The sequence below is a fragment of the Pleurodeles waltl genome, chromosome 8 (genome assembly GCF_031143425.1).
Source record: "Pleurodeles waltl isolate 20211129_DDA chromosome 8, aPleWal1.hap1.20221129, whole genome shotgun sequence".
NCBI classification, from domain to species: Eukaryota; Metazoa; Chordata; class Amphibia; order Caudata; family Salamandridae; genus Pleurodeles; species Pleurodeles waltl.
The window spans coordinates 133,377,618-133,665,975 of record NC_090447.1 but is presented as its reverse complement, the minus strand read 5'-3'; positions in this window follow the sequence as shown (position 1 = coordinate 133,665,975).

Sequence of the window (288,358 nt, the reverse complement as noted above, 5' to 3'; positions counted from 1 at the left end):
AACACTGTACAAAGATTACATTTGAAATAAATGGATGTATAATACTGTTAGAAATGGGGTCTCTAGTTGGCAGAGGTATTCACCCTTGTCCAAATAGGGACAACAATCCTAGTCATGGTAAGTCACACACAATCCAAATTATGCTGTGCCCATCCTCTGGTAGCTTGACACTGAGCAGTCAGGCTTAACTTAGAATTGTGCAATAAATTATACAGTAACACAGAGAAAACACCACAAAAATACACCACACAGGTTTAGAAAAATATATGATATTTATCTGGTTAAAATATAGTCATAAAGATTCAATAAGCACAAGTTGAAATATCACTTTTGCAAGTTTAAAAAGAGTCTTAAATCTTAGAAGTCAACAGTTGTCTCTTGATTCCACATAGTACCTGGTTTGTGTCACAAATAACATGCAAGGGGACCAAAGAGGAGGAGAGGCGTGGAACAATATGGTGTGTGTTGGATTTTCCGACGCTGCACAGACGATGCATCGTTTCTTTTCAAGCTGCAAGGGGCTTCTGTCATTTTTTGCCACCCAGTCTTGGCTCCTCACCACAAAGCGAGGATCTTTTTTCATGCCCAGGAACGATGCAGGGAAACCTTGGGCGCACTGCAAGAAGTCAAAGGCATTGCATCGATCCGGTAGGGTGATGCATCAAATATTTTGTTTCACGGCAGGTGCAGCGTTGATTTTCCCCTCGGGGAATCTGCTGCGTCATTCCGGTTCAGCTGTGCATCTATGCGGTAGAGCGGTGCATTGAATTTCCAGTCGCAAGGCAGGCGCTGTGCCAATTTTCCACTCAGGAAGCCGGGCTGTGTTGTTCCGGTTCGGCTGTGCAGCGATTTCTCAGTCTCAAAGCAGGCTGTGTGTAGTTTCAGGCAGAATGTGCATAGATTTTCAGCACACAAGGAGTTTCCTCAAGAGATGAAGGCCCTCATTCTGACTTTGGCGGGCGGCGGAGGCCGCCCGCCAAAGTCCCGCCGGCAGAATACCGCTGCGCGGTCAAAAGACCGCAGCGGTTATTCCGAGTTTCCCGCTGGGCTGGCGGGCGACCGCCAGAAGGCCACCCGCCAGCCCAGCGGGAAACCCCCTTCCATGAGGATGCCGGCTCCGAATGGAGCCGGCGGAGTGGAAGGGGTGCGACGGGTGCAGTTGCACCCGTCGCGATTTTCAGTGTCTGCATGGCAGACACTGAAAATCTTTGTGGGGCCCTGTTACGGGGGCCCCTGCAGTGCCCATGCCATTGGCATGGGCACTGCAGGGGCCCCCAGGGGCCCCACGACACCCCATACCGCCATACTGTTCCTGGCGGCCAAAACCGCCAGGAACAGGATGGCGGTATGGGGCTCGGAATCCCCATGGTGGCGCAGCAAGCTGCGCCGCCATGGAGGATTCCCCAGGGCAGCGGGAAACCGGCGTTACACCGCCGGTTTTCCGTTTCTGACCGCGGCTGTACCGCCGCGGTCAGAATGCCCATGGGAGCACCGCCAGCCTGTTGGCGGTGCTCCCGCGGTCGTTGGCCCTGGCGGTTTTTACCGCCAGGGTCAGAATGACCCCCGAAGTCTCTTTGGCCCTGAGACTTCAGAAAACAGGAGGCAAGCTCAATCCAAGCACTTGGAGAGCACTTCTCAGCAAAGTCAGGGGTCAGCAGGGCAGCAGTCACAGCAGGGCAGCAGTCCTTCTCAGCAAAGCAGCCCAAATGAGTCCTTTGGGCGGCCAGGCAGTTCCTCTTGACAGGTTGCAACTTCAGGTCCAGAAGTGTCTTATTTGGTGGGGTCATAGACCCAGTTTATATACCCACAAATGTCTTTGAAGTGGGGGGAGACTTCAAAGAGTGGTTTTGAAATGCACAGGTTCCCCTTTCAGTACAGGTCTGTCTGGCAGGGTCCCAGAGGGAGTTTGGCAATCCATTGTGTGAAGGCAGCTCACTAGCCTTTGAAATGGCAGTGGCAGCCTGTCCTTTAGGGCGGAGGGGCCACACCCTCCCACCCCATGAAGAGTGTCTGTCAGGCTGAACAAAGGTCAGCCTGACAGACAATCTCCATGTTCAGCTCAGGCAGCCAGGAGCAGACATGCGCGATTTGCGCAGGCTCCTGGCTGCCTGAGCTGAACTTTTCTGGACTGAGGAGATCACAGCTCTTATGGGTGTGATCTCCTCGGCCCAGCAAAGGTGCCTCCAGGCCCTCCCCTGAGTGACGAGGAAAGCGTCACCAATTGACACTCTCCCTGGGCGCTTCAGTTTAAGCCCTGAAGTGCCCAGGGCGGGTGTCAATCAGTGACACTTCGTCACAGAGTGGGGTGGGGTCAGCAGTCTCACTGACCCCATCCCACTCTGTGACGAGGCTGGGACTGCTGCCTTCCCTCATTGGCTGACCTCAGGTCAGCCAATGAGGGAAGGCAGCAGTCCCAACCCTCCTGGGACCTGGAGGCTAAAGGTAAGTGTGTGTGTATGTATGTGTGTTATGTTTTACATTGAATGTTTGGTGCACGCGTGCATGTTTGAATGGAATGAGTGTTAATGGATGTACGTGCGTGCGCGTGTGAAAGAATGAATGTGTGTGATCTTGTAAAATGAATGTTTGGTGCGTGCGTGCATGTTTGAATGGAATGAGTGTTGCTAATGGATGAGAATGCGTGCGTGTGTGCGTGTCTGTGTGTGAAAGAATGAGTCTGTGTGTGTGTGTGTTTGTGTGTGTGTGTGTGTGTGTGTGCCCCGCCCGCCCCCCTCTCAAAACTACCGGCCGCCACTGGTGTCAGGCCCTCCACTCTTCCAGCCCAGGAAGACCCATTCAGTAGGCAGATGACTGCAGGTGTGACTGAGTGTCCTGTGTTTGTGGTTGTCTGGGTGAAATGCACAAGAAAGCTGTCAACCAACCCAGTCCAGAGGTTGATTAGAGACAGGCTGTAAGCCACAGATGGTTTTTAAGTGCAGAGAAATGCTCACTTTCTAAAAGTGGCATTTATAAAATAGTAATATAAAATCCAACCTCACCAATAAGTAGGGTTTTCTATTACCATTCTGGCCATACTAAATATGACCTGGCTACCCCTTTCTGATCAGAATCTACCACTCAAAAAGTATATGAGGGCAGCCTATGAAAGCAGCGGGCGTCACAGTAGTGGAAAATGAATTTAGGAGTTTTCCACTACCAGGACATATAAAACACACATGTACATGTCCTGCTTTTTACCTACATAGCACCCTCATTTATGGGTTACCTAGGGCCTACCTTAAGGGTGATTTATATGTAGAAAAAGGGGTGTTTACGACTTGGTAGGTACTTTCAAATGCCAAGTCGAAGTGGCAGTGAACATGCACAAACAGGCCTTGCAATGGCAGGCCTGAGACATGGTTAAGGGGCTACTTATGTAGGTGGCACAATCAGTGCTGCAGGCCCACCAGTAGCATTTAATTTACAGGCCCTAGGCACATGTAGTGCGCTTTACTAGGGACTTACAAGTAAATTAAATATGCCAATTGGGTATGAGCCAATGTTACCATATTTGTAGGGAGAAAATACAAGCACGTTAGCACTGGTGAGCAGTGGTAAAGTGTCCAGAGTACTAAAGCCAGCAAAAATGTGGTCAGAAAAAGAAGAGGGGGAAGGCAGAAAGTTTGGGGTGACCCTGCAAAGAGGCCATTTCCAACAAATACCTTTTATTATCAACGGCGATACATCAATGAAAATAATGCCTGTAGAGAAGTATAATGAATTGTCTCCGCTGCAGTGGATTACGTCATTAAAGACCAAGTTCGATATGTGCAGTGCATCAACACCCATGAAGAGTAAAGGTGCATTTGTAGTGACAGTGAAACATAAGAAAACAAAGGTACAAGCACTAATCCATGTACTTCAAGGTACAGCTGCAAGTGCCTGCTTGTTCAACTTCAACACAGCTGCTGACATGGGACTTATTTTTGTGAATTGCAGCAGGAATGCTAATTTTGAAATAATACGTCAATTCCATTCATTGTTTCATGGTTTAGAGATAATAAAGATCATGAAAGTAAAACTGCAAAATAATAAGGATGTCTGTCCTAGTGCTCAGTGACATAGGTGAGAAGCTTCTGAAAAAGAGCTTAAATCATTACTTAAGCGTGATATTATTGAATGCTCCACGGGTTCCACACTATGGGGCTCATTCTGGCGGGAACCGCCATATGGCCGCTCCGCGGTCGAAAGACCGCGGAGGCCATTCTGGCTTTCACGCTGGGCTGGCGGGCGACCGTCAGAAGGCCGCCCGCCAGCCCAGTGGGAAACCCCTTCCCACGAGGAAGCCGGCTCCGAATGGAGCCGGCGGAGTGGGAAGGTGCGACGGGTGCAGTTGAAATTCTTTGTGGGGCCCTCTTACGGGGGCCCCACGACACCCCATACCCCCATCCTGTTCCTGGCGGGCGACCCGCCAGGAACAGGATGGCGGTATGGGGTGTCGGAATCCCCATGGCGGCGCAGCAAGCTGCGCCGCCATGGAGGATTCCTCAGGGCATCGGAAAACCGGCTGGGGACCGCCGGTTTTCCTGTTCTGACCGCGGCCAAACCGCCGCGGTCAGAATGCCCTGCGGGGCACCGCCAGCCTGTTGGCGGTGCTCCCGCATCCCCGGCCCCGGCGGTCCTTGACCGCCGGGGTCGGAATGACCCCCTATGTGTTTCTCCCATAGCAGTAGTGCCCATAATGGAGTCCGAAGGAGCTGTGTGCATATGCATTGACATGTACCAGGCAAACAAAGCAATTGAATGAGAATGACAGGTTTGCACATTGCTGACATGATAATGCAATTGAAAGTTGCCAAGGTCTTCTCTCGACTTGATTTGAATAAAGGTTATCATCAGTTGGAACTTGAAGAAAGTTGCAGGCATATCACAACCTTTTCACATGTTGGATTTTTTTCAATAAAAGAGACTTAGGTCTTGATTTAGATGTTGGCAATAGTGGCCCCACATTTGACTTTTCAACAGGAAACCCTCCTGGTGCCGTGAGGATCCGCCCTCCGTATTAAGTTGTCAGAGGGAACATAGGCGAAAGACCGGCAGTCTTCTACCATCATCATCAATAATCTTCACCCACATCAATGGCTCCGTAGGCAAAAGTGTCTGACAGCGGGACCACAGCTCCTTTTACCACTGAGCCAATAGCAATGTGCAGACCCGCTGACGCAACCATGGTGGCTAAACCTCCACAACTGAGTTGGCATATTGGGAGCTACATAAAAACTAAATTCACCTTGCTAACGCTTTACATGTATCCTGCTGCCATGATCCCAATGCTACCATTAATTTTATTGCTCCTGGGCCAGGTCCAAGATGGAAATCAACCCCACCATCGCCAGAATAGAAGTTAAGTCACAGGCATTCCTATTACCTGCTGAGCCAAGTCCAAGATGGAAATCAACCCCACCATTGCCAGAATAGAAGTTAAGTCACAGGCATTCCTGTTACCTGCTGAGTTGTATCTTTACAGTACAACTGGACTCATACATGGCTCATTATTCTGTGTAAACACTACCATAAGGTTGCACATTGCTGAAGTGATTAATGTTTAAGTCTGAAACTTTATCAGAACAGAAACTGAGATATAAGTAGCACCCACCAATCTGCAACAGACCGCCTTCATTGCAATGGACATCTACACAAAAAGTCTCAACAATCTCAAATAGAAATGTGCCCATTAAGGTCTGTGCAATAATGCCCCCAACATATCTTAATGATCAACTTAAACAGTATCCCCAATTTGAACCAAACAATCCCATGATAATGTGGCAATTACACTACAACATTCTTCAGGTGGGTGTACACAGAATGCAATACAATTTGTAATAGTGAACTTCAAACATAGCAGAGATGTATTATTGTCACATGCCCTCTTCGTGTGTACAATATATCACAAACATAAGAACCCATTCAACTATAAAATGCCAGGTCATCTATGTAATGGATATGTGCATATTATTGACATATGTCAAAATAAACACACATGCATTCTCCACTCACAAAAACAGAAACACATATTATTTTGGTGTAAGTGTCCAGTAACATGAATGCTTGCACAAAAAAGAATATGTCCATCACTACAATAATGTACAACACTAATGTATGCATGTAAAAACAACTAAAATATACAACCTGTGTTTGTCACTGTCACAAATGAGAGTATGTGCATGGCAAACACATTAGCAGAAAGAACATCACCAGCAAGCAATTAGTAACAATCCCAAAAGAAGGCCAGGTCAAAGGCATTCTCAAATCCAATTTTATTATAAGTATGTGATAACTCTCATATTTTCTGTAAGATGCACTCCAAAATAATAGCATCAATGGCACTAGGCCAGAAAGTTTAAATTCAGGGCTGAATGCCCATAAATTGCCTCCTATTTACACTGCCAAAATAAACAAAATCTCTGGAAGGGCCATCTATGGAGCAGAGAGCAGGCACCTCAATTATCTTAATTGAGGGGTGGGTCCTTCAGTTTGGGAGTTGAGGATTTTCTTTTGGGAGTGGTAGGTTTGGGAGGGGTGGGTTTTGTAGGGGTTGTTTGGGATTTGGAAGGGGGCCATTTACATTTGGTAGGGGTGGAATGGGAAGTGGAAGGTGTGAGGGCCAGGGAAAAAAGTGGACTCTCCTTAGGAAAATGGGTAGCGTTTTATTGAGGGAGTTGGGTTTGGGAGGTCGAGGGAGGGCTGTTGTCTGTGTGTTTATTGAAGGTGTGGCTGCTTGAGGGTCTGGGGTGTATGCTATAATTTTAGATTTGTGTCTTTTACTGATTGTCTGGGCGAGTGTGTTGCTCTAGTGGTTGGAGTTGTGTCTGTATGTGTGGTGGTGTGTGTTTGTGTTATGGTGGGTGCACTGACTGGGTGTGTGCTTGTGGTATGTGTGAGTGTTGCTGTAGTGGTGGGAGTTGTATCTGTGGGTGTGATGGTGGTGGGAGTGTGTGGTTGTACCTTACAATATGTCTCTAATCCATGTCTGGTCTGTACTGGGCGACAGCACTCCTTGTGCATTCTATCCAGACAGCCGTAAACACAGGACACTCATCTGTATCTGCATTCATCTGCGTACTGATGGGTCTTCCAGGGCAGGAAGGATGGAGGGAGCCTCACTTACACTTTAAAGGCTAATGGCCAGACCCCATGCAAAGGACTGATAACCCCCCATAGATCACCTGGCAGACGGCACCTGGTTAAAAGGGGAACTTGTGCATTTCAAAACTACTCTCTGAAGTTTCCTCCAGTTCAAAGGCACATTTGGGTATATACTGGGTCTGTGACCCATAAAATCAAACACTTCTGGACCTACTACTGCAATCTGTCAGATAGACTGTGGTGCTGCTCAAGGGAATCGACTGACCTGCTTTTCTGTAAGGACTGCTTTTCTTCTTGTTGCCCTGCTTCCTGGTGCTCTCTGACTCTGCTGGAATAACTCTGCGCTCCTACCACAAATGAGCTCCAGGGGCTTGTTATCTTTCCTCCTGTTCCCAGGTCTCTGGGACATCAAAGACTTGAACCATCTGCATCTGGACTCTGCAAGTTGTGAGTCTGCCCTGTATTCTACCTTCTGTGGTGCTCATCAGAACTGTGGCAAAGCAATGTGAAGCCTTGTTGCAAAGCTGCCACCCTTGCCGGGTGGCTCAAAGACCCTCAAAGCCTCATCACGCAGCTGCCAGTCCATTGGAACCAAAGTACAGTGACACCAAGCCCTGCAAAATCTTGCTGCAGAGCTCACCAGAACTGATGCAAAGCAATGCCAAGCCCTGCATAGCCTCACTGCACAACTCCCTGATATCAATGCAAAGTGACTCCAAGCCCCGCAAAACCATGCTGCAGTTTCTTGGAATCAACACCGGACAACGCAAAGCCTAGCAAAACGACGCCCGCAGACCGCGCACCAGGATTTAAGGTATTGTGTTCAGCAGGCCCAAGTGGGCCGCTCTAGCTGGCCTGCTCTTTCTTATGGTCGGACTGAACTTTCGACTTTGTCCCGCTCCAGTACAACCAGATAACCACAGTTGGTGCTTTGAGCATTGTATGAGGTATTTTCACCTAAATCTTTAACAGTGCATATCCCAGGATCTATGCATAGGATTGTAGTCACCTTGGTCTTGTTTTACTTATAAAATCATAATCTATTCTTCTACCATATTGTGGAGTCTTTCTGTGGTGTTTTCACTGTTTTACTGTATGAGTTATTGTATTAGTTGTTGCACAAATAATTTACACATTGCTTTCTAAATTAAGCCCGCCTCCTCCATGCCAAGCTACCGGAGGGTGAGCACAGGATGATTTAGGTTGTGTGTACACTTACCCTGACTAGGATTGTGGTCCTTGCTGGACAGGGTGCATGCCTTTGCCAACTAGTGACCCAATTTCCAACATCCACTGTTAGGGCTCCATTATGAGAGTTGACAAAGAAAATTTCTTGATTTCAATGGTCAAAAGAGTGTGATGAAAGATTTAAGAGAAACAAACATGCCATTGAAAATGCTACAGAAATGGGGTTCTTTGATCCTATGCTTCATACAGAGATTGTAGTTGATGCAAGCATAGTCAGGTTAGGTGCTGTACTTGCACAGCATAGTGGTTGCCCAAATGCTAGATAGCAGATTGTGGCCTATGCTCGTAGAAGTTTGTCTCAAACATAACTTGCTTACAAACAGCCTGAGAAAGAGTTTCGCTGTGGAATTGACTTGTGAACATTTCCATGTGTTCCTGTATGGAAAGCTACTTACACTGGTGAGTGGTCATCAAGCATTGCTGACTATTTTTGGCAATCCAAAAGTCAGGAGGCCTCCTCGAATTGAACAATGGGTACCGAGATTGTAAGAATATGATTGTGCATAGTCCAGGAAAATATCAGAATCCTTCTGACTTCTTTTCGAGAGTGCCCATACAAGGTCACAGTACTCCATCCAAGATGGCTAAGGCCTACATCAATTTCATTGTCAAGTCAAGTATTGCCAGCTGCTGTACAGTTAGCCCAGATTGTCACTGCTGCGAGTCATGGAAGTGACCTGCTGAAGTTAAAAGACATAATTACACATCAGTCATGGATAAACACATTCCACCTCTCAGTAATGATGGTAAATATACAAAATTAAAAACGCTAAACATGAATTGTCAGAATTCCGGAAGGAATTATATTTTGAGGGATCGGGGATCCTGATTCTGGAAAGACAGCGACAAAAGGTAGTCAAATTGGCTCACAAAGAACATCTGGGTATTATTGTCACAAACAGAGCTCTCCAACACTGAGGACCTCATTATGACCCAGGAGGTCTTCTGAAAGCCAGGGCCATGGTGGTGGCTTCACCACCAATAGGCTGGCGGTGAAGATCGCCACATCCCCATTCATCCCGCTGCGGCGGTCGGACCCGCCGGCCCTGAGAGGGGCATCTCTGACCTGGTGGTCCAATGAAGACTGCTGCGGTATTTTGAGCTGGTTTTCCACCAGGGTTTCCTTGGCGGTAGCACTGCCACAAAAAAACCCTGGCGGAAAGGCTATAAGTGACAGGGAAGTTCTCCCTGTCACCTGCAGATGACTCCCCCAGCAACCACAATACCCCCCTCTCCCCTTCCCCCACCCACCCACCAGGTACAGTTCCCCTCCCACCCCCCCCCACCAGGGACACCGCCCACCTCCCCCTCCCAGTTACAGCACCCTCATCCCCCCACACCTCACACCCCCACTAGGTAGAGAGCACCGGTCCCCCCAACAGGTACAGCACCCTCTACAAGGTACAGCACCACCCTTCCCACATTCCCCCACCCCATACCCGCATACAAGCACACACACACCCACATGCACACTGCATACACTCGTTTACCAACACTGACATACACGCATTAACTCACATGTATCTATACATGCATTCACTTCAGCACTCACATTCACATACTCTTCAGCACTCATACTTGCATTCACTTGAGCACTCATACTCACATACACACACGCAAACAAACACACAGAAACACTCACATACAAACACTCATTCACACATTCATACACACACACATACAAACACTCATCTACAAACACAAACACACACTCATACACACACGCTAACACCCACTCATACACACATGCATACAAACACTCATACACACGCATACAAACACTCATACAAACATGCATACACACACGCGTACAAACACTCATACACACACGCACACACAACACCCTCACCCCCCCACCCTCTCCCCTGTTGGACGCCTGACTTACCTTGTCCAGCGAGGAGGTCATCTGTCAGGGAAGGGGCTCTTCCACCGTCGGCCAGGCCCTGCCATCAGGACACTGCCTGGTCGTATTACAACTCATAATACGGCTGGTGGAGTCCTTCTGGCGGGGCGGGGCTGGTGATGGAACTGCCCATGCACCTCTGCCCACCAACACGACTACTGCTGGATTTCTTCCTTAAAAAGTGGCATAAATCCAGCAGTACTCGTAATATGGTGGGCGGAAAACCACCAGCACTGGCAGTCTTCTGACGCCCGTGGCTTTGACAGTCTTTAGAAAGTCCACCAAAGTAAAAATTAGGGCCTGAGCTTGGTTTTCATACTTGGATGAAAGAATTGAAAAGGGGCTCAAGGCCCGTCAACTACGTCTGTCAACCAAAGCTACTCAACATACTCTGAACAGGTCAGAACTCCCTGAGTATGCTTGGGAGAGAATAGTCATTGATTTCCTTGGTCCACTTGATTATGTACATCATATAATGGTAAAAAAAACACGAAAAGGGTATGGGTTCACTTATAATGAGGAGCTGTACCCAAAGGAGATTTTCCTGGAGCTCCTTGACCTGAATGGGTGTGTGAATGAAGTGTAAGTGCTGTGAAGTGGTAATGGGGGGGTTCCTTTACGAACTAGGTGGTCTCACACACTATATAGTGTAATGCTTCATCATTTGACCACCTAGCCCCACCCAGGTAGGACAATGCCACCTGGGCGGACTCAACCTCACTGTTAAAAGAACGGGAGGGAGTGCGTAATTTTTTTAAATCTGGAATTAGTGGGATCCATCTAAGCTAGGGAAAGATATAAAAACACCTAGGCAGTTACCAGTGTGCAATCTATACTTTTAATAATGGTATCTGCTAGCGTGTTTAAAACAAGGATGGGACACCTGGGTGAGAACAAGGACTCACTGGATCACCTATCTAAAAATGGCCGACATGTTTCTGTGGAAAGAAAAGCCAAAGTGGACTGTCAGGGTCCATACACAGAGGTAAAAAGGCAGACTTATACAATGCCCTACAGTAGTCTGACATGAGAGGAGCAGTGTCAGTCTCTTACCTGTGTCTCACTGGAAGTACTGCATGATGATGTTGTTTCGGTTGTCAATATCTTCTTCTTCTGCCTCCTCTTCTTCACTGTCCACAGGTTCCACAGCTGCCACAAGACCAACATCAGGCCCATCCTCCTGCAGAAAAGGCACCTGGCGTCGCAAAGCCAGGTTGTGCAACATACAGCGTGCCACGATGATCTGGCACACCTTCTTCAGTGAGTAGTATTGGGAGCCACCTGTTAAATGTAGGCACCGGAATCTGGCCTTCAGGAGGCCGAAAGCCCGCTCTATAATCCTCCTAGTTCGCTCATGTGCCTCATTGTAGCATTCCTCTGCCCTTGTCCTGGGATTCCTCACTGGGGTCAGTAGCCATAACAAGCTGGGGTAACCAAAGTCACCTACAAATGTCGAGGGATACCTGTTAGACAAACACCAACCCTTAGGGACTATACCATACCCAGACACCTATTCGTACTGTGTGGGGACCTTGGGCTTACCTATAAGCCACACACCGTGCCTCTGGAGTTGCCCCATCACATGAGGGATGCCGCTATTCCTCAAAATGTAAGCGTCATGCACAGAGCCAGGATACTTGGCATTCAAATGAGATGTGTATTGGTCTGCCAAACACACCATCTGCACATTCATGGAATGGTAGCTTTTACGATTTCTGTACACCTGTTCATTCCTGCAAGGGGGGGACAAATGCCACATGTGTACCATCAATGGCACCAATGATGTTGGGGATATATCCCAGGGCGTAGAAGTCTCCTTTCACTGTGGACAAATCATCCACCTGGGGGAAAACGTTGTAGCTGCGCATGTGTTTCACCAAGGCAGACAAAACTCTGGTCAACACTTTAGAGAACATTGGCTGTGACATCTCTGATTAAAGGAACCACTGGCCAGGAAATGGAGCACTGACAGGACCTGCACTAGAGGGGGGATACCTGTGGGCTGGCGGATATCTGACATCAGGTCAGGCTCCAATTGGGCACATAGTTCTTGGATTGTGGCACGATCAAGTCTGGAGGTGATAATGATGTGTCTGTCTTCCATTGTCGATAGGTCCACCAGGGTTCTGTACACCGGAGGATGACGCCATCTCATCATCTGCCCAAGCGGATGTGCCCTATGGAGGAGAATGGTGAGCAGAGGGTCATGTACCACATAGGTTGCACAAGGGTGTTTAGCACTATTGTGATTTAATTGGTGTGTGGCGCGGTCTGTCTGTATTCCTGCCCAAATGTGCTGTGACACAGTTAGGTGCCCTGCCATGTGCCCCCTTGAAATGGCAGCTGTCTGACCTCTAAGGAGGGACAAGGGGAAATGAGGTAACTGAACTGGCGTTGTGCAGCGTCGCGGTAGGCGGTCAAAGTCCGCCGCACAATTTACCATTGGTTATCATTGGGCCCTATGGATTCCAGGAGCCAATGACGATGTACGCCAGTGGGGACGGAACGCACCGCCGTGGACGTGACCGCCATTTTCTATCTGTTCACTCACTTGATACCTGACCTTCAACAGGAGAGGACCTACACTGCAAGTGCTGCTGTGACCTTAGTCTGGAAACGACAATGGCTCATGTGTCTGGGGAAAGGGCCCCTGCCTTCACCGCAGAGGAGTAAGACAAACGGGTGGATGGGGTCCTCCCCCAGTACACGCTACTCTACGGTCCTCCAGACAAACAGGTGAGTACACTGTGAGCATGATGGATGGGACATGATTGTATGGAGTGGTCTGGATGGAAGATACATGTTGGTGGGGGGGCTGTGGCCTGCATGTGAAGATGGTCAGTGTATGTGTTTCAGGGCATGGGTGGGAACTGGTGGTCAATGAGTAAGAAGAACCTGACGATGGAGTAAGTTCCATTCTTACTTTACCTTTCCTCTAGGTCAGCGCCCACCAGAAGAAGGGTAGTTGGTGTGCGCCAAGGAAGTGCAGACCCTGGGGGTCTATCATAGATGGAGCACCCACTGCCTCAAGAGATGGGAGGACCTGCACTGCTGAAGCAAGAAGACGGCGGAGGCCCAGCTGGTGATGGCCTCCCAACGTGGAAGGGGTGCCCGTCGCACCATGACCCCCTGATGTTCCGGATCTGGGCGGTGAGATATCCGGATTGGAGGGGCGCTTGAGGGCTTCACAGCAGCCACAAGGGGGTGAGTAAAGTCTCATTCAGCTGACTCTGCACATTTTACGGGGTGTCTGGGTTGGGTATGTGGGCTGTGGGTTCCCCTAAGCCAGGTCAAACTTGCTAGGGTAGGTCCCTTGTTAGGCAGGCTCTGTGCCACTCCAACACCAATTGTGGTAGTGGGCATCTACAATTAGTCAGGCTCCTGTGGGTTCCAGGTGTGCAGCAAATGAGGTTAGGCATCGTCCCCCATGGGTAGGTGATTTTCCTAAGAACTGTTAGTGCGTGGGCTAGTGCATATGGCTGCTCCCTGTGTATTGTGTCCGCCAACGGTAGTGGTGTTGCTGGCATTGACCATATGCCTCCTCTGTCTCCCCCCCTTTTTGTTTCGTCACACTGTCCTTGTGTGCATTAGCATCATCTGGCGGAGGAGCAGTGGTACCGGAGCAGGAGGGAGCTGCAACCCACATGGCCCAGGAGGGTGAATGTACGGAGTCTGAAGGCACCAGTGGGATGGAGGGCGAGGAGAGCTCCAAGACGGGGACAGGAGGGGACACCAGCGACAGCGACTCCTCCTCTGATGGGAGCTCCGTTGCGGTGGCAGGCACATTGGTGCCCGCCGCAACAACAGGTACAGCCGCCACCCCCCCTACCAGCACCGCCCTCCCAGCAGCCCCTCAGCATGTTTTCCATGCCCGCTCACCCAGGAGGGTGGGCATCTGCTTCGCCCCAGGCACCTCAGGCCCTGCCCCAGTCAGCCCTGCTGCCCTCAGTGAGGAGGCTATTGACCTCCTGAGATCCTTCACTGTTGGACAGTCAACCATTTTGAATGCCATCCAGGGTGTCGAGAGGCATTTGCAAAAACAAGCCCTCCAGGTATTCATTCTGGCGTGGCGGCCCAACAGAGAGCATTTCAGACTCTGGCCTCAGCACTGATTGCAGCCATTGTCCCTGTGTCCAGCCTCCACCCTCCAACTTCCACTACCCAGACCTAATCCCCGCTACCTCTGCCTATCCCAAGCACACCATCAGACCAGCATGCACACACATCAAAACACAAAAGTGGCTCAGGCAAACATAAGCACCACACATCTCACAGGCACTCACACAAGCACCATACCCATGCAGACACCAACATCCACTGCCTTCACTGTGTCCCCCTCCTCCACATCCTCCTGCTCCCTCCCAGTCTTGTCTCCACTCACACCTACATGCCCTACATCCTCAGCCACTAACTCCATCACCAGCACGCCCATCACCACACACGTGCAATCACCACCCCCACTACCATTCACACGTCCCTGTGTCCTCTCCCAGTGTGTCTGTGAGCCCTCCTCCCAAAGTACACAAACGCCAGCACACACCCACTCAACAGCCATCCACCTCACAACAGCCTCCAACCCATTCACCTTCACCCAAACTCAGCAGACATACACCTCCTACAACCACTACCTCTTCCTCCACTCCTAAGCCCCCTCATCTTCCCATCCCAGTGTGCCTAAGAAACTTTTCCTGGCTATTATTGACCTCTTCTCTACACCTCCCCCCCATGTCCTTCCCCTAGGGCCAGGTTGTCTAGAGCCCTGACCAGCACCTCAGCCACCAAATCCACGCCAAGTCTGGTCCCTGCAAGTCCTGGAACATTGAAGGGGGCACCCATCAGGGCTGCCAGTGTGCCACCTAGTGAATCCAAGGACCACTCTATTCCACCACCTGCCAAGGTAAAGAAGGGGCCAGCATGCAGAAGAAAAAAGCCACACCCAATCACCCAGCAAGGCCTCTTCCAGAACCAAAGAGGACAGTGCCAAGGTCCCAGCAGCGACTTCCAAGGTGGGTAAGGGACACAAGAGCAAAGGGAAGTCAGCTCAGGGCACGGAGCCTCCGGGTGAGGGACTGGTGTTACCCCTTCCGCAAGACAGCCCAGCAACTTGAACCGTGGTGGGCACCGCCGCACCAACCGCCACCTACACCGCCACCTGCACAGCAGCTGCCTAAAGTACAGTCACCAGCATCATCCCCAGTGGGCAGCCTTCCAATGCTGCAGGAGACGGCCTTGTGTCTCCCTCCACAAGTGCAGACACCTGCACCACCGGCAGCATCTCCGCCGCAGACACCACCACAGCCACCACCACCTGCCCCGCCACCTGCACGGCAGCTGCCTCAAGTCACCAGCATCATCCCCAATGGGCATCCTTCCGAGGCTGCAGGAGGCGGCCTGGTGTCTCCCTCCACAAGTGCAGACACCTGCACCACCCGCAGCATCTCCGCCGCAGACACCGCCACAACCAGCACCACCTGCCCCGCGACGTGCCCAGCCAGTGCCACTACAGCAGACATCAGCAGCATCCCCAGTAGTCAGGCTTCCGAGCCTGCAGGAGACGTCCTGGACCCTGCACACACTCCATGAGGTACCACCACCAGCACTGGCACTTCCATCAGTTTGCAGCCTTATTCATCGCAAGGAGGAGTGTGGCTCTGCCTCCATGGAGTATCATGCTACCTGTTACGGGTAAATCTTGTGGCTCAGACACCCATGTGAGGGAATGGGAACTGCCACACCGCTGGTGCAGCATCACTGGGCACCAGGCCCCCTCCAGAACCAGTGGAGAACAGCATCCACTACCCCAGTCCTTGGCAGGATGAAGCACTCTGGGCACCAGGCCCCCTCCAGAACAAGTGGTGCAAGGCATATACTCAAGAGACTGTGGCTTTTCACTTCCCAGGACTAGCCAGTGGGCAACCCACCCACTTGAGAGACTTGAGAGACTGTGGCTTTGCACTCCACAGGACCAAGCAGTGGGCATGGAGCACCCTTGAGGAGCAGTGGCATTGTCCCATCATCTGGCTGAGGTGCCCTTCCTCCACTTCCCCCTGAGGTGCCTGTGTTTTTTTCGAGGTGATGCCCCTGCAGTGTTCTCTCCATTTTGAGACAGGTGTCATGTGTGGGCTTTGCCCATGCTTTTTGGGACCACTGGTCCACGGACCTTTAATGGGACACTCTACGGACTTGTGTACTTGCTGTAAATATTTGTATATACTGATGATTTGAAGTTATCTTGGCCTACCTGATTGTTTGAATATTACACTCATTAAACTCGTTTCATTTGTTCCTTGTGTTCCTCCAGGGGGTGACGGGGTGTATCTGTGATGTAATTGGATGTGTGTGTGTATGTTGTTTGTGGGTGGGGGTGTTGCGTGTTGTGTGTGTGTGTCACTCTCTTTTTCCTCTCCCATCCTCTGTGTACCAGGTGCAGTACTCACCGTCGTAGTCGCCGCCGTCTTTGATGTTCCTGGTAGATGAGGAGGTACACCAACATTGGTAACACCTGTAACTCGGGCTCCATGGCGTCCTGGTTCCTCGTTGGGTGTCGAGAGGTGAGTGGTTTCTCTTCTGTGTACTGTTTCCACCGTGCTTTTGGTGGCGTTGGTACCACCCCAGAAAAGCTGGCGGATTGGTGCTTTGTAATAGTGTGGGCGGTACAGTGTCATCTGCCTGTCTGTTGGCGGTTACCACTGTGGTGTTTGTTTCTACCGCCGTGCCGGTTGGAGTGTTAAAGTGGCTGTCTGTGTTGGCGGTTTCCGCCATGGTCATGATTCCATTTTTTTTACCGCCAGCCTGTTGGTGGTATTACCGCCGCTTTATCACCGACAGCCAGGGTTGTAATGAGGGCCATAGTGTCCTACGTGATTAGAACAGAACATTTCTAGCTTGCAGAAGACTCCGTATCAATGTGATGTAATTGCTAGAATGGACTGTAATGTTTAGAATGCTGGAGTTCACAGGTACATGCAAAGCAATAAAGACGTGTGATTTCCAGCTTCGTGTGTGTGATTTCCAGCTCCTTGTGTGGCTAAGTCAATGGTAGGTACACAGGCTGGGGGTAGACTCTAAGGGGGTCGTTACAACATTGGCGGTAAAAGCCGCTTACCGCCGTGCAGAAGACCACCAACATACCGCCGCGGCCGTGGAATTCCGCCACAGCTATTATGACCCACATCTCGAAATCCGACAAAATTCAGACACCCACACAAGTCCGCCACACCAAAGGTCAGTGATAAACTGGCGAAAACAAAACCTCCACCGTCACACCAACAGAAATACGCCCATGCTATCACGACACACGAATCCACGCGGTCTTTCAACCATGGTATTCCATTGGCGGTGCACACCGCTGCGCTCAAAATACATACACCCTTACAAAACACAGCCACATTGGACAATTCGAAATACACACACCTGATACACATACACACACCACTCCCACATACCCAATACTATATAAAACACACACCCACTTCACCCACAAACCCCTACGACCAAAAAATCTGAAAGAAGGCCCGAGAGAGACACCACCATCCACAAACTAGCAGCCACAGGCACTCAACACCATCACCCACACTACTTCCACGCACAAAACACTACACACCACGACATATCACCACACTTATCACCACATACACCACCCCACACATCACCTACACCACCCCATCGCACGGCAAAGACACCCCAGGTTCTCGGAGGAGGAGCTCAGGGTCATGGTGGAGGAAATTGTCCGGGTAGAGCCACAGCTATTTGGATTACAGGTGCAGAACACCTCCATAGCTAGGAAGATGGAGCTATGGCGAAGAATAGTCGACAGGGTCAACGCAGTGGGCCAGCACCCAAGAAATCGGGACAACATCAGGAAGAGGTGGCACGACCTACGGGGAAAGGTGCGTTCCGTGGTCTCCAGACACAACATCGCGGTACAGCAGACTGGCGGCAGACCCCCACCTCCTCCCCTACAACTAACAACATGGGAGGAGCAGGTCTTGACTATTCTGCATCCTGAGGGCCTCGCAGGACTCAGTGGAGGAATGGACTCTGGTAAGTCAAATCTTAACTATCATATCCCCCACCCTACCGGCATGCTATCACAGACCCCCACCCTCGCCTCCTCCCCTATCACTCCAACTCCTCACAAATGTACTAATAACACAAACCACCCATCCCAACCCCAAGCCCTGCATGACACAACAAAGCATGGACAGCCATCACTAAAGCATGCCCACTGCACATACCCATAACACCCCCCTCAACCATCATCACACAAGCCCCCACACAGGAGTGCTAGCACTGGGGTACACAGTCACCCACCCATTGCCCACCTTTAACTGTAGGCAAATCCTCCACCTGAGGGAAAACGATGTAGCTCTGCATGTGTTTCAGCAGGGCAGACAACACTTTGGACAACACATTGGAAAACATAGGCTGGGACATCCCTGATGCCATGGCCACTGTTGTTTGAAAGGACCCACTTGCAAGGAAATGTAGCACTGATAGCACCTGCACTTGAGGGGGGATCCCTGTGGGATGGCGGATTGTTGACATCAGGTCTGGCTCCAACTGGGCACACAGTTCTTGGATTGTGGCACGGTCAAACCTGTAGGTGATGATCAAATGTCGCTCCTCCATTGTCGACAGGTCCACCAGCGGTCGGTACACCGGAGGATTCCGCCATCTCCTCACATGTCCCAGCAGACGGTGCCTAGGAAGGACAACAGCGACCATAGAGTCCAACAACTCAGAAGTATGTACCCACAGTCTACACAGAACACCATTCATACACCGAATCTGGTCTGTATTTGGGTTGTGCGACAAGGCCTAGGTCTGTGTGACACAGTTGTCAATTAGGCCATGTGGGCCCCTGAATTGGCGGCTGCCTGACCTCTAAAGTGGGACAATGGTATGTGAGGTAACTGCGCTGGCGTTGTACACCGTCGTGGTAGGCGGTCGAAGACCACGGCGCAATGCTGCATTGGTTAACATTGGACCCTATAGGTCCCAGGAGCCAATGACGATGTACGCCGGCGGTGATGGTACGCACCACCGCAGACGTGACCGCCGCGGACGTGACCGCCATTTTCTATCTGTTCAATCACTCAATACCTGATCTTCGACAGGAGAGGACCTACACTGCAAGTGCTGCTGTGACCTCGGTCTGGAAGAGACAATGGCTTGTGTGTCTGGGGAAAGGGCCCCTGCCTTCACTGCAGAGGAGTTGGAGAAGCTCGTGGACGGGGTCCTCCCCCAGTACACTCTACTCTACGGTCCTCCAGACCAACAGGTAAGTACACAGGGAGCACGTTGTATGTGCTATGCCTGTGTGGAGAGGGCTGGTTGTAAGAAGGAAGGGGGCAGAGTTCTGCGTGCATGAAGGAATGTGAATGCATGTGCCACATTAAAGGGTAGGGATGTGGGCCACTCACTTAGACGGTGCAGTTGCTAATGACTTCTCTTCTTCCCCTGTACATGTCATGTAGGTCAGCGCCCACCAGAAGAAGGATATTTGGCGTGCCATCGCCAAGGACGTCCAGACCCTGGGGGTCCACCACAGACGGAGCACCCACTGCGTAAAAGATGGGAGGACATTTGCCGCTGGAGCAAGAAGATGGCGGAGGCTCAGCTGGGGATGGCCTCCCAACGTGTGAGGGGTGCCCGTCGAACCATGACCCCCCTGATGTTCCGGATCCTGGCGGTGGCCTACCCTGAGTTGGATGGGTGCTTGAGGGCATGACAGCAGACACAAGGGGGTGAGTACACTCTCATTCAGCAGACTTTGCGCGCAGTGAAGGTGTCTGGGTGGGGGAGGAGGGCTGTGGGTTTCCCTAGGCCAGGGCGAGTTCCGTAGGCTAGGCCCCTCTGTAATGCAGGCCATGTGGCACCCCACCCCACCTCTGTAGAGTGCCAAGTACAGGTATACATGCCCCTGTGTCATCTATGTGTGCAGATGTCGACCATAGCCATGTAGGCCATATCCCAGGAATTACATCTGTAGAGCCCAACAGTGCGACGTAGTGCAGGGGGCTGCTGTGTCTGTATTGTCCGCCAACGGTAGCGGTAAGCCATGCACTCAACCTGTCTTTCTTCTGTTGTCCCCCCCTTTTTGTGGTCTCCCTGTTTTTGTGTGCATCAGCATCATCAGGCGGAGGTACAGTGGCACCGGAGCACGAGGGAGCTGCATCCCACATGGCCATGGAGGGCCACACCATGGACTCGGAATACACCAGTGGGATGGAGGGCGAGGGGAGCATCACGGCGGTCACAGGATCTGCAACCAGCGACACGGACTCGTCCTCCGATGGGAGCTCCCTTGTGGTGGCGGCTACATCTGTGCCCCCCACTTCTACAGGTACAGCCGCCACCCCCCCCCACCAGCACCGCCCTCCCAGCAGCCCCTCAGCCTTCGCCCCGTGCCTGCTCACCCAGGAGGGTGGGCATTACCTTCGCCCCAGGCACCTCAGCCCCTGCCCCTGTCACCTCTGCTGCCCTCAGTGAGGAGGCCATTGACCTCCTCAGGTCCCTCACTGTTGGGCAGTCTACCATTTTGAATGCCATCCAGGGTGTAGAAAGGGAATTGCAACACACAAATGCATTCCTGGAGGGCATTCATTCTGGTCAGGCTGCCCTTCATCGAACCCTGCAAACTCTGGCCTCAGCACTGATGGCAGCCATTGTCCCTGTGTCTAGCCTCCTCCCTCCAACTTCCTCCACCCAGACCCAATCCCCTGTACCTCAGCCTATCCCAAGCACACCATCAGACCAGCCTGCACACACCTCACCACACAAGGGAAGCTCAGGCAAACATAAGCACCACACATCCCACAGGCACTCACGCAAGCATCACACACATACAGACACACCAACATCCACTGCCTCCTCTGTGTCCCCCTCCTCGTCGTCTCCCTCCTCCCTCCCAGTCTCGTCTACACTCTCACCTGCATGCACTACCACTACAGCCACTACGTCCTGCACCAGCACACCCACTACACACCCCACTCACGTGCAGTCACCACCCCCACTCCCATTTACACATCCCCTGTGTCCTCTCCCAGTGTGTCTGTGACGCCACGTCCGAAAATACACAAACGCAGACACACACCCACCCAACAGCCATCCACTTCACGACAGCCTCCAGCGCATGCACCTTCACCCAAAGTCACCAAACGTACACCTCCTACAACCACTACCTCTTCCTCCACTCCCAAACCCCCTCCCACTACCCGTCCCAGTATTCCTAAGAAACTGTTCCTGGCCAAACTTGACCTCTTTCCCGCCCCCTCCCCCCTCCAAATCATAGGTCCCATAGCATCTCAGCCAAAAAAATCTCCGGGACCAGTGGTGCCTGTTGTTACAGGTATGTGGAGTGCACCGGCCACCAGGCCAGCCAGTGTGGCACGGAGCCACAGCACAGCAAGTCCCTCCCCTGTGAAGCACCAGAAGTTGGACAGGGCCTGGCGGGAGAGGGGGAAGACTCCAGGCAGCAAAGCTGCTCAGAAGGGTCCCAGGGGGAGTGTCGACTCAGCTATGACTCCTCCCAAGGTGGGGAAGGGGCCGAAGAAATCTCCAAAGTCTGGGAGGAGCAGCACGGCGGAGAAGACCGCCATCATCCCTGCTGGCCAGGAGGCCACCGACAGAGTCACTGCTCAGGAGGCCAGCCCAATCGTCACTGGCCAGGAGGCCACAGCCAGAGTCACTGCACAGGAGGGCAGCCCAATCGTCACTGGCCAGGAGGCCACCGCCAGAGTCACTGCACAGGAGGGCAGCCCAATCGTCACTGGCCAGGAGGCCACTGCCAGAGTCACTGCCCAGGAGGCCAGCCCAATCGTCACTGGCCAGGAGGCCACTGCCAGCCACAGCCCAGCTGGCCAGGAGGGCCCCGCAAGCCACAGCCCAGCTGACCCATGAAGGACCGCCAGCCGCAGGCCTGCTGGGCAATGAAGGACCGCCTTGGCAAGCACCGCTGAACAGGGCAAGCACCGCTGAACAGGGCAAGCACCGCTGAACAGGTCAGAAACTGCAAACTCAAGCACCGCTGAACAGGGCAAAGACCGCCATGGCAAGCACCGCTGAACAGGGCAAGCACCGCTGAACAGGGCAAAGACCGCCAAGTGAAGCACCGCTGAACAGGGCAAAGACCGCCATGGCAAGCACAGCTGAACAGGGCAAGCACTGCTGAACAGAACAAAGACCGCCTTGGCAAGCACCGCTGAACAGGGCAAAGACTGCCATGGCAAGCACCGCTGAACAGGGTAAGCACCGCTGAACAGGACAAAGACCAGCAAGTGAATCACCGCTGAACAGGGCAAAGACCGCCATGGCAAGCACCGCTGAACAGGGCAAGCACCGCTGAACAGTTCAGAAACTGCAAATTCAAGCACCGCTGAACAGGGCAAGCACCGCTGAACAGGTCAAAAACTGCAAACTCAAGCACCGCTGAACAGGGCAAAGACCGCCATGGCAAGCACCGCGGAACAGGGCAAGCACCGCTGAACAGGGCAAGCACCGCTGAACAGGTCAGAAACTGCAAACTCAAGCACCGCTGAACAGGGCAAAGACCGCCATGGCAAGCACCGCTGAACAGGGCAAGCACCGCTGAACAGGGCAAAGACCTCCAATTGAAGCACCGCTGAACAGGGCAAGCACCACTGAACAGGGCAAGCACCACTGAACAGGTCAGAAACTGCAAACTCAAGCACCGCTGAACAGGGCAAAGACCGCCATAGCAGCCACCGCTGAACAGGGCAAGCACCGCTGAACAGGTCAGAAACTGCAAACTCAAGCACCGCTGAACAGGGCAAAGACCGCCAAGGCGAGCACCGCTAGCCCATTTGCGGCAGGGGCAGTGACGCTACTGGACCGTCACGGGGTGAGTGCTGCACTCTGGGCACCAGTCCCCCTCCTGAACCAGTAGAGACATGTATTCACTCCGTCTGTCCTGCACAGGATGAAGCACTCTGGGCACCAGTCCCCCTCCAGAACCAGTGGAGACATGCATCCACTTGAGAGACTGTGGCTTTGCACTCCTCAGGATGGTACAGTGGGCAAACTACCCACTGTAGAGACTTGAGAGACTGTGGCTTTGCACTCCCCAGGATGGTACAGTGGGCAAACCACCCACTGTAGAGACTTGAGAGACTGTGGGTTTGCACTCCCCAGGATGGTACAGTGGGCAAACCACCCACTGTAGAGACTTGAGAAACTGTGGCTTTGCACTCCCCAGGATGGAACAGTGGGCAAACCACCCACTGTAGAGACTTGAGAGACTGTGGCTTTGCACTCCCCAGGATAAAGCAGTGGGCAAACCACCCACTGTAGAGACTTGAGAGACTGTGGCTTTGCACTCCCCAGGATGGTACAGTGGGCAACCCACCCACTGTAGAGACTTGAGAGACTGTGGCTTTGCACTTTCCAGGATGGTACAGTGGGCAACCCACCCACTGTAGAGACTTGAGAGACTGTGGCTTTGCACTCCCCAGGATACATCAATGGGCATGGAGCCCCCTCGTGGATCTGGCGTGGTGCACTCATCCGGCTGAGGTGCCCCCCCTTCACTTCACCCTGAGGTACCTGTTGTATTTCTATCTGATGCCCCTGCAGTGTTCTCTCCGTTTTGATCAGGTATCTACTGTGGGCCCCGCCCATGCATTTTGGGCCCAGTGGTCCACGGACAATGAATGGTGCATTACCTGCACTACTAATCGTCGTGTATATTTTGTTTAATGTGTATATATATATATATATATATATATATATATATGTATATATTTGGTTACTGTATTTTGATATATTACAATGGTTCAACTCATTTCCTTTGGTTTTTGCATTCTTCCTGGCAGGGTTGTTACTGTAATGTTTGGATATGCATTGGTGTGTGTGTTGTAGTGGGTGAGGGTCGGGGTGGGGGTTGGGATGTTGGTTGTGTGTCCCTGTGTTTTTCCCTCCCCCTCCCCTATGTCGTAGGTGCAGTACTCACTGTTGTCTTCGCAGCCGGCGTTGATGCTCCTCATAGATGAGCAGGAAGACTATCGCAGGGAGAATATGGAGTTCCGGCTCCATGGTGCCCTCCTTCCTCGTGGAGTGTGTAGAGGTGAGCGTTTTCCCTTTGAAATGCCTGTTTCCGCCGTGTTTTTATCCGCGGTGAATCCGCCCCGGAAAAGGTGGCGGATTGGTAGGTTGTGATACTGTGGGCGGTACATTGTCCTCCGCCTGTCTGTTGGTGGTGACCGCCAAGCTGTTTGTCTGTACCGCCGTGGCGGTCGGAGTGTTGAAGTGGCTGTCTTTGTTGGCGGTTTCCGCCACGGTCATAATTCCAATTTTTTTACCGCCGGCCTGTTGCCGGTTTCACCGCCGCTTTAACACTGACCGGCAGGATTGTAATGACTACCTAAAACTGCTTCCACATTGCCTTTTCCCCCATTTTGTGTGCACCTTCTACTTGCTTTTTAACCACTTTCACTGCTTTTTCCTTGATTTTTTTCTTTTTTGTTGTTCCTTCTCCTTGCTTTTCCCTCATATTCACTGCTTTCTCCTCCGCTTTTCCCCCACTTTTTTTGTGTTTTCTCCTTCCTTTACCTTCATGGCGTGGGATTGGATGCACAAAGGGGGGTAGGTTCCACCACTTCCTACCCTCTGTTGTCTGAGTCCATGCACTAGCCCCCTCCTCCTGCCCTGCATGGTCTGATGTGCTGCCACTGCCCTCCATTTAGCTTTACATCACTGCTCACTCCTCCTGCCCTCTGTTGCCAATCCTCTGCTCTCTTATTGCCTTCCTGCTTAGCCACTGTGCTTAGCTTGATTCCCTTACCATCCTTCCTCTCCCCTGCCCACCAATATATATGTACAGTCCCCTGCTCCCCCCTCTTTGGCCACCCTGATCCATGGGCCTGCCACTGCCACTCCTATCTACTCTGAGTTCTTTGTTGAGCAGCGACTACCCCTCCCATCTGCCGAGCATGAACAGATGGCTGCTGCCTGTCCCTGTCACCTCCACCCTGTTTGTCTGAGTTCTATACCCTATCCCTTCCCTACTGTCCTTCATAGTCCATTTTGCTGCCACTCCCTTCTGCCCTCCATGCTCTGTTGTACTGCAACTGCTCCTCCTGACTGCCTTGCATGGTCGGTTGTGAAGAACCTTCTCCTGTCTGTGTTCAACCCCATCCCTCACTTTTGTCCTCCACAGGCCTCTGTGCACGCCCCTGCATACCCACTTTTGCCATCCATGGCGGTTGTGCTGCCACTAACCCCCGCTTGCTATGCATCATCTTCTGTACTGCCATAGCCCCTCCTACCTGCCCTGTGTAGTCAGATTGAAGCCCCTGAGCCCCCCTACCTTCCCTACATTGTCTGCTTGAATGTCATTATAGTCCCACTGTTGCCCTCCATGGTGTGTTGTGCTTCCAGTACCCACCCCACCTGCCCTCCAGGGTCATCTTGTTACCCCTGCCATGCCCCCTTGCCCACTGACCTCCATTTTCCATGTGCAGGCCCCTATCCCCTCCCTCGCCTCTGCTCTCTGTTGTGCATGTGCAAAGCCCTTTTCCCTCCCTATTGCTTTCCATGGTCTGTTGTGCTGCACTGCTGTCCCGATTGTCCTGTGTGGTGTATTGTGCTGCTGCAACCCCTGACATTTTGAAAAAGAAAACAGGGTAATTAATTTTCCCCATAGACTCATATTGAAAAAAGAAGAAATTTTAGGCTGGAGACAGATAAAATAAAGCCCTTGTGGCTTATAACATGGGGAGTCTCCTGCCTGAATTGGGTCTGTTGACATGTATCGTTGTACTGCCACAGTCTCTTCCTTCAGCTCTCAGTGGTCTGTTATATTGCCACAGCATCTCTTGCTTGTCCTGGATTGTTGGTGTCTTGCCCCTGCCCTCATTTACACTGCCCTCTATGGTGTGTTGTGCTGCCACTTTTATTCCCACCCGCCCAGCATAGTCAACTTGTTGCCTCTTCAACCTCCACCCTGACCTCAATTATCCGAGTCTGTGGTCCTGACCACTGTCTCCCCATAGTTTTCTAATGAGCACCTATATTGTTAACATTCTATATTTATTACAAAAGTGTTACACGCTTGATGCCATCTTGATGTATTACCTAAAGCATTTCCTTTCGAAATAATAAAAATGAGAGGATCTTATTCCCATAGAAATTATAGCTGGTGCTCTAAAAAGCTAAAATTAGGACATATTGTCTGAGTTCTCCAATAATGACAAAGCACTTTTAAACTATTTGTTATCTTTGTGTTTTTTTTATCCAATTAATCACTTGCTTATCTGTTTCACTTAGGGGAGAGGAAGTGGCATTACGGCCAGAGCTGCAGACTCTCCACCATGAGGGTGATGGCCGTTTTCAGCATCCAGCCAGTGTGCGTTTGCTATAGGCTTCCATGTGTTCTTTGTTCCTCATTCCTCCTTGCTCGCTGCTTTTGTTTGATCATCTGGCTGGCGGCCATTTTGTTCATCCAGCCAGTGTGCCTTTGCCATTGGTTTGCATGGATGGATGTGATCCCAGAATAATAATATGCTTGGGGATCATTTTAGTATATGTGTACTAAGAATATGATTTTGATGAACAGTGCTCATATTATTAGATACGCTTTTTTGCATTTTCTATTTTGCACGTCCTTGCCTAACAATAGCTTTCTTTCATCTCGTCAAACATCAGCAATTAGTAATATATATTTTTTAATTTAGTTTTAATTTAATTTTGATTATTTTACATTTTAATTTTATTCTTCTTTTGTTTTTAATTTTGAGTTTTTATTTTAGATTTGTAAAAATGTTTTAACATTTTTAATTTTGCTTTAATTTTTTTTTATTTATTTACTTTTTTATGCATTTTGCATTGATCCATTCATTCATCCATCCATCCATCCATCCATCCCTCCATCATAGCTGCACAGCAGTGCTACAGCATTAAACTTCTTTAGGTATAATTTCATGTCCTCCTAGACACTTTACCTGCGGTGCAGTACAGACATGTCGGCCGCATCATTCATTTTTGAATGATTATTCCATTTCTCCTGAACCACCTTGCCTGCCATAATTTTTTTAAAGGATTATTCTATTTACCCATGCACCTGTCTAACTATGACTGGTGTCTCCTTTAGCATAGATGAAGATAAAGGAAAGCTATATCTATATGGTGTGTTGCCTGATTTGAAATGACATTTTATGGTATGGTGGTGTAGTTTGACTGTTTGGATAAATTGTAATTTATTACGTAATTAACCAACCACACTAGCATTGCAATTGTCTAAAATATTGCAACCTGAAACAATCACATGTTTCACTAACTATGGTGGTCATTACAACCCTGGCGGTCGGTGTTAAAGCGGCAGTAAGACCGCCAACAGGCCGGCGATAAAAAAAAAGTGCAATTACGACCGTGGCAGAAACCGCCAACAAAGACAGCCACTTTAACACTCCGACCGCCACGGCGGTACAAACAAACAGCTTGGCAGTCACCGCCAACAGAAAGGTGCAGGACAATGTACCGCCCACATTATCACAACCTACCAATCCACCACCTTTTCCGTGGTGGATTCACCGCAAACAAAAACACGGCAGAAACAGGACTTCGAAGGGAAAACGCTCACCTCTACACACCCCACGAGGAATCCGGATGCCATGAAACCCGAGCTCCAGATCCTGCCAGCCCTCATCTTCTTGCTCCTCTACCAGGACCACGAACGCCGGCGGCGAAGACAACGGTGAGTACTGCACCTACGACACAAGGGAGGGGGGAGGGAAAAACAGGGACACACACACACGCAACACCCCCACCCTCACCCACTACAACACACACACTAATACAGCATGATACATTACAGTTACACCCACCAAACCCCCCGGAAGAATGCAAAGACAAAAGCAAATGAGTGTAACCATTGTAATATATTAAAATCCATGAGACAAAAATATGTATACACTATAAACAAATATATACACCAAGAATAGTAGTCCAGGTAGTGCTCCATTGAAGTCCGTGGAACACTGGGCCCACACGGCATGGGTGAGCCCCACACTCAATCCCCGAACATGACGGAGAGAACACTGCAGGGGCATCAGAATAGCAATAAAACAGGCACCTCAGGGGGAAGGGAAAGGGGGGGCACCTCAGCCAGTTGAGTGCACAATGCCAAATCCACAAGGGGGACACACGCCCACTGTTCAATCCTGGGGAGTGCAAAGCCACAGTCTCTCAAGTCTCCACAGTGGGTGAGTTGCCCACTGTTCAATCCTGGGGAGTGCAAAGACACAGTCTCTCAAGTCTCTCCAGTGGGTGGGTTGCCCACTGCTACATCCTGGGGAGTACAAAGCCACGGTCTCTCAGGTGGATGCCTTTCTCCACTGGTTCTGGAGGGGACTTGTGCCCAGAGTGCTTCTTCCTGCCAAGGACAGAGGTAGTGGATGTATCTCTCCACTAGTTCTGGAGGGGGCCTTGTGCCCAGAGTGCTTCATCCTGCCAAGGACAGAGGTAGTGGATGTATCTCTCCACTGGTACTGGAGGGGGCCTTGTGCCCAGAGTTCTTCACCCTGCCAAGGACAGAGGTAGTGGATGTATCTCTTCACTGGTTCTGGAGGGGCCCTTGTGCCCAGAGTGCTTCATCTTGCTCATGACAGACTCAGTAGTGTCAGTGCCCTTGGCGCTCATGGGCCAGCGGTGCTTGTTGCGGTGGTGTCCTTGGCAGCGGTGCTTGTGGCGGCAGTATCCTGTTCAGCAGTGCTTGTGGCAGCAGTGTCCTGTTCAGCAGTGCTTTTTGCAGTGGTGTCCTTGCCAGCGTTGCAGGTGGCAGCGGTGTCCTGTTCAGCGGCGCTTGTTGCGGCAGTGTCCTGTTCAGCGGTGCTCGTGGCGGCGGTGTCCTGTTCAGCAGTGCTTGTGGCGGCAGTGTCCTGTTCAGCGGCACTTGTGGCGGCGGTGTCCTGTTCAGCGGTGCTTGTGGCGGCAGTGTCCTGTTCAGCAGTGCTTGTGGCGGCGGGGTCCTGTTCAGCGGTGCTTGTGGCGGGCGGGGGCCTTGGCAGTGACTCAGCTGCTGGCAGTCCAGTCTGGCCCAGCGGGGCTGGTGCTGGCGGTCCTGTCTGGCCCAGCGGGGCTGGTGCTGCAGGTCCTGTCTGGCCCAGCGGGGCTGGTGCTGGCAGTCCTGTCCTGGCAGCTTGGCTGGTGCTGGCAGTGGCCTCCTGGGCAGCAGGGCTGGTGCTGGCGGTGGCGTCCTGGGCAGCGGGGATGATGGCGGTCTTCTCCGCTGTGCTGCTCTTCCCAGACTTGCTGACTTTCTTGTGGCCCTTCCCCACCTTGGAAGGTGTTGCAGCTAACTCCACACTCCCACCTGTACCCCTGGGAGCTGCTTTGGTTGCTGGAGTCTTCCCCCTCTCCCGCCGGGCACTGGCAAACTTTTGATGCTTCACAGGTTCCGGTGACTACAGGCACCACTGGTCCCGGAGATGTTGTGGCTGAGGTGCTAGGTTGGGACCTGGAGAGTCAGGCCCTAGGAGACTGACGGGGTGGGGGAGTTGAGGGAAAGAGGTCAAGGTTGGACAGGAAAAGTTTCTTGGGAACACTGGGACGGGTAGCTGGAGGGGGTTTGGGAGTGGAGGAAGAGGTTGTGGTTGTAGGAGGTGTTCGTTTGGTGACTTTGGGTGAAAGTGCATGCACTGGAGGCTGTCATGAGGTGGATGGCTGTTGGGTGGGTGTGTGCCTGTGTTTGTGTATCTTGGGAGGTGGCATCACAGACACACTGGGAGAGGACACAGGGGACTTGTGAATGGTAGTGGGGGTGGTGACTGCACGTGAGCGGGGTGTGGTGGTGTGTGTGCTGGTGATGGAAGTAGTGGCTGTAGATGTAGTGCATGCAGGTGTGAGTGTAGACAAGACTGGGAGGGAGGCGGGAGACTAGGAGGAGGCGGACACAGTGGAGGCAGTGGATGTTGGTGTGCCTGCATGTGTTTGATGCTTGCGTGAGTGCCTGTGGGATGTGAGGTTCTTATGTTTGCCAGAGCTTCTCTTGTGTGTTGACGTGTGTGTATGCTGGTCTGAAGGTGTGCTTGGGATAGGCTGAGGTAGAGGTGATAGGGTCTGGGTGGAGGAAGTTGGAGGGGGGAGGCTAGAGACAGGGACAATAGCTGCCATCAGTGCTGAGGCCAGAGTCTGAAAAGATTGCTGAAGGGCCGCCTGACCAGAATGAATACCCTCCAGGAATGTATTTGTTTGTTGCAACTGCCTCTCTACACCCTGGATGGCATTCAAAATGGTAGACTGCCCAACAGTGAGGGACCTGAGGAGGTCAATGGCCTCCTCACTGAGGGCAGCAGGGGTGACTGAGGCAGGGGCTGAGGTGCCTGGGGAGAAGGTGATGCCCACCCTCCTCGGTGAGCGGGCATGGGGCAAAGGCTGAGGAGCTGCTGGGAGGGTGGTGCTGGTGGGGGGGTGGCGGCTGTACCTGTAGATGCGGGGGGCACAGATGTGGCTGCCACCACAAGGGATCTCCCATCAGAGGACGAGTCCGTATCACTGGTCTCAGCTCCTGTCCCCACCGTGGAGCTCCCCTCGCCCTCCGTCCCACTGGGGAACTCTGTGTCCGTTGTCTCGCCCTCCAGGGCCATGTGGGATGTAGTTCCCTCCTGCTCCGGTGCAACTGCTCCTCTGCCTGATGATGCTAATGCACACAAGAACAGGGAGACCACAAAAAGGGGGGGATGACTGAAGAAAGACATGTTGAGTGCATGCTTTACCGCTACCGTTGGCGGACACGACAGACACAGAAGCCCCCTGTATTACGCCGCGTACTTGGGCTCCACTGTTCAATCCCTGGGACATGGCCTACAAGGCTATGGCCGACATCTGCACACATGGATGACAACAGAGCCTGACTAGGTGTACTTGGCACTGTACACAGTTGGGTTGGGTGCCACAGGGTCTGCCAGAACAAGGGGACCTAACTAGCACACTCGCCCTGTACTAGGGAAACCCACAGCCCACCTCCCCCACCCAGACAGCACCACTGCATGCAAAATCAGCAGAATGAGAGTGTACTCACCCCCTTGTGGCTGCTGTGATGCACTCAAGCGCCCATCCAACTCCGGGTATGCCACTGCCAGGATCCTGAACATCAGGGGGGTCATGGTGCGACGGGCTGTCCTCCCACGTTGGGATGTTCCAGCGGCGAATGTCCTCCCATCTCTTACGGCAGTGGGTGCTCCGTCTGTGGTAGACCACCAGGGTCCGGATGTCCTTGGCGATGGCACGCCAAATATCCTTTTTCTGGTGGGCGCTGACATACATGAATTGTACAGGGGGAAAAGAAAAGTTATTACCAACTGCACCATCACAGTCATTGGCCCCCATCCCTACCCTTGCCATGTGGCACATGCACTCACCGTCATTTCATGCACGCCTCAATCTCCCCCCCATCTTTCATCCACCCCACTCCACACAGACATAGCCCATACAGCATGCTCCCAGGGTACTTACCTGTTTGTCTGGAGGACCGTAGAGTAGCGTGTACTAGGGGAGGACCCCATCCATGAGTTTCTCCAACTCCTCCGATGTGAAGGCAGGGGCCCTTTCCCCAGACGCACGAGCCATTGTCTCTTCCAGACCGAGGTCACAGCAGCACTTGTAGTGTAGGTCCTCTCCTGTCGAAGATCAGGTGTCAAGTGATTGAACAGATAGAAAATGGCGGTCACGTCCGCGGCGGTGCGTACCATCACCGCCGACGTACATAGTCATTGGCTCCTGGGACCCATAGGGTCCAATGTTAACCAATACAGAATTGCGCTGCGGTCTTCGTCCACCTACCGCGACGGTGTACAACACCAGCGCAGTTACCTCACATCCCATTGTCCCACTTTACAGGTCAGGCAGCTGCCATTTCAGGGGCCCACATAGCTTAATTTTTAACTGCGTCACACATACCTAGGCCTTGCCTCAACACTCATACAGGCCAAATTTCTGATTATGATTCATATTCTGTGTAAGCTGTGGGTACGTACCTCTGAGTTGGCTGACTCTGTGCTCGCTGTTGTCCTTCATAGGCACCGTCCGCTGGGAAATGTGAGGAGATGATGGCATCCTCCAGTGTACAGACCGCTGGTGGACCTGTCAACAATGGAGGAAAGACATGTGATCATCACCTACAGGCTTGATCATGCCACAATCCTGGAACTGTGTGCCCAGCTGGAGCCAGACCTGATGTCAGCTATCCCCCATCCCACAGGAATCCCTCCTCAAGGGCTGGTGCTGTCAGTACTCCATTTCCTTACATGTGGGTCATTTCAAACAACAGTGGCCATAGCATCAGGGATGTCCCAGCCTATGTTTTCCAATGTGTTGTCCAGAGTGTTGTCTGCCCTGCTGAAACACATGCGGAGCTACATCATTTTCCCTCAGGTGGAGGATTTGCCTACAGTGAAAGGTGACTTATATGCCCTAGGACATATCCCCAACATCATAGGTGTCATTGATGGGACACATGTGGCTTTGGTCCCCCCGCAGGAGTGAACAGGTGTACAGAAACCGGAAGAGTTATCATTCCATGAATGTGCAGATGGTGTGTTTGGCCGACCAGTACATCTCCCATGTTAATGCCAAATTCCCTGGCTCAGTGCATGACGCTTACATCCTGTGGAATAGCAGCATCCTTTATGCGATGGGTTAACTCCAGAGGCATCGGGTGTGGCTATTAGGTGAGCACCTGGAAGCAAGTCAGTGGGAATGGTTGTCTGGGTCTGGGGATATCCCTACAGGTTAGTTTGTGTCTAACAGTTGTCCCTCGCCATTTGCAGGTGACTCTGGTTACCCCAACCTGTCATGGCTACTGACCCCAGTGAGGAATCCCAGGACAAGGGCAGAGGAACGCTACAATGAGGCCCATGGGCGAACTCAGTGGATTATAGAGCATACCTTCGGCCTCCTGAAGGCCAGGTTCAGGTGCCTCCATATGACAGGTGGATCCCTATTCTACTCACCAAAGAAAGTGTGCCACATCATTGTGGCCTGCTGTATGCTTCACAACTTAGCTTTGCGACGACAGGTGCCTTTTCTGCAGGAGGATGGTTCAGATGGCGGTGTTGTTGCAGCTGTGGAGCCTGTGGACAGTGAAGACGAGGAAGCAGAAGAAGAGGACATCGATAACAGGAACTCGGTGATCCTGCAATATTTCCAGTGAGACACAGGTAAGAATACAAACCTGCCTACTACATGTACTTTAACACTACTACCTCTATACTGTCTGTCCTTTTCACCCAGTGTATGGTCACTGAGTTGTCACTTTCCCTTACGATTTCACAGATGTGGGTCCCACTGTGTGACATCTGCTTTGTTTCCTCATGGACTAGAGCTGTGTGACATAGGTATGTTGACATTACATTTGAAAGAGCATTTTGACACTGTAATTGCTAATACACTATTTCGAAATCACAGACTGACTCCAGATTGTTTTGTGCTTCAAGGGTGTTTATTTAAGTACTCAATAGTGGAGGGGGTTGTAAAATGGTGAGGGGTGATGGTGGAGGAATGTCCATGGCAAAGTCCAGTCTATTAGTCTCACAGGTGCATTGCCCAAATGGGTATAGGAACTGGAGCTGGGGCAGTTTGAGGATGGACAGGGTGACAAAGTGGGACAGAAGGATGACATTCAGGGTGGTCTCATTTCTTGGAGGGGGTCTTGGCATCGTTCTCTGTCTTTGTCCTGGATCTCAGGGACCGTTTGCAGGGTGGTTCACCCCCTGCAGGGGGTGGGGTCCTGGTGTTGTGGTTCTGTGGCGGTGCCTCCTGTCCACTAGTACAGGTGGAGGTGGTGGGCAGTTCATCGACCAGGCTAGTGTCAGGGGCCCCTTGTTGTGCCACAGTGTCCCTCCTGGTGTTGAAGACTTCCTTCAGCACCCCTACGATGGTGCCCAGTGTGGAATTGATGGATCTGAGTTCCTCCCTGAAGATCAAAATACTGTTCCTCCTGCAGGCGCTGGGTCTCCTGAAACTTGGCCAGTACCGTTGCCATCATCTCCTGGGAATGGTGGTAGGCTCCCATGATGTTGGAGAGGGCCTCGTGGAGAGTGGATTCCCTTGGCCTGTCCGCCCGTGTCACACAGCAGCCCTCCCAGTTCCCCTGTGTTCCTGGGCCTCCGTCCCCTGGACCATGTGCCCCCTGCCCCCAGGTCCCTGTTGTTGTTGGGGTGGTGGGTTAGGCTGGGTTCCCTGTAGTGGTGGACACACTGCTGATTGACGTGTCCTGGGGACAGAGGTATGGGCCCGCTGGGTGGGTGATGTGCTGGTGTTTCCTGAGGGGGGACGCTCTGTGGTGGCCTGTGACTGTGTCAAGGGAACCAACTGTCCAGAGGTCCCCGATGGGCCGGGCTGGTCATCTAGATCCAGTTGGACAGAGTTGCTGTCATCACTGTGGGCCTCTTCTGTTGGTGGTGTGGACATGTGTGGACCCTCCTGTCCAGTGACGTTGGGTAGGGGTCCTGCAGGGGTATAAAAGGATGTTTATTACATCTGTGTGTGGCATGGTATGCAATGGAGGTTTTGTTTTCGCCAGTTTATCACTGACCTTTGGTGTGGCGGACTTGTGTGGGTGTCTGAATTTTGGCGGATTCTGAGCAGTGGGTCATAATGACCGTGGCGGAATTCAGCTGCCACGGCGGTGTTTTGGCGGTCTTCTGCATGGCGGTAAGCAGCTTTTACCACCAATGTTGTAATGAGGGCCTATGTGTTTTACTCACTTAGTTGCTTTTAGGAGTACAAGAGAAGAAGAGACATCACCCGAAGTACTGCCAAACAGAAGGCCTATACAATTACTTCAGTCCTCCAGCCTCTTCTGCTTGTGCAGCTTAGTGCCACTGCCAACTGAGGCCCATATTTATACTTTTTCAGCACTGCATTTGCGTCATTAAGTGGCGCAAACTTACAAAATACAATTGTAAGTTTACGCCGCTTTTGGGGCAAAAATGAACCAAATGCGGCGCAAAAAAGTATAAATATGGGCCTCAGAGCTTAATGAGGCCCCAAAGAAAGTCACTCCCAGGAATGTGGTCATTGAGAAGAAGTAGGTTTTTACCAGTGGCGTGCCGACCACAACCTTTTTCGGGAGATATGTGCCTGCCACACCGGCCTCCAGGGAGTAACCTGGGAGCAGCACTCAGCACCCCAACCTTATCCCAAGACCATGTTTGTCAGTGAGGCAGCCACTGCAATCATGGCAATGCCAACTAGCAGTGATGTTGAATTAGATTTGACCTTTTCACAAAGCAGTACCCAATCATGTCAAGAAACAGAGCAAAGTGGACAGCAGCCTCAGCCAGCAATAGTAGATCTTCCTAAAGTTGAAGCAGAACAGGAGGTTGAGCTTCCTGCTGAGCACGAACATTCTCTTTAGGGTCAATGGCTCCCAGATTTTCAATAAGGAAAAGGAAGGGTACTACTCCACCATCTTCTCCAAGCAGCACTTCTGATGATGATAAGGACATAAAGTGGACCCCGGCAGAGTCTAGGAGATGCCGGTGGGGGCAAGGGAAAAGGAAAGTTCTTGAGAGCCTTTGAATCGTAGATGTGAATAATGAGGAGGATGACAATGGTGAGCCAGTCATTGTGGAATCTGGCACAGAGTAGTTCGACTATTCAACCTGCCCTGAAGAATGTGAGAGAGGTAGCTCCACCGGCTCCCATATTTGTAAAGCAGCAGTTAAGACTTGCACCAACCCCTACCTCAGTAGAAGTATGCACTGCAGAGAGGCAATTGACAACACACCAACCTACCTCCAGTTCTTCTAATAGGCATTGGCCGACTAAGATAGTACTTCTCCCCAGTTTGGAACTTTTTTACAACTAGCAGACAGGAGGAGAACATTGCAATATGCTCCATTTGCCAAATGAGTGTCTGTCGAGTTAAGCCTGGCTCACATTAAGGTACTAGAGGCCAAACAACCCTTATGAAAAAACAGCACACAATCCAGTGGGAGGAGCACCTTAAAAGATTTCTGAACGTGGTTGTGGTGGTGAAGGTGTGGAAAGCTAGGAAACATCATCTACAAGTCCAATCATGGTGTAAGATGATGAAGAAGCGAGTCACTGACATCCTTACACAAGGCAGTCCTGTCCCTAGCAGTTTGCCAGAATCACCTGCCTCAGTGACCTCACAATGGCACAAGAAGACTCAGAATCAGGTGGATACTCCACAGCCTGCAGTGATTCCTTCAATGCACATTGAGTCTAGCACCACCTTCTTTTCGAAAAGCGCCTGCGTCAGTGGCCCCCACAAAAGAAGGAAATCCAGGCTAATATATTGGGATGTTAAGACAGGAGGGGCCCTACGACTGCAACCATCCAATGGCATGTCTGTACAGTGGAAGCTGACAAAAATGTTAGTGCTGGACCACCTTCCTTTTTCTTTTGTGGAAGGTGATGGATTATTTGAATTTGTGGCAGCCAAGTTCCCAAAATGGAAGTTTCCAAGTTGGACCTATTTTGCTAGACTTGCTGTTCCAGTGTTGCATCACATTGTGCTACAATTGGCTGGACAAGCTTTGTATCAAAGTGTTGTTCACACTTTCCACCTGAAGACAGACATGTTGACCAGTTGTCAGACAACTGATTACATGTACATCACTGCACACTGGATCTCTTTTGTAGGGGGTTAAGCAACAGCTTTCTACAGGTCGTGCCCCTGAAGAAAGTTTTAAGAGCGCTTGGCAGCATGCATCAGCAACATGCAAACAAGGTATCTGAATGGCTGCAACCCAGAAGTCTCCAAATTGGCTTTGTTGACACGGGCAATGGTAGTAACATAGTGAAGGCAATGGTAGAGAGTGGCTATTTCAGGGTCCTGTGTTTGGCACATTGTTATAGGTTGGTTGTGCAGGAGTTTCTCAAAAAAGAAGACATAGTGGGAAACATACTGACCACCTGCAAAACAATCTGCACTCATTAAGGCATTCTTTTAAAGCCCAGAAGCAGAGAAGGATTATTCAGTGTGCTAATAGAGTACTAGTTAATGCCCTCATACAGGAGATACCAACACATTGGAACTTGACCTATTAAAGGCTGCAACATCTGATTGAGCACTACATACATATCAATGACTATGACCCTCATTACAACTCAGACGGTCGGTGTTAAAGCGGCGATAACACTGCCAACAGGCCAGCGGTAGAAAAAATTTAATCATGACCACGGCGGAAACTGCTAACACAGACAGCCACTTTAACACTCCGACCGCCACGGCGGAAGCAACAAACACCGCGGCGGTAACTGCCAAAAGTCAGGCACAGTCTGCCCACTGTATTATGAGAGGCCTATCCAATGCCATCAAAAGCACGGCGGAAATAGTGTTCTGAAGGGAAACGACTCACCTCTCGACACTCAAGGAATAACCAGGACGTCATGGAGCCCAAGCTGCACGTCTTTCCCATGCTGGTGTATCTGCTCATATACCAGGAATACCAACGCTGGCGACGACGACCACGGTGAGTACTGCACCTAGCACACAGGAGAGGGGGGAGGAAAAACAGAGTGACAAACACCTGCAACATGCAACACCCCCACCTCTTCCCTCACCCCCAACACCATACACACAAGCACATGCAACATTACATATACAACCCGTAACCCTCTGGAATAACGCAAGGACAAAAGGAATGGAGTCAAATGAGTGTAATATTAGAAATACTTAGAAATACGTATATAAATAAATGAACAGTATGCACAATATATACCATAAATACAAAATGAGGGACAATGTCCACACAAAAATAGTCTGTGGCCCACTGGGCCATAACACATAGGCCAAGCCCACACTTGACTCCTGCCTCAAAACGGAGAGAACACTGCAGGGGCATCAGGTCAAAAACACACAGGCACCTCAGCTGGAAGATGGTACTACGCCAATGCTCCTGGAGGGGGCCCACTGCTTGGTCCTGGGGAGTGCAAAGCCACAGTCTCCCAAGTGGGTGGTGTGCCCACTGGTTCTAGAGGGGGCTTGGTGCCCCATGTGCTTCATCCTGTCAAGAATAGGGTGAGTGGATGCCTTCTTCCACAGGTTCTGTAGGGGGTCTTGTGCCCAGTGTGCTTCTTCCTGAGAAGGAGGGGCTGCGTGGATGCCTTCTTCCACAGGTTCTGGAGGGGGCCTTGTACCCAGTTTGCTTCTTCCTGGCAAGGAAGGGCTGAGTGGATGCCTTTTTCCTCAGGTTCTGGAGGAGACCTTGCGCCCAGTGTGCTTCTTCCTGGCAAGGAGGGGCCGGGTGGATGCCTTCATCCACTGGTTCTGGAGGGGGCTTTGTGCTCAGTGATCCAGCACTTGGGGGGTGCCAGGTCACAGTCCCTCACCTGGGTGTCAGAGCCACGAGATTTACAGTGGCCAGGATGCATGATAGGCAGGGCTACAGTCCATCTGCCGGTGTCTACGGCTGCACAGTGGTGGTAGTGCCGGTTCTGGTGGTGGTCCTGACAGTGGTGGGGGGAGGCTCTAGCTTTCTCCTACTGCCTTGGACGGCTGCCAACTGGGGCTGCTGCTGTTGGCAGTGGTGCTACTTTCAGCAGTGCAGGTGGCGGGGCTTGCAGCGGGGCTTGCGGCGGTGCAGGTGCTGCCAGTGGTGGGGGGACGCTCCAGCCATTCTCCTGCAGCCTCGGACGGCTGCCCACTGGGGCTGCTGACAGTAGTGGTGCTTGCCGTGGTGCAGGTGGCGGTGTGTGCAGCTGTGGGTGCGGCGGGGTAGGTGGCAGTGCTGGCGGTTATGCTGGTAGCCACAGGCCTTCACCTGCAGGCTCGGACAGCTGAAGTGCCTTGGCTGGTGTTTTGTGCCCCTTCCAACCCTTGGCAGATGGTGGTGTCAACCTTGGGTCTGAAGCTGGAGTCTTTGACGTAGCCTTGCTGGGTGGTTGTGGCTCCTTCTATCACGGTTTCAGGCGGGTCTGATCAGGGCTCTGATTGGGACACCCCTTGAGGTCACCGAATATCCTAAAGAGGTAGTATACTGGGGCACAAGAGCAGCTAAAGGCATACACGGAAAGGACAGCTATGGACAGGCACAGGAAACAGGAAAGTAAAAGCAGAGCAACCATTGTGTGAACAAACAGGAAACGGATTACTAATGGACAAACACGCTGGGTTGCACACAGAGTAGGGCACAGAACCTCCCATAGTGACAGGGAATGTCAATGCCTCTGTGCAGTTTGCTCTTACAGATAGTCACCCTGCCAGCCCCATAGAAAGGAGGCAGCAGAAGTGATTCTGTCTCTGGACCCCAGAGCACAAACAAGGATAGTACTTACATACACAAGACACGCTCTTGTTGGTCCAGCTGAAAACACAGTGGCGATTCCTGTAAAAAACAGCAATAGCACACTGCCACTGTTAGGCACGAAAGACAACGTATAACACTAGACAAGGACGGGGGCAGGAATTGCCTCCTGGAACCCAATACAAAGGAGGACACTTATGCACTGGTGAAGACTAATAGAACACTTACCAGACACAAATACCGAGAGGAAACGGAAATAGAAAGAACAAACTAAGAGACAGAGACAGGAACTGGGAACAGGCTCAGGCTGAAGCAAAGGAAGGACTAGGACTGGAACAGAGGGCGCAAACTTCTGGCTTGAACAAACAAAGACAGGACTGTGAAACAGAGAGCAGGCTCTGGCTGGAACAAGCAAGGACAGGGCTGGAATACAAGGAGTAGGAATAAGCAGTAAACAGGATTGGGAAACAGAGAGCAGGCTCAGGCTGAAACAAGGCAGGAGCAGGACAGAGAAACAGGGAGCAGGCTCTGGAAGAAACAAACAGGTACAAGGCTAAAAGATAGGGAGCAGACTCTGGCCCTCATTACAACATTGGCGGTAAATGCTGCTTACCGCCGTGCAGAAGACCGCCAACACTCCGCTGCAGCTGTGGAAATCTGCTACAGCTATTAACACCCACAAGCCGAAATCCGCCAAAATCTAGACACCCACACAAGTCCGCCACACCAAAGGTCAGTGATAAACTGGTGATAACAAAACTTCCACCATCACGCCAACAAGAATACGCCCACACTATCACGACCCACGAATCCACGCAACGGTCTTTCAACCGCAGTATTCCATTGGCGGTACACACCGACGCTCTCAAAATACACACACATTTACAAAACACAACCACATTGGACAATACACACACCACTCCCAAACACCCAATACAATATAAAACACACACCCACATCACCCACAAACCCCATGACAAAAATTTAGAACGAAGCACAGAGACACCACCATCAACAAACTATCACCCACAGGCACACAACACCATCACTCACACAACATCCACGCACCTCACACAACATCCCCTCACACATCACAACACACACCACCTCACACATCACCCACACCACACCATGGCACCGCAAAGACACCCAAGGTTCTCTGAGGAGGAGCTCAGGGTCATGGTGGAGGAAATCGTCCGGGTAGAGCCACAGCTATTCGGATCAAAGGTGCAGCACAACTCCATTGCTAGGAAGATGGAGCTATGGCGCAGAATCGTAGACAGGGTCAACGCAGTGGGACAGCACCCAAGGCCTAGAGATGACGTCAGGAAGAGGTGGAACGACCTACGGGGAAAGGTGCGTTCCGTGGTCTCAAGACACCAGATTGCAGTTCAGAGGACTGGCGGCGGACCCCCGCCTCCTCCCCCACAACTAACAACATGGGAGGAGCAATTCTTGGCTATACTGCATCCTGAGGGCCTCGCAGGAGTAGCTGGAGGAATGGACTCTGGTAAGTCAGATCTTAACTATTACATCCCACCCTACCTGCATGCTATCACATACCCCACCCTCACCCTCACCCCCATCACTCCAACACCTCACAAATGTCCCACTATCACAACCCACCCATCCGAACACCAAGCCCTGCATGCAACACCAAAGCATGGACACCCATCATCAAAACATTTCCACTACACATACCCACACAGATCCCCAAACCAAATATCACACAAGGTCCTAGATAAGAATGTAAGCACTGGAGTACAGGGTCACCCACCCATTGCACACGATGGCACACACAGATGTAATAATCATGCCTTTACACCCCTGCAGGACCCGTACCCAACGTCACTGGACAGGAGGTTCCAGACATGTCCACCGCCCCACAGAAGAGGCCCACAGTGATGACAGCAGCTCTGTCCAACTGGATCTAGATGATCAGCCCGGTCATCCTCTGGACACAGAGCCTCCCCCTCAGGAAACACCAGCATAGCAGCTATCCAGCGGGCCCATACCTCTGTCCCCAGGACACGTCAAGCAGCAGTGTGTCCACCACTACAAGGAACCCAGGCAAACCCGCAATCCCAAGAACATCAGGGACCTGGGGGCAGTGGCAGTGGGCACATGGTTCAGGGGACAGAGGAACAGGAAAACAGGGGAACTGGAAGGACTGCTGTGCGACAGGGGGAGGACAGGCCCAGGGAACCCACTATCCACGAGGCCCTTTCCAACATCATGGGAGTGTACCATCATTCCCAGGAGACGATGGCAACAGTACTGGCCAAGTTTCAGGAGACCCAGCGGCTGCAGGGAACAGTATTTGGGGATCAGGGAGGAACTCAAGTCCATCAACACCACCCTGGTCACCATTGTAGGGGTGCTGAAGGACCTTGTGAACACCAGGAGGAACACTGTGGCACAACAAGGGGCCCCTGACACTAGCCTCGATGATGAACTACCCACCACCTCCGCCAGCGCTAGTGGACAGCAGGCACCGCCACAGGACCACGACACCAGCACCCCACCCCCTGCAGATGGAGAACCACCCTGCAAACGGTCCCTGAGATCCAGGACAAAGACAGAGAACAATGCCAAGACCCCCACCAAGAAATTAGACCACCCTAAATGTCATCCTTCTGTCCCACTTTGTCACCCTGTCCATCCTTAAACTGCCCTAGCTCCACTTCCTATGCCCCTTTGGACAATGATTCTGCAGGCAGGTCGCTCCCCGCTCCGCCATCCACGCCACCTCTACTCCGCATTTTGTTTTCCTCCTTGTTTTCCCCGCCGCTGCATCCCCTGCGGACCCTCCCGCCTCCCCCTCCTTCTCACCGTTTCTTTTGCCTGCCTTTTCCCTCCGCTGCATCCCCTGCGGCCACCCCCTCCGTCTCACCATTTCTTTTTCCTGCCTTTTCCCGCTGTTGCGTCCCCTGCTGCCCCTCCAGCCTCCCCCCTCCTTCTCACCATTTCTTTTGCCTGCTTTTTCCCACCGCTGCGTCCCCTGCAGCCCCTCCCACCTCCCCCGTCTTCTCACCATTTCTTTTGCCTGCTTTTTCCCGCTGCTGCGTTCCCTGTGGCCCCACCCCCCAGCCCTCTCATTCGTCAGGCCCTCCCGCCTCCCAGCTGCCACTCCCACCCTCCCCTCCTCTTATGGCAGCCGCGGCCCGGTAGCAGGGAGCAACTTTTGACCCTGCTTCTGCATGCAGGTCGCTCCTCGCTCCACCATCCGCGCCACCTCCACTCCGCATTTTGCTTTCCTCCTTGTTTTCCCCTCCGCTGCATCCCCTGCGGCCCCTCCCGCCTCCCCCCTCCTTCTCACCATTTCTTGTGCCTGCCTTTTCCCGCCGCTGCGTCCCCTGCAGCCCCTCCCGCCTCCCCCCTCCTTCTCACCGTTTCTTTTGCCTGCCTTATCCCGCCGCTGCGTCCCCTGCGTCCCCTCCCGCCTCCCCCCTCCTTCTCACCATTTCTTTTGCCTGCCTTTTCCCACCGCTGCGTCCCCTGCAGCCCCTTTGCCTTCCCCCTCCTTCTCACCGTTTCTTTTGCCTGATTTTTCCCTCCGCTGCGTCCCCTACAGCCTTTTCCCACCTCCCCCCTCCTTCTCACCGTTTCTTTTGCCTGCTTTTTCCTGCCGCTGCATCCCCTGCGGCCCCACCCTCCAGCCCTCTCATTCGTCAGGCCCTCCTGCCTCCCAGCTGCCACTCACACCCTCCCCTCCTCTTATGGCATCTGCGGCGCGGTAGCAGGGAGCAACATTTGACCCTGCTTCTGCAGGCAGGTCGCTCCCCACTCCTCCATCCGCGCCACCTACACTCCGCATTTTGTTTTCCTCCTTGTTTTCCCCGCCACTGCGTCCCCTGCGTCCCCTCCCACCTCGCCCCTCCTTCTCACCGTTTCTTCTGCCTGCCTTTCCCGCCGCTGCATCCCCTGCGGCCCCTCCCACCTCCCCCCTCCTTCTCACCATTTCTTTTGCCTGTCTTTTCCCGCCACTGCGTCCCCTGTGGCCCCTCCCACCTCCCCCCCTTCTCACCATTTCTTTTGCCTGCCTTTTCCCGCCGCTGCATCCCCTGTGGCCCTTCCCGCCTCCCCCTCCTTCTCACTGTTTCTTTTGCCTGCTTTTTCCCGCACTGCGTCCCCTGCGGCCCCTCCCGCCTCCCCCTCCTTCTCACCATTTCTTTTGCCTGCTTTTTCCCGGCGCTGTATCCCCTGCGGCCCCACCCCCCCAGCCCTCTCATTCATCAGGCCCTCCCCCCTCCCAGCTGCCACTCCCACCCTCCACTCCTCTTATGGCAGCCGCGCCGCGGCTGCGACGGTGGTGCGCCAAAGGCAAGCATGTCTGCGCCCGTCTGCTGCTGGACCGCGCCCAGCGCCTAGCGCCAGAACCCCTGGCCCTGGCAACAGCCACCCCGTCAGCATTCGCTAAAACGCCGACACCCTCCGCACACTCAACACCAGCCGAGACATCACCTGCTTCCAGGCCTCTCCAAAGAGCACACACAGACCCTTCTCCTGCCACAACTGCTGCTTCACCTGCAACAGAGCCCACAAACCTCCTAGGATCAAGACCAACCACCTCCGTTGCATACTCCTCAACACCCGCTCAGCACGCAAGCACGCCATCGAAGTCTGGGACCTGCTCGACTCCACCAACACAGACGTGGCCTTTCTAACCGAAACTTGGTGGAACGACTCCTCAGCACCTGACATCGCCATAGCCATCCCGAACGGATACAAATTTGCTCGCTGAGACCGAACCAACAGAACCGGAGGAGGCATAGCCATCGTCCACAAAGCCACCATCGAAGTCAAAACCACCCTGGACGACTCCTTCAGCGCCGCCAAACTCCTTCACTTCCAAGTCCGCACCGACCCCAACACCACGCTCAGAGGAACACTCATCTATAGACCCCCCCGGACCCAGGGCACCTTTCAGCAACGCCATCGCCGACCTCGCCAGCACCCACGCACTCGCCTCCACGGACTACATCCTCCTCAGGGACCTGAACTTCCACCTCGAAAACAACAATGACACCAACTCCACCACCCTCGCGGAAAACCTCGCCAACCTCTGCTTCACACAGCTTGTCAACACACCCACCAACACAGTCTGTCACACCCTTGACCCCATCTTCTCCAAAAGCAACCACGTCACCTTCAACCATACCACCGAACTCTACTGGACTGACCACCACTGCATCCACTTTACCTTCAAGAAGCAGACAGAACACCACCTCACCGAACAACCATCCTGCCGACGATGGGGCAAAGTCACCGAACTTCAACTAACCAACGTCCTAGCCCAGAAACCACCCGTCAACCCCACCTACCCTGACATCGCGGCACACAACCTCAAGCTATGGATCAACGACTGCGCTGACCGCCTTGCTCCACTCAGAAAACCCTCCAACAACCACATCAACAAAAAAGCCACCTGGTTCACTGACGACCTCCAAGCCTCCAAATGCCACTGCCGAAAACTCAAGCAAATATGGCTACTCAAACGCACTCCAGACAACCAGACAGCACTCAAGGATGGCACACACAAACACCACTAACTCATCAGTCTAGCAAAAAGATCCTCCTTCAAAACCCGCCTAGAAAACAACGCCCACGACTGCAAAGAACTTTTCAGCATCATAAAGGAACTCTCCAACCCAAAAGCCACCATTAACGACATCACCCCCTCCCAAGAACTATGCGACGCCCTAGCAACCGCCTTAAACCGAAAAATCACGAACATCCACTACAGCTTCAACTCCCCTCACACTCTGGACGCTCGTACCCCACCCACCACTAACTCCACCCGCTCCAGCCAACTGACCTCCTGGACCAGCATCAGCGACGACAAAACCCGTAAGACCATGAACTCCATCCACTCCGGATCACCATCAGACCCATGCCCACACCACATCTTTAACAAAGCAGACACAGCCATCGCACCACATCTACGGAAAGCCATCAACATCTCCTTTGAAACTGCAAGATTCCCGGAAAGCTGGAAACATGCCGAAATCTACGCCCTTCTCAAGAAACCAAAGGCGGACCCCAAGGACCTGAAAAACTTCCGGCCCATCTCTCTGCTCCCTTTCCCGGCAAAGGTCATCGAGAAAATCGTCAACACTCAGCTCACTCGGTACCTCGAAGACAACAACATCCTCGACCCCTCCCAGTCCGGCTTCAGACGCAACCACAGCACCGAAACCGCCCTCCTCGCCGCCACAGACGACATCAGAAGCCATCTTGACAATGGAGAAACATCAGCCCTCATCCTCCTAGACCTATCAGCCGCCTTTGACACCGTCTGTCACCACACCCTAAAATCCCGCCTCCACGCAGCAGGAATCCAGGACCAGGCCCTCGAATGGACCGCATCCTTCCTCGCCAGCAGAATCCAAAGAGTCCGCCTCCCCCGTACCAATCCAAAGCCTTCAACATCATCTGCGGTGTACCCCAGGGCTCATCCCTCAGCCCAACGCTGTTCAACATCTACATGGCCCCTCTCGCACAAGTGGCCCGTCAGCACAACCTCAACATCATCTCCTACGCCGACGACACCCAACTCATCCTCTCCCTCACCAAGGACCCGCACACCGCCAAAACCAACCTCCATGAGGGACTAAAAGCCATCGCCGACTGGATGAGAGACAGACGGCTAAAACTGAACTTGGACAAAACATAGGTCCTCATCCTTGGGCGCACCCCCTCCGCCTGGGACAACTCATGGTGGCCGACCACGCTGGGCCCCCCACCGACACCCACCGACAGCACACAATACCTTGGCTTCACCCTCGACCCCTCACTCTCCATGTCAAAGCAGGTCAGCGCCATCTCCTCCTCCTGCTACAACACCCTTTGCATGCTCCGCAGAGTTTACAGATGGATCCCAACAGAAACAAGAAAAACAGTAACCCTGGCCCTCATCAGCAGCAGACTCGACTACGGCAACGCCCGCTATACCGGTATCGCATACAAACTCCTAAACACCTCCGCCCGACTCATCCTCTACATCCCTCGCCACTGCCACATCACCCCCCATTGCTCATGTGTCTGGGGAAAGGGCTCCTGCCTTCACTTCGGAGGAGTTGGAGAAGTTAGTGGATGGGGTCCTCCCCCAGTACACGCTACTCTACGGTCCTCCTGACAAACAGGTGAGTACACTGTGAGCATGCTGTATGGGCAATGCCTGTTTGGAGTGGTGTGGATGGAAGATATAGGGGGTGGGGCTGAGGCCCTGCATGAGCGGACGGTGAGTGTATGTGCATCAGGGCAAGGGTGGGAACGCGGGCCAATGACTGTGGCGGTCCGGACAATTAAAGTTTTTCCTTTTCCCCTGTACTATTCCTCTAGGTCAGCGCCCACCAGAAGCAGGATATTTGGCGTGCCATCGCCAAGGACGTCTGGACCCTGGGGGTCCACCACAGACGGAGCACCCACTGCCGGAAAAGATGGGAGGACATTCGCTGCTGGAGCAAGAAGACGGCGGAGGCCCAGCTGGGGATGGCCTCCCAACGTGGGAGGGGTGCCCGTCGCACTATGAAACCCCTGATGTTCCGGATCCTGGCGATGGCGTATACGGAGTTGGATGGGTGCTTGAGGGCATCACAGCAGCCACAAGGGGGTGAGTACCATCACATCCATCTGACTCTGCGTGCATTACGAGGTGTCTGGGTGGGGGAGGTGGGCAGTGGGTTACCCTAGGCCAGGGCAAGCTTTGTAGGCAAGGACCCTTTGTGAGGCAGGCTATGTGGCACCCCAACCCCACCAGTGGAAGAGCCATCTACACCTAGTAAGGCTGCTGTGACTTCCATCTGTGCAGCAATCGGGCATAGGCCTTGTACCCCATGTCCCTGTGATTAATTAGGGAACTCTAAGTGCATGGCGAAGTGCAGAGGGCTGCTGTGTCTGTAGTGTCCGCCAACAGTAGCGGTATTGCATGCACTGAACATGTCTTTCTTCTTTCTTCCCCCTCCCCTTTTTGTGGTCTCCCTGTTCTTGTGTGCATTAGCATCATCAGGAAGAGGAGGAGTGCCACCGGAGCAGGAGGGAGCTGCATCCCACATGGGCCTGGAGGGTGAGACAGTGGAGTCTGTAGTCACCAGTGGGACGGAGGGCGAGGGGAGCTCCACGGTGGGGACAGGAGCAGAGACCAGTGACACCGACTCATCCTCTGATGGGAGCTCCCTTGCGGTGGCAGGCCCCTTTGTGTCCTCCGCATCTACAGGTACAGCCGCCACCCCCCACCAGCACCGCCCTCCCAGCAGCCCCTCAGCATGTGTCCCGTGGCCGCTCACTCAGGAGGGTGGGCATCTCCTTCGCCCCAGGCACCTCAGCCCCTGCCCCAGTCAGCCCTGCTGCCCTCGGTGAGGAGGCTGTTGACCTCCTGAGATCCCTCACTGTTGGTCAGTCTACCATTCTGAATGCCATCCAGGGTGTATAGAGGCATTTGCAACAAACAAATGCATACCTGGAGGGCATTCATTCTGGCCAGGCAGCCCAACAGCGAGCATTTCAGGCTCTGGCCTCAGCACTGATGGCAGCCATTGTCCCTGTGTCCAGCCTCCCCCCTCCAACCTCCTCCACCCAGACCTAATCCCCTGTACCTCAGCCTATCCCAGGCACACCATCAGACCAGCATGCACACACCTCAACACACAAGCGTGGCTCAGGCAAACATAAGCACCACACATCCCACCAGCACTCACACAAGCACCATACCCATGCAGACATACCAACATCCACTGCCTCCACTGTGTCCACCTCCTCCACGTCTACCTCCTCCCTCCCTGTCTCGTCTCCACTCACAACTGCATGCACTACATCTTCAGCCACTACCCCCATCACCAGCATGCCCATCACCACACACCACTCACGTGCACTCACCACCCCCACTACCATTCACACATCCCTTGGTCCTCTCCCAGTGTGTCTGTGAGCCCTCCTCCTAATCTACACAAACACAGTCACACACCCACTCAACAGCCATCCTCCTCACAACCGCCTCCAGCCCATGCACCTTCACCCAAAGTCAGCAAACGTACACCTCCTACATCCACTACCTCTTCCTCCACTCCCAAACCCCCTCCATCTACCTGTCCCAGTGTGTCTAAAATCTTTTCCTATCAAATGTTGACCTCTTCCTTACACCTACCCCCCCGTCCGTCCCCTAGGGCCCACCTTTCCAGGTCCCAACCCAGCACCTCAGCCACCACATCACCGGGCACAGTGGTGCCAGCAATAGCGGGATTCTGGAGTGTGCCAAGCAACAGGGCTGCCAGTGTCCCAAGGAGCGAGGGCAAGGACATTCCCCCACCTCCATAACAGAAAAAATTGCCCACATCACGGAGGGAGAAGGCAAAAACACCTGCCACCATGGGCTCAGGCAAAACAAAAGTGGAAAGTGGGAAGACAGCTGCGCCACCATCCAAGGTGGGGAAGGGCCAAAAAATCAAAGGCAGGTCCACGTTGACGCCAACCTGCATGGCGGACAAGACCGGCACCGCCACCTGCACCGCCGCTACCAGCACCGTCGCCAGCACCTCAGTCAGTGAGCCCGCCACCAGCACTGCAGTCAGTGAGCCCGCCACCAGCACTGCTGCCAGCACCGCAGACACTGAGCCCTTCACCAGCACCACAGTCTGTGAGCCCACCACCAGCACCGCCGCTACTGACACCGCCGCCAGCACCGCAGTCAGTGAGCCCACCGCCAGCACCGTTTCCACAGAGCCTGCCGCCAGCACCGTTTCCACAGAGCCCGCCGCCAACACCGATGCCACAGAGCCCGCCGCCAGCACCGATGCCACAGAGTCCGCCGCAAGCACCGCCGCTACTGACACCGCCGCCAGAACGCCCCGGTATTGACACCGCTGCCAGCACCGCCAGCAGCCCCGCAACATCCTGAGCCAGTGGCACCACTGCAGACATGGCTGCCATCCCCAGTGGTCAGTTGTACGAGGCTGGTGGTCAGTTCCAGGAGCCTGGCCAGCTTGCATGTTGCACAACCGTCAGTGGAGTGTCACATCCACTACCTCAGTCCTTGGCAGGATGAAGCACTCTGGGCACCGAGCCCCCTCCTGAACCAGTGGAGAAAGGCATACACTACCTCAGTCCTTGGCAGGATGAAGCACTCTGGGCTCAAAGCCCCCTCCAGAACCAGTGGAGTATCATATCCACTACCTCAGTCCTTGGCAGGATGAAGCACTCTGGGCCCCAAGCCCCCTCCAGAACCAGTGGAGTATCACATCCACTACCTCAGTCCTTGGCAGAATGAAGCACTCTGGGCACAAAGCCCCCTCCAGAACCAGTGGAGAAAGGCATCCACTACCTCAGTCCTTGGCAGGATGAAGCACTCTGGGCACAAAACCCCCTCCTGAACCAGTGGAGAAAGGCATCCACTACCTCAGTCCTTGGCAGGATGAAGCACTCTAGGCACCAAGCCCCCTCCAGAACCAGTGGAGTATCACATCCACTACCTCAGTCCTTGGCAGGATGAAGCACTCTGGGCACAAAGCCCCCTCCTGAACCAGTGGAGAAAGGCATCCACTACCTCAGTCCTTGGCAGGATGAAGCACTCTGGGCACAAAGCCCCCTCCAGAATCAGTGGAGAAAGGCATACACTACCCCAGTCCTTGGCAGGATGAAGCACTCTGGGCACAAAGCCCCCACCAGAACCAGTGGAGAAAGGCATCCACTATCTCAGTCCTTGGCAGGATGAAGCACTCTAGGCACCAAGCCCCCTCCAGAACCAGTGGAGTATCACATCCACTACCTTAGTCCTTAGTGTGATGAAGCACTCTGGGCACCATGCCCCCTCCAGAACCAGTGGAGTATCACATCCACTACCTCAGTCCTTGGCAGGATGAGGCACTCTGGGCACAAAGCCCCCTCCAGAACCAGTGGAGAAAGGCATCCACTAACTTAGTCCTTGGCAGGATGAAGCACTCTGGGCACAAAGCCCCCTCCTGAACCAGTGGAGAAAGGCATCCACTACCTCAGTCCTTGGCAGGATGAAGCACTCTGGGCACAAAGCCCCCTCCAGAATCAGTGGAGAAAGGCATACACTACCCCAGTCCTTGGCAGGATGAAGCACTCTGGGCACAAAGCCCCCACCAGAACCAGTGGAGAAAGGCATCCACTATCTCAGTCCTTGGCAGGATGAAGCACTCTAGGCACCAAGCCCCCTCCAGAACCAGTGGAGTATCACATCCACTACCTTAGTCCTTAGTGTGATGAAGCACTCTGGGCACCATGCCCCCTCCAGAACCAGTGGAGTATCACATCCACTACCTCAGTCCTTGGCAGAATGAAGCACTCTGGGCACAAAGCCCCCTCCAGAACCAGTGGAGAAAGGCATCCACTACCTCAGTCCTTGGCAGGATGAAGCACTCTGGGCACAAAACCCCCTCCTGAACCAGTGGAGAAAGGCATCCACTACCTCAGTCCTTGGCAGGATGAAGCACTCTAGGCACCAAGCCCCCTCCAGAACCAGTGGAGTATCACATCCACTACCTCAGTCCTTGGCAGGATGAAGCACTCTGGGCACAAAGCCCCCTCCTGAACCAGTGGAGAAAGGCATCCACTACCTCAGTCCTTGGCAGGATGAAGCACTCTGGGCACAAAGCCCCCTCCAGAATCAGTGGAGAAAGGCATACACTACCCCAGTCCTTGGCAGGATGAAGCACTCTGGGCACAAAGCCCCCACCAGAACCAGTGGAGAAAGGCATCCACTATCTCAGTCCTTGGCAGGATGAAGCACTCTAGGCACCAAGCCCCCTCCAGAACCAGTGGAGTATCACATCCACTACCTTAGTCCTTAGTGTGATGAAGCACTCTGGGCACCATGCCCCCTCCAGAACCAGTGGAGTATCACATCCACTACCTCAGTCCTTGGCAGGATGAGGCACTCTGGGCACAAAGCCCCCTCCAGAACCAGTGGAGAAAGGCATCCACTAACTTAGTCCTTGGCAGGATGAAGCACTCTGGGCACAAAGCCCCCTCCAGAACCAGTGGAGAAAGGCACCCACTACCTCAGTCCTTGGCAAAATGAAGCACTCTGGGCACCAAGCCCCTTCCACAACCAGTGGAGACAGGCATCCACTACCTCAGTCCTTGGCAGAATGAAGCACTCTGGGCACAAAGTCCCCCCCAGAACCAGTGGAGAAAGGCATCCACTACCTCAGTCCTTGGCAGGATGAAGCAATCTGGGCACCAAGCCCCCTCCAAAACCAGTGGAGAAAGGCATCCACTAACTTAGTCCTTGGCAGGATGAAGCACTCTGGGCACAAAGCCCCCTCCAGAACCAGTGGAGAAAGGCATCCACTACCTCAGTCCTTGGCAGGACGAAGCACTCTGGGCACAAAGCCCCCTCTAGAACCAGTGGAGTGTCACATCCACTACCTCAGTCCTTGGAAGGATGAAGCAGTCTGGGCACAAAGCCCCCTCCAGAACCAGTGGAGAAAGGCATCCACTACCTCAGTCCTTGGCAGGATGAAGCACTCTAGGCACCAAGCCCCCTCCAGAACCAGTGGAGTATCACATCCACTACCTCAGTCCTTGGCAGGATGAAGCACTCTGGGCACAAAGCCCCCTCCTGAACCAGTGGAGAAAGGCATCCACTACCTCAGTCCTTGGCAGGATGAAGCACTCTAGGCACCAAGCCCCCTCCAGAACCAGTGGAGTATCACATCCACTACCTCAGTCCTTGGCAGGATGAAGCACTCTGGGCACAAAGCCCCCTCCTGAACCAGTGGAGAAAGGCATCCACTACCTCAGTCCTTGGCAGGATGAAGCACTCTGGGCACAAAGCCCCCTCCAGAATCAGTGGAGAAAGGCATACACTACCCCAGTCCTTGGAAGGATGAAGCACTCTGGGCACAAAGCCCCCACCAGAACCAGTGGAGAAAGGCATCCACTACCTCAGTCCTTGGCAGGATGAAGCACTCTAGGCACCAAGCCCCCTCCAGAACCAGTGGAGTATCACATCCACTACTTAAGTCCTTAGTGTGATGAAGCACTCTGGGCACCATGCCCCCTCCAGAACCAGTGGAGTATCACATCCACTACCTCAGTCCTTGGCAGGATGAAGCACTCTGGGCACAAAGCCCCCTCCAGAACCAGTGGAGAAAGGCACCCACTACCTCAGTCCTTGGCAGAATGAAGCACTCTGGGCACCAAGCCCCTTCCACAACCAGTGGAGACAGGCATCCACTACCTTAGTCCTTGGCAGAATGAAGCACTCTGGGCACAAAGTCCCCCCCAGAACCAGTGGAGAAAGGCATCCACTACCTCAGTCCTTGGCAGGATGAAGCAATCTGGGCACCAAGCCCCCTCCAAAACCAGTGGAGAAAGGCATCCACTAACTTAGTCCTTGGCAGGATAAAGCACTCTGGGCACAAAGCCCCCTCCAGAACCAGTGGAGAAAGGCATCCACTACCTCAGTCCTTGGCAGGACGAAGCACTCTGGTAACAAAGCCCCCTCCAGAACCAGTGGAGAAAGGCATCCACTACCTCAGTTCTTGGCAGGATGAAGCACTCTGGGCACCAAGCCCCCTCCAGAACCAGTGGAGAAAGGCATCCACTTGAGAGACTGTGACTTTGCACTCCCCAGGATAAAGCAGTGGGCAACCCACCCACTGAAAAGACTTGAGAGACTGTGGCTTTGCACTCTCCAGGATAAAGCAGTGGGCAACCCACCCACTGAAAAGACTTGAGAGACTGTGGCTTTGCACTCTCCAGGATAAAGCAGTGGGCAACCCACCCACTGAAAAGACTTGAGAGACTGTGGCTTTGCACTCCCCAGGATAAAGCAGTGGGCTACCCACCCAATGGAGAGACTTGAGAGACTGTGGCTTTGCACTTCCCAGGATAAACCAGTAGGCAACCAACCCACTGAAAAGACTTGAGAGACTGTGGCTTTGCACTCCCCAGGATAAAGCAGTGGGCAACCCACCCACTGAAAAGGCTTGAGAGACTGACTTTGCACTCCCCAGGATAAAGTAGTGGGCAAACCACCCACTGAAAAGACTTGAGAGACTGTGGCTTTGCACTCCCCAGGATAAAGCAGTGGGCAACCTACCCAATGAAAAGGCTTGAGAGACTGTGGCTTTGCACTCCCCAGGATAAAGCAGTGGGCAAAGCACCCACTGGAGAGACTTGAGAGACTGTGGCTTTGCACTCCCCAGAATACATCAATGGGCATGGAGCCCCCTCGTGGAGCTGGCGTTGTGAACTCATCTGGCTGAGGTGCCCCCCCTTCCCTTCCCCCTGAGGTGCCTGTTTCATTTCGATCTGATGCCCCAGCAGTGTTCTCTACTGTTTGCAGTCTGGTATTGAGTGTGGGCCTCGCCCATGCGTTTTGGGCCCAGTTGTCCACAGACTTTGAATGGTGCACTCTCCAGATTGTATAGTTGGTGTACATAATTGTTTATACTGTATTTCAAGTTTTGACTAATGGATTTTTTCAATGACAATTGTTACAATCATTTCCTTTTGTCATTGCGTTCTTCCAGGAGGGGTTGAGGGGTGTAAACCTATTGTTGCAGCATGTATTGGTGTGTGTGTTGTAGTGGGTGAGAGTGGGGGTGGGGGTCTTGCGTGTTGCCTGTGTGTGTCACTCTCTTTTCCCTCCCCCTTCCCCTGTGTTGCAGGTGCAGTACTCACCGTGGTTGTCGCCGCCGTCTTTCATGCTTCTGGTAGAGGAGCAGGAATACTATCGCAGGGAGGATTTGGAGTTCTGGCTCCATGACATCCTGGTTCCTTGTTGGGTGTCGAGAGGTGAGTGTTTTCCCTTCCAAATCCTGTTTCCGCCATGTTTTTGTTTGCGTTGAATCCGCCCGGAAAAGGTGGCGGATTGACCTGTCATAATAGTGTGGATGGTACATTGTCTTCTGCCTGTCTGTTGGCGGTGACTGCAATTCTGTTTGTTTGTACCGCCGTGGAGGTCGGAGTGTTAAAGTGGCACTCTATGTTGGCGGTTTCCGCCATGGTCGTGATTCAATTTTTTTTACTGCCGGCCTGTTGGCGGTCCTACCGCCGCTTTAACACCGACCGCAAGGGTTGTAATGAAGGCCTCTGTCTGGAACAATCAGGAGCAGGGCAGAGAAACAGGAAACAGGTTCAAACTGGAACAGAACAGGAACAAGGCTGGAACACCATCTGATAAAGGGTCTGTAACACAAAGGAATCAAACTCCAATGCAGAACAAAGGATCTTGAGGACATGGCTGCTTATAAGCAGTTCCAAGCTGCTGAAAACCCCAGGAGGATCCACATGACTGGGCTGCATGGGAGAGGGCTCATGTGTGTGTAGTTTCAGTCACTCACAAGTCCTGGAGCAGAGGATCCGGTGAAAAGGAGCAACTGGACTTCTTCCATAGAAAGCAATGAGAAACAGAATCCAGACTTTTCTGACTACCAGGCTGTGCATTATGGGATTTGCCGTCCCAGGAAGCAGATGTAATGCTACAAAAGTATACCATGGCGAAAAGAGAAACAAACGGGAGTCAGCAAGGGACTCTAGATAAGTGTTCAAGGTGATTCCCATGCTTCCGACAGTCCCCTTACAGCGCCCCCTACAAATGGGATGACAGAGTCGTAACAACTTCTCCTTGCTGGATGGTGTTACCTTCTTGAACTTGCCAGGTGGCGAAATCTTCTTGGCCTTGGCAGGGGTTGGTGGCATGTTGGCTGGGCTGACGGGTGCCCCTTAGAGCCTCTGACAGCTGCAGAGACCACAGCGGACGTGGACTTGGTGGCTGAGGTGCTAGGCTGGGTTCTGGCCACCCTGGCCCGAGGTGAAGGATGGTGGGAGGGAGGGAGGGATAGGGAAGATGTCAATTTTGGCCAGGAAAAGCTTCCTAAGGACATTGGGGTGGGAAGAGGGTGAAGGTTTGGGAGTGGAGGAAGAGGGAGTGGTTGTAGGAGGTGTCAGTCTGCTGTGTTTGGGTGCAGGTGCATGAGCTGGATGCTGTTGTGAGGTGGATGGCTGTTGGGTGGGTGTGTGTATGCATTTGTGTACTTTGGGAGGAGGGGTCACAGACACAGTTGGAGAAGACACAAGGGACGTGTGCATGGATGTGGGGGTGGTGACTGCCAGTGAGGCGTGTGTAGTGATGGGCGTGCTGGTGATGGAGGTAGTAGATGAGGATCTAGTGCATGCAGGTGTGAGTGGAGATGCTACTGGGAGGGAGGTGGATGACATGGAGGAGGGGGACACAGTGGAAGCAGTGGATGTTGGTGTGTCTGCATGGGATGGAGCCTGTGAGATGTGGTGCTTGTGTTTGCCTGAGCCACTTCTTTGTGTTGATTTGGGTGAATGCTGGTCTGAAGGTGTGCTTGGGATAAGCTGGGGTTGAGGGGAATGTGACTGGGTAGAGGAAGATGGAGGGGGGAAGCTGCAGACAGAGACAATTGCTGCCATCAGTGAGGAGGCCAGAGCCTGAAATGCTCTCTGTTGGGCCGCCGCACCAGAGTGAATGCCCTGCAGGCATGCATTTGTTTGTTGCAAATGCCTCTCAACACCCTGGATGGCATTCAGAATGGTTGACTGCCTAACAGTGAGGGATCTCAGGAGGTCAATAGCCTCCTCACTGAGGGCAGTGGGGCTGACCGAGGCAGGACCTGAGGTGCCTGGGGCAAAGGAGATGCCCACCCTTCTGGGTGAGCGGGCACAGGAAACACACTGAGGGGCTACTGGGAGGGTGGTGCTTGTATGGGGGGTGGCGGCGTGACGTGTTGTTCCAGTGGGCACAGAGGTGTCTGCCACCGCCAGGGAGCTTCCATCGGAGGAGGAGTCGCTGTCTGTTGTGTCCCTTCCTGTCTCCATCGTGGTGCTCCCCTCGCCCTCTGTCCCAATGGTGTCCTCAGTGGATTCAGCATCCAGGCCCATGTGGGATGCAGCTCCCTCCATTGCCGGTGCCTCTGCTCCTCCACCAGATGATGCAAATGCACACAAGGACAGGGTGACAAAACAAAAAGGGGGGGGGGAGAGACAGAGGATACACTTGTTCAATGCCAGCAACAACACTACTGTTGGCGTACACAACACACAGGGAGCAGCCCCGTGCCCTAGGCCATGCACTACCAGTTACAAAGATAGTCACCAGCCCATGGGGTACATAGCATAACGCCATCAGCTGCACACCTGAAACAACCAGGGCCCTGCCCAGCAGTATATGCCCATTAACACCATTCAGGTTTGAATGCTTGAGAGCCTGACCAACAAGGGACCTACCCTGCCATGTTCGCCCTGGCCCAGGGGCACCCACAGTCCACATGCCCACCCAGGTAAAACCTTAACGCAAGCAAAGTCATGATTCTGAATCTGTACTCACCCCCTTGTGGCTGCTATGATGCCCTCAAACACCCATCCAACTCCGGATAGGCCACCGCGCCACTGCCAGGATGCGAAACATCAGGGAGGTCAGGGTATGACGGGCACCCCTTCCTCGTTGGGTGGCCAGCCCCAGTTGGGCCTTCACCATCTTCCTTGCCTAGCGGCCCAGGTCCTCCCACGGTTTGCGGCAGTGGGTGCTCCGCCTGTTTAAGACCCCCAGGGTCCGCACCTCCTTGGCGATGGCATGCCAATTACCCTTTTTCTGATGGGCGCTGACCTGCAGGAAAAATACAGCAGAAAAGGGATTAGTCATATCGTTTGGACTGTCATACTCATGGCCCACTATATCCCGCCCATCCCCTTACGCACATACATTGACCACCATACATGCAGCACTCTGCCCAGGACCCCTCAGCCCCGCCACATGAGGCTGACACACACAGCATGCCATACATTCATGGCCCACGCATCATGCTCACAGTGTACTCACCTGTTTGTCTGGAGGACCATAGAGTAAAGTGTACTGGTCCACCAGTCTCTCCAACTCCTCCAAAATGAGAGCAGGGGCCCTTTCCCCAGACACATAAGCCATTGTTGCTTCCAGACACAGGTCACCTCAGCACTTGCAGTGTATGTCCTCTCCTGTTGAAGGTCAGGTAGCAAGTGAGTGAACATATAGAAAATGGCAGTCACATCCACGGCGGTGCGTACTGTCACCGCCGGCACACATCACCATTGGCTCCTGGAACCCATAAAGCATTATGTTAACCAATGCGAAGTTGATTGGCGGTCATCAACCGCGGTCCACTACGACGCACAACGCCAGCAGAATTATCTCATTTCCATTTGTCTCTCCTGAGAGGTCAGGCAGCCGCCATTTCAGTTGGGCACAGTCCATGGCACCTAACTGCGTCACAGCAGACATTGGCACATCAACTGACTCTCGACTTCAAATACTGGTTCTGTAAAGGAAGAGATGGATCATTAATTCAATAGATGTGTGAATATGACCCTCTGCTCACCATGTTTCTCTCTACACTGCAACTGTTGAGGATGAATATGAGATGGAGTCATCATCCAGTGTACAGACCCCTGGTGGACCTGGCGACAATGGAGGACAGACACATTATCCTAACCTACTGACTTGATAGGGCCACAATCCACGAACTGTGTGCCCAATTGGAGCCAGACCTGATTTCAGCTATCCGCCACCCCACAGGTATCCTCCCTCTAGTGCAGGTCCTGTCAATGCTCCATTTCCTGGCAAGTGGTTCCTTCCAAGCGACAGTGGCCATGGCATCAGGGATGCCACAGCCTATGTGTTGAGTAGAGTGTTGTCTGCCCTGCTGAAACACATGTGCAGCTACATCGTATTCCCACAGGTGGAGGATTTGGCAACAGTGAAAGCTGACTTCTATGCCCTGGGACATATCCCCAACATCATTGGTGTCATTGATGGTACACATGTAGCATTTGTCCCCCCTCCGGAGGACTGAACAGGTGTTCAGGAATAGAAAAAGCTATCACTCTCTGAATATGCAGATGGTATGTTTGGCGGACCAGTACATCTCCCATGTGAATGCCAAGTATCCTGGCTCTATGCATGATGCCTTCATTTTGAGGAATAGCAGCATTCCATATGTGATGTCTCAACTACAGAGGCACAGGGTGTGTCTAATAGGTGAGCCCATGGTCCTCACACAGTTGATGTCGGTATAGGGGTGTGGGTTTGTCCCTAAGGGTGAGTGTATGTCTAACAGGTATCCCTCGAATATTTGCAGGTGACTCTGGTTACCCCAACCTCTCATGGCTCCTGACCCCAGTGAGGAATGCCAGGACAAGGGCAGAGGAACGTTACAATGAGGCACATGGGCGGACAAGGAGGATCATTGAAAGAACCTTTGGCCTCGTGAAGGCCAGGTTCCGGTGCCTCCATCTGACAGGCGGATCCCTGTACTACTCACCCAAGAAGGTGTGCCAGATCATCGTTGCATGTTGCACAACCTGGCCTTGAGACGCCAAGTGCCTTTTCTCTAGGAAGATGAGCCTTGAGATGGTCTTGTGGCAGCGGTGGAGCCTGTGGACAGTGAGGAAGAGGAGGCAGAGGAAGAAGCTGTGGCCAACAGAAGATCACTCATACAACAGTACTTCCAGTGACACACAGGTAAGGCACTATAACTTCACTTTCCATTGCTGTTTTGCATTGGACATTGTACATGTCAGCCTGTCTTTCCATATTGTATGCCCACTTACTGTCCCCTTTGGCATCTCTATTTTCAGATCTCTGTGCCCCACTCTGGCTCCTGGTATGTTCCCTGATGCCCACTACAGGTCATACCTATGTATACATGACTGTACAGGTGAATTGCAATGTTGACAGCTTGTTAAACAAATACATATTTGAATCAATTGACAGACTCCATACTTGTATTAGTTCCAAGGGTGTTTATTTATGTGCAAATAAGTGGAGGGGTATTGCAATGGGCTGGGTTGATGATGGAGGAAAGTCCAGGGTAGAGTTCAGTCTATTGGTATCACAGGTGCATTGTCCAATGGGGAATAGGAAGGGGAGCAATAGCAGTTCAAGGTGGATAGGGTAACAGAGTGGGATAGAAAGGTCACAATCAGGAGAGTCTTATTTCCTGGTGGGGGTCTTGGCAATGTTCTCTGGCTCTGCCTGGATCGCAGGGACATTTTGTGGCATGGTTCTCCTGCAGGGGGTGGGGTGCTGGTAGCCTGTTGATCCTGTGGCGGGGCCTCCTGTCCACTAGCGCCAGCGGAGGTGGAGGGCTGTTCATCTGTGTGGCTAGTGTCAGGGGCCCGTTGGTGTGCCACTGCCTCCCTCATGGTGTTGGCCATGTCAACCAGCACCCCTGCAATGGTGACCAGGATGGTGTGAATGTGTTTGAGGTCCTCCCTGATCCCTAGGTACTGTCCCTCCTGCATCCGCTGAGTCTCCTGCAACTTGTACAGTATCTGGCCCAAGGTCTCCTGGGAATGTTGGTATGCTCCCAGGATCCCTGTAAGTGCCTCATGGAGAGTGGGTTCCCCAGGCCTGCCCTCCCCTGATCGCATAGCAGTCCTCCCAGTGTCCCTGTTGTCCTGTGCCCCTGTCCCCTGAACCGTGTGCCCACTGCCACTGACCCCAGGTCCCTGATCGTCCTGTGTTTGCGGGGTTGCCTGGGGTCCCTGTAGTGGTGGACACACTGCTGATTGACTTATCCTGGGACAGAGGTATGGGCCCGCTGGGTGGGTGCTGTGCTGGGGTTTCCAGAGGGGGGAGGCTCTTTGGTAGCATGGGACTGTGGCAGGGTAACCGACTGTCCAGAGGTCCCTGATGGGCCAGGTTGGTCATCGTGATCCAGGCGTGCAGAGCTGCTGTCATCACTGTGGGCCTCTTTTGGGGGGGACTGGATATTGGTGGCACCTCCTCTCCGGTGACGTTGAGTGGGGGCCCTGTGGGGATGTAAATGCAGTGTTATTGTATCTGTGTGTGCCATCTTGTGCATGGGTGTGTTTTCCTGTATGTTTGTGATTGCCCTGTCTGCTTTGCCTTGTGTGAGTAGTGATTTTGTGTGCTAGGTAATTCTCTCTAATGTGCATGCTTTAGTGATGGGTGTCTATGCAGTCTGTGATGGGTGTCCACGCATTGGTGTGGCATGCAGGGCTTGGTTTTGGGATGGGTGGGTTGTGATAGTGGGGTATATGTGAGGTGGTGGAGTGATGGGGTGAGGGAAGGGGTAGGAGTTTGTGACGGCATGCAGGTAGGGTGGGGGATATAATAGTAAAGATTCGACTTACCAGAGTCCAGTCCTCCTGCTACTCCTTAGGATGCATTATTGCCAAGACTTGCTCCTCCCATGTTGTTATTTGTGGGGGAGGAGGTGGGGGTCCACCGCCAGTCCTTCGTACAGCTAGCTGGTGTCTGGCAACCACGGAACGCTCCTTCACCATTAGGTCATTTCACCTCTTCCTGATGTCATCCCTTGTTCTGGTGTGCTGTCCCAGGCGTTGGCCCTGTCCATGACTCTCTTCCATAGCTCCATCTTCCTAGCAATGGACCTCTGTTGTACCTGTGATCCGAATAGCTGTAGCTCTACCCGGATGATCTCCTCCACCATCACCCTTAGCTCCTCCTCTCAAAACCTGGGGTGTCTTTAGGCTGCCATGGATATGGTGTGAGTGGTATGTGTGAGGGTGTGTGGGGTGATGTGTTGGGGTGTGTGGTCTGAGGTGCCTGGATGGTGTATGGCTGATGGTGTTCTGTGGCTCAGATTGAGTGGCTGTTCCTGGCTTGTCTCTCTCGCAGATAGCAATCTTTTTTTTGTTGAAAGGGTAGTGCGAAATGTGGGTGTGTGTTTTATATTGGATTGGGTGTGTGGGTGTGGTGTGTGTATGTGTGTCAGGTATGTGTATTTTGAATTGTCCAATGTGGTGTAGTTTTGTTAGTGTGTGTGTATTTTGAGAGCGGCAGTGTGTACCACCAATGGTTTACCGCTGTGAAAGACTGCCGCAGTGATTCGTGGGTCCTGATACTGTGGGCATATTTCTGTTGGTGTAAAGGTGTGGGTTTTAGTACAGCCAGTTTATCACTGACCTTTGGGCTGGCGGACTTGTGTGGGTGTCTGTATAGTGGCGGTGTAACACCGTGCTTAGACATGGCGTCTCATTCTGTCCTCGCGGATGGAATGCGCTACTGACACTCGGAGCGCCGTTCCCCGCGTTTTTTGATTACACATCCTGGGAAGCATATATTTCGCTCCTGGTTGCGCTACACTTACCTGTAGCCCTTTTTTCTTCTTTTTTGTTGTTGATGGTGGGTTTGTCTGGTCTTCTTTCCGGTCTCTGTTCATGTTGTGTCCATCTTGTCTTCTCGTGTTTTTTGTCCCAGCATGCTCTGGTTGACTTTTCTACTACTTTCTTTTCCCTATTCTTGTCTATGGGCTCTTCCCAATTCAAGATGGTGTTCTTTCCCTTTCCTGTGATGTCACTTCCCTTTTCTCAGTATATAAGTCAGTCAGTCTTGTTCTACCTTGCGTTGCAAACACTTCCTTCTGGTTGTGCTGTTCGCTCCTGTTCTTTGTTCCTGCTTTTGCTTTGGGAGATTTTTGCCTGTTCTTTGTTCCTGCTTTTGCCTTGGAAGATTTTTGCCTGTTCTTTGTTCCTGCTTTTTGCCTTGGAAGATTTTGCCTATTTTGTTCCTGTTGTCAAGTCCTGTTTTTTCTTGCTTTTTCTTCAAGAGTTCCTGTTAGAGGTTTTTCCCCAGTGTTGGTTTTTTTTCCCTCTGGGACTCCTTCTGGAGGATATGGTCTGCTTTGGTATAGCCTGTCAAGCGGCACCATGGCTACTAGAAGGGGTTGCCCCTATCTGGGGGTATCCAGAACCTGTAGAAGACCTGGTGTATTCGCCAACTCGGTATCCAGAGGTGAGAAGTCCAGCACAGTACGTAACAGATTGCAACGCCAAAAGAGTCTGTGTTGCGAGATCGCTATGGAAGACCCAAAGGGAGAGGCGTCAGAAAATGCTCAAGAGTTACAACAGTTACAACAGTTAAGGGCAGAGAACTCTGCGCTACGACAGGTCTTGTCTTCCCGATCAATGGACACACCACCTGTATCTGCCCTACCCTTCGATATTCTGGAACTTCTCTAAAGATAAAGGAATTTTTGGATGCCCTGATGGTTTTCTTTGCTTTTCGACCACTTAAGTTTTCCTCGGATAAGGCTAAGGTGGGCTATCTGATCAGCACCTTGTCTGGTCCGGCGCTTGCTTGGACGACTCCTCTGGTTTCTGCAGAAGACCCAGTACTGGCTAACTATCCCGCTTTCCTGACTCTATTCAAACAAAGGTTTGAGAGACCTGGGGTAGAAGCAGCAGCTGAAGAAGCCTTATGTGACATTCAGCAGGGAAATCAGGATGTTCTGCAGTACATAACCCATTTCAAACAGCTGGCAGCTGAAACCTACTGGGTGGAATGCCCTTTTATAACCCTTTTCCGCCGAGGTCTACGTGAAGAAATTAAAGATGAGCTTGTACATTCTTCTCCAGCTTGTTCTTTGAAGGAATTAATGGATCAATATATGAACATATGAATATCGAATATAGACTTCGAGAGCGCAAGATGGAGAGACGTAGAACGCAAGCTCCATACCAGTCTAGTACCTTTTGTACTAGCAGTCAGCGGACGGAAGATGTTTCATCTGAAGCTTCTCCACCTCCCCCTGAAGAACCCATGCAGATAGATCTGGTTCGTGGTCCATTGACGGAGTCAGAAAGGGAGGAACAAAGACGAAAGGGACTTTGTTTGTACTGTGGTAAGGCTGGCCATCTGATCCGTAGTTGTCCGGTACGTCCCTCAAGACCTGCGGGAAACACCAGCCCCCGTCCCCTGTAAGGAGGAAGGAGACGGGAGGAGCTGAAGTATCATCAATATGTTCCTCCAGAGAAAGCATGTCCACCCTGTTTATCCTCTCGGTCAAGTTACAAAGTTCACAAGATCAAGAAGAACACCTTCTGGCTCTCCTTGATTGTGGAGCCAGTGGAATCTATCTGGATGAGACCTGGGCTACGAATAAAGGAATTCCCTGTATTCCTAAAGAAACTCCTGAGCAGGTACACATGGTGGATGGCTCTCCGTTAACCTCAGGCCCTGTGGTGGCCTCAACTGCTACTCTTTGTTTGACATTTGGGGGGCATCAAGAACATGTTGCCTTTGATCTCATAGCCTCACCAAATCACATCATGATTTTGGGAATACCCTGGTTAACCCGACACAACCCCTATATCAATTGGGAAACAAGAATTATATCCCTAACGTCTTTATTTTGTCAACATAATTGTTATTCCACTACCTCTTATTGGACTCCCAAAAGGGCCTGTCAGTCAACCAATGATAACACTAACTCTATCAATATGATCCAGGGAGTTCCAGATTGTTATCAGGAATATATCGGGATTTTTCAGAAACCTAGTAATCCTATTTTGCCGCATCATCGCAGTTCTGGCTGTGCTATTCCTTTAGTTCCTGATGAAGTCGTACCCTTTGGTCGAATGTATTCTCTGACAGACCAAGAAAGGAAGGTGCTAAAGGAATATTTAGATGACAACTTACACAACGGTTTAATTGCTCCTTCTACATATTCTTTGTCCCCAAGAAGACTGAGGATCTGCGTCCATGTGTTGACTTTCATGAACTCAACAGAATAACAATTAAGGATCGATATCCATTGCCTTTAATCAGGGATATATTGGATGCCATTCAATGAGCCAAGATGTTTACCAAATTAGACTAACGGGGTGCCTATCATCTTCTTCAGATCAGTGAAGGTGATGAATGGAAGACACCTTTCCGCACCCCTTTTGGGCACTATGAGTACTGTGTTATGCCCTTTGGACTGACCATCGCCCTTTCTGTTTTACAATGATTCATGGATTCAGTGTTCTCTGATGTACTCAACCAATATGTAGTAATTTATTTGGATGATATCTTGATATATTCCCGTTATCCTGAGCAACAAATAGATCATGTCCTGCAAGTCCTGAAAAGACTCAAGAAAAAACAATTGTTTTGTAAACGAGAGAAGTGTGAGTTCCATAAGTCCGAAGTAAAGTATTTGGGGTTCTGTATCAATCAACACGGAATATCCATGGACCCTGACAAGGTCAGTGCCATATTAGATTGGCCTTCTCCAACGTCCATTAAGGAAATGCAATGTTTCCTTGGGTTATCAAACTTCTATCGTCAGTTTATCAGAACTTTGCCCACCTACAAAGTTTCATAACACAAACAATTAAGAAAGAGAACCTGAAGAAGGGTTTAGTCTGGACCAAGGATGCTGAACGCGCATTTCAGGAATTGAAGACAGCCTTTACCCAAGCACCCATTTTGCGTCATCCTGACAATACCAAGAAATGTATTGTTGTGACTGATGCCTCAGGCAGAGCTATCAGGGCAGTTCTACTGCAGAAACAAGACAACAATGGATTGGAACATCCTATTTTTTATCTGTTGCATATCTTATCAGAGGCTTAATGCAATTATTCTGTACTGGAACGAGAACTACTCACTCTCAAAGTAGCTTGTAAGGAATGGAGGCATTTCTTGATGGGTTTCAGAGAACCATTTGAAGCAAGGACTGATCATCGCAATCTCCAATGTCTTCGGAGTTTTCAATGTTGCAATAGTCGTCAGACACAATGGGCTTTCTTCTTTAGCCAGTACGATTTCGTGATCACGTACATACCTGGTTCCCAGAATTCAGTGGCAGATGCTTTGTCCCGCAGATATCCTGACATAGCCAAGAACTCCCCTCCACATCTTATTGAGTCTAGTAGAATCATCGGAGCTACTCAATCTTTTCAAGAACGCATTCAATCTGAGTACCAGTTTCTGTCTGCTTCAGAATGGGATAGAGTGACTCCTTTTTTTGCATAAGAAGGACAACTACTTCTATCATCAACATGCTCTTTTCCTACTTACCAAGAAAGTGCAGACAGAAGCTCTACAAATGTGTCATGATTCTCCTATAGCCGGTCATCGAGGTATTAGGAAGACGCAGGAGCTGCTTCAGCAATCTTTTTGGTGGCCTTCGCTTAAGACAGATACTGAAACCTATGTGTCAGCATGCCCAGTATGTGCTCAGACTAAGACACCCCGAACTAAGGTGGCAGGTTTATCATGACCTTTGCCGGTTCCTTCCGCTCCGTGGTGTACTCTATCCACGGATTTCATATGTTCTTTACCTACCTCCTCTTGTAACCAAGTAAGCATGGTGACCGTAGATTCATTCACCAAGATGGCCCATTTCTCAGCCTTGAAGAAAGTTCCGACAACCCCAGAAATGAGTCGTATTTTTCTGGGGGATATTTTTCGCCTCCATGGTCTTCCGCAAGAGGTCATTTCGGACAGAGAACCTCAATATATATCATGTTTCTGGAGAGCCTTTTGTGCCTTATTTAACATTGAGATTTTCTTATCCTCTGGTCTCCATCCACAAACTAATGGGCAAACTGAAAGAGTGATTCAAGAACTTCAGCAGTATCTGAGATGTTACTGTAATGCCACACAAAGCAATTGGTCGGGGTATCTTGCTCTTGCCGAGTTCTCCTATAATAACACAGTACATAGTGCGACCAAGATCACACCCTTTTATTGTACCTATGGATTTCATCTGAGGACTTTCACTACTGTTTCCCGCACATTCTCTTTTGTTACTGATGTCACTTCTTTTTCACGTCAGATCCGTCAAATCCAGGGCCTACTTCACACAACTCTCCTAGCTTCAAAACAAGCAATGAATCGAAAGGCGGATTGTTATCGACAAGCAGCACCTTTGTATCAAGTGGGCCACAAGGTGTGGCTTTCTTCCAGATTTCTACCTTCCCGGTTTTCCATCAATAAGTTCAAGCCACATTTTTATGGACCCTTTTGGATTTCGCAAATCCTCAATCCTGTAGTTGTGTGTCTCCGCTTACCACATACCTGGAGGGTTCATCCTGTTTTCCATGTGTCCCAATGAAAACCCTTTGTTCCTGAGCCAAACCACTGCCATTTCCAGCGTCCTCCTCCTCCTCTTTCTATTAACGGGCAGCTAGAGTACGAAGTACAGGAAATCTGTGATTCCCAAATTTTTTGGCACAAACTACAATTTTTGGTTCATTGGAAAGGATACCCTCTCAGTGAAGTTCTTGGGAGGATGCTTCCTCCGTTCATGCTCCCCGTTTGGTCTGCCTGTTTTTTGACCGTCATCATGACAAACCTAGGGCCTCGGGGAGGGGACGTACTGTAATGCCGCGCTTAGACGCGGCGTCTCTTTCAGTCCTCGTGGATGGAGCGCTCTGGGACTCTTTCTGGAGGGTACGGTCTGCTTTGCCGTAGCCTGTCAAGCAGCACAGTGGCTACCAGAATGGGTCGCCCTTATCTGGGAGTATCCAGAACCTGTAGAAGACCTGGTGTATTCGCCAACTCGGTATCCAGAGGTGAGAAGTCCAGCGTAGTACGTAACAGGCGGGTTTCTCTCTGTAGGTCATAATACCCGTAGCGGTATACTGCCACGGTCACAGTATGTTGGCAACGTCAGCACGGCAGTAGGCAGCATTTACCACCAAGGTTGTAATGAGGGCCAATGTCATGCATGGAGGAGGGGCTAAAGTTGGGAAAGCTATGACCATGGATGTGGACAAATGTGGCCTAGTCAAATGCCTAACACAGATGCTCCTCCCCTCTTAAGTTTTCACATGGGAAGTTATCAAAGAGGACAGTTCGATGGGTCAAGCAATCCCGTTGTTGCATCAGCTACAGGACTAGCTAAAAAAGGTGTCTGAAAGGTTCGCACTCGGAGGTGTGAACGAAAACACAGAAGCGCATGCCTTAAAGTTAATCTTTCACCTTGCTTGAATGCAAGGCTATAAAGTTACATAATTTCATCCAAAAGTACATCTGTGCCACTTACGTGATCCACACTACAAAGAAATTCTGCCCACTTTAATCCCTTTTTCAGGGGGGAATGTTTCAAAATACAAGAGGTGGATTGTTGAGAAAGAGTACCTCTCCACAGTTCTGAGGTGCCGCCTTCAACTTTCAGAGAGGAGAGTCTTGTCTCATTGCAGCAACCAACACCAGCAACACGGATACCAACAACAACAGAAACAGAAAAATTGGACCCAAACTCTGCATTGGCTTGGTTTCAAGAGGCAGGTCTTAAGTTGAGATCAGAGGCAAAGGCAAAAGAGGTCAGAGAAGTGGCAGCACCAATGACACTTCAGAGGATGTTCAATTAGTATCTGGATGACCCAAAAGAGGTGTATGTGGATTAAAACCTATTAGTATACTGGTAAAGAAAGATCCCCATCTGTACTGTCCTGTCCTGTAGCCAGTGTACCTGCTGAGCATGTGTTCAGTGCAGATGTTCAGGTGTTACAGTGAGAAGGACCAGTCTCTTGCCTCTAAATGTGGAGACATCGACCATGATCAAAATGAACCACAATGTCATACCTCCTGATTACACTGTTCCCAAAATACCACAGGAAGCAGATGATTGGTCAGTCAGTCAGTCACAAAACTTTATTCGGCAAATGCCATAAAAGTACAGACAAAAACACAAATACCACACAATAATTACGTTGCAGTAAATAGATAGAAGAATAAAATAGTACCATATCTAAAACATTACGTAAACATCCGGTCTAAAATCTCATAAAAGAAACAAATAAAACTCATAACATAAGAAAAATCACAATAACAGAATACAAAGATTAACTTACAATATTAAACTATACATACATATACATTTAAAATGAAATGAGCCTTTTCCTAATGCTTAAAGAAGCTGTAACAAAATCTAATACAAAATGACAAATTTGTCTATCTGGCAATCTCTGAAAATATATTAAAGCTTCCTTGTAATGGATGGGTCTAACAGAACGTAAAGTGGGTAAAATGCAAACCCCTCTAGGAGCAGATGATTGGTCAGAATCTATGGTGTTAGCTGACCAACTTCAGGGAGAACCATCTGAGTTTGAGGAAAAACTCTACTTCCCAGACTGAGTGTGTCAGTGCCACCATAGAATGTTTTAATTATTTCTGGTTGAACTTCTTTCTTAGAAAAAAAAGTACTGTATTTTCCGGCATATAAGACGACTTTTTAACCCCTGAAAATCTCCTCAAAAGTCGGGGGTCGTCTTATACGCCGGTATACGGTGTGCTGAAACTTCAGGGACAGGCGCCCTGTAGCTGAGCCACCGTGCGCTGCATTTGGAAATCGATTCCAAGCGTATGATGGGTTCCACATCTCACAAGATTCAGTTACTTGTGGACACGGAGCTGATCGGTCAAGCGTGAGTTGAGCTGTTCTTACCGTGTGCCGCAATCCTCGCTGGCAGTTGTCTGGACAGGCACATGTTCCTGCTCATGCCCCAGGCTATTCCACTTGCACCGTTTTATGTTTACATGTTTGACGGCAAACAGCCTCATGTTTATAAGTGACAGTTTTCCTACTAAGTACCTGCATGTCATAAGCGTTTGAATTAAAATTACCATGCTAAAATCAAATCTAATGTTTTTTAATTTTTATTTGGTGTGCGTTGGAAGAGGGGTAGTCTTATACGGCGAGTATAGCCCAAACCCTATATTTTAACAGGAAAAGTAGGGGGTCGTCTTATACAACGGAAAATACGGTAGCTAGTGGGACATTATGTTTGTGTCAGATTTATGCTGTCCTACCATTTTCAGTCACATATATGAGTGGATTAGAATAGGACCTATGTGCAGTATAGAAGCCTCCCCATTCCATTCAGGACATTGGATGCCACCCTTACAAGCCATTGCCTAGCCTGTTTTTTGCATCACCTAGCAGGGCTGCCCTAGAAGATCACTGATTAAAAGCCTGCCAGTGCCAATGCCAATTTCCAATGTGGTGCTAGCATCAAAGAGATCAAATTTTGCATCTACCACGATGCTTGTATTGGAAGAGGTAACTATTAACTATTGCACCAATGGATGATGCTATATAGAGTGTTTGTGAGTGATGACTGATTATGTATGTGGTGGCACACAGTGATGGAGGATGTTCAACAAATTTGTAGACTTGATTTACAATGTTTGGGGCTGGTGGGTCATCATTTTTCCTAAAGGTGATTGGCCCTTCAAACTTAGTGAAATTTGCCTGCAGGGTCCTGCAGGGTCCACTCCTTTTTTCTGGTTCTTCAGCGACCAGACCAGTCACTTGAGTTAACAAACAAAAATCTACACAAAATACTCCAATTCTGGTTCCATATTTGTTCTTTAACAGCAGTGCACTACACAGGTCTATTTCGCTCAGGTTGGGAGTGGGACAGTCTTACCCGGAATCAGGAGGAGGAGGATAGAAGCATTGAGCCGTGACTACCTCAAAAGCTAGAAAAATAAATGTATCAACTTCAAAGAGAAACCATGATGATGATGAAGACTCCAAGGCCTAGTACTCAGTACTCACTCATCTTGGTCAGCTGCAGAAAGGATGCGTTGATTTGAGAAATGCTCCTGAGTGTGTGTTTGCTGCATTTCTGGCTTACACATGAAACTCCTCTTTATGTTCTTGCTCTGCCTCTGACTCTTCTTGGTACACCCCTGACTTCTCATGTATCTTACCGTGGTTCCTTCTGTCCTTCACCTTGACTCTATAATAATATTTCTGTTATTCAATACACAGTCCTTCTCCTCTCCTGCGTGAATGAAAGTGGGTGAAAGTTTAACTCTCCAGCTTACCTATTGGGCAGGTTTAGCAAGGTACCCAAGATTGACAGACATTCTTAGAAGAATGTAGATGCACCACCCTCTTTGGCAATACAGTATCATTTTTCTTTTAACAATCACAATTTTTAGAACTGGGTGGGTTAACTTAACTCCTCCATAATTTGTATTTTTCAAACCTAGAAGACAAACATTTAGAGATATTCTGTCTTGCATCTCTCTGGAGCTGAAGGACTGTTTGTAATGCATTTAACTGAACTGCGTCACACTCATTCCTTCATTTCCCTCCACAACAAATGAATGATAGTGTGCTGCTCAGCACCCTGTTGAATATAATTATTGTTTCTTTTGTGTAGTGTTTGTCTTTGTCACACCTGTCACCAAATCCCCTTTCCCATCCATTCATCAAATTCCTAACCGTCTTCCCCAGGCGGTGTGATTTTTATTGAGGTGCAACTTAGTTTTACACCATAAATGGATCACCCACTTGCTGGGGTAGCTGTAGTGAAAGGGACACCAACTCACTTTTTGATCACTGCTGAGCAATAGCCCACACCGCCACCATTTACCCACTCACTCATTATTCATCAACATCATCATTGATGCCTATTGTTGTGTTTTGAGTAAGCGCTTAAACTTGTCCACACCACTCGTGACTCTGAGCCCAATTCTCCTGACTCGAGGATTTCCTTTCCTAAGTTTAGTTTTTATTAAATACTAGCTCCCTATTGCTCAGAAGAGGTTGATATTGCTAGTTTTTATTATCATATCTGGCCTTATTTGTTGTGTGTCATCAATCATACTGCCATCATGGTAGTCAGGTCTCAGTTTTTCTCAAGTTATGATATAATATAACCAACCAACTCTCTGTTTTATTTCAATCTAGTGGACAGTGATGAATAACCTTTTGATTAATCCTACAGTTGGAGTTCACATACATAGCAGTGGCACCTTGTTTGTGATGTCTACCCTGTTAGCCTGATAGCCTGCTACTACTACCACCACCATAAGATGCCACCTAGGGAAAACCCTACAGTAAGAAGACAGAGGTAGCAGTAAATGGCAATCATCCCCTAGTGGTCAACATTGTTACAGAGGGCAGTAGAGCAATGGTATATTATAACTACCTGGCATACACTCTGTAAAACAGATTTAAAAAACAGGCTACACTAAAAGACAGCAGTGCAAACTGAAACACCAAAATAAAGATTTTGGTATAAATAAAGTAAAATAAATTATTCCTGTTTTATTATTTACAATTATAAAACCCACCCTTTCTACCCACAACAGGCCCACCCCTCTTCCCAAAAAATGCCCTATCCCCAACCATTCAACCAAAGTCTAATAAAAGTGTGTACAAACTAGTCCAAACGAAAGGTACAAAGAGAAAACACATAGTCTCGATTAAAACAGGGTTTAAAAGAGGGTGTTATCCACCCAGCAGCCTGGTGGGGATAGTAAATGTCACCCTTTTAGTGCCCAACACTTCCTTAAAAATGGTTTATGTTGGATTGAGATTATTTAATTTTATAATTTTAGCATGAAATCTCTTGTTTAAATAAGTTTTGTATGTAGTAGTAATAGTTTGGGTTATTTAATTAGTGTTCTTGGTGTTTAGATATATATTAAAAAGTAGTTATTTGTAATAAATAATATTAATTGCACCTTTTTATATAATAAAGACATGTAACAATGTTCAAAATTTATTTGTTTTCAAAATGTATTTTGTATATATTGTGACATTTCTAAACCTATATATTTTGAATTGAACAATAAACATTTACATATTGTGGGAAACTAGCCCCCTCCTGCAGTACCCTCCCCCTTTTTTCTGGTTTCTGGATGCAACTTGGACTGGAGTGTATTGAGATCTTGCTAACTAGGTCCCCAGTGCCAGTGTTCTTTCCCTAAAATTGCAAACGTATTGATACCAATGGAGGCACCTTTAGCTACCACTATATGTCCCTAGTAAATGGCACTTCGGTATCACCAAGGGCATGAGGTACTAAGGATAGGCCCCGGAGGGAAGTAGCACAGATTGTGCCACCCTCAAGTGCACTCAGACCTGACATTACAGGCTGAGTGTCGGTGCGCAATCCTAAAATGCAAAACTGACATAGCACACAGCCTGTGTGCCCTCCCCACTATTCACTGCATGCAATATAGGTGAGTCACCCCTCTGACAAGCCTTCCAGCCCTAAGACAGGTATACTGCACTATACTGCATGTGTGGGCAAAGATGCATGAGCATTATGCCCTTACTGTGTCCCTGCTAAACCTAGGGCATAGTAGGTGAACAGATCAGCCATTTTACATGCACGTGCTGGACACTGTTCAGTGGAGTTTCACAGCTGCATGATGGACACTCTGATCCTTGGGTTGTTTGGTCTCAAGAAGTCAGGAAAATAATTGCAAACTGGTACCACTATTGAATTTATTGCAAAGGGTCCCCAGAGGCCACCTTAGAGATGACCCCTGCAGAAAAAAAATTACCCTGACATGGTTGCTGGCTGGTCACAATTCTGGAATTCTGGGTTGAGAACATGTGCCCTCTGGGTCCAGAGAACAAAGCCCATCCTGGGCAGAGATGTTATGCCTCCTCCACGAGGAATGTGCACAGCCTTGTCTATGAGCTTCAAAGGGCTTACCACTCTTGAAACTCTGCCCCAGCCCTGCTGCTAGCAGCAGATTGCAGACCTAAATGCAAACCCCCACTTTTAGTGGGAGCAAAAGAGGGAAAATGCACAAAGGACAGGAGGAGTGGCCACCTCCAACTTGCATTACCCCTAAGGTGTTGCATGCAAGGTGGCCTCTCCTTTTCATTTTCCTCCATCTTGTATGGAAGGAAAATAGCCTATCAGGGTTAGGGAAGTGACCTCTGCCCACAGGAAGTGGTCACGTAGTGGGTGTTGCCACTCTAAAGTAGATAACCCATTGGTCACTACTAGGTACTTGCTTGCAGGAGCAATGGGCCTTGAGGCTCCCCACCATGGTCCCAGATAACCCCAACAGGGCAAGAAAAACTATCTTAAAAAAAAAAAAAAATTAATAGCTCAAGGGTGAAGGTCACAAATCTTCACACTAAGAGCTGAGGGTTTGAGTCCTGGTGTATCCCAGGTCATTTACCTCCTTTTTTTCTAGTGAAAATGTTTAAGGCTCATGCTGAAAGGTGATCATACTCTTTTTAATTGACAAATACATTTTTCTTTTCAATTTGCGCAGAACAATCTCATTCTAAATACATCATTCATCAAAGCATAAAAACATTCTATCTCTTTCCCCTCTCTCTCTTTTTCTCTCTCTCTGGCAATCTCTTTCTCCCACTCACACACCCACTTAGACCCTTGTGAAGTCACTCACAGACCCACTCATACACCCATGCACCCACTCACAGACCCACTCAAACTCTTGTGCACTCACTCACAGCCCCACTCAGACCCTCATGTAACCACTCACACACCCACTCAGACTCTCACACACCCACCCACTGACATCATATGCATCTACTCACAGACCTGCACCGGTACTGACACACCCATTTAGAGACTGATGCATGCACTCTCACGCCCAGACAGAGACCATCACAGCTACTCTTATCCCAAGATACACCCTCTTACACCTTCCGCGTCTCCATCCCACCCCCCTCCCGCCCCTTTATGACGTCAGCGCGCCGCGAGGCGCGCTGACGTCACATTTTTTCCCCACCGGAGAAGGAGAGACGGAGGTAAGCGTTCTTTCCTTCTCCGGTGGGGAAAAAAAGGCCAAAACGGCCTCCCCAGATGCCAGGGAGGCATCGATGGAAAGGGGAGGCTTTCCCCTTTCCATCGATGCCTCCCTGGCACCGTTTCCTGGCCGTGGATCGCAGCGCGGCTGCGATCCACGGCCAGGAAACGCCACTAGGCACCAGGGATCTTCTTTGGGGGGGTCGGCCCCCTCGTAAAAGGGCCACCCCCCCCCCCGGCAATATTTTAATTATTTATACTGTTTTGGGGGGCGATCGCGCCCCCCACAAAAAAAAAGAAAGAAAAAAAAGAAAAAAAAATGGCGGGGTCGGCCCTTGGAACACGGGCCGACCCCAGGGGAAAAAAAAAAAACGTAGTTTTGCCTGGGGAGGCCGATCGCCCCCCCAGGGTAAAAAAAAACAAAAAAAAACAAATTGTTGGTGGTCAGCCCTTAGGGTGACCATCAATGGGGCCATTTTTTTTTTTATACATGTGTGCTTTGCCGAGGGCAAGCACACATGTATAAAAAGAAAAAGATTTGTGACATGAGTCTCATATATATGTGTATATATGTATACACATATATATATCTATATAGATATATATATCTATATAGATATATATATATATATATATATCTATATAGATATATATATATATATAGATATATATATATAGATAGATATATATATTTTTTTCAGGACAAGCATTGCAGCGTCCATGTGCTGCTTTTCTGACTTGTTGGTGTGTATCTGGGCTTCTAACAACGCCCACCTCACGCCCATCACTACCACTCCTTTGATGGCATTGGAAAATGATTTACCTTTGTCCTTCCTTGGGGAGGTTTTGCTACCGCCTTGGCCCCTGGTACATGGCTAATTGCACTTTTGCTGTTACGTTTAACTGCGAGCGAACTTCTTTTCCTTTTGTGTAACTCTTCACATGATGCTCATGGTGGCCATGGCGCTGTGAATCGGCTCTCTTATGTGAAAGAGTTTAACTTTAAATTATCAATTTATGTGGCAAGAAAAGTTGGGTTAGGAGTTTATAACGCTAATAGCTCTAACTCGAGCAGATGCGAGACCCATTGCATTGTAAATGCTTGTTATTCTTGTGTGTGTTGTTTTTTAATGGTGAACAATTTCACCGCACTCCACGAGGACCGTGATCAAGACTCCTTGGTGAGTTGAAACACGTTGGTGGTTATTGACTGCAATAAAATACACGTTTATTTGTACTTCATGGAGTGCGGTGAAATTTTTCGGCATTAGATAATTTCTAGATTGGTCTTCCCTGTCACTGGGCACCGGCAGTGAAGTGTGCCGCCCAGCAACCCTTCAACCACTTTGTTTCTAAACATATAAATATATATATATTATTATATATATATATATATATATATATATATATATATATATATACACACAATATGCATGCATGCATGTCTTTTCTGTAGTGGCAGTTTTGCTGGATAGTACTGAGGGAATTAGAAGAGGAGGTAATGGGAGGCAGAGCACCAAAAATGACTGTTGCACAGGGTGTGTGGTAAGGTGAAGTAATACATTCTTTTTTTGTTTTTTTCAGTGTTTTCAGAGAATCTGCAGAATTGGAGAAGAAGTGAAGGTAAGGTGACGACATTTCCTGTTGTACACAACAAACATACCAACAAGCAATTTTGTGACTATCTGCCTTCTACGTAGGATAGTAATTTAGAGGGACAGTTTAGCCAGTTGCAGAGATGGCGTCTCGTTGGATGACTGCTGATCAAGCCCTAGCTCGGGTTATGGAGGACAGTTCTGATGTAGGCTCAGAGACTGAGACAGCAGACACTGAGACAGCATCTGAGGGAGAGGACAATGGGGCAGATTCTGGGAGTGATTTTTCAGTCGGCGGAGTCCCATCTGACGACACCTCTTCCAGTGAGTCTGAAGGAGACAATGATGACATCCGTGCTGTCCCTTCGCAAGCACATTCTGGGCAGCGGGACCACATTGGGTTAGCCGAACCCAGAGAGCACGTGCTTGCTGCCGCAAGCACAGAACGAGTGCTCTCTTGGCAGCCCCCCTGTTTGGTTCAGCCCCAAATTCCACCTTTTACTGGTGACGCTGGATGTAAAGTCGATACAGCTAACTTTTTGCCAGTCGACTACATCTATCTGTTTTTGGATGTTGACTTTCTTCAGAAAGTTGTGCAGCAAACAAATTTGCGTGCAGACCAATTTCTGAGGGAGCGCGGAGGCACTCTAGGGCCCCGTTCTAGGGCACGCCAGTGGGCTCCCACTTCGCTGGCGGAGTTGAAGATATTTTTGGGCCTTACCCTTAAAATGGGGTTAGTACAGAAACCCACCTTGCAGTCCTACTGGACGACTCGCACGGTTTGGGTAACTCCCATCTTCGCACCATACATGAGCAGAGATCGTTTTTTGCTACTGCAGCGCATGCTGCATTTCAATGACAATTCTGCTGCATTGCCCCGGGACCATCCAGATCATGACAGGTTGTTCAAAATTCGGCCTGTCGTGGAACATTTGTCTGCCAGGTTTCCAGAGATCTATACTCCTGGAAAGAATATAGCAGTCGATGAGTCCTTGATCCTGTACAAAGGATGGCTGCTTTTCAGACAGTACATTGCGAGCAAAAGAGCTCGCTATGGCATAAAGCTGTACATGCTGTGTGAGAGCTCTACTGGCTATGTGTACAGCCTGAGAGTGTATACAGGGAAGGATTCTACCCTAAACCCTGTAGGTTGCCCTCCCACATTAGGGGTCACAGGTAAGATTGTATGGGAACTTGTCCATCCACTTCTTCACAAAGGTTATAACCTTTATGTGGACAATTTCTATACAGGAGTAGAGCTGTTCAGTGAGCTCTACAAAGCTGGCACTGTGGCCTGCGGTACAGTTCGTTGTAACCGCAAAGGATTCCCGCGGGAGCTTGTTTGCAAGAAGCTCCAGAAATCACAGAGTACTGCATTGCGTTCTAACGAACTGCTCGCAGTCAAGTTCCTAGATAGACGTGATGTATACGTGCTCACTACAATTCATGATGAGAGCACTTCTCCCATCACGGTTTGGGGTCAGATGGCCGAAGTCCACAAGCCCATCTGTATACTTGATTACAATAAGTACATGGGTGGAGTGGACAAGAACGACCAGGTTCTTCAACCATACAATGCGTGTCGTAAAACTCGCACTTGGTACAAGAAACTGTTTACCCACCTGATTCAGATGGCAACATATAATGCGTATGTTGTTTACCGTCAGACAACAACAGGAAGACTCATGACTTTCCTTGACTTCCAGTTGTCTGTAATTGAAAGCCTCACTGCTGTTACTGAAGAAGCAGCAGCCTCCACCTCATATGTTCTGGAGGATGTGGCAAGGCTGCAGGAGCGACACTTTGCTGATCGCATACCTAAAACACCCAAAAAGGATCGCCCATGTCGTCGCTGTAAAGTGTGCTCAAAGCATGGAAAGCGGCAGGAGAGTCGGTATTACTGTCCCCAGTGTCCATCACAACCAGGCCTCTGTATCCCTACTTGCTTTACGTTGTATCATACTAAAGCAAAGTTCTGGGAAATCGACTGAGGTTGAGCTGCTGTTGGGTAATCCTTTCAGTGGCAGTGCATGGATACCGAACGTCCATGGGCCACTGCTTCGTTAGGCAAGGAGCCACAGAATTTTACTTCATCATGGACTTCCTTTTGGCGTGGTCGGTGTTCTGTTCAATTAACATGCATTTTCTTCCCCCTACTGCATATACTAGTAGACAGAACATATGCCACATTGCCACGGAGTACCCTTTCTTCACCTGCATGTCTTCCTTACTTTCAACGGTAGATATGCTCTCTCAGTTCGAGAAATCACTTTGTAGGGCATACTTGGAAGCCCCCAACTTGCTTCCACAAACTAGTATAGGTTCACTTGGCTATTATACAGGATTAGCCAGGACTCTGATGAGAACAGAGACATGGATGGGTAAGGAAAGCTTATGGTAGGAGTGCCTTCACAGGGTTATTGCACAGGTAGAAGGCAGATAGTAAACGTAGTACAGATGTACATCATCTACACCTATGGATTCAAACCCATTGGTGCCATCCCAGCACTAAAGGAGAATGACTTGTATAGGTCAGTGTTTGACCTGCTTTTCATGTTCATCCTCCATCAGAACTTAGTAGATGTTCAGTTTGCTGTATAAGTGCATTATAGTCACATCACTGCACATAATGTTGGCTGGGACATATGCTACGTTCTCATGGACTCCCCTATGTACCAAACACTACCCTTTTCCATAGCCTATGACCTTCTCTTTAGGGAACATCATGAGAAATCCCCAGCATGTCTCCCTTAGTTTCAAAGGTAGATATGCTCACTCAGTTCGAGGAATCGCTTTGTACGGCATACTCGGACACCCCCAACTTGCATCCACAAACTGGAAGGAGTTGGATTTAGCACAGAGATTGCGCTAAAGGCGCATGAAAAACATGTCTTCCTGAGCCTCAGGTGGCTGTCACAGGAGTCATTAGTAAAGGTTTGTTACGCATGCATTTGGTAATGTTAAGGAAGAAGGAGGCAGGTAGCCTATGACCTTCTCTTTAGGTAACAGCATGAGAAATCCCCAGCATGTCTCCCTTAGTTTCAAAGGTAGATATGCTCACTCAGTTCGAGGAATCGCTTTGTACGGCATACTCGGACACCCCCAACTTGCATCCACAAACTGGAAGGAGTTGGATTTAGCACAGAGAGTGCGCTAAAGGCGCATGAAAAACATGTCTTCCTGAGCCTCAGGTGGCTGTCACAGGAGTCATTAGTAAAGGTTTGTTACGCATGCATTTGGTAATGTTAAGGAAGAAGGAGGCAGTTACTTGACAGGTGGTAAAATGTAGTCAAACTTAATCCGTTCTGTGGCGTGTGAATGTGATGGGCCCTTGTCTGGCAGCGGTAAGTTAATGTGAGTGGAGTGATTGATTGGATTGGGCCCGTGGCTGGCGATATGAAAGGGTTGTTTGTTGTGCGTGAATGGCGTGTGAATGGACCATAAAGAGGTTGGTGCCTGGACGCGGCTTTATGGCCCACCTTCAGAAGGCTTGGTTTCAACATTCAGATACTTTGATAAGTAATCATGCTTTAAAACCATAATTTCTGGAGGTGCTAAAACCAACCAGTGTGAGTGGTGGGTTAACTTTAACAAACTAGTACCAGGGGAGACCAAGGGTGCAGGACTTGCATGGCTTTCACCAGTTTTCCTTCACCCAGAATCCCCTTGAAATTACATTATGTGCTTAAAAAACACATTTTCCTTGCATTCCAATGAGCAGAAGTCCAGGGATCTGCAGGTATCCTCAAAATTCCTACCACCCAGTGTTTCCCCACTTGTCCTGATAAAAACACAACCCCGCTTGTGTGCCTGCGCCTAGTGCCTGCTTCAGGAATGAATCACTCCAGGGTTAACAGTAGACCTCAAGCAAGGACTACCATTGACCCTTGTGTGATCCATTCTTGTCGCGGGCGCTAGGCCTACCCACACAAGTGAGGTATCGTTTTTATCGGGAGACTTGGGGGGACGCTGGGTGGAAGGAAATTTGAGGCTCCTCTCAGATTCCAGAACTTTCTGTCATCGAAATGTGAGGAAAACTTGTTTTTTTAGCCACTTTTTGAGGTTTGCAAAGGATTCTGGGTAACAGAACCTGGTCAGAGCCCCGCGAGTCACCCCATCTTGGATTCCCCTAGGTCTCTAGTTTTCAAAAATGTACAGGTTTGGTAGGTTTCCCTAGGTGCCGGCTGAGCTAGAGGCCAAAATCTACAGGTAGGCACTTTGCAAAAAACAGCTCTGTTTTCTGTGATGTGTCCACGTTGTGTTTTGGGGCATTTCCTGTCGCGGGCGCTAGGCCTACCCACACAAGTGAGGTATCATTTTTATCGGGAGACTTGGGGGGACGCTGGGTGGAAGGAAATTTGAGGCTCCTCTCAGATTCCAGAACTTTCTGTCATCGAAATGTGAGGAAAACTTGTTTTTTTAGCCACTTTTTGAGGTTTGCAAAGGATTCTGGGTAACAGAACCTGGTCAGAGCCCCGCGAGTCACCCCATCTTGGATTCCCCTAGGTCTCTAGTTTTCAAAAATGTACAGGTTTGGTAGGTTTCCCTAGGTGCCGGCTGAGCTAGAGGCCAAAATCTACAGGTAGGCACTTTGCAAAAAACAGCTCTGTTTTCTGTGATGTGTCCACGTTGTGTTTTGGGGCATTTCCTGTCGCGGGCGCTAGGCCTACCCACACAAGTGAGGTATCATTTTTATCGGGAGACTTGGGGGGACGCTGGGTGGAAGGAAATTTGAGGCTCCTCTCAGATTCCAGAACTTTCTGTCATCGAAATGTGAGGAAAACTTGTTTTTTTAGCCACTTTTTGAGGTTTGCAAAGGATTCTGGGTAACAGAACCTGGTCAGAGCCCCGCGAGTCACCCCATCTTGGATTCCCCTAGGTCTCTAGTTTTCAAAAATGTACAGGTTTGGTAGGTTTCCCTAGGTGCCGGCTGAGCTAGAGGCCAAAATCTACAGGTAGGCACTTTGCAAAAAACAGCTCTGTTTTCTGTGATGTGTCCACGTTGTGTTTTGGGGCATTTCCTGTCGCGGGCGCTAGGCCTACCCACACAAGTGAGGTATCATTTTTATCGGGAGACTTGGGGGGACGCTGGGTGGAAGGAAATTTGAGGCTCCTCTCAGATTCCAGAACTTTCTGTCATCGAAATGTGAGGAAAACTTGTTTTTTTAGCCACTTTTTGAGGTTTGCAAAGGATTCTGGGTAACAGAACCTGGTCAGAGCCCCGCGAGTCACCCCATCTTGGATTCCCCTAGGTCTCTAGTTTTCAAAAATGTACAGGTTTGGTAGGTTTCCCTAGGTGCCGGCTGAGCTAGAGGCCAAAATCTACAGGTAGGCACTTTGCAAAAAACAGCTCTGTTTTCTGTGATGTGTCCACGTTGTGTTTTGGGGCATTTCCTGTCGCGGGCGCTAGGCCTACCCACACAAGTGAGGTATCATTTTTATCGGGAGACTTGGGGGGACGCTGGGTGGAAGGAAATTTGAGGCTCCTCTCAGATTCCAGAACTTTCTGTCATCGAAATGTGAGGAAAACTTGTTTTTTTAGCCACTTTTTGAGGTTTGCAAAGGATTCTGGGTAACAGAACCTGGTCAGAGCCCCGCGAGTCACCCCATCTTGGATTCCCCTAGGTCTCTAGTTTTCAAAAATGTACAGGTTTGGTAGGTTTCCCTAGGTGCCGGCTGAGCTAGAGGCCAAAATCTACAGGTAGGCACTTTGCAAAAAACAGCTCTGTTTTCTGTGATGTGTCCACGTTGTGTTTTGGGGCATTTCCTGTCGCGGGCGCTAGGCCTACCCACACAAGTGAGGTATCATTTTTATCGGGAGACTTGGGGGGACGCTGGGTGGAAGGAAATTTGAGGCTCCTCTCAGATTCCAGAACTTTCTGTCATCGAAATGTGAGGAAAACTTGTTTTTTTAGCCACTTTTTGAGGTTTGCAAAGGATTCTGGGTAACAGAACCTGGTCAGAGCCCCGCGAGTCACCCCATCTTGGATTCCCCTAGGTCTCTAGTTTTCAAAAATGTACAGGTTTGGTAGGTTTCCCTAGGTGCCGGCTGAGCTAGAGGCCAAAATCTACAGGTAGGCACTTTGCAAAAAACAGCTCTGTTTTCTGTGATGTGTCCACGTTGTGTTTTGGGGCATTTCCTGTCGCGGGCGCTAGGCCTACCCACACAAGTGAGGTATCATTTTTATCGGGAGACTTGGGGGGACGCTGTGTGGAAGGAAATTTGAGGCTCCTCTCAGATTCCAGAACTTTCTGTCATCGAAATGTGAGGAAAACTTGTCTTTTTAGCCACTTTTTGAGGTTTGCAAAGGATTCTGGGTAACAGAACCTGGTCAGAGCCCCGCGAGTCACCCCATCTTGGATTCCCCTAGGTCTCTAGTTTTCAAAAATGTACAGGTTTGGTAGGTTTCCCTAGGTGCCGGCTGAGCTAGAGGCCAAAATCTACAGGTAGGCACTTTGCAAAAAACAGCTCTGTTTTCTGTGATGTGTCCACGTTGTGTTTTGGGGCATTTCCTGTCGCGGGCTCTAGGCCTACCCACACAAGTGAGGTATCATTTTTATCGGGAGACTTGGGGGGACGCTGGGTGGAAGGAAATTTGAGGCTCCTCTCAGATTCCAGAACTTTCTGTCATCGAAATGTGAGGAAAACTTGTTTTTTTAGCCACTTTTTGAGGTTTGCAAAGGATTCTGGGTAACAGAACCTGGTCAGAGCCCCGCGAGTCACCCCATCTTGGATTCCCCTAGGTCTCTAGTTTTCAAAAATGTACAGGTTTGGTAGGTTTCCCTAGGTGCCGGCTGAGCTAGAGGCCAAAATCTACAGGTAGGCACTTTGCAAAAAACAGCTCTGTTTTCTGTGATGTGTCCACGTTGTGTTTTGGGGCATTTCCTGTCGCGGGCGCTAGGCCTACCCACACAAGTGAGGTATCATTTTTATCGGGAGACTTGGGGGGACGCTGGGTGGAAGGACATTTGAGGCTCCTCTCAGATTCCAGAACTTTCTGTCATCGAAATGTGAGGAAAACTTGTTTTTTTAGCCACTTTTTGAGGTTTGCAAAGGATTCTGGGTAACAGAACCTGGTCAGAGCCCCGCGAGTCACCCCATCTTGGATTCCCCTAGGTCTCTAGTTTTCAAAAATGTACAGGTTTGGTAGGTTTCCCTAGGTGCCGGCTGAGCTAGAGGCCAAAATCTACAGGTAGGCACTTTGCAAAAAACAGCTCTGTTTTCTGTGATGTGTCCACGTTGTGTTTTGGGGCATTTCCTGTCGCGGGCGCTAGGCCTACCCACACAAGTGAGGTATCATTTTTATCGGGAGACTTGGGGGGACGCTGGGTGGAAGGAAATTTGAGGCTCCTCTCAGATTCCAGAACTTTCTGTCATCGAAATGTGAGGAAAACTTGTTTTTTTAGCCACTTTTTGAGGTTTGCAAAGGATTCTGGGTAACAGAACCTGGTCAGAGCCCCGCGAGTCACCCCATCTTGGATTCCCCTAGGTCTCTAGTTTTCAAAAATGTACAGGTTTGGTAGGTTTCCCTAGGTGCCGGCTGAGCTAGAGGCCATAATCTACAGGTAGGCACTTTGCAAAAAACAGCTCTGTTTTCTGTGATGTGTCCACGTTGTGTTTTGGGGCATTTCCTGTCGCGGGCGCTAGGCCTACCCACACAAGTGAGGTATCATTTTTATCGGGAGACTTGGGGGGACGCTGGGTGGAAGGAAATATGAGGCTCCTCTCAGATTCCAGAACTTTCTGTCACCGAAATGTGAGGAAAACTTGTTTTTTTAGCCACTTTTTGAGGTTTGCAAAGGATTCTGGGTAACTGAACCTGGTCAGAGCCCCGCGAGTCACCCCATCTTGGATTCCCCTAGGTCTCTAGTTTTCAGAAATGTACAGGTTTGGTAGGTTTCCCTAGGTGCCGGCTGAGCTAGAGGCCAAAATCTACAGGTAGGCACTTTGCAAAAAACAGCTCTGTTTTCTGTGATGTGTCCACGTTGTGTTTTGGGGCAATTCCTGTTGCGGGCGCTAGGCCTACCCACACAAGTGAGGTATCATTTTTATCGGGAGACTTGGGGGGACGCTGGGTGGAAGGAAATTTGAGGCTCCTCTCAGATTCCAGAACTTTCTGTCATCGAAATGTGAGGAAAACTTGTTTTTTTAGCCACTTTTTGAGGTTTGCAAAGGATTCTGGGTAACAGAACCTGGTCAGAGCCCCGCGAGTCACCCCATCTTGGATTCCCCTAGGTCTCTAGTTTTCAAAAATGTACAGGTTTGGTAGGTTTCCCTAGGTGCCGGCTGAGCTAGAGGCCAAAATCTACATGTAGGCACTTTGCAAAAAACAGCTCTGTTTTCTGTGATGTGTCCACGTTGTGTTTTGGGGCATTTCCTGTCACGGGCGCTAGGCCTACCCACACAAGTGAGGTATCATTTTTATCGGGAGACTTGGGGGGACGCTGGGTGGAAGGAAATTTGAGGCTCCTCTCAGATTCCAGAACTTTCTGTCATCGAAATGTGAGGAAAACTTGTTTTTTTAGCCACTTTTTGAGGTTTGCAAAGGATTCTGGGTAACAGAACCTGGTCAGAGCCCCGCGAGTCACCCCATCTTGGATTCCCCTAGGTCTCTAGTTTTCAAAAATGTACAGGTTTGGTAGGTTTCCCTAGGTGCCGGCTGAGCTAGAGGCCAAAATCTACAGGTAGGCACTTTGCAAAAAACAGCTCTGTTTTCTGTGATGTGTCCACGTTGTGTTTTGGGGCATTTCCTGTCGCGGGCGCTAGGCCTACCCACACAAGTGAGGTATCATTTTTATCGGGAGACTTGGGGGGACGCTGGGTGGAAGGAAATTTGAGGCTCCTCTCAGATTCCAGAACTTTCTGTCATCGAAATGTGAGGAAAACTTGTTTTTTTAGCCACTTTTTGAGGTTTGCAAAGGATTCTGGGTAACAGAACCTGGTCAGAGCCCCGCGAGTCACCCCATCTTGGATTCCCCTAGGTCTCTAGTTTTCAAAAATGTACAGGTTTGGTAGGTTTCCCTAGGTGCCGGCTGAGCTAGAGGCCATAATCTACAGGTAGGCACTTTGCAAAAAACAGCTCTGTTTTCTGTGATGTGTCCACGTTGTGTTTTGGGGCATTTCCTGTCGCGGGCGCTAGGCCTACCCACACAAGTGAGGTATCATTTTTATCGGGAGACTTGGGGGGACGCTGGGTGGAAGGAAATATGAGGCTCCTCTCAGATTCCAGAACTTTCTGTCACCGAAATGTGAGGAAAACTTGTTTTTTTAGCCACTTTTTGAGGTTTGCAAAGGATTCTGGGTAACTGAACCTGGTCAGAGCCCCGCGAGTCACCCCATCTTGGATTCCCCTAGGTCTCTAGTTTTCAGAAATGTACAGGTTTGGTAGGTTTCCCTAGGTGCCGGCTGAGCTAGAGGCCAAAATCTACAGGTAGGCACTTTGCAAAAAACAGCTCTGTTTTCTGTGATGTGTCCACGTTGTGTTTTGGGGCAATTCCTGTTGCGGGCGCTAGGCCTACCCACACAAGTGAGGTATCATTTTTATCGGGAGACTTGGGGGGACGCTGGGTGGAAGGAAATTTGAGGCTCCTCTCAGATTCCAGAACTTTCTGTCATCGAAATGTGAGGAAAACTTGTTTTTTTAGCCACTTTTTGAGGTTTGCAAAGGATTCTGGGTAACAGAACCTGGTCAGAGCCCCGCGAGTCACCCCATCTTGGATTCCCCTAGGTCTCTAGTTTTCAAAAATGTACAGGTTTGGTAGGTTTCCCTAGGTGCCGGCTGAGCTAGAGGCCAAAATCTACATGTAGGCACTTTGCAAAAAACAGCTCTGTTTTCTGTGATGTGTCCACGTTGTGTTTTGGGGCATTTCCTGTCACGGGCGCTAGGCCTACCCACACAAGTGAGGTATCATTTTTATCGGGAGACTTGGGGGGACGCTGGGTGGAAGGAAATTTGAGGCTCCTCTCAGATTCCAGAACTTTCTGTCATCGAAATGTGAGGAAAACTTGTTTTTTTAGCCACTTTTTGAGGTTTGCAAAGGATTCTGGGTAACAGAACCTGGTCAGAGCCCCGCGAGTCACCCCATCTTGGATTCCCCTAGGTCTCTAGTTTTCAAAAATGTACAGGTTTGGTAGGTTTCCCTATGTGCCGGCTGAGCTAGAGGCCATAATCTACAGGTAGGCACTTTGCAAAAAACAGCTCTGTATTTTGTCAAAAAATGGGATGTGTCCACGTTGTGTTTTGGGGCATTTCCTGTCGCGGGCGCTAGGCCTACCCACACAAGTGAGGTATCATTTTTATCGGGAGACTTGGGGGAACATAGAATAGCAAAACAAGTGTTATTGCCCCTTATCTTTCTCTACATTTTTTCCTTCCAAATATAAGAGAGTGTGTAAAAAAGACGTCTATTTGAGAAATGCCCTGCAATTCACATGCTAGTATGGGCACCTCGGAATTCAGAGATGTGCAAATAACCACTGCTCCTCAAAACCTTATCTTGATCCCATTTTGGAAATGCAAAGGTTTTCTTGATACCTCTTTTTCACTCTTGATATTTCAGCAAATGAATTGCTGTATACCCAGTATAGAATGAAAACCAACTGCAGGGTGCACCTCATTTATTGGCTCTGGGTACCTAGGGTTCTTGATGAACCTATAAGCCCTTTATATCCCCGCAACCAGAAGAGTCCAGCAGACAAAATGGTATATTGCTTTCAGAAATCTGACATCGCAGGAAAAAGTTACAGAGTAAAACATAAAGAAAAATGGCTGTTGTTTTCAGCTCAATTTCAATATTTTTTTATTTCAGCTGTTATTTTCTGTAGGAAAACCTTGTAGGATCTACACAAATGACCCCTTGCTGAATTCAGAATTTTGTCTAGTTTTCAGAAATGTTTAGCTTTCCGGGATCCAGCATTGGTTTCACACCCATTCCTGTCACTAACTGGAAGGAGGTTGAAAGCACCAAAAATAGTAAAAATGGGGTATGTCCCAGTAAAATGCCAAATTTGTGTTGGAAAATGTGGTTTTCCGATTCAAGTCTGCCCGTTCCTGAAAGGTGGGAAGATAGTCATTTCAGCACCAGAAACCCTTTGTTGATGGCATTTTCAGGGAAAAAACCACAAGCCTTCTTCGGCTGCCCTTTTTTCCCATTTTTTTGGAAAAAACGAAATTTTCACTGTATTTTGGCTATTTTCTTGGTCTCCTCCAGGGGAAACCACAAACTCTGGGTACCATTAGAATCCCTAGGATGTTGGAAAAAAAGGACGCAAATTTGGCGTGGTTAGCTTATGTGGACAAAAAGTTATGAAGCCCTAAGCGCGAACTACCCCAAATAGCCAAAAAAGGGCTCAGCACTGGGGGGGAAAAGGCCCAGCAGCTAAGAGGTTAAAAAAACAAAGGTTACAGGGATGTTATAGTTAGGTTCACATTTTAAATGTACAAAACCATAGAAATTCACCAGTTAAAGTTACAGTTATCTCAAGTAACTATAACTCGTGCCCTAAAGTTACTGCTAATTACCCCACAAATTACGGCACTCATGAAATCTTTAATAACATCATTGATAGCATCACTGTAATATTTGAAAAAATCATTTTTGTCAAAAAAAAAACTGTGCATGGCAAGGGTGCGAGTTATAGTTATAGTTATAGTTACATTAGGGCCCGAGTTATAGTTACTTGAGGTAACATGCATGTTTATCATATGTAACTGTGACCAAGAAACACTGAAATATTTTTGTTGGAAGAATTACCTTAGGGCACAAATTATATTTACTTGAGATAACTCTAATTATAACAGGTAAATTTCTATGGTTTATACTTTCAAAAAGTGTGCCTAACTATAATGTCCCTGTGACCTTTGCTTTTTTTAAGTGAATATATATATTATCTAGTGGTGGTCATCCCTACGTAGTTATAGTTAGGACCTAGTTTCTATATAATAAGCTATTTTTTACTTGCCTATATCTTTGGCGCCACTTGACAAATCTTCACAAAACGTTCCCCAAAAATTTGCCAGTGAGGTCAGCTGCTGTCTGAAAACCTTTGGGGTGATTCGTCTGGGGGGGCCGAGAAAAAGGGGGGTCCCAAAACACATTTTCCTCATTCATTTTTCGATGGGGATTTTGAACAGCGATAGTGTCAAAACTACTTGATGGAAGTACACCAAATTGTGGCAGAAAGGTAGGTCCTCATCCAGAAGGAAATACTTTTTTGTTTTGGTGTAAACCCGTTCAGTAGTTTTTGAGAACTTTTGTACATCTAGGGATACAAAGGATTCCTGACCTCTCCCAATCTCGTGCTCAGAACTGATTGGCTGACAGCACTTCAACAAGGAAGCTATTGAAGTGTTGTCAGCCATGTTAAGACTCCACTTCAGCAGAGTCCCAGAAAAAAAGTAAAAAATAAAGAAAAGGGGCCTGGGTATGAAAACCCTGAACCCCTAGCTCTGGTGGTGGGGTACTAAAGGGACCCCCCAGGCTAAAAAGCATTTTTTGTAATTTGTCATCCCAAGTTGCGGTGAATCTGCAATAAAAATCAAAATAAATGAAGTGCAGGCTCCCAATCTTCATGTTTATTAAGCTGCGTGTGGGCTAAGTCCCCGGGCATTCTTTTTTTTTTTGAGTGTGGCCTCTTGGCCCCCCTGCGGGGCTGGGGATCACCTCCTCCCTGGAGTGAAATTATTTTAAGTTGTGAGGGAGGCCCATCGACCTTCCTCTGAGCCCCAGGGACCACCACCTCACCAGGTCTATAATGAAAAATTAGCATCAGTACTGTTGAGAGGTACTCTGAGTTCCCACTAAAGGCCCAGGTATCACCACCTCCCATTTTCAAAAATTAAACAAAATATGAATAAATAAATATGTAGGGACCATGTGGCAGCCCTTGAGGTCCCTGAAAGCCCATAAAGGACCAAAAAGAAATAATTGAAAAAGAAAAGAAAACGAATAGTGTGAGTGTCACAGACCTTCACACTGAGCATTGAGAGTTCAAGTCCCCTTTTTATCCTACACATCTTTAAGGCTCATACTGAAAGGTAATATGACTCTTTTTAAATGACAAATACATTTTTCTTTTTCATTAGTCAAGAAATATCTCATTCTAAGTATGTCATATAGCAAGCATAAAAAAGTTTCTATCTCTGTCCCTCACTCTCTTTCTCTCTCTCTATCTCTGTTAATCTTTATCCATCTCACACAACCACTCAGACACTGAAGCACCCACTTACATACCCACTCAGACCCTTGTGCATCCACTCACAGCCCCAGTCAGACCCTCACGCACCCACTCACAGACCGACTCAGACTGTCACACACCTACTCACAGACCCACTGACACCCTCATGCACCCACTCACGGACCCGGGCACACACTGATGTACCCACTAAAACACTGATTTACACACTCTCACACACAGACAATCTGACAACCACTCTTAACACAATATACACCCTCGCACATCTATTGTCACACCCAGATAGGCCATGGCCAACTCCCACCATGCACGTCCAAAGGGCCCTGCACAGCATGGGGTTGGGTGGTTAGGGGAGGCTGGCCGCAGGGTTTGGCTGCAGGCCAGGTCTTGCGGGAAACCTTACTTGTGCAAGGGTGAAGGCCATGCATGGTGCAAGGTTGAGTGCTTATAGATGGTTAGCCTCAGGGCCTGACTGGAGGCCAGGCCCTATGGCTAACTGGTGCCATGCATGGCCAAAGACTGTGCATGGTGGTGCTTGGATTAACGTATAGTAATGAAAATTAGTATACGTTAAAAAAAACACAGAAATTCACTGAAAAAACAAAGGTTATAGTTAGGAAATAAAATTACAAAAAAAAATAGAAATTCACTTAAAAAACCAAAGGTTACAGGGATGTTATAGTTAGCCTCATATTTTAAACATACAAAAATACAAAACCATATAAATTCACCAGTTGTAGTTAGAGTTACCTCAAGTAACTATAACTCTTGCCCTAAGGAAACTATAACTTGTACCCACACCATACACTGCTAATGACCCCACAAATTACGGAACTGATGACATCTTTGATAACATCTTTGATAATATCAATGTAATATTTGAAGTCATATTTTTGCCAGAAAAACTGTGCATGACGGAGGCACAAGTTATAGTTACCTTCGGGCCCGAGTTATGGTTACTTGAGGTAACATGCATATTTATCATGTCTAACTGTGGCCAGGAAACAATGAAATATTTTTGTTGGTGGAGTTTAGAGGGAATGATAAAAAATTCCACAGTTTTTTAAACTTTAACATAAATAAAACCCAGGGTACTTCCCACAGCGGTATTCATTTGTTTGAATTATATAAAAACGAATTCCTAAAAGCGTGTTATAAGAAGGAATGAAAGCAGCATCTGATGTTCGGAGTTTAGAAACAAGCCCGGATTCAATGTGTTATAAAGCAGTGATGTCCTAATGGGATACTAAATACAGATTTGTTCATAAAAGCAGGATTATCTATTGTCCAACAAAATGCAAAAGGGAATTTCCAGACATGGTGCAAAGAGGTGTTGCGCATGTATTAATGCCAATCAATAGATGTGTTTTTTGGGCATTCATTAACAATTAAAGGTAGTGATTGGCAATGAGATTACTCTATGCAAGACCCACATAAGTTGTGGGTCTTCACCACCAGATAAAGGAGTGTTCCCATCTGCTCAATTAGTAGAAGATTGCATGTCCCTTCTCTTTTTGAGATTATCTGTCTGGACTTGAGATTAAATGAAAAAAAGAGATATCCTATTAACTGCCATAGACCTGCATGCATTTAACTGCGCTAATGCTCACACTTAGTCCGACTCTTTTTGCAAAAAATATCAAACCTTCTTTTAAAAGATTGAATGCATAAGTGATGGTATAAATTGTATATATGTATTTTTAAAGAGTTTGAGAACCATTGTCTAATAATGTAAAACTGGTTGCCATTATTTCGCTGATTATTTCAAGAACGTCTCTTTCAGAGTATGCCTAGTCTTTTTTTGTGATAGCCCTGTTTAATTTTGGTAGAAATGGTGTAAGTAAACAATTTGTTTAGAGTTGGATGCTGAGTTAAGTTTTGGAGAGGGACTAGGACTGTCTAAATAATGGGTGACTACTTTCTGAGGCCATAATATAATCATACAAGTATAACCTTTGAGAAACAGGTTCCCACTAGAAACTGCAGCAGTCTCAGGAGGAGATAGTAATAATCAAACAAAATATCCTTGCAGAATGAAGTACTCCAGCAGATAGATTGAGTTATTCCAGGTCACAGGACAAAGAATTCCAGAAGAAATCATCTCAAAGCACTAACAAAACAAGGGCCAGCAAGTGGCAGGAGTGAAGAACTGCTCAGGGATCCCATTGTGACACACCCTCCAACCAAACTGAAACCCTTATATAGCAAATAAACAAGACATGGCATAAAACCCCACATGACAAGCCCAGTAATGGATCAAGAGCTCAATAGAAACAGAAGGTAAAAACAGCCATAATGGAATTCGAAATAAGGTGAAAAAAACAAAACAAACTAACTGCAGTGCCCTTTTTAAGCTCCCATAAAAACCTTAAGTGATTGAATTTCTGGACTTAAGCTTTCTAGGCGAAAGCCAACAGTACCCAGCAGCAGAAAGGAGCTTGGATGCTGCAGTAAAACTAGCCCCAGGTGAGTGCTTCTCCCTGTCTGCAGCTACAGGCTTCACAGATTGGTTTGTGGCTTTCAGTGAATAACCAAGGTCATATCACAGTCATACTTTCAAAGCAGATAAGGCATTTATAAGTGCCTTAGTGTCAAATGCAACACCATTGTATGAATGGAACACATGAACTGCTCACATTGCTAATAAACACTGCATGTCTTTCAGGACCTCTCAAGCTACGCCAGACCCGAAGGATTCAGGAATATTAACCCACCACAAATAATACGTATTTATATCAGCTGACACTCAGTAGTGGACTGAAGTGGTTGATTATTAATTCACTGGACAGTTTGTCCGCTATTATAAGGGGAGTGCTATTATACTGGTGCTATGATATTTGAATGGTAATTGGGCCCATCACTATCCTTGATATAACATTGATACTGTAGCACTATTGCCAGCATGAGCCATAGCTATTCTCTCATGATTTTCCCTGATTAAATATAAACTATTTTGCTTGTTAAGTAGATGCTTATCTTTCATCCCAGGTACAAAAACCATAGGAACATTGTCTTTAAAAAGACTACAGGAATGTATAGAGAAGCAATTATCAGGAGTTGTTTCACCTTCCAATAGTGCTACATTGTCATCATAATGCCTCCATTGTTTTCATATGAAATCAAGCTAAAGTAGCTACTTCAAAAGTTGGGACTGCTGTCTTTGTAGTTAAATCACAGTCCCCTTTAGCACTAATTTCTTCTCTTTTATGGATCATAGAATGTTACATGTGGTCCAAAGAAAAGCTTATTGTATAGAGCAGACACCTTTCCCCAAAGTTGTTTACTTTTTATCAATTTACCTTTTGAATCAGTGAATATGTTTAAGCATCATTGCAGCAGATCCACTTTGAAAGCATGTACAGTGAATGCTTAATCTATCACAGTGAGTTTGAGAACTGACGGATCAGTTTTCTTGAAGTTTAGGTTGTATGGCTTGTATTCCAAGTATTTGTCCAATGGAGTAATGTAAAACTTTAGTGTGTGTGCACAATGTTTTGAACTTTCCTGTACTAAAACCAAGCCACTGAATATTTTATTTAGTTTGAACCACTAGCTGTGCACAGCTGTTCATGTAGAATACACTCTTGTACACATGTATTGGTAAGTTAATTGTAGTATGAGGAATCTTTTATGTACTTAAGAAATTTGTGAGTATTATGTGTAGGATCAGATACAAATTTTACATCAGTAGCATTTGAAGACAAAGCCCACTGCACTCAATTGAGGTTATAGCACATGTATTGAGAATACTAGCTTTGGTTGCTGCTTTTAGTGTGGATATAGGGAAAATAATGGGATTTTTTTTCCTGTGGCAGAAGACGCTCCTTCAATATAGATGTCTTAACTGCTGTAAGCATTTTCACAACAGGCTTGACTCTCTGCTTAGCATTGATGCATAAATGTGATTTGAATGCTAAAGGGGGTCACCTATTTGGTGCCACATATAGGAAGGGGGTTTGTGCTTGCAAAGGCTCCAATTAGCAACATTGGAGCCTTCGTGAATGCAAAACTACCTTTTGGTAACTACAAAACCCAAATTGCAATGTAATAGCATGTTCATCAATCACAATTTAGGTATGTGCATTTATACCAGAAATTTGAAAGGGGTGTGTTTAGGGTATCCCTTTCAAATAGTCATTCTAAATGGATGCATCTAAAACATGGTCACAAAATATTAATATTTTACTGACACCTCAAAAGACGAGCTAACACTTTTGCAAATTACACCGCTTCTCCTTTGTGAATGTTGACAAACTAGTTTTTAAGAGTAGCCGGTGATCTTATAAAAGTTTGCAAGACATTTCAATTTTGTACTTGTTTTAAACACAGCCCATTTTCCTTTAAGTCTGCAATCACAAAAAATGATTGCTTTATTTCATAACAATCGTACACATAGTGGTCTGCCAACCCTAACAGGCCCCCGTCACTGTGATGACAGGAAATTGTTGTGGATCACAATTTGCAACCTAGTTCACTAATATTCATGAGGTAGCTCAAATTGTGATGCTCTGTACAATTCTGTGAACTGACCCATTAGTACCTAGGTTGATTCTCAAATAGCAAAAATATTTATTTTATTTATAACCCTTTAGGAATCCTGGTACTGAATGAAGCCCACTGGGTCAAGGGAGGGTGAGGGAAAGGGACAGAGGAAAAGCTGCAACTGAGATAATGCCATAGACAGATAAATGCTGCAATATATGTAATACTACAATGTAAACCAACATTACTGTAGAAAGACCCTGGTTTTCAAGGCTTTTTTGAAATGCAAGAGGTCCATCAAGGATCTGATGGGTCTGGAGAGCTGGTTCCAGATTTGGTCAGCTCTATCCTTTAAGGCAAATCCGCCATTTCTGCAGACACCTCCCAGGAGCAAAGGCACCTCCCAGGATAGTATCTTTTTAGTTTATTGTGTAGTGGCACTGGGCCCCTGCCCTGCAGTGCTTTAAATACAATACAGAGAGATTTAAAAAATATGCGTTGCTGCAGCGGAGGCCAGTGCAGATTTTTCAGCACCATAGAGGCAGATTCTCTTCTAGGTCTGATGAAAGCCAACTTAGAAGTCAAGATCTGTACAGCCTGTTTAGAAGGTACTCTGGTGCACCTAGCAAGAAGGCATTGCAATAATCCACCCTGCTCAAAATAACGCTGAAAACAATAAGTGTTTTAGCTGAGGGAGGCATCAGCGGGAGTATCTTCCTAAGACTTTGAAGTAATGAAAAACAGGTGCCTGCTACTTTGTTCACATGTGTTTCCATAAATAATGTATTGTCATATGTAACTCCTAAGTTACAAACTGTTGGAAAGTGGATTATTGGTATGGGCAGGTAGGTACCTACACGTAGCAATGGGCCACAACCCCCACTAGGTCAAGTCAAGTTCTCAATAAATTAACCCTTACTCAACTTTTGATAGCTTGGCCCACGCGCAGTTAGGCTTAAGTTAGGAGATGGGTGTATAAAGTATGTAATATCAACAAAACAGTAAATAAGTAACAGACAACACACAATGCAAATCAAACACAACTTTAAAAAAATAGAAAATATTTTTATCTTTAAAAATGACACCAAAACAACAAAAATTTAAAGTAGGGAACCGGAGATATGAATTTTTAAAGATTAAATAAAAAAATTCTTTATGGCACCTAAAAACCTAAAGCGCCAACCTGGGACATCTGGTGGGCCTCGACCGTGGCAAAGTCAAAATTTGAGGCCTACCTTGATGGAGCCCTGCTCGGGTACACTGAGCGGAAGGTCTCGGATACATTTTTACCTTCACAAATAGAACATTTCTTAGAGATTTTCTTCGATCTGGGCGAAGTCAAAAGTTGAGGCCGACCGCGATGGTGCCCTTGTCAGATATACTGCGTGGAGGCCCCGGTCAAACTTTTACCTTCGCATTTTCTTCCCCAATGACATACAGTCATCGTCAGCAAGCCAATTTCGATGTGACATTGTCAGATTGCCTTTCCGCGAGCCCCCGGTCAAATCCTGGAAGTCTAGGGCTCCAGAGCTTTTCAGCTGGATGAACCTGCAATTCAGGCCGGGTCGCAGATGATGGTAGCTGGCTTCACTCTCGACATCGGGTCAGTCCACTTACAACACTTTTTTCCAAAGTTGCTCCAAACTTCTCCAAACATCTGGATCTTCTTCCTTTAGTATGTTTTGGGCCCTCAAAGTGTCCATAAACTTGCTCCTAGGTTCCAGAAGCTCTGAGTTGTTCCTTGGAAGTTGGGACTTCAGTTCAAAGAAAGCACCTGGTCAGAATCATTAAATGGCCACTTGACACTGGTCAGCTAGGCTATTCTTGCAGGACTTGATGCAGGGGACTCTGGTTAGCTCCTTTGTACCTGTAGCTTACAGGGAGTCTACTCCTGGTGTTGCAGAAGCAAGGCAAAGTCCTTTTCTTGATGAAACCACGAGTGTGCAGGTGGTGCACTCCTTCTGGGTGCCCTATCTACCCTGGGGTCCCTAAACCTACATGCCATACCATATACTAGGGACCGATAGTAGGTTGTCAGAGCCAAATATAACTATGTCTCATTTGCATATACCATTTTACACAGATAATTGGCCCTGGGACTGGTTAGCAGTGCCCAGGGCACAGTCAGAGGCAGAAAGCAGTAGTATCAGCTACAAATGGGGGCAACAAGTGAGGGGGCTTCTACAATCAGCCCAGCTTTCTCATGAACAGATGCAGAAGGGGTTAGCTCTGCATCAGAAGGCCAGAAATTCAATGAAATAATATTCAGAACTTGACTTGCAGAGCGACACAGAAGCTCAGTTCCGTCCCTATTAAATTTAAGGGAATTGAGATTGAGCCGCTGATCACATTTTTCATACATCTATGAAAGGCAGTTACAGATGCCAATTGGCCATTGTCAAAAGACAGATTTAACTGTGTGTCCTGCATAGTTCACCAACCTGAAAATTTGGGATTTACTAAGAGTAATCAGAGGTCTAAGATAGATAGATGTTAAATAGGACTGGACTCAGAGCTTAGCCTTACAGAACTCCGTAGGGTGAAAGAGCAACTGCCTGACAGCGTTTGGATACATGGGATCGTATCCATTTGTGTGCAGTGTCACATACACCCTTTGAAGCAAACCGACCCAAAAGGGTACCGTGGTTCACTGTATCAAATGAGACTGAGAGGTCTAGAAGGGCCAGGGCAGCAGATTGGCCTCCATCAGTCCTCATTCTAAGTTCGTACAGTGCCATGAGAAAGGCTTATTCAGTGCCATGTTTTAACCTAAAGCCAAATTGCTCTCCTTCAAGGAGACAGTTATTCTCCAAAACTGGAGACAGTTTCCGGTAGACAAAGTGTTCCAGGATTTTTACTGGAAATGGCAGGAAAGAAATAAGCCTAAAGTTATTCAGCACCCCTGGGTCCAAGGAAGGCTTTTTTATTATAGGGGTCACTGTTGCTTTCTTTCAGGCTGAATTCAAGAGACTGATTGCAGAGTTGCATTAGCCGTGGAAAGAGCTTGTCCGCTAATTCTTTCCAGACCCTCTGAGGTAGAGGGTCGAGAAGAGAGTTGAAAGAGATAGACATTGCAATGGTGTAAAAAACGATCCTTAGTAAGAGGTTAAAACCAATCAAACTTATTCCCAAGCTGAGGAGTATCCTTCCTACTAGGAGAAACTGGCCTCAAGTATGGGGTCAGTTAGCGAATGAGGAACACCAATAGTCTCCAAGATCTTACAGATCTTGTCCTCAAAAAAGGCAGAGAGTTTATCACAGAGCTCCTGTGAGGGAGTCGCTGCTTGGCTCACGCACTCCAGATTAGAGATGTTTCACACATAGTCAAAGACCTTTTTCGCTTTATTAGCTGCTGACAGAATGGTATTGGCTTAATAGGTTTGTTATAAATATTTTATTAGATTTGCTAAAAGTTAGCAAATACAATACACAGACATTCAACACGTGTGCTTGCAGTCCACTTAAAATAGCTGTGTGCATTTTCCTTCAACTCTTGTAAGAAAATTTAAAAGTGATTAATTCACATAAGGGGTTACCTTTCCCACCATAATGTGGCAAATAATCCCTATCAAAGTTTAGAAACCCCACCAGGTCATGTACCTTTCTCAAAGTATCTGGAGGTTGCGAAGAAGCACACTTCTATAGGACATTTAGTGCCAGTGTCTTCACCTCACTGGAAAATCGATATCCAGGGAAGATTATGTTGATATGTTCAATTTTAAATTCCTTAAAATGTGTTATCATCATGTCAGAAGTGTCACTATACTGTTTACACTATTGTGATATTCACTCATGATCACAGCTCTGGATCTTCTTGTACAGTCTTCATTATTCATTATTCCTGTATGCCATAGTGAATCTTGTATATGCACATGGAAACAGAAAAAGGAGTCAAATACTAGAATTCAGTGCTTTATTTTGCCAAAGGCAGCTATTGGAAATATATTAATTTGAATTTTTCCTAACCAGGTTTGCCCAGTGGTGTGAGCATTTTGTGCCATGAGTGCATGTGTGTGTAATTAAATTCCGGCAATTGAAAACTATTCTAAATGAATTGTTGGGGGTTAAACCTGGAAAAATGTGAGTATCCATTGGGGACTATTATTAACTATTTTTTAAATTGATCAGGATGACCTTTACATTGTGCTTAGCTTCTGGCTTTAATGACCGGAACTTGGAACTCACTCCTTAAGGAAATTACATGTGGTACTGATTCTGTGTTCCATTTGGCGTAGTTTCTATTCAGTTCTGGGACCTGTTTTAAAGGTTTTAATGCCAACTTGTGTGCAAATATTTCCTTAAGTTCCTTAGGCACTAAGGAAGAAAATGCTTGCATTATTACCTCCTCACTTCACTGTGAGTGCATCCTTTATCAATTATGAAGGGCAGTCGTCCTCTGCAAGAATGATGTTACATGCATTTGACAAATGAGATCAGAATATGGCATTATTTTTCACAATATATCTCCTCCATCTGTGTTTCTTAATCATACACCCTAACTGGAGAGTTTATGGGTCCATCTGGTGTTTCAACCTGTATCTATTCTTTATGAGGAGTCACTACCAAATGCTCTTTGAGAGTCTGCTGGGCAGTTAGCACTTCAACTGCTCTATCCATAAACATTTTCACCCAAGTCTCATTCGGTAAGTGTCCACATTTTCTGAGGCGTGCTTTTTCAATATCCCAGCTACGTTTTACCTGAAAATGAGCTTTTAAGTTCAAAGCTCTCTCTTCTTTCTTCGAACTAAATTAAACCTCAAGTGCTGAGGTTTGTTTGACATACCTGTGCTTTCTGCAATACTCAGGCTATCCGCATCTTTCTTCCTTTTTACTGTCCTCGTAGCACTGCGAAGAAGAGAAAGAATTGCTATACTGATACCAATCTTTTTATTTTTCATTTTACTGGACTCGCGCTGTGGTAAAGATCCTGTCCTGGTTCCCTGTTTTGCTTTCTGCTTTTTCATACTCACCAGTACGGACTTTTCTGTATAAAATTCTTTAAATCATTTTTTTATTGCAGTTTTGTGGCTTGAGTACCTAGAGTATCCCCTCCCAAAGAGGTAGATACGTCTAAAATAGTTTTAGGGACCACTCTTTATGATTTTGGCTGGGAACAGTAGTCATTCACTGATTCATTGCCAGAACTGCTGCTTGAAACGGAGTATTGCTAAAAACTATTGACAAGACTGCTTTAAAATTACCTAATGATGTCATACCTAAATCAACAGCAGGTGCAGCTCCAGTCTCATTCTGTATTTATTTTAAAACTTTCATTAACCCTACAAAGGAGGGGATGCCTATGCGTAAGAGTAGACTTTTCCTCCCTCTTCTAGAAGCAGCACCATACCAAGTGGACTACACATGGTTAGTATTCTATTTTTTCCAGGGTTGTTATGTGAGGAGAGACTGCCACTACCTGGTTAGTTTTGTGAACAGTTGTGAATGGTCTGTTGCCTAATGGTCTGGACTGCTGTTGTAGTTGGACTCTAACTCCTAGGCGAGACTGCTGGTTTAGGGATGACAGCACTTTTGTTTGTAGGCGACTGAGTCACTCCTACAACAATTTGCAACTTTTGGCCCAACCCTCCCGGCGCACAAGCAGTACCTCAGCAAAAACCGATACAGTAAAAGGTCATTTCGGGCAGCCTTACGCATGGACTCTAAATTGCGATTTCTCAAGGGAGTTTTGGTGGAACAGAGGTTACCTTTTTTCTCATGTTAGCAATAAGTCTTAGGCAAAGAAGGAAAACGTTTTCAATATATTTATTGAAAGGACTGGCATATACGGTAAAATGCTTGAGCTGCAATGATTAGGGTAAAAAATAATGCAAGAAACATTATTGTGAAGATGAGAGTCGTGAATACAAAGACCCCCACCATCTTGCACAAAGTATGAAATATAAAATCCCTAAAATGGAGAACCTAATCTCTAACCTAATGAGAGCTAGGTGTGATAAACCTAATCTGTCAGTGTCATGTCCATAAGAAATGCCCTCCAATGGGGACACGAAGGCTGGTTTCTGCAGCAAGGTGACATGCAGCGTAGATGGCGTCGAAGGCATCTGGTAGGAATCCCTCTAATAACCCTGTATGTATGAGGTGTATTTACACAGAAGAAAAGAGGGGGGACTGGTAGTGTGACTGGCCCAATGCATGTTCTCCCAATGTACAGTATGAAAAATAATGAGTGCACTGTTCCAGAAAGTGGAGGGTATTCAAACACCTCTCTCAGACACACACTCATTTGGAACTAGTAGCCCTCATGCATCATCAGTAGGCTCTGCTCCACGTCAGACTGGCACTGCAATGTCTGACGGGTTCCTACATGGGACCATCTAGCCATTAAAAATTGTATATATCTCAGTACCAAAAATCTTAGGTTAATAAGAAACAACTGGAGACATACAAAATGAAATTTTTTGTCTTGTGTTTAACAGAATATTGGGGCTAAGGTTGGTGTGTAGACCTAATAGGTATTATAAGGTAGGGGGAATCTCTGTCTCACATTAGGTGGCTGCGGTATAGCGTGGGTGCCTTTGCCAAAGGCCAGCCAACAGCAAAGATTTGTTTTGCCACTTCCATGACAAGATCAGAGAAAGAAGGCAAAATTACATCTTCCAAATGTGGGAGCTTACGGACGTGTTCGGGTGGCTAGTCTCTTTCTGCCAATAGGATATCACAATTAAGTTCATCCCAAAAAATTACACTAATGGTGTGCTCTATTTCTTGCTCAATTTGGATGTTTAAATCAGAAACCCTGTCGGTGGGAGAATGCGCCTATCCACAGTCTTGACTGCAAGAAAGTCATTAGTTGCTGTCACATTCAGATGATCTTTCAGACTCTGGCGTCATATCGTGACTTCTGCCTTGCTGTCCAGTTTGCTGGTATGTTTAATAAAAATTGCTGCCATCTTTTTATTTTTGAATTGTGGCTTTTGTTGTGGGGATTTGTCTTCTTTCTTGTCTGAAGACCACTGTTTGGCATTACTGCATCTTGAGGGACTCGCTGAAGCAGCCAGAGGACTGGACAATGGTGAGTCAACATTTACTACTTATTACCCCCCCATACCTGTATGCCATCACACCCCCTCACCCTCACTCCCATCATTCCACTCCATCCCACACACTGCACCTACACATATGACTAAGGCCAATGCCAAATCCTGCCTGCCATACCAATGCATGGACAGCCCTCCCAGCCCTGCATAGACACCAATCACTAAAGCATGCACAGCATAGGGAAACTAACAATCCCACAATACTACACCATAAACAAACAAAGGGAGCAGAGCAACAGCAAAGATAGAGGGGAAGCCAGGGATGAACAATATGTCACAGACATGGAGCATAATACATCACATACATCCCCATAGGTGCCCCAGCCAATCCCAGTGGAGAGGAGGTGCAATGACTATCCAGTCCCCCAACAGAAGATGCCCCCAGTGATGACAGTAACTCTGGACTTTAGGATCTAGACCAACAACCTGGCCCACCAGGGACCTCAGGACAGTCGGTCACCCCAGCTCACTCACAGTCCACCACAGAGCCTCCCCCATCAGTATCCAACACCACAGGACCCACCCAGCATACTCTCACCTCTGTCCCCAGGACACGTCAATCAGCAGTGTGCCCACCTGTACAGGGACCCCAGGCCACACCTCGCCCACAAGACAGGGGAGGGACAGGCCCAGGAAACCGATTCTCTAAGAGGCACACACCGATATCCTGGGAGCCTACCAACATTCCCTAGACACGATGGACCAGATCCTTGACAACTCCAGATGGTCCGCCTTGTGTCCCACACTGTTACCTTGTCCACTTTGAACTGCCTTTGCTACCCTTGCTATGGCCTCTTGGACACTGCACCTGTGCTACAAATAGACTGGAACAATACCCTGGACTTTCCTCCACCATGACCCCATTCCATTTAACTTTTCCCTCAATTTCATAGCACTACAATAAACACCCTTGAACACATGTGTTGAAAATGTGCATTTATGGAAAACAGTCACATCTAGTGCAAATGATCTGAACACTGTGAGAGCATAGAAATAATGACCTGTAGCTGTCTGTACTCATCACATCAGTACACAGTTCTTATCTCACCAACATCTGTAAAAGTTGAGATGCAATGGAAGTTAATGCCATCATGCCACAGCAACACAGAAAACATCAAAAATCTGAGGAATAGTCTCACATGTGTGACCTTGGAAGTATTGACGCATAGCTGATGTTCGGTTCTCCTCATCCTCATCCTCTGCCTCCTCATCCTCACTGTCTTCCGGGTCCACTGCTGCCACAGGGGCATTTCCAGTCTCCTCCTCCTGCAGTAAAGGTACATGGCGTCTGAGGGCCAGGATGTGCAACATGCAACATGCCAGTACTATCTGGCAGACCTTCCCGGGTGAGTAGCACAGGGATCCACCTGTCAGATGGAGGCACCTGAACCTGGACTTCAGGAGCCCGAATGTCCTTTTGATGATCCTTCTGGTTCACCCATGTGCCTCATTATAACGTTCCTCAGCCCCTGTCCTGGCATTCCTCACAGGGGTCAGCAGCCACTCAAGGTTTGGGTAGCCAGAGTCACCTGCAAGTATTGAGGGACAACATTTAGCCTCAAACAATGATATGGGGATGGCACCTGAAGGCATACACTAACATACAGTGGGTGGGGACCATGGCTCACCTATTAACCACACCCTGTGCCTCTGTAGTTAGGCCATCACATTTGGGATCCTGCTATTCCTCAGAACAAAGGCGTCATGCACCGAGTCAGGATACTTAGCATTGAGGTGGGAGATGTACTGGTCCGCCAGGCACACCATTTGCACATTTAGTGAATGGAAACTCTTCAGATTTTTTAACACCTGTTCATTCTGGCGGGGGGGCTAACACAATATGTGCCCTTTCAATGGCCCCAACAATATTGAGTATATGTCCATTGCATAGAATCCAGCCTTCATAGTGGCCAGATCTTCCCTCCAGGGGAAAGCTATGTAGGTGCACATGTGTTTCACCAGGGCAGACAAAACTCTTGCCAGCACGATTGAGAACATTGGCTGTGACATTCCTGCTGCCAAGCCCACTGTCACTTGGAAAGAACCAGTTGCCCGGAAATGGAGCACTGATAGCACTTGCAGAAGAGGGGGGATCCCAGTCGGATGATGGATTGCAGATATCAGGTCAGGCTCCAATTGGACATACAGCTCTGTGATTGTGGCCCGTCCAGTCCATAGATGAGTATTATGTGCCTGTCTTCCAGTGTAGCCAAGTCCACAAGGGGTCTGTACATGGGGGTCTGTCTTCTCCTCCTATTCATCCACAGCGGTAGGTATCTAAGGGACACAAGAGTGAGTAGGCTGTCACAATTTGAACAGTGGAACCCAAACCTCAGTGTACGTAGTGCATTTATTTATGTGTTGGGACAGTCAGAATGACGAGGTATATGCTAATCTAGGCTGTGATGCAGTTAAGTTGTCCGTTGTCCGCCACCATGAAATGGCGACCGCTTGTCCTGTATCTAGGAACAGGTGGAAGTGAGGTAACTCCGCCGACGTTGGGCGTCGTGACGGAAGGCGGTCTTGCACCACCGTGCAGTTCCTCATTGGATAACATGGGGCTCTATGGAGTACAGTGGCCAGTGGGGATCAGTGCCAGCGGTGACGGTGTACACTGCCATGGATGTGACCGCCATTTTCTATCTGGTTCTTCACTTGTTTCCTGACCTTCAACAGGAGAACACCTACACTGCGTGTGCTGCTGTGACCTGTGTCTGGACCCTACCATGGCCCGTGTGACGGGGGAAAGGGCCCCTGCCTTCACTTCAGAGGAGTTGGAGTGTTTGGTGGATGGGGGTCTACTCCAATACGGACTGCTGTATGGGCCTCCAGACCAACAGGTGAGTACACCTTGGGCACGATGCCTGTGGGAAGGATGCATGGAGATGTGTATGCAAGCATTGTGTCATCTGGGGGAATGTCTGGTGGTGGTGTACATGGTGTGCGCCGGCCAATGTGTGTGCCAATGGTGAAGGAAACAGGATTGGTGGGCCATATCTTTGACAGGCTGGATTGTATGTGTAATGGTATCCTCTTGTCTCTCTTACCTCTGCAGGTCAGCACCCATCAAAAGAAGGGATTATGGCATGCCATCACCAAGGACGTGTGGACCCTAGGTGTCTATGACAGGCAGAACACCCACTACCAGAAACAGTGGGAGGACCTGAGATGCTGAGCACGGAAGACCGCAGAGGCCCAGCTGGGGATGGCCTCCCAACGAGGAAGGAGTGCCCATCCGAACCTGACCCCCCTAATAGCCCTCATACTGGCTTTGGCCTACCCAGAGCTGGATGGGCGCTTGAGGGCATCACAGCAGCCACCAGGGGGTGAGTATAGTGGGCATTACTACAATAATTGTTAGGTGGCATGGGATACAGGTGGTGGGTGTGAGTTAGTGGGTGCCACTTAATGCCAGGCCAGACATTGTAGTGTGATCCAGCTCAAGGGTAATGGGTGTATGGCAAATTCAGGTGACCTAGCTTGTTAGCGTTCCATGTCAGTCAGGGTTTTGTGTGTACTACAAGGGGTGCAGTTGGTGGTGTGTGGCCCTCATCTTGCCGTGGCATTTAGCCAAATCACTGGCAATGCAATGCATAGTGCTCAAGCCTGATCCCTGTGTGTGACAGTGTTGTGTATGCCAACTGTGGTGTTGGTGCAGTAATTGACCCAGTGTTTCCTTTCTCTCTCTCCCCCCTTTTTTCTTCTGTCATCGTGTCCATGTGTGCATTAGCATCATCTGGTGGAGGAACAGGGGCACCAGCGACAGAGGGAGATGCATCCCACAGGACCCTGGAGGCAGAGTCCACCGACGCTGAGGGAACCAGTGGGACGGAGGGCGAGGGGAGCACCACGGCAGAGACAGGAGGCGACAACACAAACTCAGAAACCTTCTCCGATACCAGCTCCCTGGTGGTGGCGGGCTCCTCGGTGACCATCCCAGCTGCAGTATCAGCCATCACCCCTGTGCCAGCACCGCCCTCCCAGTAGCGCCTCAGCGAGATGCCTGTGCCCACTCACCCAGGAGGGTGGGCATCTCCTTCGCCCCAAGCACCTCAGGCCCTGACCCAGTGAGCCCTGCTGCCCTACGTGAGGAGGTTATTGACTTCCTGAGAATCATCTCTGTAGGGCAGTCAACCATTGTGAATGCCATCCAGGGGCTGGCATCCCACATGCAGCAATGCAATGAATTCCTGGAGGGCATCCACGGTGGATTGGTAGCCCAACAGAGATTGATTTAGGTGCTGGCCTCCACTCTGATGGCAGCCATTGTCCCTGTTCCTACTGTCCCCCCTCCGAATACCACTTCCCAGGCCAAGTCTCCTCATCCTCAACCCATCCCATGCACACATACAAACGAGCATGCACACAAGATAACACACAAGAGTGGCACAGCCAAACACAGGCACCACAATTCATCCCACAAGTACTCACACAAACACCAGAAAGTTGAAGACACAACCACATCCACAGCCTCCACTGTCTCCCGCTCCTCCACATCCCTCACAGTCACGTCCACACTCACACCTGCATGCACTGCATCAACATCCACCACCAGTATTACCACACCAAGCAGCACACACACCTCACTAGCAGACACCTCCACAACATCCATACATGCGTCCCCTGTGTCCTCTCCCACCCTGTCTGCCCCCCAAAGGACACAAGACAAGCACTCACACACCCAACAGCCATCCACCTCACATCAGCACACTGCCCATTTCCCTGCACCCAAGTCCAGCAGACATATACCTCTAACAACCACTCCCTCAACCTCCACTCCCATCCCTCCTCCCTCATCCCGCCCCACCATCCCTAATAAGCTTTTCCTTGCCCAACTAGACCTCTTCCCTCCCCCCGTCCTACCCATAAGAGCAGCCTAGCCCCTCAGCCAAACAGTCCACGCAGACAGGGGTGGCACCACCTAGTTGTGGTGGCAAGTCAGTGAAGGATCCCACTCCACCAGCAAGGAAGGTTAAGGATCCCATACCTCCTGCCATGAAGGGGAAGGAGCCCGCACCGCCTGCGTGAAGGGGAAGAAGCCCTCAACTCCTACCGTGAAGGGGAAGAAGCCATCGACTCCTGCCAGAAAGGCTAAGGAGACCGCACATCCTGCCATGCAGGGGAAGAAGCCCTCAACCCCCTGCCAGGAAGGGTAAGGATCCAAGGCCTCCTGCCATGAAGGGGAAGAAGCCCTCGACTCCAGTGGAGGCTGTCAGGTTGACACCACCACCACCATTGATCATGGGCCCTCAACGCCAGCTGGGGAAGTGCAGCCTACTCCTCCTGCAGAGGCTGCCCAGGAGGCACCTTCAACTGCTGAGACAGTGCAGCTTTCACCTCCAGCAGAGGCTGCCAAGGAGGCACCTCCACCTGCTAACACAGTGCAGCCCTCACCTCCAGCAGAGGCTGTCAGGGTGACACCACCACCACCAGTGGTAACTGGGCCCTCACCGCCAGCTGGGAAAGTGCAACCTACTTCTCCTGCAGAGGCTGCCCAGGAGGCACCTTCACCTGCTGAGACAGTGCAGCCCTGACCTCCAGCAGAGGCTGCCCAGGAGGCACCTTCACCTGATGACACAGTGCACCTTCACCTGCTGACCCAGTGCAGCCCTCACCTCCAGATGACACAGTGCAGCTATCACCACAAGCAAAAGCCATGTAGGCCAGCCTCCAGGGACTGCTGTACAAGGGCCCCCCTCCAGAAGCAGTGGGCATGTTCCCCACCTGAGAGACTGTGGCCTTGCACTCCCCAGCACAGATAAATGGGCATAGATCCCCCTCCAGAACCAGTGGGCTTGTTCCCATATTCGGCTGAGGTGCCCCCTCCTTCCCATCCCCTTGAGCTGCCTGCCCACTTGCAAACTGATGCCCCTGCAGAGTTCTATCCGGATGAAGTCAGGATTGAAGTTGGGCCTTGGACTGTGCCCTGTGGCCATGTGGGCCCTTAGTACTTTGGACTGGGCATTGGCCGTTTGTGTACATTCGTACATATCTGTTTTTTGTACAATTGGTTCTTTTGGTAGCTGTTTATAATCAATTAATTCTCATTAATGCATTCTTGTCGTCCTTGCATTATTCTGCTGTGGAGCAGGTGGAAAACTGATGCAGGGCTTTTCTCAATAGGAGCCAGAAGGCATACCTGGTGTAGCGTAATTTTTTTAATGCTAGCCTGGCAATGTGTGAATTTAGAGCCACAGATGCATCAGTATTTCTCCCCGGGGCTCAGCCATTAAAAAAAGGGGAAGAGGGCCCAGCCACTTGTGCCTGGATGTCCTGGCCACACCGAGGGCACCCAGTGTGCTTTGATGGGAACCGCGGGGAAGCTTTATTGTCCCCGTGGTCACAGCCGGATCCCCACCTCATGCGCGAGACAGCATTGCTTCTGCATGCAGGGAGCTGATAAATATACCTCTACCTGCGAGCGGGAGCAATCTTTCAGCTGTTTCTCTGCCCTCATTACAGCTGGCAGGGAATAGATAACAAAAGTGGGGGCAGTTTTACACCTCCCATGCTGGGAACAGAGTTAGTGTTTGCTAACCCATCCACTAATCAATTATAGTATATGGTATAATAGGTGGTGTAGTTCTGCCCTTGTCCTACCCTCTGTAACTATTGACCACTAATGGCTCTGACAACTTATGCATTAATGTAATATTATCTCTCCTTCCAAAGGGCAAGTTCACTACTAAGTTATTAGCAAGTTCTTCAAGTTCTTACCTGAATTGATTAAATGATGGGACCTATCTCAATCTCTCCAAACCTTATTGCGGGGTTTACCAAAACGGCCTTCTTATTAATGGTGTTGGTATTAGTGTTCTTGTGCTAACAGTAAGGGAAGACATCACAAAGTGAGGTCTCACTCCAACCTATTCTAAGGTGAACTGCCCTGTTAGAGTATTCATAAAAGATTATTAATCACAAGCAACTACACTAAAAGAAAACACATTGGGGGTTATTCCAACTTTGGAGGAAGTGGTAATCCGTCCCAAAAGTGACGGTAAAGTGACGGATATACCACCAGCCATATTACGAGTCCATTATATCCTATGGAACTCGTAATACGGCTGGTGGTAAATCCGTCACATTTGGGACGGATTACCACCTCCTCCAAAGTTGGAATAACCCCCATAGTTCGTGGGTTAGTAAAGACTGAGACCAAACCATTAAAAAACTCTTATTACAAAAACTGGGAGTAGCAACTTCTAAGAAATCTAGGGTCTAATTTATAGAAAAGAAAACAACTAAACTTACAAAATCTTCGAGTCAACAATCAGGTTTCAGAAGCAGAAGGTTTGGTTACTCCATGTTGCATAGATATAGTAAGTAACACAAGGAGAGCCTGATTCACAAAGGTAAAATTACACTTTTGGTTTTAGTAAACTGATGATTTCATGTTATCCCTTTCATGCTTGGCTGGGTAAGTGGGGATGGCATCAGCAATTGTTCAGAAAAGAAGATCTCACAGTAAGTTGATGTTGCTTTCACCACATCTACCCCTCCAACTCTGTGATGCATTTATGGGGTAAATTTGTAAGTCACACCTCAGTATATCATACAGCCTAGGGGAAGAGGTTTAGGGGTTTGATGAATGGATGGGAACAGGGAATGGGGAAAGGTGTGACAAAAACACACACTATACAACAACAGTATTCATCAGGTCGATCAGCAGCACATCAACATAATCAAATCTGTTGTGGAAGGAAATTAAGGAATGACATTGTTCAGTTAAATGCTTTGCAAATAGTACTTCCACCCTAGAGATCTAAGTTATTATCTAATTGTTCTGTAACATAGGTTTGAAAAATATAAATTAGTGCGGAGTGGATCCCCACAGTTCTAAAAATTATGATTGTTAATAGAAAATGATACTGTATATAAATGCCACATTGGACTGTGCATTTGCATTCTTCTCAGAATGTCAGTCTTGGGTGCATTGCTGAACTGGTACTGTAAGGTAAGCAGAAGCGTTATGGAGCTTCTGTGCAAAAAAGAGAAGCCCTGTGGATTGTAAAATAGTAAATGTCAATCTTATAGAATCAAGGAAAATGCAAGCTTCAAGAAGAGTAGACCAAAAGGAAGAGCAGGATCATAGGGTGCTGCAGTGCAATCATGATGACTCATGTGTGATTAACTGAGAAGTGAGAACAAGTTTACATAAAATCCCAGACAAGTAGCTACAGGTAAGTGACTGGGCAATCTCACAACAGTCACAATATTTAGCTACGTGCATCCATCATGTGAAATGTCTGTTTCCAGTTACAGTTCCCTAAAACAAAACCACTTAATAAGAGGAGTTTGACATTTAAAACAGCACACTACTCAGCATGTCCCAAATCAATGCACCCTTCTCCAGTCCACAGTGCTATGTAGGCCCTTTGAGTCATTTTGGTTTACCTTTGAAGTAGATAGGCTTTGTTCATAACTTCCTTCTTCTGGCTATTGGGGTAGTCCCACCCAGAGTCCTGACTCCAAGTCTGACTCCCAACCCTAATAAGATTAAGAGAGATAGACCTGTGGTGCACTCCTATTGATGAACAAGAAGAGCAAAATAATGTGAGCATTTTGTGTAGATTTGTTAACTAAACTGAATGGTCTGGTCCATGAAGAGCCTGAAAGAAAACACACCAAGGAGTGGTACGTGCAAGTAAAACAAGCTAAGTTTGAAAAGGGCAATCACATTCAGGTAGAATCACCCACCAGCCCCTAAACATTGCAAATCATCAAAATCAAGTATACAAATAGTTGAACATAATTCTCACTGTCTGCCGCCACGTAAATCATTATCATCCACACCCATTCAATATCTGTCACTCATTGGTGCAATTGTTACCTGTTCCAATCCAAACATGGTGGTATACATTTGTTTATTGTATCTCCTATTTTCCCATGGAAGCAACACAATGGTAGTCTTGAAAATTAATGATATTTACCGGGGCAGCCCAGCAAGCTAAGGAATGAAAAAAATAAGAATAGGGATGGGACGGAGGCAAGCTTTATCTTCATATCTTGTAAGCGAATAAGGAGGCTTCTTCTGTGTACACTGGTCCAATCCCAATCCAGCCATTCATCTGAATCAGTGGTGGGGTTGCATAATCAGACACCACACCTATAAATGTTCCTCTAGCTATATCCATTTTTTTTCCAAAGCAGTTCAATGATAATGTGAAAGTTCTATGGTGGACCACTCTGTCAGGGAAATAAAGTTCATCCTCAAACCCAGGGGGTTCACCCAGGCATTGGTCAGATAACTCATTTGAGTCTGACCATTCACTGCCATCCTCCTCCTGTGCTGTTTCAGGAACAGTGTGATCTATTAGTATGACTTGTTTTTTAATTTTAATCATTGTCAATCTCTCCATGTTCTGAGGTGAGAGACTGGTCCTTCTGACAATGACAACTGCACCAGCAACACTCAACACATGCTCAGCAGACACACTGGCTATTACACAAACCAGATACTTTATTGCCAGCCTGATGAGCTCTGGCCATATGTGAAATTGTTCCCATACCAATAGACCAATAGGTATTGAGCTAGGTAGACCTCTTTAGGGTCATCCAGATAGTATTGGGCCATCCTCTGCAAGGTCATTGATTTTACCACTTGCTTCAACTCTGTTGTCATCACCTCTGTACTTAACCTAAGCCCTGCCACTTGAAACCAAGCTATTGCAGAGGTTAGGTCTGATTCATCTGTTCCTGGTGTTGCTGGTGGTGTTGTTGCTGGTGTTGTTGCTGGTGATGGCTACTACAGGACAACAGTATTACTCTCTTAGGAGGATGAAGGCTGCACATCTGAACTTCTACCTAGGACTCTAAATTCCAGCTATTCTTAGTCCAGGTCTCTCACTTGCTCAACAATCCTCTTCTTGTATAATGAAATATACTCTTCTGAAAAAGTAATTAAGTTTGACAGTACATTTTCTGTACCTTGAATCTAGTTTAGTGGCACAGATGTACTCTTTGGAGGATACAATCTCTCTTTGCAGTCTTGGATTAACAGCCAAGAGAAGCATTAAGCTATAATCAACTCATATGTTTCTTTATTCACACTGATAAACCTTTGCAAACACCTTTTTTAACTGGTCATGTAGCAGATGCAACAACAGGATTGCTTGGCTCATCGCACTGTCCTCCTTGCTGACTTCCCATGTGAAAACCTCAAAAGGAAGTAGCATTTGTGTCAGGCATTTGACTAGGCCCCATTGCTCCATCTTCATGGTCATGTTTTTCCCAGTTGATTCCCTTCCTCTTTAAAGGCCATAGTTGGTGATCAGTCTGTACTACTCAAACAGACGTTGCAACATGTAGTAGGTTAAGTTACAATATTTTGACACCTGCTGTATGAGGCCTTTAACCAGTAGTCTTTTAGCATGATGAGTGATCCTCAGCTGCTTCCAGGCTTTAAAAGAATGACTGAGATGAGTGCAGATTCTTCTGCAAGTAGCCAGTACGCTGCTGATTAGGCCTCTTTTTTGAGAAAGTCCTGCTCAATCAGGTTGATGCAATGCACCAAACTCAGCACTCTGTAATATCCAACTACCATGGCCTTGTTTATATTACTGCCATTGTCCCTGCAACAAATCCAATTCTGAGACCTCTGGGTTGTAGCCATTCAAACACCTTGTTGTTAAAGTCTTCCAAGATGTTTGCAGCTGTGTGGGATTTCTCCATGGTGTATATTGCTACTGTTGCATGCCACTGAATACCCTTTAAAGGTTCGTCAGTGCTGAGACCTGTAAATAATTGTTGCCTGACCCCCAGTAAAGAGGTCTAGTGAGTAGTAATACAGATGTAATCAGGTCCTTGACAATTGGTTCAAATATCTTTCATCAGGTGGATAGTATGAACAGCACTCTGCTGCAAAGCTTGTCCAACCACTTGCAGCACATTGTGATGGAGAGCTGGAACAGCAACTCTGGACAAATAGGTCTGGCTGGGAACATTTCATTTTGGGCAGATGGCCACCACAGATTCCAAAAATCCCACTCCTTCCACAAAAGAAAAAGGGAGGTGGTCCAGTGCTAACAATTTAGCCAGCTTCCCTTAGTACAAATGTGCCATTCGGTGGCTGCCTTTTTATGGCCCGCCTGCCTAAAAATGCCTGTAATAGTAGCTCTGATTTTTTTCTGTTGTGGTGCCACTGATGCAAGCATCCTCCGGGGAGAACCAGGAGATGGTAGACTCAATGTACGCCTTTGGAGAATGATCACTGTATGCATGCTGTCCACATCGGAGTCTTGTGCCATTTGAAGGCTGGTGATATGGGTGATTCTGGCACACTGCACAAGACAGGGCTGCTTTGTGTAAAGCTGTCACCCTCTACATCACCTCCTATCAGTGTCATCAGAGATGATGCCCCTCTCTCATCATCACCACCAGCTCCTTTTTTAAGGTGCTCCTCCCACCAAACTACATGATTTATTTTATCATACGGGTCATCTGGCCTCCAGTCCATAAGTTTTAACCAGGTGTACCTTGACAAACACTGGTTTGACAAATGGAACTTATTGCAATGTTATCCCCCTGCCTGCTAACTGTGTAAAAAGTCCAATGAAGGGGATGAGAACTTTTTAAGTGTGCCACTGCCAATGCCTAAAGAACTGGAGGTCGATGGGAGTGTCGAGTACTTCTCTGCAGTGCTAACTTCAATTGAGATAGTGGTGGATGCAGGTCTCAGCGGAGGCCTTACAAATATGGAAGCTAGCGGTGATGTTGGTGAAAACAGTGCTATATCCCTCTGAGTAGGTTAAATAGGAGAGATAATCTTGGTGTCATCTGAACTACCTTCTATACTGAAAATCACTGGTTGATCCTCATCATTGTCCCTTTGCATAATTCTGAGGCTTTCAGAAATGTTCATTTTTCCTTGCCTCTCATGCCGGGTCTTAGCCTCAACTGGGATCCAGTCCATGTCCAGATAATCAGGCGTTGAGAAAACAGAGGAGTACATTTACTTTTTCTTGCTAGAGATTGGAAAGCCAATGGTTAAAGAGATGCATCTAGCTCAGTAGGAAGCTCAACTTCCTGTTCAGCTCAGGAAGAAATGTTGCTGACTGCAGCTCCTGTTGTCCACTTTGCTCAGTTTCCAATGACGAATGGGTACTTTGTGGCTGAGATAAATCCAATTCTGGCTCACTTCTCATTGCCATTATTGCAGTGGCTGCCTCTCTGAGAAGCATGGCTTAGGTTGGGGTGGTGTGGGTGATGAAAGAGTTCTGCTCCTAGCTTGCTGCTGAGAAGATAATGCAGCAGGCACACAACGTTTCTAGAAAAAGGTGGAGGGCAACACACCAGTGGTGGCAAACTGCTTCTTCTTTTTCTCACTGGCCACTTTCATGGGAGGAACACCATTTCTTTGGTCCACCTTCAAGTAGCACTTAGCTGCACAAGCAAAAGCAGGCTGAGGAGGATTAAGGTTCTGTGGTGTGTTGTCAGTTTGTGCCGGCTTTCTGTCTGACATTACTGTGGGTGATGTTTCTTATGCAAGTAATAAAAAAACAAGAAAATAATTCTGTGAAAGGTGACAATTTTTTCAGTTTTAAATATTCACACCAACAATAGTGAGGTTACCTCAAATAATTAAAAACTATAGAGTATCCATTCTAATCTAAACCATATAATAATATTTCAATTAGGATAACAACAATATCCAGATTTAAAAGTTTGATTTATGTGCCTATGGTAGGCTGGTGGGTGCAGGGTAAAATTAAATAATCCTTAAAGAAAAAGTGATTGTTGGTGTGTGCCTATGGCCTAAGAGACCAATGGCAGGGAGGAGGCGCATGAAAAAGTTGAATAATCCTTAAAGAAAGTGAATGCTGGTGTGCGCCTATGGCCTAAGAAAGGTATGACAGATAGGGGATGCAGTTAAACACTGAATAATAATCCCTAAGTAAAGTGAATGTTAGTGTGTGCTTATTACCTATGGCAGGCAGGGGGTGCAGGGCAAAATGGAATAAAAATCCTTATAAAAAGTGAATGTTGTTGTGTGCCTATAGTCTAAGAGACCTGTGGTAGGCAATGGAAAAATCAAAAGAGGAAGTTCTGGTGTCTCACTAGGGACTATGAGAAATCTTTTGGGAAGCAAGGAGATATAAGGGAAAATGAAAAAATGCACATCTTATTATACAAACACTGTACATACATGGGTACTACAATGATACTCAAGCACATTAAACTGATACCAGGGAAAAATAATGAAATAAAAAAAATTAAAATAAAAAAAGCATAGTCCCCTTTTATAAATGTTCCTAGAAAATGGCTTTGAAAACTGGAAAAAAATATTTAACACATTATCTGTCAACAAAAAATGACCTCTGGCCACATATTTAAACACCAACAAGCAAGGAGGCATGGACAAAAAGAAGACTGGCAGCTCTATGGTAAAAGCACATTGGCTGGCTACACAAAAGGGCTACAATGCCACATGGGCAAACAGCATCAAGTAAGGAGGCATGGATAGTAAAGAACACATGCAGGACTATGGCAAAAGCATACTGGCTGGCTACACAAAATGGTCGCTGGCCACATGTTGAGCAAAAATAAGTAAGAAGGCATTGACAACAAATAAAATATCAGGCGTAGGGCAAAAGCACACTGGATGACTGCACAAAATGGCCATCGACCACTTGGTCAAATAACAACAAACAAGGAGGCATGGACAACATGGAACACATGCAGGACTATGACTACACAAAATGGACGCAGGCCACATGACATGGATAACAAAGACAAAATGGTGGTCAGTGGCAAACACACATACTCACACACAGTAGAGGCATTACAAACAATGAAGAAAACACTACCATTATTTCAGCAATGTCAAAACAAAAATGAAGGGCTTGGTTTAGAGTTTTGCAGAGGGTGTTACTCTGTTACAAACATGATGGGTGTCTTGTCCGCCGTAATACAATTCCATTATAGCCTATGGAACTTGTTACGGAGGGCAGAATATCCGTCATGTTTGTGACAGAGTAACCCCTACGCCAAACTCTAAATCAGGCCCTTAGCCAGTTAGAATTTGTTTTTACAAAAACAAATTCTCCCAAGACTCAAAATATACTACTCCATCAAACTGCACTTTTCGTAGAAATATGCAATACAAATATGTTTAGTATTTAATCCAGTGCTGTCCCTGGCCTTAATCATAGATATTTTAAAACAATATATAGCACTAAAACTGTTGTTGTATATATCCAATGGCTAGTACTGGCTGAATGGCCTGTTGACAGATTGGGCCACATGGTAAAATAAATGAATAGTGCAAATGTACTCAACCATAGAGAAAATGTACTTAACTATGCAACACTTTCCCTTGTAAAAGCTAAAACACTTAAATGAAAAAATATTAGGCCTCTACTGCAACTCTGGGTCACCCAGCACAACCACAATCAAATTTAAAAATTGAATAAAAGTACATGTATAAATATGCTCCTGCATGCCCTCTAACAAGCAACACCCTTATCCAAAGTTTTGAACTTACTTATGATGTCACACAAACAAAGTCATTATAATGCAACAGTTTAAATGAGCAGGAATTGCAGAGCGAGAGTGATTTATTCACCTAGAAATTCAAACGAAAATTGACCAGGAGATGTACAAAGCACAGGAAGGAGCCTTCTGGACAGGAAAAGGAAGTTGGAATCTCTGTGGCACTTCGTTTCTGTTAAAAAAAAGTAAAATAAAAAAATGCTTTTCATACTCAAAAACAACATGAACTGTCTCAGTAGAATATTCACTCAAAAAGGTATTTATGGGTTGATTTGACTGCTTCTTGAGTAGAAAACCTCAAACACAAAATGGCACCGGAAGGCTCCATGGTGGCCCGAAATTGCACTAGCGGGCAGAAAATCTTGCTCATATTTGGAGGCGTGTGTTACAAAGGTTCCCATTGTTCCCATGAACATGGTGAGGCTCAAATGGCAGAATAATTCTGCCACTGACTGACAGAATTTGGCCTGAACTCTGCGTTACATGCATTACGTGGATTTACCAATTTCCACCAACTCCGTGACCGAAATTATAATTCTGCCTCAGCCTACTGATTAGCTCTTGAGAACCAGGAATACCTACATTTAGTACTGAACCTTTGGGGGTTCACCCCCCATGTAGATCCCATAGTCCAGGTAAATAAAACACGCAGAGGCAGAGAATTATCAGGTGAGACCCCTGATGTTCAGTCTTACCACTCTCCTTAGAAGTAACGAGGTGCTATCACTTTCATCTCATGACCCGGGACTCCATTGTGGTCACCTATATTTTTTTACCAGGCTCATATGATTGGATGTCATCATTTAGTGCTTTGATTATTTAGGTGCTACAGTTTACATTAAACTTTCAAATTTAATGACTCCAGTTCTACTGATTGGATATTTTTCAATTTAGTATCACATAATTTATTAAAATGCATTCCCTTTTTCCAAATTGGTGAGGGATTTTTCTTGTGTTGTTTTCACTCTATTATTGTTGGTGTGCTGCATAAATACTTTGTACATTTCCCATAAGTTAAGCCTTACTGCTTTTGTACCAAGCAACAAGAGGGTTAAACTCAGGTTAATTTAGTGACATCTGTGGTTCATGCTGACAAGGACTGTGCACGGTTAACACCCGACTCAACCAACAACCCAATTTCTATACATGTTTTATTGATTATAATGTTTTTATATTTTTTAATATGTTTAAATATATATTGTTACCTACATAGTCTTTATTTTTAATACCATAATATTTTGTAGACTTTTTTTGTAATTAACATTGTAAGTTTCTAAACACAATATTTATAACCACAATATTCTTGAAACTATATTTCAGCAGCTCAATATTTTTGACATTGATTTGTCATAGAAGCATCACAGACCAATGCAGGTAGAATTGATCAGTGACTGATGTAACAGGGAATCTATCCAGATAGCAAGCAGTTAAACCACAATTGTTTCTCATGATCATTGGCTCATTCCAAACAGTAATTATACATACATGCATTAGACCATCTTTTTAAATTGGAAGTCCGCAATCACAAACATCAAAGCAACAGATTTGACTCATGACTAAGCAGGACTCACTTTCAACCATCACCTATTTACAGCTACCTAAGTTGAGCTCCCTCCCACCCATGTGCCACTTCAATCTCATCTCCATCATCTCATTGAAAGACACATCCATATAAGGAAGGGGTATCTGCCATTGCACTATCACCACTTCACAAACTTCCAGAAGTTTTTCTTCAACAGGAGACTGTGTGAATCATTAGCATGGACAAGAGTTGAACTCTGGGAGAAAAAGGTTTTCCTGTGTAACTTGAGCTCTTTGAAATGGAGTTGGGTCACAGCTGATCTTGCAGAGATAACAACAGACTAAATTAGTTTCTGAGTCCGGAGAAGATAACTAAACATGGAGAGGGTAAACAGAAGAACGTAAAATTAAAGATGCTAGGGACATGTGTTAAGCAGAGTCCCACACAGATTAACCCTCAGCCCCACCCTTTTCAACATATACATGACACCACTGGTCAACATCATCTGATCACAGGACATTTCCATAATCTCTTATGCTAATGACACAGAACTAATCCTCTCCAGATAAGACAACTAGCACCAAGTTCACCAACTGCATGACCCTGGTAGCAGAATGGAAGCAAACCAGCTACTCAAAGCTCAATTCTAAAAAGACGGAAACACTAGTCTTCGACAACAAGACCCCCCTATGAGATTCCACCTGGTGACCATCAGAGCGAGAACCAATGCCCACAGACCATGCAGGAAATCTAGGGATTATCCTAGATGACAAGCTCAGCATGACAGATCAAGTCAATGCAGTCTGCATCTACTGCTTCCACATCCTATGCATGCTGTGGAAATTCTTCAAATTGTTGCCTCAGAACACCAGAGGGATCATCATACAAGCAGTCATCACCAGCAGCCTGGACTACAGCAACACTCTCCATGCCGGAATCTGCAAACAACTCCTACATAGACTCCAGACCCTTCAGAACATCACCACAAGACTCATACTCAGCCTCACCCAAATCACACTGCACCTAAGAAAGCTGCACTGGCTCCCCATTCACAAGTGCAGACAATTCAAATTTCTCACACGTACATACATAGCCCTACACAACACAGACCCAGAGTACCTGAACAGCTGCGTATACATTTACCAACCCACCAGACACCTATGGTCTGCCTCACTCTCACTCGCACACATTTCCTGCATCTGCAAAAAAAATGGAGCTTGGTCAATCTCCTTCATCACACCTAAGACATGGAACATCTCTTTCAACACAGCAGAGCCTCCTGCTCACTTCTTGAGCTCCACAAGAAAGTGAAGACCTGGGTCTTTGTATGAGCACCTTGGGGACCGAACATTGTTAGAAATGGGGTCTCTAATTGGCAGAGGTATACACCCTAGCCCAAGTAGGGACCACAATCCTAGTCAGGGTAAGTCACACACAATCCAAATTATCCTGTGCCCACCCTCTGGTAGCTTGGCACTGAGCAGTCAGGCTTAAACTAGAAGGCACTGTGTAAAGTATTTGTGCAATAAATCATACAGTAACACAGTGAAAACACCACAAAAATACACCACACAGATTTAGAAAAATAGATAATATTCGTCTGGTTAAAATAACACAACAATAAAGATTCAATAAGCACAGGTTGAAATATCACTTTTGCAACTTTCGAAAGAGTTTTAAAACTTAGAAATAAACAGTTGTCTCTTGACACAAAGTACCTGGTTTGTATAAAAAAATAACATGCACAGAGACCGCAGAGGAAGACATGTGTGGAAAAATATGGTGTGTGGTGGATTTTCCGACGCAACACAGACAATGCGTTGCTTCTTTCCATGCTCCAAGGGGCTTGCGTCATTTTTCGGTGTGCAGTCTTGGTTCCTCACTGCAAAGTGGGGATCTTTTTGATGCCCTGGGTTGATGCAGGGAAATCCTGAACATGCTGTTAGTATTTAAGAGGTGTTGCATTGATCCGGTAGGGCGATGCATTGAATGTTCTGTTGCACGGCAGGCGCTGCATCGATTTTCCACTCTGGGAATCGGGTGCGTCATTCTGGTTTGGCTGTGTGCTGATCCAGTAGGGCGGTGTGTCGAATTTTCAGTCGAAAAGCAGGTGCTGCGTCTATTTTCCACTCTGGAAGTTGGGCTGTGTTATTCTGGTTCAGCTGTATGGTGATTTCTCAGTTGCAAGGCAGGCTCTGTGTCGGTTTTTGGCGCACAAGGAGTTTTCTGAACAGATGAATTCTTTTTGGTCCGGAAACTTCCGAACACAGGAGGTAAGCTCTATCCAAGCCCATGGAGAGCAGTTCTCAGCAAAGTCAGATGGCAGCATGGCAGCAAGGTAATAGCAGGGCAGCAGTACTTCTCCTCAGCAAAGCAGTCCACACGAGTCCTTTGGGCAGCCAGGCAGTCCCTCATGACAGGTTGCAGGTTCAGGTCCAGAAGTGTCTGAGTTGTTGGAGTCAGAGACCCAGTTTATATATATCCCCAAATGCCTTTGAAGTGGGTGAGACTTCAAAGTGTGGTTTTGGAGTGTAAATGTTTCCCTTTCAGTACAGGTCTGTCTGCCAGGATTTCAGTAAGGGGTTTGGCAGTCCATTGTGGGAGGTCAGGCCACTAGCCTTTGTAATGTGAGTGTCAGGCCCTCCACCCTTCTAGCCCAGGAAGACCCATTCAGCATGCAGATGAGTGCAGGTGTGAATGAGTTTCCTGTGTTTGTGGTTGTCTGGGGGAAATGCCCAAGGAAGCTGTTAACCAGCCCAACCCAGACGTTGGTTAGAGACAGGCTGTAAGGCACAGATGGTTTTTGAGTGCAGAGAAATGCTCACTTTCTAAAAGTGCCATTTCTAAAATTGTAATATAAAACCCAACCTCACCAATAAGCAGGATTTTCTATTACCATTCTGGCCATACTAACTATGACCTGGTTACCCCTTTCTGATCAGAATCTACCACTCAAACAGTATATGGGGGTAGTTATAATGCTATCCTATGAAAGGAGCATGCCTCACAACAGTGGACCATGAATTTAGAAGTTTTCAATTACCAGGACATATAAAACAGACATGTACATATCCCGTTTTTTACCTACATAGGACCCTGCACTATGGGTTACCTAGGGCCTACTATAGGGGTGACTTTTATGTAGAAAAAGGCTTGTCAAGTACTTTTAAATGTCAAGTCGAAGTGACAGTAAAACTGCACACACAGGCCTTGCAATAGCAGGCCTGAGACATGGTTAAGGGGCTACTTATGTGGGAGGCACAATCAGTGCTGCAGGCCCACTAGTAGCATTTAATTTACAGACCCTAGGCATATGTAGTGCATTTTACCAGGGACTTACAAGTAAATTAAATATGCCAATTGCGTATGAGCCAATGTTACCATGTTTTAGGGAGAGAGCACATGCACTTTAGCACTCGTTAGCAGTGGTAAAGTGTCCACAGTTCTAAAGCCATCAACAATGAGGTCAGAAAAAGCAGAGGAAGAAGGCAAAACTTTTGGGGGTGACCCTGCAGAGAGGCCATTTCTAACAAACATCCACACAGCTCTTCAGGAGCCTGGATACTCTATTAGGTGATTAGTAGAAATCAACATAAACACATAAAATAACAGGCCCTGATTCACAAAGATCGTCTGCACTTTGGATGGCAGCTCCTGAATTGTGGTGGGATCTCCATACTCGTGTTCGGATCTGCACAATGATAAAACAGCAGTGTGGCGATCCCACCACGAGTCCTGTCCAGGCCACGACTGAGAGGCCTCTGTCCCGAGTGAGGAGGCACTTTGTGAATTGAGGGCCACCATGTTGATTTAGAATGTTTAATAGGGAAAGGAAGACAAAGGAAGGTTAAGAATATAAATGAAAAGTCCAATGTAATAAAAAAGTTCTTCAAAAGTATAAACTAATTTTCCCAACCATCCACTGTAGGCTTTGTCAGTATTCATGGTTTGGAATAGGCACTCTAGGGCTTTGTTAATGTCTGCGGTTACGTTCATCTTCACTCTTCCACAGGCAATGGCATGGTAGATGACAGGGCAGGACCAGACACCACCGGAAGATTTGGACACTACAGTAGTAATGAAGGGTGAGTGATGGAAAACATACAGGGACTAACAGAGTCAGGGAGTGAGTAAGAGAGGCTTATGAGGGAATACAGAACAAAAAGTCAAAGATGACACCAACCAAGTTGCTTTGATGGGTGTACAAGACATCATAACTATTTTCGTGCAATATTTCATGAGATTCCATGAAAAGTTGATGAAAGTACGCTGTCATCGCAAAATGAAACTTGCAATACCTGGGGTGTCTCGTTTTTCTAAACGAGCATGCACCTTTTGTAAAAAATCTTGTGAGATACCAGCAGGAGACAGGTTTGAGTAGAAAATGTCTCTCTACTTGACATATTCTATATGACCAGTATCCTGCTGTTATCTCATGATACATTTTTATATCAGATTTGCACTCACAGACAAAAGGTTACATAAAGGGGTGTGATGAATTACTTCCACACATTTTGTGCAATGTAATTTTCACCAGTATTGATAAAATTTCACTCAGGTCTAATTTTTCTGTGTGCTAGACAGCTTTCATCTTGCATCTTGATTGCAGCAATGCCTACCAATATGGCCATTGCACAGTGACTATCTGATTCATGTTGTTCTGAAAATCAACCTAAGACAGAAATTGGTGAAACTTGAGCATTCATGGGTGCCTAGGGAATATCAAACCCCGAGCTTCTGTTATTCCGGTGGCATTCTCACAGTGAGGAGGAGGAACGGACAGGAAAGTTAGACCCTGTTGTTATTGAGGCATTATTGATGGTGCAGAGAATGGCATCAGGCCCCTATTTTGGTGGGTCATGTTCTTCAGACATTGCAGGTTGTTGTTCCTCATTTCCAGAAGAAGTCTGTCCTAAAATTCCTCTGGCATGTGGTGACCAGGTAAAACACCATCTCTTCAGTGGCTCCAGGTTCAAGCAGCATCTCTTGGATTCGGACATTGTCTTAAATTGGTAGCATGCACTCTCCATGTTGATTTCTTTCTCTCCCTTATCCTATTCACTGGTATTAAGACTATGGATTCATTTGCCCACTTTCCCATGTTCATTACAATTTCATTTTCACCTGTTGTACACTTGCTTCACCACCATAATAAGCCGGTCTGATGCACACAAAATCCCAGTTTTGTGATTGATTACCAAAGACGTTAAAGAAGCTGCCGTAGCACAACCTACTTCGTCTTTTAATACATACATGATATTTGCACATTTGCAAAAAATGGTCCACATATTAGAAACCATAGACTTCCTGGACAGAGCACAGGTGAGTCAATGCCAACAGGACATATGAAATATGGTGAACTGTAACCCTTGGCCAACCTATGCATTAATGAGCATTCTGTGAAGTGGGCAACAGTCAGTCCTGTTAAAGTATTTTAATAGTTGTGTATTTGTAAGTTTTAAAACTCATTTCATCATAGATAGATACACAAGAACCCACACTAGGTATTTTCACCATAGGTAGATACAATAACCCACATTATATATTTTGAAAGATAGGAACAGATAGGAACACAAGCAGCTTGACTTATCTGACCTTATGTTCCAGCACAGAAGTTGTTTTGCTCACCAGTTATTTGTTGCTTTGTTTCTCAGAATACCTGTCCTAGGGCGGGTCTTAAATCCCACTCTCCCTTGCCACACTCATTTCCTATTTGTATACAGGCTGCTGTCCAGTCGCTTGTTCCAAACCAAATTCTTCATCCCTGCACATAGGAATATGATTTTCAGCGTATTTGTATTGCAAAATAGCTCGGTTATTTCTGAAGAGAGAGAATATAAATGTAATAAAGAATGTAAAAGCTGCATTTTTTTTACTTCCACACTAGCAGAAGAGGTTACATGTGAGCCCACCAGTTAGTCATGCACATGCTGACACTGACATCTGAGCAGTGGACCGCTGTGGGCACCTAAATGGCAACGTAGTACTGAATTAAGGTTCACCTGTCAAGCCCATTGCAAATTGGTGTTGTGCAAGATTAAACATAAAACAGGCTACTTTAATTTTTCATGCTTTAGGAAACCAAATGTGTACTCGATGATCCCTCATAAGCACACATGTTATATGTGTATCTCTGTTGACAATGAGTATTTGAATGGCAAGAGGTGGTAATGAGATCAGGAGAGAGGACATGCACAGCAGCACAAGGAACACTGGCCTGCAACTTGATGTTACAATTGGTACCATGGCTTTGTATCAGACATTCCGTATATCTATGGATGCTGTGTTGCCATTATGAGCCTTTTTTGGAAGAGGGTAGTTTATATGTTAATTTCTATATGTTGCCATTCCCAGGTATGCACAAAGTCCTCTTGAAGGTATGAATTGCCGCATCAACCTACTGGTGTGTAATAGTTGACTGTAAATTATTGAATTGTCATGTATGCACACAAGAAATATAATGTACATGTCAGAAGACAGCCCTTGTCACTGAAACAGCCTGAACAGCAGTGACAGCAGTGCCTGTTGCAGAAATGCTATTCTCTGTACCAGGGTGGGTGAAATGCCACATGGGTCAATTAATGGCACCCAATTACTCAGGGAAAGAACATATCATTGTCATGCCAACAATTGTCTGTTCTGCTGTGCCATTGGAGTAGTGATTTAATAGTGCCCTCACCTGCAGATGTATCTCACTACTTTGCACAAGTACAGGGAATGGTTTATCTGTGAGATGGCAACCATGTCCCCAGTGGTCCACCTGAAGGATCTACTGGCCAGGAAATGAAGTGCAGCCAGTGCTCTGACATGGCTCTCATGAGTTCTGGCTCCCAGTCTGCAAACTTGTCTTAGCTCACATCTGCAGGGATGTGTTATCTTGCTGAGATTACTTCCTGGGTTTCACCAACTAGAGTGATCCTCTATCTCTGTCTCCTTTTTCTCCATTTCATTTGTTTTCTTCAAAATGGGGGGCAGTGCACCAAACACATTCATTGTTATGGTGAAAACATTAGTTGTCTGTGACTTGCTTTCTATGTGGCCAGACTTTGTATGATAGGTAGATTGTGTGCTGTTCTCACATGTTGAAATGTTTGGTGGTGTCAATGTTAATAATCCCATCCTACATTGTACTGACTGGTGTGTTCAATATGAGTGCACTCTTGATGCTTTGTGTTACCCAATGTGTAATTACTAGTAATTTTCTACACAATTCTTGTGTTGTGGTCTAATATGTGTATGTATTAGCACTTTTTAAAATATGGTTGTGTGGTGATGTGTCCTGCTTTGTAGGTTTGTGAGGTTTTTGATTTTTGACTGATTTCCCGTGTTTGTGATTTACTAATTGTATTTTGCAAATAATGTTTGCAGTTCTGCGGGTGTTTATTTCTATCAGACATTCAGGTGGTCATAACAAGTCTGAGGGTCTCTTGACCGGCAGACTCGCAGTGACGTATGGACAACCACCAAATGTGGTTGTCCAAACGCCACAATATGACTGTGGCAGTTGTACCATGGTCAGACTGCCAGCACTGCCAGTATTAGTCGTAGTTGTGGTCCTAATGCGCCAGGGCAGAGCTGCAAGAAGACGTAAAGCTACTACATGTAACTTACTTTTGTGAATACCGAAAAGTCATAAACTTAATGACTGATTACAATCTTGGCAGATGGGATACTTGGTCACAAACGTGACGGATATCCCACACCCATATTACAAGTTCCATAGGATATATTGAAACTTCTAATTTGGCAGACAAGGTTTCCACTATGCTTGTGACGGAGTATCCCATCCACCAAGATTGTAATCAGGCCCTTAGACTTTTGGTCCAAACCAAAAGTCTAATTTTAACTTTGTGAATCGAGTCCCTCCCCTTCCCAGGACCTACTCAACAGCAGCCACAGTGTTACCCCATTGAGCAGGTAGCAACACCGCCATCAATGCACCCACCCAACACCACATGCACAGTACTCCTCACTTAAACCTGGTGCAACTCTACATCAGCACCCAATATCCCCACAGTAATCCCAGAAGGCTACAACATCACACAACATGATAACACCCACAAGCCAAGAAAAGTTGTCACAATCATCTACAAGGGATTGATCAGATTCTCAAAAACCACAGAGAATGCCACCCCATTCATGGGGCACCTGCACTTCAAGTTGCAAATTTCCAAAAACTTCACCCTGAAGAGAACCCTCACTTACCATCCACCTAGACTGCAAGCCACCTTCACCAGGCTCATTACTGACTTCACCACCTCACTCATTCACCACTGTCTTTAAAGCGTACATATTCCTTGGTGATCTCAACTTTCACCTGGAAGACAAAGATGTCCCTGCTCCACAGCACTCTTTGAAAGCCTGGGCAACATTTGACTTACCCAGCTTGTCTCAGGGCCAAAACACACCAGAGAGCACACACTGGACCTTATCTTCACCACCAGCGACAGCATCAAATACAACTCCACCTCACCGCTCACATGGATGACCACTCCAAAAGAACACATTGCAAGTTAACACTTCTATCTCTACCACCCTACCAAGTCGCAGCTAGGGAAAAATCTCTGAAGCAGATTGGCTTAGTGTTCTCAGCATGGATCTACCCAACCCCATGGACAACCCCATGAAAGACATCACCCACTTCAATGATTGGATTAAGAATTGTGTGGACATCCTCACACCCATCAAACCTTACAAGCAAAGAAGATTCAATACACAAAACAGCTGGCACACAGAGGACCTCCCTAGCACCAAACTGCACTCTACATAGGTAAATAGGAGATGGAGAGCCAGCCACAAAACCACTGATCAAGCCACCTACAAGGCTGCAGTCAAACGCTACAAGTAGCAACTAAGAGACACCTACAAAGAGCAGTAGCAGATCCCAATGACGGACATTCCAACAGCTGCAAGGAAATCTTCTCTATCGTCAAGGACTTCAACGCACCCTCAGCCTCCGTCAACATCTCCCAACTCCAAGAACTCTGTGATTCCTAATCAAACATCTCCCACAACAAAATCACAAACATCTATAGAAATTTCATATACACACCTTACCCTAGAAAACTCATTGCCAACCAACCTCTCACCAACCAAGACGGCCACCTGACCGAATGGACAACTCTCACCAGAGACAACAAAGCGACAATCATGCTGATCATCCTCTCAGGGTCTTACGGATCCATGACCCCACTGCATCTACAACATAGAGGCTCCACCAATCAGCATCGCACTGGCCTACATCATAAACACTTCGTTCACATCTGCCATATTTACAGACAAATGGAAACATGGAGAAGTCAATGACCTCTTAAAGAAACCATAAGCCAATCGGAATCAACTGAGCAACCTCTGTTCCATCTCCCTGCACCCTTACCCAGCCAAATTAATTGAGAAGGCCCTGGTTGCAGAGTCCCTGGGTGTGGAGAACTCTGCACACATAGGGACTGCAGAGTCTTAAATCTTCACACATAGCTTATGAATACCACCAATTTGTAAACTTACACAAACGTTTACGTTTACCTATGTAAAAAAGACTGTTAGGAGAGGGAATGTTCCACTTCCTGTTAGTTGGAGTGAGGAAACAGTAGGTGACAGGAGTGGTTTTGATGGTGCTTATCTGTGTCAACAAATACTGAAGCACTTGAAGCTACAGCTTTTTTTTATAATTTATCAGAGATGCTCTGCAAAATGTGTTCCATTTAACTTTTGTGCTCAATTTATTGGCCTGCCTGATGTTGGGAGCACTAGGATTCTAACTGTATTGTCTATTTGTTCAATTTATAATTTCATAAGTAGTTTTCTGTTGGATGTTTCTGGTTGACGTTTCGTAGTGGCAACTGCAGCTGGAACCACAATAACAATGTGAGAATGTAATATATCCATGCTGCTTGCAATCCATGAATATATGTCTCACATTTTTCATTGATTTAACGAGTATTTCATACTTTTGCAGGGATCTGAAGGTAACTAGTTCATATCCCGGTAAGGGATACTCAGTATCCTACCATTCTGGGATCAGTACAATGAGCGCCATCAAGCTGGATAATAGTGACATCTCTTATTTTACCTTTTCGGTCCTGAGATGGAACAGTTCTGTCCTCAGCACCGGTGTTCATGCACTGAGGGCATAACCATTCAGTCCTCTGCACATGAGCATTAAATTCTTCTGCTGTTCACAGCAGAGGAATTTACTTTTTTATTTTTGAGCCTCAGGAGCAGAGGAAGAGCTCTGCGTGATGCATTTTTTTCTCACTGTAATGATGTTTGGTACATGTGGCACACTGATATCATTACATTGAAAGTAAAATGAAATGTGCCCCGGGGGGAACGGGATCAGAAAACCACTAGACACAAGGGATTTTAATAAATATATCTCAGAGAGTGTCCCCTTGGACAAGTGTCGCTCCATAATATGGGTGCATTGTTTTGGCCTTTTCTGCCCCCTCTGGAGGCAGATTGGCACTATTTTCAGGCCGTCCTTCCCTGGGAGGCTGCCCAGCATGGGCATAGCCATGCCCCCACCCCTCAAAAAAGGGAAACATTTTGGTGCCCTCCTAAGGGAAACATGGGGGGGCAATTTTCCCATCCCAAGAAAAATTGATCAGTGGGGGCTCCCAGCTTGGGCAGGACCATGCCCTCAACCTCCCTCCAAAAAAGGGAACTAATCAGAGCAATTACCCCATATACCCTTTGGGAGGGGACAGAAAGCCCACTCAACACCGGGGATTACGTTTTTTAGTTTTTTATTTGTATCGTCTGTGACTGCCCAACATGGGCATGGCCATGCCTCCAGAAAATGCTCTTTGCCCAAAACAGACTCTCTTCCCTGCAGGGGGGCAGAGGGGAAATGGGTGAAATTACCCCATCTGCCCTCCCGGGGGACAGAAAGCTCACTAGACACCAGCGATTGCTATTTCATAGGGGTGGGGGCTGCCCAGCTTGGCATGCCCCTACTCCCTCAAAAATTGGGAAACAGTCCTTCTGGTCGCTTGTAGGCTAAAGCATCTCATGCTAATGGCGAGCAAAAGGATATTTTATTTTTTGGGGTGTTATTTTTACAGACTAGGCCAGGAGAGTTTACCTACCTCCCAGTATCATTCCACTTGCAATAGTGAACAGCTGCATGTTTCGGGCTTGGGTAGGCTGCCACCTAGAAAAACCTACCAGACCCAGGCAGTTATGAAAAGTATATATCTGGAGGAGTCCAGGGTGGTGTGATTCACATCCACTACACACAATGTTATTACCCACAATGCCCTGGAAACCTCAAATGTTGACTAAAAACACACAATTTTCCTCAGATTTAAGTAAGGGAAGCTTCCAGGACCCGCAGGAATCCACAAAATTCCTACCATCCAGCATTACCCCACTTCTGCTGATAAAAATACCTTGCCACTTGAGTGGTTGGGCCAATTGCCAGCGACAGGAACAGATCCAACTGATGTCAATAGGAGGCTCCATGCAAATGCTCCCATTGTCCTTGGTTTGATAAGTTCATGTCGCTGGCACTATGACCCAGCCACACAAGTAGCACAGCATCTTTATTGGCACAAGTCAAGCAATGGTGGGTGGTAGGGATTTTGTGGATTCCTGCGCATACAGAAGTTTCCATTAAAGAAATGTAAGGAAAATTTGTGATTTCAGGTAGGGTTTGAGATTTGGAGGGCATTGTGGGTAACAAAATCTCATGGGATCGATACAAATCATCCCGCCCTAGATTTCCCCAGGTGTCTAGTTTTAAAACATTTACAGGATTGCTAGGTTTCCTTAGGCATCGGCTGAGGTAAGGTCTAAAAACCACAGCTACCCACTTTGCAAAAAATGGGCTGTTTCGTGTCACAGGGACCAGGCCTATCCAGACAAGTGAGGTACCATTTTCATCAGAAGACTTTGGAGAATGCTGGGTGGAAGGACGTTTGCGGCTCTGTGGAGACTCCAGAAATTCCCACACAGAAATGTGAGAAAAACTTGCTCTTTTAGTCAAAGTTTGAGATTTGCGAGGGATTCTGGGTAACACAACCTGATGAGAGCCACCCCATCCTGGATTCCCCTAGGTATCTAGTTCTCAAAAATGCACAGTTTGCAAGTTTTTTCTAGGTGCTGGCTGATCTAGGGCCCAAAAACCACAGCTATTCACTTTGCAAAGAATGGGTCAGCATTGCGTGGAAGCATTTAATGCATGCATGTTCCATTTAGGCCAGTTCCTTTTGTGCACACTAGGCCTACCCACACAAGTGAGGGTACCATTTTTATCAGAAGACTTAGGAGAATGCTGGGTTGGAAGACGTTGTTGGATGTGTGCAGGTTCCAGAACTTTCCATCACAAAAATATGTTTTTTTAGTCAAAGTTTGAAGGTTTGCAAGGGATTATGGGTAAAACAATATGGGTGAAACAACCTTGTCAGAGCCCCACACGTCAGCCCATCTTGAAGCCACCTAGGTGTCTAGTTTTAAAAAATGTACAGGTTTGCAAAGTTTCCCTCTGCGCCGACTGAGGTAGAGCCTAAAAAATCACAGCTACCCACTTTGCAAAAAACGATGTGTATTTTACCATATGAATTGCTCTATACCGGTACACAATGAAAAGTTATTTCAAGGTGCAGCTCAGTTATTGGCTCTGGGTACTTCAAGTTCTTGGAAAACCCACAAACCCTAAATATCCCCACAACCAGAACGGTCCAGCAGATGCAATGATACATAGCGTTTCTGTATTGACCATTGTGATGAGAAGTTACAAATGAAAACATTGTAAAAAATGTCGGTTTTTGCCTACTAATAGTCAAAGTTTTTCTTTTTCAACACTTATTGAGAAGACCTTAAAGGATCTACACAAATGAACCATAGAATGTTATCTAGTTTTCAGGAATGTATAGTGCTTCAGGGTCCACCATGGGTTTCACACTTGTTTCCACCACAAACTAGAAGGAGGTTGAAAGCACAAAAAATAGGGAAAATGGCCTCTCTCCCACTAAAATGCCAAAATTGTGCTAAAACTTTTATTTTCTGAATCAAGTCTGCCTGTCCTTGAAAGCTGGAAAGGTGGTGATTTAAGTACCACAAACCTTTCGTTGATGCCATTTGCAAAAACACTAAAACAAAAAAGAAACAGAAACTTTCTTCTGCAGCACTTTGTTAATATTTTACCCCAAAAAACAAAATTTAGCCATTTGTTGGCTAATTTCTTGGTTCCCTTCAAGGAAATCCACAAACCATGGGTACCTTTAGAATCTCTATGATGTTTGAAGAAATGGACACACATTTGGGGTGGACTACTTATGTGGACAAAAGGTTATGGGGGCCTAAGTGTGAACTACCCTAAATTTCAACAACAAAAAAATCCTATCACGGGGGGAGGGAGGGAGTGTGGGGGGTAAGGGAGAAGCCCTAGCAGCGAAGGGGTTAAAGCACTGTGAGGCGACAGAATTGGGGTGGAAACACTTCTTCAATTTAAAAGAAAAGCCCTGTGTGCGTAATTGGTCTTCAGTGTGAAGAAGAACGATTTATCAAGTCTTCCATTATGTGGAATACACCGATTGAAATTATTTAAACAATGAATATATTTGGTAAATACATTTTCGATTAACAGATAGAGATCTTTCAGTATTGCGTTTATGATTCATTGTGGCATGTTCTCCCTCTCATTTCTTTTTAGATGCTGTGTAATTCTACCTGGCCTAGTTATATTCAAAGAATTCTCAACAAAGCCTTTCCCTGTCCTACACTAGCACCTGGAACTATTATTTAGAAGATAGCTTTTCACGTAGCCAGGACACATAAAATGCAATTTAACCTTTGCTTTTTCATCTCTGTGGGCTGCTGCATTTGTCATCTCAAAACATTTCTATGTCGGCAGGGGGTCATATTATTCTTCAGGCTCTAGATAATGCCATACATATTTCTCAAAGAGCTATTATGTGGAAAAATATTTCAAGCCACTCCACTTGTTTCTAGAATAGCTCCCCTGTATGACATTTGTTTAAAGAGTTTATTGTTCATTTTCGTCAATAAACTGGCATTTTTATGCTGTGCAGGAGATTCTTCTCATTCAGTTTCATGTCAGTATTCTTGTTGTTGACCTTAGGACTTAAGCTATTGAATGTAAAAAATAATATAAATATATCATCGGAATGAAGATATGTCGTTTGCAGAAACCCTTACCGACAATTTTAATGACCTACAAGTATAGGAGAACCTTGGAAATCAGATGAAGTCATTATATATTAACAGCGTATTCAAAGGTAGGCTCCAAGAAGTTTTTGTGTGGCCTCCGGTGTAACCGAGCTGATGTCTGCATGTCATCCCATAATGATAAGACTTTGCGGGGCCACATTTCTCCAGGTTTGACCTTGAGATTTGTCCCGTGTTACCCACAGTAATTTAGCTTGAGGTAATTTTACATAAACCATTACACTTTACTCGCCAATTTCCTATTCAATTCAATGTATTTATGTTTTGGAACTCGACCGAGGTCAACACAAAAAATAAACAATAAAAACAATACAACCATAAAACACTATCACTACATCAATTTACACACTGAATCAAGTTCCACAAAGTGCTCCAATATAACGTGCAAAAATCTGAATATTGCAAGTGCGAAAAACAGCATGTTTAAGACAAATTCTGTGCTAAAGTGCTGGAACAATTTGAAGTTGTTACACTCGATATGAACATCAGGAAAACAAAGTGATAATAAGCAGGTAAAATGCTATAGGGACAAATAGCTGGAAAACATACATCTGTCTACTCAGATGATAAACGTCACAAATTTACTCGTAACATACAGAAACTCATTTGCCCTGCAATTGCAAACAAAATTTACATTTCTCTACAAATTCAATGGAGTATGAAAAGCTATTGCACGGATCCTGAAAAAAGTTAAAACACATGTTTGTTTTTTTTAATACATTTTATTGATTTTAAGGAAGAAAGAAAGAGGAGAACAAAAAGAAAAACGAGACAACATGCACAGGTAAGTTCAGGTGCAAACAGATCCAAATTACAATTACAGTGAAAAGGTCTTTGAGGCAGATGACAGATCCACATCTTGCCATATCATCCAAAAGCACACATACATATTGAGTTCATGTAAGCAGGCCCAGCCATTTCCCCCACACCTTCCCATGTTTATGGGGATAGCCCCTTGACTCATAAACTAATTTTTCTTGGTTTGCATACCAGTCCACTCCGCGCCTCCATTTCTGGAGGGACGGTCCGGTGGGAGTGTTCCAGGCAGCTGCAATGTCTCTCTTGGCCACCAGTAAGGCCATTCCAAGAAATGTTCGGTCTGATCTTGTGCCCTCTACCTCTTCCATCGTGCCCAATAAAAACAGTCTTGGGGGCAACTGTTGTTCCTGTCCCAGCACAACATTCAGTTTGCAGTTTATCTTACCCCCAATAGGCTTGTATCAACGGACATGACCAAACCATGTGAAAGAAATCAGCAGATGCCCCAGCATATCGTGGATATTGAGCGGAGAGGTGAAGCCCCGCCCGATGCAGTCTGTCAGGAGATAGGTAAGCCCTGTATAAGAAATATAACTGCACCACACGAAGCCTCGCTCACACCTCCAGCGTTCTAGGCGCCATCACAGCTTCCACCCAGTCAGTCTCTTCAATGGGTCCCAACCAGTCTTCCCACTTGTTCCTAATTTGATTTAAGTTGCCCGGGGCTTTATTAATTTACATTTAATAAATTTGGGAAAACACCTTTTCTCCCCAGGTTACCCATGAGCAGCTTACTCTCTAGTGGGCTGAATTCTGGTATCGTGTCGGTATGGGCTAAATGTATGCTCAGGGCATGGCGGAGTTGGAGATATCTAAAGAACTGTGTGCGGGACAGTTGAAAGTCAGCCTGCAACTCCTGAAAGGATTTCACAGTATCCCCTCTCCATACATCTCCCATGTGTGAAATGCCCACGAGGTCCCATTCCTTGAACCCCTTTAGTTCTGCTGACTCACTCAGCCACCTGCTGTGCCACAGTGGGGTCTGCTGGGTGATAACAGGGTTCCATCGGGTATGCTGCAGTGCCGCTCGCAAGTCGAGGAAGACCACTCTATTTACCAGCTTCATTTCTCGGGGGAGTGGTGAGCCATAAAGAAAGTCCAGAGGACAAGGTAAACTCAGTGACTCTTACTCTATCTGATAGGCTAGGGCTGCCCATCCCCTGCTAAACCAATCATGCACAACTAGGAGTTGGGTCACCAAGTAGTACAGATATGGATTAGCCATACCCAGTCCCCTGTCATAAACCCCCCTCTGATAGTATTGAGCAGCCACCCGGTGTCTCACTCCAAACCAAAGGGATTAGGTGGAGGCTCTCTCCAGTGCTTGGAATCAGGGACGTGGGATCAAGAAAGGAAAATTTTTAAGCACATATAAGAGTCGTGGCAGTACCATCATTTTGTACAGGGCTACATGGCCCAGGACATTTAACAGCAGCGTTTGCCATCTTTGCGGATCCGCCTTGGTTCGGGATAATAGCGGGGCCAGGTTTAGGACCCATGTGAGTTCCAGAAGGAGAGCCACCCATAAACCAAGGTATTTAAAACTCAGCCGGCGAATGGGCACCACTTTTTGGCAGTCAAAACAGTCTTGTGATATCGTTAGGGGCACCAACACCGATTTGGTGGGATTCATTTTGAGCCCTGATGCCTCTTCATAGCAGCGTAGAAGATGAAAGCTCCTTGGACCAGTCACGCTGGGTTCCACCATGTAAAGCAGAACATCATCAGCCTAAAGGGCCACTCGGTCCTCAGAGGAGGGCCCCCAATTCCAACCGCAATATTGCGGCTCTATATTGATCAGTTGCACCAAGGGCTCGATGGCCAGGGCAAAAAGGAGAGGGGACAGGGGGCAGCCCTGGCGTGTTCCCCGGTGGATAGAAAAAGCCGAGGAGAAGGTACCATTAACCTGCACGTGGGCCATGGGGTTGGCATTCAATGCCTTGACCAGTCGGCGATACCTCAGCCCGAAGCCTGCACGCTGGAGCACCAGGAAGAGAAACCCCCACTCAACAGTGTTGAAGACCTTTTCAAAGTCAATAAATAGGAGGGCAAGATTCCGGGGCAACTGGTGGCGTTTAGCCAGGGCCACGTGCAGCTGAGGTATACAGCGTTGCGTGCTTCAGTTGGCCATGAATCCACACTGGTCCGGGTGTATCAACAGTGGTAGCACCCTCTTAAGACGGGAGGCAAGAATCGTGGCGTAATTTTTCACTTTGCTATTAATCAGAGATATTGGCCTGTAGTCAGCACATTGCTGCGACGGGGGCTGGGTTTTGGGGATCAAAACAATAGTGGCTACATCCAGCCCCTCCGGGAAGGAGCCCTGACATTCCACTTCCGCATACAAAGACGAGAGGTACGGCACCAGGTCATCCCGCATACTCTGGCGAAAACCCGTCACGCCCAGGGGTTCTACCCATCCCCAGTGCAGAGATGGCCTCTCTGATCTCCTCTTCTGTGAGAGGTTCGTTCAGCACTTGCACCTTCATCGGGGGCAATGCCTGGAGGGGAATGTCTGACAAGAACTGATGGGCATGACCCAGATCAATCGTTGTCGAGGCTTGGTATAGTACTTTGTAGTATGACACGAATGTGTCTGCCACTTATTGGAGCTTAGGGACAGGGTCTCCCTGCGCGTAAAATTTTTTGGGAATGATTCTGGAGGCTTGATGATGGGAAGCCAGCCAGCATAGCAGTTTCCCTGTTTTGACCCCCCAACCATTTACCCTAGCATTAATTGCTCTCCAGAGGTTTTTACCTGCTTCCAAAGAGTGGTCGTGAATCTCCTCTCGGATCAGAAGGAGTTGTCTAGCCACCCTCTCATTGGGTTGTGCACTCTGCTCCCCCTCCAACCGCACGGCCTGTGCCTCCAGCTGAACAATGTGAGATTTCTGGGAGTGCTCTGGGGAGCGGACAGGGCTCATGGCCGATCCCCTTAGTGCCGCTTTACCCGGGGCCTATAGGACCCCGGATGACATTACAAAATCCCTGTTGAGGGCGAAGTATTCTTGAAGCGCCTGTTGCAACTGTTTAACATAAGGCTTGTTCCACATGTACCATGCATTCAGTCGCCACATAGGACGGAGCAATGCCTGAGCGGGTCCCATAATAAGCTGGAGGGGTGCATGGTCGATGATCCCACGCAGTAGAATCTTAACCCCTTCTGTGCCGCGGACGTAGTGGTTACGTCCCGCGGCACAGTGCTGCTGTGCCGAGGACGTAACCACTAAGTCCTCGGCACACAGCCCAGAGGGAGCGCTCTCGCTCCCTCTGTGTGCTTCCCCCCAACCCCCCAAAGTCAGGGATGGAAGGGGAAGCCCTTCCCCTTCCACCCCCGACCCCCCCGCCCCCCCATAATGACGTCAGCGCGCGATCGCGCGCTGACTTCATTATGGGGATTTCGCCGCACAGGAAGCCATTTGCTTCCTGTGCGGCGAACGGAGAAGAGGTGAGTTCCTCTTCCCGGTGGGTGGGGGGTTTGGGCTAAAGAGGCACCGGGGGAAAGGAAAGGCTTTTCCTTTCCCCCGGTGTCTCTTTGAGCATTCCTGCTGCCCGATCGCATTGCGATCGGGCAGCAGGAATGCCCACTAGACACCAGGGATTTTTTTTTTTTTATTGTTGTTACCTGTTTTTGGCATGCGGGGACCGGCCCCTTGGGCAAGGGTCGCTCCCCTTGTGGGGGCAATTTGTTACGGCCATTTCTGCCCCCCTTGGGGGCAGATTGGCCTACTTTTTAGGCGGATCTGCCCCCAAGGGGGGCAGAAACCACTGGATCACCAGGGATTTTTATTTTCTGTGCATTTATGTTGGGGGGGGTGCCCCCTTGGGCAAGGGGCGCCCCCCCCAAGGGGGCAGAGAACTGTTGGCCTTTTCTGCCCCCTTTGGGGGCAGATCGGCCTATTTTTTTTAGGTCCATCTGCCCCCAAGGGGGGCAGAAGCCACTTAGGCACCAGGGATTGTGTGTGTAGTGAATGGGGGGGCGCCCCCTTGGGCAAGGGTCGCTCCCCTGTGGGGGGCATGTCCTTTAGGGCCATTTCTGCCCCCCTTGAGGGCAGATTGGCTACTTTTTAGCCAGATCTGCCCCCAAGGGGGGCAGAAAACACTAGATCACCAGGGTTTTTTATTTTTATGTGTATTTATGTGGGGGGGGGTGCCCCCTTGGGCAAGGGGCGCCCCCCCCAAGGGGGCAGAGAACTGTTGGCCTTTTCTACCCCCCTTGGGGGCAAATCGGCCTATTTTTTTTAGGTCCATCTGCCCCCAAGGGGGGCAGAAGCCACTTAGGCACCAGGGATTGTGTGTGTAGTGGATGGGGGGGCGCCCCCTTGGGCAAGGGTCGCTCCCCTTTGGGGGGCATGTCTTTTAGGGCCATTTCTGCCCCCCTTGAGGGCAGATCAGCCTATTATTTTTAGGCTGATCTGCCCCCAAGGGGGGCAGAAACCACTAGAACGCCAGGGATGTTTTTTTATGTGTTTATTTTTGTGGGGGGGCGTCCCCTTGGGCACGGGGCGCCCCCCCAAGGGGGGCATTGACCTGTTGGCCATTTCTGCCCCCCCTGGGGGCAGATGGGCCTATTTTTCTAGACCCACCTGCCCCCAAGGGGGGCAGAAGCCACGTAGACACCAGAGATAGTGTGTGTGTGTGTGTGTGTTAGTGGATGGGGGGGGGGCTTGGGCAAGGGTCGCCCCCCACTTTGGGGGCACATGTACCCAGGCCATTTCTGCACCCCTTGGAGACAGATCAGCCTATTATTTTTAGGCTGATCTGCCCCCAAGGGGGGCAGAAACCACTAGAACGCCAGGGATGTTTTTTTATGTGTTTATTTTTGTGGGGGGGCGTCCCCTTGGGCACGGGGCGCCCCCCCAAGGGGGGCATTGACCTGTTGGCCATTTCTGCCCCCCCTGGGGGCAGATGGGCCTATTTTTCTAGACCCACCTGCCCCCAAGGGGGGCAGAAGCCACGTAGACACCAGGGATAGTGTGTGTGTGTGTGTGTGTTAGTGGATGGGGGGGGGGCTTGGGCAAGGGTCGCCCCCCACTTTGGGGGCACATGTACCCAGGCCATTTCTGCACCCCTTGGAGACAGATCAGCCTATTATTTTTAGGCTGATCTGCCCCCAAGGGGGGCAGAAACCACTAGAACGCCAGGGATTTTTTTTTATGTGTTTATTTTTGTGTGGGGGCGTCCCCTTGTGCACGGGCGCCCCCCCAAGGGGGGCATTGACCTGTTGGCCATTTCTGCCCCCCCTGGGGGCAGATGGGCCTATTTTTCTAGACCCACCTGCCCCCAAGGGGGGCAGAAGCCACGTAGACACCAGGGATAGTGTGTGTGTGTGTGTGTGTTAGTGGATGGGGGGGGGCTTGGGCAAGGGTCGCCCCCCACTTTGGGGGCACATGTACCCAGGCCATTTCTGCACCCCTTGGAGACAGATCAGCCTATTATTTTTAGGCTGATCTGCCCCCAAGGGGGGCAGAAACCACTAGAACGCCAGGGATTTTTTTTTTATTTGTTTATTTTTGTGGGGGGGGCGTCCCCTTGGTCACGGGGCGCCCCCCCAAGGGGGGCATTGACCTGTTGGCCATTTCTACACCCCCTGGGGGCAGATGGGCCTATTTTCTTAGGCCCACCTGCCCCCAAGGGGGCAGAAGCCACTTAGGCACCAGGGATAGTGTTGTGTGTGTTTTTTTTGTTTGAGGGCTGTCCCCTTTGGCAAGGGTCGCTCTCCATGGGGACACAGTACTAAAGGTATTTTTTGGCTTCCTTGGGGCAGACAGGCCTATTTTTTTAGTAGGCCCATCTGCCCCTATGGCAGAATCCACTTAGGCACCAATTTCTAAAATGTTTGATGGTGGGGTGTTTGTCAACTGAAGAAGTATTTGCATTTGTGATAAAAAATGTTTTCCTCCTTTTTGTTCTAGTTCAAAGCTTTTGCTTTATTTGCTGTGGCTCCTTGCGGTTTTGGCGGTGGTTGACCTGCAGTTTGCACAGTTGCATGTTTTAGGTAAGTAAAAACAATTTACTCCAAAGGAGTATTGTTGCCATGCATGAATGACATGTTTGTAGGGGGTGTACTAAATGCAGGATTGTGTGTGAAATTGTCCTTAGGTTTGTGCACAATGATATTTGTTTTGTCTTATTTCTAATTTGCCTTTCTTTCTTTCTTTTTAGTGGGATATCATTGGTGATTGCTGTGTAGTTGCTGGTGAATCAAGCTTTTTCAGGCAAGTGAGCGGTATAGTTTTTGAGTTTGTAACTCTTACTAACAAAGCTACACTTTGTTACTTGTCTTACACAGTGCTGGTTGTTGGTGGTGAATTTGTCCAGTTAATTTTAGCAGGAGAGATCATGGCTAGCCGCAGGATGACCGCTCAGCAGGTGGTTGGTATGCTTTTTGAGTCACAGTCTGATCATGACTATGAGACGGACTCTGCATCTGAGGCAGAGGAGGAAGTCAGAGATTCTGGCAGTGATGTTTCTGTTGGAGGGGAATCTTCTGATGATGAAGCCACACTCAGTGCAGATGAAGGTTCTGTTTTAGAGGAGGACATTGATGTGCCAATAGTGCAGCAACCTGGGGCTGAAAGGTTTCCCGTTAGAAGACCTGATGTCTGGGTTGCCCCAAACATGGAGCAGCCAGAGTTGCCTGCCTTTACTGGTCTCCCGGGGTGTAACGCCAATACAGAGAACTTTATGCCTATCAATTTCTTTGAGTTATTCATGGATGATGTGTTTTTGGAAGGGATTGTTGAGCAGACTAATTTGTATGCGGAGCAGCATTTGAGGGACAACGCTGCTAGACTTAGGCCACACTCTAGAGCTGCCCAGTGGATTCCCACAAATTTGGAGGAGCTAAAAAAGTTTTTGGGTTTGACTTTTTTGATGGGGTTGATAAGGAAGCCGTCACTGGCTTCTTATTGGTCTACTAGTCCCTTGATGGCAACAGCTATATTTCCAGCTACCATGAGTCGTAATCGGTATTTGCTTCTTCTTAGGATGCTGCATTTTGTTGACAATGCATTAGCCTTGCCACGAGATCACCCAGATTCTGACCGTCTTTTTAAGATTAGGCCTGTCCTTGATCATTTTGTAGATCGTTTTTCGGAGGTCTATGTTCCAGGCAAAGAGATAAGTGTGGACGAGTCTTTGGTCCTCTTCAAGGGTCGTTTGGTTTTTAGGCAGTACATTCCTAGCAAAAGGGCACGATATGGAATTAAATTGTATATGCTGTCTGAAAGTAGGACAGGATATGTGTATAGTTTCCGTGTGTACACTGGTAGGGATTCCAATATTGACCCCCCTGGTTGTCCTCCCACTTTTGGAGTTACTGAGAAAATAGTGTGGGATCTTGGTAGACGACTGTTCAACAAAGGTCACCATTTGTATGTAGATAACTTCTACACTGGTGTGCAGTTGTTCAAGGAATTGTTTAGAGTGGACACAGTTGCTTGTGGCACAATCCGTTCTAACCGGAAAGGCTATCCAAGGGAGCTTGTCTGTAAAAAACTTGAGAGGGGACAGTGCTGTGCCTTGCGGAACGAGGAGCTGCTAGCTTTGAAATTTTCAGACAAGAGGGATGTCTACATGCTAAGTACCATCCATGATGAGAGTACTTCCCCTGTGACTGTTTGGGGCCAGGTTGCTGAAGTGCGCAAACCTGTGTGCATTTTAGATTATAATAAGCACATGGGAGGTGTAGATAGAGTTGACCAGAGGTTGGAACCTTATACTGCTATTCGTAAGTCTTATGTTTGGTATAAGAAGTTAGCACTTCACCTCTTCCACTTAGCAACCTTCAATGCTTTTATTGTGTTTAGGGATAGGTCTCCAGACTCAAAGATGACATTTGTGAAATTTCAGGAGTCAGTGATAGAGAGCCTTATTGTGGTGGAACAGGCCAGAGTTCCTAGAGAAGCAGTGGTGGAGGATGTGGCTAGATTGAAAGATCGCCACTTTGCTGAGCACATTCCTCCCACACCCAAAAAAGACTTTCCAGCTAAGAAATGTAGAGTGTGTTTTCGAAGAGGTATCCGGAGGGAGTCTCGAATGTACTGCCCAGATTGTCCTTCAAAGCCTGGGCTGTGTGTCGGTGCTTGTTTTAAGAATTACCACACCCAGAAGAATTTCTGGGAACAACCATGAGTGTAAACTCATGTCTGTTTTGTATTTTCATGTGTTTAGTTTCATGGTTAGCATTTCTGTCATGTTGTTAGTTAGAGCTTTTGTGTTTGTTGTTTTGTAATTCTTTCTACTTAGTTAGGGGTTCCTCTGTTTAAAAAAAAAAATATATATATGATGCCATTGTGTGTGGAGTGGGGCTTGGCTGAGACTGTACATATTGACTTGATGTTGGCTACTGCAACACACTGCCAGCCAAACACCAGTCCACACACTCCCATCAGCTGGTGTGATTGTTGTATCAGGCATGTGGGCGTATGTAAGTGATGGGCCCTTGAGTGGCGCTGTCTGTCGATGTGAGTGTTGTAATGTGCTGGGCCCGTGGCTGGCGGTGTGAATGGCCTTGTGTGTGTCATGTATGAAAGTTGTGTGAATGGACTGTAAAGCGGTTGGTGCCTTGTCGCGGCTTTACAGCTCACGAGCTGTGAGTCATTGGTTCAGTTTTTTGCCTTTCAGTTACTAACAGTGCTTTTCATTTTTGTGAAATCTCTTGTTAGTAAAATTTGATCCACTGAACCATCACTCACCCTCGTGCCAAATCCAACCAGTATGTGTTGTAAAAATGACCAAACCTGCTCCTCTGTAATCAGGCGTCGCAGCACACCTATGACACGCTAGGTGCCTCAGGTGGGACCCCGATGATGAAGCATGCCACCAACTTGGTTGGTGGGTGAGGGGTCTTTTTCACATAACCTAAGTGTGTTTCTTTTCAAAATTTTAGTGTTTGGCACATCACTGACGTATGTGGGCACATCAAAACGATATATTACAAAACTACCTGTGTTTGGGGGGGGAGAGGGCACCTATGTTTTTGGTCCTGTGTGCGGCCTTCATCTAGGGAAACCTACCAAACCCAGACATTTTTTAAAACTAGACACCCCAAGGAGTCTAGGGAGGAGTGGCTTGCGTGGATCCCCCAACATTTTCTTACCCAGACTCCTCTGTAAACCTCAAAATGTGCTTAAAAAAAGCATATTTTCCTGACTTTTCTTCGTACGATCACCACTCCAGCACAAAATTCCTACTCCCCAGTGTTCCCCTCAGTCTCCCAAATAAAATGACACCTGACGTATGTGGGTCCCCAAAGCAGAGTCAGTCTAAAGATGTATAAAAGAATATGTCCTTATAAACTCGCAGTACTATCCCCTGTATCTCTACAAGTTTTGGGCCTTATTCTGTTGGAGGCACCTGGCCCACCCACACAACTGAGGTATCATTTTTATCAGGAGACTTGGGGGAACGCTGGGTGGAAGGAAATTTGTGGCTCCACTCAGATTCCAGAACTTTCTGTCACCGAAATGTGTGAAAAATGCGTTTTTTTAGCCAAAATTTGAGGTTTGGAAAGGATTCTGGGTAACAGAACCTGGTCAGAGCCCCTCAAGTCACCCCATCTTGGATTCCCCTAGGTCTCTAGTTTTCAGAAATGCACAGGTTTGGTAGGTTTCCCTAGGTGCTGGCTGAGCTACAGGCCAAAAACTACAGGTAGGCACTGTTTTCAATGAAAAAATGTGATGTGTCCACGCTGCGCTTTGGGGCGTTTCCTGTCGCGGGCGCTAGGCCTACCCACACAAGTGACGTATCATTTTTATCGGGAGACGTGGGGGAACGCTGGGTGGAAGGAAATTTGTGGCCCCTCTCAGATTCCAGAACTTTCTGCCACAGAAATGTGAGGAACATGTGTTTTTTTAGCCAATTTTTGAGCTTTGCAAAGGATTCTGGGTAACAGAACCTGGTCCGAGCCCCGCCAGTCACCCCTCCTTGGATTCCCCTAGGTCTCTAGTTTTCAGAAATGCACAGGTTTGGTAGGTTTCCCTAGGTGGCGGCTGAGCTAGAGGCCAAAATCTACAGGTAGGCACTTTGCTAAAAACAGGTCTGTTTTCTGTGATGTGTCCACGTTGCGCTTTGGGGCGTTTCCTGTCGCGGGCGCTAGGCCTACCCACACAAGTGAGGTATCATTTTTATCGGGAGACGTGGGGGAACGCTGGGTGGAAGGACATTTGTGGCTCCTCTCAGATTCCAGCACTTTCTGCCACAGAAATGTGAGGAACATGTGTTTTTTTAGCCAATTTTTGAGCTTTGCAAAGGATTCTGGGTAACAGAACCTGGTCCGAGCCACACAAATCACCCCATCTTGGATTCCCCTAGGTCTCTAGTTTTCAGAAATGCACAGGTTTGGTAGGTTTCCCTAGGTGGCGGCTGAGCTAGAGGCCAAAATCTACAGGTAGGCACTTTGCTAAAAACAGGTCTGTTTTCTGTGATGTGTCCACGCTGCGCTTTGGGGCGTTTCCTGTCGCGGGCGCTAGGCCTACCCACACAAGTGACGTATCATTTTTATCGGGAGACGTGGGGGAACGCTGGGTGGAAGGAAATTTGTGGCCCCTCTCAGATTCCAGAACTTTCTGCCACAGAAATGTGAGGAACATGTGTTTTTTTAGCCACATTTTGAGGTTTGCAAAGGATTCTGGGTAACAGAACCTGGTCCGAGCCACACAAATCACCCCATCTTGGATTCCCCTAGGTCTCTAGTTTTCAGAAATGCACAGGTTTGGTAGGTTTCCCTAGGTGGCGGCTGAGCTACAGGCCAAAATCTACAGGTAGGCACTTTGCTAAAAACAGGTCTGTTTTCTGTGATGTGTCCACGTTGCGCTTTGGGGCGTTTCCTGTCGCGGGCGCTAGGCCTACCCACACAAGTGAGGTATCATTTTTATCGGGAGACGTGGGGGAACGCTGGGTGGAAGGAAATTTGTGGCTCCTCTCGGATTCCAGAACTTTCTGCCACAGAAATGTGAGGAACATGTGTTTTTTTAGCCAATTTTTGAGCTTTGCAAAGGATTCTGGGTAACAGAACCTGGTCCGAGCCCCGCCAGTCACCCCTCCTTGGATTCCCCTAGGTCTCTAGTTTTCAGAAATGTACAGGTTTGGTAGGTTTCCCTAGGTGCCGGCTGAGCTAGAGGCCAAAATCTACAGGTAGTCACTTCGCAAAAAACACCTCTGTTTTCTTCCAAAATTTTGGTGGTGTCCACGTTGCGCTTTGGGGCGTTTCCTGTCGCGGGCGCTAGGCCTACCCACGCAAGTGAGGTACCATTTTTATCGGGAGACTTGGGGGAACGCTGGGTGGAAGGAAATTTGTGGCTCCTCCCAGATTCCAGAACTTTCTGCCACAGAAATGTGAGGAACATGTGTTTTTTTAGCCAATTTTTGAGCTTTGCAAAGGATTCTGGGTAACAGAACCTGGTCCGAGCCACACAAATCACCCCATCTTGGATTCCCCTAGGTCTCTAGTTTTCAGAAATGCACAGGTTTGGTAGGTTTCCCTAGGTGGCGGCTGAGCTAGAGGCCAAAATCTACAGGTAGGCACTTTGCTAAAAACAGGTCTGTTTTCTGTGATGTGTCCACGCTGCGCTTTGGGGCGTTTCCTGTCGCGGGCGCTAGGCCTACCCACACAAGTGACGTATCATTTTTATCGGGAGACGTGGGGGAACGCTGGGTGGAAGGAAATTTGTGGCCCCTCTCAGATTCCAGAACTTTCTGCCACAGAAATGTGAGGAACATGTGTTTTTTTAGCCACATTTTGAGGTTTGCAAAGGATTCTGGGTAACAGAACCTGGTCCGAGCCACACAAATCACCCCATCTTGGATTCCCCTAGGTCTCTAGTTTTCAGAAATGCACAGGTTTGGTAGGTTTCCCTAGGTGGCGGCTGAGCTACAGGCCAAAATCTACAGGTAGGCACTTTGCTAAAAACAGGTCTGTTTTCTGTGATGTGTCCACGTTGCGCTTTGGGGCGTTTCCTGTCGCGGGCGCTAGGCCTACCCACACAAGTGAGGTATCATTTTTATCGGGAGACGTGGGGGAACGCTGGGTGGAAGGAAATTTGTGGCTCCTCTCGGATTCCAGAACTTTCTGCCACAGAAATGTGAGGAACATGTGTTTTTTTAGCCAATTTTTGAGCTTTGCAAAGGATTCTGGGTAACAGAACCTGGTCCGAGCCCCGCCAGTCACCCCTCCTTGGATTCCCCTAGGTCTCTAGTTTTCAGAAATGTACAGGTTTGGTAGGTTTCCCTAGGTGCCGGCTGAGCTAGAGGCCAAAATCTACAGGTAGTCACTTCGCAAAAAACACCTCTGTTTTCTTCCAAAATTTTGGTGGTGTCCACGTTGCGCTTTGGGGCGTTTCCTGTCGCGGGCGCTAGGCCTACCCACGCAAGTGAGGTACCATTTTTATCGGGAGACTTGGGGGAACGCTGGGTGGAAGGAAATTTGTGGCTCCTCCCAGATTCCAGAACTTTCTGCCACAGAAATGTGAGGAACATGTGTTTTTTTAGCCAATTTTTGAGCTTTGCAAAGGATTCTGGGTAACAGAACCTGGTCCGAGCCCCGCCAGTCACCCCTCCTTGGATTCCCCTAGGTCTCTAGTTTTCAGAAATGCACAGGTTTGGTAGGTTTCCCTAGGTGGCGGCTGAGCTAGAGGCCAAAATCTACAGGTAGGCACTTTGCTAAAAACAGGTCTGTTTTCTGTGATGTGTCCACGTTGCGCTTTGGGGCGTTTCCTGTCGCGGGCGCTAGGCCTACCCACAGAAGTGAGGTATCATTTTTATCGGGAGACGTGGGGGAACGCTGGGTGGAAGGAAATTTGTGGCTCCTCTCGGATTCCAGAACTTTCTGCCACAGAAATGTGAGGAACATGTGTTTTTTTAGCCAATTTTTGAGCTTTGCAAAGGATTCTGGGTAACAGAACCTGGTCCGAGCCCCGCCAGTCACCCCTCCTTGGATTCCCCTAGGTCTCTAGTTTTCAGAAATGTACAGGTTTGGTAGGTTTCCCTAGGTGCCGGCTGAGCTAGAGGCCAAAATCTACAGGTAGTCACTTCGCAAAAAACACCTCTGTTTTCTTCCAAAATTTTGGTGGTGTCCACGTTGCGCTTTGGGGCGTTTCCTGTCGCGGGCGCTAGGCCTACCCACGCAAGTGAGGTATCATTTTTATCGGGAGACTTGGGGGAACACTGGGTGGAAGGAAATTTGTGGCTCCTCCCAGATTCCAGAACTTTCTGCCACAGAAATGTGAGGAACATGTGTTTTTTTAGCCAATTTTTGAGCTTTGCAAAGGATTCTGGGTAACAGAACCTGGTCCGAGCCCCGCCAGTCACCCCTCCTTGGATTCCCCTAGGTCTCTAGTTTTCAGAAATGCACAGGTTTGGTAGGTTTCCCTAGGTGGCGGCTGAGCTAGAGGCCAAAATCTACAGGTAGGCACTTTGCTAAAAACAGGTCTGTTTTCTGTGATGTGTCCACGTTGCGCTTTGGGGCGTTTCCTGTCGCGGGCGCTAGGCCTACCCACACAAGTGAGGTATCATTTTTATCGGGAGACGTGGGGGAACGCTGGGTGGAAGGACATTTGTGGCTCCTCTCAGATTCCAGCACTTTCTGCCACAGAAATGTGAGGAACATGTGTTTTTTTAGCCAATTTTTGAGCTTTGCAAAGGATTCTGGGTAACAGAACCTGGTCCGAGCCACACAAATCACCCCATCTTGGATTCCCCTAGGTCTCTAGTTTTCAGAAATGCACAGGTTTGGTAGGTTTCCCTAGGTGGCGGCTGAGCTAGAGGCCAAAATCTACAGGTAGGCACTTTGCTAAAAACAGGTCTGTTTTCTGTGATGTGTCCACATTGCGCTTTGGGGTGTTTCCTGTCGCGGGCGCTAGGCCTACCCACACAAGTGAGGTATCATTTTTATCGGGAGACGTGGGGGAACGCTGGGTGGAAGGAAATTTGTGGCTCCTCTCAGATTCCAGAACTTTCTGCCACAGAAATGTGAGGAACATGTGTTTTTTTAGCCAAATTTTGAGGTTTGCAAAGGATTCTGGGTAACAGAACCTGGTCCGAGCCACACAAATCACCCCATCTTGGATTCCCCTAGGTCTCTAGTTTTCAGAAATGCACAGGTTTGGTAGGTTTCCCTAGGTGGCGGCTGAGCTAGAGGCCAAAATCTACAGGTAGGCACTTTGCTAAAAACAGGTCTGTTTTCTGTGATGTGTCCACGTTGCGCTTTGGGGCGTTTCCTGTCGCGGGCGCTAGGCCTACCCACACAAGTGAGGTATCATTTTTATCGGGAGACTTGGGGGAACATAGAATAGCAAAACAAGTGTTATTGCCCCTTGTCTTTCTCTACATTTTTCCCTTCCAAATGTAAGACAGTGTGTAAAAAAGACGTCTATTTGAGAAATGCCCTGTAATTCACATGCTAGTATGGGCACCCCGGAATTCAGAGATGTGCAAATAACCACTGCTTCTCAACACCTTATCTTGTGCCCATTTTGGAAATACAAAGGTTTTCTTGATAGCTATTTTTTACTCTTTATATTTCAGCAAATGAATTGCTGTATACCCGGCATAGAATGAAAACCCACTGCAGGGTGCAGGTCATTTATTGGCTCTGGGTACCTAGAGTTCTTGATGAACCTACAAGCCCTATATATCCCCGCAACCAGAAGAGTCCAGCAGACGTAACGGTATATTGCTTTCGAAAATCTGACATTGCAGGAAAAAGTTACAGAGTAAAACTTAGAGAAAAATTGATGTTTTTTTCACCTCAATTTCAATATTTTTCTTTTTCAGTTGCTATTTTCTGTAGGAAACCCTTGTAGGATCTACACAAATTACCCCTTGCTGAATTCAGAATTTTGTCTACTTTTCAGAAATGTTGCGGTTTATGGGATCCAGCGTTGGTTTCATGCCCATTTCTGTCACTGACTGGAAGGAGGCTGAAAGCACAAAAAATCGTAAAAATGGGGTATGTCCCAGTAAAATGCCAAAATTGGGTTTTTTGATTCAAGTCTGCCTGTTCCTGAAAGCTGGGAAGCTGGTGATTTTATCACCGCAAACCCTTTGTTGATGCCCTTTTCAGGGAAAAAACCACAAGCCTTCTTCTGCAGCCCATTTTTCCAATTTTTTTAAAAAAAATGAAATTTTCACTGTTTTTTGGCTAATTTCTTGGCCTCCTTCTGGGGAACCCACAAAGTCTGGGTACCTCTAGAATCCCTAGGATGTTGGAAAAAAAGGACGCAAATTTGGCATGGGTAGCTTATGTGAACAAAAAGTTATGAGGGCCTAAGCGCGAACTGCTCCAAATAGCCAAAAAAAGGCTCGGCACAGGAGGGGGAAAAGGCCTGGCAGCGAAGGGGTTAATGTGTGTGAAGTGGCAGCAATCTGTGGGCGGTAGGAACATGAGGTCAATTTTAGATTGCATATGGTGGGCCGCCGAGGTGTGTGTAAAGTGTCGGCACCGCGGATGCCATACCCTCCATGCATCAAATAGCCCTGAGGATGCCAGCCACCCAGATAGTCCAACAGCCATTGCCTGTCTTTGGGCCGATGGTGGCCCAGTCGTGTCCAGCCCAGGTTCAGGGACTGCATTGAAGTAACCCCCCAACATGGTGATACCCGGAGCTAGGTCCAGAAGCAAGTTGGTCGGATCACTAAGAGTCCCACGTACCGCCATGGCAGGGCGTAGACACTAACCACATTGATCATGAGGCCCTCCACTTTCCCAGTGATAGCTACACATTGCCCCTGCTGATCCTTCCACACTTGGATAACCGCCATGGAAAATGAGCGGTGGAGCAGTATCGCCTCACCACACAAACCACACACGATATACTCTGTTGAAACCTTTGGGGGCCAGAAAGGGGCAGTGGTCCCCTAGGAGCTGAGTTTCTTGCAGTATAAGCACGTCAGGTCGGTGTCGGTGGACGTATGAAGGTACAGCAATGTCTTTGTTTCCTAAGTCCACCCGGGTACCCCATGGGTCCTACCCCCTTCATGTAGGTCCAGTGCCTTGGTGTGTAGCGCACTCTCTGCCCTGTAGTGTCATTGATTCACCTCCCTGTGCAGTTGCAAATAACAGCAAACAAACAATGAATTCAAATAACAGTAACAAGTGCCTTCTTGCAAGGCCTGAACTCCCATACCCCCCAACTCCCACCCCACCACATACTTCCCCCAAGAAGCATCTGTCGCCATTATATAACATCTCCCTCCCGAACACAGGAAGTTGTAAACACAAATTGGTTGAGAAGTGGTGGACCCCTCCATATCATCGGATTAAAGAGCGTTGGCAGTCATATTGTGGCAGCAGCTTCATTGTGGGCTTTACTTGTCCCTCCCTCCCCCTCCACACATGTGGGTCTAAAGCACCGGGCTTCGGGACAGATCAGAGTTGTCCGCCGTCTCCAGGCATGCAGGTGTTGGCCCCTGTCCCCGTGGCCCCCTTTCGCCTCCCCCTGCCCTTTTTCTGCTGATTGCTCCGATAGCTTCACTGATGAGGGCTCCATGGGGAGCAGGAGCGCAAGCCCCGTCACATCTTTCACTTCCTGGAGCGTGTTCGTTGGCGGGGGCCTGATGGCTGAATCCACCGGCTTTCTGTCGGTAGTCTGTCTCAAGCTTGCCGTGGGCCTCCACCAGGGGGGCCTAATGGGACCTCCTCGGTTAGCCATGTCTACGCCGCTACTGGGTTCTCAATGAAATGAGTCTTATTGTTGTGTACCACTCGGAGCTTCACGGTGAAGGGAAGGCGGTAGGTTATGTCCATCGCTCTCAGTTTCTGTTTCACATCTGTAAAGGAGTGGCGCTGCAACTGCACGTCTCTCATGTAGTCTGGGAACACAAGGACCTTTGCTCCATCACAGTATAGATCCCGCTTTGAGCTCGCCTCCTGCAGCACAGCGTCTTTGTCTTTAAAATTGAAGAGGCGGTGTATCACCAGCCTCAGCGGGGAGCACGGCAGGGGCCTGGCCTGCAGAGCTCTTTGGGCTCAGTCTACTGCGAACCATGGTGTGAGGCGGTCTCCGGGCATTTAGGAGTGGAACCAATCTTCAAAGAAGGAGGCAAAAGAGGAGGCTGCAGTGTTCTCCGGAAGACCCATGATACGAAGATTGTTGCGCCTAGACCTATTTTCAGCATCTTCTACTCTGCTCTATAGTTCTGATGTACAGGCCGATAGCATGGACACTTGTGTTTTCAAGGCAGTCAGGTTGACTTCAACAGTGGATATTCTCGATTCCGCCTCTGTGATCCGGGTAGTTGCAATGTGGAGATCCTGGTGCACTAGTGCCATGTCTACACTTACCTCCCCGATCTTGGCCTCTCCCGCTGTCTGAGATGCCTGGATAGCTTGAAGGATGGTTGACAGGTCGCCAATGGCTGCAAGTTTTCCACCGCTGCTGCCTGGCGCCAGATCTCCGGTGTGAGACACGCCGGAGCCCATAGCGTATTGGTCTATGTGGGTTTGCGCTGTGGAAGGTCGTGTCGGTTTGTCCTTGCCCATTGTGGCCGTCAAAGTCACAAATATTGTCTGACTCACTCTTGGTCTGTGTTTTCACAGAGTGATCAGCTATAGTCTTTGTTGTTGGAGCTCAGGTCCCGCAGAGCCACTGCCCGAGGACCAAGTCTTGCTCACAAGGGGGCTCGCATCCAAGTACTACCTCACCCCTGGGTAGCAGTGACTACTGCGAGGTTCATAGACCTACTGCCATTTTCTGCTGCACAACATTCTCCACTCTGCCGCACCTGCCCTCAGTGGCCGGAGGTCCTTACATCCCCAATCTCGGGGCCTAGGTTCCTTCTGCAGCGGGGACTTTCCCAGTCACTTCTGACCTGCACGCCACAGTACTCGACGGTACTTTCACCACCTCTCATCGCACCCCCTCCTCACCTTTGTCTTCTGCTGGGTGGCCCTAGTTGCCGCCACTCAGTCCCAGCACGTCTCGGTGGCTGGGGGGGGGGCAACAGTGCACCTCACTTTGTTTTGTTGGACGGCTCTCCTCCTCCCGGTGCTGCCAATGACCTATTGCAACCACACCCCGAAGGGGGGAGCCCCAGGGGAGGCCCAGGTTGCACTCCTGGGGAATCACTGCCCGGCCCCCCTTGCCTGTCGCACTGCACCTGCCGCCATTCAGATCTACTTTGCCAGCTGGCGGGGGCCACACACTCTGCTGCCTCCCAAGCCTCCAGGAGCACACCAAGTGGGACTGGATATCCCCGCGGTCACCCTCACTTCTTCTGGCCCACAACACTTCTCAGGCTCTTTGCCCCACTGCCACCCGCCACTGCTCCCCACTGTGCAGGATGCCTCCTCAACTCTCCCTCGTGCGGTTGATCCACAGTCAGTGGAGCCCGTCCACCAATTTGAAGGCAGACTGCTCCGTGCACTTTCATCACTCAGCCATGCTACAGGGGCTCCAATTTACAGCACAGACGCCCCAGGGGCATCAGGCAAGCCCCTCGGATCACGTTCTGCCACCAGGGCTGGCAGAGGACGGGCGCTGCTTAACGTGGATGACAGAGGGGCCCTCAGCACTGAGAAAGTGCGACCGCCATCTTGACACCTAGGTCATGCCCCTCAAGATAAAACACATTTAATAAACATTTAAAAGTGTAAGCCATTTTAGAGGGAGGAATGAAGAAAGTCTAGCCTCAGCACCTGAAGTTATATTATATTTTAAAAATATTGATCTCATGAAAGTGACGAAATCCAGGGGGAAGATATGGCCATACAAAAATCACATGATTCAAATTTTGAACATGGGTAAGGCAAAGCTAACAGTACCTTCTTTTCATCCTTTGGAATACCTTCCCATGCACCTGTAGTAACTGGTATCAATAATAGATTTAGCCTTAATAAAAAGATTATTCTCCGTATACCATGCAGAAGATTCCATAACCGGTAAGGTTGGGGTTGTTTATAGATGCTCCATCCTAATATAATTTCATTTCTTACAAACTGCCTACTGAGTGAGATATCCCTATTCCTACTCACTGTAAACGGCAATGTTTCTATCAATTTTTTTATCAAATGTTTGGGATAGGGAGATCGCCAATCTGATTAATATCAAACATTTCCAGGGCTTTTATATATGTAGAATAAAAGGCACTTCTTTCTGTCATAATTTGAAGAGTTTCAAGTTTCAGTGCAGCTTGGATGGAGCCCATTTAACCACCAAATAAACTATTTCCCAACCTCAGAGCTGCTGCCAAAACCAGCACAAATATATAAGGTAACCCACATTTGAGTCGAAGAGCTGGGAGAGAAGTCATAGAATTCAAGTTACAGATTTGACACCATACATGCCCCTCTACGTTCTCAAAAACAGACCAACACCAGACGGCCATCACCTCACAAGCATAACACAATGTGGGTGGAATCTTTGTCTTATTAACAGATAAGACGTGCAAAAAACCTCTGCCCACAGCACTTGAACAATCTGTGAAAAGCAGCGGCCTAAGACAATGCTTTTCGTCTGCAATGATTTATATGATCAACATTTAAGCAATTGGTAGAAAAATCTCTACTATTTCCATCACGGAATACCCCAAAAAACAAATTTTTTTTTTCTTGAATTTAACTTCCTTTGTTCTAAAAATCATAAGTTTACTCTTAACAATATTTTTCTTTAAGAATTAGTCCTCTGGTGTGGCTATGCCGAGCAGCAAGGTAGCTGCTCGTAAGAGGGCTCTGCCAGATGAACGCACCAATCAACACTTATCTGCCACAGGAGGAATGCCATAAACCCGCCTGCAAGTCATGCAGGATCCCTGGACCACAGAGCTCCATCAGGGTACCTCTTGGCAGCGATGCAAACAAGCCTACCGGCTTGGGAGAAGGCCTGTGCTTGGCCCGATGGACATGTGTAAGACCCGGCGGCTGGGGCCCCGTAAGGCAGAGCCCTCTGCATCTGACGGACCCTAGAGCCCCTGTCCGGACCTGCTGCATGCTGCTTCACCTGGGTTGGCCGCGGTTAAGGCCTGTGGCACCGGCCAGTGCTGCTGCAGGGCTGCAGCCTGGTGCTGCGAGCAGCGGGGCCCTGCATGGGCCACCCTGGCAGTGCCACTACCGGGAGGAAACCTATTTGACCTGTTGTGGGGGTGCGGCACGGGACTGCGGATTAACTAATGAGTCATCGCTCCCAACTCACCTGGTGAGTCAGGCTTTCCACTGGTGCTGTGACCCTCCGGCATAGCTGCACAGCCCTGCTGCTGATCTGACTCCATGCCTGGCCAGCACCAGGCCCCACAGACTTGGCCGTATACAGCGTCTAGGTGGACTCTGCCTATGACTGGGGGTTTTGTGCAGTAAACTGTTTTGGGCACCCTACTGGCCCCACTGCCTGCTATCATTACAACCTGGGACTGGAGAGAAGGGCAGTGGGGCCTACTAATGTGCCACAGGCTCTCCAGCATGCTCTCCAACTGGCGCACACTTGAGAAGACCATCATGCTTCAAGGCCCCTCAGGCCCAGGAGCTGAGAACTTTTACCCAGGCTTCTGGATGCCGCCACCCTGGAGTACCCCACCAAGTCAGTCAGCTCCCACACAGACTGAACAACTGCAGGCCCACTCAATGAGTGGTGACTACACCTCCGCTGCCTTTGGTCTGGCCTGATCATGCCCCTGGCCTGGCTGCTCCACCATAGTGCAGCAGGGCCCACCACCCTGGCTCCGAGAAGGTCCTTTGACCCCCTGAGCTCACTGGTGACATAACAGTGTAGCAGATCTCTCCAGGCTGCCGCATGGCCTGCTTGCCTCTGGCATGAGCTTGCTGTCCTTACAGCTCTTGCCCATACTCCTCCGGTGGCACACACCATGGGAAAATACGAGGCCAAGCAGGCCAAACTGACTTTCCAGAAAAAGCACCTCACAGAGGTGGTCCAGAACCTGTAGGAGACATGTCCAGTGGTGGGTTGTGGCAAGGAAAAGGGATAGGGTAGCACGGCGTGTGGTGGAGGGAAAAAAATAAAATAATAAATATATTTTTTAAAAACTTACCTTGTTCCTCGTGCGCCGTGCTGCTCCGCTCTGCCGTTGTCTACTGCAGACACAGCCTGCCCTGTGGCCAATCCTGACGCTGCTGAGAGCACTGTCAGGATTGGCTGGGAGCGCCCAGCCATTGCTCTCCCAGGCAGACTGGGAGCCTGTGCAGGCTCTCTACAGCCAAGCAACACAGTGCCGGGCTGGAGAGAGACTTCTGCCCATGGGTGTTTTGCCGCCCTGAGTCGGCCAGCCAAACACACATGCGCTCAGAGGGGAGTGCACAATGCACTCTCCTCAGTTCACGTCACAGTCCGTGGCCCTGCCCCTTTTAATACAAAATGATAATAAACAACTGCTGCTGCTGACGGTGGGTGACGCCCCTCCACCCTATTGAAGGAGAGGCCGCTGGATGTATCATAGGATGAACTACCTCAAGAGCTCGACCTGAAGGAGATTCTCCTGGACTTAAAAACAAGCCTGAAAAATATTGATGCCAAGCTGGACCTAATCACCTCTCACCTGGTCAACGTAAAGAACAGAGCAGACAAACACAACACCAGACTGGACCAATTGGAAACACACGTCTTGGAGAAGATCTTCAATCTGATTTCACAGACCATTTGCTCCAAATGGATAAAGTCCTCGATCTGATCGAGCAAAAAAAACGAAGACCTAGATACTAGATCTGTGCACAACAACCTTCGCATCACAGGAGTGCCAGAATCAATGGTCATCTCCAGGATGGAGGACTTCCTTGGAATACTACTGAAGTAGTTTTTTTGTTGAGAATCTGTCACCAGTCCTGATTTTGGAGCGCGCCTACTGCTCATTGGGTCCTCAGTCCTCCTCCTGTCACGCCCGCCTGCCCTATAATCGCTAGATTACTACAGTGACAATGACACAGTCCTATGACTTGCACGGGAGCGGGGAGCTCTGCAATACCAGGGCAGCACTATTTAATTTTACCCTGACTTCACTCTGGCATTGTAGGCGGTGCTCCAAGACTGTAGCCCTCACTAAGAGTTTGACAGTCAGCGCATCACTGCAGTGGAGTTGCCAGACGCGCTGCTGCGGGCCTGGCAACGAAGTCCGCCATATCAAAAGTCCTTAGAAGGTACCTGCAGAGAATAGCCAAGTCACCGTTCGGCCCGCCACAGTGGAAGGACTGGTGTGTCAGGCAGCAGACATTTTCAGCCTGGCGGTCAGGCAGTATACCACAACCATATTACAAGGTTGCATATCGCCAGGATTTCCAGGGAGCCACCAAAAGACTGGCAGAAATGAACAATATAAAAGGGAACACCTACCTTCAGGAGCACAGGCACGTCCGAGGCACAATGGCATGCTTAATTGCAACTCCTCCCAATCCTCTACCTGGCCCAGCAACTCCTGGACCAGTGACGGCGACCATGTCACCAATCGTAAGTACAAAAGCCTAGCACACACTGGAGGGCACGACATTAATACACACACACACGACATGGGAAGCCATGCCAACACACACACAAACACCAATAACAACACACACACAGATACACCCACTCATACACGCTAATACCCACACCCACCACACATACATGTTGAAGGAAAGCCAGGACTAGGTAGGTACGATTGACATCAACGGTGCTGTGCTGCATAAATATAATAACTATTAAAACTGTGCATAAAACAATGAACATACAGGCCCAAGGGCCAGTCCAATAGTCCACAGTGCCCTGAGCACATTGGGCACAAGCTGATGCCCCAACTTGACTCCTGACTGCAAAGTGCAGGCCTCCACAGGGCAAGGACATCAATTGGGAATGTAGGCACCTCAGGGGTGAGGGGGTGGGGGTGGGGGCGGGCCTTGGGCTTGGAGGGGGGTCCTTTCATCTGGGCCTGGATGGGGGTCTTTAGTGGTGGACTTGGATGGGGTGTTCTTTGGGCTTGCCTTTGGTGGGGTGGAGGTTTAGCCGGGGGGTTAGGGCTTGGAAGTGGAGGGAGTGGGCTTGGGCTTGGGAGCAGTGGACGTGATGGGGCGGAAGTGGCATGTGGTGGAGGGGCAGGGGCAGTGGGAGACTGGGAGGCAGAAGGGAGGGGCATTGGAAGGGTAACAGGGCACTTGGGGGAACAGGGACTGGGTCAGTGGTGGAGAACAGGGAAAACTCACTTAGGAAACATTTTGGGGGACACATGGGAGGTCAATGGAAAAACATTTGGGAGAAGAGGGAGTGGGTATGGTTGTGAGGTGTTTACGTGTAGGTGCCTTGGGTGCAGGTGTATGGACGGATGATATGTGTGTGCTGGGGGACTGTTGGGTGGGTGAGTGCGTGCGTTTAGAAGTACTGGGAGGAGGTGGTGAGGAGATGCAGGGAGATCGCAGGGGGACGTGTGAGTGTATGTTGGGGTGGTGTCTGCAGGTAGGGTGGATGTGCAGCATGTGGGTGTGTTGACAGTCATGGTGTCTGCACCAGTGGTGCATGAATGTGGGTCAAAGGATGTGGTGATGATGGCAGTGAGGGCACATGTGGCAGGATCAGTGACTGATGCTGACTGTAGGTGTGAGTGTTGTGTCGACTGTGAGGGGAGGTGGTTGGAGAGTCGGTGAACGGTGTGGAGTTGTCATGTCTACATATGTATCTTGAGTGTGTGCATGGCGGTGGTGGCGTCTGTGGTGCTTATGTCTGTCCTTGCGTACCGTGTCTACTGATGTTGATGCATGTGGGACCGTAGGTGTGCCTTGGATGGGTGAGCGGAGTGAGATGTGGGTATGGGAACAGGTAGCTGGAGGAAGAATGGTAGTAGAAGGGACACTGGCTGCCGTCAAGGAGGAAGCCAGAGCCTGAAACGATCTCTGTAGGCCAGACAAGGCACTGTGAATGCCTTCCAGGAACGCATTGCACTGTTGCATCTGGGATACAAGTCCCTGGATGGCATTCACAATAGTTGTCTGCCCCACAGAGATGGACCTCAGGAGGTCAATAGCCTCCTCATTGAGGGCAGCAGGGCTGACTGAAGCAGGCATGAAGGAGATGCCCACCCTCTTGGGTGAGCAGGCACAGGCAACTGAGTGGGGAGCTACAGGGAGGGTGGTGCTGGTAAGGTGGTGGCAGACAAGGATGGGCCTGGGGTGGTCCCAGATGGGTCCACCGCCACCAGGGCCGTCCCTTGCATCCACTGCACCACGGCGGGTGGGAGGTCCTTCTCCTACCTGGCGGCCAAGACATGGAACTCCCTCCCCACCATCCTCAGGACCACCCAGGACCATTCCGCTTTCCGGAGACTACTCAAGACCTGGCTCTTCGAGCAGCAGTAACCCCTTCCCCCTAGCGCCTTGAGACCCGCACGGGTGAGTAGCGCGCTTTATAAATATTTATGATTATGATTATGATTATAGGGAGCGTCCATCAGAGGCGGAATTGGAAGATGTAGTGGTCGATCCGGTCTCCCCTGTGGCACTCCCCTCACCCTCCGTCCCACTGGTCCAATCGGTTCCGCTGGTGTCAGCCCCCTGGGTCCCGTGGGCTGCAGCTTCCCCACTCGCCAGTGCCCCTTCTTCTTCACCAGATGATGCTGATGCACACAAAGACAGAGGAGGACAGGGAGGGAAAGGGAGAGAGACAGGGTGCAATGGGTCAATGCCAGCACAACAGTCACACAGGGTAAAACATCAGCATTTGATGCCATACCATGGTACACTATACCCACCTCTGAACATCCTACAACTTGGGAACACCATGGGTGAAACTGCAACAATGTACATGTTAACCGCTAATGGTCTGACTGATGCAAACATGTTCATCAGGAGTGTTATGCCCGCCACACCTGTCCAGTACCTGCCCACTACCCATACCCGTTGCGACAGACATGCAAAGGACTGCACACCTAACAAGATCCTGCACGGCTAGGTGGCAGGCCTACCTGCTATTGTAAAGTAGCACTGTTACCCCTTGGTGCACCCACCTCCCTACACATGCAGTGCCTCCCAGCAGAATGAGGTAATGGATCCAACCCTGGCACAGTGGTTGGCCTGGACAAATCACAGTGCCCTGACACCCCAGGTTTAATGATCCTGTTGCCATGAGCTGGCAAGCATATCTAGGTAGTAGGTAGCCACACAGTTTCAAAATTGGAGGAGTCTGCCCTGCTGCCACTGACTGCATGGCATTACCTACACCTATAATGTCAATCCTACCCAAATGGACACAACCCATAGCATAGTGGACATCATTTTACCTAGCATCCATGCTACTGCTATCCAATGGTGCCCACCCAGAGCCACCATTCCAACACATGTTGCAAGTGAAAGCGAGTACTTACCCCCATGTGGCTGCTGTGATGCCCTCAAGCGCCCATCCACCCCAGGGTAGGCCACCGCCAATATGCGGGCCATTGGGGGCTTCAGAGTATGACGGGCCCTCCTCCCTCATTGGGAGGACATCCCCAGCTGGGCCGCCGCCATCTTCCAAGCCCAGCACCTCAGGTCCTCCCACCGCTTTCTGCAGTGGGTGCTCCGCTGGGCATGGGCCCGAGGGTTCGCACTTGCTTGGCGATGGCACTCCAAATCCCCTTCTTCTGATGGGTGCTGACCTGCATGGGTGACACAGACAGAAGGACACAGCTATGTAGAGTGACATCCCTGGGACAGCAGTGGACAGCACACATCATACTTCCACACCCACACGTCATCAGCCAACGTAGCCTTAGGCCCCTCACCCATGTCCATGTTCACTACACACTGCCAACTAACAAGGCTCCCATCCCCATGTGCACAAATCACATACAGGAGAATGACATTGGGCTCACCTGCTGCTCTGGTGCCCCATACATCTGTCCATACAGGGGCAGGATCCCATCCACGATCCGCTCCAACTCTTTCTGGGTGAAGGCTGGGGCCCTGTCTCCTGCAGGACATAGCATCTTGGCTACCAGAGTCAGAACACTGCAGCACACAAACTGGAGGACTTCAGTGCACGAGGTCTAGGAGTCAAGTGAACAAGAGCCCATGAAATGGGGGTCGCGGCCACCATGGACATCACCATCACCACTGGCGGCGATCACCATTGGCCCCGGCCTCCCAATGGCAACAGTGTAAACCAATGGTGAGTTGCATGGCAGTCGTGACTGCCTACCGCCATGATGTGTTAAGCTGGCGGGATGATCTCACTTCCACCTGTCCCATACACACAGGACAGGCGGCTACCATTTTACATTTCCAATGTATAATGTGTTTGAAACTTAGTGCATCATGGGTGATATGTGCTGTCTGGTGGCCACATCAACATTGTCGACAGAGTCTATGGTGCACGACATTGAACCAACTCTCTCCTGTTCCCAGGTATGATGGATGGTTGAGGATGAGGAATGCACTGGTGTACTGGTCCCTAGTCGACCTTGCCACCCTGGAAGAGCGTCACATCATCCAGACCTATCGCCTGAACTGAGCCGCCATAACGGAACTGGTGGCCCGGTTGGAGCCAGATCTGTTGCCTGCCATTCACCATCCCAGTGGTATCCCTCCCACAGGGCAGGTGTTGTCAGTCCTCCACTACCTTGACTCACGCTCATTCAAGGTCACAGTGGGCCTTGCAGCTGGGATATTGCAGCCAATATTCAGCAACATCCTGAGGGATGTGTGCCCTGATAAAACATATGTCCAGCTACATCAGGTTCCCCAGACGTGCAGAATCGTTCAAAACTGCATTCTAGCAAGTGCCACTCGTCCCACATGTGATTGGGGCCATTGATGGCACCCACATTGCCCTGGTGCCACCCAGAAGGAATGAAAAGGTGTACCAAACCCGCAAAAACTTTCATTTGGTCAATGTGCCGGTGGTATGTCTCACGGACCAGTACATCTTCCAGGTGATGGCCAGGTACCCAGGCTCTGTGTACGATTCCTGCATCCTGTGGAACAGCAGCATCCCACACATGATGGCACCACTCCAGAGGGACCAGGCTGGCTCATCGTTATGTACCCCTGCAGAAGTGTGCCCCTCAGCTTTCTGCACCATGTGTCACTTGCCTTATTGCCCTTCCAGTCTTGACATGCCTCTTCTCTCTGTGCACACAGGTAACTCTGGCTATCTTAACCTGCCCTTGCTCATGACATCTGTGAGGCATCCAACCTCAGCTGCAGAGGACTGTTACAATAAGGCCCACGGTTGTACCAGAAGGGAAACTGAGAGATGCTTCTGCCTGCTGAAGGCCAGGTTCCGGTGCTTGCATGTATCTAGGGGTGCCCTGCTCTAAACCCACAGAAGGTGTGCCAGATCATTGTGGCATGCCACACAATCTGGCCCTGAGCATCACATCCCATTGCTGGATGTAGAGTAGGAGGTAACTGTGCCAGTGGCTGATGAAGGGGACATGGGGAGTGATGTGGAGGAGGATGATGAGGATGCAGCTGACTCCAGGGCAGAGCTGATTCAACATTACTTTGGCTGAGATGCAGGTATGTGTAAACTGTGTGGTATGTGTCCTCTACAACTGTCTGCCTTGTCCCTGATGCCACCTGTTGTCTTTGACCACTGACGCCATAGGTTGAGGCTCTGACTCTGTGTGGGTTGCGGGGGTGTCACATGTGCCCATGACTTACGTAGTCACAGTGGACAGGTCATGACTATAGTCAGGCAGCTGTTGTGCTGGTGCACTAGTGCCATCATTGTGTATGTAGAATGTTCCCTGAGCTGCCATTTTAAGTGCTGTGTGTGTGCCACACATGGCTGTTGCATCTGTGCAGCAGGTAACCTCGGAGTCGACATTGGGTGGCTGTGCTACATTGTTGTTGGTGACAGTGGGTATGGGGTCAGGTCTGGCGCTGGGTGCTGTGCGGGTTGGACCATTGGGTTGGTATGTGTTGTTTTTGTGTGCTGGTACTGGCCATATGGTTGTGGTCCTGACTGGCCTTGGATTCCTGTTCCTACAGTGCATTTGTGTGGAGTTGGCATCTATGACTCCTACAGTGCTTGTTGGCCCTGGCTTGCTCTACTTTCATGACAATGTTGTGGTGTTCTGTGGTCCCTGCCTGGACTGTTGCCTCCATTGACACATATCTCCAGCCATTGCCTGCTCCACGATCAACCTCCCAGCATTCTTCTTCCCCCTCTGTCACCCTCCCATGAATGTGATGGGCGATGGGTTGCCAGTTGTACAGGTATTGGCAGTTTCATGCGTACTCATGACAAATAAATAGGTAGACATGAATTGTGCTCAATTTATTTGAAATTTACAAGTGTAAGGGCTGATCAGTGGGGTCATGGCGGCAGAGATCATCAGAGTGGTGTAGGTAGTCCAGGTCCAGTCTGCTGGCCATTTGTAGATGGAGATATGAAAGTGGACAGTCGACAGGGTGTCACAGTCACACACTAAAGAGAATGTAAGGAGAGGGTCACTTCTTGGTGGTGGCCGTGGTCTGGCCATCATGTCCAGCTAGATGTCTACTTAGATGTCCTCAATTGCATGGGGGTTCCTCAGCTACAGGGGTCAGTGTGCTGGTGTCCTGTGAATCCTGTGGCAGGGTATCCATGCCACTAGCTGCTGCTGACCTGGAGGGCTGTGATAGGATGTGGCCAGTGGTAGGGGTCTGCTTGTGGGTGGTGGACTCATGCATGACAGTGACCAGGTCCCTGAGCACCCCTACTATGGAGGCCATGGTGGTATTGTGGGTCTGCCTCCTGATGGTATTGCCCCAGCAGCTACTGGGTCTCCTGCACAGTAGCAAGGATCTGGGCCACTGTTTCCTGGGTGTGCTGGTTTACACCCAGGACTTGGTTGAGGGCCTCCTGGGCAGTCAGTTGGTGTGGCTGCCCTGGCCCTTGGCCCACAGTCTCCTCCACTACCCGTGACCCCCTGTGTCTGTGCCCCTGGCACAGTGTGCCCACTCCCAGTAGTAGCAGGGCCTTCATTGTCTAGGGTGGGTGCCCTTGACTCTGGCCCCTGCACTATGGGGCACACCTCTGATTGGTGGGTCCCTGGGGCACAGGTTTGGGGTTCAGGGTCTGTATAAGGTGCTGTTGACACATGGGTAGGGGCGTACAGTGTGTCCAGGTTGGGTGTGCTGTTGGTGGACTGTCCAGTGGCCCCAGATGGCCCAGGCAAGTCGTCCTCATCCACGCATCCAGTGGGGCTTTCATATTGAGGAGCGCAGTCTGGGCCTGGCATCCTCTGCAGGGTGCCAGTGGTAGGGATACCTGTGGATGGATATGACAGATGTTAGTTATTTCACTGTAGTTGCTATGTCCCTGTTGTGATGCATGCAGTGGCTCGACTTGCTTCCCAGTGATGGCAATAACAGCTGCTGCACTGCAGACATTGATTTGATTTGGATTGTGGGAGCTGTGGTTCTTCACATTATGGATGACATCTGTGAATTGGGGGGGGTGTGTAGGGATGGTGGGAGTGGGGTAGGGTGTCATGCAGAGGAAGGGCATGGGATGTTTGGGACAGGGGCAGTGGGGTGGGTGGCAGTGGGTTGGAGAGTGGTGGGGAGACATGCTGGGCATGGGTGGTTGGTGCTTGAGGGGTATTGCTGACTTACAACAGCCAAGCCCTCCGCTGATGCCAGTCAGACCCTCGGGATGCAAGATGTCCAGGACCTTCTCCTCCTAGGATGTCAACTGAAGGGGAGGAGGTGGGGGTCCACTGCCGGTCTTGTTTCTGGCTATCCTCTGCCTGAACGCCATGGATCGGACCTTCCCCCTAAGGCCATTCCACCTCTTTCTGATGTCCTCCCTTGTGCGTGGGTATGTGCTGACTGCTTTGACCCTGTCAACGATCCTCTCCCATAACTGTCTTTTTGGCAATGGATGTTTGCTGTACCTGGAATCCCATGAGCTGTGGCTCAACTCTGAGGATCTCGTCCACCATGACCTGCAACTCATTGTCAGTGAACCATGGGTGCTTCTGGCGTGACATGTCGTGGGGTGGGTGTGTGTTGTGCGTGTAGGGTGCAGTGCGGGGTGGGTGGTGATGTGGGAGTATACGGCTGTGTGTGCTGGTGAGCTGTAGTGTTGATTTGTGCAATGTGTGCTCTGTGATATTTGTTTGCTGTGTTTTGGTTGTGCTTTGTCTCGAGTGTGGTTGTGGCTGCTCATCTTTGTTGCAAGGGATTTTTGATATGGGAGGGTGTTATATGTTGATGTGGTCAGGTTTGCGCAGTGTGTGTGTTGTTATCAGGTATGGGATATTGGAAATAACCAATGTGGTGTTGGCTACTTTCCGCAGTGCCTTTTTGTTCTGCCGCGTTGCAAACCGCCAACGGTTTCCACAGTGCATGTTACACTGTGCTGGAGGCTGCCTCATAATAGGACGGTCGGAATGTTCTCGGCGTGGCAGGGCCGGCGGTTGATCAGTCACTCTTTCACCGTGGGCTGGCCTGGCAGTGTTGGTTTTGTGCCTGTATTTGGGTGTTTTGTGTTTTGTGACTCTTAGGGCCAGATGTAGGTAGGTGGCAAATTGCGAGTTGCAATTTGCGAGTCCGAGCGACTCGCAAATTGCAACTCGCAATTTGCTATGCAGAAAGGTGTCTCAGACACCTTCTGCGACTCGCAATTGGGTCGCAAAGACCCACCTCATTAATATTAATGAGGTGGGTCGCAGTTTGCGACCCCATTGCGAGTCTGGGTACTCACAGGGATGGTGGCCTGCTGGAGACAGCAGACCACCATGTCCGTGACTGCTTTTCAATAAAGCAGTTTTTTTTTTTTCATCTGCAAACCGTTTTCCTTAAAGGAAAATGAGCTGCACTTAGAAACAAATACTGAAACCTTTTGTTTCTGTTTTTTTCAGAGCAGGCAGTGGTCCATTGTGATCATTCACAAAGGGGAAGGGGTCCCATAGGGACCCCTTCCCATTTGCGAATGGTAACTGCGAGTTGATTTGCTACCGCTTTCACGGTTGCAAATCAACTTACATCGCGTTGCGAGTCACAAATAGGAAGGGAACACCCCTTCCTATTTGCGAGTCAGAAACGCATTTTGCGAGTCGGTTCCGACTTGCAAAATGCATTTCTGCATCGCGTGAGGGCTTTTGTGCCTCGCAAACGCCGTTTTTCGCCGTTTGCGAGGTGCAAAAGCCTTGCTACATCTGGCCCCTAATCCTGTAGTCACTATACCCCCAACACTGCCGGTATGGTGGGGCCATTTCACATGGCGGTCTTGCCCAAAAACTGCCAAACTCGTAATGAGGGCCTTTGTGTCTGTTAAAAAAAGTCCTTCAAACAGCAGGAATTCCCTACAGCCTTCTCTACCCGGTCAACCTCCAGATATCTCATGGGGGGAAAAACTCATTTCTTCACGGATGTCAATGCGGCCCTCAAATTCTCCAAGAAAGCTGCAAAAGACTGCCAATCTTCCTGGAGTTCACCAGCTGCTGAGTTGCAATCTCCATTAAATGAGAATGATTGACATAAACTGTAGCACCACCATCTTTTGTATAGACATGCCTGTTTTCTAATAGACCTAGGCTCTCTGCCTCATGGGACACTGTTTCCATGCTAACAACACACACACACTTGTCCAAATCCTGCACTCGCTGACCACTGTTCAATCCAGGGAATGTTCTCTTGAGTTTCAGTTCGGCCACCCTGACTGCACTGGGCAGGGTCGATGCCGGGTGTTCCCTCTCCCCCAGGGATGTATCCTGGTTATTCTCTATTATGGATTGTAGGCATTCTGAGAAGGTATGCTTTACTCAACATGATTGGGAGGGTTGGAGTGGGTGGGTAAGGGGATGGACTTTTGCTGTTGCTGATGTTTTGCTAATGTTTTGTTGTTTTTTGGAACTACCCTTGTCACTGGACATGGCCCCTCTTATTCGCACCAGTACACCAAAACGTGAGTAGCAATCACTCTCCCACCAATATGTCTGCTGCTCACTTGTGAAATGTCCACCTTAAAATGCCAAACCAGGAACATCCATGGCCTAAACAACCACCATCAAGCATGCCTTCTACATTCCTATCTAACCAGGCACAAATTAAACATATGCTTCCTTCAGGAAACACACATACAAAGCCAACAAGCCCCAGGCCTATATACCAAGTGGTGCAGCAACACATACTCTTCAACCTATTCAAACTATGCCCAAGCAGTCTCGATCCAGCTACTCAGAGGATTCCTCTGGCAGCTCTCCAGATCCCTCAATAACCCTGAGGTACACTACGTCATATTTAACCCTGAGGTACACTACGTCATATTGACCAGCACCATTCACAGACACTCAATAGCTTTGATAGCAGTGTACGGCCCAAATACCGATGACGTTGAGTTCTTCACCACCCTGTGGTCAAAGATTGCTGGGCTGGGACTGTGTGCTCTTTTCTGGGGCAGCAATTTCAATGCAGTGCTGGGCTCTCAGTGGCTCACAAAGCATGGTCCAGAATAGACTTCTGGCTAAGTTCTAAAGAAACCCATATCTGGACCACCGGAGATTTCACTTGTCACGCACACTATCGGATCATGCCCTCTGCTGCTAGAGGTCTATTTGCCACTAGCGCTGACTTGAGCATTCACCTGGCGACTGCCACTGACCACGCTAAGGGAAGGCATTTTTCATGAAGAAATTTGCACTGAAATAACTGGACAAGCAGAAAAACTGGCAAGGCTACTCCGCCCTCCACACTCCTCCGGCTATATTACACAACTTCAAAGCCCTAACGCAAATCTTGTGACATCTCCCTCCGACATATTTGCAGTCATGACATCCTTCTATTACGAACTATGCAAGGCCACCCCCATCCTCAATGAGGCTGAACTCACAAAATATTTTGACACCGTACAGCTGGTCTGGCTCAGCAGTGCTCATCGCGTCTACCTGGACGTCTCATCACTATGGAAGAAATTACTCAGGTCATTATGGGCCCCGACCTTGACAGGCTCAAAATGGCATTTTGCAAAGAATATGCCTCACTCCTGACCCCACACCTCTTAGCAATGTATCAGGAGTTGTTACACATTAGCTCCCTTATGCCCTCATTGCGAGAAGTAGTAATCATCACACTCCTCAAGCCAGATAAGCCGGAGGACCGCTGCGATTTGTACAAACCATTCTCATAAACAAACGTAGAAAATAAAATATATGCCAAGGTGCTAGCACAATGCCTTCATCCCCCCCTCCCCAATGTAGTACTGCCTGACCAATCAAGCTTTGTCCCTGGCAGGGCCACCTCACACATCCTCCAAAAAGTTTTTGCAGTCATGCCCACCTCAAGCCCCAAATCACAGCAGCGACTGCCCTATTGGATGCAACCAAAGCTTTTGATACTCTGGAATGAGCATACTGCTTCCCTCTGCTCACACAAATTGGCCTAAGTCTGCAATATATTAGACAAATACAACTCCTTTGCACATTACCGACGGCCCGAATGAGACTCAACAGACTGACCTCTGGCCCATTCCCAGTGACTCTGGGAACCAGACAGGAATGGCCACTTTCCCCATTACTTTTTGCTATTGCAATGGAACCCTAGGCTGCTAGGCTCTGTCAGCATCATGCAAATAGGGGTATAGGACTCAACACCGGAGGCCTAGTCGTCTCAATGTATGCTGACAATATTACCCTCCATACTTGCAATCCCAAAGAAAACCTGGCTCCACTGACTTGTGAGGTGATCAAGTTCAGAGGCTACTCCGACATCCATATAAACTGGTCCAAGTCATAAATGTTCCCCCTCACAGAAAGCACACTCCCATTCCCTATTGAGTTCCCTATGAAGTGGGGAGATGAGTTGATCAGATACTTGGGAATGTGGCTAAGTCGTGACCTAGAGGAGCTCTGGTGGGCAAACTACAGGTGCACCATGTCTTGGCACGAGCAGAGAGTACTGATCTGGTCCAAGTTGCCCTTATACTTAGCCGGTTGCATTGTGCTCACTAAGATAATTGTACTACCAAAGTTCCTCTGCCTGTTTGTAAAGATCCCCCTCCCCAATACTGCTTCATTTTTCAAACAACAGAGGGCAAACCTGGTGGTCTTGACCTGGGCAGCGAGCCAACCCCAGATTTCCTGGGAGACAATAACTCTACCACAGTGGCCTGGGTGCACCAGACATGACCCTATAAGCCCAATGCGCACATGCCCAATTTTTACATTTCTGGATATACTGGACACTGTTTCAGCCCCAAGTAGCAATGGAAATAGACAAAGCATCTCCATGTCCCCTCTCAACAGCACTATACGCACCCTATAGGGCACTCAGAGCTGAACTCAAAACAGTTGAATGCATACACTGGGTATGGGCAGGTTTATGTAAGAAAGCGGGCCTGACTTTGCTCTATTCACCATTAATTCCATCGCTGATAACCCTGCGGTACTACTGCTATTGGAAAGTGCAGCAAAAACCCAAGCACAAAAACTCAGTCTTCACCACTTTCAGACCTATACCCAGATAACCACTTTCTCCCCCCTATTTGAGGGAACAGTGCCCACACACATCATTTTTGGGATACACTCCTTTACAATCAACTCCACTCCACATGCTGCGTGCTACATGACACCTTTCTGTCCCCACCACCAACACTTCCAGCACTGGAGTACATAGTCACATCTCCATAACTACACAAACTGATCACTCAACTCTACACCCTCACACTAAATTCACCCTTGGTGGCACCGGTGTGTGCCAGGGCACGATGTAAGGATAACCTAGATCCACCCCCTCACAGATGCATAATGGGCAATCCTGCTGCACCCAACTTGAACACCTTTCCCCTAACTATAGACTTTGCTAAATTCACTTTAGATTCATACACCAGCTCTACTGCACCCCACTGCAGCTGTTTAAAATAGGGCTAGCTCAGGATTCATGCTGCCAGTGCTGCCATTATGCCCAAGCTTCCTTTCTTCATCTGGCCTGACTCTGCCCTAGGGTAGTGGCATTTTGATCTCATATGTTTCAAACCATTCAAAAGACAAGCAATCATTCCCCTCCACTTACCCCCTTGGTAGCCTGCTGGTATATGTCAAGGATGTTCCCAAGAAGCAACGGGTCCTTCCATCAAGCTATGCCTGGGCGATGGGGTGTATTGGCAGGAGCAGCTAACCAGCTACTGGTAACTGATGCCTCAAAGGTCCTGTCCCAAGAAAATCTGGGGACGTCTCACAGTGCACCTCTTGTCAGACGGAGGACATACCACTTAGGCTTGGCAATCCCGTTCAGCAGTCTGACTCGCTGTGGCTATGGAGCACACATCCCTACCCTGACATCAATAGCACATATCCCACACTGTTTCTATACTCCTCTAAGCCATGTTATGTAGTGGTTATCCCATCACACCCAGGCCACACAGCTTTCTAAGTGGCCTTACTCCTAAGTTTGGGTATTATTGCTGATTACAAATTGCCTAATGTACCAATGTTTGTAATTGCTAACTGCCATGTTGTGATTCCTAACTGCAAATGATGATGCATAGTTTGTATTGAAAAAGGCCAATAAAGATATTCTGAAAAAAAATGAGTGCTCCTCAGCATATTTTTCCAGAGCACAAAGACGTTTTTGGAGGCCTGTTGGGGTTAGACCCATCAGAATAAAATCATCCACGTAGAGGAGACAACCAACATATATTGGACTATGGTTAGTGGGATCTCCTTTTACCAAACCAACTCTACTAGGCAAATCATGAGTATAAAGAGAAAAGTGCTTTATGTCATTTTGTGTCACCACTCTCCTAGACAAACCTTGATTCCCCTCCATCAAAACCTGAGTCCAAGTAGAAAGGTGCAAGGAAATGATTAAACTCAGAAGGGGAGCAGGAATCCCTAACACAAAAAATGTTCTCCATAGAGTCCCCCGGTCTAGCCTGTTGAACGAGGTGGGGAAATCAATACATGCAGAATACAAAGGCATGCCTCTACTTCTGGGATACTGTGGTATTAAAGTTTGGAGGGCCGTAATGTTATCTAAAGTACCACAGTGCTTACGAACACCCACCTGTTCAACCTGTATAAAGTTACTGGCAAGTGCCTAGTTTTGAAGTTGAAAAAGTAAACTTTTGGCAAATAATTTGTCTGTTGCATCAAGAAAGGCAATTTGCCAATAACTGCTAGGAGAGGCCTTTGGCCCTTTTTGTACATAAAGGTACATTGATACTACTTTTCCAAGAGGATGGAATATCACCAGACAGATGGCAGTACTGGAACAGGGGTCATAAAAAGTATCCCATAAAGATCCCTTTTGTTTAATGAGTGTAATTGGAAGTTCATCAGGGCCCATAGCAAATTAAGTATGTGCACCTTTAATAAATCCCTCAATCTTCCTACAAGAGGGTAGGCCAAAGGAACCCATGTCATCTACTTTAACAGTTTGCGCATTCTGGTCACAACACCTTGAGTTACTATCATATATATGGGAGCTGTACTCCTTTCAAGCATCATCCAGGCTCAGAATTGCCTGGGCTGTAGCTCTTGAGGCGCAATATTCAGCTAGTAAAGCCCAGTATTTAGAAGAGTTATATAAAGTGTCACCAACCTTTAATCTCATTCTCTTGAGGTGGCTAATTTCTCTCTGTCTCAAAGGTAAAAAAAAACTAAAAAGGGGATTGAATTCTTGATGTACCTTTTTCAAAGCTTAGGAGACCTCAATGGGAGGTGTACATCGATTGCCACTTTCTTTATTCCCCAGGAGATTGGATCATCTAAAGACAGATCAGGAGGCCCCAAACTTGCATTTTTCACATTTTGGCACAAAGACTTCATGCTATCATGAGACCAAAAGGTGTGGCCATTAGTTTTATTATAATCAACTGTGTCCTTCCCAGAATTCCAAGTATCATGGGCCACAAGCTCTAAATTAACAGACACAGAAAAAATGTTGTGATCATTTAAATCAGCCCCCATATCTACAACTGAGTACAGGCATTGAACATCGTGTGGGACACCACCAATTAAGGACTGTCCACGAGGAGAATAAAATGCATAACAAGCGGGGGAATCCTCAGGACATCTACCATTCAAAAACAAAAAGGAATGTAATTGCAAACTTTCTAAAATTACAAATACCCCTCCTTTCTACTGTTTTTGGTAAGACTGTGTTAGATGTACACCAGGCCTCATCCATTTCAGAATTACAAAAAGTCATACAAGCTGAGTTAGACACCTTAGCATTAAAGTCCTCTACAATTATTATTAGGGGACATTCCTCCAAATCACTAATATTACAAACAAAAGAAAGCACAGAATTGACTAAAGAGTCCTTTGTGTTACCAGGGGATGTAGACATTTATAAGCAAGAGTAATGACAACCCTCCACACTCTTCGAACATTGGTAGCTTGAGGCAGAGGCATAAGTTTGAGGGATGTGCAAAAACCTTTGGGTTCCAATTGATGGTATTGTGGAGTAAAACTGCAATTCCTCTACTGGTGTGACCTTTTAGAGAGGGTTCTGCTGCACAGGAATAAATACAATAATTTTAAAATGAAAAATCAGTGCAGACCCATGTTCCCCCAAGCGTATAATTAATAGCATAAGGCGCTACAAAGTTCAGTTTTGAATTGGATTGACCTAAGCCAGCCATGTTCCAGGTAACTAATTTACTGCTTGGTTTACCTCCGCAACACCAGGCGCTTTGTGTTGTTTCTAGCCCCATTGAATGTGCCAGCTACCTCATTCCAATTAGATGACTCATCTCCCCTCCTGGGAACCCAATCACTCAGAGTCTCCAGTTCCAAAATGCTTGTAAGTCTCCTCCTCATATCTGTCCCTCCAGAGATGGTAATATCCTTCAAATTAATTAATTTCCTCAAAAACCGGTCCTGTACATTGTCCTGAGGTTTGATCATTGAGCTGACACATTTTTACTCTTTAAAATGTTCTATACAAAAGACATCAATTCCTCTCTTCCTGAAATAATCAGCATCCTCTAAAATCAACATTACCACAATCTTAAAACAAAATGTTACCCTAGAGCTCAGGAAAGTAGCAGATCGCTCATAAACCAATATCATTGCCTTTATTTGTAACCAATCTCAGGGCCTTATTTTCCCATAGTAGGTGCAAAACAAATTGTCTATTCAAAGGACCTAAATCCCCATGAAACAAAGCTGCAAAGTGCAGCATAGAAGAAATTGGTCCATTTCCTTCCATACCCTCTACTGAGTTACCAGAGATTGTCTAAGGCCCAACAAGCAAGTTTGATAGTGGGGGAAAAATGTACTTTGACTCGCCATTAAGGGGTCTATATGCCATTTATTTGTGCCAGATAGGCGTCTTCCCTGGGGAGGACACTAAAGAGGGCTGCACTAAATCCTGTCTTACCTCTTGAGAACCCCTGCAAGTTACTTCAGCCCTTAGACCCTCACGTCCACCAGTCACGGCACTCCTGTGACCACCATCTTCATGTATCTTGTATATGCCATTATGAATCTCAAAGGTGATATCCTCTTTAATAGGAAAAGGCCCCAATTCCTGAGAGGGAATTTTTAACTCTGGCTCTTCCAACACATTAGATAGTGCAAGTTGAGTGGAAATTTCCGAACCACCAGGCACAGACCAGGGTGAAGAGGGGTGTCATTAAACCTTTTGGGATTTACAAGGAAATACAAAGGAGCAGGGCCAGCAAGAATACTTGTTAACAGTGCATTTCATAATGCACTATTTCTGTTTTCTTTTTCCCTATGGGAATTTTACTCTGGGACCCTCAAGGTCAGCCACCACTCCCTGAAGGGTCCCACCAACAGGTGCTGAGGGAGAGACAAAAACAGAATGAACAAGGGGTGAAGAACACCACCAGAAAGACATGCCTCTTTAGTGTGATCGGAAAGACAGGTAAACGTTTCCCAAACAACTGTGACTTTAATACTTCTGGATCACAACCCTGCAATATATATTTTAACAAATACAAGTTTTCCTCCTCCAATTTTGTACACAATTTTACATTAGTTGTTTTAGAAGAGAAAACCAGTAACCCGCAGGGTTTGCCCACCTGAATACCAATTTCTTTTGACCCCCCCATTAACTTCATTATCAACTTGGGTAGCTTGTAATTTCAATTTGCTTTTGTTTACCTTTTTGGCCCTGCAAATGACACAAACCTAAGGTGGAAAGGTGTTGTACCCCCAAAAGGATAGATGATGACACATCTAACACATCATCTGAGTTAGAAACCAATCTTTCCAGCAAAGATAAAATGGAAGACAACACTTTCTCAATACAGAACATTATTTCAGGTGAGACCTTCCCCTCTCCAACCCTTTCCATATTACGCTGCTGCACAAGTCTTGTGAGCCTGGAGATGCTATAGATTCACAATTCATTACGTTTATTGAGTTAATTGAATTCATTGAGTTCAACAAGGCCAAGAATGCCTTATGGAAGGTGTGCTACAGTAAAGCGCAGGCAGGGAAAGGTACCTGGGCAAACACTGTGAGGCCTGGCCCAATTTGCCCCCTCCGCCGAAGGCAGCAAACAATTTCAAACATGCCTCCCTCTGCCAATTGTTATCATTGATAGCACCAACATCAGACAAGGTGTAATCCTCTAACATGCTGGGCTTCTTGCTGTATGCCTCAACATAGGGCCCAGTGGAATGTACTCATCCGGACAAGTTTGTTGAAACTAGAAAAATATCTTGATCCCAGCTCCTGATTTTTTTATGAGCCATTTGTGGGAGTAAATTCAGGATAACTTTTCAAAGGACAATCTTTACAGCCTTCAATTCCACAGAGCCCAACTCTTGTTCACTGCTTGGATTCGACATCTCAGAGCAACCATCTTTTCTGCAGAAGCAGAAGGGCCACACTGTGGGGCAGATTTTAATGTGAAGAGAGAACTTTGACCAGCTTGAGGTCTTGCACACATATAGGTACCTTGTCAGGGAAGGAGGTCCAAGAAAGGACCAACAACTTCATCACTTCCAATTGTCTTCATCTTTCTTTCCTCCTCTTTATCACTCATTTATAGAAAGTCCAAAATGGAAGGATGGAACTTTTAATAGGACAGCTGGGACTTCCTTCAATAAATAGACTTTTTTATTTTCAATAGATTATTAGATGAATTAGTTACACCAATCAAACACCAAGAAGGAAGTGCCCTCACTGTGATTTTAACTCCTAACTCATGAAAGGGAGGGCAAATCCAACAGCTCTGGATACAACTGATAACAAAACTTTGCTACTGAATGGATTAAATGGCTAAGTGGTTAAAACCACGGACTGATGGCTCATCCAGGCTGATGCATATGCCAGTGACAACTACAGCTCACAGCACAGTTTCTAGTTAAGTTCCACAAATTACACAATTTCTTTGTGATGAGTTTAGCCAAGCCGACATACTCAGGCCAACCTTCACAGTTCACAGTGTAAGAGGTTTCAGCAGGATTCTGCAAATTCAACATCAGGCATCCAGCATTGGGCAATAGACATCAGGCATCAAGCACATGCACAGGCAAAGGAACCATAAGTACAGCATCATCCAGGCTAGCACTCACAAGAAGCACCTGGGCTACCAGCCAACCTTCACACCATCTGCTGCCTCACACAAACTCCTTTACGCCTTACCCCAAATGACCAGGCAATCGGAGCAACTGGCACCCAACAACTGACTGCCAGCGGCACCAACGCTACACTAGTACAACTTAACCCAAAACAAACCCAAGAACCCCACCAGAGCACGACCACACTAACTCCACTAACCTCACCTCTGAGATGTGGGGAGGCACTGAGGTGAAGGGAAAAAAGGGCTTGAGAGGTAAGGAGGCACAGCAAAATTGTGCAGCAACACAACAGTGGCCAAGAAGGGGTCAAAAAGGGGAGAATATGACAGTGGCACACGCAAAGGGAATGGCAATGGAGGCACACCCACCCTGGCCAATTCTGTGGGCCATCAACTCACTGTGTGTGGTCCCGCAAATCCATTCTCCTGTTGCAGGATGTACCAGCACGAACTGCTCCACACGCTGCTGCAACCAGAGGTGCAGCCTAATTCAAAGTGAGAGTAGGGGCAGGGACGGGAAGCTCAACTGGCTCCTCAATTTCTTTTGGCTTCACCTCCTATGACCCTTGGCTGCTCAACATGCTACTTGTCCGGCCTCCTCAACTCATCTGTACAGCAATCTTGTGTAGTCTTAACTTGCAATATCAGTTTGGGCTGAAACTCCTGTGTCCAACAAAACCATTATTAAGAAGCCAAATGTAATGTGGGTTGAAGGACACAATATCAATGTTTTTCAGTTCAGTTCCAGGTCACTGGATACTCAGATTGAATTAGTGGTGGCAGTTCCCAGCTCAGCCTCAACCTCCTCCAATTTTTGATCCCTTTTAACCACTCAAAAGACTACTGGGTAGTGAAACATTTACACATTTCTGACTCTCTAAGCTTCCTGAACAACCAAATCTAGTATCATAAAGCTATCTAGAAAGCTTCAATCAGTCTGGCACTGGGGAGAAACCTAAAGGAGAAATGAATCTCAACCTGAGGACTTTTCACTGGCTCTTCATGAGTTTCATGATGAGCACCCGAGGCCATGACAAAAATACACAGAATGTATATCTTAAAGGGCAATGCAAGTTCAAATTGCAGCTCCTGGTGCAGTATTAAGAAGTGGAGGAAGCAGTGTCTCCTTTTTGCTGGAGAAGGACAACTAATGGGTTGCACCCACCTATGCGTGGGCAAGAAATTTGATTTTTTTAATGTTGCTTAATTCAGTAAACTTGGCACCCTGCTGCCCACTCCTGCACAGTAAAAAACAGGCATTTTATTGCTACCTACACCTCAACAGAAATGCTACTATCTCTGTCCACGATCCTGCTAACAGGCAGACCTGCTGCTATTCTCTACCCTCAGATATTTTATCTCTTTAAGTTTTGAATTTCAGTTGAATGTTAGTGTAGGAAATCTGCCTTTTCTGTCTGGTCACACCAGATTTTTCAACTTTTTCTGGGTCCTACAGACAATTCTGCAGCCAACTCGACAATTTACCGTTCCTACCACCATGGCAGTAGCAGCCACTGGGCCGGAGATAAAAATCTCCAGCCCGGCGCCCACTATTGTACCGCCTATCACACCCTCTCCATCCACGCTCCCCCCTTCTGATCCTCCATCCCCCATACATGCACACACTCGCAGACATGCACCACGCATGCACACACTCACTTACACTGGCAGACACGCATTCATTCACCCATGTATCCATTCATTCTTGCACACATCCTCACACTGACATGCAGACACGCATTCACATTTCCATTTGTACACTCATTCTCCCAGATGCAAACACCCACACAAACAACACTACACACACAGTTGCATTCACGCACACACTCACACATTCATGCACACAACCCCCCACAAACACACACAACATCCCCCACTCCCCTCCCCTGTCAGAAGCCCAACTTACCTGCACTTAGGGGGTCTTCCGGCAGGAAACCGGACAGGGTGCCGCTACTGCCAGCAGCGCCCGCCAGCAGAACATCGCAGGGCCGTATCATGTGTCATGATACGTCTGGCGGCAGTATACTGGCGTGGCGCTGCTGGTGGTAGCAGAGTCCCCTTACCACCATCCGCCAGTATGGCCACAGCCAGATTTCCACCCTTCTTGTGGCTGAGGTCCGGCTGTAGGTATGATCTGACGAATGGATGGCTGCAGCAGTGATGGTCTTTTGGCGGCTGTCACCGCGGTGGTAGGTGGCTTTTACCGCCATTCTCATAATGTGGGCCTATATGCTGAGAACTGTTGGTAAGCAGCTCTTCTTGTTGTTTCTAGTGGATCGCACCTGCATAAACACTAAAAGGTCCGGAGGTAAAAACCCTCTTGTGCAGTGTCACAAGGCAGCAGAGCAGACTCAGTGACACAAATCTATATTTTCTTGTTGTATCCAAGCCCCCCTTCCCCTTGTGGCAGTAAATAAATTAAGGTTGACGTTACTTGATTTTATTTCCTGCCTTGGCCGGGAATAGAGGACCAGCATTGGCCCCGTGGTCAGAACCAGATGAGTGTATGACACAATCGGTCAGGTACGTACAACTGGTGAATTTCACTCATTAGGTTAATTTGGTGACTTTAAAGGTTCACCCTAACAAGAGTTATGATTATTCCTTGAGGTGGGAGGCTAGCCAACTCCAAATATTAATCCAGTTTTTTATAGTCAAGTACTATAGCCCTCCTTTTTGACCAAGTAGTGTTTTGTATTCTCCCCATTTGGAAACACCCTCAATCTCTAAAGTTTCTGGAATCGATGTTGGCTGCCTTGAGGAGAAGAGTGAGTCTAGAGGCTAGTGTTCCTAGAGCAGCCCTTTTATCTTATGGCCCACCCCACATGCATGGACATACACACACATGCACACACCCACCCACACACACACACACCCACAAACTCTCTCAGCTTGAATTGGGCACTGACTCTTATGCAGACAGACAATTGTCATTGATGTTAGCAAGTATCATGGCAAGCTATTATATTTGGTTCTCACTTTTGAGAAACAGGGAGCCCAGTTTCACCACTTAGGTGGCACTTCAGACCTTCCATTCTAGATTTTGTAGTCCTAGTGCGTATAAGTACTATTCCAGGGCCTTCCAGACTGCACATTAGCCACCCCTAAGGACACCCAGCTTGTATCATGGAGGCTCTGGAGAAAAATGGCCACATTATTGCCACCATAACGGAACTCCAATAGTTTCATTGCCAGCCTACACCCCCTTTGAGACCAGCTGGACTAGTGGATTCCAGTGACTCTCTCACTCATGTAACAAAGTGACTCACTGCTAGCAGCAGGATTAAATTTCTAGAATATGCACATGGGATCTTTAGCTTTTCTGTTCTTTCTGTACTGCATAGCTCCCGGAACATTTGTCCCCTTTGTAGTGAGTATACCTTAGAAACTGAGAAGGTTTGTTTGAACTTGGTAAACATGCATCAGGCAGGTTGATACAGCACATACTTTCCAATACTGATTCTCCACAGTTCAGTTATATACTAAAAAAGACTATAAGACAATGAAAAGACCTTGCAGACCTATACATTGTCAGGTACCCCTTTTACCATAGGCTTGACATCGGCAAACCCAAATGAAGAAAAGAGAAGTAGGAACATTATCAGTGATCATACAACACTCTGGTAATAACTACATATATCTCACCACTTGAGCTTAACTGATTGCAAAATACGACTCTTCCATGTTTTAACACTTTGGAGCACTGCATCAAATATTTACTTGTGTATAACATAACCACAAATAAACCTTTACTCTTAACCACAAAAGCTTTGCTTTGCCCAGTGATGTGGTACCTGAACAACAATATCTGTAATAACAAATAGTTTGATTGTTATCAAATCTCAAAAAGGTGTTTTAAAGTGAAACCATATACTAAGGGGCATATTTATAGTCTCCCAGTGCCACCTTGCGCCACATAAACGTAATTATTTTTTACGTTAACGTGGCCCAACAAGGCCAAAATCCCCATGCTGTGTTTACAGAGTGGCACAATGCATGCATTGCACCACTCTATAATCCTCTGCGCTACATTATGCCTGCCCCAGTTATAATGTATGCAAAGGGGTCGTTCCCCTGTTAGCAGAGCCAGAAAAATGGTGCAAGGAAATATATGAGATTTTCTTGCACCATTTTTTACGGCACTTTTAATGCCTGCTCAAGAGCAGGCGTGAAAAAAAGGGGCTTTCATTCTTTAGTAATGGGCCCCTATGTACTCTGCAGGAGTAGCCCCAATATTTTGGCACTACTCCTGCAGAGTACATCAATCGCATCATAAAAAATGACGCTATTGCCCCCTACCAAGTGCTATGGTGCGCCATATTTTAAATATGGTGCACACGTGGTGGCAGTAGGTGGGTGCTAAGAGGCACAAGGTTGCACTGCACACAGTGCAGTGCCACTTTCCATAAATCTAGCCCTAAGGTTTCTGCAAACCATTTTTTTCTTCCATGTCCTTTCCTTCAATTGAGATTTTCTTTAAGATTCCTTTCTTTTCATCCCTTACATTTTTGGTATGGCTAGATAGAATTTTTACAGTTTGCCAGGCCTTAAGCTATCAATATACAGAGAGAGGGACATTGGGTCAGTCCCCTTGATCCAAACTTTATAATGGCTCTTATCTTTCAGACTAACAACAATATCCTTATTGCTCCGGTGTCTTCTCTTTACGAAGCTTCAGACCTGTGAAACTGCAATCCCCAATCCTGGCACTACTCTCATGCTGTTAAACAGCATAAGAGAAGTATCAGGATTGGAGGCCTGTGCTTTCTCTAACCCAGCTGTCTAAGACAGCTAGGTTAAAGAATTTAAAAATGAATGTCTGGCTGGCGAGACAGCCGGCCAAAGGGACATGCGAACAAAAGTGCGAGCTCCTTGCTGCCACTCAGCAGAAACCGCCCTGCCACACCCTTACACTTGGTTCAGGACAGGTTGCTGAAAAATAAAATTGTAATAAACCTTGTTACCATTTTATTTTTCAGCTGCTCTGGGTAATTATTTCAGCTCGGCGACGCTCCTCTGCTCTCATGGAGGGGCCACAAAACCCAGTGGTGACACATTAGTACACAAGTAGAGTGGTTTAATTCTTCCTCAAGCCAATTATGTTTCCTCTATTAAAATGTGAGGGTTTTCTCGTTTATGAGAGAAAACAACTATAGTTTGCTTGCACTACATTTATACTGTCGTTGACTTTATGTTTATAATAGTCAATATTTTATTTCTAAACTTATGCCCGTCTAGTAACAGAAAGGAATGAGTCTCTCTGTAAGCACGCAGAATGAACCTGATGACACTTGTGGCTGTTGATTGTTTCATTTGATGCTAAAGCGCTCACACTATAAAACTTGTCGTATTGAAAAAAATAGGTTCCATTTTGTAATCGTAAGTGGGAAGCTTATTGAATCAAAAAGCTCTTGTAAATAACCTTTATCGGTGTCATTACTGACTTCATGCTGTTTTTCCAGCATGGCACTTTGGGTTTCCTTGGCAGAGCCATTCTGAAAAATGTGCACTGGGCGGTGTACTCGCAAGCAGCTGCATCATACCAAGGCTAGAGCTTGAATGTAGAGCATATGTTCAAGGACTGCCAGGGGGTTAATGCACACATTTAAAAGAACGGTACATGCTGAGCATACATGACAATCAGACGGGCACTCCTCATCAGTGCAATGTCTCACTCTGCTGCGAATCTATTCATTAGCAACAGCTCATTTCCTGGACCCATCTGTCCTACACTGTGCTTCAGCAAGAATTCACTGTATTTGTATATGCAAAAAATAGCAATTCTATTATCATTTCAAATAGCATATTCAAAGCTAGATTGTCCTGATTTCAAGACTCCCAATTAAACAATAAGAGCATTCCAAATCATATTTTCAACAAGGTAATTTGACAGGGACACCATAATCTAAAATATTTTTGATATATAAGGGGTAAATTACACCCTGTCGCATATTAGAAAGACATTGCAAGTCCACAAGGTGTTCCATAACCATATAGAAGAACGAGGCAGAAGGCAGAGGTAACTGGCAATATCCTTATTATATATGCCAGGGAGTACTTTAGCCCATAAAATACATGGTCACACCATCACCTTTCCCCAAATCTACTTAAAATCTTGGTGTATAGTTTTTTCATATGAAAGAGCGAGTTTGTTTGCAAACATGACAAATAAAAATAAAACATGTTTTGCCCAAATTAAACACATCAAAAACCTGTTAAATATTTGTCGCAAATAGATATTAGAAACAGTTCAATACATGTCAGGTTTAAAAAAAAAAAAAAAAAAAGCTCCAGTAGCTCGAAATGTGTAGGAATATGGAGAAAGATTCTAGATTTTCTCTATCTAACTAGTGCAAAAATTAAACATGTTCTCCCTGCTTGTCACTGTGCTAAAAAAAAATAGAGCAGAAGAAAGAAAAGCAATATTTTGATTTTGTTGCTTTCAACAGCTGCTTCCATTATGCTCCGTGACCTGACCTGCCTTTCACCTCAGCTGCTGACTCTGGCAGTAACAACTTATAGTAGTCAGTTTTGAACGTCTTTTTTATAAGCAGCAACTGGGTGTGTCACAAAACACAAACTGTAAAGGAATCAAAGACAGGCAAGTATACAGGGAGTGCAGAATCCCATGTATGATAATCCCATAATATCTAATGGGCAAATATACAAGCCCCCTGCAGGGCTGGTGTCTCACTTTTTGTGATCCACCAGCGGCGCATAGTGCAGGCCCTTATCTACAAGGCCACACAAAGGCACTTTGCATAGTTTTTCATGGCCTTGTAAATACGGTGTAAGGCAAAACAGTGCATGTCGCAGTTTAGAGTTAGACTGCATCAGGGAGGCGTACCATGGGAGTAGATGTGGGTATTCTCACGCAGCACCCATGCGATTTGACGCATTCCCAGATTTACGAGATTTCTAAACCTGGGAATCGCACGCCTCCCCAGGGCAGGCACAACAAGGAGAAATCTCTTCATTGCTCTTTGTTGTTTCCTCTTTCTACGTGTGCTGCATTCTGCAGCACAAATGGAAAGAGAGCAATTCCTCCCAGGATTGTTTTGTGCAGGAAGGTATCCTTCCTGCACAGAAAAAATCCTGCCAACAATTCAGACACCCTTGCATCAGGGTGCAAGGGTGCCTGCATTAGTGTGTCAGCATATGGGAAAAGGACAGCAATGCACCGTATTTCTGCCCTTTCCCTGTAGCGTAGGGCAGAGCAGCAAGGTCTTTTTCTGCGCTGCGCTGCCCTGTACCACAGGGCTTATAAATATGCCTTAAATGTTTTGTGATTTGACCCCACAAGTAGCAGCAAAGTAGGGTGAATTAGAATGTCCTTAACATTTGTGTTGGGTCAGTGCCACATGTTTATGGTTACTTTACAACCTTTACTGTGATGCTGTTTTATTCATTGTAAAAGCAATGTACTTCATGCAATCCTGGGCCACAACAGAGTTCTATGGGTGGAACAGAGACGAAGATGCTGGCAAAGGGTCTAGAAGTAGACCTCTACTTTTATATGTCACTATATCTATGAACAACAAATATACATCCACTTTACGTAATTCATAATACCTCTTTTGATGTTCCTACAGGTCCCACTTTAGAAAAGTACTTAGCTAGTTTCAATTTTTGTACAAACTTGTATGAGTCAATCCTTGTTTGTGCAAAGTCCTGATGTTTCTCTGGGCAGAAGCTGAGGTCTTTCTGCAAGACACTTTCTTCCACCTTCGTTAACGGATGTCTCGGTAAGTTAACGATCACATTTTCTGATTGTGCCATTGTGTGCCAATTGTGTGTTGGAATCTATTGTCTCTTCCGACTGCGTAACATATAATCTTTTCCTTTTTCCTCTTCTTGTCTTTCTATTCCTTTGGATTCTCGCCAATCTCGGCATCTGCCCCTTCCTCCCATTCACTGTTCCTTGGTGTTGCCTGATCCAGATATACTAACTTCATTTCATCTAAAAAAGTAGTTTTCCTTACATTGCCATTGGTTCTTTCTCCTTCACTGAGGTCTGTCTCAGACCCACTAGTTTCCATATTTTGTACCTGTTCCAAGTCCATATTCCCAGAGTGGAATTGTTGTTTCAAAATATCAAATCTTTTGGCAAAGGTCAAAATACATCCTGTCTCATAGTCCTGAGCATCCCTCATGAACCTACTCTTTTTTCATTCTCCTACTTGATTTTCATATTTATCCAGAAATGTGTTCATTACTTTCTTACATTTCTTTTTCTCCTCTTCCTGACCCAACAATTGGATCTTATCCTCCAAGTCTTTTATACTATGCCTCAATTTTTCAATATCTTTCTTAGCATACTTAATGATAATTTCCAACATGTGTTTTGAGCATTCCATACTATTGATTCCTCATTCCTCCAACATTTCTGGACTCATATCTGGATGGTTTGGCAGGGTAAAACTTCTCAGTTCTCTTGGAACTCTCCCCACTTGTATATATTTCTGTAATGTAATCACTTCCCAACTTTTCAAAATTTCCTTTTTCACGGGACGCTCTAGTTGCAAATATAAGTGTTTTATATTTTCCTTAGATGCTGTTTCTACATTTGTTTGAGACCTGCCATTGTTTTGCGTACCACTTGTAATGCAAAAAGATGATTCCACTCTTTGTATATGTTTAGCCAACCTCTCCTCCATATTGTCACCAATTTGTTATCAATTTATTGCGAGTTTGTGACTAGAAAATTATTCAAGCAATAATTGTAGAATAATCCCAAGTTCATCCACTGTGCAGGGTATCTTTGATTGCAATATTTCTTTGCTATAGTAGTTCATCCTGTGTAGCCACCGAGGCCTTATATTCTTCTTGCATTGTAACTACCACTGGGAAGCGATATATTAATTGTAGGCATCACCTGAGTAAAAGTTTTCACACGTTTTTATGGCGGCCTCAGACCCCGTCCATCCGGGACTTTCAACTCAGACACACACTTTTAAAATTCCCATTAGGCATACTTATTCTTTTGTTGCAGTATTCCAGGATTTTCCATAATTTTATTTTATAGTGTTTAATTGCTTATTGTTGTGCCCACCTTTGCCATTATATTAATGACCTGTTTATTGATTCACTTGCTCAAAAACTTGCAATGTCTTGCTCAAATCACTTTTAAATTAATTTCCCGTTGTGTCCATATAACGTGAGTCAGCCGTGTTATATAAACTTACATTGTTGCTTATTATACATTCCTGATTGCGATAAAGCAGCTTACATTTCAAATGAGCCTTCTAACTTTGCACGGGTTTCCTCAATAGTTCCAGCAGCTTGAATTATCTTCGCGCTGCACCCGTGTTTTACCTTTACTTTCAAACTCCGCATAACCGAAGTACACGCTTGCACCGAAGACGCGAGTCAACACTCTCCTTCTTTTATAGCACGTTTAAATGGACCAAAAACGTTTATTTCCTCACTTCCACAAGTTGCTTGTTCAATAATGCTTCCACAGTAACACCACCGCTAACATTCCACATCGGAAACTTGATATACGGCTTTTTAGGAAAACATTTTTACTGCAACTTACATAAGTATGTCATGTCTTCGCTACCCGGCGCCACCTCAGACAATTCAATTTCTCCCAAGAGGTCCAATTGAGGCGCGCTCTTTTTGTTGGTGCCCACGTCAGGGAAGGACCTTTCCCTTAATTAATCACCACACAAATTTGACACACGGTCAACGACGCGGCACTCACAGGATTATCAATTCTTCATTTTAATGTGCAAAAGTGATACCTCCAACAACCACCAACGCGTTTCAACCCACAAGGTCTTGATCACGGTAATAAGTCAATCCATTTCGGGCTATATTTATACTATTTATCTCAACATGCCTTTATGTGGCATTCTGGGATATGTAGTTGAAAGCAATACACATGTGAATACAAAAAAACACCAATTATAACAGAATATTAAGTGCAACTACATCATATACATTTATTCCCCCAAAAAGTAAATAATCTTTAAAAATATAATGACATAAAAAAACTCTACTAATTACTTGTTCTAGCCTCAACCTCTACGTTTTTTATGTCACTATGGGGACCGCCAGAAGACCGTACCGCGGTCAAAAGACCGCGGCGGTCATTCTGGGTTTCCCACTGGGCTGGCGGGCGACCGCCAAAAGGCCGCCCGCCAGCCCAGCGGGAAACACCCTTCCACGATGAAGCCGGCTCCGAATGGAGCCGGCGGAGTGGAAGGTGTGCGACGGGTGCAGCAGCACCCGTCGCGAATTTCAGTGTCTGCTGAGCAGACACTGAAATTCAAAGTGGGGCCCTCTTACGGGGGCCCCTGCAGTGCCCATGCCATTGGCATGGGCATTGCAGGGGCCCCCAGGGGCCCCACGGCACCCCTCACCGCCATCCTGTTCCTGGCGGTCGGAACCACCAGGAACAGGATGGCGGTGAGGGGGTCGGAATCCCCATGGCGGCGCAGCAAGCTGCGCCGCCATGGCGGATTCCCATGGGCAGCGGAAAGTCGGCGATACACCACCGACTTTCCGTTTCTGGCCGTGGCTGTACCGCCGCGGTCACAATGCCCGGCAGAGCACCGCCAGCCTGTTGGCGGTGCTACCGCCGACCAAGGACCGCCGGGGTCGGAATGACCCCCTATATCTATTAACAACAAATATACATCCACATTACGTAATTCCATTTTATCACATCAGTATTTTTTCATGCAACCTGATGTTGCTATTACTTTTCTTAGTCAGATTTCAACTTACGGGTCTAGTGTCAAAGCCCAGCTCACCTGAGTTCTTGTTCAGTTCTGATGGAGGTTGAAGACAATCCGACCCCACCCTGAAACTTTTTTTAGTTAAAACAGTGCACTAAGAACAGAAGCTCAAGGGAAGGGGGGAAGTGGATAAAATAAAAAAAAGAGAGACAACACCGTTCTTGCGTTTCCACTGTTGAAGTGCTGCACAAATCTGCGGCCCTTTCTGACTTCTGTAGAAACTGGTGCCTAATGAAACATAAACAAAGAACAGATAAGTGCAACCTATTCCTAAATGGGTTCCTGACTATCCCTTTATTTATTAGAAATTCTCTTCTAAAAGTACCTCTTGGATCCTGGTCTCTAGTTTCCAGGTTTGGAATGTGTTACTGCTCTGGGATGTGTTTTCTATTACTGTAAAACTTTTTTCCATATTTCCAGAATCTTTTATAAAACAAATACTGTACTTTTACATCAAAATACAGCATGTAATTTGTGCAAGTCCTTGATTTACTGTTTGCCTTGCTGTTAATGGTTTCCACTGTTCTATTCTTAAAAGTTCCATGAGAAAAAACAATGTTTGCTTCACAAAGTTCTGCAAAATATTCTTGTAACAAAGAGTTTGAATCACAATGTTCGTGGAAGGTATTTCGTTTCAAATTGTCTATACACGAATCCAGAAATTGTTGTCAAAGTTCTTTCAGGTAATAAAAGGTTTTGCACTTACTTGTTGCTGGCAAGAGATACTGATCAGTCTAACCTTGTCTTCTTTCTCTTTTGCAGGTTACTCATAGGAGAGAGGCTGAAGCAAGGAGGAACCGGAAACCGGAAGAAGGAAGAGCCAGAAGCTGCGCCCATTGAAGTCAATGAAAGTCTGTAAAGAGCAGGAGTGCCAGCGCCGAGGGATCTGTTCTCAGGTAAGCGGGAGGTAGACGAGCACAAGCACTGGGTGAGGCTCGGGGGATGCCTTTTATAGACAGGGCTGGGTGTGGTTTGAAGGGCTGGGTGTGGTCCTCACATGCTGCACATGTTCTTGAAAGGTGTGCAGAGTTTCAGTTATTATGCAAATGAGTTGGATTAACACATGGCCTAGGGAGGAGTGTTTTAAAGAAGCCTTGGTAAAAGCAAGGCCCAATGTGTAAACAAAACAGCACATTAAACAACATACACAGAAGCCTGGGGGGGGGGGAGGTGAGATAACAAGAAAGGCTTTCAATAGTAAGTTTAAAACGGAGCTATTACAGAACCCACTAGTGCAGTGAGAGGGGACATGCTCTTTGCTGTGTACAAACCCTAATAGTTGCCCCCCTCAAAGGCCCTCCTACAGGACGGGGTTTTCCTGGATTTTTTAAATAAAACCGTCTAATCAGCTGTGGGGCATGTACATATGATGCTGGTTCCCATGAATTCTCAGATTCATCATATCCTTTCCATTCTACTAAATAAAACAGACGTCCACTAATTCTTTTTGAGTCTTTTATGCTTTTCACTTCATATTCCAGATTTCCCTTAATTGGTATGGGTGGAGGTGGTGGTTCAGGTCGGGTTTTTGAGTTGTACGGCTTAAGCAAGGACACATGGAATGTAGTATGTACTGGATATTCTTTTGGTAAATCTAATTTTACTGTTACCGGGTTTACTATGGCAGTTATACTAAAGGGTCCAATGAAATGTGGTTGCAGCTTTCGGGATCCCTCTATGTTTAGGTTCTTTGTGGAGAGCCATACCTTGTCACCAATTTTATACATTGGGGCCTCAGACCTGTGTTTGTCTGCTTGTCTTTTCATGCTTTCCTTGTACTTTAATAAATGTTTCCTGGCTTTGTCTTGTATGTCACCTAACCTCGTTAGTCTATCCGTTACTGTAGGCAACAGGGAATCTTCTAACAAAATGGGTATAGCCCTTGGATGATACCCCTGCAAGAAATAGAATGGTGAGCAAAGTAGAGCTGAATGCTCAGCATTATTATAAACAAACTCTGCTACAGGGAGAGCTTCCAACCATTCACTAGAATAATCAGCCAATAAACAACGTAGCGTTTGAAGTAAGGTGTGGTTCAGTCGTTCAGTCTGTCCATCTGTCTCTGGGTGGAAAGCAGTGGATAAGGCCACATCTATTTTCAGTTTTTTACATAATTTTTTCCAAAATCTGGAGTTGAACTGGCTCCCTCGGTCTGAAACCACTTTGCTTGGCAAACCATGTAAACGCACAATTTCCCTTATAAAAATATCGGCAAATTCTGCCGCTGTGGGTAATTTCCGTAATGGTACAAAATGTGCCATTTTAGATAAAAAATCCACTATAACCAACACTGTTGTGAAGGATTTTACAGGTGGTAAACCTACAATAAAGTCTACGCTCACAGTGTGCCAAGGTTGTTTGGGTGTTGGCATTGGTATTAACAAGCCGTCAGGAGCCTTATGAGAAGATTTATGTCTTGCACAAATTGGACAGGTAGTGACAAATTGCTTAATGTCCTTTCTTATAGTGTCCCACCAAAGTGTTTTTTGCACATTTTCCAGGGTTTTTACCCAACCAGGATGACCTGCCAAGGGTGAGGCGTGATGCCAAATTATCACCTGTGTTTGTAATTCAGAGGTGGGCACTAACAGCATGTTGTCGTGATACAATAAACCTCGTTGTATTGTGTTATGGGAATCCTTTAACCAATCCTGAGGTGCTATTTGCATGTGTGCATTATATAGATCTGTGATGAAATCCTTCTGTTGTACTGGTGCCAACAACTTTTGGGGAGGAATAATGGGTTCTCCTATTTTATCTTGTTTCATGTCTGAGGTATGTCCGTATCTAAATAACACATCAGATTGAATTTGTTGTGCACCTGGTCTATAGGTTATAACAAAGTCAAATGTGCTAAAAAAAAATTACCAGCGCATCTGACGTGGTGTTAGTGCTTTAAGTGATCCAAAAAACTGTAGGTTCTTATGGTCAGAAAAGATTGTAACTGGGTACTTGGCTCCCATTAAATGGTGCCTCCATTCTGAAAAGGCTACTTTGATAGCTAGTAGTTCCCTTTCAGCCACAGTGTAATTTTGTTCAGCTGGCAATAACTTTTTGGAATAGAAGGCTATAGGATGTAACTGGCCATCTACTGCATCTCGTTGAGAGAGAACTCCTCCTAAAGCTACTTGTGAAGCATCCGCTTCAACAAAAAAGGGCAAGTCAGGATGTTTCAGAATTGGGGCTGAAGTGAACTTTTGTTTTAGGAGTTGAAAGGTTCTGGCCAATCAGCAATAGCACTGATTTTCTTTACATCCATAGTTATTCCTTGAGGTGACAGGCAGTATCCTAAAAAGTCCACCTTGTTGACATTAAAAGTACACTTTTCTAACTTAGCAAAAAGATGATTTTCTTTTAACTTTGATAATACTGCACGAACATGTTGGGTATGTTCTTCTGAGTTCTTAGAGTAAATGAGGATGTCGTCTATGTATACTATGACACAAACGTCCAGGAATTCGTGTAGGACCTCATTTATAAAGAACTGAAAGGCCGCAGGGGCATTACATAACCCAAAGGGCATTACTGTGTACTCAAATAAACCAAACTTTGTCTTGAAAGCTGTCTTCCACTCATCCCCCTCTTTTACTCGGACCAGGTGGTAAGCTCCCCGCAGATCTAGTTTAGTGTATACAGTAGAATGTCTTAATTGATCCAACAACACAGGTATTAGAGGAAGAGGATATTTATTCTTTATTGTAGCCTTATTTAGTCCTCTATAATCGATACACGCGCGCAGGGATTTATCCGGCTTCGGGATAAAAAAGAGTGGAGATGACATCGGAGATGTGGAATGACGGATGAACCCAGACTGTAGTAGGTCATCTAGGTAGGTTCTTAAGTATTTGGTTTCTTCGTCAGTCAAAGCATATACTCTGTTATTAGGTAAAGGGGCCCCTGGGATAAGATCTATACGGCAGTCATAAGACCGATGTGGGGGCAGCACACTAGCCTTTACTGGATCAAAGACGTCTTTAAAGTCAGAATATTCAGGAGGGAGACTTGGTTCATCTTGTGTAACACTAGCACAGTGTAATACTGTGCTCTGTTCTGTACCTGCTTCTTGATAGCAATTGGTTCTACAGAAAGAGGAATCCAAAGTAACAGTTCTATTCACCCAATCAATTTTTGGGTTATGAGTTGTTAACCAGGGTACCCCGAGAATCAAACCAAAATTAGGAGTATCTATCAGATCAAAGCTAATCACCTCTGTGTGCCCGTTCTGACAGACCATAACAAGTGGACTTGTTTGTTTTGTGATTAATCCAGAGGTCAATTCTGACCCATCCACTGCACATACTGCTTCTGGACAAGGCTTTAGGCACATAGGAAGTCCTAAGATTTCAGCTAACTTATTATCCACAAAATTTCCTGTCGCGCCTGAGTCCAGTAGGACAGGGAGAGAATGCCTCACTTGGGTAGTAACAATTAAAACGACCTGAATTATGAAATGTCTAGGTATGTGCGGTACCCTGAAGGCTGCAGCATTAGAGGTTTGATTAAGATGTTTTCTCGAACAAGTAACCTCTCCCCTTGTCGAGCTTAATCGTTTCCCGATTCAGTTGAGGAGGTGGAGGAAACAGCACCCTTTCGTGGAGTTTTAGGCTTTACTGGACATTCTCTGGCAAAGTGACCTGCCCTGCCACAATATAAACATAATTGAAATTTTCTCCTTCTTTCTTTTTCCTCTGATGTGAGTGGACCTCTGAGTGTCCCTATTTGCATAGGCTCTGGTTTAGGGAGTTTATTATCTGTGTCTTTCTTCTCGTGTCTAATAAAAGTTAAATGTGATTCCAGTTTGTATTTATCTCCCTTTCTTTCTCCTAGTCTATGTTCTAATTTCACTACTAAATCTACAAAGTCTGAATAGTCTTTTGGCAAATCAACGATATGAGCCAGCGCGTCTTTTAACTCGTCTCTCAAACCTTTATAAAAAAGGGAGACACGCTTTTCTTCTGGCCACTGTGTCTCGGTGAGTAAACGATTAAAACTAGTGAGATAGGTCAATAAATCCTTGTTACCTTGTTTAAGATTTAAAAGCTCATTATCACTTGCCTGCATGAAAGTGTGTTTTGCAAAAAGGCTGGTCATGGTACGTTTAAATTGATTCCAATTATGGAGGATGGGATCATCTCTATCCACGAAAGGAATTGACCAATTGGCTGCTGTGCCACCCAAATAAGACAAGACGAATGCCACTTTCGTATCATCAGTAGGGAACTGTTGTGGCTTACAAATGAAGTGTAATTGACATTGATTGATAAAAACATGGAATTTGTTACTATCTCCATGAAAACGTTCAGGTGCTGCTAAGGGCACAACATTAGGAACATTAACAGTAACATCAACTGGGGAAGGCAAAGTTGTATGTTTTGATGGCGCCCCTGTCTCTGAGGAGGTTTTAAACAAAGGCGTAGAAGCTGTGTTCCACTGAGATCCCCTAAATTTATACCTGCTTAAATCCTGTTTTAAAGAGGTATTCTCCATCTTTAATCTCTCTATTTCCTCTTGCATATGTTGCAAGATGCCAGACACTGATTCATTATGAGCCAAGTCCTCATTTAGGGCCTGCGCCATATCCGTGACGACAATGCCCTCTATTTCTTCCCCGGTATTCATCGTCCACCAGAACTGAAATTTTTTAAAGGCTTGTGCTTCTGTCAAAGCCCAGCTCACCTGAGTTCTTGTTCAGTTCTGATGGAGGTTGAAGACAATCCGACCCCACCCTGAAACTGCTTGTTCCAGCACACTAGTTTTTAAAACAGTGCACTAAGAACAGAAGCTCAAGGGAAGGGGGGAAGTGGATAAAATAAAAAAAAGAGAGACAACACCGTTCTTGCGTTTCCACTGTTGAAGTGCTGCACAAATCTGCGGCCCTTTCTGACTTCTGTAGAAACTGGTGCCTAATGAAACAGAAACAAAGAACAGATAAGTGCAACCTATTCCTAAATGGGTTCCTGACTATCCCTTTATTTATTAGAAATTCTCTTCTAAAAGTACCTCTTGGATCCTGGTCTCTAGTTTCCAGGTTTGGAATGTGTTACTGCTCTGGGATGTGTTTTCTTTTACTGTAAAACTTTTTTCCCATATTTCCTGAATCTTTTATAAAACAAATACTGTACTTTTACATCAAAATACAGCATGTAATTTGTGCAAGTCCTTGATTTACTGTTTGCCTTGCTGTTAATGGTTTCCACTGTTCGATTCTTAAAAGTTCCATGAGAAAAAACAATGTTTGCTTCACAAAGTTCTGCAAAATATTCTTGTAACAAAGAGTTTGAATCACAATGTTCGTGGAAGCTATTTCGTTTCAAATTGTCTATACACGAATCCAGAAATTGTTGTCAAAGTTCTTTCAGGTAATAAAAGGTTTTGCACTTACTTGTTGCTGGCAAGAGATACTGATCAGTCTAACCTTGTCTTCTTTCTCTTTTGCAGGTTACTCATAGGAGAGAGGCTGAAGCAAGGAGGAACCGGAAACCGGAAGAAGGAAGAGCCAGAAGCTTCCCCCATTGAAGTCAATGAAAGTCTGTAAAGAGCAGGAGTGCCAGCGCCGAGGGATCTGTTCTCAGGTAAGCGGGAGGTAGACGAGCACAAGCACTGGGTGAGGCTCGGGGGATGCCTTTTATAGACAGGGCTGGGTGTGGTTTGAAGGGCTGGGTGTGGTCCTCACATGCTGCACATGTTCTTGGAAGGTGTGCAGAGCTGGGTGTGGTTTGAAGAGCTGGGTGTGGTCCTCACATGCTGCACATGTTTTTGAAAGGTGTGCAGAGTTTCAGTTATTATGCAAATGAGTTGGATTAACACATGGCCTAGGGAGGAGTGTTTTAAAGAAGCCTTGGTAAAAGCAAGGCCCAATGTGTAAACAAAACAGCACATTAAACAACATACACAGAAGTCTAGGGGGGGGGGGAAGGTGAGATAACAAGAAAGGCTTTCAATAGTAAGTTTAAAAGGGAGCTCTTACAGAACCCACTAGTGCAGTGAGAGGGGACATGCTCTTTGCTGTGTACAAACCCTAACATCTAGTACCCTATCACCATATATCAATTTGATTTCTCAATATTAAGATCAGTAACAGCCCTCTACAACCAATGGCGCATTTAATCCTTTATGTGAAAATGTCTCATGTCATATTCCTATGTTTAATTCATATTTATAGAAGACAGTACAGTTCCTCATCGCTGTTTAGCCCAAAAGGAGTCTTAGGCCCATATTTATACTTTTTTAGACCCTTAATAAACCTCAAAACTAATGGGGACTTAAACAAGGAGGGTTGGTCAGGTAGACACAGAAAGGCTTACAGCGCCGACAAGAACCCCTTAACAGTCGCAACTGCACAACCCCTCTGCGCCAAGGATAGCGCAAATGACAAAATGTCCGATAAGTGGGCACGTAAGGGTTGCCTCTCTCCACACCAAGTCACAAATTTAGCCCACCTGCTAGCACAGATAGATTTGGTGGAGTGTCCCCTGGGCGATAAAATAACGTCCAACACTTCTGGCGGGAGAGAAAAGGAACTCAGATTGCCCCATTCAATCTCCAGGCATGAAGGTGCAGGCTCTGGAGGTGGGGGTGTAGAACCCCCTGCGACTGCGAGAGGAGGTCTACCCTGTAAGGGAGACGGAGCGGAGGGCACAGAGAGAGTTGGAGAAGATCTGAGTACCACGCCCTTCTTGGCCAATCCGGAGCTATCAAGATAACTTGGGTCTGGTCTTGGCGAATCTTCCTCAGTACCCGAGGGATCAAGGGTATGGGTGGAAATGCGTAAAGCAACTAGCAGGACCAGGACCTCTGAAACGCATCTCCCAGCGCTCCTTGTACCGGATACTGGAGGCTGCAGAACGACGGGCAGTGCGCGTTCTCTCGAGTGGCAAACAGGTCTATCTGTGGATACCCCCACACCTGGAAGACGTAAAGGACCAGGTCTGGATGAAGACGCCACTTGTGATCGGTCGAGTTGAGCCGACTGAGACTGTCCGCACGTACGTTCAAAACCCCGGCCAAATGGTTTGCCACTAAGCAAATCCGATGGTCCTGTGCCCAGGACCAGAGTCGCAGAGCTTCTCTGCAGAGAAGGTACGACCCCACTCCTCCCTGTTTGTTTATATACCACATCGCAGTAGTGTTGTCCGTCAGGACCTGGACAGACCGACTGGGAAGGGAAGGGAGGAAGGCCTTCAGAGCCAGACGTATCGCCCGCAATTCCAACAGATTGATGTGAAACATCTGTTCCACTGGAGACCAATGACCTTTGAACTCCAGGTCCCCCAGATGAGCTCCCCACCCTAGAGTGGAAGCATCCGTTATCACCGTGGCCACTGTAGGAGGTAGCGACAACAGCTGTCCTTGGGAAAGGTTGCCGCCCGCAGCCCACCATCGTAGATCCGCTGCAGTGTCTCTAGAGATCTTTATCGACTCCTCAGGATCCCCTCTGTCTTGAAACCACTGCCTGCGGAGGCACCACTGAAGAGCCCTCATGTGCCAGTGTGCATGAGTGACCAACAGAATGCAAGAAGCGAACAGACCGAGCAGACGAAGGACCTTGAGGACTGGAACGACCGCTCCATTCTGAAACATTGGAATCAACGCCTGAATGTCCTGAATCGGCTGAGGTGGAGGAAGGGTCCGACTCAATGTTGTGTCCAGTACTGCCCCTATGAACAGGAGGCATTGAGAGGGCTCTAGGTGAGATTTGGGCTCGTTCACAGAAAAGCCCAGATCGAACAACTGGGTTGTGATCTGCAGACGGTGCAGCACGATCTCCGGAGACTTGGCTTTGAGCAACCAATCATCCAGGTAAGGGAATACCGCTATCCCCCTCCTCCTGAGTTCTGCTGCAACCACCGCCATCAGCTTTGTGAAGACTCGAGGTGCTGAAGTAAGACCAAACGGATGGACCTCAAACTGATAGTGTTGCGACCCCACCACAAACCGGAGATACTTCCTGTGCGACTTGAGCATAAGGATATGAAAATAAGCATCCTGCAAGTCGACAGACACCAATCTCCTCCTTCAACGCCAAAAGTACCTGCGCCAGGGTCAGCATTTTGAATTTCTCCTGTTTGAGGAACCAATTCAAAATCCTCAGGTCCAGGATTGGTCTCAAATGACCATCCTTCTTGGGGATCAGGAAATATCTGGAATAACAACCCTGACCCCTCTCCTGCTCTGGAACCAACTCCACTGCACCTTTTGACAAAAGGACTAGAACCTCCTGTTGTAACAACAGGAGATGGTCTTCCGTATAGAAGGAGGAGGAAACTCCCGAAAGGGAAGGGCATAGCCTTTCCCCACAACATAGATGACCCAGGAGTCCAATGTTATTGACTCCCAAATATGGAGAAAACGCAACGACCTCCCCCCTACAGGAGATGCATGTGAAGGGATTGATGGAGGACTAAGGCTGCTTTCCCTGCTGCACCCCTCCGGAGGAAGAGGCAGTGTGCTGCTGGGTGGCCCCTCTCATACAAACTCTACCCCGCCCCTATATGATCTATAGGGGTGAGCAGTATTAGGTTACTGGCCTGCTGACTGGAATCTCCCCCGAAAGGAAGAGCCACGCCCAAACCCCCTGAACCTCCTAAATGATCTAAAAGGAGTAGAGGTGGAAGCTTGTAAGCCCAAGGATCTTGCGGTAGCCCTACTCTCCTTGAACCGTTCCAAGACAGAGTCAGCCTTTGTTCAGAATAATTTGGCCCCATCAAAAGGTAAGTCCAGAAGGGTAGATTGTACATCGGAAGAGAATCCCGACAACCTAAACCAGGCCTGTCTTCTGGTCGCTATGGATGTGCCCACTGCCCTGGCCACCGAATCAGATGTGTCTAGCCCTGACTGGATGACCTGAGTTGCTGCCGCCTGTGCATCAGCCAAAAGCCTCAGAACATCCTGTGACAACCCAGTCTGTGCAGTCTTGGCCTCCTCCATTAGGGCATAGATGTATCTGCCCAAGACACAGGTTGTATTTGTTGACTTTAGGGCCATACTATATGAAGAGAAAGTTTTCTTTGCGGACTGTTCCATTTTCTTGGATTCTCTGTCTGATGGGACCCCAGGAAAGGACCCAGGAGCTGTACGCTAAGAACATGAGGCTTGCACCACCAAACTCTCCGGAGTCGGGTGTTTTGGAAGAAATCCTGGATCCCCAGGGCCACTCGGTATCGTCTCGCTACAGATCTGTTCACTGCTGCAGAAGACACAGGCTTTTTCCACACTTCCAAGATTGGACCCATGAGCGCCTCATTAAAGGGGAGAAGTGGTTCCACTACAGCTGAAGCAGGGTGCACTACCTCATTGAGGATGTTAGTCTTAACTTCAGCAGCAGGAAGTGGAAAGTCAAGAAAATCTGCTGCCTTCCTCACCACTGAGTAAAACGATGCTGCCTCTTCAGTGTACTCCCCAGGAGAAGCCAAGTCCCATTCGGGGGAAGTGTCCAGACTGCTGGCGGAGTCCAAGCCCGGTAGGTCCCCCAGGGGCTCTCCGATCTCACCCTTTTCCAGAAGCTGTCTCCTATAATCCTGCTCTTCAAGTAGTCGAAGAGCTTTTCTCCTGGAGCGTAGTCTGGCCTCATTTCTCGGAGTCGACAAGGCGTTTATCGACGCCGAAGATGCCATGGGTTGATAGACCACCCTCTCCGGCATCGACTGAAGGTGAGGCAAAGACATCGGCGCCAGGGCAGCAGAAGTCGTCGGCGTCACAGGCCTTCTAGGCGACACCACCGGTACTGGTGCCGAACCACCACCTCCCACAGGCCAGAAAGGCATGAAGGGCGTTGGAACACCAAAGTCCAATGCCATAGAACCCAAAGGTCCAGCAGATCCACCGCCCGGGGCCATGTGGGCGAAGATATTAAAAATTGCATTTAAAAATGCTGCTGGATCCGTACCTGGCACTGGGAACGCCGGGTACTCCTGCAGCGCCGGTGCTTGAGGTGGAACCGGCGTCGGCTCGGGCACCTCCAATTGCGCTGGTGAGAAGGCCGGACTCTGATGAGGTTCGACCTCATAAACAGATGGCGACGGAGAAGAAGGAGGTGTCAACGGTTGAGGTGTCAAAGTCGGGCTAACCTCCCAACTCATACGGCGCCGAAGGCGACTTTGAGCAGGACCGGTTCTTACTCGACCAACGTCGTGAACCATGCCGGCGCCATGAGTCATGGCGAGGCCTCTTATGAGACTTCGAAGACTTAGAAGAAGATCTTCAATGATGATGTTTCTCCTTCTTCTTCTTCAACCTTGCCAAGAATAACTTTGACATGAACCGCATTCCTCGACATCATGAACGGAACTGAGACACCACAAGCAATCATTATGTGGATCTGTAACCAACATACAGCCACCACTCTCCCTGCAGGGTTTAAACCCAGATTTTCATGACTGAGACATTATTAACTAAGTATCACTAGACAGAGATACAGTTGCTCCCTGGAGCCTCGAAGAAATAATCGTTACTCGAAGGCACGGAAAAAAGGGAACTGACGTCAGCACGCCGGCAAGGACCTCTTATTGCCTGGATGACGTCAGACGGCATCGCGTGGGAGTCAGGCAATTGTGACGTCCTCGTCGACGTGCAGAGCTAGAAGAAAATATTCATTGGAATCTGGTGAATGCGGGAAAAATCATTATGTGAGTAATCCACAGGTAGTTGAATCCATCAGAAACCTCCCACCAAAGGAAAGCAAACATAATTTCACTTTCAGAAAGCAGGAGCTGTCCAAGTGGAGCTTTTATTTCCTGTGAGTAGGTAAAGAGATGAAGACATTGCTCCAGCATGCAAGGTGGTTCTATTTAAAGTAGCTCCTTACTTGCGGGAGCAATGCCAGCTCTCGCCGGAGACAGGAGATGGCTGGTACCACAGGGGGCTTGATGCTCCCCGTAGTCTCATAACTATTTGAAAAGTACCCTGGGTGGGCCAGGGTACCTTTACATGTGTGTCCTGGCCCCAGGGATGGAGTCCCCAGGGCCATGTGCCCCCCTCGCTTTTGAAATTATGTTTGACCCTCAATAGGTGGTGGTCCCTGGGGCCCAGAGGGGTCCAGGCGCCCCCCCTTAAAAAAAATGTAAAGCTAGGCCCGGGGAGGTGGTGATCCCTGAGGCATGGGGGTGTCCGCAAGTACTCCCCCCATATTTTTTAACATTTAACCCTGGGGAGGTGGTGGTCCCTGGAGCAAGTGGGGGTCTGTGAAGCCCCCCCCATATATTTTTCAATGCATTTTTATGTTGTCCGGGGAGGTGGTGGTCCCTGGGACATGGGAGAGCTGTGAGACCCCCCCCCAAGATTTTTCATAATGTTGCCACAAGGAGGGGGTGGTACCTGGGGCCTGGTGTGTCTGTGTGGCCCTCTCAATTTTTTTTATTTTGTAGGCCCAGGGAGGTGGTGGTCCCTTTGGCCCTAAATATATATATATATTTATTGTTGCCGTCTTTAAGCTTCAAACCTGTTCAGCCTTGTGTGGCACAGGGTTTGAAGCCATAGGCCAGGCCCTGCAGCCAACGCCTGCTGTGCATGGCTGAAGGCGGTGCATGGCACACGTTCGGGTGGGTATAGGAGGTTGGCCACAGGTCAGGCCTTAAGGCCAAACCCTGCTAATTATAACTCGCGCCCTCACCATGCACTGCTAATTATACAACAAAATTACGGCACTCATGATATTTTTTATAACATTATTGATAATATCAATGTAATATTTGCAGTCAAAAATTTTGTTGAAAAAACTGTACATGGCTGGGGCGCGAGTTATAGTTACCTTAGAGCACGAGTTATACCTCAAACTATAACTGGTGAATTTCAATGGTTTGGTACGTTCAATATGTGAGTTTAACTACACCATACCCGCAACCTTTGTTTTTTTTTAAAGCGAATGTATATTACCTACTGGTGGTCGCCAGTAGGTAGTTATAGTTAGATAAGAGCGCGGGTCCTAAAGACACTTCTAAAATTAGAAGCAAGAGCCCTGACACATCCACTGGATGTCATGCTTCATCATAAGGCTAGCTCCTCATCAAACTGGCACTGTAATGTCTGATGGGCCCACTAGGTGGCTCTTTGCCAGAGATCTTAATTTAAAGTGTGTGCCGTGATTTTGAAGTAGGGATGAATTTAAACCTACAGTCAGGAAAGAGCAGGAGAGAAGGGAGGTTAAAATTGGCTCAAGAGCCCCAAAACAATGTGTTTTATTAAGTGTTAAGGATCGAGGTCAAAATTAAACAAACGGGAGTAGAATGGAAGTAATGTTCCACCACTCTACCAACACAAAGGGCCGACAGGGACAGTTTCCCTTCAGCTGCTATATGAGGTCAACATGTTTCATGCCTCAGAAGTCCCTACAGATCAAGTGGATTTCATCAGGACCCAAAACAAATATCCCCTAAGTTACACTACATGCCCTAATTAAATTTAGAAGTCTGAAGGGCAAAAGTAACTTACATAGAGCACTACACAACTTGGGACCTAAATAGATGAGGACCTGTGGAAAGGAAAATACAACCCAAAGAGTATGTTTATAATACGGTACGATTATCAAAATGCACTACACACAATAGTATTGTGACACTCTGTGTTGACATGCTGCCATACTGAATGTGACGAGAATCACAAGATAGAACGGCTTCCCCTCCTATATTGAGGATCAGGTTCCTTGGGAAAGTCCAAGCCAATAGACTGACGTCATTCTATGTGAATCACAGAAGCATCAGTAATTACTTTACACAAAAAGACAAAAGGCAAAAGACAAGTAGGTATGTAGACAATATGAGGTACTTCATAGTAAATGGCATATATTAGGGAAAGAGTATGCACGTTTAGGGGAACAAGCGGTCTCTCTAAAGAACTCTAATGCCTTAAAAAAAGGGCGTTAGAAAAAGGCATTTGTAATGGTAAAAGCTCAGTAAGTAGCCCATCGATGATGTGGCCCATTGATGATGTCGGGTAAAAAAACAATTAACAGAACAGTTGTGACTAGAAGGGTGTATGGTACTGCTTCCATTGAGCAGAGCCACTTTCTGTTTTTTACATGCACTGACTTGTACAATTTAACATGCTACATCAGGACATAATTAGCCATGCATTGTACTGCTGCTACCGTCATTTTGTTCTGTTGATAGTTTTTTTACCTGATATCATAGCAGAGAGGGGTTGTGATCACTGAGGATATTATATGTATATATATAAAAATGATCGTGAGGAATATACTTTTTTAAGAAAAGAGAATCCTACTTTACCTACAATATATTTTCTGCCGAAAATTCACAAATCATTGACATTACCACCGGGAAGGCCAATAGTCTCTGCATGTGATTCATTATTTGAAAGAATTTCGAATTATGTAGACATTTATTTAGCTCCCATAGTAAAAACTTTAAGCTCATATATCAAGGACTCTGGAGATCTTCTTAAAATTCTATTAGATTTAAATTGGCATAGTAGTTACTTGTTGGTTACAATAGACGTAGTCTCTCTTTGCACATCGATAAAACATGAAATTTGGTTAAATGCTTGTGAATATTTTCTAAAACAGCTGAACATCTCGGAGTTAGAGCACTCAAAAATGTTACTAGACATGATTGACGTGTCTTAAAAATAATATTTTTATTTTTAATCATGAGATTTATCACCAATTATGTGGTACTGCTATGGGAATTTCATTCTCCCCAAACTATGCAAACCTGGTAATGGGTTGGTGGGAAAGAGAGATAGCGTGGAGTAAAAATAATGAGCACTATGCTGAAAAAGCATTACTTTGGATTCGCTATATAGATGATCTCTTTATCATTTGGAATGGGTCAAGGCAGGAATTTATGCAATATTTTAACATTCTCAACAATAATGAAGTGGGTTTTAAATTTACTTGTGATACAAGTCACACAATGATTAATTTCTTAGACATCACGATTTATATTGAGAATGACAAAATAGAAACTACAGTTTCGCCTTCAGCAGTAGCACCGGTAATTGGAGCGCGGTGCCCTTGAGAGCCGTTTTGTTTTTCAAACATTGCTTCTGGCAAGACGCGCCCGCCATCAACAATTGAACGCTTTACTCAATAAACAGCGTGGCACAGAAACCAGCGCTCCGGATCGGAGTCGAAGGACGCTGGTAAGAATAAGCACTGTGTGAAGGTAAGACCATGCGGAGACCGGTTGTCTCGTTATGCGTTCTGAAAGAATTGTTAATTTGTTGCTGCTACAGCCCCCTTCAGCAATTCTTATTGCGCTTTCACTGCAATGACACGGGGACATTCTACGGAGATTATTTTACAAACATAGACTGGAAAACTTTGTTACTATTTATTTAGCGAGTACATCGTACGCAGTAATGGAGGACAGAAAAGTCAAAAGGGCCATAACAGCTGCAAAGGTTTTTGATACAAGTAATATAGTTATGGAGGAGAAACTGACATCAGCAGATCCTAACTTAAGGAAAGAACTTTCTACACAACAGAACTTTGTTGAACTTGAAAAGTGTTATAAAAGGGAAATTAATAAGAGTTGGGAAATTCTAGCATTGGAAAAATATATTGAAGTTAAAAGGATCCCAAGGGGTTTGCGGATATTTTTAATGCCAACATACACTGGCATCAAACCAGATTTGTTTACGGAATGGGCTGAAAATAATACACAATGTTCCCTAAACATGATGAAAATTTTGATTAAACATGCTAAATTAGATTTGGAAGAAATATATGCTAAAATTTGAGATCTGGAAGAGAAGTTAAACAATCAAAACGACAAAAGTGATCAGGCTTCATTACGCCAAGCTATGGAAAAACGATTAAATTCATATGAAGATGAAATTCAGGAAAGAAAAAAGAGTAAATTTTTGAGGGACGAAAAAGACTATAAATTTTGGAGAGTATATACATTTGCCAAGAGATTTGATCAATTAAAACGCAATTCCAAGTTTATAAGGGCACAACCGGCCCAGAGTGGAGATGAGACATCCATAGAGTCAGAAGTAGAATTAAGTGAAGGAGATAGGATTGATAACGGAAATACTTTTTTAGAAGAAATGCAAGTACTCTGCATGGATCAAAAACTATCAAGAGGAAGAGGTAGAACAACGGGCCGTGGCTTAGGAAGAAAACTAAAGCAGGCAGGATCAACAAAAGAAAATCAAGGAGAGCAAAAAGAAACAGACAAAAGACAATACTCTCTCAGGAGTTTAAGGAAATAAGTGAATCTCCAAACTTAGTAGGTAATCTCTCTGACTATGAACTCACGGAATTGGAATTAAAAACTCTTAACAAAGGCTTATCGTTTTGCCCTGAAATCCATCATAACCAGGTAGATAGTCGGATAGACATTTATAAATTCACAAGAAAGTTAAAATTGCTGAAATTTCATGCACAGCAAAAGAGAAAGACTTTGTCTAATATAGATGAAAATACCACAGTGGAATTAGATGAGACTCAATTAACTGTCGATCAAGCAACTGATTTGAAAACAATGTTTGATTTAATTCATAATTTACAGGATGATGAATACACGGAAATGGAAGTTTTACAACAATTAAATGTGAATACCAAATGCCATATACCATCTGGTTTAAAAGAGAAATCGAAGTTCTGTCCAGCTCTATCTCCAGGCAATAAAATAGATCTATATTCGGAATTAGTCTTAGAAGATTTGGAGCGCCTACAAAATAAAAGACGTGGAAAGAATATGGAGAACTTGACGAAAAATGAACGTCTGGCATTGAAAAACTTGACACAAAATAATCGGATTATAATTAAACCAGCAGATAAAGGAGGGAATATTGTCTTCCAAAATATATCCGATTATATGACGGAAGCTTATAGACAATTAAACAATCCAATTGAATATAAAAAGTTGACACAAAACCCCATTAAAAAGTTGACATTTCTTTTGCATACCAAATTGGAGACTTGGCATCAACAACTGTTACTTGATCGTGAGGAATATACTTTTTTAAGAAAAGAGAATCCTACTTTACCTACAATATATTTTCTGCCAAAAATTCACAAATCATTGACATTACCACTGGGAAGGCCAATAGTCTCCGCATGTGATTCATTATTTGAAAGAATTTCGAATTATGTAGACATTTATTTAGCTCCCATAGTAAAAACTTTAAGCTCATATATCAAGGACTCTGGAGATCTTCTTAAAATTCTATTAGATTTAAATTGGCATAGTAGTTACTTGTTGGTTACAATAGACGTAGTCTCTCTTTACACATCGATAAAACATGAAATTGGGTTAAATGCTTGTGAATATTTTCTACAACAGCGGAACATCTCGGAGTTAGAGCACTCAAAAATGTTACTAGACATGATTGACATGTGTCTTAAAAATAATATTTTTATTTTTAATCATGAGATTTATCACCAATTATGTGGTACTGCTATGGGAATTTCATTCTCCCCAAACTATGCAAACCTGGTAATGGGTTGGTGGGAAAGAGAGATAGCGTGGAGTAAAAATAATGAGCACTATGCTGAAAAAGCATTACTTTGGGTTTGCTATATAGATGATCTCTTTATCATTTGGAACGGATCAAGGCAGGAATTTATGCAATATTTTAACATTCTCAACAATAATGAAGTGGGTCTTAAATTTACTTGTGATACAAGTCACACAATGATTAATTTCTTAGACATCACGATTTATATTGAGAATGACAAAATAGAAACTACAGTTTTTCGAAAAAAGACTGCATGTAACAGCATATTACATGGTAGAAGCTTTCATCCCAAATCTCTGATTAACAGCATTCCCTTGGGTGAATTCATAAGAATGAGAAGAAATTGCTCCAGTGAAAAAGATTCATTATCAAAATGTTATCAAACATATGAAAGATTTAAAACTCGAGGATATAACGAGAATATTCTTAAGAAAAATCTCAATTTGATTCAGTCTAAAGAACGAGAGGATTTCCTGTTTCAAAATAAGGAAAAAGATTCAAAAGAGCCAATTAGAATGATAATGCAATATACTAAAGAAAGTACTTTTATTAAGAACATCTTATGTAAACATTGGCAGATTATAAGAAGGGACCCGGATTTAGGATCCCTAGTTGGCCCTATGCCTTTATTTTCATACAGGAAAGCACCTAGCATAAAGGACATGATAATTAAAAGTCATTTTGTCCTGGAGAAAGAACACACTTGGCTAGGGGAAAGACAAAAGGGGTTCTTTAAATGTAATCATTGTAAAGCCTGTAAAATAGGACAATCTCTGAAAAAGGTCATATTTCCAAATGGACAAGAGTTGGTAATCAAACATAAGATCACATGTGACACAAAATTTGTGGTGTATGTTATTGAATGTCATTGTGGTTCCAAGTATATTGGTAGCACAATTTGTGCATTAAAGAAAAGAATCTTGGAACATATAAGAGCAATCACTCATAAGGATTTTACATATGCCACAGCTAGACACCTGCAAACCCATACACAAAATGATTGGAGAACCTTGAGGTATTATGGTATTGATCATATTCCTGAACATGAGAGAGGAGGTGACAGAGTTAAAAAGTTAAGGCGACTCAAATCTAGATTTATAATACAGATGAAAACCAGGGTCCCCTTTGGGATGAACAATGATGAAGAACTCTTTGTCCATTTGTAGCTCTAGCCTTATTTCATAATACCCAATGTTAATGTGGAATTATAGACTCTAGTACACTAACATTTGTTTTTATTGCCTTTGCAGCAAGTAATAAGAGTTAATTTGTATATAAGGTGATACATATATTCTTTTGAAACTACTGAGCATGGTTCCTTTGTATCTGTTTCATAATCAATGGCTGTATTAATTTACTGGTAAACCGATATGGTTATACATAATTATAATAATTTGTGAAGAAATTTAGCGCTATTTTTTAATAGTACGATAACAATGGTTAGTTTTAAAAATCAAAAATCAAATTTGAAATTTAATTTAAATTTCCTTAAATATAATTTTCATTAAAAATTGTATACATATTGACACATGCATTTATAATCCACCCTTTTTTGCATACAGTCACTGAGTTTAGAATAATGTTTTTTTAATAGAATTGACTCATGCCCTCTTTTTGAAATGTAATAACATTGCTTGTGTTTTTTGTTATGACGTAAGGTGTAGTGGTTTGGAACCACGAGTCCCAACATGCACTGCAATTAGCACTGATTGTCACTATAAATAGAAGCTGTAATAGTAACAAGATTTTTTGAACTCTAAAAAGACTAGACGGTCGAAACGCGTTGTTCGCTCTTTGTTTCCAGCTTGAAATGAAATAAACGCTAGATTCATCACCCCTAATGGAGTGCACTGCTAATCCTTGATTGACACATTGTTTCGGGTTTGGCTCGCCTTCAGCAGTAGCACCGGTAATTGGAGCGCGGTGCCCTTGAGAGCCGTTTTGTTTTTCAAATATATATAAATATATATATATATCTATATATATATATATAGATATATATATAAATACAAATTTGGCGTGGTCGCTCCGCACCAGACCGCCGGTGGTGCTGAATATGAACGCACGCCACCGCGTTCTAAAATATACACTTTCCTCTTACAGTAGAACAAAGGGTCAGCACTCCAAGGCGTGTATTCACTATAATTTAAGAAATTATAGTGAATTTATAGTGAATACACGCCTTGGAGTGCTGACCCTCTGTTCTACTGCAAGAGGAAAGTGTGTATATATATATATATATATATATATATATATATATATATATATATATATGTGTGTGTCAGTTATGAATGTTATACCCGGTGCCATGTCCTCTAAATGCCAAGGCTGTACTACCTAAGAGCACAGCACTTAACCACTTAAACTCAGGAAGTTGATCAAATTAAAATTTGAAGGTAAATAATTGATCGAATCCCCATGTTCAGTATGTTTAAGGAGGAATTCCTCATCATTGCCTTCCTCCTTAGCCCCAACATCATACAAATAACAATCCCAACATGGAGGAAGATTACAATCACCAAGTATCATCAATGCAGTATTTTTAGTGGAGTGTGAGATAAAGAAGGCATATAAAAACAGTTCAAGCATCATCACCACAGCATTAGTCTCTTTCTCATAGATCCCATTAAAAACATTGATACATAGCAGTCTGAAATTGTTAGCGAATGTGAGAAGAACCCCAAGAATATGGGGGATATGACTGTCACCACTTCCATGTTATTGAACAGATTCAGTTTAACAAATGTAGCTAAGCCCCCCTTGCTCTTCCGCTGGATGATAACAATATGTTGATATTAAAAGTAGCCTAGCCATCCAGGTAGAGACCCCCTGCCATGTCCATCATTTCCTTTAAACATATAATAGCAAAAGAAGTGAACATCTTTAGCTAAGCTGGGTCACCAAGTTTCCCTTGCACCCCTGGGGTGTTCTAGCTTAAAACCTTAAGGTCCACCAGCTCAGGATGGCAATTTTACAGGATTCTAACAAGATTTTACCATACCCAGTCGGTCTTGATGATTAAGCCCACTCAGCAATTCATTTCGATCGGACAAGGCAATATTGGAACCCTGATTCTGGACATGGACAGGAACAGGCACCAGTGTAACCTCTCAGTAAGTTTCCGTCTGGCTGTTCTGCCCCAAATTCACAGGCTTAGAAAAACACCTGAAGGCAGCACTGAAATTCTGCTGGAAGTTACTGTGTCCATTTACCATTTATTTATTTAATTGTTGTCAGCCTATCCGGCCATAACAATAATACACAATAAGTATCAATCCATCACACGCAATAAAATCACATTAAATAAAACATTGTAAAAAAGAAAAACTATACTTGAGTTTTTGATTTTACGTGGCCCTAGGTGAATCCAATATGCCCTGCAATATCATAAAACTTGATTATTAGCCATAATTGGCATAAGACTCTTTACTTATTCTAAAAACATTATAGATCTAAAATTTAAATATCCTATTCTTGCACTAATCATTTGGGTTCTTGCGATACCTGCCAGCAGTATAATAATAATAATAATAATAACCCAGGACCTTGCCTGGTTTAATCAGCAACCTTCAGCGATGTCTCATACTAATGATAGCTAGGATAACACAAGTAATTATACTTAGGCCAACTGTGAGTACATTGATGAACGTAACTTCCACGCTTCCAATATATAAGTTGAAACCTTCGCCACAATATGTTTCTCATCTGATCGCATACAAAGCACTTCCGCCTCATTACATTTCCTGATCCCGTATGATCTAAAAAGCGGACGTAAGTACAATTTGCGGAGTTTAAGCGTAAAATGACATAATAAAAGGAAGTGGGATAATGTTTCTTGGCCACCATGAAGGCAAGGACAGCATTCTGATCCGCACTGTGAGACGGCTTGCCATCTGTTAGTCACCGCCTTCACTGGTAATGTACCCATACGAAATTTAAAATAGAGAGCCCTTTTTTCTTCCGGATAGATGCAGTCTATGAAAATTGCTGGTTTAAGCTCTTGGTTGAGCAAAATGTACCTCTTGAGTAAAGGGCTAAGTGTCTCACACATACTCTGAGTCTTTTGGTCCCAGTATGCCTTTTTAATGACAGATAAACTGGGCTTTCTGATTTTCCCTGGATGAAGCCAGAGGTCTTCTTGGCCAATAGCAACCAGGGTAGTTGAGATGTGTTTAAACCAAGGCAATTTTCGGTAATTTTGTAGCTTCATGATGTCCATGAGTGTTTCTCTGTATGGTTTGAGTTCCTCTTTTGCCCAGATACGGATCCAATATCTTATCGGGGCCAGTGCAATGTAATCCTCGACCTTTCTCATTTGTAAATCAGTTCTCAACGCATTCATTGGTGCGGCAGTGCCTAAACAAAGTAATCGGCGTAGGAAATTATTCTCAGTTACTTGTATTAATGGGGTCTTTCTAAATCCCCAAATCTCTGCGCTGTAAAGTGCTGCCGTCCTTGCTTTGGTTTTATAAGCAAGCATTGCAGAACTCACAGAATGGTTGCCTGTGGCTTTAGCAAATCTAAGTACCGCTCCGGCGTGCTGGGCCAAGGAGATGTTACTTTTGTAGATTTGTGATTTCCATGTCTGTTTTTCGTCCAGTCTGCAACCCAGGTAGTCATAGGTGGTCACTCGAGCCAAGGGCTTGTTGTTTACCCTGAAGGTCGAATGCATCGTTTGTTTTGGGTTGAGAATCATAAACTTTGTTTTCTCCTCATTAATTACCATGCTCCTTGAGGTGCAAAATGATTCGAAACCCCTAAGTAGACGATGCATTGCTATCTCTGTTCTTGCCAGTAATACAGCGTCGTCAGCAAAAAGCAGGATAGGTATACTTTCATTGGCTAGTTTTGGCACATCCAGATTTAATTCCCTCAGATCTTGGCTTACTTTATTTATATAACAGTTAAACAAGGTTGGGGCCAAAACACATCCTTGTTTTACGCCACGCTGGATTGGAATTTCTGCTGTATAATCATTTCTCGTGGAATATCTAACCCTAGCAGTATTCCCTGTGTGCAGTAGAATTAACAGCCTTAGAATTTTCCCCTGTATGCCCATTTCTGACAATAACTGCCATAATATTTGGCGATTGACGCTGTCAAAAGCTGTTTGAAGATCCACAAAGACCAGATATAATGCACAATCTTTTAGGGTGGCGTATTTCGCGCAGATCATATTCAGCTTAAAAAGTTGATCTATTGTGCTTTGGCCTCTCCTAAAACCAGCTTGGTGTGTCGATATTAAATCTCCATCCTCCAGCCATTGATCTAAACGCAGCTGGATCAATTTGGCGAAGATTTTTCCAACACTGTCAAGCAGTGAGATAGGCCTATAGTTGCACACCAAGTCCCGAGGTCCTTTTTTGTGAATTGGGACAATTATTGATTTCTTCCAAGAGGTCGGAATTACCTCGTGGTGCCAAATACTGTTGAATATGCGTGTTAGAGCAGGCAGCCATAACGTTAACTGATTACGATAAACGTCTGAAGGTATGCCGTCTGGGCCTGCAGCCTTATACGGTTTTTGAAGGAGAATAACTTGTTTAATCTCTCTCTCGCTGAATTCCGGTGTCAGCTCCATTGCTCGAGGGATAGAATGGGTTGCTTGCGTGGCATTTGTGCCAAGGAGTTCGTTTGGGACTAATTCATTCTGGGTTCCATTTGACGATCTAATAAAACTTTTTGATGATGCTACATAGGTCGTTTGAAGTGGAACTCCCTTGTTTGATCTTTGGTTACTGCCTTCCAGTCCTTGGATGAGGCTGGTTGAGTTATTCATACTCCGGAATGCCGTCTTGGCCTCTTCCTGGTACAAGGCGGTAAAATGCTCTACCCAGAGTTGTGGGTTGATATTCAATTCTAGGTTCTTCGAAGGGCCTTCGCATCCCCATCTGACTATCTCCCAAAACTTTTTGCAGTTTCCTGCCGATATTGCCTGCAGGAGGGATTTCCAGAGCTTATGTGGAAATGTCTTCCTTTTATATCTTAGTAATTTTTTGTACTGTTGCCTGCATTCATAAAAGTATTGCTCATTATGGTTGTTCAGATGGCGATTCTTTAGTGCTTGCGATAGTGTCTTTTTTAGTTTCAAACACTCTTCATCGAACCAGCCCTCCATCGTACTAGGGTTAGTTTGGGGATGCTTAGTTCTTTCCTTTGTTGTTTGTAGTAGCAAGTTGTTAAAATTATCCAGTAGGGGTAAAGCTTCATTAACTGGTAGGTTTAATAATGTACTAAGTGATAGGAACCAGGTTTGACTAGGTACACTCAAATAGGGTTCGTCCACGTTCGACCTTAGTATGTTTTTCCTATTTGGTCTCATGGTTATTGCTAAGCAATTTCCGTTAAGTGGAAATTCAACCTTCCCCAGGCTTGCGTCCGGATGGATTATCTCCATTAGCAATGGGTCGTGGTCACTCTCGATCCTGTCCCTTATTTCCATATCGATAACATAATGCCAGGCTTCGATGTTTATTGCCATATAGTCAATTATACTGTGTCTTTTTCCAGTTCGAAAGGTAGATTTAAAAGTTCTGTCTGAGTTGGTTCTTCCGTTTACTGTGCGAATTCCGCCTTCTATTAGTACTTCAAAGATTAGTTCCCCTTTTTTGGAATCTTGGCAATGTTGGATGAGGGGCGTTGGAATATTCCAAGCGTGATCTTCCTCTACTACTTGTTCATCTCAAAGAATAGAATGGGGTTTAGTGTTAAAATCGCCGCATATTAGAAGAAGGGTTTTACAAAACTGAGGGGGACGGTTATTCGCATGACCTAGTGTTGGGTTCCTCCAACCCTTAGATCTTTTATTTGAGATATGATCTTCGAGGAGCCGCACACCAGGCATGACTTGGGCCCGGCTAACGGGAGGGAGGTACACGTTTACTATTTCAAGTGACCACTCCTCATGTTTTACTGCAAGCGTCTGGATTTCCTTGCTTAATATGGCATGGGTTACAGCTGAGTTTCCCAATAGTGAAGTTCTGATCCAAATGGTCAGACCTCCCGATGGTCTTCCTTTTTTTTGTTTGATAGCAGGTATGTAAAAAGTGGAAAACCCGTCTAGGTCAATGACGTTGGTAGACCAAGTTTCTTGGAAGCAGCTGATGTCTTGCTGTTTAATAAATTCAACCCAATCCTTATCTTCCATTTTGCTTTTTAGTCCTGCAATGTTCCAGCTTAAGATTTTTAATGTGGGACTAGTTCTATTTTTTATATTTGAGCTACCCATTTGTTGCTACAAATTTCTAGATGGTTGCTCTTCATCATTCTGCAACTGTGGGGGATTGCCCCTGCTGTTTCTAGGGGAGTTAACAGACAGGCAGAACCTCATATTACTCAGGTTTATTCGTTCAGGGAGTTGTTGTTTGGAACTAATTGCTCCCTGTAGTATCGAACCAGAATTGCCTTCTGCCTCTTGCCTGCCCGACACATTTTGCTTTGGAGCTTTTTCAAGAAATATTGTTGGATATGGTTCCTTTTGTGGAATAGCAGTAGATATTCCCCATGTCTTCATCATGTTAGAACATTTTAGAATCTGTTCTACTATCCAAGGTGAAGCCCAGACTGTTTCTGTTGATTCCCCGTTCTCCGATTCTTTCCTTTGCATAAATCTTACTGAGAGGAGGTCTTTAGTTGTTACGTTCTGCAGAGCTGGCAAAGAATTGACCAAATGTAGGATGTTAGTCCTATTTAGAATGTCGTGACTTCCTCTTGAGGAGTACTCGGGAATAAATGTAATTGTGGCGTCAGGCTCTTTAATTATTTCAGTGCGAATCTTGGTTTGCCCGACACCTCCCTGTGACCATCTTCCTTGAGGTTGATTATCTTCCTTTGCTTTATTGTAAATAGTAGCTGCCCAACTAGTCAAAGTTCGTTCTACCTGGCCTTTTTCCCTCCCGAGTTGCAACTCTTTGTTCCTAAGTTCATCGTAAGGTTGCCTTTGTGGAGGCCAATTATCCTTTTTTCCTTTAGTTTCCAAGTCAAGCACTGGACGCGGTGGAGCAGGTGGATCAGTAACCCACCCTGGCTGGCTACTAAAGTTGTGGTTTCCAGAGCTAGCCTGAGAGCAGTATTTTACTTTTGACCGAGGTGCGGGAACCGGGGCTATTGTATTATCCACGCACATGGTTTTTCTTGTACTTTGTTCGCTTCTTGTGCATTCTGGGCTCTCTGCCCTTCCGTTTTCACTTTTGCTATTTTCTTGTTCTACCCCCTCGATGATAAAGTTCAGAGACTGCTGACGTTTTCCATTATGGACTCCTACTGTATTTGGATAATGCGCCTGAATTGAGTGATCTCTTTTTATGGCTGGGAGGTGCTTATCAATGCCGGTACTTGATTTTGTTGTCTCTGGGCTCCATTTATGTTGTCCATTGACTAAGGGATCGTTTGCCTCATTGATCCCGTGATTTGAACCTGAGTCTTTTTCTGGTCTATTTCCTTTGTCTAAGTCGTACCCAGATGCTTGGTAGCCCCTAGGGCCAATGGGGATTCGGTTTATATGAGAATGGTGGGTGCAGCTTTTATCGCACAATAATCCAGGATTTTTATTTATAAAACTAATATCTTTGTCAGTTGGTTTCTCGAGACTCTCGGGCTTGATGCACTGATCTTTAGGCTGCTGTTGAGTAAACTCATCGCCTGTGTTCCTGATCTGCCCTGTTGGGCTTGCCTGTTTCGGCATATTTAAAGCCTTTTTTGCTGATACTTTGTTGTTTCCTCTAGCTTTTTTCCATGTGTATTTCCGTCTACCTGTTTGTTGATGCCCTTTACTCAGAGTCCTTTTTTCTACTGTATTTGAGATTTCGATTGCAGATACAGGACTTTTGTTGATTCTCTCCGTCTTGTCTATGTGGGTTTTTGCGTCTGGGCACTCGTCTCGTCCCGTGCCAAAGGGCCCTTCTTTATCTTCACTATCTATTGGTCTTTCAGTTACTCTAGATTCTGTTTTTGCTGACTCGTGATTACACGCCTGTGTGTTATTGAGACTAGATTTGCAATCTTCGATTATGTCTTTGATTACTTTCGGAACTTCCAGTAATTTTTCCAGCAGTGGGCCACAAACTTGCCTGTCCATCATGTCCATTTTTTCAGCCACTGCCTGGTGCAACAGATGTTCCCTTATTACACCCTCTACTAAGGCCATCCTATGATCTATGGTCTGTAATGAGTTAGTAAATTGTTTAGTTAGCTCAAGTTGATCATCAAATTTTTGAGACTGGACCATGATCGTTGTTGCAATTGAGTCCAATGTTGTGCATATAACTTTCATGATGCTTAAAATTGGTTGATCTAATGAGGTATCGTCTCTATTTTCCCAGGTTTGCTCACTTTGCTCATTATTTGTCTGGCCTTCTGGGTTCTTATCGTCCTCTCCTCTATGACCTAGCATTATGCTGCCTTCCAAGAGGTTTAAATCTTCCAATGTTATACTGTTTAATTGGGGCTCTATACTACCAATTACGAAGTTGTCAGGCGAGGAGAGCTCCAGACTAAAAGAACTATGATCAAATCTGCTCAACGTTAGGTTCGTTTTTACAGTTTGGCTCCCATGGTGAAGCTGTGGTGTTGAGAGCTTATGTGAATATTTCTGCAATGATTGTTCTGTTTCAGGCCCCTTTGCATTTTGAAGGACTGTAGGTTCTAGTTTTAGATGAAGTAAAGGGAATATCAGTGGAGAGCTCCCAGAATGTAGTGGTCCCATTTGGGCTTCCGGATGAGGTGATTCATTACTTTTTCTTTTTCTTTTTCTTTGTTCTTCCGAGAAACTGCCCCTTTCTGGGGAACTAATTGACCCCACTTTGCTACCCACAAAAGAGTTGTTCGTTCCACAGGGTAGTCGTGATGATCGGGCAGATCGCTGCTGGGATGAACAGGAATCCTGATGCCCAGTCTCTAAGAGCTCCAGCTCGCCCTCCACATTATTGTCACCTTTTTCCCCTGATGGCTGTGATGGGAGGTCGCAAGCTTTAAAGGTTTGCTTCTGCAGCCAATCAGAATTTAGATTTATATGGTTGTAATAGTTGGTAATAGTATTTATCTTTGATTTAATTTCCCTTGCTCCCCTGGCCCCACCTGAGCCCAGGTGCGCCGGTATATACTGCTGTTTCCTATGCAGAGGACTAACAAGGCCCCCCACCGTTTCACCTGCATTCAGTGATACATGCCCCATATCATCAGAGTCGGTATGGACTAGACGCATAGACAGCATAGACCCTGGTGCCGTTTCGGGTGTCCCTCCTGGTTTGCTTTCATCATTGGGAATCCCATTATGGGCGTCCTCTGCTGCTGCGGCCTCTGCTGTGACCACTCCTTGGGTTATAAATTCCCCCTGGGATAATTTAGTGGCTCTAGGGCCCTGGTCTTGCCCCAGATCTTGTAAGCTGTTGGGTTCCTGCTCTGGTCTTTGGGATTTTACTGGATAACTGAGTGCCTCGTTGGCCTCTCTGGCTTTCTTTGTTTTCCCTCTTGTTCCAACCATTTTTGAAGTCTTACTGTTTGAATGGATCAGCAACTTCAACAATTTCTGGGATCTGTAGGACGTTTCTCTAGAATGTAGAGCTTGACTTTGCTTGCTTTGCTGTGTGGTGACGCACAGTATGCACAGTACGCCGTACAAAAAGCGTGATGTTCGAATGATATCTATCCCTCTAGCGCAGTTTAATATGTCAATTAATGGCCTCCTCTGGTTCTCTGGTTCTCTCTATCTGGCCCCTTCTGATCCTCTCTGTCTCTGTTGTAAAGGCGTCTACTTACGCCTACTTGCGCTACTTATGCGTTGCTTGTGCACTGCATTACTTTATGCGCTACTTTATGTGGCCCACTCTCGATCCACTCACGGCCACGACACTGGCCACAGGAGCCACTTAGGTCACTTAGGTCGCTTAAGTCACTTAGGTCAGGTAATTTTCCTTAGGTCAGGTCAGGTCAGAGAAACTAAATATGGCTAGGTGCCGCTGTGGTGGCTACGGTGGCTGAAAACAACGGATACCCTCCTTGGCTCAACTCCTTGGCTCACCTCCTTGGCTCACCTAGTCCATATGGTAGCAGGGTAGGGCGGCAACCCCAAACTCTCCTCTGGTGCCCCTCTGGTACTCCTCTGGTGCTCCTCTGGTGCTCTGGTGCTCTGGTGCTCTGGGACTCAGGGACTCTGGGACTCCGGTACTCCTCTGGTGCTCTTTCTGGCTTCTGGCTTCTGGCTTTTCCTTGTGCCCAGACCACGCCGTAGTCCGCACCGTTACAGCGAACCGGCGCAACTGAGGGCCCCCAGAGGCGCTGGTGAAGAAACAGGCAGCAGTCCTGGTCACGCCTGCCTGCTCACGGAAGCTCACGGAAACTGCTCTCCCCGAGCCAGCAGCTACAGCCCCCGGACCATGCACCTCGGAGCGGAGCAGCAGCCCCCGACTGCGCCCGCCACAGAAGCAGCTCACCCGGCTTTTCCGGCTTCCCGAGCTGTTTTCCGCGGCTGTTTTCCCCCTGCTAGCAGCGGCAGACACCGGCTAGCGGCGGCGGCAGCAAACCGTGTGCCGGACGCGCACCTCGCACTCGTGGTGAGCAGCCGCGACGCGAGCCACCCGGCACCAGCGTCGACCAGCGTCGTGTGTCGAACTCCTCTCTCCTCCTCTCTCGTCTCGTCTCGTCTCTGCTGAACGTAGCAGTACACATCGAAGTTACTGTGTCAGTTTGGGAATTAGTTAAGATGTGACCATTACAAACAAAAAACAATAATACAATCCCCTACCCATGCTTTCAGAGTGCTGCCAATTCACCACACTTTCTGACCATTATAAGTTTGTCAAATAACAACTGTCGAATATTGAAGGGTACTCTTTCAGCAAGCCAATGAACGTCATTTGTTTAAGGTTTAGGAAGCTTTCATGGCCGGTTTGCAAAAGCGGTGAGACATCAGCTAAGTCCAGAACAGAGTGGGTGGAAGCTGGAGGAGGACAGCAGAGGATGGTGGGCCCCCAGGTGGTCCAAATCGGGCTTGGTAAACACACTTTGCTATCTCAGGTTCTGAATCTGTAGCTTGGGAGCTGACCCTAGGCTTTAAGGGCCTCATTATGACATTAGCGGTCAGACCAGCCGATCACCAATGTCGTGGAGGATGCCACATCATACCGGTGGCATCCTCCTTCCCTTTTACAATGTTCCTGCCAGGGTGACAGGTGGGAATAGAGAGTTCCTGCCTGTCAGTCCAGCGGGAACAGTGCTACGATATATAGGACTCGGCTCCCTTAAGAGAGCTGAGTCCTATACCGTAGCCATGGGGAGTGCAGGGGTCCTCTTGTGGCCCCCAGGACACCCTTACCACACAGCCTTTCCCTGGTAGTCAGACCTCCATGGAAAGGCTGGTGGTAAGGGGAGTTGTAATCAGCCAGCCAGTGCTAAGTTCAGTACAGTACAACTCAGACCGCCATCATGCCTTCGGGAACCATGCCAGGGTCATATTGTGGCAGTCGGACCACCAAAGTTGCAGCGGTCTGACAGTCACCGCGGGTGGGCCGGTGTGGGACCACCACACTCAAAATAAGGCCCAAAAGTCTGCGGCCCAGGAGCTGACCCTTGGATTTCGCCCTACCCCTGCAACTACATCTCTCTCTAATACTACAGTAATCAATGGTGTTGCTCGTTTAGAACTAGTGAGATTGCATTTGGGGGTGCATGTGGTAGCCAGTATGCCAGAATTACAGGACCCTGGGGCACATCCAGATGTTAAAAGAGGATGTAAACTGTTATGATCAGCTTTACCAGAGAAAGACTTCTGTCTGAAGTGAGCATTCTTCGGAGTATTCAAGGGGACAGATATTTTGGTCAGAATGTTTTCTGCTTGTTCCCCAACGAGCTCCAGAGTTTTCCCCAATAGACCCACCCTCTCCTCTAACATATCAAACCTGCAACCTAGATTGTCACTGGCAGAAATAAATGTTGTTTTCAAATTAAAGGGCAATTCTCCAAAGCAAAGGCGATTCGCCCCCTCTAGGTCTCCTAGTGGACTTACTGCTAACTGGTGGAATATTCAGGGTGGACCCCCTTTTATTTTTGGGCCTGGTACCACCCACCACCCCTTTCCCACCTCACTGGCTTTATATGATGGCCTTGGCATGTGTGTTAAAGCAGGCATCCATGGTTTGCAAATCCTGAGTGTCTGTGAGAGACTGAATGTTAGAGTGTTCCTGAGCATCCAGAGCAGGTCTTGAGTCTTTCATAAAACTGTCCCCTTCTATAGCTGTTAAATCAGGACCCTGGTGTGATTGGGTCAGCTGTTCCTCCACACATGATTTCTTCAGTGTGTACACCTATAATGTTATTTTAAAAAAGATCAAATAGAGCTACTTGTTCTGGGCCGTTTGTCAATTGTGTTTTTTGCTTCCACTTTCCTTTTTCCAATTTCACAAATAAAACAGTTAGAAAAAACCCATGTGTCAAAACAGAACAAAGCTGCAGACTAAAGCCCCTTTCCAAGCCCACCAAGAGGTATGGGTGGAAGACTAGTTAGGGAAATCCATCGAAAGAATGACAACACTTCACAGTCTATGGCAAGCCAGTCACTACTGGGTGCAACAGGTAACATACAGCAGGCATCCCCCCTGCCAAGAGACATGAAACACCTCAGTTCGGGATCCAAACTGAAGACAAAGAGGGGTCAGATAACTCATTTATTAGGCCTCTCATAGTTGAAATATGAACAGGCTTCCATCAACGTGGTGTGTTTTGTCTTATAGCAGTAACCCAGAAAGGGAGATTACACAGAGGAAATACAAGATCAGACACCATGAAGAAAGTTGAAAGCTGCTTACTTTTTATCACCAAGAGGGTTGGGCCGAACCTTGCCTCTTCTGACCGATGATGGGCAAACACAGGCCCGTTCTTGGCCTGGGTGCATCCTGAGTGCATCATGTGTCTGCAGAACACACTGCGCTAAAGATCACTCTCCTGTGTCTCCTTGTTGTCCAGTGAGTCCTGGCAATGAAGTCCCCCCCTGCCGGTGCAGCCAAACAGCCCACTAGTCAGACTGGGCTGAAAGTGTGTCCCACGTCTGTGGGAAAACACCGCACTAAAGAGCGCTCTCATGTGTGGCCCACCACCTCCTGGGCTGGTGAATTCTGGGCAATCCAGTCCCCCCCCTGCTGGTGCAGCCAAACAGCCGAACAGTCAGAACGGGCTGAAAGTGTGTCCTTACTCATCATGGCAGCACTTACGACCCAATTTCAAATCATTTTGGATCTTTCATGGACTTAAACTCAATTGACTGATTTTCATCCTACAATAATGTTGCCATGAATGAGAGTATTATCCTTGTTTTCAATAATGGTGTGAGTCTGTAACTTTACCTTTCATTCAATCGGATATTTTGTCGGTTATCAGTTGGAAAGTTGCTGGTATTAGAACAAAGATGCTTCGGCGGGCCAGAATAGCATTTATTGAGAATTATGACATTGTTTTCTTCCAGAAAACATAGGAGACGGGGTTATGTCTCATGAGGGATATCCATGTTATTCTATTGCTTCTATCCACACTCGCTCACGTTAAGCCTAAGTGGGCTTATCCTTTTAGGTCAAGGTCTCTCTCAATCTAAATTTGGAAGATATATCTAATGCGCATCATGCCTTTCGAGCAATTTTACTAAGGCGGAGAGGAAATTATTATGTGTAATTGATACATTTTCACAACAGTTACTTGAGGGATGGTTAAAAGTAGTATCTTTATGCATTTATTTAATTTTCTTACACCTCTAGAAGTACACAGAAGTACACAGAAATCCACCAGAAGAATGTAGTGACTTGTGGTGATTTCAATGCAAAGTATTTTTTTGACATGCCTGAGATGAATCACGCTTTTCTTACGAATATCTCTCTATTGTGTAACCAAAGGGGAGAGGAACTGTTGAGGTAGCTTGCAATGTTTTATTAGGAAGATATTATGACCTGTACTGGAAATGTTGAAATTAACCCACCATTTTTTTGAAGTGAAGCCTTTCTGACAACTATATTTTTAATTCTAGAACTTTCTTTCCCTGTTTAGTAAAGTGACATGTATGCAAAACCAGCTATAGTGATCACATTGAATTGCAATGCTGGTATTCTTGCCCTTAGATAGGATTAAAACACAGCAGAATGTACCACCACTACCGTGTCCACGACAATGGGCTAAGGCTTTGTTGGTGTATGCGTGATCCTAAAATGCGACTAGTAATCTTGATGCCTTGTAAAGCTGGTGCTTTTCAGAAATGCCTTCAGGAACAGTCAGGCAGCTCCCACATTCAACATGATTTTGAGGAATTATGTACCTTTAACAGGGCCTCTCTTCTGGAACCAATTAGGATTATTAGGTAAGAACCCAGATGGTTTCATTTTCCTTGCCCCCCTTCAAATAGATGGCTTACAAAAGCAGTATTAGCTACCTCTGGCATTCCATTTGAGGTTTCCGGGGCCCACTCTCCGAAAAGGAAGAACAAGCTTAATGACAAGACTGGGAGTGGCTACTGATGCTGGTAGGTTAAAAGATCAAAAGGCCTTCTGGTTGACATTTTGACAATGTATGTCAAGGGTTACCCAGGAGAACTCGAGTTGTAGTAACATAAATCCATGTGATATGATAAAGCACTTTCTGGAATTTTACTGTGATCCAGCAAATAACCCCCCACTATGAGCCTGTTTTGATTTGCCCATGTGGGAGCTGACAATGCTAACATTTTCTGTTGATTAGTTTGTCAAAGCTATACACCAGAGCATCAACTCTAAAGCTCAGGGCCTGGATAGGTTACTCATCAATTTGTTAAAACATAACATTGAGCTTTGGGCTCTGCTTCTCACAAATGTTTTTAACAATCTTTCCTATATAAAGTTCCTAACCCCGTGGTCAAGGTCAATCTTTTTGATGATCTTTAAGGAGAGGAATAGGCCAGAGCCAAAAAGTTCAATTAACGCCATTGGCATATTTGTTTTGAATAGGATGTATGAATGGGCCTGGAGGGTTGCATTTTACATCCTAGTGAGTATGGGTTCAGCAAGCAACTGGGTAGGGTGGAACAGTGCCTCAACTTGGATCTTATTTGTGGGGCAATACACCATCACCGTTGTACACATCAGAAGCTTGCTTAATCTAAATGGGCTGTATGTGTGATGGCATTTTTGATGCTTTAGATTATTCTGAACTGTTTGGTTCTTAATTGTATACCACTAATGCCATACACCTTTATAAAGCAATGTGCACTGAAGTAGTTTGGATGATGTCATCAGTAATGTCATCGGTGACATCATCAATGATGTCATAGCACCTGTAATCAGTGATGTAATATATGCAGTCATAAGCAGTACCTGGCAGGGGCTTAGCAGTGATAACTCTAACTGCTGAATTTCAAAGGTTTTTTAGTTTAAAACTTTATGTTTTTATTGAAGTTTTCACCTATAACATCACTTTAACCTTTGTTTTTTTCTGTGCAATTATTTTGTTTTTTAATGTAAAGTTCTGTTTAATTACTGTTAGAAATGGGGTCTCTGGTTGGCAGACAGTTTGCACTCAGTCCAAGCAGGGACCCTCAGTCTAGTCAGGGCAATGGAGATACACACTCAGATAACTCCTGCTTACCACCTTGGTAGCCTGGCACAAGCAGTCAGGCTTATCTCAAATGCACTGTGTACAGTATTTGTACAAACACATACAGCAATATAGTGAAAACACTACAAAATGGACAATACACAAGTTTAGAAAAATAGGCAATATTTATCTAAATCAAACAAGACCAAAACAACAACAATCCAACATACACAAGTCAAGATATGAATTTTCAAAATAATAGAGACTTACTCCGTAGAAAACAATGGACATTTTGTTGTTACACAAAGTATCTGGTTTGCGTCAAAAATCAATAAAGCCGCCTATGCGAGCGTGCGTCAAAAAAGTCAGTGATGTGCTGATTCCTTACTCGCAAGTGAGGCTGTGCGTTGTTTCTTCTTCGGACGGGTAGGTGGTGTCGTTTTTCTCTCCTGCAAGAGAGCGATGCGTTTCAGGCTTGCCTCTCAGTCTTGCATTGATTTTTGACACCCAGAGATGAAGCGTGAGGAATCTGGCCGCACGTGTTGGAAAACTGTGCTGTGTGGGGTTTGCAATGTTATCAGCAGCCGCAAGAGGGTGTTGAGTCATTTTTCCAGCCGCGATCCATCGATCTCCCAGCCACGATGCAGGTGAAGAATCGATTTTAGCCACGGAGCAGGTGGCGTGTTGTTTTTCAGCCGCATTACAGGTGGTGCTTCAAAATATTCCCCGCATGGTGTGCGTGGATTTCAGTCCTTGTTCTGCCAACTTCACCTCTCAAGGGCCCAGGGACAGGAGGGGGGGCACCATTTGGCAGGGCAGGAGCCTCAGCAGAGAGTCCAGGTGCTGGCAGAGGAAGTCTTTGATGGCCCTGAGACTTCAGAACAGGAGGCAAGCTCAGTCCAAGCCCTTAGAGATTCTTCACAAGCAGGAATATACCACACAGTCCACTCTTTGTCCTCTCTCAGGCAGAAGCAGCAACTGCAGGCTAACTCAGCAAAGCACAGTAACAGACAAAGGGCCAGTACTCCTCCTTCAGCTCTTCAGGTCTTCTCCTTGGCAGAGGTTCCTCTTGAATTCAGAAGTGATCTAAAAATCTGGGGGTTTGGGTCCACTACTTATACCCCTTTGAAGGAGGCATCCATGGCATTGAAGTATCAAGGGAGAAATACATGCTAGGTGTTCATGTTACCAGAGCGACTTTCCAGAAAATAGGTGCTCACATCGCCACGGCAAGAAATATGTCTCACGCATGCGCTCATATTGACAGAAAATGCACAAGAGGAGCACATTCAGCAGGACACTGAAACTAAGGGCCTGTGGCAAAAACTGCGCTGTTGTACGTAAACAACAGCCTGCCGGTAAGTTGCGCAGCCAACAACAGCGTGCGCACACCAATTCAGCTGAAAACTATAAAATCACAAAAGTGAATAGTGATAATAAAACATGCAGGGCAATCCTTGTAGACAGATAACGCATCCAATACAGCGCACATGGCAGTCTCCCCATATAAGGCTTGTAGACAGATAACGCATCCAATACAGCGCACATGGAGTCTCCCCATATAAGGCCAGTCATGAACAAAACATGCAGGGCAATCCTTGTAGACAGATAACGCATCCAATACAGTGCACATATCAGTCTTCCCATATAAGGCCAGTCAAGAACAATACAGAAAAGTACAACGGTTACAACCCCCAATCGGTATTGTTCAAATAAACATAGCCGCTTAGTAATTTAATGGCCAAGCCCATGTTAGTTGACTCACGGTTACAAGTAGGTCAGCAAAAAGAGATTAGTTCTTCCGTTCAGGCTTGTCTAATTAAAATCTTCAGGATACAAAAAGTGGACAGAAGAAGGAGAGGTCGGTGGCAATGCCAGTCTCCTCCCAGGCAACTCATTGCCAGCGTTGCAAGCAAACTCCAGAAATAGAAATGTAGAAAGTCGTTTATTGCAGAGCCACCAACGCAGCAGGTGGCCCTCATGAAAGCTTACATCAACTGACTCAGAAGAACACTGGGCTCACAGAGTTCGCTATGACATACTAATGTTCTATTATCATAGCTTACAATTTAAATCATAACAATTTTCCTGAGTATAGCCAAGTAAAATGGGGTTAAATGGGCAAACCCCTGAGTTTTGTTTTTCTTGCTTGGAAAGATCAGCTGGGCAGAGCGAATTACACTGTAGGAAAATGTTTTGTTGACCCTAGGTGGGAGTACACTTAGTGCCACATTTCTTTGTTTTTGTCCCAATGTAGATCCAACTATTTTTCAATCTTTCTGATCTGGTGAGCTGCCTTTGGCAATGTGCTTACCTAAATCGCAGTTTACTTCCGTACACAATTAAGGCTTCTGAGATTCATAAAGTTCTCAACTGGATATGCTTACAGCATCATGAGTCATACAATTAAAGATATTTATTTTCTTTAAATTCCTGAAAATAGATTAAATTCACAGAATGAAAACAATCAAACTTGTACTGCAGAAAGACTAAGGCCCATATTTATATCTTTTTAGCGCTGCATTTGCGCAAACTTACAAAATACAATTGGCCCGTATTTATACTCCGTTTGCGCCGAATTTGCGTCGTTTTTTTCGACGCAAATTCGGCGCAAAACTAACGCCATATTTATACTTTGGCGTTAGACGCGTCTAGCGCCAAAGTATTGGCAAAGAGCGTCATTTTTTAGCGTGAACGCCTTCCTTGCGTTAATGAGATGCAAGGAAGGCGTTCCCGTCTAAAAAAATGACGGCGACGCAAATGCGTCGTATTTATACTCCCGGGCAAAAATCACGCCCGGGAGGTGGCGGGTCAAAAAACCCCGCATTTGCGCCACATTTTAACACCTGGGTCAGGGTAGGCGTTAAGGGGCCTGTGGGCTCAAAATGAGCCCACAGGTGCCCTCCCCTGCCCCCAGGGACCCCCCCTGCCACCCCTGCCCACCCCAGGAGGACACCCAAGGATGGAGGGACCCACCCCAGGGACATTCAGGTAAGTTCACGTAAGTATAATTTTTGTTATTTTTCAATTTTTTTTGGGTGGCATAGGGGGGCCTTATTTGTGCCCCCCTACATGCCACTATGCCCAATGACCATGCCCAGGGGACATAAGTCCCCTGGGCATGGCCATTGGGCAAGGGGGCATGACTCCTGTCTTTACTAAGACAGGAGTCATTTAAATGGCGTCTGGGCGTCGAAAAAATTGCGCAAATCGGGTTAAGACGATTTTTTAGCGTCAACCCGACTTGCGCCATTTTAAGACGCCCTAGCGCCATTTTCCCCCTACGCCGGCGCTGCCTGGTCTACGTGGTTTTTTTCCACGCACACCAGGCGGCGCCGGTCTGCTTGCGCCGGCTAACGCCATTCCATAAATACGGCGCCCGCATGGCGCTTCGGAATGGCATTAGACGGCGCTAAATTTTTTGACGCTAAACTGCGTTAGCGCAGTTTAGCGTCAAAAAGTATAAATACGGGCCAATTGTATTTTGTAAGTTTGCGCCGCTTTTGTGTAAAAAAATGACGCAAATGCAGCGATAAAAAAGTATAAATACGGGCCTAAAAGTGCAGTGATATTTACCCTTCTTTCTGAAACTCCTCCGATTTTTTTCAGCTAATCCTGAAATTAAAGTGTTAAATATATTTCCCCCAACCACCTTATACTAAAGTGCTCTGCGTAGTACATACAGTAAACCATGCTCGGTTTTCGAAATGCACAGTGGGCTTTTGTGTTCCACTCTCATGGAATGTCTTTTTTTCAAAATCAGTGACATTTGCGATTACCTTAAAATGAAATCAGGTTTGAACCTTCTCCGATCCATTCAGAAAATTACTCAGCTTTCCCTAATGCGGTTTGTCCTATCAATTACATTTTACTCTTGGCGAATTTACCAAATTAAAGTTCTGCGCCATTAAGACATACCGCAGGAGATCTCTTAACATGCTTAGATTTTATAGCCTTTTATACACACCTATTACTGCTGTAAAATAAACGACACTTTCTAACTAACTAATTCTTAGGATTGTGTGTTATCTCCTCAAAAACAGCGCTAAATTGCTCTTATTTTAAAAACCCGTTAGACCTGTTTTCCATACTTTTGCATGTATACTATCAAAAATACCTAGTACATTTTCTCGGGTTCTCAATGCAGGCCATTCTTTGCTTTGTTTCTCCACCATAGCTGAACTTCATGTTAATATTCTAATTTCATCATGATTCTGAAAATATTTGAGCTCCAACCATCATAAATAAAAAGGCCTGCCTACATTGTACCAAATCAACTCATATTCGGTTTAGATTGTCCTCCCTTTATTGCTCCCTGCATTTGTTAATTTACAGAAACATACACAATTGTGTACAATCAGAAGTATTTCTTATCAACCACTAGCATTTGCATTCTCCTGACAACCACAAAATATATGCATTTTCAATTAAAAATGAATATTTATTTATTAATCTTGTGGGTATTTTATACTGGGTCAAGTAAAACAACAAACAAGTTAAAGTGGAACCCTGGCTTAAGACATGACCTTGAGGCTTTGAAACTCAACTCTCACCAAATTTCAAAACAATTAGCTTCATCTTGGACACTAACCTCACTTTCAAGGAATAATTTGCCATAAAAGAAATGATGGTCCTATTCCAGCTGTCTCTTCTAAAGAAAGTCAGACCATTTCTTCCAGGAGGCAGCTTCTGTTCAAGCCTGTGTCCTCTTGTATCTGGATGGTGCTAAAGCCCTAATCGGGGAATCCTATACTAAGCAGCACGTTTCATCCAGGTTTGGAAAAATGAGATGACATCATCCCAATTCTGATGGAACTCTATTGGCTCCCCCTGCAGGTCCACTTCAAACCAGCTGCATCATTCACAAAACTATCAACCAGCACCCCTACTTATCTTGTAGACAGGTTATCCATCTCTGGTGGTTCTCAGCATACACACAGCCAGGACACCATCAAATTGCAGACTAAGACTACTATGGGGGTCATTATGACCCTGGCGGCCGGCGGTATGTTGGCGGTAACACCGCCAACAGGCTGGCGGTGTTCCGCCAGCAATTATGACCCTGGCGGAAAAGCCACGGTCATACCACCGGCACATCCACTTTGCCGCCAGGATTCCACCTGGCGGTCATAATCCCCAGGGCAGCGGTGCATGCACCGCTGCCCTGGGGATTATGAGTCCCCGACCGCCGGCCTGTCCATGGCGGTACACACCGCCATGGAAAGGCCGGCGGTAAGGGGATTTGGGGTGCCCCTGGGGGCCCCTGCACTGCCCATGCACTTGGCATGCCCCAGGCATAGCCCGTAGCGCATTTCACTGGCATTTCAATTCCGGGCAGTGAAATGTGCGACGGGTGCTACTGCACCCGCTGCACATCAGCATTGCCGCCGGCTCTATTACGAGCCGGCTGCAATGTTGATGTGACATTTCCGCTGGGCCAGCGGACGGTAACACTGTTACCATCCGCTGGCCCAGCGGAAATGTCATAATAGGGAGACAGAAATACCGCCAGCAATGGCGGTATTCTGTCTCCCGCGGCCTCAGCGGTCTTTTGAAAAGACCGCCGAGGTCGTAATGACCCCCTATATATGTTTCCCAGTGCTGGTTGCCACTGGGTAGTTTTACTTAGGATCGTGTTTCAATAGAAAACACTATTATTGTGCTCCTAATAACTTTGCTGTCATTTCACAAACCTCCACGAAACTTTCTAACAAAAGTGTTACTTGTTGACTAGTGTGCACTTACAAAATTTCAGGTTGTGCCATTAAGCGGGGGCCGAGAAAAAAGGGGGGGTCCCAAAAACACATTTTCACCTTTCATTTATCCATGATAACTTTATACACAGCTACAGCCCAATCGCTGATCGGATTTACACCAAATTTGGAAGAAATCTAGACCTTGACCTAGAAAAAGTGCTTGTTTATTGTGGTGTAAACCTGTTCAGCAGTTTTGGAGAAATCAAGGGAAAAAGTATTGTACGTATTAGGCAACTGAGGATCCTCGACCCGACAGATCTCAAGCTGAGATATGACTGGCTGCCACCACATCAACTAGGAAGTGGTAACAGCCATTTTAGGCCTCTGGACTCAGTCCTGAGACTTAATAAAATGTTTAAAAAAAGACATAGGGGCAGGGTGGGACAACCCTGACCCACTATGGCTGGTGGTGGGGTCCATGAGAGCAAAACAAAACTACTTCTGCAGGGTTGGAGCAATGTCAGATCCGGCTGCACCCATGATGGTGCCAGCAGGTGGGCAGGCTGGGCTGCAGGAGCACTGGGTCTACCCCAGCAGCTCCCAACATGGGACCTGGTGTGGGGTGCCCCAGGTGGGCACTAGGACACACCACTTAAAAAAAAGAATACTAACGCGGGCTCCAGCAGGAGCATGGAGCCAGCAGGCCATAGGGGTCTTGGGGCTTCCCCACACATGCTTTAAAAAGTATAATGACCTGGGGCACCACGTAATTTTGAAAGAAATGCAGGCTCCTGTGTGGCCTCATAGGGCCTCTTGCAGGGAGCCAGAGTGGCTGCATGGGCCCTGGACCTTCTCCCTCAGCCCTCTACACAAAAAAGTGGGAGTCTCAGGTGGCAGACTGGGACAATCCGTTTTTTTCTTTTTTTTAAAGCAAAAAGTGAATAATAAATGAGCGGTCACAGCAGCTCATTTATTAATCTCTGCTCCTTCATGGATGGAGGGAGGGTCAGCCACGGCCCGGACCTTCAGCCAAACCCCCAGCCATGCGTGGCGGGGGATTGGCTTTACGAATAGTAATAAAATATTACTTTATGATAAAAACCACTAGAAAATCACCAAAAAAACACAAAGGTTAAAGTGACATTGTTGTTAGGTAATATCTTCAGTGAAACTTTGTTTAAACTCAGAAAATCACAGAAATTCACCAGTTATAGATATAGTTATCTCAAGTATCTATAACTTATGCCTTAAAGTAACTTTAACTCGCATCCTCACCATGCACTGCTAATTTCCCCACAAAATACATCACTCATGACATCTTCTATGACATCATTGATAGTATCACTACACCATTTGCAATGAAAATTTGATGAACAAACTGTGTACGGACAGGGTGTGAGTTATAGTTACCTTAGGGCAGAATTCATAGTTGCTTTACCCTTTGTTTTTTTCAGGATATATGGTAGCGCCTGGATAGTTATAGTTTGGTCAGTGTTTCTATAGGAAATGCCTTTGTTGTTTACCTTTGGCACCATTTGATGAATCATCACTTAACTTTCCAAAAATGTGTTTTTTTATCTAGTTTGTGCATGGAAAGTGTTGTAGGGATCTGTCAAGTGGAGGTGAAAAAAAGAGGGAGGGTCTCATAACACAAACTCTCCATGCATTTTCTCTACACTTTTTTAGACAGCGCTACCTCAAACACTGCTAAACAGAGTCACACCAAATTTGGCAGGAACCTAGATCTTAGTTGGAAATTGTGTTTTTTGTGATTTGGTGTACATCCATTCAGTAGTTTTTGAGATATTAAGGTTCAAATATATTTGCTTATCTGGACTGTTGGGTTTGAGGCACTCTTGCAATAGTCCCTCAAAACCAATAACAAAAAAAAATGGAGCACTATGATTGGCCCAGGGAGTTTTCTTTTTTTGGCTTGGGTTAATTTGCTCCTGCAGAAGTCAGACTTCTATAGGAGCAAGTGATGTAATTGGCTTCCAGCAACATGAAGAAAATGTAGCTGGCAGCCATTATAGGACTCAGGGTCTTAGGGCCTCATTAGGAGTTCGGCGGATGGTTTTCACCGCCCTCCGACTGGGAGGTTGCTGCCACACTGGCTACCTCACAGCCATACCCCTTAAGAGTGTTCTACTAAGTTTCTGGCGGAAACCTAGGTTTCTGCCCACCAGCCTAGTGGGAAACAGGCCACAGCATTGTCTCCGGCTCATAATTGAGCCGGCAGCAATGCTGTAGCCAGCAGGGTGCACCAGAACCCTTGCAATGTTCACTGTCTGCAAAGCAGACAGTGAACTTTGCAACAGTGCTGGGCAGGGGGGGTGCACTGCCCATGGCAAGTGCATGGGCAGTTCAGGGGCCCCCCTGTGGGCCCCTGCACCTGTTCTTCACCAGCCTTTTCATGTCAGTGTTACCTCCATAAAAAAGCCTGACGGAGAACAAGGTCATAATACACAGGGCAGTGCTGCATGGATTAGGATCTCCCTTACCGCCTGACCGTTGGGATCCAAGATTCTGGCGGTTCCCTTGCGGTCGGACTGCCAGGGTTGTTATGTGGCAGTCAGACTGCTGCATAGGCAGTAGTCCAGACCGCCACGTCGTAAGAGCGATACACTTCAAATGAGGTCCATAGTCCCCTGTCCTGAATTTTTAAAAAATACTATTCCAAGGGAGCTGGGTAGGGATACCCTGCCCATTGACCCATGTAGGGGGAGAGACCTAGAGGGACACCTGGGTCCAAAATAATAAAAATAAAAATAAATCAGCATTTTTTTCTGCGATCCTGTAACTCTTCCGCTGGTTCACAGCAAAAAAAAAGAGAAAATTGCACTACTTTTTCATTTAATATATGGGGAAATGGGCGTAAGTAGGGCCCAAATCTCCGAGCCCATTTTAAGCCCCAGAGACCCCATCCTCTGGGCCTGGGTAAAGTAAATAAGGCATTAAGGTGAAGGGGAACATGGGCTCCTATCCTGTGTCTTGCTAGGCTCTGGGGAGCTCCATCCCCACAGCCAAAGTCAAAGACAAAAATGGAAGGGTGCTTGACCCCCTTCTCCCTGAGCCTTGAAATACCCAATGGACCCCATCCCCCTGGGCCAATTTCTTTAATAGAAGGGAGAGGGCCATGCAGCCCACCTCTTGTGATTATGAAGGTCACAAGGACAGCATCCCCTGGGGTTGGTTCTCTTACTGTGTCTTGGGGAGCCCACTCCAGGGACACAGTTGTTTCCTAACCTGCACAAAAGTGGCCGGGAGATGTGTGTTTGCTCTCATCTGAAGGGAACATTTTTAAATCTCCCGTCAAACAGAAGAAAATATGCAAGTGTGCTCCCCACTGGCAGGAGATTGGAACATATTTTTTTCTGTGTCCCTGCCCGCACTCCTACCTGCATGGAAACATAACACATATTGCTCCCGCCTAAATAATCATGCAAAAAACAGGAGCTCCTTCTGGTTGGGAGCAAGCTGACTCCCGCACCATGTGTGGAGCCAGCAGGGGCAGTGGTGGCCCTGGGGCTCCTCCATGGCTCCCAAAGTGGTGGTTGGTGGGTGCCCTGGGAGGGCACCAAGGCACCCGCCTATATTTATTGCAGGCCCTAGGGGATGGGGTCTTTGGGGTCAAAATGGGCTCAAAGAGTGGAGGTGCATTCCCCCCCCCATAAATATGTTATTTGGCACCAGGGATGTAGTCCTCAGGGCCTAATAAGCCTCAGGAAGTGGGCCACGGCCCCCTCCATTATAGTTAAAATATGGCCTCTGGAATGGGGTCCCTAAGGCCTCTTAAGGCGTGGGAAGGGGGCCATTCGCCTCCTTCTCTATCATTAAAATATTGCCTTTGGAGATGGGTCTTCGGGCCCATTTGGGTTTGGGAATGGGGGGAATATGCCCCCTCCCCTACTGTAAAAGATTTTGCCTCCTGGGAGATTGGGTCCCCAAGGCCTCCTAAGGCTTGGGGAGGTGGAGTAACACATCCCCTTCCCCTATAATTAAGCTATTGCACCAGGGGATGTGACCCTTGGACCTCTTTGAGAAGAGGGTTGGAATACCCAACCTTCTCCCATAATGTTAATGTATTTAGACCCAGTGGATGATTTCCCCAGGGCCTTTTAAGGCTTGTAGAGGATGTCCATGCGTCCTTCTCCCCAAATAATATTTTTTTTGGCACTGGGGGATGTGGTCCCCAGGCCAATTGATGCTTGAGGAGGGGGCTGCACAAACTCCCTCTTCTTTTTTAACACAAAAAAGTCCCTTGGTCTTTTGAGCCAATGCAGGCTTGGCAAGGCAGCTGGGAGACCCCCTCACTCGGCAGGGAGCTGACTGCTTGTAGAGAGTTAGACGCAGGGCCTAGCTGCAAGCCATGTACTGCAACCCAACTTTCTGCAGAGGGGTCAGCATTACATGTGGTAATAAAAGATTATCTTATATTAAGAAAACCTTAAAAAATTTAAAAAAAAATGGTTAAAGCGACAATATAGTTATGTGTGATAATAAGATCAGATTATTTTTTTAAACCTTAGAAATTCACTGAAAAAGCAAAAGGGTAAAGTGAAGTTATAATGAGGTGTGATAAGATCTGATTTATTTTGAAATAAAACTTATGAAATTCACTGAAAAACCAAAAGTTAAAGTGATGTGATAGTTAGGTGAATATGTCAGTGCCAACACCACGTTTTCAACTGAAAAACAAAAAACTGAAATTCACCAGTGACTGTTAGAAATGGGGTCTTTGGTTGGCAGACAGGTTATCTCCTGTCCAAGCAAGGACCCTCGTTCTAGTCAGGATAAAAGAGAATCAGCCTCAGCTAACCCCTGCTTTCCCCCTTGGTAGCTTGGCATGAGCAGTAGGCTTAACTTCAGAGTGCTAAGTGTAAAGTATTTGTACCAAAACACACAGTAACTTAATGAAAACACTACAAAATGACACAACAATGGTTTAGAAAAATAGAAGATATTTATCTAAGCAAAACAAGACCAAAACGTCAAAAAACCACAATACACAAGTCAAGTTATCAATTAAAAAGCAAAAAGAGTCTTCATGTAGTCTTAAACAGACACTAACACTGTTAGTGTGAAAATGTACCTTGGGTGCATCAAAAATAACCCCGCACGGGCGACTGTGCATTAAAAAGTGCTTGTGATACGTCAATTTCACTCACAAGCGAGACCTTGCATTGTTTCTCCTTTAGTCGGGTCGGTGTGTGTCGTCTCTTCTCTCCGCAGGAGAGCGATGCATTGATCCGGAAAGCACTCTCAGGTCCGGGCAGGCCATGTGTTGTTTTAACACGCCCAGCGGGGTTTGCGTCGGAAATCCAGCCACAGGATGATCCGAAAACCACGCAGCGTAGGTTGCGATCTCATCAGCCTCCGTCAGCGATGCTGCACGTCGTTTCTCCAGCCGCAGGCGTCGATCTTCTGGTTACGTTGCAGGTGAGTATTGATTTTCAGCCACGAAGCAGGTGGTGCGTCAATTTTTCAACTGCAGATCGGAGTTGCGTCGATCTTTTCCACGCATGGCGGTCTGCGTGGATTTCTCACTCTAGGGCTGCCAGCTTCTCTTCTCTGGGTCCCAGGAACTGGATGGGCACAACTTGGCAGAGGAGGAGTCTCTCCCGAGGCTCCAGGTTCTGGCAGAGAGAAGTCTTTCCTATCCCTGAGACTTCAAACAGCAGGGGGCAAGCTCTAAATCAAGCCCTTGGAGAGAAGGCAACTCAAAGTCCAGTCTTTGTCTCTAGCATAGGCTGAAGCAGCAACTGCAAGAGGACTCCACAAAGCACAGTCACAGGAAGGGCAGCTCTTCTTCCTCAGCTCTTCAGCTCTTCTCCAGGCAAAGGTTCCTCTTGTTTCCAGAAGTGTTAGAAAGTCTGTGGTTTTGGGTGCCCTTCTTACACCCATTTTCTCCTTTGAAGTAGGCCTACTTCAAAGCAAAGTCTCTCTTGATTGTGAAATTCTGACTTGCCCAGGCCAGGCCCCAGACACTCACCAGGGGGTTGGAGACTGCATTATGTGAGGGCAGGCACAGCCCTTTCAGGGGTAAGTGACCACTCCTCCCCTCCCTCCTAGCAGAGATGGCTCATTAGGAAATGCAGACTACACTCCAGCTCCTTTTGTGTCACTGTCTAGTGAGAGGTACAACCAGCCCAACTGTCAAACTGACCCAGACAGGGAATCCAGAAACAGGCAGAGTCACAGATATGGTTTAAGCAAGAAAATGCTCACTTTCTAAAAGTGGCATTTTCAAACACACAATCTTAAAATCAACTTTACTAAATTATGTATTTTTAAATTGTGAGCTCAGAGACACCAAACTCCACCTGTCCATCCGCTCCCAAAGGGAATCTACACTTTAATCAGATTTAAAGGTAGTCCCCATGTTAACCTATGAGAGGGACAGGCCTTGCAACAGTGAAAAACAAATTTAGCAATATTTCACTGTTAGGACATATAAAACACATTACTATATGTCCTACCTTAACCATACACTGCACTCTGCCCTTGGGGCTACCTAGGGCCTACTTTAGGGGTGCCTTACATGCAAGAAAGGAGAAGGTTTAGGCCTAGCAAGTGGGTACACTTGCCAAGTCGAATTTACAGTTTAAAACTGCACACACAGACATTGCAGTGGAATGTCTGAGACGTGATTACAGGGCTACTCATGTGGGTGGCACAACCAGTGCTGCAGGCCCACTAGTAGCATTTGGTTTACAGGCTCTTGGCACCTCTAGTGCACCTTACTAGGGACTTACTAGTAAATCAAATATGCCAATCATGGATAAGCCAATTGCATACACATTTTGTAAAGGAGCACTTGCACTTTAGCATGGGTAAAAACAGCAAAAACAGAGTCCAGCACACATCAACAACCTGGGAAACAGAGGCAAAAAGTTGAGGGAGACCACGCCAAGGATGAAAAGTCTAACAGTGACGATCTCTGATGATCAAGGATGTCACTTGAAATATCATCAGTGATGTTATAATGATGTCACTAAACATGGCATGAGAGATGTAATGTGTGATATGTGAGGTCATAAGTAGCGCATTGCAGGGGCTAACTATAACTTGTGAATTTCTGTGTTTTTTATGTCACTTTAAACTTTGTTTTTTTCACTGAATACACAAACAGCTGCCTAAACTACACTGCTGCAAGTCAACATGAGAAGTATATATATATATATATATATATATATATAAAACCAAGCAAGGTTGTCCTCTGTAAAAGGGCACTCCCAACAGGTTATATAAACGGGAAGAAAAGCAAAGCCAGCAACTCACAGTGAATTCTTAAAGGATTTTAATTATTCCCGGCCTTATGTTGTAAAATTATCTCTGGACATGTGTTTCTGGGTTAAATCCCTTCAACAGCAGAGAAACAGATACAAATATTTCACCCTCATAAGTGCAGTCATTGCTGGAAATGTTCCAAATATTTCTTTCCTTGTTGAAAGACCGAGTGCGTGGCTCTTCAGCTTGTCTAATTACAGGCACCTGATTAGTTTGTTTAAATACCAGCCTTGCCTCAGTGGGCCTCAAGTGAGTTACAATGCACGCTGGTTTCGGTAGTCCTGCACATAATATCATATTACCCCAAGTGGGTTGCCAGAGCCAGACGAAATAATGAAAAAAGTGCAAAGCCTATGTAGGCAAATACAATGTGAAATTGTTGGATTTGCTGTAAATATCCCAACCTAATTGTTCAAATGTGACAATCCATTTTAGTCACACGGACCTGCTTCCGATGTGCAGTAGTGCTGCTTTAGCGGCTGGACAGGCCGGTTTATTTATAACAAATCCAGGTTGTCCTCTGTGATATATGTATAAATATGTCAGTGTTTCCCTAGTAAATGCCTTTTTCGTATTGCTAATAACTTTACCACCATTTAACAAATCTTCACATAACTTTCCAAAGAAGTGATACTCATTGTTCAGTTTGTGCATGGAAAGTTTTGAGATGATCCATTAAGTGTGTGGGGGGGTGTAGTAAAAAGGGGGGCCCAAAACACAAAATCTGGACTTTTTTTTTAGAAAGCAATATTGCAAAAACTACTGAACGGAATTACATCAAATTTGGCAGGAAGCTATATTTTGGCCCAAAAAAAGCATACTTTTTTGTTATTTCGTATAAATCCATTTAGTAGTTTTGGAGATATTAAGCTCCAAAAATAGTTGTATATCTGGACAATTGGGATTGAGAGACTCTCATGAGAGTTACTTGGGCTCAGTTTTAAAACATAAAGAATTCTGTATGGCACACAGGGATTTTTTACACTTTAGCCATGGTTCGTCTGTGGAAGTGAGGATCCCATGAATGTAGTCAGCCATTACAGGACTCTGGGACTTACACTCTTATTATGACCTTGGCGGTCGGTGATAAAGTGGCGGTAATACCGCCAACAGGCCGGGGGTAACTACCACCAAATTATGAACATGGCAGAAAGATCTCCGATAGACAGCCAATGTACCACACCGACCGCCAGGGCGGAAACAACAGCCACCACGGTGGTAACCGCCTACAGCCAGGCAGAAGTCAATGACCCGCCCATCATATTAAGACACAGCAAACCGGGGCGGTATCAATGACATCAAAAGCCTGACAGAAACTGAGCTCAGAAGGGAAAGGACTCACCATTGGAGAAACAGGGAAGAACCACACTGCCATGGAACCTGAACTGCATGTCTTCCCGATGATATTCTACGTTCTGCTCCACCATGAACACCAACGCCGGCGAAGATGATGACGGTGAGTACAGCTGCCTAGCACACAATGGAGTGGCGGAGGAAAACAACAGTGACACACACACGCACCACACACACCCCATACACACACCCCGTACATACAACCAGATGCATTACAAAAACAATTTTACCCCATAAAACATCTGAATAATGGAAGGACAAAGCCATTTAGTAAAAGTTAATGTAATGAGATCAACACAGTATGAAAAATAAGTTAGGCAAGATAATACATGTATACATATTTACAGAAAAAGGGACACAGCCCATTCCTCAATTTGCGTAGTCCACATGGCCACAGGCCAAAGTCCAAGGCCACACATGTCACCTGCTTCAACATGGAGAGAACACTGCAGGGGCATCAGCTGGTAAACAGGCAGGAACCTCAGGGGGATGGGGGGCACCTCAGCCAGGAGATGTCACAAGACCACTGGTTCTGGAGGATGCAACATGCCCTGTGCTTGATCCTGGGGAGAGATGGGCCACAGTATCTCAATTGGGTGTCATACTCACTGGTTCTGGAGGGGGCAACCTGCCCTGTGCTTGATCCTGGGGAGAGATGGGCCACAGTCTCTCAAATGGGTGTCATACCCACTGGTTCTGGAGGAGGCAACCTGCCCCGTGCTTGATCCTGGGGAGTGATGGGTCACAGTATCTCCGGTGGGTGTCATACCCATTGGTTCTGGAGGGGGCAACCTGCCCTGTGCTTGATCCTGGGGAGTTATGGGCCACAGTCTCTCAGGTGGGTGTCATAACCACTAGTTCTGGAGGGGGCAACCTGCCCTGTGCTTGATCCTGGGGAGTGATAGGCCACAGTCTCTCAAGTGGGTGTCATACCCACTAGGTCTCGAGGGGGCAATCTTCCCTGTGCTTCATCCTGGGGAGTGATGGGCCACAGTCTCTCAGGTGGGTGTCATACCCACTGGTTCTGGAGAGGGCAACCTGCCCTGTGCTTGATCCTGGGAAGTGATGGGCCACAGTCTCTCAGGTCGGTGTCATACCCACTGGTTTTGGAGGGGGCAGGCTGCACAGCAGCCCATGGAGGCAGGATTACATTGCGTCCGCCGGCGGTGATGGCTGCACAGTGGTGGTGCTGTTGGTGGGGGGAGGCTCCTGCCCATCCCCTGCAACCTCGGACGGCTGCACAGTGGTAGTGCTGCTGGTGGGGGGAGGCCCTTGCCCATACCCTGCACCCTCCGACTGCTGCACAACCATGGTTGGTGGTGCGAGCTCAGTCACAGTTCCTGGTCCAGGTCCCTTGCTCTTCCTGCCTGCTGGTGCAGACTCCTTGCTCTTCCTGCCTGATGGTGCAGGCTCCTTGGCCTTTCAGGGTGCAGGTGCAGGCTCCTTTCTCTTCCTGCCTGCTGGTGCAGGCTTCTTGGCTTTTTGGGTGGCAGGTGCAGGCTCCTTTCCCTTCTTGCCTGCTGAGGCAGTCTCCTTCCCCTTTAGGCTGGCTGGTGCAGGCTCCTTCCCCTACAGGACATGAGGCCTAGATTCCTTTCCTCCACAACTGGGTGTGGTAAATACTGGGCCCGTAGACTGTGTGGCTGAGGTGCTTGGCTGGCTTCTTCCTACCCTGGCTATACGTGCAGGATGCGGGGAGGGGAGGGAAGATGTCAATAGTGAATAGGAAAAGTTTTTTACGGACATTGGGGCGGGAAGAGGGAGAAGGAATGGAAGTGGAGGATGAGGGAGTGGTTGTTGGAGATGTCTGTCTGCTGGATTTGGGGGCAGGCACATGGGCTGTATGCTGTTGTGAGGTGGATGGTTGTTGGGTGTCTGAGTGCTTGCGTTTGTGTATTTTAGGAGGGGGGACAGACACAGTGGGAGAGGACACAGGGGACGTGTGCATGGCTGTGGTGGAGGTGTCTGCCAGTGAGGTGTGTGTTCAGTTTAGTGTGAGGATGCTAGTAGTGGATGATGATGTAGTGCCTGCTGGTATGAATGTGGACGTGGTTGGGAGGGAGGCGGCGGAGGGGGAGGACATCGTGGAAAGAGTGTATGTTGTTGTGTCTGCAATGTGATGGTGTTTGTGTGAGTGCCTGTGGGATGAAGTGTGGTGCTTGTGTTTGCCTGTGACACTTTTGGGTGTTGTCTTGTGTGCATGCTCGTCTGTATGTGTGCTTGGGGTAGGTTGGGGTTGAGGGGAATGGGACTGGAAGGTGGAGGTTGGAGAGAAGACACTTGAAACAGGGACAATGGCTGCCATCAGAGAGGAGGCCAGAGCCCGAATCGATCTCTGTTGGGCCAATGTGAATGCCCTGCAGGAATGCATTAGATTGTTGCATCTGAGCTGCTGGCCCCTGGATGGCATTCACAATGGTTGACTGCCCTACAGAGATGGATCTCAGGAGGTCAATAGCCTTCTTACTCAGGGCAGCAGGGCTAAATGGGTCAGGGCCAGAGGTGCCTGGAGCGAAGGAGATGCCCACTCTCCTGTGTGATCGGACATTGGCAACTCAATGATGGACTGCTGGGAGGGCGGTTCTGGTACAGGGAGTGGCAGCTGTACCTGTAGCTGGGGTGGTCACAGAAGTGTCCACCACCACCAGGGAGGTATCTGTGTCAGAACTGTCCCATCCAGTCGCCACCGTGGTGCTCCCCTCGTCCTCCGTCCCACTGGTGCCCTCACCGTCGGTGGACTCTGCCTTCTGGGTCCTGTGGGATGCATCTTATGACATTGGTGGTAAATCCCACTTACCGCCACACTGACGACCACCAACTTACCGCCGCCGCCACGAATATCCGTTCACCATATTATGACACAAACACACCAATCCATCTGTATTCAGCCACATACACAAATCCGCCAGCCCAAAGGTCAGTGATTAACTGGCGGCATCAAATCCCACACCGTTATGCCAACAGAACAACGCCCACCACATTATGACCCACGAATCACCATGGCGGACATTCAACGGTGGGAAACCATTGGTGGTACATACCGCTGTGCTCAAAATGGACACACACAAACAAAACAACACCACATTGGACAATTCAAACAACACACACCACACCTACACACCCATACCATTATAAAACACATACCCACAGTACCCACAACCCTTTATGAATACCACCAGAGAGACACCAAGACCACTGACACAACTAGAGCCACACACTACTCACACTATACACCACTCACTCACTCCACATCACAAACCCCAACACATTACTTAACACACCCTCACTAACACACCTCACATAACACACATGGCACCACAAAGACACCCCCGTTTCACAGAGGAGGAGCTAAGGGTGAAGGTGGAGGAAATTGTCAGGGTAGAGCCACAGCTATTTGGAGCACAGGTGCAGCAGATATCAATAGCTAGGAAGATGGGGTAATGGCCGAGAACCGTGGACAGGGCCAACACCGTGAGACAGCACCCCAGAACTAGGGATGACATCACAAAGAGGTGGAACAACCTACGGGGGAAGCTACATCCATAGCAGCAAGACACAAGTTCGTTATCCAGAGGACTGGCAGTGGAGCCCCACCTCCTCCCTCACAACTCACAGCATGGGAGGAGCAAGTCTTGGCAGTACTGCATCCTGAGGGCCTGGCTGGAGTCGGAGGAGGATTGGACTCTGGTAAGTCAACTCTTGACTAATATCACCCCCTACCTGCATGCCATCACATACCCTCACCCTCACACTCACTCCCATCACTCCGCAACATCCCACACACCCCACCATCACAACCCACTCATCCCAATACCAAGCCTTGCATGCTGTACCAATGGATGGACATCTCTCACAGCCCTGCATGGACACTCATCACTAAAGCATGCACACCATAGAGAATTAACTATCCCACCATACACTAACACACACAAGTGAAAGCTGGCAGGGCAAATCCAACCATTGAGGAGAAGCACAGATGTACAATATGTCAGACACAGAAACCATAACTCATCATTTACATCCCCACAGGTACCCCAACCAATGTCAGTGGAGAGGAGGTGCCAGTACTATCCAGTCCCCCAACTGAAGATGCCCACAGTGATGACAGTAACTCTGGACTTCAGGATCTGGATGACCTACCTGGCCCATCAGGGACCACTGGACAGCCGGTTCCCCAAGCCCAGTCACACACCACCACAGAGCCTCCCCATCCGGAAACACCACCACAGCACCCACCCAGTGTACCCATACCTCTGTCCCCAGGACACATCAATCAGCAGTGTGTCCACCTCTACCGGGACCCCAAGGCACACCTCTCACACAGGACAATCAGGGAACTTGGGTCAGTGGCAGTGGGCACACGGTTCAGGGGACAGAGGCACAGGCCACCAGGGACACTGGGAGGACTGCTGTGCGCCAGGGGGAGGACAGGCCCAGGGAACACTTCAGGAGGCACTCGCCAAGATCCTGGGAGCCTATAAACATTCCTAGGACACAATGGGCCAGATCCTGGACAACGTGCAGGAGAACAGGCGGCTGCAGGAGGGACAGTACCGGGGATCAGGGAGGACTTTCAGGCCATCAACAACACCCTGATCTCCATAGAAGGGGTGCTGGCAGACATGGCCAACATTATGAGGGAGGCAGTCTCACACCAGCGGGCCCCTGCCACTAGCAAGACATCTGAACAGCCTTCCACCTCTGATGCCACTAGTGGCCAGGACGCCCCGCCACAGGACTCACAGGCCACCAGCACCCCTCCCCCTGCAGAAGGTGAACCTCTCCGCAAACGTTCCCTGCGATCCAGACAGAAGCCAGACACTTCCCAAGACCCCCACCAAGAAATTAGATTCTCCTAATTGTCAACTTGTGTCCCACTAAGGCACCCTATCCACCTTGAACTGCTATTTCTCCCCTTCCAATGTCCCTTTGGACAATGCACCTGTGCTACAAACAGACTGGAACAATACCGTGGAATTTCCTCCATAATCACTCCATCACATTGCACTTGCCCCTCTATATATTAGCACTTCAATAAACACCCTTTGAAAAAAAAAGCATTTGGAGTATGTCATGCATATCAAATATGTATTCATTGAAACAGGTACAAACATTGCAAATGTAGATTATTGACCTGTAGCTGGCTGTACTGATCAGACCAGGAGTATATGTCAGGTCACCAACATCTTCAAAATGAATTGCCAGAGGGAACAGTGAGTGGGCATAGAAGTGGGAAATATTAGCATGCAATTGCCGCACAGATTACAACCAAAGTCATTGAAATGTAAAGTAACACTGTCCTACCTGTGTGTCATTGGAAGTTTTGTCGGATCACATATGCTCTGTTGTCCTCATCCTCTGCCTCCTCATGCTCACTGTCCACAGGGTCTATTGCTGGCACAAGGGCATCTTCATACTCCTCCTCCTGCAGGAATGGGACATGGCGTCTGAGGGCCAGGTCATGCAACATGCAGCATGCCACCACTATCTGGCAGACCTTCTTGGGTGAGTAGCACAGGAAACCACCTGTTAGATGGACGCACCGGAACCTGGCCTTCAAGTGGCCTAAGGTCTGTTCAATGATCCTTTTGGTTCACCCATGTGCCTCATTATAACGTTCTTCTGCCCTTGTCCTGGTATTCCTCACAGGGGTCAGCAGCCATGATAGGTTAGGGTAACCAGAGTCACCTGCAAATATTGAGGTAGAACATTTAGCCACACACTATCCTATATTGGCCACACCATTCCCATACACCAACATCTACTGAGTGGGAACCAGGGCTCACCTATTAGCCACACCCTGTGACCCAGGATACTTAGCATTGACGTGGGAGATATACTGGTCCGCCAAGCACACCATCTGAACATTCATGAAGTGGAAACTCTTATGTTTCCTGAACACCTGTTCATTCTGCTGGGGGGGGGACAACTGCAATATGTGTTCCATCAATTGCACCAATTATGTTGGGGATATGTCCCCTTGCATAAAACTCGGCCTTCACTGTGGCCAAATCCTCAGCCTGCGGGAAAACAATGCAGCTGCACATGTGTTTTATCAGGGCAGACAACACTTTTGTCAGCACTACTGGGAACATTGGCTGTGACCTTCCTACTGCCAAGCCCACTGTCACTTGGAAAGAACCAGTTGCCAGGAAATGGAGTACCGATAGCACCTGCACACGAGGGGGATCCCCGTGGAGTGAAGGATAGCAGATATCAGGTCAGGTTCCAACTGGGCACACAGCTGTGTGATTGTGGCCCTATCAAGTCTATAGGTGACGATAACGTGCCTGTCCTCCAGTGTTCCCAAGTCCACCAGGGGTCTGTACACAGGGGTATGTCTCCATCTACTATTCATCCACAATGGTAGGAATCTAAGGGACAAAAGAGTGAGGAGCCATTCACAAACTAAACAATGGAGCTACAAAAGTAGTTTGCACCCTGTAAACAGGTAATGGGTCAATGTGATTTGTCCAGTATGTGCTAATATCTCTTGTGATTCAGCATTATTTCAGGGCCTGCGCCTCCCCCCCCCGAAATGGCGTCCATCGGTCCTGTGTGGAGGGACAGGTGGAAGTGAGGTAATGCCGCTGATGTTGTGCGCTGTTGTGGAAGGCGGTCAGGAACCGCTGTGCAACTCCTCATTGGTTAACATTGGGCCCTATGGGGTACAGTGGCCAATGGTGATCTTCGCCAGCGGTGACGGTATGCACCACTGCGGACGTGACCTCCTTTTTCTATCTGATTCCTCACTTGCTACCTGATCTTCCATAGGAGAGGACCTACACTGCATGTGCTGCTGTGACCTGTGTCTGGAACCTACCAAGGCCCATGTGACCGGAGAAAGGGCCCCAGCCTTCATGGTGGAGGAAATGGAGAGACTGGTGGATGGGGTCCTACACCAGTACAGACTGCTGTATGGGCCTCCAGACCAACAGGTGAGTACACTGTGGGCAGGATGCATGTGGCATGATTACATGGAGTTGTGTGTTTGAAGATCTCGTGTAAGGGGGATGGGTGGATGTCCTATTGATGGCATACAGGTTGTGTACTGGGCCATGTGTGTGGCAATCATGATGGGAACGGGTCTGGTGGGAGATCTGTGTAACAGGCAGGACTGTTTGTCTAATGATATTTTCCTGTGTGTATTGCCTCTGCAGGACAGCGCCCATCAAAAGAAGGGTATATGGCGTGCCATCGCAAGGAGGTGCAGACCCTGGGGTTCTATGGCTGGTGGTGTACCAACTGTCACAAACGGTGGGAGGACGTGAGACGCTAGGCATAGAAGACAACAGAGGACCAGCAGGGATGGCCTCCCAATGAGGAAGGGGTGGCCGTCGAACCCTGATCCCCGATAGCCCGCATACTGGCGGTGGCCTATCCAGAGCTGGATGGGCGCTTGAGGGCACCACAGCAGTCACAAGGGGGTGAGTACAGTACCCATCATTACAACCTACACATGGTAGGGTGGTATCCTGATGGTGGATGTGTGACACTGGGTGCCCCTAGGCCAGGCTTGACATTGCAGCGTAGGTTCCCTGGTGGCTAGGGTTTTGAAGGGATAATCCTGCTACCTAGCTCGTAGACATCCACTACTGGTCAGGGCTGAGTGGGTCCCACGTGTGCTGCATTTGGCAGTGTGTGCCCCTCCCCATGCCTTGGTGGCTAGCAGTTTCTCTGGTAGTGCAATGCATAGTGCGTAGGGCTGTTCCCTATGTGTGAGTGTGCTATGTATGCCAACGGTGGTGTTGGTTAAGCCATTGACCCAGTGTATCCTTTGTCTCTTTCACCCTCTTTCTTGTTTTGTCATTGTGTTCTTATGTGCATTAGCATCATCTTGCGGAGGAGCAGAGGCACCGGCATTGGAGGGAGCTGCATCCAACAGGACCCAGGAGGCAGAGTCCACCGACGGTGAGGGCACCACTGGGACGGAGGGCGAGGGGAGCACCACAGTGGAGACTGGAGGGGACAGTTCAGACACAGATAACTCCTCCGATGGAAGGTCCCTGGTGGTGGCAGTCTCTTCTGTGACCACCCCACTTACAGGTACAGCCGCCACCCCTGTACCAGCACTGCCCTCACAGCAGCCCCTCATCGAGTTGCCCATGCCTGCTCAGCCAGGAGGGTGGGCATCTCCTTCGCCCAAGGCTCCCCAGGCCCTGCCCCAGTGAGCCCTGCTGCCCTGAGTGAGGAGGCTGTTGGCCTCCTGAGATCCAACTCTGTAGGGCAGTCAACCATTGTGAATCCCATCCAGGAGCTGGCAGCCCAGATGCAACAATCTAATGCATTCCTGGAGGGCATTCACACTGGATTGGCGGCCCAATGGAGATTGATCCAGGCTCTGGCCTCCTCTCTGATGGCAGCCATTGTCCCTGTTTCTACCATCCCCCTCCAACTTCCACTGCCCAGTGCCATTCACCTCAACCACAACCAATCTCAGACACACATACAGATGAGCATGCACACAAGACAGCACCCAAGAGTGTCACAGACAAACACAAGCACCACACTTCATCCCACAGGCACTCACACAAACACTATCCAGTTGCAGATACAACAACATGCACTATTTCCACTGTGTCCCTCTCCTCCCCCTCCACCATGTCCCTCCCAACCACGTCCACACTCACACCTGCATGCACTACATCATCATCCACTACCAGCATCACCACACCAAGCAGAACACACACCTCACTGGCAGACACCTCACAACATCCATGCACACGTCCCCTGTGTCCTCTCCCACTGTGTCTGTCCCCCATCCTAAAATACACAAACGCAATCACTCAGACAACCAACAGCCATCTAACTCACAACAGCATACAGCCCATGCACCTGCACCCAAATCCATCAGGTACCTCCAACAACTACCCCCTCATCCTCCACTCCCATTCCTTCTCCCTCTTCCCACCCAAATGTCCCTAAAAAACTGTTCTTATCCACCATTGACCTCTTGACCACCCCTCCCCCCTGTCCTGCACGTATGGTCAGGGTATCACAAACCCAGCCAACAACCTCAGCCACACAGTCCACGGGCCCAGTCGTGGTGGGAAGGGATCCATGCCACATGTCCTGAAGGGGAAGGAGCCTGCACCAGCCAGCCTAAAAGGGAATGAACCTGCCCCAGCAGGCAACAAGGGCAAGGAGCCTGCAACTTCCACCCTAAAGGCAAAGGAGCTTGCACCTGCCACCCGAAAGGCAAAGGAGCCTGCACCAGCAGGAAGGAAGGGCAAGGAGCCTGCACCTGCAGGCCGGAAGGTCAATGTGCCTGCACCAGCAGGCAGGGAGGCCAAGGAGCCTGCACCAGCAGGTAGGAAGGGTAAGGAGGCTGGGCCAGCAGCTGTGACGGAGCCCCCACCACCAACCATGGTTGTGCATCAGTCCAAGGGTGCAGGGGATGTGCAGAAGCTTCCCCCCACCAGGAGCACCACCACTGTGCATCCGTCCGAGGATGCAGGGGATGTGCAGAAGCCTCCCCCCACCAGCAGAACCACCACTGAGTAGCCGTCACCACCGGTGGACGCAATGTAATCGTGCCTCCATGGGCTGCTGTGCGGGCAGCCCCCTCCAGAACCAGTGGGCAGGCACCCACTCGAGAGACTGTGGCCTTGCATTCCCCAGGATCAAGCACAAGGCAGGTTACTCCCTCCTGAACCAGTGGGAAAGACACCCACTCGAGAGACTGTGGCCTTGCACATCCCAGGATCAAGCACAGGGCAGGTTACCCCCTCCAGAACCAGTGGGCAAGACAGCCACTCAAGAGAAAGTGGCCCAGCACTCCCCTCGATCAAGCACAGGGCAGGTTGCCCTATCCAAAACTAGTGGTCTTGTTTCATCTCCCGGATGAGGTGCCCCCCATCCCCCCGGGGTGACTGCTTATTTACCAACTGATGCCCCTACAGTGTTCTCTCAGTGTTGTAAATTTGTATATATCTGTTACATTGCCTAACTCATTATTTCTACTGTGTTGATTTTATTACAAACACGTTGGCAAAATTGTTTTGTCCTTGCATTTTTCAGCCCGTTTAGGGGGTAACTTGTTTTCTTGTACATCTGGTGGTGTGTATGGCGTGTGTGTGTTGCATGTGTGTGTCACTCTCCATTTCCCCCCCCCTCCTTTTTGTGCTAGGCAGCTACACTCACCGTAGTCGTCTTCGTTGGCATTGGTGTTCGTGGTGGAGCAGAACGTAGAATATCATCAGAAAATCATGCAGTTCAGGTTCCATGGCGGCGTGGTTCTTCCCTATGTGTCCAATAGTGAGTCCTTTCACCTCTGTGCAGTGATTCTGCCAGGCTTTTGATGTCGTTGGTACCACCCCAGAAAAGGTGGCGGATTGTCTGGTCATAATATGGTGGGCGGAACATTGACTTCTGCCAGGCTGTAGGCGGCTACCGCCGTGGTGCCTGTTGTTTCCGCCCTGGCGGTCGGTGTGGTACATTGGCTGTCTTTGGGAGATCTCTCCGCCATGGTCATGATTACTGTCACTTTATCACCGACCGCCAGAATCGTTATGAGGGCATTCAAGTACCCAAAACAGTAATTAAATAAAACACAGGAGTTTAAAAATACAAAACCAATTTATAAAAACAAGACATATTTTTATCTTTAATTTGACACCAAATTAAATAAAATTGGATAAGGGGAACCAGAGATATACATTTTTAAAGAATTAATGTTTTTTAGCACTTAGGAACTAAAAGCGCCACTCTGGATATCTGGTCGCACCTCGTCTGGAACAAAGTCAAAGTTTAAGCCCAACTGCGGTGGAGCCCTACTCAGCCGCAGCAAGCGGGGGGCCTCGATCAAAGGTTTACCTTCAGACTTAGGCCTTCATTACGACTTTGGCCTTCCTCACAGAAGACCACAAAAGCTAAGGGTGCCAGAACACCGCCATATCACGGGTACTGCTGGATGTCTGCCATACTTTGGGCGGAAATCCAGCAATAGTTGTGCTGGTGAGTGGAGACGCTCTGGCGGTTCCACCACCAGCCCTGCCCCGCCAGTAGAACTCCACCAGCCATATTATGGGCAATAATACCACCTGGAGGTGTTCTGCTGGTGGGGTGCTGCCGCCGGTTGAAGCGCCCCTTTCCTGCCAGACGACCTTCTCCCCGGAAAAGGTAAAATGATTGTCCGACAGGGGAAGGGGCGGGAGCATGGGTAGTGTTCTGTGTGCATGTGTGAGTGTGTGGTATCTGCTTGTGTGCATGAATGTGTGTATGCGTGTTTGTATGCATGTAAGTAAATGTGTGTATGAATGTTGAAGTGAGTGCGTGTCTGCATGTAAGTGTGCATGCGTATGTGAGTGTGAGTGTTGTGGTGAATGCTTGTTTTTCTGCTTCTGCATGTGAGTGTTTGAATGTGTGTGAGTATGCACGCTTGAATGGGTGTGAGTATGCATGCTTGAATGCATGTATGAATGTTGAAGTGAATGCATGTATGGATGCGCATGCTTGAATGCATGTATGAATGTTGTTGTGAATGCCTGTGTGTATGCATGTGAGTGAATGCGTGCATGTAAGTGTAGGTGAATGGGTGTATGCGTGGTGCGAGTGGGTGTCTGTGTATATGTATGCGGGGAGGGGCTGGGGGGCAGTGCTGTGCCTGGGGGGGTGGGGACGGGCTGCTGTGCCTGAAGAGGGGTGGGGGAGAGGGTGCTTTGGGTGACAGGGGAGAGGGTCTAGTACTTGCTGGGGAGATTGGGAAAAGGCTACCGGCAAAAAGGCAGAAAGGCTACCAGTGATGGGGATTTTCTTCTATGATTCTATTTCCTAGTCCGCACTATTGTGGCAGGGAAAGTCCCATTGCTCCTGGGCAGTGAGAGCACGCAGAAGTATCTACTCCCATAGGGTGTGAGCATTGTCCTGGGGCTCCTCTCACAGCTAATTTTGTGGGTTCCCTGAGTAGGCACCGGGGCACCCACTTAGAATGGAAAAGGCCTTGGGATGGAGTACCTGGGGCCTCCTATGGATCAGGAATGGGGGTTGCGGGCCCCCTTCCGTATAATTAATCTATGGCCTAGGGGGTTGAGTCCCTGGGTGACATATAGACTTGGGGAGGGGAGTTGTGTGCCCTCCTTCCCCAATAGGTCCCTGGGGCCTCTTCAGCTTTGGAGAGTGGGACTCTGTACCCTCCTCCTCTAATAATATACTTTGGGCCCCAGGGGATAGAGTCCCTGTTGATAAATTTTGCTTGGGGCTATGGGCCCCCTCCCCTTTATTAAAAAAGACAGCCCTGGAGGATGGGGCACACAGGCCACTAGAGGCTGAGGATGGGGGAGCTGCATGCCCCTTTTCCTTTACTTAAATAAAATGGCCCCAGTGTGTGGGACTTTCAGGCTCTAAAGTCCTGGGCAGAAGGGATGTACACCATTTCCCAATGATTAAACACATTTTCTGGCTGCCACCACACCGTATGGCTGACCGGCAGGGTTGGTTGCCTGTGGGGTGTGGTTTGCAGGGCCTGGCCGCACTGAAAGCCATGCGTGACAGGTGTTGACTTCGTGCAGTGTGTTAGGGGCAGGGATTGGCCGCATGCCAGGCCCTGCATCCAACCCCACTCCATGTACAGTATTCAGCTGTGCATGGCATGCGGTGGCTTGACTATGAGGGATTGGCCAAACCCCTGGCATGCACTGCTGCAGGACATGCAAGAAGGCAGGGTTGCATTTACATATGGTAATTGTTAGAGCTGGCATACTTGGCGTGGACCCCTCTTTTTGTCTCAGCTTCCCTTGTTTTGACTGTGTGCTGGACTCTGTTTTTGCTGTTTTTGGTACTTTGGGTACTTTACCACTGCTGACCAGTGCTAAAGTACAAGTGCTCCCTGTATAAAATGTTTTTGTAATTGGCTTTCCCCTGATTGCCACATTTGATTTACTAGTAATTCCCTGGTAAAGTGAACTAGAGGTGCCCAGGACCTGTAAACCAAATGCTACTACTGGACCTGCAGCACTGGTTGTGCCACCCACATGAGTAGCCCTGTAAACATGGCTCAGACCTGCCACTGCAGTGTCTGTGTGTGCAGTTTTCAACTGCCAATTCGACCTGGCAAGTGTACCCACTTACCAGGCCCAAACCTTCCCTTTCTATACATGTAAGGCACCCCTAAATTAAGCCAGAGGTAGCCCTGTGGGCATAGTGCAGTGTATGTTAAAGGTGAGACATGTGCTGATGTGTTTTACATGTCCTTACAGTGAAATACTGCCAAATGTGTTTTTCACTGTTGCAAGGCCTATCTCTCTCATAGGTTAACATTGGGGCTGCCTTTAAATATCTTTTAATGCAGTTTCCCTTTGGGAGCCGATAGAAATGTGGAGTTTGCTGTCTCTAAACTCACAGTTTAAAAGTACATCTTTAGGTAAAGGTGTTTTTTAAATTGTCAGTTTGAAAATGCCACTTTTAGAAAGTGGGCATTTTCTTGCTTAGACCATTCTGTGACTCTGCCTGCTTGTGCATTCCCTGTCTGGGTCAGGCTGACAATTGGGCTGTTTGTGAATCTCCTCTTGACAGTCACACAAAGGGAGCTGGGGTATAGCTTGCAGATCCTGATGGGCCATCTGCGCTTGAGTGGAGGGAGGAGTGGTCACTTACACCTGAACGGGCTGTTAGACACCATTTCTAACAGGATCATATCAAGCGTGTACAAGAAAAATACTAACAAATGATCCTGATTCAAGAGAAGCAATTGCTATAGTAGACGGAATGGAAAGTACAAGTAGTTGGTTAAAAGTAATGAATGACAACAATCCACAGAATATTGAATGTTCTGATATTGTTAAGAGTACGCAAGATTATAATGGAGTATCCAAAGTGAACTGTGGTAACAAATCATCTGCTATCCCAAAAGATAAAGAAAACAAGGACACTAGATCAAGGTGTTACCGTTGTGGTCATCCAGGACATGCAGAGAATAGTCCAAACTGTTATGCTGAAAATTCTGTTTGTAGTAAAGAAGGGTCATTATGCAAGGGTCTGCAAGGGTGATACACTATTGAATGTAGATTCAATATCAGAAAATTTTAACAAAATGGTATTTAGTATAAAACATGATATTATTCAGGTTGGAGAGAATGTTGGAGACATTGATGAAGGACCTATTGTTATCCTGAATGTTCCATGAAATTAGACAACAAGAGCGTCAAAGTTTTAGCAGACTTAGGGTCTCCGTACACCATGATTTGTGATAAAAATTAGGAAGTAATATTTGGTAAAGATAATTCTTTGTTGAAGCCTGATATCAAGGCTAGTGCCATCAACGCAACATGGGCAATAGACCAGACCCCAATTAGGATTGTCAAGTGATGGTGGTAAACAATCAGGATACCAATCAAGACATGATTGAAGAATTTTCTACCGTTTTTACTGATACTTTAGGTTGCTTGGGAAACTTTGAACACAGAATTATCCTCAAAAGCAATGCTATTCCTTGTGTCCCCAAAGTGAAGAGTGTTCCCAAATTAATTCTGGAATCTCGAAGAGAAGAATTATGTAGGGTTTTGGATTTGGGACTCAAAGAAGAGACTGAATATCCAGAATGGTTGCCTCCTATAGTAATGGCACCCAAAGAGGGTGGAAAACAAATTTGCATGTGTGTAGACCTGAGAGATCTTAATAAACGTATATGGGTGGATCGCCAAACCCTTGCTCAACATTTCAGAACAATTATCTAGTCAGTCAAATTTCTTTATTCAGCAGAATGCCATAAAAGTACAAAAAGTAAAACACAGTTACATTAAATATGAAGCAATATTCGGCGGACATAATTCATAATTCCAGAGTACAGAGAAAAACTATTTACAGATAGGAATGTCAAAATTCCTATAAAAGATGATACCTAAAATGCAATAGCGACATCATGGTCAAATAGAATCTAATACAATTAAATTTTTGAATAATAAACATCTGCTTCCACCAGTTCGTATCGTTTCCTGATTACAAAGGCTGATGTAAAAACTTTTAAAACAGAATAGCTCATTTGAATTGATGGCAGTTTTTGAACGTACGTCAGTGCATCTTTATTGGAGAAAATACATCATTTTGGTAACAAAGGTAATATAAAAGTACGTCTAGGAGCCGAGTAGAGTGAACAGAATAAAAGAAAGTGACACGTGCTTTGCTTGGACCTGGCATTGCAAGGACAGTACAGAAGTTCTTTTTGCCATGTACAATGAAGAATTATCTAGTTTGGGTGGGTCCAAGTATTTCAGTGTTCTTGATCTATCATTAGCTTATCACCAGATTGTACTACATCCCGAGTCTAGGTACCTAACATCATTTGTGACACCACTAGGAGCATACCAATTTTTAAGAATGCCGTTTGGTTTAGCCTCGGCAGCTGCTTGTTTCCAGCGTATTATGAAAAAAAGTTTAGGAGAGATACCGCCTGTTTTGTTCTTCCAAGATGACATTTTGGTTTATGGGGAGACGTTGTCTGACCATGATAAAACCTTAAGAAAAGTGTTGAACAAATTTGCCTTATCAGGACTAGCTGTAAAGAGTGAAAAGTGCAAGTTCAGAGTCCCTCTTTTGGACATACCATTTCAGGAGAAGGCATCAAACCCCAACTTGGAGTTGGTAGTCCGTATTGGCAAGGCGCATAAACCTAAGTATACATATGGAGTCAGGTCCTTTTTAGGGTTGGCTGAGTGTTATGCCAAATTCATAGCTAACTTTTCAAGCGTGGTATAACCATTGAGGTCTCTTTTGAAGAAAGTGAGTGTATTTCTCTGGACAAGTGACTGTGCGTCTGCTTTTGCTTTTGTCAAAAACAGCATAAGCAAAATGCCTACTTTGGGTCAGTTTAATGTATTTGCAAAAAACATATTATATACTGATGCAAGAATTAATGGCTTAGGAGCAGTTTTGTCCCAGAAGGTGGGTGGAGAAGAAAAAGTGATTGCTTTTGCTTCACGATCTCTCAAGGGTGCAGAACAAAACTATTCAGTTTTTATTAGAAATGGGGTCTTTTGATGGCAGTCAGGTTACCCTCTGTCCAAGCAAGGACCCTCACTCTAGTCAGGGTAAGTCACACACATCCAAATTATCCTGTGCCCACCCTCTGGTAGCTTGGCACTGAGCAGTCAGGCTTAACTTAGAAGGCAATGTGTAAAGTATTTGTGCAATAAATCATACAATAACACAATATAGCAACACAAGAATACACCACACAGTGTTTAGAAAGATATATAATATTTATCTGGTTAAATGCAGGTCAAAACGATCAAAGATGTAATAAGTAAATGTAGAGATATCACTGAAAAGTGATATAAAGGCCCTCATTACAACCTTGGAGGTAAATCCCGCTTTCTGCCATGCTGAAGACCGCCAACATACGGTCGCAGCAGCAGAATACCTCTACAGGTATTACGACCCACATCTCAGAATCTGCCACAATACAGACACTCACACAAGTCCGCCACACCAAAGGTCAGTGATAAACTGGCGATACCAAAACCCACACGTCATGCCAACAAGAATACGCCGTCACTATCACGACCCACGAATCAACGCGGTGGTCTTTCAATCGCAGTAATCCATTGGCGGTACACACCGCTGCACTCAAAATACACACACATTTACAAGACACAACCACATTGGACAATTTGAAATAGACACACCTTTTGCACATACACACCCACACCCACACACCCACACCACTATAAAACACACACGCACATTACCCACAAACCCTTACAACCTAAAATTTCGAGGAAGGCCAGAGAGAGAGATTAGCTAACACAACACCAGCATCCACAGACACACAACACCATCACTTATATAACATCCACGCACCTCAAACAACACACACAACACATCCCCCCACAAATCACAACAGACAGCACCTAACACATCACCCACACCTCATCATGGCACCTCAAAGACACCCCAGGTTTGCAGAGGAGGAGCTCAGGATCATGGTAGAGGAAATCATCCGGGTAGAGCCACAGCTATTCGGATCACAGGTGTAGCAGACATCCATTGCAAGGAAGATGGAGCTATGGCAGAGGATCGTCAACAGGGTCAATGCAGTGGGACAGCATCCAAGAACATGGGATGACATCAGGAAGAGGTGGAATGACCTACGGGGGAAGGTACGTTCCGTGGTATCAAGACACCAGATTGCTGTACAGAGGACTGGCGGTGGACCCCCACCTCCTCCCCCACAACTAACAACATGGGAGGAGCAAGTCTTGGCAATAACGCATCCTGAGGGCCTCGCAGGAGTGCCAGGAGGACTGGACTCTGGTAAGTCATATCTTAGCTACTTTATCCCCCCCACCTGCATGCCATTACATACCCCCACCTTTACCCTCACCCCCTCACACCATCACACCATCATCTCCATATGTCCCACTATCACAACCCACACATCTCAATACCAAGGCCCTGCATGTAACACCTATGCATGGACCACCGTCACCAAAGCATGTCCAGTACAGAAACCCACACAGACCCCAAACCAACTATCACAAAAGGGCTAACACAATGATGCAAGCACAGGTGTAAAGGGTACCTCACCCAATGCACAAGATGGCACGTACAGATACTATAACTATGCATTTACACCCCAACAGGACCCCTACCCAACGTCACCGGACAGGAGGTGCCAAACATATCCAGTCCCCCCACAGTGATGACAGCAGCTCTGAACGCCTGGATCAAGCCCAGCCCATCAGGGACCTCGAGACAGTCGGTTCCCCTGACACAGTCCAAACCACCACTGAACCTCCCCCCTCAGGAAACACCGCCACAGCACCCACCCAGCGGTCCCATCCCTCTGTTCCCAGGACACCTCAATCAGCAGTGTGTCCAGCACTACAGGGAACCCATTCAAACCCACCAACCCAAGACAATCAGGGACCTGGGGTCAGTGGCAGTGGGCACACGGTTCAGGGGACAGAGGCACAGGATAAAAGGGAAGCTGGGAGGACTGCTGTGCGACAGAGGGAGAACAGGCCCAGGGAACCGACACTCCATGAGGCACTCTCCAACATCATGGGAGCCTACCACCATTCCCAGGAGACCTTGGGCACAGTACTGGCCAAGCTTCAGGAGACCTAGCGGCTGCTGGAGGAACACTACCTGGGGATCAGGGAGGACTTGAAGTCCATTAACACCACCCTGGTCACCATTGCAGGGATGCTGGCAGACCTTGTCAACACCATGAGGGACACTGTGGCACACAAACGGGCCCCTGACACTAACCTGGAGGATGAACAGCCCTCCACCTCTGCCGGCGCTAGTGGACAGGAGGCACCGCCACAGAAACAACAGGCCACCAGCACCCCACCCCCTGCAGAAGGAGATCCAAGACCCCCGCCAGGAAATAAGACCCTCCTAAATGTCACCCTTCCGTCCCACTTTGTCACCCTGTCCACCTTAAACTGCCATAGCTCCACTTCCTATGCCCCATTGGACAATGCACCAGTGAGACCAAGAGACTGGACTCTGCCATGGACATTCCTCCAACATCACCCCAGCCCATTTCACACCCCCTTCACTTATTTGCACAGAAATAAATACCCTTGAATCACAAAACAATCTGGAGTCAGTCTGTGCTTTCACAAATGTGTAATTGCAAAGTCTCTGGAATGTAGCAATGTCAATAATCTTGTTCACATACCAATGTTACACAGCTGTAGGTCAGGAGTAAACATAGCAGAGGGCAGAAATGGGGACCCAGATCTGTGAAATGGAAAGCCAAAGTGACAAGTCAGGGTCCATACACAGAGTTCAAAAGGCAGACTTATGCTAGGTCCTACAATAGTTGTCAGGTGCTAGCCGGCGCCTACAGGGCCGATCGGGAGATTGTAGTCATTAGGGACTACACCTCCCATGAAGCCCAGCGCGGTAGAGATCGCGTAAAAGTCAGCGCACCCTGGAAAGGGTGTGCGTTATTCTGTGCTAATGAGGCAGGTCGGAGCCTCAACGAAGTCGGAGCAGACGGCGTTCCCCAGGGGGGGGAAATCATCGGCGGCCGGAAAAGAGGAATGAGATTCATCAGGGCCCCCTCCTGGAATCTGACCTTTTACCGGCAGAAGGAGTTCCTAGCTGCTCCTCCGTTCTAGATCCAAGTAATAAGGAGGTGGTAAGCGGCAAGCTGTGCTACTTGCCGGAGGCTATCGCCTTTCTTTATTTCTGCATTCCTTACGGCCAGGTTGTGAGTGACTGTTATATATTGGAGCACTTTACTTTTTGAGGTACCATAATAAAGGAACGGCGATCTTATGAGACATAATCTTTTGGCTTTTTGTTGGCGGCAATTCAGAATGAGATTTACTGTTTGCAGGATTCCAAACAGCCGGGACAAATGATTCTTGTCAACATTCACTGAGAGATGAACGAGTTACTTCTTCAAATATACGTGACATTAACAAAAGGCTCAGTGGGTTAACTGAATCATAGGAAGAAGTGCAAAATAGATTTTCTTCACCTTATTCTTTCTCCTCATGTTTGTTTCTTTATACGTACTGTAGTATTGTTTAGGAGGAGGGGCGGTGAGACCCTTAAGTGATTATTAGTGGCCGTAGTTGGCTTGGGGCATCCATTGGTGATACTGATGGAACGTAGTCAGGCTTTGGACTAGTTCTGCCCTTATGAGTTATGGGCAGGCCAGGTCGTTTTGGTTTTAGTGAGACCTTATGAGAATAGACAGACAATGTGATAATTAACACTGTGTATTTTTCTTTGCAGTTATCCCGTCCCTGCTGATCCTTCCCCTTCCTTCCCTCGCTTGATTACTCCAATGCACTGTGGTTTTTTATCGGTGACTTGGTGGTGTCAGGAGGTGGACCTTGTTTGCATCACACCGAGTCTGAGGAGTACCTACACCGTGACAGAATAACGCACCCACGAATAATACTCCTCCTGCTCGGTGTAATGCAAAGATGGCATCTATGGATGATGTATTACAGGCGTTAGTGCAGCAAGAGTTGGCAAATTCTAGGGTGGAGGCAGCGGCCCTAAAGGACAAGGTAGAAAGGCTTACTAGGAATCCCTTCGATGCCTCAGCATCTACACCGCAGGTAACCGTGAACGTCTCCCCTCCAATCCCTTTGGCCAGTCCGGAACGGTTTTCAGGGGACCCCAGGAAAGTTCAGGCTTTTTTAACGCAGTTGTCTCTTCAATTCTCATGTAGACCGGCGTCTTTTCCCTCTAACCTTTCCAGGGTAATGTTCGCTATTTCTTATCTCTCGGGAGATGCAGCTAACTGGGCAGTGCCGTTAGTTAGAAACGATGACCCATTATTATCGGATTGGAATGCCTTTCGGTCGGCCTTTGAGAAGGTGTTTGATCACAGAACAACCACCTTTAGTGCTGATAGAGAATTGCTGGAACTGAGACAGGGGAGGTCTGACCTGGTTACTTATCTTACGACCTTCAATAGACTGGTGGCGGAATCAGAGTGGCCAGAGGAGAAGAGAATGTCTCTCTATTATCAAGGATTAAGAGACGACATGAAGGATATCCTAGCCCAAATAGATCCACAGCCTTCCACGTGTACTGAACTTGTGAATCTTACCTTGAGATTGAATCATCGGCTAGCAGAGAGAAGGGGAGAGCGTAGAGCGGGTGATAGGCGGCCAGTCATTCCAGAAAGGGAGGGGCGACCAGTTCCTAATTCCCATGATTTATGCGGGGAACCTATGGAAGTGGGAGCCGTTAGGGCACCTCTGTCAAGGGCCGAAAAAGAGAGTAGGAGGGTACAGGGGTTGTGCATGTATTGCGGCAGGAAGGGTCATTATGTGAGAGAGTGTCCCCAAAAACCAAGAAAAAAGTTCTCCTACTCCCCCACTCAAAAGGCCGCGGTGACGTCAGGGAAGATATCAGAGAAAGAGGATTTGCCCTTTATAGAACCCCTATCGGGGTTCCGGTTGACTTCTTTAACCCTCTTGCCACAAGAAGAAAAGGCGTCACACCTTTTGTTATCTGTAGAGCTGGTGTCCCAAGATCAAATCCATCCTGTGTGGGCAATGATAGACTCAGGAGCCACGGGAAATTTCATAGATGAAGGGGTGGTTAAGAGACTGGGACTTCTGAGAATTCCAAGACAGAACCCCGAAATAGTGTTGGCAGTTGACGGTACACCACTGAAGTCTGGACCCCTTACTGAACAAACTGAGGATGTGGGGTTGGTTTTCAGTGGAGTATCCCCGGCACGCAGAGAAATAATCAGGCTAGATATAATAGAGGCTCCTCAGTATGAAATAATTTTGGGAATGCCCTGGCTAAGAAAAAGCAATCCTGTTATCGATTGGCAAACCAAGACGGTTAGTTTTCAGTCCTTGAGGAGTGAGAAAGTCTGTTCCTTATATGATAACCCCCCCGTGTTAGCGTTGGCTCAAGGGTTACAATTGGCCACAGTGGTGGAGAAAGCGGTGATATTGCCCTCTGTTTACGCCAAGTTCAAGGATTTGTTCGACGAAGGTCAGGCGGAGACATTGCCACCCCATCGTATATACAATTGCAAGATAGATCTGATTCCGGGAGCACTCCTTCCTTCTTGTAGGGTATATGCTCTATCAGACCCAGAAACCAAACATTTGCGAAGATATCTGGACCGCTTCCTGGAAATCGGGTTCATTAGACCATCTTGTTCTTCGGCAGCTTCTCCACTCTTTTTCATAGCTAAAGCGAATAAAGAGTTGAGAACCTGCATCGATTATCGAATGCTGAACAAGAACACGATAAGGAATAGATACCCTCTTCCCCTCATTCCTGTGTTATTGGAACAGGTGAAAGAGGCAACTATCTATACAAGGTTGGATCTGAAGGGGGCTTACCATCTGGTCAGAATCCGTGAAGGGGATGAATGGAAGACGGCGTTCAAGACCCGTTATGGCCTGTTTGAATACTTGGTAATGCCGTTCGGGTTGTGTAACGCCCCGGCGGCTTTCCAGTACTTTCTGAACGATGTTCTCAAAGAATACGTAGACCACTTTGTGATCGTTTATATAGATGACATATTGGTGTATTCTACCTCCCTAGAGCAGCACATGGAACATGTTTCCCTAGTACTCCAAGCATTGCAACAGCACCATCTTTATTGCAAACTGAGCAAATGCGAGTTCCATGTACAGAAGGTTGAGTTCTTGGGGGTGGATTTAAGCCCGGAAGGGTTCTGCATGTCGACAAGAAAAATACAGGCGGTTCAAGCGTGGCCAGTGCCCACTAGTGTGAGAGACGTGCAATGCTTCCTGGGGTTTTCCAATTACTATAGAAGATTCATCTGTCATTTTTCCCACATTGTGTCACCTATAACAAGGTTGCTAAGAAAGGGTGTGTCTTTTGTTTGGTCAGAGGAGGCAGAGGAGGCCTTCTGCTTCTTAAAACAGGCCTTCTGCTCAGCGCCTATACTTCAGCATCCACAGCCAGAAGTACCTTTTATAGTCGAAGCAGATGCCTCGGATATAGCCATTGGGGCTGTGTTATCCCAAAGAAACAAGACCTCGGGACAGCTTCATCCGGTTGCGTTTTTATCTAAGAAGCTATCTGCTGCGGAACTCAACTATACGGTGGCAGAAAAAGAACTACTAGCCATCAAGAAGGCATTTCAGGAATGGAGACACTATCTCTGGGGGGCCCAACACCCGGTCACGGTATATACTGATCACCGAAACCTGCAGTATATGAAGGAGGCTAGACAGCTTACCCAGCGGCAAATGAGGTGGATGCTGTTCTTTTCAGAATATGAGTTTGTAGTAACCTTCCGTCCTGGAGTCGACAATCGCAAGGCAGATTCACTGTCTAGACAAAGGGACGCGAGGAACATCACTTCAAGACCTGATGAAGCAATCATCCAACCGGAAAAAGTGCTTTGTGCCCTTCATATCTCTCACTTCCTAGAAAAGGTCTCTAAGCATAAGTCTGCTGCTCAGTGGAAGGAGTGGGCCGAAGTAAGTCAGGACCGTACTCTTAAGCATGGAATACCGTTGCAAGGTAAACGTTTGTATTTACCAACACCTGAACTTCGAATGCAAGCCTTCAATTGGTGTCATGATGCGGTAACAGCTGGTCATCCGGGGTACACCAAGACTGCGCAAATAGTTCAACGACATTTCAGGTGGAAAGGTTGGGCTAAGGACGTTGCGACATGGGTAGCTCGGTGTGAGATATGTGCTCGATCCAAGGGAGAAAACGCGAAGAGCCAGGGCAAGCTGATGCCTTTGCCCACTCCGGAAAAACCATGGCAAACCATCAGCGTGGATTTTGTGGTAGGATTGCCAATGGATCAGGGGTACAATGCTATCATGGTGGTAATCGATAGTCTTACCAAGATGGGTCACTTTCTCCCTTGTAGAAACCTACCTACAGCAAGTCAGACCGCCCATCTAATTCTGTCTCAAGTGGTGCGGTTACATGGTTTACCAAGAACCATTATTTCAGACAGAGGCCCCCAGTTCGTTGCTAGGTTTTGGCGCATGTGGTGCAAGGTTCTGCGCATTGAATCCGCCCTATCCACCAGTTTCCACCCACAAACCGATGGCCAGACGGAGCGCCTCAACCAAACCCTGAAGAAATATCTGAGGTGCTATGCAAAGGACGCCCAGGAATCGTGGGTGTCATTGCTATGGCTGGCCGAACTATCGTACAACAATGCTTGGCATAGCTCGATAAGGGAGTCTCCTTTTCGTGCTAACACAGGGTTCCACGCGGAGATGTTGCCCATAATCATACCTCGGGATGTCACGGATCAACCTACTGTCCATGCTATGGTTAAGAACCTACAATCCATGCAAAAAAAAATACGACTTAATTTGGATAAAGCCAAGGAACAGTATAAGAAATGTAGTGATGTACATCGGCGTGAGGGGCCGGTGTATCAGCCAGGGGATCGAGTGTGGCTTTCCACCAAGTATATACGCTTTAAGATGCGTAGCATCTTTCATCCTCGTTACATTGGTCCTTATGAGGTGGTACGCAAGATAAACCCTGTGGCTTACCGTCTCAACTTACCTGCTTCCTTAAGAATCCATCCGGTGTTTCATTGCAGCCTTTTGAAGCCAGCTCTGTCAGCGACCCGGCGGGCGGTGCCTCCGGTGGTTAGAGACGGGCAGCTGGAGTATGAGGTGCGCAAGGTGTTGGATTCCAAACTACGGGGGGGTAAGTTATGGTACTTGGTTTCGTGGAAGGGGTATGAGGCCGAGGAGGATTCATGGGAGCCGGAAGGCAATATCCATGCCCCTAGGGCGGTGCAACGGTTTCATGCTTGTCATCCCACTAAACCTGGCCCTAGGAGGCGCTTTGGAGGTGGGCGTACTGTCAGGTGCTAGCCGGTGCCTACAGGGCAGATCGGGAGATTGTAGTCATTAGGGACTACACCTCCCATGAAGCCCAGCGCGGTAGAGATCGCGTAAAAGTCAGCGCACCCTGGAAAGGGTGTGCGTTATTCTGTGCTAATGAGGCAGGTCGGAGCCTCAACGAAGTCGGAGCAGACGGCGTTCCCCAGGGGGGGAAATCATCGGCGGCCGGAAAAGAGGAATGAGATTCATCAGGGCCCCCTCCTGGAATCTGACCTTTTACCGGCAGAAGGAGTTCCTAGCTGCTCCTCCGTTCTAGATCCAAGTAATAAGGAGGTGGTAAGCGGCAAGCTGTGCTACTTGCCGGAGGCTATCGCCTTTCTTTATTTCTGCATTCCTTACGGCCAGGTTGTGAGTGACTGTTATATATTGGAGCACTTTACTTTTTGAGGTACCATAATAAAGGAACGGCGATCTTATGAGACATAATCTTTTGGCTTTTTGTTGGCGGCAATTCAGAATGAGATTTACTGTTTGCAGGATTCCAAACAGCCGGGACAAATGATTCTTGTCAACATTCACTGAGAGATGAACGAGTTACTTCTTCAAATATACGTGACATTAACAAAAGGCTCAGTGGGTTAACTGAATCATAGGAAGAAGTGCAAAATAGATTTTCTTCACCTTATTCTTTCTCCTCATGTTTGTTTCTTTATACGTACTGTAGTATTGTTTAGGAGGAGGGGCGGTGAGACCCTTAAGTGATTATTAGTGGCCGTAGTTGGCTTGGGGCATCCATTGGTGATACTGATGGAACGTAGTCAGGCTTTGGACTAGTTCTGCCCTTATGAGTTATGGGCAGGCCAGGTCGTTTTGGTTTTAGTGAGACCTTATGAGAATAGACAGACAATGTGATAATTAACACTGTGTATTTTTCTTTGCAGTTATCCCGTCCCTGCTGATCCTTCCCCTTCCTTCCCTCGCTTGATTACTCCAATGCACTGTGGTTTTTTATCGGTGACTTGGTGGTGTCAGGAGGTGGACCTTGTTTGCATCACACCGAGTCTGAGGAGTACATACACCGTGACAATAGTATGATATGTTGTATGCAGTTCCATCTTCTTACCTGTGTCTCACTTGAAGTATTGCATGATGATGTTGTTTTAGTTTACATGTTCTTCTTCTGCCTCCTCTTCTTCACTGTCCACAGGCTCCACAGCTGCCACAAGACCAGCATCATGCCCATCCTCCTGCAGAAAAGGCACCTGGCGTCGCAAAGCCAGGTTGTGCAACATACAGCAGGCCACGATGATCTGGCACACCTTCTTCGGTGAGTAGTATAGGGATCCACCTGTCAGATGGAGGCACCGGAATCTGGCCTTCAGGAGGCCGAAGCTGCGCTCAATTATCCTCCTAGTTTGCCCATGTGTCTCATTGTAGCGTTCCTCTGCCCTTGTCCTGGGATTCCTCACTGGGGTCAGTAGCCATGACAGGTTGGGGTAATCAGAGTCACCTGCAAATATCGAGGGATAGCTGTTAGACATACTGCAAATGTTAGGGAATCTCCCAAACCCAGACAGCAAATGAAACTGTGTGGGGACTTTAGGCTCACCTATTAGCCACACCCGGTGCCTCTGGAGTTGCCCCATCACATAAGGGATGCTGCTATTCCTCAAAATGTAAGCAGCATGCACTGAGACAGGATACTTGCCATTCACATGGGAGATGTACTGGTCTGCCAAACACACCATCTGCACATTCATGGAATGGTAGCTTTTCCGGTTTCTGTACACCTGTTCATTCCTCCGGCGGTGACAAATGCCACATGTGTACCATCAATGGCACCAATGATGTTGGGGATATGTCCCAGGGCATAGAAGTCACTTTCAATGTGGGCAAATCCTCCACTTGAGGGAAAACAATGTAGCTGCACATGTGTTGCAGCAGGGCAGACAACACTCTGGACAACACGTTAGAGAACATTGGCTGGGACATCCCTGATGCCAGGGCCATTGTTGTTTGAAAAGACCCACTGGCCAGGAAATGGATTACAGACAGGTCCTGCACTAGAAGGGGTATTCCTGTGGGATGGCGGATAGCTGAAATCAGGTCTGGCTCCAACTGGGCACACAGTTCCTAGATTGCTGCACGATCAAGTCTGTAAGTGATAATTATGTGTCTCTCTTCCATTGTCAACAGGTCCACCAAGGGGTCTGTACACCGGAGGATGCCGCCATCTCATCACCTGCCTCAGGGGATGTGACCTATGGAAGAGAGCGGTGAGCAGAGGGTCATACAACACGTAGGTATCACAATGCTGTTTTGCAAAAACATTACAATTTCTCTATATGCCTTTGTCTGTCCGTATCACTGGCCTAAATAGTTGTGACACAGTTATTTGGCCTGCCATGTGGCCCCCTGAAATGGCGGCTGCCTGACCTGTAATGTGGGACAAGGGGAAATGAGGTAACTGCGCTGGTGTTGTACACCGTTGCAGTAGGCGGTCGAAGACGGCAGCGCAATTCAGCATTGGTTAACATTGGGCCCTATGGGTTCCAGGAGCCAATGACGATGTATGCCAGCAGTGACGGTACGCACCGCCGCGGACGTGGCTGCCATTTTCTAACTGTTCACTCACTTGATACCTGACCCTCAATATGAGAGGACCTACACTGCAAGTGCTGCTGTGACCTGTGTCTGGAAGCAACAATGGCTACAGTGTCAGGGGAAAGGGACCCTGCCTTCACTTCAGAGGAGTTGGAGAAACTAGTGGATGGGGTCCTCCCCCAGTACACGCAACTGTACGGTCCTCCAGACAAACAGGTGAGTACACTGTGAGCATGGTGGATGGCACATGATTTTATGGAGTGTTGTGGATGGAAGGGGGGGGACAGGCCAGCCTGTGAGGATAGTGTGTGTGTATGTATGTCTGGGCCAGGGTGGGAGGTTTTTAGGCAATGCGTGAGAAGAACTGTACTGGATAGTAACATCCATTATTACTTCACTTTTCCTCTATGTCAACGCCCACCAGAAGAAGGGTGTTTGGCGTGCCATCGCCAAGGGAGTGCGGACCCTGAGGGATTACCATAGACGGAGCACCCACTGCCAGAAAAGATGGGAGGACCTGCGCCGCTGGAGCAAGAAGATGGCTGAGAACCAGCTGGGGATGGCCTCCCAACATGGAAGGGTGCCTGTCGCACCATGACCACCCTGATGTACCGTATCCTGGCGGTGGCATATCCGGAGTTGGCTGGGCACTTGAGGGCATCACAGCAGCCCCAAGGGGGTGAGTACACTCTCACTCAGCTGACTCTGCGCGCTTGACGAGGTGTCTGGGTGGGAGTGGTGGCATGTGGGTTCCCCTAGGCAAGGGCAGACGAGCAAAGGTAGATCCATTGTTTTGCAGCCTCATTCCCACTCCAAACCCAAAGGGGGTATTTGTCCTCTACACCTAGTCAGGTTCCCATGGGTTCCAGCTGTGCATGAAATGGGTCTAGACACAGGGCTACTCCCTGTGTGTTGTGTCCGCCAACGGTAGTGGTGTTGCATGCGCTGACCATGAGTCTCTTCTGTCTCCCCCCCCTTTTGTTTTGTCAAACTGTTCTTGCGTGCATTAGCATCATCTGGCAGAGGAGCAGTGGCTCCGGAACAGGAGGGAGCTGCATCCCACATGACCCTGGAGGGTGAAGTAACGGAGTCTGAAGGCACCAGTGGGACGGAGGGCGAGGGGAGCTCCACGACGGGGACAGGAGCATACACCAGCGACAGCGATTCCTCTTCTGATGGGAGCTCCCTTGCGGTGGCAGGCCCCCCTGTGCCCACTGCATCAACAGGTACTGCTGCCACCCCCCCACCAGCACCGCCCTCCCAGCAGCCCCTCAGCGTGTTTCCTGTGCCCGCTCACCCAGGAGGGTGGGCATCTCCTTCACCCCAGGCACCTCAGGCCCTGCCCCAGTCAGCCCTGCTGCCCTCAGTGAGGAGGCTATTGACCTCCTGAGATCCATCACTGTTGGGCAATCTACCATTTTGAATGCCATCCAGGGTGTTGAGAGGCATTTGCAACAAACAAATGCATAGCTGGAGGGCATTCATTCTGGGCAAGCGGCCCAACAGAGAGCATTTCAGGCTCTGGCCTCAGCACTGATGGCAGCCATTGTCCCTGTGTCCAGTATCCCCCCTCCAACTTCCTCCACCCAGAGCCAATCCCCTGTACCTCAGCCTATCCCAAGCACACCATCAGACCAGCATGCACACTCATCAACACACAAGAGTGGACATGGCAAACATAAGCACCACACATCCCACCAGCATTCACACAAGCACCATCCCCATGCAGACACAGCAACATCCACTGCCTCCACTGTGTCCCCTTTCTCCACGTCCTCCTCCTCCCTCCCTGTCTCATCTCCACTCACACCTGCATGCACTACATCCTCAGCCACTAAGTCCATCACCAGCACGCCCATCACCATACACCGCTCATGTACACTCACCACCCCCACTACCATTCATACATCCCCTGTGTCCTCTCCCAGTGTGTCTGTGAGTCCTCCTCTCAAAGTACACAAACACAGGCACACACCCACCCAACAGCCATCCACCTCACAAGAGCCTCTGGCCCATGCACCTTCACCCAAATTCAGCAAACGCACACCTCCTATAACCACTACCTCTTCCTCCAATCCCAAACCCCCTCCATCTTCCCGTCCCAGTGTGTCTAAGAAACTTTTCCTGGCTAACATTTACCTCTTCCCTACACCTCCCCCCGTCCTTCCCCTAGGGCCAGGCTGTCCAGGTCCCAGCCCAGCACCTCAGCCACCACATCACCAAGCACAGTGGTCACAGCAACTCCGGGCGCTACCCATCAGGGCTGCCAGTGTGCCACCTAGCGAGGCCAAGGAGCAGGCCATTCCGCCACCGGCCAAGGTGAAGAAGGTGCCCACATGCCAGAGGAGGAAGCCGCACCTACCAGCAAGCAAGGGCTCCTCCAAACCAAAAGGGGAACAGTGGCAAGACACCAACAGCAACATCAAAGGTGCAGGTCAGGACAGGGCACGGTGGCTCCGGCTGAGGGATCAGAGTCACCCCATCTGTCAACCAGAACATCAACCTGTATGGAGGTGGACACCGCCACCTGCACCGCCACAAGAACCGCCACCTGCACATCTGCTGGCTCACCAACAATCCCCAGCATCATCCCCAGTGGGCTGCTGTCCGAGGCTGCAGGAGACATCCTTCTGTGTCCCTCAACAGGTGCAGACACACGCACCACCGCCAGCACCTCCGCCACAGACACCGCCGCAACCACCGCCACCAGCCCTGCAACGTGCTCAGACAGTGCCACCACAGCTGACACGGCATTCATCCCCAGTGGGCAGCCTTCCAAGGCTGCAGGAGATGTCCTGGACCCTGCCCAGCATCCATGAGGCATGACTCCCAGCACTGTTTGTACCAGCAGGTGGCAGGCAAAGTCACAGCAGGGTGGAGTGTGTCTCTGCCTCCATGGCGTATCATGCTACCTGTTCCCAGGCAATCTCATTGAACACACACCCAGGTGAGGGAATGGGACCTGCCACACTGCATGTGAAGCACTCCTGCCACAAAGCCCCCTCCAGAACCAGTGGAGAAAAGCATCCTTCGGCTCGGGCCTTTAACACGGGAGCGGGCCTTTAATAGCCGGTAGAGCCCGCTACGGCGGGTTCTAAGGCTATATTATATTGTTGGAGGATTATGGGGGTCATTACAACCCTGGCGGACGGTATTAAAGCGGCGGTAAGACCGCCAACAGGCCCGCGGTAAAAAAATGGGAATTATGACCGTGGCGGAAACCGCCAACAAAGACAGCCACTTTAACACTCCGACCGCCACGGCAGTATGAACAAACAGCGCAGCGGTAACCGTCAACAGACAGGCGGGAGACAAAGTACCGCCCACAGTATCACAACCTACCAATCCGCCACCTTTTCCGGGGCGGATTCACCGCAGATAAAAACACAGTGGAAACAGCCATTTCAAAGGGAAACGCTCACCTCTACACACTCCACGAGGAAGGAGGGCACCATGGAGCCGGAACTCCATATTCTACCTGCGATACTCTTCCTGCTCCTATACGATGATCATCAACGCCGGCGGCAAAGACAATGGTGAGTACTGCACCTACGACATAGGGGAGGGGGAGGCAAAAGACAGGGACACACACACGCAACACCCCACCCCGACCCTCACCCACTACAACACACACACCAATTCATATCCAAACATTACAGTAACAACCCCCAACTCCCCCGGAAGAATGAAAAGACCAAAGGACATGAGTGGAACCATTGTAATATATCAAAATACAGTAACCAAATATCTACATATATATATACACATTCAACAAAATATACACCATAATTAGTAGTGCAGGTAATGCACAAGTCATAGTCCGTGGACCACTAGGCCCAAAATGCATGGGCGAGGCCCACAACAGATACCTGATCAAAACGGAGAGAACACTGCTGGGGCATCAGATAGAAATACGACAGGCACCTCAGGGGGAAGGGAAGGGGGGGCACCTCAGCCGGATGAGTGCACCACGCCAGATCCACGACGTGGCTCCATGCCCATTGATGTATCCTGGGGAGTGCAAAGCCACCGTCTCTCAAGTCTCTACAGTAGGTGGTTTGCCCACTGTTCAATCCTGGGGAGTGCAAAGCCACAGTCTCTCAAGTCTCTACAGTGGGTGGGTTGCCACTGTACCATCCTGGGGAGTGCAAAGCCACAGTCTCTCAAGTCTCTACAGTGAGTGGTTTGCCCACTGTACCATCCTGGGGAGTGCAAAGCCACAGTCTCTCAAGTCTCCACAGTGGGTGGGTTGCCCACTGTACCATCCTGGGGAGTGCAAAGCCACAGTCTCTCAAGTCTCTACAGTGGGTGGTTTGTCCACTGTTCAATCCTGGGGAGTGCAAAACCACAGTCTCTCAAGTCTCTACAGTGGGTGGGTTGCCCACTGTTCAATCCTGGGGAGTGCAAAGCCACAGGCTCTCAAGTCTCTACAGTGGGGGGTTTGCCCACTGTACCATCCTGGGGAGTGCAAAGCCACAGTCTCTCAAGTGGATGCATGTCTCCACTGGTTCTGCAGGGGGACTGGTGCCCAGAGTGCTTCATCCTGTGCAGGACAGACGGAGTGGATGCATGTCTCCACTGGTTCTGGAGGGGGACTGGTGCCCAGAGTGCTTCATCCTGTGCAGGACAGACGGAGTGGATACATGTTTCCACTGGTTCTGGAGGGGGACTGGTGCCCAGAGTGCTCACTCACCCCGTGAGTGTCCCAGTAGCGTCACTGCCCCTGCCGTTCATGGGCTAGCGGTGCTTGTGTTGGCGGTGCATGCCCTGTTCAGCGGTGCTTGCCATGGCGGTCTTTGCCCTGTTCAGCAGTGCTTGAGTTTGCAGTTTCTGACCTGTTCAGCGGTGCTTGCCCTGTTCAGCGGTGCTTGCCATGGCGGTCCTTCATTGCCCAGCTGGCCTGGGGATGGCGGTTCTTCATTGGGCAGCTGGGCTGTGACTGCCGGGGCCCTCCTGGGCAGCTGGGCTGTGGCTGACGGTGGCCTCCTGGCCAGTAACAATTGGGCTGCCCTCCTGGGCACTGACTCTGGTGGTGGCCTCCTGGCCACTGACAATGGGGCTGGCCTCCTGGGCAGTGACTCTGGCGGTGGCCTCCTGGCCAGTGACGATTGCGCTGCCCACCTGGGCACTGACTCTGGCGGTGGCCTCCTGGCCACTGACGATTGGGCTGACCTCCTGGGCACTGACTCTGGCGGTGGCCTGCTGGCCAGTGACGATTGGGCTGGCCTGGGCACTGACTCTGGCGGTGGCCTCCTGGCCTATAACGATTGGGCTGCCCTCCTGGGCACTGACTCTGGCGGTGGCCTCCTGGCCACTGACGATTGGGCTGGCCGTGACCTCCTGGGCAGCGGGGATGATGGCGGTCTTCTCCGCTGTGCTGCTCCTCCCAGACTTTGGCGATTTCTTCTGCCCCTTCCCCACCTTGGGAGGAGTCATAGCTGAGTGGACACTCCTCCCGGGACCCTTGTGAGCGGCTTTGCAGGCTGGAGTCTTCCCCCTCTCCCGCCAGGCACTGTCCAACTTCTGGTGCTTCACAGGGGGGGACTGGCTGTGCTGTGGCTCTGTGTCACACTGGCTGCCCTGGTGCCCGGTGCACTCCACATACCTCTAACAACAGGCAACACCGGAGATTTTTTGGCTGAGGTGCTAGTACGGGACCTATTAATTGGAGGGGGGGTGGGAAAGAGGTCAAGCTTGGTCAGGAACAGTTTCTTAGGAACACTGGGATGGGTAGCTGGAGGGGGTCTGGGAGTGGAGGAAGAGGAGGTGGTTGTAGGAGGTGTAACTTTTGTGGCTTTGGGTGCAGGTGCATGCGCTGGAGGCTGTCGTGAGGTGGATGTATGTTGGGTGGGTGTGTGCCTGCGTTTGGGTACTTTGGGAGGGGGCGTCACAGACACACTGTGAGAGGACACAGGGGATGTGTAAATGGTAGTGAGGGTGGTGACTGCACGTGAGCGGGGTGTGGTGGTGGGTGTGCTGGTGCGGGACCTAGTGGCTGTAGAAATAGTGCTTGCAGGTGTGAGTGTAGACAAGACTGGGAGGGAGGAGGGAGATGAGGAGGAGGGGGACACAGTGGAGGCAGTGGATGTTGGTGTGTCGGTATGTGTGTGATGCTTGCGTGAGTGCCTGTGGGATGTGTGGTGCTTATATTTGCCTGAGCTTCCCTTGTGTGGTGAGGTGTGTGCATGCTGGTCTGATGGTGTACTTGGGATAGGCTGGGGTACAGGGGATTGGGTCTGGGTGGAGGAAGTTGGAGGGGGGAGGCTAGAGACAGGGACAATGGCTGCCATCAGTGCTGAGGCCAGAGTTTGCAGGGTTCGATGAAGGGCAGCCTGACCAGAATGAATGCCCTCCAGGAATGCATTTGTGTGTTGCAACTGCCTCTCTACACCCTGGATGGCATTCAAAATGGTAGACTGCCCAACAGTGAGGGACCTGAGGAGGTCAATGGCCTCCTCACTGAGGGCAGCATGGGTGACAGAGGCAGGGCCTGAGGTACCTGGGGCGAAGGGGGTCAAAGGCTGAGGGGCTGCTAGGAGGGCAGAGCTGGTGGGGGGGTGGCGACTGTACCTGTAGATGCGGGGGGGCACAGATGGGGCCGCTGCCGCAAGGGAGCTCCCATCAGAGGATGAGTCCGTCTCGCTGGTGTCAGCTCCTGTCCCCGCCGTGGAGCTCCCCTTGCCCTCCGTCCCACTGTTGAATTCCGAGTACGTAGTCTCGCCCTCCAGGGCCATGTAGGATGCAGCTCCCTCCTGTTTCGGTGCCACTGCTCCTCCATCTGATGATGCTAATGCACCCAAGTACAGGGAGACCACAAAAAGGGGGGGGGAAGACAGAAGAAAGACATGTTCAGTGCATGCAATACCACTACCGGTTGCGGACACAACAGACACAGAAGCCCCCTGCACTACGCCACGCACTTGGGGTCCACTATTCAATCCCTGGGACATGGCTTACAAGGCTATGGCCGATTTCTGCACACATGGATGTCACAGGAGCCTGACTAGGTGTAGTTGGCACTGTACACAGGTGGGGTGGGGTGCCACAGGGCCTACCTGAAGTAGGGAACTTAACTACCAAACTCGCCCTGGCCTAGGGGAACCCACAGCCCACCTCCCCCACCCACACACCTAAAATGCACGCTGAATCAGCAGAAGGACAGTGTACTCACCCCCTTGTGGCTGCTGTGATGCTCTCAAGTGCCCATCCAACTCTGGATAGGCCACCACTAGGATCCTGAACATCAGGGGGGTCATGGTGCGACGGGCACCCCTCCCACGTTGGGAGGCCATCCCCAGCTGGGCCTCCGCCGTCTTCTTGCTCCAGCGGCGAATGTCCTGCCATCTTTTCCAGTAGTGGGTGCTCCGTCTGTGGTAGACCCCAGGGTCCGGACTTCCTTGGCGATGGCACGCCAGATGTCCTTCTTCTGGTGGGCGCTGACCTACAGGAATTGTACAGGGGAAAAGAGAAGTAATTACCAACTGCACCGTCACAGTCATTGGCCCGCATCCCTACCCTTGCCATGACACACATGCACTCACCGTCGTTTCATGCACGCCTCATTCTCACCCCCCCCATCTTTCATCCACCCCACTCGACACAGGCATTGCCCATACAGCATGCTCACAGTGTACTTACCGGTTTGTCTGGAGGACCGTAGAGTAGTGTGTACTGGGGGAGGAACCCATCCATGAGTTTCTCCAACTCCTCCGTGATGAAGGCCGGGGCCCTTTCCCCAGACACATGATCCATTGTCTCTTCCAGACTGAGGTCACAGCAGCACTTGCAGTGTAGGTCCTCTCCTGTCGAAGATCAGGTATCGAGTGATTGAACAGAGAGAAAATGGCGGTCACGTCCACGGTGGTGCGTACTGGCACCGCCGGCGTACATCGTCATTGGCTCCTGGGACCCATAGGGTCCAATGTTAACCAATGCAGAATTGCGCTGCTGTCTTCAACCGCCTACTGCGACGGTGTACAATGCCAGCGCAGTTACCTCACATCCCATTATCCCAGTCTAGAGGTCATGCAGCCGCCATTTCAGGGGCCCACATGGGTTCATTTTTAAGTGCATCACACATACCTAGGCCTAGACTCAACACACATACAGGCAACTTTTTGGATTATGATTTGTGTTCTGTGTAGACTGTGGGTACATACCTCTGAGTTGTTTGACTCTGTGGTCGCTGTTGTCCTTCCTAGGCACCGTCCGCTGGGACATGTGAGGAGATGGCAGAATCCTCCGGTGTACCGACCGCTGGTGGACCTGTTGACAATGGAGGAGCGACATTTAATCATCACCTACAGGTTTGACCGTGCCAGAATCCAGGAAGTGTGTGCCCAGTTGGAGCCTGACCTGATGTCAGCAATCCGCCATCCCACAGGAATCCCCCCTCAAGTGCAGGTGCTATCAGTGCTCTATTTCCTAGCAAGTGGGTCATTTCAAACAACAGTGGCCATGGCATCAGAGATGTCCCAGCCTATGTTTTCCAACGTGTTGTCCAGAGTGTTGTAAGCCCTGCTGAAACACATGCGGAGCTACATCATTTCCCTCAGGTGGAGGATTTGCCTACAGCTAAAGGTGACTTCTATGCCCTTGGACATATCCCCAACATCATAGGTGCCATTGATGGGACCCATGTAGCTCTGGTCCCCCCCCCCCACAGGAGTGAACAGGTGTACAGGAACCAGAAGAGTTATCATTCGATGAATGTACAGATGGTATGTTTGGCAGACCAGGACATCTCCCAGGTAAATGCTATGTTCCCTGGCTCAGTGCATGACGCCTACATCCTGCGGAATAGCAGCATCCCTTCTGTTATGGGTCAACTCCAGAGGCACTGGGTGTGGCTATTAGGGGACTCTGGTTACCCCAACCTGTCATGGCTACTGACCCCCGTGAGGAATCCCAGGACCAGGGCAGAGGAACGCTACAATGAGGACCATGGGCGGACTAGGATGGTCATCGAACGCACCTTCGGCCTCCTGAAGGACGGGTTCAGGTGCCTCCATATGACAGGTGGTTCCCTATTCTACTCACCAAAGAAGGTGTGCCAGATCATCGTGGCCTGCTGTATGCTTCACAATTTGGTTTTGCGACAACAGATGCCTTTTCTGCAGGAGGATGGTCCAGATGACGGTGTTGTGGCAGCTGTGGAGCCTGTGGACAGTGATGAGGAGGAAGCAGAGGAAGAAGACATTGACAACAGGAACTCAGTTATCCAGCAATGTTTCCAGTGACACACGGGTGAGAATACATTCCTGCCTACTACAAGTACTTTGAAACTTCTACCTCTATCCTGTCTGCCAATTTCAACCAGTATATGGTAACTGAGTAGTACATTTCCCTTACAGTTTCACAGGTGTGGTTTCCAACGTGTGTCATCTGCTTAGATTCCTCATGGACTTGAGACGTGTGACATAGGTATGTTGACATTACATTTGAGAACGCATTTTGTCACTGTCATTGCTAATACACATTTTCAAAATGACAGACTGACTCCAGGTTGTTTTGTGCTTCAAGGGTGTTTATTGCAGTGCTAAATTTTGAAGGAGGTTGTAAAATGGTGAGGGGTGATGGTGGAGGAATGTCCATGGCAGAGTCCAGTCTATTAGTCTCACATATGGGCATAGGAAGTGGAGCTGGGGCAGTTCCAATATGGACAGGGTTACAAAGTGGGACAGTAGGATGACAATCAGGGTGGTCTTATTTCTTGGCGGGGGTCTTCGCATCGTGCTCTGTCTTGTTCCTGGTTCTCAGGGTCCGCATGCAGGGTGGTTCTCCGTCTGCAAGGGGTGGGCTGCTGGTGTGGTGGTCCTGTGGTGGTGCCTCCTGTCCACTAGCGCCGGCGGAGGTGGTGGACAGTTCATCGTCCAGGCTAGTGTCAGGGGCCCCTTGGAGTGCCACAGTGTCCCTCCTGGTGTTCAGTATCTCCTTCAGCACCCCTACGATGGTTCCCAGGGCGGTGGTGATGGTTCTGAGTTCCTCCCTGAAGCCCAAATACTGTTTCTCCTGCAGGCGCTGGGTCTCCTGAAACTTGGCCAGTACTGTTGCCATTGTCTCCTGGGAATGGTGGTAGGCTTCCATGATGTTGGAGAGGGCCTCGTGGAGAGTGGATTCCCTAGGCCTGTCCGCTCCCTGTCGCACAGCAGCCCTCCCAGTTCCCCTGTGTTCCTGGCCCTTCATCCCCTGGACCGTGTGCCCATTGCCACTGCCCCCAGGTCCCTGTTGTTGTTGGGGTGGTGGGTTATCCTGGGTTACCTGTAGTGGTGGACACTCAGCTGATTGACGTGTCCTGTGGACGGAGGTATGGGCCCGCTGGGTGGGTGCAGTGCTGGTGTTACCAGAGGGTGGAAGGTCTGTGGTGGGCTGGGCCTGTGTGAGGGTAACCAACTGTCCCGAGGCCCACGATGGTCCGGGCTGGTCGTCTAGATCCAGGTGGACAGAGCTGCTGTCATCACTGTGGGCCTCTTCTGTGGGTGGGGTGGAGATGTCTGGACCCTCCTGTCTGGTGACGTTGGGTAGTGGTCCTGCAGGGGTGGAAAGGCATGATTATTGCATCTGTGTGTTTCGTGGTGTGCAATTGGTGGGTGACTGTGTATCCCAGTGCTAGCATTCCTGTGTGTGGGCTTGTGTGATGATGGTTGAGGGGGGTGTTATGGGTATGTGCAGTGGGCATGCTTTAGTGATGGGTGTCCATGCTTTGGTTTTGCATGCAGGGCTTGGTGTTGGGATGTGTGGTTTGTGATATTGGTACATTTGTGAGGAGTTGGAGTGATAGGGGTGGGGGCGAGGGTGGGGGTCTGTGATAGCATGCAGGTTGGGTGGGGGATATGATAGTTAAGATTTGACTTACCAGAGTCCATTCCTTCACCGACTCCTGCGAGGCCCTCAGGATGCAGAATCGCCAAGACCTGCTCCTCTCATGTTGTTAGTTGTGGGGGAGGAGGTGGGGGTCCGCCGCCAGTCCTCTGTACTGCGATGTTGTGTCTTGAGACCACGGAATGCACCTTCCCCCGTAGGTCGTTCCACCTCTTCCTGATGTCGTCCCGATTTCTTGGGTGCTGTCCCACTGTGTTGACCCTGTCGACTATTCTTCGCCATAGCTCCATCTTCCTAGCTATGGAGGTGTGCTGCACCTGTGATCCGAATAGCTGTGGCTCTACCCTGATGATTTCCTCCACCATGACCCTGAGCTCCTCCTCAGAGAACCTGGGGTGTCTTTGCCGTGCCATGGGGTGGTGTGGGTGATGTGTGGGGTGGGGTCTGTTGTGATGTGTGGGGTGATTTTAGGCTGTGTTTTGTGAGGTGCGTGGATGCTATGTGGGTGATAGTGTTAAGTACCTGTGGATGCTATTGTTCTTTCTTATGGTGTCTCTCTCTGGCCTTCTGTCGCAATTCTGGTCGTAAGGGTTTGTGGGAGATGTGGGTGTGTGTTTTATATTGTATTGGGTGTGTGGGAGTGGTGTGTGTATGTGTATCATGTGTGTGTATTTCGAATTGTCCAATGTGGATGTGTTTTGTATATGTGTGTGTATTTTGAGCGCGATGGTGTGTACCGCCAATGGAATACCGCGGTTGAAAGACCGCTGCGTGGATTTGTGGGTCGGGATAGTGTGGGCGTATTCCTGTTGGCGTGACGGTGGAGGATTTGTTATCGCCAGTTTATCACTGACCTTTGGTGTGGCGGACTTGTGTGGGTGTCTAGATTTTGGCGGATTCCGGCCTTTGGGTCATAATGACCGTGGTGGAATTCCGCGGCCACGGCGATGTGCTGGCGGTCTTCTGCACGGCGGTATGCGACTTTTACCACCAATGTTGTAATGACCCCCATAGTATGTTATGAGGTTAATTGGTTTTAATAATTTTAGTCATTCTAAACTGTTAGTAATGTAATTTCTTTTTTAAACATAAGTATATTCTTAAATTTAAAAATAAGTACTTTTTTAAAATAAGAACACCCTTCAATTTAAAATAAATTGAATTAACTATCTATTTGAATTGAGAATGAATTCATTTTAGTTTCCCTTAATTTCTATTGGGTGTTAATAAAGCCTAACTCCATTTTTGGGGGGAGTTCATTGCACAATATGTTGTAGTACCAGTGGATGGCCATGTGTTTGTCCTGACTTACTCCATTACTGATCTGGAGCACATCTAAGCTTGTTTTGTCATTATTAGGGCAGCAGTAATATTACAGGTGTATTTTGTGAATTGCAATATTCTTTCTTTTAGATAAATGTGTGTTTTGTATTAGTATGTTGATCCCTAAAGCCATCCTTAAATTTCCCTAAATCACTCCCATGTAGTAGTAATTATTCCTCACTTTTTCACCACTCACTCTTTTCCTCCCACATTTATTAATAAAACATACAACTACATGTATTGGTGGGGAGACGATCTCCACACAGAGAGATGGGAGAGGAAGAGGAGGAGGTTTGTGAATTGCACCTTGTAAAATGTGAAGTAGTACCACTGTTGTAGTACTTTACTTACGCCAAAATGACTTTTGTGGATCACCCCCACCCCATTGTAAAATTAACTAGCTTCAAGGAACTTTGAGTGCAAAAGTTTCAACAAAATACATATATATAGAGCTACAAATTAAGGCACAGAACAGAGAAAAACATTTCAGCAATTCAGTCTAAAAAAGTTAAATACATTTTAATGAAATGAGGTATATCTGTTTGCAGGGCAAACAGATGGCTGTCATTTGTCAAAGACCCCTTATGCAATTCTTTTGTTGGAGTGTATCCTCTGGTTTTAGCAATCAACTTTAAAAAATCCATTTCAGTAACTACCTTTTCCAGAGCTACATAAGAGCAGTTTGAGATGGAAAGGGGCAACTTTGAGGTTGTTTAAACAAAGAGGGGTATGAGTGATATTATTCCAGATGAGTGTTTGGCTTTGGAATGTGATAAATGCAATGGGAGAGCAAAGTACGTTTTGTGGTTATTGAAATATGGTACAGCCCTGTGGTAAAGAACACACTGACCTGATTGTAATAATAGAGAAGTCTGAGGACCGTAATTTAAAATTCATTGACTGATTGTACTGAGAAACTGCAAGGTGATGGATGGAATGCTTGAATTAATCTCAGCTACTAGACAATTGCTCGGGATGCATTCCAATCCATCATTTTTAGCTGACCGTGCCACCCAATTTGGACCCTGCCATATGCAACTCAGTCTTGACGCTGATCCTCATGGGAACACACCAGCCCTAACTGCCAGGCCAGGTCCTCTGTGATTCGGAACACAAACAACCTAAGACTAGTTTCACTCTAGCTATGGTATAGCTTGGTTCCATTGGCACTGTGAGCTCGACACCCATGTATAGGCATACCCAGCGCACTTTAGGGCGGCAAATACAAAAACAAGGTGATGGATGGAATGCTTGAATTAATCTAAACCATCTGGCACTTGTTCGGGACGCATCTCAATCCTTAATTTTTCACCCACCATGCCCACCTCACTCTGGACCCAGCCATATGCAAAAAAGTCTTGACCCTGCTCTGAATGGGAACAGTCCAGCCTGAAGTATCGGCCAAGTCTTCCCAGAACCAGAACACAAACAACCTGGTACAAGGGTGAAACCAATCCTGGGTTGCTTGTGTTCTGGGTCTGGGAGGACTGGACTTGTCAGTTTAGGCTGAACTGTTTCAATTGGAGCAGTGTCAAGATGACTTGCATAGAGCTAGGTCCAAACTGAGGTGACATGGTGTGCAAAAGAATGATGAATTGGGATGCAGCCCAAGTATTTACCATTGGCTGAGATTAATTCAAGCATTCCATCCATCACTTTTTGTATACTTTAGTGTACTATGAAGCTGGCTACTAAAACAGGCCAAACTTCCAGCTGCTGGATGTCATGGTAGAATCACCACACATCTTGCAGAGGAAAATCTTATATATCTTAAGATGTCTGCCATTGCAATGGATGTTTTCCTCCAGAGGTGACTTCTTTATGCTATTTTGGGAGCCACCTTTAGGAAAATGTCTTTGCAATTATTTTTCCAAGACTGTATGACCATAATGTGTCCAGAATAAGGTTACCAGTTTGGCGGTTTGAGGACTGTCATGCTGGAGGTGGTGGTTCGACTGTTAACAGATTGGTGGAGAAGACCGCAAATTATGACATTGGCGGTGACGCATACAGGATCCCGCCAAAGTACCATCGGCAATGCCAGTGCTGTCAGACTGCCGCAGTCGATTAGAGCTGCCATCAGCCTGGCAGAGACAATGCTTCCACCGGACTCATTATGAGGTTACATACCGGCAACATAACCAATGCGATCGGACCAGCATGGAACATCAGGCGGAAACAAACAGAATAAAATGAGACACACATCTCCAGGAAGCCATACTCCTCCAGAGGCGCCATGGAACCAATACTAGACGTCATTCTACTGCTCCTGCAGAAGACAATAACCGTAAGTACACACACTCACCTGTTACATTTGTAAAATGTATGAATTACAAGTGTTACATAACATAGCATAGGGAGGGGGATGCGAGGGCTATACTCACATGTAACAGTACAGTGACACACATACCACAACAAACACACCCACACATTCAGAGCACGCACACTGCAGCAAGCACGCACACATACCACGCATCAAGAACAAACACTTATGCACGGCAACACTGCACTGGGCCAGCCCCCCAATTCACATACAACAACAACACCACAACCGCAATATGTACACATGTCAAACACTCACAACCAACACTGGGCGGGAACTCCACACATATACAACACAATATACCACCATGTGTGATGAAACACACTCAATTACACCAGCACACAACATAGCTATCGACATATACATCACACACACAGTACACCGAACCCATTAGGGTACTCACAATACATGCAGACTCAAACAGGCCAAACACACAAAGGCACACAGCACTAAGCAAACACACATCAACACAAACATAACACACCACCATGACAACAACAATTCTGCTACATACACACACCAATCACACAAAACACACACAATCCCTGGGGGATAAAAGCACTGCACACAGCCTCACAGACTACTCAGACAATACCGGAAGCATCAAGCAGCACACGCACACAAATACAGCCACACAACCAATGTCAGCCATGAACAACTAAAACCTAGGAAAGAAAAGGCAGGACAAAGATGTAATGTTAAAACCAACAACTGGCTGGTGAAACCTTTCTGTGAATAAATTAGTTAAAAACAATGTGCACGGCCATAGGCCACGCCACAGCTGTTCATAAACAGAACCAAAGGAACTACGTGATGTGCATACTTGACTACCGACTGACATCTCACCTCCACAGGTAGGGGCATCAAGGGGGCAGGCAGGCACCTCAGGGATCATTGGGGGGTGGTGGTGGAGGTTGTGGTTTGGCTTAGGATTGGGAGGGGGTGTTTAGGCCTGGGCTTGGGAGGGGGTGGATCTGTTTGGGAGGGGTGGCCTTCTTGGTGGAGGAGGGGCATGGGCACTGGCAGGGGGTGGGAGGGGACTTGGAGGTGAAAGGGATGGACTTGGGGAGGGAAACAAATCTTTTAGGGGTGTCATGGGGAGGAGTAGTGAAAAGGTCAAACTCATAAAGGAAAGTTTTCTTTGAAACACAGGGATGGTTATCTGAAGGGGGTTTGGGTGTGGAGTGTGAGGGAGTGGTTATATGATGTGTCAGTGTGGATGTTTTTGGTGTTTGTTTGAGGGAGGTGTGCTTGTGAGTGGTGGGTGTCTGTTGGGTGGGTGAGTGTGGATGTTTATGTTTCTTAGGCTGAGGGGGTGGAGGTGCTGGGGATTCCGAGGTGGGTGGGTGGCTGTCTGTTGGTGTGAAAGATGCAGGTATGGTGGATGTGCTGCATGTAGGCATTTCAGTGGTTGTGGTGTCTGTGAGCATTGTGACTTGGATGGATGTCTGAGGGTCTCTTGGGGGGATGTCTTTTCGGTAGGATAGGTGTGGTACTGGATCACTGAAAGTTGGTGTGGTGTTATGTCTGTGATGCTAGTGGTGTTGAAAGTGTCAGGGCAGGTTGTGACTGTTGCTGTATCTGCAGGTGGATGTTGTCTGTGTGTGTGAAATTGGTGTGTCTTGTGGTGCTTATTTTGTCTGTGCTACCCTTGGATGTTGAGGTGGATGCAAGACTGTTTGTGGGCTTTGGCTGGGTCTGGGAAGGGAGGATTTGGACTGGGAATAGGAAGATGGATGGGGGACGGTAGACAAAGAGTGACTGTCTTCCGCCAGTGTGTAGGCCAGAGCCTGAAATGATCTCTATAGGCCTGCCAGTGCACAGTGAATGCCCTCCAGGAACACACTGCTCTGTTGTATTTGAGTTGCCAGTCCCTGGATGGCATTCACGGTGGTCGACTGACCCACAGAGACTGACCTTAGAAGGTCAACAGCCTCCTCACTGAGGGGAGCAGGGCTAACAGGGGCTGGGACAGAAGTACCTCCGGTGAAGAAGACGCCTACCCTCTTGGATGGGCGGACACGGCCAACTGAATGGGGACCTACATGGAGGGCAGTGATAGAATGGGGGATAGCGGACAGAGATGGCAATGAGGTTGTCTCCGATGGGTCCACTACCACTAGGGAGCAGCCACTGGAGGAGGATTCCAAAGAAGAGGCACTGGATCCGGTCTCTCCCGTGGCACTCCCCTCGCCCTCCAGGCCACTGGGTCCCTTGCTGTCAGTGTTCTCGTGACAGGAGGTACTGTGGCCAGAAGCTTCCCCACTCAGCTGTGCCCCGTCTCCTTTGCCTGCTGGTGCTGATGCTGAAAAACAGAAAGTCAGGTATGGTCACAAGAGAACACTTCCATCATACAATACACATAAGTCACATTTCATCCTGGTCAACATTACCCCCAGATTGTGCCAATAAAGTGCCAACATCACGTCACTACAAAATTTGATGTATTTCCCTCTATATGAACATTGTCAAACACCAGCTAAGCTACTGAACTGAAACCTATAATACCATAAATGGAGAAGTCCACTCACACTAAATATACCATTAGAAGGGGACTTTGCCACATTATTCAGGTTCCCTATCCACAATAACTTTGTCAATCACCAATGAAAAAATAGTTTAAAAAAGTTAAATTGCACTGATCATAAACACATACTCTACACATACAAATATTTTAACCTGATGTCATGTACCAGGCAATGACACCTGTCGAAAAGTACAGGCAAGCAAGTGTGGTGTAGATAAGCCAAACCTACTTCATTTCACTTACTTATAACCATACACAATGAACAGATGCAAACCTGTAAGACCTCAAATTGCTATACATTGCAAGTTAAGGTAAAGGAGTCAGAACACATGTCACACACGTCACACACATGTACCAATAATGATGTATCAAGGATTGAAAAACAATATGAACCAAGTCATCTAGGTCACGTGTCTTCAGACAACTAACATCGCCTGTCAAGTAACGGGCAAGTTGGCTCTGACCTATGTCTCACACACAACCACAAGATGTCAAGCAGAATGCACCAGTAATATGGCCACTAAACTGTGCTGCAAGATGACAATCACACCTACCTCATCATGCAATTAGTCCATCTTTGGTCCACTGACTGAGTGGGTACATCAGACATGCCAAGCCTTACAGCTGTCTGTGGGGGATTCTGTGGGCCAAAGCACATGTGTTGCTAACATGACAGGTACACCTACCATGATGCAAGTCCCAAGCCCAGATACAGTTACATCACTACTCACATGTATAAGTGAACTACTACACCAGCACCACATTGGTATCAGTGCCAAAATTAAGCTCCCAAACAGCCAGAACTCATTTGCCACATCCTTGATAGCAAATGCAAGTCTACATAACTATTTGCAATGTTGATTCTTCCCTGAACCTTTCAAATGATACATGATGTTGATACATACCTGTCAATGATATACATGTGAATAGGTTACCATTACCAATGTGTAATTTGTGCAACAGTATGCCCAGGACAATTCTGTGTGGACACTTTCCACTCACAGAACATTAGCAAGGTTGTAACATTCCTAGCTTCTGATATCAACATATGTATGCCCGTAGAAATGTTGGAACACATCAATGGTATCCAACATGCATTTCGTCTACTTATATGAGGCACCACAATGTCTCAGGAATCACAATCTGTCACCAAATATCAGTACATGACCAGGTACTCATCCCACTCTATCACAACTTTGGCACCCTACAGATGTTAAGCACACATTCAGAAATGTTGCACATCTTCCTTAGCTTAGTTTTACAAAGTATAATTGGGCTAAGGAAATATTTGTGACCTTGGTACACTTACCTGCTCCTGTGCTGTACCATAGGGCTGTACATACAGGGGTAGAACTTCCTCCACCAGCTTCTCCAGCTTCTCGGGTGAGGAGGCAGGGGCCCTATCATCTGCAGGATGTGGCATGATTGCTCCTAGAAGCAGTACACAGAAGCTCAATTAGTGGAGGTCTTGCTGGCAGCAGTATCAGGAGTCAAGTGAGAGATGAAGTATCAAATGGCAGTCAGCTCTGCCACATAAGACACTGTCACCACCAGAGCACATTGCCATTGGCCCAAGACCTCTACAGGCAGCAATGTGTTCCAATGGCAATATCGGCCACGGTAATATCCTCCTACCACCATGACGACTTCAACCAGTGGATGAATGTAATTTCCTAATGTCTAGTATAGAAGGGCAGGCAGCTGCCATTTTAAGGTTCTTAGGTGATGAAAAAAGTCCTTATAATGAGTTGTCATGAGGTGAAAAAAGTATCTGTGCCATAGTTTTCAGTGCTGGCTTTGAGCAACCATGTATTTAAAATCCAATTTAATGTAAATGTCATGATATACATGACACATGAGTAATGTATCATTAGTGGCATGTGCTGCACCCTCATGGAAATTGGATCGATGGTATTAGTGTCTATCATGTGTGAAACATGAAATTAATGTCATTATCACTGAGACTTTCATGCGTAACCATGTACAAGTCATAATCGAGGAAAGGGGATGAAATTGAAGCAGTAGGCCTTCATTTAACTTGGTATGTCCTTTGTACCATGTTTAACTATATCATATGGCATGTCCATGCATCATGTGTGACATGTGTGCATTCACACTTACAATGGACACAATGACTGATCGACATACCTTCTTGTATTCCTTCATCTAGTTACCCTGGAATAAGAAGGGTCAGACAACCTCCAGTGTACTGTTCACTAGCAGACCTGCAGACCATGGAGGATCAACATGTCATCCAGATCACCGCCTGGAAAGGCAGACATTCATGAATCTGTGTCGTCAGTTGGAGCCAGATGTGATGCCTGCCATTCGTCATCCAAATAGCATACCATCCATTGTACAAGTCATGTCAGTGCTGCATTTCCTAGCCACAGGGTCCTTTCAAAATACCGTGGCCCTAACTGTAGGCATGTCCAAGACTATGTTCAGTCTGGTCTTGAAGGATGTACTCTCTGCATTATTAAAAAAAAAAACCTTGACAGCTACATCAGATTTCCACAACATAAGGATTTGGCACACTTGAAGGTGGATTTTTATGCTTTGGCACACATCCCACATGTGGTGGGAGTCATTGATGGAACTCATGTAGCCTTCGTTCCCACAATTGGCAATGAACAGATGTATCGAAATAGGAGGAACTTCCACTCCATAAATGTCTAAGTAGTCGTTTTGGTGGACCCCTGCATTTCCCAAGTATGTGCAAAGTACCTGGGTTTAGTCTGTGGTACCTTCATCATGCGGAATAGCAATATTCCACAGATGATGACACAACAGTGCACAGAAAGGGCCTGGCTGGTTGGTAAGTCGTATAGATGATAAGTGTCAGTATCTAATGTCTGCTGCCAAATGTAAGGATGTCCTATATTAATGTCTGTACACGTATAAATTACAGGGGATTCTGGCTACACCAACTGTCCCTAGTTGTTGACATCAGTGAGGTACCCAACAACGTCAGGGGAAGTTTGCTTCAGTGAGGTCCACGGAAGGACAATGCATGTAGTGGAGCGAACATTAGGTCTCCTAAAGGTCAGGTGGACCCCTCTTCTACTTACCCACCAAAGTCTGGCAAATCATTGTTGTCTGCTGCATGCTCTACAACCTCACCCTGAGACGTCAGAGCCCATATACCAGATGAGGAGGAGCCAGCAGTTTCAGAGGGTTTTGAATGCAGAATTGCCACGTGAGGGTGATGGTGATGAGGATGAAGGTGGAGACAGCAATGCAGATCTCATACAGCAGTACTTCAGCTGACTATAGCTATGTGTTGCTATGTATGTTACTTCACTCAGTGGGCATTTGGGGGGCTTAGAGATGTTTGTGAAAGGTCTTAGTAGGAGCATCAGACAGCTCATTAGTTGCTTAGCAGTACATAGCTCAGCTGTGCATACAAAGTTATACATGGAGTTGTGACTAACCTGATGATCTCATTTGTTAATGTTTGTGACACTGCACAGTAAGTGTGAAAATTGTATTTAGAACAGATCTTTATGGCTCTTCATTACCATTACCTGCCTATACCTTTTGAATTAAATTTTTACTTTGCAGATTTCTTCACAAGGTCATCCTCATGTGGTCTATTCAGAATTCTGTCACAGGCTGGTGGAATTTGCAGGTCTGACATGTGATGTGAACATGCATAGATCCAGGTACTGTATGGCATCATAGTGGTGGTGTCTGAGTTCCATTCCCAGACTGTCAGGACAGTGGGCTGGTAGTGTACTTTTCCACACAAAAGACCTGTGTGCCATGTTGTCTGGATCCAATGGTGTCATATGTGTGGCCGTGTGTCTCTGAAACATATCATCCTGTGTAGTCCATCACCTTACCTTTCTCATTGGTTTGATAATGATAGTATTTAAGTCATCTGTAGCTGTCACTGTGTTTCCTCATAGGAGACCACTGTGCATGTGTGTCAAGACTGACATTGGTGAGTAGTATGCCCACAGATACCTGACCATGGTAAGTGGAAGGTTCCATGACTGGGGTCAGTTGTACTGACCTCTGTCAGTAATATGGGGTATGGTCATTTGGGAGGTATAGTATGGGAATGTGGGAAGTCTTTAGCTGATAAAACATTGAACCAATCTGTTTGTCTATTCGGGTAGCCAAACACTGACATGTCCCTAACGTCAGTAGTCTGTGGGGTTCTTGTTATTCACACTTATGTAGAAGCAATAAATTGAGTGTCTATATTGCCCTGTGGGATATTTGCCATGTTATCAACCTATGTACAGGAAAGTGCATTAAATGTGAAAGGGAGTGTGTCCATTTGTGCAATTGTACATGTATCAGACCCAGATTCAACAGTACATGTGAGATGGGACTTTAGAGAATGGGAACATATCTGAATATCATGTGTATGCAACATTTTTCACAGTTTACTATTTAATATAGCAAAGATATGACTCTCAACCAAGATATTCGGTTTAGTTGTGTTTATTTACAAGTGCACAGGTAGGTGAAATGAATTTAATAAAATCAGATAGTGCAAACAGTGAAGGGATGAGTCATGGTGGATGTAATCATCAGGGTAACTGCTACAACATTTGGAGTCTGAAGTTCAGTGTCCTTGTGCCTTTGGCAAATGGAAAGTGGTGGTAAAACAGTCAACAGGATATGCCTGTCACACACAAGGGGAACCAATATGTAGAGGTTCACTTCCTGGGAGTGGTCTAGGTCTCCTGGATATTTAGGTGGACGTCCATGTTTGCGGGAGGATTCTTCAGCTACAGAGACAGGGAGGTCTGAGGCGTGTCTTTCAATTGCGCAGCCTCCAATCCACTGTCTGCCACAGATGTAGAGGAGCCTGATGTAAAATGGCCAATGGAAGGGATCTGCTCTGGTGGACATAATCTACTCAGGATGGTATTAATGTCTCTCAGCACCCCTGTTAGGGAGGCTATGTTGGCATTGTGGGCCTCTCATATTTGCATTACTTCCTGGTGGTTGTCCCTCTGCAGCTGCTTGATCTCCCTCATCATGGCAAGTACCTGGCCCATCATACCTTGGGCCTGTTGGTAGGCACACAAGACTTGGGAGATGGTGTCCTGGCCAGTTGTTTCCCTTGCAGCCTCAATCCCCTGGCCCACACCATCCCTTCCATGCATCCTAACCCTATGTGGCTATGCCCTTGGCACAGTTTGACCACTCCCACTAGTGCCAGGTATTCATTATTTGGGTTCTCTAGTGGTGACTCTGGTACCTGTACTGGGGGGCACGTGGCGGTATGAACTGTCCTTGGGACACAGGTGTGGAGTGAATGGTTGCCTGGGACGTCGAAGCAACAGGGCTGGGAGGAGTAGTTGTGGGCAGGGTGAGGCTAACAGGTGTAGACTGACAAAGTATCCCAGATGTGCCAAAGTCGTCCTCATTATCCTCACATCCAGGAGTGTTGTCCTCACTGAGGGCTTCATTCAGGGGTGAAGTGGCTGTCTCAGGTGCCCTCTCCATGCTCACAATCGGTATGTGACCTGTTGGAGAAGTGAGAGTTACAGACTGTTATGCAACATGTAGTATCAAACTTTGACAGGTGGATATGCTTTAAGTCATGTACAGGAAGGCTTTACTGGATCCCCTGATATGACAGTGACACCTGTTCTCAAATCTGGGGAACAGCTATATGGGATACAGGGACTTCCTATGTCATACACCTTGCTACAGGATATTAGCATGGCAGTTGGAGGCCTGTAGATAGACACATGTCTTGGCAGCTGTGTAGCTTGACATTGTTCATGGTACCTCCCAGTTAACAATAGTTTGGTATTGAGTCACCAGACAGCTACAGAATATAAAGTGGACACTGACCTGTCCTTCAGCTTAGGAATAATTGTTCTATCTGACCTTAAATATCAGGTGTACGCCTGGTACAGCACACTGCAGATATGATTGTTGCCCCCAGGTTCCTATCTATCAATAGGTGATAGGAGTTAAAAGGGCCATTGTAGCAGAGGACACAGCAGTGGCTGTGTGTTGTTGTTATTGTATTGGCAGATGCCCACAGCATTGCTGTCATTGCCCTAGATTGTAAAACTATGGGTCATTCAGGTGGGTAGAGTCGATTGTGTAGTTGACATGCAGGGCTGTTTTCCCTATCGCACACTGTTCTGATTTTCTTAATGGTAGAACAGTGCCTCCTGGGAGCTGTAGTGCTGTCTGTCCCTGTACTACCCATGGCATACGCAGACATTGTGCCTCTAGGTGAGTTTAGTTGTCATGTGGGATGCCAGACAGGGGTATTTGGACAGTTGGACATAGGGGTGGTGAGTGTGTTGGCTGTTAAGGTGTCAAGAGGTGATCAGTGCGCATGCAAGACAGAATTTTAGGGTGTAATTTCTAGTGTTGTGACTTACCTGACTCCACTCCCCCGGGTATTCCTGTCAATCCCTCAGGATGCAGGATGTCCAAGACCTTCTTCTCCCATGATGTGAATGTTGGGGGAGGAGGTAGGGGCCCATTGCCAGTCTTGTGTACGGCCAGCTGGTGCTTGGCGGCCATGGAACATACCTTCCCTGAGGCTGTTTCACCTCTTCCTAATGTCCTACCTGGTGTGTGGATAGCTGCGTACAGCATTCACCCTGTCGACTATGTTTTGCCACATCTCCATTGTCCTGGCAAAAGAGGTTTGTTGGACTTGGGCTCTAAAAAGGTGTGGCTCTACTCTGATGATTTCATCCACCATGACTCTCAACTTATCGTCTGTGAAGTGGGGATCTTTTGTAGGGATATGGTAGTGGTGGTCGACATGAAAAGGTGAAAAAAAGTGTGATGAGGTGTAGGTGCTGTGTTGTGAGTGGGTGACGGGTGGTGTCTGATGAGTGGAGAAAATATTGTGTGATATGTATGATGTGCAGGTGTGGGATGAGTATTATTTGGAGTGGTGAGGGGCACCTATTCTGTGCACCCTAACTTCTGTGTTTGGCCTCTGTCTAGGTGTCTATGGCGTTTTTGATGCAAAGGATTGTGGGGTGTGACGGGGTGTGTTTTATAATGCAGGTTGTAGGTGTGTTGGGTGTGTGGATGTGAGTCAGCTGTGTGAAATTCAAACTATCCAGTGTGGTGTAGAGTATTACTGTGTAGACCTCCGACCCCCGCGGTTCGAGCATCCATTGGTTTTCCACCAAGGGAGAACCTCTATTGCGATTTGTGGGTCTCAATTGGTTTGGAGGATTTTTGTCAGGCTGGAGGTGCCAGTGGTGGAACCGCCTCATTCCCACACTCCAGAGTCCTGGTGGTGTCAGCATTTTGGCAGGTTTTTGGCGGTCCTGCCTGTGTAACACGTAGTGCGGTGGTCTGTATGACGGCCAATAAGGCGGTCTTTTGTCGGCCACCACCGTGCGGTCTTACCGTCAGACTGCCAAACTCATAATGAGGCCCTAAATGTCTATCACCAAGGTGGAAGTGAATTATCAGTACCCTCATTTATAGTGCTCATGAAGTGATGGGAGTTCTCAGAGATGCTTGTGTCCTGTGAGAGAATTATTTGTTTTTCTACAGAGTAATCCTTACCAAAAGTTGTTGAACATTGACTTAAAACAGGAAGCAATACATTACCTTTAAGATATCTTCTGCAGTTCCTAACTTATGCTCAGGAAGGCAGAGCAGGTAGAAGTGTGCATTCAAAAGGCCTCCTTATGCCACCTCATTAACAGGGCAGTATAATGAAAGGAGATGATGGATTGTATTTCCAGCAGGCTTCTGACAACAGTACTTAATTTTTACAGATGTTTTCTAGTTCTCTGCACCGGTATTTATACCTAAACATTGGCACATATTTATGACAATCTACAAAGTGGTGGCTTTACCTGTCTGTTTTTGACCAAAGTAAATTGGTAGAGCATTAACCAATTCAACATTGAAAAAAGGAATAAATCAGCAAGCTCATTCCATTATTAACTCCTTGGCAGACAAGGATGTAACAGTTATGTCCTTGGCTGCGGCGCTGAGGTGATAAGGATGTAACCGTTACATCCTGGTACTGGCTCATAGGGGGAGTGCTGGTGCTCCCCTCATGAGCCTTGCCTCAGCACCCCCACTGCAGGGATAGAAGGGGAATTGCTTGCCCTTCCACCCCCACCCCTCCCTGCCCCGTGGCATCTGATGACGTCAGCACGCAATGGCGCGCTGACCTCATCAGCGGCCTGCCCCTCCTTTGATGTCTTTCTCAGCATTTATGCTGTCCAACCGCGATGCGATTTGGCAGCAGAAATGCCCACTAGACACCAGGGAGGTTTTGTTTGTGATTTTGACATGAGGGGAGTGGCCCCTTGGACAAGGGCCACTCCCCCAGGGGGGCAAATTATCTTAGCCCATTTCTGGGCCCCCTGGGGGCAGAAACCTCCTAGACACCAGGGATACTTTTTTTTTGTTTGTTTATTGTGTTTTTTATAAGTGGGGAGCAACCCCTTAGGCAAGGGTCCCTCCCCGGGGGACAAAATTAATTTTAGGCCATTTCTTTCCCCCTTGGGGGCAGATCGGCCTAATTATATTTGGCCGATCTGCCTCTGGGGGCGTGGGGGCAGAAACCACTAGACACTAGGGAATTTTATTTTCCTGTATTTGACATGAGGGGAGAGGCCCCTTGGGCAAGGACCGCTCCCAAGGGGGCCAAATTATTTTTAGGCCATTTCTGCTCCGAGGGGAGCAGAAACCCCCTAGACACCAGGGATAATTTGTTTTGTTTATGTTTATTTTTTATATGTGGTGAGCTCCCCGGGGGCAAAATTAATTCAAGGCCATTTCTGCCCCGAAACCACTAGACACTAGGGATTTTTTTTGTTTGTTTTTGACATGAGGGGAGCTAAATTATGTATAGGCCGTTGGGGCAGAAACCCTCTAGACACCAGGAATAATTTATTTTTTGTTTATTTTTGATATGTGGGGAGAGACCTCTTAGGCAATATAATTAGGCCAATCTGCCTCCGTGGGGGCAGGAACCACTAGAAACCAGGGATTTTTGTTTTTGTTTTTGTTATTGACATGAGGGGAGTGGTCCCTTGGGCAAGGGCCGATTCCCAGGAAACCAAATTATTTTTAAGCCCTTTCTGCCCCCCGAGGGCAGATCAGCCTATTATAATTAACCCTACATACCAGGGATTTTTTTTTTATGTTTACTTTTGTTTTTTATATATGGGGAACGACCCCTTAGGCAAGGGTCGCTCCCATGGTGGGCAAATTGTATTTAGGCCATTTCTGCCCCCCTTGGGGGCAGATTGGCCTATTTTTGTAAGGCCAATCTGCTCCCAAGGGGGGCAGAAATCACTAGGCACCAGGGATTTTTATTTTTTTGCATCAATTTCACGCAGGGGGAGCGACCCATTAGGCAAGGGTCGTTCCCCTGGGGGACAAATTTATTTTAGGCCATTTCTGCCCCCCTTGGGGGCAGATCGGCCTATTTTTGTTAGGCCAATCTGCTCCCAAGGGTGGCAGAAACCACTAGGCACCAGGAATTTTTATTTTTTTGCATCAATTTCACGCAGGGGGAGCGACCCCTTATGCAAGGGTCGTTCCCCTGGGGGACAAATTTATTTTAGGCCATTTCTGACCCCCTTGGGCGCAGATCGGCCTATGTTTATTAACCACTGAGTACCAGGATTTATTTTGCACCAATTCCACGCAAGGGAGTGTCCCCTTAGGCAAGGGTCACTCCCCTGGGATGCAAATGTATTTTAGGCCATTTCTGCTCCCCTTGGGGGCAGATCAGCCTATTTCTAATAGGCCGATCTGCCCCAGGGGGGCAGAAACCACTTAGGCCCCAGGGATTGGTGTGTGTGTATGTGTGTGTTTAATTCAGGGGGGCAGCCCCTTGGGCAAGGGTCGCTCCCCATGGGGGCACCTTACTGTTGAGGGCAGATTGGCCTATTTTTGGAAAGCCCATCTGCCCCCAAGAGAGGCAGAAAGCGCACCAGAAACCAGGGAAGATTTTTTTTTTCAAAATAAGAGGGTGGGGGTATGGCCATACCCCACCCCAAATAAATGGGGCCAAAGTTGTTCTGCCCACCAGTGGGCAGATGGGGCAATTAACCCCGATCCACACCCCGGGGGGCATAAAGTCTACTAGATTCCAGGGAATAAAAAATTTTAAAAAGTCGTGGGGTGGTGGCAACCAACCAGTATGGGCCTGGTTATGCCCCCACCCCAACTGAAGGGGGTAATAGTCTTTCAGCTCTCCCCCCGCACACTAAAACATTTTATCCCATGACAAGCAAGAGGACATTTGATTATTTTGGGTTTTGGTTTTACATTTGGGCCATGAGAGCTTGGCTAACTCTCAAAATTATCCCACTTGGAATGGTGAGGGCTTCACTTTTTGGACTTTGGGACACTGCCATGTATAAAAATCCACAAAACCTAGGCACATCTGAAAACTAAACATCTGTGTGATTCCAGAGTGGTGTGCTTCACAAACACCATGCACCATTTTCTTACCCACAATGCCCGCAAACCTGCAACTTTGCTGGAAATCACACATTTTTCCCACATTCATGTGATGGAACCTTCTGGAAACTGCAGAAATCCACAAAATTCCTACCACCCAGCATTGTCTCATTTACACCAATAAAAATTCTGCTGCACTTGTCAACCTAAAAATGTATTTTTTTAAACTGCCCTTTTGGACCCGCTTTGGTTCCCCCTGCCCAGGACCAAAAACACAGGTGCCCCCAGCAAAAACAGGTAGTTTTGCATTTGATAATTTTGATGAGTCCAGATAGTGTTTTAGGGCATTTCCTTTCTGGGGCACTAGGCCTACCCACAGAAGTGAGGTGCCATTTTTATCAGGAGACTTGGGGGAGTGCTGGGTGGAAGGAAATTTGTGGCTCCTCTCAGATTCTAGAAGTTTCTGTCACCGAAATGTGAGGAAAAAGTGTTTTTTTGGCCAAATTTTGTTTGTTAAGGATTCTGGGTAACAGAACCTGGTGAGAGCCCCACAAGTCATTCCATCTTGAATTCCCCTAGTTGTCTAGTCGTCAAAAATATGCAGGTTTGGTAGGTTTCCCTAGGTGCTGACTGAGCTAGAGGCCAAAATCCACAGCTAGGCACTTTGTAAAAAACAGGTCTGTTTTCTTTGGGAAGATGTGACGTGTCCACGTTGTGTTTTGGGGAATTTCCTGTCGCGGGCGCTAGGCCTACCCACACAAGCGGGGTACCATTTTTATCAGGAGATGTGGGGGAACGCTGCGTGGAAGGAAATTTGTGGCTTTTCTCAGATTCCAGAACTTTCTGTCACCGAATCGTGAGGAAAAAGTGTTTTTTTGCAAATGTTGAGGTTTGCAAAGGATTCTGGGTAACAGAACCTGGTGAGAGCCCCACAAGTCACCCCATCTTGGATTTTCCTACATGTCTAGTTTTCAAAAATGCATAGCCTTGGTAGGTTTCCCTAGGTGTCGGCTCAGCTAAAGGCCAAACTCTACAGCTGAGCACTTTGCAAAAAAACACGTCAGATTTCAATGTAAAAATCTGACGTGTCCATGTTGCGTTTCCTGTCGCGATCATTAGGCCTACCCAAGCAAGTGAGGTACCATTTGTATCGGGAGACTTGAGGGAACACAGAATAGCAAAACAAGCATTATTGCCCCTTGTCTTTCTCTACATTTTTTCCTTCCAAATGCAAGACAGTATGTAAAAAAGAAGTCTATTGAGAAATGCCCTGTAATTCACATGCTAATATGGGCACCCCGGAATTCAGAGATGTGCAAATAACCACTGCTTCTCAACACCTTATCTTGTGCCCATTTTTTAAATACAAAGGTTTTCTTGATACCTATTTTTCAGCAAATTAATTGTTGCATAGCCGGTATAGAATGAAAATCCGTTGCAAGGTGCAGCTCATTTATTGGCTCTGGGTACTTAGGGTTCTTGATGAACCTACAAGCCCTGTATATTCCCGCAACCAGAAGAGTCCAGCAGACGTAACGGTATATTGCTTTAAAAAATCTAACATTGCAGGAAAAAGTAACAGAGTAAAACGCAGAGAGAAATTTTTACCTCAATTTCAATATTATTTTAGTTCAGCTGTTTTTTTCTGTAGGAAACCCTTGTGGGATCTACACAAATTACCCCTTGCTGAATACAAAATGTTGTCTACTTTTTGGAAATGTTTAGCTTCCTGAGATCCAGCATTGGTTTCACACCCAATTCTGTCACTAACTGGAAGATGGCTGAAAGTGCAAAAAATTGTAAAAATGGGGCATGTCCCAGTAAAATGTCAAATTGTGTTGAAAATTGTGGTTTGCTGATTCAAGTGTGCCTGTTCCTTTAAGCCGGGAAGATGGTGATCTTAGCACTGCAAACCCTTTGTTAATGTAATTTTCAGGAAAAAAAACACAAGCCTTCTTCTGCAGCCCTTTTTTCCCTTTTTTTAAAAAAAAACAATTTTTTTTTGCTGTATTTTGGCTAATTTCTTGGTCTCCTTCAGGGGAACCCACAAAGTCTGGGTACCTCTAGAATACCGAGGATTTTGGGGAAAAAGGACGCAAATTTGGCATGAGTCTTATGTGGACAAAACGTTCTGAGGGCCTAAGCGTAAACTGCTCCAAATAACCAAAAAAAGGCTTGGCACCTGAGGGGAAAAAGGCCTTTCAGTGAAGGGGTTAAAGCATAAGAAGGGGTGTGCGAAATTCCCACGATTTGCTTTTGCATAATTTGGCAACATTTCAGCACAATTATTCAAAAATACACATAATTTCATTATATGCATGTCAATCTGTGTAATATTTTAGCACTAATTTATCCTTGTATCAATTTTTGGCATGAGGATGCATTTAAAAATAAGTTTGATGAAATACAGTTCCTCCTGTTCTGTTGTTTGTGTCCTTTTGTGGACAATTTTAGAGTGAACAGCATGTTTCACTGAAATTGTTTTACAGCAAATGTCACATAATTATTCAAAGTACCATAATGGTGTAGTTTCAGACACTTTTCATGTGACAAGTGTAATGTGAAATTCCAGAATTTATGTGAATTATGCCAGCATAGTTAAAATTTCTTCAAGGCTGTTAGAAATGGGGTCTTTGGTTGACAGTCAGGTTAACCCCTGTTCAAGCAAGGACCCTCACTCTAGTCAGGGTAAAAGAGAATCACCCTAAGCTAACCCCTGCCTACCCTCTTGGTAGCTTGGCAGAGCAGTAGGCTTAACTTCAGAGCGCTAGGTGTAAAGTATTTGTACCAACACACACAGCAACTTAATAAAAACACTACAAAATGACAACAGCGGTTTAGAAAAATAGGAATTATTTATCTAAACAAAACAAGATCACAACGACAAAAATCCGACATTCACAAGTCAAGTTATGAATTTTTAAAGATTAAACTCAAAAATAGCATTTAGAAACAAAAATGTTTTGATGAGATGTTAAAACGGCATCGTGACGGAGTCGTTCCCAACAAGCCGACACAAGCGGCGCCGGACACGGAGTCGCGTAGACCCCCAAGTACAGTACCTTTGGTGAAGAGTGAAAACAAGCCGATGCGCGAAGTCGGGGATCGCGGCGTCTGTGCAAAACATTGAATCCACGCACTTCGAGCGGCGTCGGTCACGATGTGGTGCGGCGACTTCCACGGTGTCGCGGACTTCAGCGGGGCTGCTGCGGCGTCGGGCCTGCGAAGAGTGTCGCTTTCCAGCGAAGGTCACGGCGTCGGGTGCAGGCGGCGTTACCGGATTCAGCAGAGGCATCGGTCCGGAGTCGTCCGAAGTCGATTTCCTTGGATTTCCACCAGCTTTCCTTTCAAGGGCCCAGGGACTGGATAGGGCACCACTTGTCGGGGCAGGAGTCTCTCCAGAGACTCCAGGTGCTGGCAGAGAGAAGTCTTTGTTGTCCCTGAGACTTCAAACAACAGGAGGCAAGCTCTAACTCAAGCCCTTGGAGATTTCTTCACAAGATGGAAGGCACACAAAGTCCAGTCTTTGCCCTCTTATTCTGGCAGAAGCAGCACTGCAGGAAAGCTCCACAAAGCACATTCACAGGCAGGGCAGCACTTCTTCCTCAGCTAT